This window comes from Homo sapiens, chromosome 6, assembly GCF_000001405.40.
Source record: "Homo sapiens chromosome 6, GRCh38.p14 Primary Assembly".
In the NCBI taxonomy this organism is placed as follows: domain Eukaryota; kingdom Metazoa; phylum Chordata; class Mammalia; order Primates; family Hominidae; genus Homo; species Homo sapiens.
The window spans coordinates 30,127,671-30,387,667 of NC_000006.12; the positions used below are offsets into that span (position 1 = coordinate 30,127,671).

Consider the following 259,997-nt stretch of genomic DNA (forward strand, 5'->3'; position numbering starts at 1 on the left):
AGGAGGTGGGGCTGGAAACACCAGAGGGCCCAGATGTCCGTTGGCGACGGTCTTCTGCAAACGACAGAGCGCAAGCCTTGCCCCTGGAATTCTAGAGCCGCCGCAAAGATAGGAACTCAAAACGACCCGAGCCCCGGAGCCGCAGCCCCTCGGGACGGTCACGAGCAGAGCTCCCAAGGGGACCGCTGGGGACTGGGCGGGGGCTCTGCTTCTCACCTGTTCCTTCTCTATCCACTGAGCCCTGACACGTAGGACCAGCGCTACTAACAGACTTGTTTTCCGGTTCAGCTCCCCTTAGGGCTCCTGTTGGAAACCGACCCTATCTGGGGAGCCTGTCTGGGCCACTCCCATTGCCGGAGAACTCTCCTGGGGCGGGGAGATGGCCCAGGTTTGTGGGGCTTGAAAGCTTACACAGTGTTGTGTCTTTTCAAGAAAAAGGATACAGCCGGGCACGGTGGCTCACGCCTGTAATCCCGGTACTTTGGGTGGCCGAGGTGGGTGGATCACGAGGTCAGGAGATCGAGACCATCCTGGCCAACATGGTGAAACCTCGTCTCCACTAAAAATACAAAAAATTAGCTGGGCATAGTGGCATGTGCCTGTAATCCCAGCTACTCGGGCGGCTGAGCCAGGAGAATCTCTTGAACCAGGGAGGCGGAGGTTGCAGTGAGGCAGTGAGCCAAGATCGTTGCCACTACACTCAGGTCTGGCGACAGAGCAACACTCCGTCTCAAAATAAAAAAATTAAAAAAAAAAGGAAAGAAAGAAAAGAAAAAGGATACAGAATTTGACAAAATTAAGAATAAAAGCAAATATGACTTACAATGAGGAAAAACAATGACAGCAAATGATAAATGTTTAAAAACTGACATATCACAAACATCAAAAAATCCCCCCAAAATTCTAATAACTGCTTGAACCACCCCTATATTTTCCCATTTATATTTTTTGATTCCCTCTTCATTCGACAACACTTTTGTAATGTATTTTCCTGGGTGAGAATGAATAATTTGGTATTTCGTCTAGCATAGTTAAGCAAAAAAAGTTTTTATTGAAAGTTTAGAAAAGTTAATATCCATTTCACAATCGTTATTGGTAATAATATGCAAATTTTTAGTGCTATTAATTTTGGAGAAGCCTCTGTGAAGAGTTTCCTATGTAAGCCTGAGATTTCAGGGCATTTCAAGTTTTCTTGGGCAGTGACTAATCTTAAATACTCTTTTAAGTTGCTGAAAGTCATTGGCCTGTTTTTCGTTAAGTCCTTGTTGTAAAGGTGTAGTATGAAACTGTTTGTAGATGTCAATATTTTATGCCAAAACAACAAGTTTTTTAAGTTTTAATGTGTTTATGTGGTTAATTCTTCATCAAGTGATTGTCAAACAATCTAGGCATCTATTCTATTTAAAATGTATCCCTTCCCTTCAATAAATTGCTGGTTTTGGCTGGAACCAAACTTTTTTTCTTCTTCCAATTCCTTTTCTGATGTCAGAATAACTTCTATTAATTTCATGTGCAAATATGCAAGAGATCATTTTATTTCATGATGTATGTATAATTGTATATGCATATTTAATAAGTATATTCCTAAAGAAGAGAGCTTCCATTTTGACTAGACTTTGATGAGACTGAGTAATACGCTTATAATTTTCTACATCTAGGGGTTAAAAGGATTTATTGGCTTCACTGTCCACAGACTTCTGGTGCCTCATGTCACAGCACACATTCTTATTGTGACAGATCTCTGACCTTTCACTTTAGTCTCTGATGTCAGGTGAGTTATCTCAGTGGGTGGTGGTTCCTGTAAGCCACTTCTACACTGAGACGGGTAGCAATAACTTGACTATACATGAAAGTGCTTATGAACCACATATCCTAGTAATCTCAAACAATGTAATCCCAACTTAATTTCCCCTTAGCTAGAACCCCCACATGCTACCTGATACAAGAGAAACTGTGACAGAGGGAAGTTGACGTGGAAGGAGACAGTAATCCTAACCGTGGTTAAAATATGTTACTTTTGCAAATTTTACAAAACACTTAGCATGACCATATTGAACACATTGCTTGGAATTCCAGGGTCTTGGAAAGAACCAGTGCAAGGGATGAACTTAATGGCAGAGCTTCCTCTGCACACTTCACGACTGCAACAGGCTTGTCCCTGAAGTCTCTCCGCTGGGGTCCCACTTCAGGCTGACGTACTGTCTGTGTCACCGAACATCACTCTCTGCATTTGCTTACCCTTTTTGATTCTTCCCTGTGCCTCAGTTTGGAGTTGGAAGCTCATAAATTCCCCTATTATAGGGAAGTGGCTGATTGTGTAACCCTATCCTTTTGTTGAAATAGGTGTGTCCAGTTAAGTATTTACTGTAAACCAGCCCCTCATACGCATTCCACTGGGGGTGGATTCATTGCTTTCTACAACCTCGCCATATGTAATGTCCACACTGGTCCATCTGGCTGTGCTTCTCAAGATCAGCTGTTTTGTAGGACTTGAAATAAGGATTCCTTAACAACCTGGTGAATGCCTAATAGCCTCAATACATTTCAGGCTGTTTTAGTTTTGTTTATTTGGTTTTCGTGTTTTGTGGTGAGAACACTTAAAATCTACTCTCTCAGCAATTTTCAAGAACACAGTGTACCATTACTAACAAATCACCAGAAGGTACAACAGATCTCTTGAAGTATTCCTCCTTGAAGTAACTGAAACTTTGTATCCTTTGACCAACCCATCCCCATGCCCACCACGCCCAGACTTTGGTAACCACCATTGTATTAATACTGTCTGCTTCTACCAGTTAACCTTTTTACACTCTAAGTGAGGTCATGCTGTATTGGAGGTTGTTTCCTCCACGCGACTGGGTGGAATTCAGAGGTTCCTACCAATAACTCATTTCTTTCACCAGCAGCTCCCAAGGGCTCTGCTGAGTCCCCCATGCCTCCTGAATCTGAGATCTTGAACCCCTGCTCCTCCCCAACCCTGTTTTTCTGAGAACTGCCTCATCAAACATAGAGCATAGCAACTTTCCTGAGATTTCTCTAAATTTCCTCTTATTCAGGTCACTGTGCATGACAGATTGACTGCTTGATTCCTGGAAGTCTAGGGATAAAAAGTATTGAGTGCTGGTCTAAAGGACAGGTTTCAGCAGAGGACACAATCTCAGAGCAGACAACTTAAGTTTCAGTATTAGGCATTTCCGTTCTTAAACATTCCTTCACTATTTCTGCCCAAGACATTTCTCACTGGTAAACTTTCCTTGTTGGTTACCTGCCTTCTGCAGCCCTGCAGGCTCTGTCTCTCTCCTGGGCCACCCCTCTTCCTCTTACACAGTTTTATGCTCCCCTTCCCTTCTCTTTCCTTCCATCTTCAGTCTACATATTTCACGGCTAGCTTTCCACAGCCAGATGTTTCTTGCCCTGAGGAATTATGCTATCAGTTTTTAAGCCACCGTTTAAAAGACGGTTGCCAGTGCCCTAGAGTCTTGGCAACAATGCTCCACCTTCCGGAGGTGAAGCGAAATGGTGTCCTGTCTTGAAAGACAGCGCCACCTACTGTCCATCAAGAGACAGCTGCCGAAAACAGCTGAATGACCCTGTTCATTGCCTGTTCTGGGGAGGGTGGCAGATAATCCAGGCAAGAATAATTCGAAGGTACATTGAACTTGAGGTGGTGATGGAACACTTAAGAATGCACAGAAGTTTAAACTCAATAGGGATAGTAATACCAAGCTGGCATCGGGCCTCAGGGAGGTTACAGGATCTGCATAGTGCTAACAACTGTGCATCGGTAGAATGGGAATCTGAATCCGGACACTCCGCCTGTGAAGTCCACGTAGCTCCACCTCGCTGCACTAAGATAGAGTAGATCTCCTTTTATGGATGATCAAATAAGTGAGAGGGAACCCAGGAGCCAGTGGAGAGGAGAATTTTAAGGAGGGGACTGCTGATGATCTAAAGTTTGAGTCATCAGTTTGGATGTGAACTGAGAAAATACCGCTGGGATTTGAGTTTAGGACTTAGTTGGAGACCCTTAGAGAGTGGTTTAGGGTGCCCAGCCCTGGGATAGGCATAGGAGAGTATGGAAAGACAGAAAGACATAGTCCTATCCCTCATGAAGCTAAATGTGAGCCAAAGCCAGGGAAGTTGGCAAAAATCAAATGGTAATAAATGAGACGGTGATTTAGGAAAGAGAGATCCATGTAGAACCTGCAGGCCCCTCTGACACCTTTGTGAAAATTAGGATGGATCAGTTCACTTTCTTGGGGCCATTGCTGCCCTGAGCCAGAGCCCACAGCTTGGCAAGCAACCTCTGGGCTAGGTCTCAGCCCCCATTCATCAGAATGAAGACTGACTTGTTAGGAAAGTTTCATTCAGGAAACTGGGACTTGAGCTGGGCTTCCACTGATGTGAAGGGTTTGGAGCAGCTGTGTGAAAGAGGTAGGAGTTAGGTCTTCCCTGCTGGGAAATGTCAAAACAGAGGCAATTAAGAGTCATAAAGGAGAGAGAGAAGACAAAAATCACCTGACTCTTGGCTCCAGTATTTTTAAAGCATGAGAAATTAGATAAGATCACTCCTTTAAAACAGTTACTGAGCACCTAATATATTCAAGGAGCTATGCCGAATAGGCTGACTCAGGGAAATAAGGACCCTGACAGTTGCGCATTAGTTTGTAGTTTATGAAGCACATCCATTTCCAGCTATGACATTTTGTCCACTTTCTTGTAAAGGAGGCTGAAGTTGTGGCTGCCCCTGAACATGAAGCTACAAATCTCCACAATTAGGACCATAATCCAGATTCTTTGACTAGTCCAGAATTCCTTTCATTCTGACCATCCTCTTCTTAAACATTTTAAAATTTAGGTAATTGTTTAGATAGATGGCACATTTGCTGGCTCAAAATTTTAAAAACACAGGAAAAAGTCTCCCTCTTGCCCCTGGTTTCCACACATCTAGTTTCTCTCTCCAGAAGCAAATTTTACTAGTTCATTGATATATTCTTCCAGAGATGTTCTTTGCATAAAAAGCAAATAAGAATATTTATTCTTCCCCGATTTGTGCAAATAATAGCATATTATACACACTGTTCTGTACCTTGCTTTTAAATTTAATTTATTTTTATTTTTTAAAATCAGTAATCTATGTGTCCAAAGCATAAACCAGGCATGGGCATAGACCAGAAGCCAAGCTGGGATAAACAGGGGGTTGCTTTGTTCCTGTCTGATGTGAGATGGGCACCATTAAGCTTTTTTTTTTTTTTTTTTCGAGACAGAGTCTGGCTCTGTCATCCAGGCTGGAGTACAGTGGCGCAATCTCGGCTCACTGCAAGCTCCACCTCCCGGGTTCACGCCATTCTCCTACTTCAGCCTCCCGAGTAGCTGGGACTACAGGCACCCGCCACCATGCCCGGCTAATGAGACAGGGTTTCACCATGTTAGCCAGGATGGTCTCGATCTCCTGACCTCGTGATCCACCTGTCTCGGCCTCCCAAAGTGTTGGGATTACAGGCGTGAGCCACCATGCCTGGCCAAGCTTTTTTTTTTTTAATGTATCAATTTATGTTGGAGATTATTCCAATAGCAAAAGTTCCCTTCCACACCCCACCCCCTACTAATGGCTGCACAATGTTCTATTGTATGAATGTAGCTAGTTTATTTAGCTTAACTTCCGTTGATGAACATTTGTTTTTTTTCTAAAATTTGAAGCAAATGTTTCTAAAACATTGATGCAATAGGTATATGCATATATTATTTCACATATGCATGAATATATATGTAAAATTTCTAACATCAGAATTGCTGGCTCAAAGAGAATGTACATTTGTAATCTTGGAGGAAATTCTCAAATTCCTACTCCTCTAAAGGAGGAGTACTAATTGGCATTCCCATCAGCAGTGTATGGGAGTGCCAATTTCCTCACACACTTACCAACACTGTGTTACCAAATGTTTGGATTTCTGTCAATCTGATAGGAAAAATAGTATGTCAGTGTTATTTTAATTTGTATTTTCTTCATGAGATTGAGATTATCTTTTAATATGCTTTAGAGACATTTGGTATTTCTTTTTCTATGAAATGTCTGCTGAGATACCTCTGCCCAATTTTCTTCTTGGTAGTTGATAAATTCTTATTTGCAAGAGCTGTATATAAAAGGTAATTAGCCCTTTGATTTTGATGGCAGTTGTAAATATTTTTCTTCTTCCAATGGTATTTCGTCATTTGTCTCTTGACATTGCACTTACGGTTTTTTTTCCCCCATGCAGGTCTTTTTTAATGTGGCTGAATTTATCTTTCTTTCCTTTTATGGTTTCTACATTTGAAACATTCTCAAGCTACTGCTAGTTAAATACAGTGGATTTCTGCCTTCAAGTTGCTCAATAAACCAGTAGGAAAATCAAGAAAAGTACCTAAGTAACTAGTAGAAGTTACTATATAGTCAGTACTATAAGTTGGTACAAAGTGCTGTTTCTTCATCTGTCTATCCATACATCTAATTATCAATCTATCTTTCCATCTGTCCATTAATCCATCCATTTATCAAGCTTTTACTGAATCCTTTCTAAGAGCAAGAAAAGGTATATATAGAGAGATGACATTTTATGGTAATGAAGCCCATGGGCTGGGATAAGAGACACCCAGATCTGAATCCCAGCTCTATGTTTACACCACTGTGGCCTTGGGCAGGTTACTTAATCTGTCCACATTTTTGTTTCTTATACTATTTCATGAGATACGACAGGAACGTAGATTGTGGAGGGGTCAAGGATTGAAGGTTAAAAAACAGACATTGTCGGAAATGCCTTAGGAAGAGAACTATAAGTGAGTACAATGCCTACATTTATAATTTCAGGTGGTGAAATCTGAATCCTGACAAGGTCAAGAGAGTGGCCACTAGGGTGGGTGGCAAAAGCAAAGGTCATTGGATGTGAGCAGGACAAGAACTGAAAGGCCTTGGTGTTAAATGATCATGTACATAGTCTTTGAAATCACCAGGATCATGGTAATTTCACAGCCAGATGAAGGGCAAGTTCTGGGAGGATCCTGAGCACAGGAGCTTCTGTCCCCGGTGGAGTGTGGGATGTGCCACCCTCCCAGCATGTGGATGCACTCACCAACCTGGAATCTCTCCAAACCTCTTTGTTCAGGATCTTACAGAGGTTCCATTATTTAGGTATGATTGATCAAATCACTGGCTGTTGGTGATTAACTCAGTCCCTGGGCTCCTCTCCCCTCCCCAGAGGTCAGAGGTGAGACTGAAAGTTCCAACCAGCCAGGCGTGGTGGTTCACGCCTGTAATCCCAGCATTTTGGGAGGCCAAGGCAGGCAGGTAACCTGAGGTCAGGAGTTCGAGACCAGCCTGGCCAACATGGTGAAACCCCGTCTCTACTAAAAATACAAAATATTAGCTGGGCATGGTGGTGTGCACCTGTAATCCCAGCTACTCGGGAGGCTGAGGCAGGAGATTCGCTGGAACCTGGGAGGCAGAGGTTGCAGTGAGCTGAGATAGTGCCGTTGCTCTCCAGCTTGGGCAACAAGAGTGAAACTCTGTCTCAAAAAAAAAAAAAAAAAAAGAAAGAAAGAAAGAAAGATCCCACCCTCTAATCACATGGTTCTTCTGCCAACCAGCCCCCATTCTTCCTCCAAGAGTCACCTCATTAGCATAAACCCTGGTATGGTTGAAAAGGGCTTATTATGAATAATAAAAGATACACTCATCAGAACATAACCATGTGGTAAGTTGAGGTGCATCAGGAATTAAGATGATTCAACTTAAAATTTTTGACTTTATGATGGGTTTACTGGGGTATTGAGTACACTTTCACCTTACAATATTTCTGACTTCAGTGAATTCACTGGGACGTAACCCCATCATAAGTTAAGGATCATCTGTTCAAGGGTTTTAGGAGCTCTGTGCCAAGACTAATTATATATATATCTCACAAGATCACACAACCCACAGCAAACAGTGGCAAAGTGGGATTGAGGGAGGAGGCTCTGAAATGAGGTTTTCAACAAGCGTCTTGGACCCTTAGAAGTTTCAAGTGACAGCCCTTATTAGTGGCACCCCTTAGGGGCTCCCTCAAACTCAATGCCAAGACTAGCCTGACTGGAGGGAACTTAGACAATGGAGTGGGCATTTGATGTTCCAGCATCTTGAGTGGGTGCCATTATTCTGTGACACCTGGATCCTGGGGTTCCATAAGCTGGGGTTCTAGGATGTCCATTCTTAGTTGAGTCTCATTTCCTGTCATATCGACGTCAAAGGCCCAAGACCTTCCTCCTCCCCTTGAGCAAACAAGCCACGCCCTGCACCAAAGTCCATCTCACCTTCCAGCTACCCTAGGTAATTTTCCTGGTAATTCAGTGTTTCTAGGAAAGCATGAGTCTTTCCACCCCCCGCCCTGAGATTTACTGACATATGAACACATATGATTGGCATGATATAAGAACCACTCATCTGCTGGCCATCTCTCCAGGTCTGGAGCCAGAGAAGATGATCTGAAATTGTAGCAGGAGAAATTGAGGTAGGATACTAAGAAAGCTTTTCAGGAGTGGGGCTAGGCAAGAGGTGCAGCATGAGGGAATAAGAGTGAATCCTCAGTATCTAAGGGAGGTGGCAGGTGGCGGGGGACTTCTTTCTTTGGGTCATCTTTGGTGGTGATTTGACAGGAAGGAACAAAGTGGCTTCAAACATTATACAAGTCTCTAGTCTGTTCTGTGTCCTGTTTTCTTTCTCATTCTTTCAGTGTGGAATCTATATGACCCTGGGAGGGATGTTGGTTGGAAGAATGACCAGCTGATGGAGATGCTGCTGTAATTATTGGTGGTAATAATGGGCAGCAGTGAGCCACCCGGTGTGACAGTGTAGGAGAAAACAGTCCAAACTCCTGCCAAACTCTCTCTACTGATGGCAAATCAGAGGAGACTCAAATTGTAAGTTTATAGTGGTCTGGCTTTTGGCCATGACAATGACACCTTGCCCTTTTAATTTGGGGCCCGTGCAAATATTCACTGAAAGCTGTCAAGAGGAAAACAGAATTGGTTATTGAATCACTTGCTTCCTCTAGGTGTATGAAAAATAATTTCAAGTTTAACAAACACAAGGAAACCGCAGGGTCCATGTCAAAGCTGATGAGCTATTTCTGAAACTCGTGCAGAATTGTGGTTTGTGTGGTCTATGTCACGGCACCCTTGAGGGAGAGTGGGCAATTGCCTGAACTTGGAGGCTGTGTCCTGTCCCCAGGCTGCTCCAGGGCTGCCTCCTTCCGACTGGGCCTTCTTATCTGGGACTGTTGAGGGCAACAGGCCTTCCGAAGACCAGTGAAGAAGGAGGCCCTGCAAACAGGAGGCTGACAGGGTAGGAACGAGGCCATGATCCCTTTGCAGAAGGACAACCAGGAGGAGGGTGTCTGCCCCATCTGCCAGGAGAGCCTGAAGGAGGCCGTGAGCACCAACTGCGGACATCTCTTCTGTCGAGTGTGCCTGACACAGCATGTGGAGAAGGCCTCAGCCTCTGGGGTCTTCTGCTGCCCCCTCTGCCGGAAGCCCTGTTCTGAGGAGGTGCTAGGGACAGGCTATATCTGCCCCAACCACCAGAAGAGGGTGTGCAGGTTCTGTGAGGAGAGCAGACTTCTTCTATGTGTGGAATGCCTGGTGTCCCCTGAACACATGTCTCATCATGAACTGACCATTGAAAATGCCCTCAGCCACTACAAGGTAAGCCTGGGTCACCGCAGCCAGGCCCTGCCTCCACCTCGCTGAGGTGCTGCATCCTACATGTTCATCATGCCTGGCACCTCAGAGTAGCTCAACAATGGACATCTCTCTTTGTTTCTTCTGCTTCATCCTGTTTTGGACCCTTGTCTTGCTTTTCTGTGTATATTTTGAGGCTGATGTTTCCATGCATTAATGTGAGTCTGTCTAAAAGAGGATATTGTCAGTGTGATGTTAGAGTCCCAGTCTGCTCATCTGTAGAATAGAGTAATTGGACTAACTAATGCAAAACCCTTTCAGGACTAAAACTGTGTGAACTCCTGGTTGATAGTACTAGAAACTTGGCTAGAAATGTAATCAGGTTTTATATACACTAGTAATTATCCTGCAAATATATTAAAACCTGAAAGTTACTACATAATTTTTTCTCTCTTTTTCTTCCTTCTGCATTTGTCTTATCTTTCCTTTTCCTTTCTTTGCTATGGCAATTATTTTATCTTATTCTGTTAAATTTTCTATCACAAAAGTTACATGCTGTAGGTAATAAATTCAGAAAGCACTGAAAGGTATAAAGTCAAGACTAAAAATTTGTCTTCCTTTCTCCCTCCATTCATAGTCCTCAGAGGTAACCATTGTTTGATTTTTGTACATCCTTCCAAAAAATGTGTGTGCTTATGAATGCACTCTTACACACACACACACACACACACACCCTCAAAGGATTCTCTCTATATTTTTTTCTGTAACTCATTTTTGTTATCTAAAAGTGTGGCTTGAACATTTTCTCATCAGCATGTATAGATCTTCTGAATTATTTTCAAGAACTGTGTGGTATTAAATTCTATGAATGTACCATAAATTGGCAGACATTGGGTCATTTCCAAGCTATTGTTTTGTTTTAAGATTACACAGAACGTTCTAATGAATATCCTTCAACATATATATTGGAGGACCTAGAATATCCAAGATATATTTTGGTGAGAGCATAAGGTAGAAATCTAACTTTAGTTTTTCCAAGTTATAATCAATTTGTCCTATCACCATTTGTTGAATGATTCATATAGTTTCCCCATTGATTTGAATGCCAATGTCATAATATACCATATATGCATATTTTCTTGCATACTGCCTTGATTCTTTGTGCTGTTCTATTCTGTCTATGCTTGCCTATAAGCCAAGGTATTTTAGAGATTTTATCCTTACCATATATTTTAATGTCAGGTATTTTGATAGAATCCTCACAATACTCTTATTTTTCAGAATTCGTGCAGATATTTGTATATCTTTATTTTGCCAATTAGCTTTGGAATTATTTTTATCAACCTTTCCCCTGACCCTAATCCAGTTAGTATTTGACTGGACAATTGACAATATTTTCACATGGCATCCTTCTATCCAATAGTGAAGGCTGAACTTCCAAAGCTGAGGTAGCTTTGAGATACTTGACTTTTGGAGAACATGTTATGATACAGAATGAGAAAGTGGGGAGTCCAGATTAAAAGTGACTACAGAAAGGTAGAGAAATAATTGAAAAAGCCAGAGGCAAAGTTCTATTTGGTTCTAACATCATTCCCTCCAGGTGCAATGTCCACAGGAGAGTGGGGAGGGATTCCTCACCTGCCGATGAAGCAGCATAAGATGGAGAAATTTATTTCCTCACTAAATGATTTTTTCAGGTCTGTCCTTTGTGTTAGATGTCATGCTAGGCATTGTAGAAAGTACAAAGATGATTCATAATTCTTGTTTCAAATCTGTCTTTAAATAATGACAAGAAAGCTAAAACAAATAAATAACGATGACACTTGTTCATTAAGTAAAAACTTAGTAAGTTCCTGCTGTGTGTGAGAAACTGCAGCATGTGCTAGGAATCAATGAAGACAGATGCCATTCCTTCTGCCAGGAGTTTGCAGTGTAGTAAGGGAGACACAAATAAGTAATCAAAGAACTGTAACTTTTTTTTCTTTTTTTTTTTTTTTTTTTTTTGAGATGGAGTCTCATTCTGTCACCCAAGCTGGAGAGCAGTGGCATGATCTCGGCTCACTGCAACCTCCGTCTCCCAGGTTCAAGCAATTCTTTGCCTCAGCCTCCCGAGTAGCTGGGATTACAGGCACCCACCACCAGGCCTAGCTAATTTTTGTATTTTTAGTAGAAACAGGGTTTCACCATCTTGGCCAGGCTGGTCTTGAACTCCTGACCTCATGATCCATCTGCGCTGGCCTCCCAAAAGAACTGTAACTTTTTATTAGTTAGGAAGAAAATAAACAAGGGTCTGGGATGAACAGTAATGGGTGGCCCATGTCCATTTGGTCAGTGAGGGCCTCATAGAGGAAGTGACCTTGAAGCTGAGGGCTGGCAGAAGAGAAATCAACCTGCAAAGACAGGGGGTAGGGAGTGCATACAGATGCCCACACCTGAGAAGTCTTGTTATATTTGAAGAATTTATCATTAGAGTTTGAATCGACAGGACTTACTGAGAGATTAGAAGTGGGTTCTTTGTAAGAAAAAAACAACCCCATCAAAAAGTGGGCAAAGGATATGAACAGACGCTTCTCAAAAGAAGACATTTATGCAACCAACAGACATATGAAAAAATGCTCATCATCACTGGTCTTTAGAGAAATGCAAATCAAAACCACAATGAGATACCATCTCTGCCAGTTAGAATGGCAATCATTAAAAAGTCAGTAAACAACAGATTCTGGAGACGAAGTGGAGAAATAGGAACGCTTTTACACTGTTGGTGGGAGTGTAAATTAGTTCAACCATTGTGGAAGACAGTGTGGTGATTCCTCAAGGATCTAAAACCAGAAATACCATTTGACCCAGCAATCCCATTACTGGGTATATACCCAAAGGATTATAAATCATTCTACTATAAAGACACATGCACACGTATGTTTATTGTGGCATGGTTCACAATAGCAAAGACTTGGAACCAACCCAAATGCCCATCAACGATAGACTGGATAAAGAAAATATGGCACATATACACCATGGAATACTATGCAGCCATAAAAACAGATGAGTTCACGTCCTTTACAGGGACGTGGATGAAGATGGAAACCATCATTCTCAGCAAACTAACACAAGATCAGAAAACCAAACACCACATGTTCTCACTCGTAAGTGAGAGTTGAACAATGAGAACACGTGGACACAGGGAGGGGAATATCACACACCAGGGCCTGTGAGGGGATGGGGGGTAGGGGAGGGATAGCATTAGGAGAAATACCTAACGTGGATGACGGTTTGATGGGTGCAGCAAACCACCATGGCACGTGTATACCTATGTAACAAACCTGCATGTTCTGTCCATGTGCCCCAGAACTTAAAGTATATATATTTTAAAAAGTGGGTTGAAGGAAGGAGGAAGGTCAAAGATGACTTCATGAGTTTCTGGTTTGAGAAACTGAATAGATGATGTGAAAGATAATAACTTGGTAGAACAGGTTTGAATGCAACACCAAGAGTTTCATTTAAGACAAGTTGAGTCCAAGTTGAGACACATCAAAATAGGATCTTACATACGCAGCTGGATCACAAATTTAGATCTCCAGAGTCTTATTCCTAGAACCTAGAACAAAGATCCATCCAGGCAAAGACAATATTTAAATCCAAGAAAAGCGGGCACGGTGGCTCACACCTGTAGTCCCAGCACTTTGGGAGGCCAAAGTGGGAGGATCGCTTGAGCCCAGGAGTTCAAGACCAGCTTAGGCAACACAGTGAGATACTATCTCTAGAACAACAACAGCAACAACAAAGTGAAATTAACAGGATTTAAAAAAAAGAACGTGACAATTTGGGGCTGGGTGCAGTGGCTCACGCCTGTGGTCCCAGCTACTTGGAAGGTTGAGGTGGGAGGATTGCTTGAGCCCAAGAGAGTGAGGCTGGAGTGAGCTGTGATTGTGCCACTGCACTGCAGCCAGGAAGACAGAGCAAGACCCTGTCTCAAACAAAGAAACAAACAACCAAGAAACCAAGGAAACTGATGTAATTGCCTCAAAAGAGGCTAGACAGAAAAAGAAGTTTTGGGGTAAGGTTCTGGGAAAGGCCGTCATTTAGATGTAGGCAGAGGAGGACCCAGCAAAGGAGACAGGATGAGTTGCCAGAAAGGCAGGAGAAAAACAAGGGGAATGGTGCCCCAGCTGCTAAGAGAGAAGGGTATTTTAAGAGATTATAATAGATTGCATTGAACAATGCTAACACTTCAGTAAGATGGTGGCAGAGGCATGAGAGCTGAGTTGGGAGGAGGCACACTTCTTCCATAGTAATAACAGGGAACAAGAGAAGGTGTCTGCAAGCCTACATAGTTTTGCAGTTTTGGAAATCCAGGTTTTGTTCTGGTTTTTATTTTCTCATAATATTTGAGGAAGGAACATCAGCAGTATGGGTGGGATCAGGATGGATGTGAAAGGTTTGAAAAGAAACAAGATGGTGTGATGCAGTGTGGGAGAGCGCTTACAAGAGAAACTATGTAGGGTTGGCAGACAGTATGTAGCACCAATTTGAGGTCTGAAATGTTTAACATGTTTCAGGAGGCTGCCTGAGGACAGACAGCAAACAAGAAGGTGATGGTACATTTTACCATGGATAAGGAGTTGTCTGAAAAGTAACACAGAGAGGGAGGGTAAGGGAGTTGAGTATATTTCTGAAGAAGTGATTATAATGGTGGACCTTATGTGTACTCATGGATATTGACAGCGTAATTTTGAAATTAAGGAGGGTTTTTTTTTACTGATTTTTTCACCATATCTCTATTTATTTGAATTAAACTTTGTAGTTAAGTATTGTAAATTTTGTTCTTTTAAAAGAATCATATAATCCCTGACTGTACTCTAAAAAGACCGAAAAATTTATAAAATCTACAAATTCTTATTTGTATACCTGTTTCCTCACTGACCAGTCAATGTCAGTGTCAATCACTTTAATGTATTTTGCTGGTTTAGTAAGTGTGTGACAGTGATGTACGTTGTTTTACTTTGCTTGATTATGAATGCTAGTAGTGGTGAGGCTTTTATCCATGAAGACTCGCTGTCTGCATTTTCCCCTAGAATCAGGGCATAAATTCTACATGATTGCATCAAAATAGTTTATCTTTTGGATAATGAGCTCCATTAGTTGTGTTTGTTTAACCTACATTTTTTTATTCTGTTATTTCTTCTTAATTATATTTTTGGGCAACTTTTTAGAAATTTGCATTTAAATTGGCTCTATTCTTTTTTATAATATAATCTCCATGTCTTAAATACACAGAAATTTGTTTAATATGAGTGTGCTGCTCTGTTTTATTTTTAAAGGTTTATTAATTCCTGGCTTACTTGGAATTTCATATAGTATGTTGTGTGAAGGATGACTCCACGTTAATTTTCCTTTATTCTGGTATCCAGTTGTTCCCAAAATATTTATATAACAGTGAGTCCTTTCCACATTTACGTGTTGTTTCTCGCTTGACATCAATTAAGTTCTCATGATGGGCTGTTTTTTTTTTACTCTAGTCCATTGATTATTCTTTCTGTTATATAGTTTTGACAACATGTTACTTTATGGTTTATTTTTAAATCTAGCAGCATTTTTGCCATTTAATAATTTTATTACCTGATATTTTTGCTGTCTTTTAAGATGAGTGCTTTTTTACAATGTTTCTAAATTTCATAGATCATTCCATAAGATTTTAATGGTTATTGCATTAAATTTGTTGATTACTAAGAATCATGACTTTTGGGGGTTTAGTTAGTCTTCTCAACCAGTACCAAGATACATCACTAACGGCTTTCCACTATGTATCTGAATCAGATATTAAATTGTCTTTACTTAAACCTCATGTGCCCTGACTCTATTGAGGGTAGCTATGTATTTTACAACACTATTTTTTTTGACAATTTTTACTTGTAGATTCAAATGAGATTCTTTGCTGAGCTCATGTATTTACCATACATTTTTAAAAATTTTCTGACATTTTCTAGATCATAATTGTGTGAGTGATGTTGTTTTTAATTCATATTTTTGGACACAGTTCTGTAAGGAGCATGCATTTTGAAAGCTGTTAATTTTTCTTTTTTTTTTTTTTTTTCAGTGTCAGGGATAGGTACTTTTTGTCTGTTAACCACTTTTCTTTTGTACATTGTGTTAGCAAGTTGTTTAAGAACAAATTTAATGCCCTTTTTTGTCAGATTTTAAAAATTTAATATGATTTAACCTGAATGACAGAATTTTAAAATATTCATTTAGACAAGACAGGTCTTCGACTATTTTCTAGATTTCAACTTGTCTTTTTTTCTCTGAGGAATATTTTGGTAGGTGAAAGTGTATAGAATTTAGCTTTTCAATTCTAATGAGTGTCTTATTTATATTATATGCACCCATTAAATACCTTTATGCAAAAATTGGTGAAAAAGTACTTTTTAGAAACAGAGGACTTTACCTTACTCATTTTGAATATTGTAAACAATATGACAGTATTATCTTCAGTCATTCTATGCCTTTATCTTTATTACTGTTATCTTTGCCTTCTTTTTTTCATTTACACAGTGTCTGTAGTTGGCTTTATTAAATTTTAAACTGCCAGATGATAGGACTGTGGCTTTTTGAACTGGACCTTAATAGGCCTGACTTTGACAGGCAGAAAAATAAAGCACTCCTGACAGAGAGAAGTAAAAGGCCATGAGGAGGTGTGGCTGCACGGGTGTGTTTGGGAAGCAGAGAGCAATGTTGTGTGCTGGTGAAGAGAGTTCAGTGAGCAGAGAGAGAATCCCGGACAATGTCAGTTGGGGCTGGGTCCTGGGGCACCTTGGATGCTGGGTGAAGGAGTTTGGGCTTATCTTTGTTGCTGAGAAGCCATTTTGAAGGGAGGACTAACATCAACAAAGGTGAAATGTGACAGATTTCAAGCTGAATGGCAGGCAGAATGGCAGTCCCAATGTCAGAAACATGAAGGTCAAGAGGAGTGGACTGCAGAAGAGCTTGGGGAACTGGGCAGCATGTTTGATTCTACCATATTGATTTTGAGCTGCCAACAGGGCAGTAGGCAGCACTTAGCTCTCACTTGGAAGCATGAGATGGATTGCTAGGAAAAAAGATTTGGTTTTGGAATTCTAAGATCTGAAGGCTCCAGAAAGGAAAGCTAAGGACATAGTCTGAGATAGAAAAGGGTTGAGGAGCCAACTTCAAGGCTCCTTTTTACAGAAAAAAATGAAGAGGCAAAGAAGCAGTGGCAGAAGGCACAGGTCTAGGAAGGATGGGGTGGAGAGGAGGTACAGAAAGGCACCTGCGGATTTCATGGCTGGAGATCTCAGGTGACTTTGGAGAGAGAGGCTTTAAAGGAGTGATGAGAAACAAGGCGGCTGGCTGAGGAATGACGACAGTGAGGAGGTGAAGACAGCAACACCAAACAACTTGACTGTGAGGGCAGCAAGTGAGTAGATGCAAGCGGTGAAGGCTGTTTGTGCTTTTCAGGACATGAACTCTTGTGCTCGCACAAACAGTTCCACACCAGCCTGCCACCTTCTTCAGCGAGACTCATGAGCGACATCCATGATGCCCATTTATTACTTCCCACTCCTATGACTTTTTTATTTCGTCTCTGCTGGGAAATGCCTGCAGGAAACACCCAGTGACGTGACACGTTTTTAGTAACTTTGTGGTGACATCACTGTCTTCTCTGCTTACTGCAGCTTTCTGTTCACCAAATGCCCTTGCTGACCCCTCACACACACAGTCCTTTGACCTTGATTTCACCAGGAAATTCTCAGGCTGGAAAGAACTTTCAGTTGTCTTCACCATCCCCTGACTTCTACCTGTACATCTCCAAAATCTCCTCAAAAAAGATTAAAAAAAAAAAATCTGAAGTGGGAAAGATTTAGTGAAACACACACTTTTCAGCTAATAGCACATCCTGATCTTTAGTTCACAAATCTCTTCTCGTTTTGTTTTCTATTTTATCATTCACCCTCCAACTGCCCCCCGAACCATGGGCAGCCATTTAAAGCATTTGTTGTTATTTTTGCTTCTCTTATAGGTCATCAAAAACCTGAAAGCAAAATTTTTTTAGAAACTCAAATCATTCTTTAACTCCATAGCTTCAAGGACACAGCGACACATCCAGATGCTGATTTAAGATTGAGAGAGAAGGCACTGCCTACCTGGGCTATGAGTTTGCACCTAGTAAAGGGCTCTATCTTGTCACTCATCCCAGTGAGGACCAGGCAGCAGAGGTAGCAGAGGGTTGCCATTTCCTCTTTAAGGCAATTCCCTCCAGACTGGCTCCATGTGTTACTGTAAAATAGTAAGAAGTGCTAGAAGACTGTCATATAACTTTTGTATGTTGAGAGAAAGCACCCTGAAGTCAAGTAGAAATGGTTCTGTTGCTATCTATTATTTTTTCTGTACTTCTAAGACTGTAAAAAAATTACCCATTACTATTTCCCCCCATCATTATCCAATAAATAAACTCTCAAGTCCCTTACTCCAACCATGATGCTCTAAAAGCATTTCTTTTTAGGCAGAATTTTACATTAGTTGCATTCTGGGATCAGGCCCCCTACCGTGTTCCATTGACTCCTCCCAGTGGGTGCCCCCCTCACTCCCAGTCTGACAAGCAGGTGTGTCTGTCTCTTTAGGAACGACTCAATCGCCGGAGCAGGAAGCTCAGAAAGGACATTGCAGAACTTCAGCGGCTCAAGGCTCAGCAGGAGAAGAAACTGCAGGCTCTGCAGGTGGGTTTTTCGGGTTCCTGGGAAGGACTCCCTGGAGTGTTCTCAGGAGCCCTTACTTAACTATTCTGGACATCTGTCTGTCCCTGGAACAGCCTGATGTGGGCAGATGGTCGTGGAGGCTGAAAACCCGGGTGTTGGCCTTGGCGTCAAAGTTTGCTGGTTGAGTGACCTACGCAAGTTAAGCCCTCTGATCTTTATGTGACTTACATGTTAAATGAGAACCAGTCCTGCTCTGCCTGGATCACAGTAGGGATCAAAGGAGACCAGTGTCTCGTCAACTGAAAATTACTACACAAGCCATAGGCCTCTGTTTCTTTTTATTTTATTTTATTTTTTTTTTGAGATGGAGCCTTGCTCTGTCGCCCAGGCTGGAGTGCAGTGGCACGAACTCCGCTCACTGCAAGCTCCGCCTCCCGGGTTCACGCCATTCTCCTGCCTCAGCCTCCCGAGTACTGGGACTACAGGCACTTGCCACCACGCCCAGCTAATTTTTTCTATATTTTAGTAGAGATGGGGTTTCACCATGTTAGCCAGGATGGTCTCGATCTCCTGACCTCGTGATCCGCCCGCCTTGGCCTCCCAAAGTGCTGGGATTACAGGTGTGAGCCACCGTGCCCGGCCGCCATAGGCCTCCATTTCTGTCTCTGACAGTCTACCTTTCTATTCCTCTTGGTCACATGGCATCTGTAGATATTCAGAGAGTGAGGTGGAAAGGTGAGGTGTCCCTGCCTTTATGAGAATCAAAGCTGCTTCTGCTATACCTGTGACACACAGAGGCAACACCATGAGGGCAAGAGGACTGAGGAATCAGCATTCCTGCTCAGACATTCAGAGACTGTGAAGGGCCAGGAGGGAGCCACCTGACACTGAGTCTTAGGGAGCCCCTTTCCTGTAGTTTCAGGTAGACCACGGGAACCACAGGCTGGAGGCTGGGCCGGAGAGCCAGCACCAAACCAGGGAACAGCTGGGTGCCCTCCCTCAGCAGTGGCTGGGCCAGCTGGAGCACATGCCAGCAGAAGCGGCCAGAATCCTTGACATCTCCAGGGCAGTAACACAGCTCAGAAGCCTGGTCATTGATCTGGAAAGGACGGCCAAGGAATTAGACACCAACACACTGAAGGTGCATACCCTGAGGCCTTCCCCAAGGGCTGGGATTCTCCCCGATAGGAGGCAGCCCATCTGCATCACCCTTCTGGGAGGTGTAAGAGGGAGGGGCCTGTGTGATATGTGGTGACTTGTGGTAGATGTGGCTTGTTCCAGGCTACAGAGTGCTGCTGCAGCAGAATGGGCACAGAAGAGGGGTGTTGCTATGTTCCCCCAGTTCTCAAGGTGGCACCCCAGAGTGGCCTCCAAGAGTGAATTGGGAAAGGAATTTGGAGGTGATAGGAACCTGAGAACCAATTATGATTCTCACTTTTTCTCTCTCCTAGAATGCTGGTGACTTACTGAACAGGTACGAGCTGTCCCTTCTTCTTTCCCACATGTGCATATAAACCCACACAACACAGACATGCACAGAGGTCAAGGAGACCCACTGCTCCGTTAGCTTTTGTATCTTGATGCTACATGGCCAATGGAAGAGCCAATGGAATATATGAATACATATTAATCTATGAAAGATTTCTTTGTTTCTAGGAGTGCTCCACAGAAATTAGAGGTTATTTATCCCCAGTTGGAGAAAGGAGTCAGTGAATTGCTTCTTCAGCCCCCTCAGAAGCTCTGACCTGTTCATCCCTGGGACACCTCACTTCAGGCTCACCTCAGCCTCCTCTCTCTCCTTCCTCCAACCTGTCCAGGCCCCCACTGGGTCTACCCAGTGCATCTTCGGGCCTGCCAGCTCCTGAACATGTCACCATTTCTTCATGTCCACAGTCATCACCTGATGCCTGACCCTCTGACTCTTGGACGATAGCCAGCCTCCTTCCAGGACAGGCTCATGCTTGGGGCTGCCACTGTGGAGGTCGGGGCCCATGGTCTCCAGGAGCATTTGTGAAATCTCCATTTTGCCTGTAAACTGATGGTAGTGCCCATCTCTCACAATCTCATTCAAATAGGATCCTCCAGGCCTCTGAATGGCCCGAGCTCATCAGCAGTGACACCACCTCACATGTGGAGCCCAGCTGAGTTCCTGCAGTACTTGTTGTCTGTACCACTCACCTGGCACTTATTTATTATTGTTGTGGAAGACAGACTCAAAGACAGCCTCCCTTCATGATCCTCACCTCTTGGAATTCATGCCCTTGTTTGGTCCCCTCCCCTTGAGTGTAAGTGGGATCTGTGACTTGCTTCTAATGAATGGAATAAGGCAAAGGTGATAGGGTGTCACTCTGGCAACTGTGTTGCATTGTATAGAACTCCTCCTTGCTGGCCCACCCTTTTAGAGCCCCTCCTAGGAGCCAAGAGCAGCTTCCAGCCAACAACAAGCAGAGGCCCTCAGTCTTGTGGCTGCAAGAACCTGAATTCTGCCAACAACCCGAGTGAGCTTGGAAGCAGATTCTTCCCCAACTGAGCCGGATAAGAACCTAGTCCAGCCAACACCTTGATTATAGTCTTGTGAGTACCTAAGCTGAGGACCCAGTGAAGCTGTGCCAAAATTTCCCACCCACAGAAACAGTGTGACAATAAATGTGTGTGTGTTTTTTTGTTTTCTGTTTTCGTTTTTGAGATGGAGTCTCACTCTGTTGCCCAGGCTGGAATGCGGTGGTGTGATGTCGGCTCACTGTAACCTCTGTCTCCTAGGTTCAAGCAATTCTCCTGCCTCAGCCTCCCTAATAGCTAGGGATTATAGGCGCCCGCCACCACACCCGGCTAATTTTTTGTGTTTTTAGTAGAGACAGGGTTTAACCATGTTGGCCAGGCTGGCCTTGAACTTCTGACCTCAGGTGATCAGCCCACCTTGGCCTCCCAAAATGCTGGGATTACAGGTGTGAGCCACCGCGCCTGGCCATGTGTTGTTATAAGGCAGTAAATTTGTGGTAATTTTTGTGGAGTAATGGATAATGAATACAATTGTATATTAGTCATTTTTGTATAAGCCTCACTTCTTTGGGTGAGCAGGGATCATATTCTGTCTGTGTCCTCATGTCTAGAACAGTGTCTGGCTCATAGCTGGTGTCCAGTAAAATTTTAAATGTATGTATAAGTGAACTAATAAGAAAGCATAAGGAAGGGCTCTTCTCAATCCTCTGATTAAAAAGAGCCATCAATTACCTTATAATCAGTATTTATTGAGCCTTTGCCAAAGTAGTCAATACCATACTGAGAGGTATAAGGAATAAAACATGGCCACAATTATAAAACAAGCCACGTGGTGGTGCAAAGAGTGAAAACTACAGGGTCAGACTTGAGTTTAGGTCTCGGTCCTGACACCTAATGCCTCTGTAACCTTGGGCAAATTACTTAGCCTCTCTGAACCTCTGTACTCCCCCCTCTAAAATAAGGGTTATGGTACCTGTGGCCTGGGATTGTTGTCAAAATTAAATACATGCTGAGTGTCTGCTAAAGTGTCTAAAACGTAAACATTCAAATATGTTCATTTTATCTTTTTTTTTTTTTTGGTGTATTCTGGCTTTATTGTTATTTTTTTTTAATTATACTTTAAGTTCTAGGGTACATGTGCACAATGTGCAGGTTTGTTACATATGTATACATGTGCCATGTTGGTGTGCTGCACCCATTAACTTGTCATTTACATTGGGTATTTCTCCTAATGCTATCCCTCCCCCCTCCCCCCACCCCAAAACAGGCCCTGGTGTGTGATGTTCCCCACCCTGTGTCCAAGTGATCTCATTGTTCAATTCCCACCAATGAGTGAGAACATGCGGTGTTTGGTTTTCTGTCCTTGCGATAGTTTGCTGAGAATGATGGTTTCCAGCTTCAACCATGTCCCTAAAAAGGACATGAACTCATCCTTTTTCATTTCATCTTTTTTTAAAAAAACCACTTCCCCTTTTGAAATGAAATATGGAATGATAAAAAAATTTTAAATAAATTCCACTTCACCATCCAGAAGTTTATAATTTAGCTGTGGAACTATGACTAAACAGCTACAGAATAAGAAGAGAGCGTGTAACTGCACTGAATTAGGTATCACAGAGGCTAAGTGCCCTGGGAATTCAGAGGAAAGAAACAGCGAGCCTGGGAAAGTCAGGGTAGGTTTTGTGGGGGAGGTGGGGATTGGACAAGTGGGAGAGGAAGGTGAGAACATTCTAGGTCACAATAACCACATGAATGAAAGCATAGAGGTAGGAAAAAGCCACGGTACCTTTGTAGGAGTGTGAGGAAACCAACCTGGTTAGGCTGGAATGTTCAGGAATGGGGAAGACGAGAAGTCAACAGGCTAAATGGATGACACCAAGACATAGTGAGGTTTCTGAGTCAGGAATGAAGGGAGAAGTGGTGTTTAATGAAAGCCAGTCTGGATCGTTTGCACAAGAAGGACTGGGACAGAGAGTTGGGGGCTGGAAGGAGAGGGGAGGAGAAAGAGCCTAGTGCAGATGTTCAGAAAAAAGGTATAGTTATTTGGCAAGAAGCTGCAGATCTCAGAGAAACATAAGATCCCAAATCTAAGAGCAAGACATTAGCCAAGGAAAGAACACCCCTGAAAGTGACAGCTAGCAATTTCTGCATCCCAGATGGAGTTAATGTCACCAAGAGAACTTGTACTAGGAGTAGGAGGAGACTGACAGCCCCCAGGGTCTCTCCTCAGGAGAGAATTCAGTTATACTGAAGATGCCTTCCAGGCCCCCCTTGGTCCCTTCTGACGTCACCACAGATGATCAGGCCAGGGGTGGGAGTCTGAACAGCAGATAATTGGCCAAACAAGTCTATGAGGTCACCTGTCAAGGAAGACCTTATCAAAGAGGGACAATAGTAATTAACTGAAACCATCAGGTCCTCTCGGAGATTCAGAAGGGATCCATGATGAATGTGTCATTAGTTGGCAAGAAGAGCAGACACAGAGAGAATCAGAGATGCATGTGCAGCCACGATGTATTGGAACAGGTGTCCATGACCCATGCTGCTGAGAGGCCGCAGGAATATCCAGTCTTCACGCTTCTTTGGACTTCGAGCCCACTTCTTACCGGTAGGTCCTGGGCATACAACATACCACTGCATAATGGTCATGAGCACAGACTCGGGAGCCAAACCACAAGACTTCAAATGCTGGCTCTGCGACTTACTATCAGCTGATTTGAGACCAGCTGCTCGGCCTCCACATGTCTCAGTTCTCTTATGTACAAGATGGGCACCTACCTCCTGAGGTTGTTGTGAGGATTAAATGAGTTAATATATACAAATATTTATTATGGTGTTTGGCCAAAATAAGTTCTATGTGTGTGATTGTTATCAGCATTTTTGGAATCTCTAGTTCTTCCTACAGGAACGAGTGGTGACCCCACCAACTCGCTCACGCCTGACATAGCTTCTCACGGGGCCTGGCTCATGGTGGAAAATCGCATTTTCCTTATTTCTGCTTTTATAATAAACTTACCTATCATTTGAACTAACTTGAGTGGGTCTCAGTTCTTTGCAATAGAAAGGGTTGCTACCATGTAAGCTTTGAAAAATGAGGTGTAAACTGTGGATGTTACAAATGTGCAACAGTCCTTCAGAGTCGGAAAGGGTAGCTGGGACTCTGGGGCCTCTAGACTTGAGCACTTCCTGGGGAGGGAACCCAGAGTCCCACTTCCGGCCAGCAGAGCAAGGAGGTTCATTAAGCTGCCTTATCTTGAAGTTACCAGGTTTTAGGATCTATCCACTTCCCCTGTGCTGACTCCATACTCCGAAAGCAAGTAAACTTCAAGTAAAATTACCCTAGGGGAGAAGCAGGTACTGACAGACCAACATGAGTGTTTTCACTTATGAGCAGTTTTATTTCTCAGTGTAAGACATATAAATTGTTCTCACTGACATATAACTATTAAAAGAAAAATAAAATAAAACAATTTAAAAAGAAGAAATATAAATTGTATTTCTGAATCCAAGTCACCTGTGGGGGTGTAGCCAGCATTAAAATAATCGCCAGGACCCATGCAGGCATCTATCTCTGAATGAGGCAGTGCAGCATAGCAGTTAAGAGCTCTTGGGTCAGACATGGATGAACTGGTTGCATGATCTTGGCTCGTTACCAAGATAAAGTGACACAAGGTGTGTAAAGCTCCCGAGCTGCAAGCCAGGATCTTCATACACATACATTTTAGAGGATAATAGTCCTTTCAAAAGACACAGCTAAAGCCAATAAAAATAAACAAAAATAGGATCTACTTTTCTGGAATCACAGGTTTGGGTGCTTTGGATATGTTTTATCATTATATAGGCACTTGTGTGTGTCTGTATTTTTTTGAATATACAACATTTTAATGAGATACTGCACACTCCCAGGGAAAGCAATTCAATCTCTAATCCCTGGCTTCTGATCTCCACCTCTTTTCTACCTGCTGAGGTAAGGATGAACAACAGAACTTCTCAATTGAATTCTAAGCTTGGGCCTAAGCACGCTGTGCCCTCTGCCTTTGAGTTTGCACCCTGGATGGCTCCCCTCCTCCCAGGAGACCCAGTAGGGAGATGACAGAGCATTGTAGTTTACACTGAGCAGAGTAAACAGATGATGTTAAGGAGACTGTCAGTGAAGGGCATGATTATGCAAAATAAAATACAATAGTGACAAGAACAAGAAAATAAAACATGGTCACTCTTCCATCCCATTTCTCAGATGTCACTACAGTAGTCTCAATTACGGTAGTCTCAATTCTTTAGACTAAAGTTCATAGGTCATCCAACTTATGCCCTGGCCTCCTTCTGGAATTCTTTTACCTAGCAGTTTCTGAGCCCACAGCTGAGCTATTTGTGACCCATTTGCTCCCACTATCTCATTTCTTGACCTCAGATGGTAATCAACTGATCAGGAAGACAATTTCCCTAGGGTTGAGTGTGGTCCCTGGGTTATGATTTATGGCTATACCTTATGTCCTCCTGCCCCCAGGCCCTGCACCTTAATCTCACCCAGAAGTGGCAACACCAGGAGGAAGGAGGCAGTGAGTGGCGTCGGCTGGGGATGGCACACATCTGCCCATAATGACAATGGAGACAACCCAGTGCTCCAGAGTCACAGGTCATCCAGCCAGTTCTCTGCTGTTTCCTCTTCTTAAGATGCTTCTTCCCCTCTTTTCCCTATTGACCATAGGCATCCTTTAGACCACCCTTTTCAGAAAGCCATCCCCCACTCACCCTCTCCTTCCAGGCTGGGCTATGCCCCTTCCCCTGAACTCCCATAATGCTGGGGTTGGACTTCCCGTAACACCCACCACACTGTGCTGTAATTTCCTCTTTATGTTTCTCTGTCTTCCCAAGAGCTCTTTCAGATATAGAGCAGGTTTTTTTTTTCTCTATATTTTCAAGTCACCAGTGGCCACCACACTGCTTGGTTCATAGTTAACACAAACTAAATGGTTCTAGAGAATGTGATTACATGAACTCTAACATTATTGGAAGAAAACAAGATGAAAAGAGGTGAGATGCCTTGTTTAAAGTCATACAACTGGTTGACAGGCTGGTTCAAGAACCCAGGTCTTCTGACTTCAAATCCAGTGCCCTTTCTATGCAGCTACTTCTGTGCCAAGCACGGATGGTGGTGAGCAGAACTGGCAGCAGCCTGAGTCCCCAGGTACCCTGGCCATCCACTGGGCATTGGGGAAAGGACTTGATCAGTAGATTGAGAGTCCTCTCTTCTATCCCTTACCACCCGGCCCCATCCCATCTTCTAAAGCAGTCATTTCTATTCCAAGTCATCCAGGTGATTCAGCCAGGGATCAAGTCCACATGGTACTTGGGTTGATATGAGTCCTGTACTTAGAGGAGAGTAGGTAACTGCTCCTTCTCAGGAGCTCAGGGAGAAACTGGACCCTCGGCCCCAGAGCCCAAAGAAGGGAATGACCTTCCTAGTGAAGGAGGCAGTGAAGGTGTAGATGGGCTCTCGGGTGACAGCGTTGGTGAAGGTCACCCAGCCCACCTCATAGTCAAGAGACACCCTCACCTGCCGGGGCTGCTCCTTCAGGGTCAGCCGTGTGGGGAAGGAGCCCAGAGCCGAGACGAAGCCCCAAGCCAGCCTCACAGCCCACACCCCCTCCTCTGGCCGCAGCCGAAGCTCCCCCTTCCGCTGCACATCCTCGCTCACCACGCCCACGGTGCAGCTGCCCCCATGGGCCAGGTCTATACTCACCACCCACGTGTGTCTCCCCCCTGTGATGCCAGTGTGGGCCAGAACACAGGTGGCCCGGTCAAAACGTTGGGGGTTGTCTGGTGAGTTCTGCCATTTGTAGGAGAACTGAGCTCGCTGGTGGTCCTCGGACAAGAGGAGCTTGGGGTGGGAAGTCTGAGGGTCTAGAGAAATGTGAGCTGTGGGGATAACCAAAAGGGACAGATGTCAGCAGACATGCTATTACCTCCAAGGAAGGCATAGAAACTCCCCCTGGGCCCCTCCTGTTAGTGTTATTATTACCAAAAACATGTATAGTGCCTACGTGGGCCAACAGTGTGGAACCACCTGGGAACTTGTTAGATATACGCTCTCAGAATCTGCATCCTAACAAGATGCCCAGGTGATTTGCACACAGGTAAAGCCTGAAAAGCCTGCCTCAGAGGATGTGAAAGCTCTCGTTTAGTTCAGTGTGGTCCTCGGGAAAGCTCTTCTGCTCACCGCAAGTTGGCTGGTTTCCAAAGCTGTGCGTGCCAGCTTGGATCTCCTGGGGCTGATATACCACATTCTCCCCTCCTCCCATCTCTATCCCACAGTGCAGCGACATTTCTCCCTTCAGTCCAAACTTCATGATTCCTCCCTGTTTTCCTCCCAGGGCACTGGTGACTCATTTACAGTCTTCCCTCCTGGCAGGCTCTCTGGCTCACCCCTGGGTTATTCACTCTGCCTCAGTAATTCTGAAACTGTCAGAGTCTGAGGACCACTTTTTACCACCAAAAACTGCTGCAGAGCCTTGCGTTTTGTTACTTTTAGTATTCATAAATTGAGAAGCTTCCATAAATTTAGGTCCATCTGTGGGTTAGAGAACCCCCTCCAACAACTCCGTGACTCCCAGGGTCTTAGGCTGGTTGATTGAGAAATGACAGCCTTGAAGGGGTCCATTCTGTTCATTTTTTTCCCACCCACAGGCCGCCCTCCTTCTGTCATCTGTGAAATGACATCTGAGAGGAAGCAGGGGTTCCTTACGTTCTAAAGAGGTGATTATAAACCCAGATCAAAGTCCCCTTTATCCAGAAAGCATTCCCAGATGGACTTTATCCCATTCTGCATTAATCTTTCTATCTACTCGACATGCGCAGATCAGGATGTGAGCTTCATACCACGAATGTAGTATGTGTATGTGCTTGTCCTTTCTTCATGTTTCTCCTGAGAGCCTTACAAACAATGTGACACACACACACACACAACCTATATATACACACATGTATTATATACACACACATATGTGTATATATAATATATATGATGTGTATATGTATCCATGGGTGTTTGTTATGACTATTGTCATAGTCATAACATAGTCATAGTGCAAATCCTGCAAAATTTTCTCTCCTTTCCGAGGACTTCTCATTCTCTCCCATCCTGACATAGGCTCCTTACCTGGCTCATAGTCCAACTCAAAGCATAGTTTTTCTGTAAAGAAAATAAACCAGGATGAGATTTTATTAGTCTTACAAAACCATCAGACACTTAATGATGAGAAAACTGAGGCCAAGAAGAGGGAAGGGACAAGAAGAAGAATGTAAGCTGGAATCCTCTAGACCAGTGGTTCCAAGCTTGCATCAGAATCATCTGGAGCTCTTGTTAAAACACATCTGTTTCAGATTCAGGTGCTCTGGGGTGGAGCTGAACATCTGTATTTCTAACAATTTCCTGGGCAATGCAGCTGCTGCTGCTGGTGGGAGCCCCACTGCCCTAGCCCTGATCAAACAGGGACCATGACTGCCTTGCTCACCTCTGTACCCGCAGAGCCCAGGACATAGTAAATGCTCAAGAAATATCTGCTTAGTGAATAGAGAAATGGGTTCATTTATTTATTATTCCACTTGGAAATAATTTTGGGGAGAGTCAAAGGTCAGCCTTTGATTAGAGTGAAATTTCCTTCACTGACAGGTCACTGGAAGTATTTGCAGGAAATGGAATTATGGGAAAAGTCCTTCTAGGGTGACATAACTGTGGGTGGGTCATTTCAAAATTGGTGTCATCATTCATTCTGTCATGGTTAGTGAGGAGGTGGTTGGCAGAGAGCCATGTCCCATTCCTGACTCTCATCCAAACCCTCCCCCACACCCTACCACCACTCCCTGTTCCGGAAAAGGAAGTGGAGCACAGTCCCCGTAGGACCGTCTAACTCTGAGCCAGACTAACAGAAAGAAAGTGAGAAGGAAGGAGGGACGAGCCAGATACCACAGGGTCAAGATAAATACTGTTGTTGGCTATTAATTAACAATGTTCATCATCAAAAACTTATCACATATTACAAATGTTGCTGTGGGATTTTTTAACTTATTAAGAATGATATATTGTTAATCATTATCTTTCATATTGCTTAATGACCACTAATCAGATTTGTTGAATTATTTTAAAATCAGTTTAACTTTTTCACCAGAAATATTCACCTTTATTCTCTTTCTTCATTGTCACAATATCCTAATAGGCAGATTTTATAAAAATCTGCAAATAAGGAAATCAAGGCACAGGAAGGAATAAGGCTTGCCAAAGTCACACCTTTCAGCAGTGGAGCGTGGAGGCCACTCCTAAACCCAGGCTTCATGGCCACCTGCGCTCTGTGGAGGCCTGGGGTTCTCTTACCCAGAAACATCTTCATCTCCCTCTGCAGCGGGAGGGCCTGCTGGGGAAAGTCCCGAATCCTCTGGCCCAGCTCTGGCGACACAGCCACCGGTTTCCGGCACTTTCTGGTTTCACATCTAGGGGCACAGAAATGGCTGGGTCTGGGAATTATCATCCTTAATAATGTCTCCAGACTCAGCTGGTCATCTTCTAATAGGGCATGATGGCGCTAGTTCCTGCAGGCAGACGTACTTCCTCTAGGATGAATCCCACTGCCCATTTTTGGGCATCTATGGATATACCTGAGAAGGCATTTGGGTATATAGAGGTTTATATGTAAATTTGTATCCTTAAGTGAGAATGTTATATACCTGTGTGGCAATAACTAGGCATGCAGTACATGTATGTATATTTATATGGAAAAAGAAAAGAGAGAAACTATATTGCTTACCTTATTAGAGTGCTTCTGATGTCCTAGGAGAAAGAGATACCAGAAATTCAGTTTCCAGCTTCTCCTTTCCATTTTTCTTTCCTTTCTTTTTCTACTTTTATTTTATTTATTTTTTATTTGCTTGTTTGTTTGTTTGAGAAAGGGTCTCACTCTGGTGCCCAGGCTGGAATACAGTGGCGTGATCATGGCTCACTGCATACTCAACCTCCTGGGCTCAAGGGATCCTCCTACCTCAGCATCTTGAGTAGCTGGGACTACAGGTGTTTGTCACCATGCCTGGCTAATTTTCTTTTTTTTTTTTTTTTTTTTTTTGTAGAGATGGGGTTTTGTTATGTTGCCCAGGCTCCTCCCACTTTTCTTATGACTGGAAAAGACAAAATATATTTCTAGCCCTGGACAGGAAAAGGATACCAGATGCATAGAGTCACAGAGCATTAGGACTCACCCATCTCTGTGGATCAGAGCCCAAAGCCTTTATTTTTTAGATAAAGATGGTGAAGTGACCTTCCCCTGCTCACTGGAGGCAAAGTAAGTCTCATACCAAGGTCTCCTGTTTCTCAGTCCTAAGAGCATCATTCTAAGTCATGCTGCCTTTCCAATACTTTGTGGGGACCCCAATACCTCTCCTCCAGTGTGAGGAAGTGAAATAGACCAGGACAAACTTCCTGACTGGTGGTTGGTGACATTTAGGTTATAGAGAATGGTTTGCAACTTACTTAATACTTTTTCAAAGTGCTACTTTCACTTCCATCTTACTGTTGGATCCTCACAAAAGCCCTGTGAAATATTTAAGGAAAGTATCTTCCCTATTTGGCAGATGGTGGGACGGAGAGGTGGAGACCAGAGAGCAAAAAGTGACCAGGGAACTCTTGGAAAAGCATGAACTAGAATTGAGACTTTCTGGTCCTCTGACCCACCTCCCATCTGGGATACAGAGATGTGTGAGTCAGGGAGACATGGCTTAGGCAAGACAAAGATGCAAGAGTCACAGGACAGCACAGGTGGGGCAGGGTTCCGGTTCAGGCCTCACCGTCAGGAGCTCCCTTGCTGGCCTCTCATTCTTCTCCTCCAGTTCTTCAATAAGAGCACTAAACCGGCAGATCTCCCCAGCAACCAGCAAATCAAATTCATCCCGTTGCCTCAAGATGTCCCCATCCTGGCTCTCCAATTGTGCTAAGAGGATGCTCTGCTGTTCCTCTAGAAACTTCCTCAGGTGTGCGAACTCAGAAATCACCTGTTGTCTCTTGGTGGACACCTGAGTCTGAGGGGGCAGGAGGCAAGCCCAAGAGAAAGTTTGCTTCCTCCTTCTCCCTCTGCTCCTCTTCCTCCCCTGTCCCCAGGTAGATCTGGAACTGTGTCATGGTTTCCTTTTCACTTGTCATCCCATTTCGAGAAGCAAGACTCACAGTGTTGTCTCAGCACCATCTGCTGCAGCTTCTAAAAGGGGTAGGGCTTACAGGAGGTGTAGGAGGAGGTGGTGGGGACACCCTACCTCCTGTCTTGTATGAAAAGCACATTATGTGCACAGCCCTGAGCTACTTTACAGTCACAATCTCATTTAATGCTTACAGTAATTCAATGAGGTCATGATGATTTTTACTCTCCATTTTACAGATAAGTAAACTGAAGTTGGAGAGTTGCTTGAGGTCATAGAGTTAGTGTCAGAGTCAGGATTTAAACTCATAATAACTTCAAAGCCCTATAATCTATGTTGCCTCAGTTTCAGGAAGACACTGGACCCTGAGGAAGGGGAGGAACCTGGGGAAGGGGTGATGACTTACCAGGAGGACTTGCATCCTTTTATTTTCTCTTGACTGGATTTCTTGAATCTCCTCTCTCTCTTTTCTTAGACATTTAAGACACTTATGGATTTGTTCCTGGGGAGAAGGAACATAAAATACTCAAGATGGAAAATGATTTGTTCAGGTTTGTCTGGTCATCTGACCCTCTGCCTCCAGGAATGAAATGGCCCCAGGAGAGGAGTCCCTTCCTTAGCTGACAATCCCCGAGCCTTCACCACCCTGACAGCTTACTCCCTTTGGGTCTTCTTCCTCTTGATTTGTCTCTAAGACTTTGGATCAGGACTTTCCCCCTTTATCCTGTGCCATTAGAGGCTGTGACTTGGTTTTCCCACTTGAGTCTTTCTTCAGGTTTAACATTCTATTGTGTTTTGCTTCGGGTAAGTGGTATCTGGGGTCTGTACTGAGTTTGATATGCCCCGCACTGAAATCATTCTGAGTTTCCGACTCATCCCAAAGGAACATGTGTAAATAACAACCCTCCCTTGTTACTGAAATCAATTATCTGTGTATGACTCCAGAGGGGAGAAGAAACTTGGGTAATGTAAAAATAATTGATAAATTGTTTTCAAAATTATTTGCTCCAGAATAGAGTTAGGAACAGGTACACACACGATAAATATGTGTGTTCAAAGATATATTAGAATTCTCACTATCAACTGCTAATTAACTAATTAAGACATCCACACACAGACTTGTACTAAAACATAATTCATAAGCACAATGCATAAACAACTAAAACCAGCACACATTCATTTAATGACAGATAAAATGGCATGCCACATACATTTACCCAGCCTGAATATATGTAAACACGAATTTATTCACAAACAGGAGCTCTCAGTTACACTTACACACTCAAATATATACATACTCAGACTCCCATCCAAACACACCAGACACACTTCTAAACATGCAAACATTAACACATATACACACTGTTTGTACAATCATTCCCTCAAATGCAAACTTCAGACACACCTGATCCATGGCACAGACACACACACTCATGTTTGGTCACTCATTCATTCAACAAGTACTTGTTGAACTCCCGTTATCTGTTGGCCACAAGTGAACACAGAACACACTCAAAAAAACATAAAACATAAACACAATTTTCCATGCCTGGGTCTATTGCCTGGGTGATCATGTAAGTAAGGAGAAAGAATTTGGCCTCCGGGTGGCCTAAATAATCCACAACTCTGCTGTTTCTCTTAGTCCAGTCCAGTCCACCCTGGGATCCCCCAGTTCCCCTTTCCTACCCTATAGGGAGCCGCTGCATCCTCCAGGAAGCGCATGGTGTGGGTAGCGTGCTCCCCAGCCTCCCGGCACACCACGCACAACTGCATCTCATCATCCTCACAGAAGAAGTAGATCTTCTCTCCGTGCTCTTGGCAGACATCCTCCTCTCCCAAACCCAGTGTGGACACCAGCTGGAGGCGCTCAATGTTCTCCACCACGTTAGCCAGCTGCCAGTTGGGCCGGAAGCTCCCAGGACGGAAGGGTTCTTTGCAGAGTGGGCAAGTAGGGGACTCCTCCAGGTCTGGGCCTGGTATCTCACAGTAGCGGGTAAGGCAGGCCCGGCAGAAGTTGTGGCCGCAGTCGATAGTGACCGGCTCCCTCAGGGTACCCTGACAGATGGGGCAGTTGACTTCATCTGCCAGGCTGGTCACAGAGGCAGCAGAGGCCATGCTGGTCCTGCTGCTATGGCTTCCTCAAGGCCACTCTCTCTGCTTGGCCACGGGGGAAGGGCTGGGTCACACACTCACACACCCACACATGCACATGGCTGGACACAGGCACATACTAAATATGCACCAGCACCCATATCGTCACACACTTGCATCTCTGGCAGCCAGGGTTCTATTCTCCTGCCAACAGCAGAGATGGGAAATAGCAGAGGAGAGGAAGGAAGAGGGGCTCACAGCATTTCAGAGGTGACCTTAGATGACCATAACCAGGGGCTGGCCATTCCTTTCTGCCCATCCAGAGACACTCACAGTAGAAGGAAAGTGGTGATATGTCAGCTGTCCACTGTCAGAAGAAATATTCTTTTGGGGGCAAGTGGGAGACTGGGTCACAGAGTGGAGATGCCATTCCAGCCTTTCTGCCATATGGCCAGCTGTCTCCAAAGAGATTGGAGGTATCAGCCAGCCCAGGGCTTGCCCATCAGCAAGCAGGAGAGTGTGGGGGCTCAGATAAGGTCCTTGTGCCAGGGTGTACACTGCACCAGCAACTTCAATGGTGATGCCTCAACTGGCCTGCTGCAGGCCTCAAAAGAGGCTGGAATATTCCCTATGATGGGGAGGAGAAAGAAAACTACTAACGGCCAGAATTTATTTACAATGACGGTACAACTTACATTGATACAAGCAATTTGGCCAGAATTTATTTACAATGACGGTACAACTTACATTGATACAAGCAATTTAAAAGTATGATCTTATTTCTGTGTCTGCTCTGCAACATCAGTGCTATTAGGATCTCCATTTCATAAATGAGAAAGCTGAGGCCCAGCCAGGTTATTCAGCTTGCCCTAGGCACACAAGTAAGAAGGTGAGTGACCATAAATAATTTGCTGTCAGATCTGTCTTCCGAGCAATGCTATTCAACATAAACGCAAAGTGAGCCACATATGCAATTTAAAATTTCCTAGTGGCCATATAAAAATAGTCTAAACAGGTGAAAGTAATTTTAATGATGTTATTTTATTTAGTCCTATATTTCCAAAATATTATCATTTCAATATGTGATCCATATAAAAAGTCATTAATAAGATATTTTACATTTTTAAATTTGTGAAAAGCCTTTGAAATCCGGTGTGTTGGCCGGGCGCGGTGGCTCACGCCTGTAATCCCAGCACTTTGGGAGGCCTAGGCGGGCGGATCACGAGGTCAGGAAATCTAGACCATCCTGGTTAACACGGTGAAACCCCGTCTCTACTAAAAATACAAAAAAATTAGCCTGGCGTGCTGGCCGGCGCCTGTAGTCCCAGCTACTCGGGAGGCTGAGGCAGGAGAATGGTGTGAACCCGGGAGGAGGAGCTTGCAGTGAGCCAAGATCGCGCTACTGCACTCCATCCCGGGAGACAGAGCGAGACTCCATTTCAAAAAAAAAAAAAAAGAAAAGAAAAAAGAGAAAAAGAAAAAGAAAAAAAAGAAATCCGGTATGTATTTTACATATACAGCATGCCGCCATTCAGACCGGCCACATTTCAGTGCTCAGTAGACACATGTGGCTGGTGGCTCCTGTATTGGACAAACTAGTTCCTGGGCTGCACTCGTGGCAGGAAGAGCAGAGATTGGATGGGAAGGGGAGGTAATAAAGTGATTAGAGTAAAAAGGGAGCAACCACAAGGGGCTAGGCTGATCACCCAGTGGGAGAATGGGGGAAGGCCTGGTTTTATCCACAGATGTGTGCATGGGTGAAGGACCGTGGCTGCAGATCTTGGTCTTGGCATGAGGTGTGGGAGGAGCGTAGGGCTTTAAGCCAGGAGACTGGGATCGTCCTTAACGTGATACTTTCTAGCTTTGTGACCTTTGGAAAGTCACTTTACATTTGGAAAGTCAGTTTACATTTCTTTCTCTGTAAAATGAAGGTAATAATGTTTGCCTAGAGGGTTATTAAAATTGAATGTAGTAATATAAAAATACTAAACCCTAGATAAATGTGGTTGAAACTGATTATCTGACTAATCGTTTTCTAATGTGTATCAACATAAATCATTTGCATTATGGTTTCTTGCCTTCTCCCCGCTACAGTAAAAATAAATAAATAAATAAATAAATAAATAAATAAATAAATAAATAAAATAGTCCAGTGTTACCCGAACCCCAAAGGGGACTGTTGTGCCAGGTGGTGGGGGATTTGGGACCGTAGGAGGGGCCACCATGGGCAGATGTGGTGAGGGAGGAAAGGAGAGCAGAAGAGGGGACCCGATGAGCAATCCTTACACCCTACCTGCAGTGTCGAAACAGCGTCCCGCCCACACACTTCCGGCAGAATCTCCCGAAGTCCACACCTCTCACTCCAGCCTGGACTTTGATGCTGTGGGCACGCCTCAGAGCCAGAAGTTTATGGCTCCCACCTGCTCAATCTGACAGGAAGCTTCTGCTCCCCAGTTCTCCCCAGCCACTGTGGTCTACAGATTCCAGGAAACCCATCCCCCTGTGACCTCATGGTGTGCTCTGTTCTCCACCCTAGGGACCAGAAGGAGCCAGGAGTAAAGAACTGGCTTACTTGGCCGCCACTGGGAAATTCTGGGTAATTCGAGACGCCCTGGAATTTGGACCCACTCCGCTGATAGGTGGTGGCCAGGGTTCTAGGGAACACAAGAGGCGGAGCCAGGTGGCTTCCCTGTGCTGGCATTCTTGCCTCTCTCTCTCTTTCTCTCTCTCTGTCTCTTAGCCTTGCAGCCGTTTCCCTCTGCGATTCATGTAAGTGTGACTCGATTTCAGGGAAAGGGAACTCGCGTGGGCTGAGGAGACCGGAGTGGACGGGCTGGGGAAGGCACCGTGATGCCCGCAACCCCGTCCCTGAAGGTGGTCCATGAGCTGCCTGCCTGTACCCTCTGTGCGGGGCCGCTGGAGGATGCGGTGACCATTCCCTGTGGACACACCTTCTGCCGGCTCTGCCTCCCCGCGCTCTCCCAGATGGGGGCCCAATCCTCGGGCAAGATCCTGCTCTGCCCGCTCTGCCAAGAGGAGGAGCAGGCAGAGACTCCCATGGCCCCTGTGCCCCTGGGCCCGCTGGGAGAAACTTACTGCGAGGAGCACGGCGAGAAGATCTACTTCTTCTGCGAGAACGATGCCGAGTTCCTCTGTGTGTTCTGCAGGGAGGGTCCCACGCACCAGGCGCACACCGTGGGGTTCCTGGACGAGGCCATTCAGCCCTACCGGGTAAGAAGTGTAGCTTTACCTAGGGCCTGTTTGGGGCAGGATGATGTCCTGTTATGAGGGGAGGAAATCGGGCGGGGATCTGGATGAAAGGCTTCCACATCAGGGAACCCTAAGGTTACAGGGACTTTCGAGGCATTCCCAGACTGAAGGCAGATAGGGCTCCACTTGGATGTGTGGTAGTTCCTGGTCTGGGGGGAACTTCAGCTCCAGCTCTCAGAGGACCCCACAGAGGTGGAGTGCAAAGAACTGTAGCCTTGGCTTCACTCACTATGGAAAGAAAGCTCCAATGCCGAGTGGGATCTTCTGCAGATTATGGGCAGGGTAAACTTGTTCTCCCAGGATCCAGACTGGAAATGGGGTTTATAGGGCCCTGACTGCCAGGGCGCAGAGGGGAGGGAGGAGCTGGGAAGGGGAACCTGCTAGCACTGCTCTTCTTCTTGAGAAAGGGAGGGTGGCAGTAGTCCAGAATTGTGAGAATTCCCCATCTGGCCTTGGGGCACTTTCCTGTCAGCCTCTCAGATCTCTCTCTTGTCATCCAGTCACCAGGTCTGGAAGTGGTTACCTTAGAAACATCTCCCAAATCTTTAATTCTGCCTTATCCTCACAGCCAGGTTCTCCCTATCTCTTGCGCAGACTTTGCAGTCTCCATGGCATTTCCTGTCTCCATTCTCACCCTTTCCAGTCACCTTCCAATCTGCTGGGAGACAGATCCTCCTAAAACACAAAGTCACTCATCTGCACAAAATCCTCCCATGTATACCTAGTGCCCAAAGAAAGTCCAAGGTCTTTAGCAAGACATTCAAGGCCCTTTGCAGTCGGGATCCTTCCTCCCTGTCCGGCCTCATCGCTCAGCCTCCCTCCTCAAGGCACCACGTGTCTGGCCAGACTGAGCTGCACTTGCTGTTTTTTCCTGAGTTGTCTTATTCATTCCTGCTTCCAATACTTTTTGCACATAGTCTCTTCCTCCTAGAATACTCTTCTCCCTTCCTCCCACCTCTCTCTCTGTTTTTAAGTATACAATTCAGGGGCACTAAGTCCTTTTCTTTTTTTTTTTATTATACATGTTCTGGGATACATATGCAGAACGTGCAGGTTTGTTACATAGGTATATACGTGCCATGGTGGTTTGCTGCACCCATCAATCCATCATCTACATTAGGTATTTCTCCTAATGCTATCCCTCCCCTAGTCCCCCAAGCCCTGACAGGCCCCGATGTGTGATGTTCCCCTCCCTGTGTCCATGTGTTCTCATTGTTCACCTCCCACTTATGAGTAAGAACATGTGGTGTTTGGTTTTCTGTTCCTGTGTTAGTTTGCTGAGAATGATGGTTTCCAGCTTCATCCATATCCCTGCAAAGGACATGAACACATCTTTTTTATGCCTGCATAGTATTCCATGGCATATATGTGCCATATTTTCTTTATCCAGTCTATCATTGATGGACATTTGGGTTGGTTCCAAGTCTTTGCTATTGTGAACAGTGCTGCAATAAACATATGTGTGCATGTGTCTTTACAGTAGGATAATTTATAATCCTCTGGGTATATACCCAGTAATGGGATTGCCAGGTCAAATGGTATTTCTCATTCTAGATTCTTGAGGAGTTGCCACACTGTCTTCCACAACGGTTGAACTAATTTACACTCCCACCAACATTGTAAAAGCATTCTTATTTCTCCACATCATCTCCAGCATCTGTTATTTCCTGACTTTTTAATGATCACCATTCTAACTGGTGTGAGATGGTATCTCATTGTGGTTTTGATTTGCATTTCTCTAATGACCAGTGATGATGAGCTTCTTTTCATAGGTTTGTTGGCCACATAAATGTCTTCTTTTGAGAAGTGTCTGTTCATATCCTTCACCTACTTTTTGATGGGGCTGTTTGTTTTTTTCTTGTAAATTTGTTTAAGTTCTTTGTAGATTTTGGATATTAGCCCTTTGTCAGATGGATAGATTGCAAAATGTTTCTCCCATTCTGTAGGTTGCCTGTTCACTCTGATGATAGTTTCTTTTGCTGTGCAGAAGCTCTTTCATTTAATTAGATACCATTTGTCAATTTAGGCTTTTGTTGCCATTGCTTTTGGTGTTCTAGTCATGAAGTCTTTGCCCATGCCTATGTCCTGAATGGTATTGCCTAGGTTTTCTTCTAGGGTTTTTATGGTTTTAGGTCTTACGTTTAAGTCTTTAATCCATCTTGAGTTAATTTTTATTTCAGGTGTAAGGAAGGGGTCCAGTTTCAGTTTTCTGCATATGGCTAGCCAGTTTTCCCAACACCATTTATTAAATAGGGAATCCTTTCCCCATTGCTTGTTTTTGTCAGGTTTGTCAAAGATCAGATGGTTGTAGATGTGTGGTGTTATTTCTGAGGCCCTTCTTCTGTTCCATTTGTCTATATGTCTGTTTTGATACCAGACATATTTGATATCATATACTACAGCCTTGTAGTATAGTTTGAAGTCAGGTAGCATGATGCCTCCAGCTTCATTCTTTTTGCTTAAGATTGTATTGGCTATGTGGGCTCTTTATTGGTTCCATATGAAATATAAAGTAGTTTTTTCTAATTCTGTGAAGAAAGTCAATGGTAGCTTGATAGGGATAACACTGAATCTATAAATTACTTTGGGCAGTATGGCCATTTTCACAATATTGATTCTTCCTATCCATGAGCATGGAATGTTTTTCCATTTGTCTGTGTTCTCTCTGATTTCCTTGAGCAGTGGTTTGTAGTTCTCCTTGAAGAGGTCCTTCACATCTGTGGGCACTAAGTCCTTTTCTCTCCCTCTCTATTCAACTGGAAATTTATCTTTCAAGGCACATTGTAAATGTTTTCTGCTTTCCAAACCTTCCCTTAGGCCTACAGGCAGAGCTGACCTCTGTGTTCCCATCTCACTGTGTGTACCCCTGGACTATTGCATTTATCTATCTGTATTTTAATCACTTGACATTGACTTCTTCCTGAGATGGTGGTCTCTTTAGGGCAAGGACTGGGCCTTTTCCACCTTTGAACCCCTCAGCACTCAACAGTGTGCCCAGGATGTGATAGTTAATAATTGTGAGTTGAATTATTAATTCAGTCACCTCTATCCACCCATTCTTCTCCCCACAGGATCGTCTCAGGAGTCGACTGGAAGCTCTGAGCACGGAGAGAGATGAGATTGAGGATGTAAAGTGTCAAGAAGACCAGAAGCTTCAAGTGCTGCTGGTACAGGCCACGTCACTGGCTACCTTTTCCTTTGAAGGTTTTCTTAAGAGACTCTGGGGAAACCCGTTGGCTGGTATCTGTTTCCTGGCTGAAAAGAACTGACAAACTGTTCTCGTTCACCTTCCTGTGGCTGCACAAAGGCATTTGGGATCTCAGACCATGAGCACTAGAAGTGGTTCTGATGTCTTGCAATCCAAGATCCATCTTGTATATCACATTTTACAGAGCAGAAAACTTAGGACCAGAAAAGCAATGCTCCCAAGGCCACATAGCAAAGCTGAAGTTCATGAGGAACCTGGATTTCTTGACCCTTAATTCATTGTTCTTTCCATCCTAGTCTGTTTGCCTGAACACACCACCTTCAGATGGGAAGCTTGGGGTCAAAAACATATGTTAGTGTCGGGATTCTAGTCCTGACTACAGGCTGACCTTGAGGAGAGTAGGCTGATGGTGTGGCTACATCTGGATCCCTCACGCCTCTCTTTTCATGCTATAAAGTTATGGAGGAATCACAGTGTGAGGATTTCTGGTACCTTGACCAAGGAGAGAGTGTGGGGACAAAGCAACCTATCCACCATCCCTCAGCTCTCATCAACGTATGCCCTGTAGTTGGTGATTTCCACGGCTAAAACCAAAATTACACACTCTCCCACTAAGTTGTGTTGACTCCAATCACAACTTCCTTTTGCCTCTAAGAAATTATTACAGTCTTCCCCACCTAACTCTAAGAAGGCATAGTAGGGTTATGATGGTATTGTAGTTGTGGAAATATTTTTGAAAAGTTCAACATCATTCTGAGAGCATAATGTAGCATTATTATTAGAGTATCTAGCTAAGACAGTAGCACAGCCCTCATCATTGGTAAGTTCATCCTGAGACCTAACTACTTCTAGGCATATTAGTAAATGGAATGAGTCTTGGACCAGTTGCTCCCTATCCCTGTTAATCAATAATAAGTATATAGATGATCATCCTGGAAGCTATCTCTGAGCCCCTTCCTAACCATGTCTGCCTTTTATCCCTTGAAGACTCAGATCGAAAGCAAGAAGCATCAGGTGGAAACAGCTTTTGAGAGGCTGCAGCAGGAGCTGGAGCAGCAGCGATGTCTCCTGCTGGCCAGGCTGAGGGAGCTGGAGCAGCAGATTTGGAAGGAGAGGGATGAATATATCACAAAGGTCTCTGAGGAAGTCACCCGGCTTGGAGCCCAGGTCAAGGAGCTGGAGGAGAAGTGTCAGCAGCCAGCAAGTGAGCTTCTACAAGTGAGAGACACTTCACCACTTTGTAGGATAAGAGAGGGACTCCACGGGGAAGGGGGTGGGCACCATGCTTTGGGCTGGAGAGAGGCAGGAAAGGGAAGTGGAGAGAGGTTAACGGGGTGCAGATCCAGAGGGGCTGGAGACTTGCCCAAGTCATACACTGTGGTCATGTTAAGGGGTTTAGGGTCAGACAGTCTTGGATTTGAATGTTGGCTCTTCCAATTGTGTGACTTGAGTGAGTCTCTTAGCCTCTCTAAACATGGGGACAGCAATAGCACCTCCCTCATAAAGTTATTGCAAAATTATAAGAAACAATCCATAAAAAATGCTTGGCATGATTCCTGATATACAGAAAGAACTCAATAACTGGTGTCTGCTATGGTTATGAATATGTGATCCTGGCTCACATCAGGTCCAGCTGATAACTGAAGGCAGGCCCCTGCTCTCTACCACCTCCTAATCATTGCAGACACAACCCACCCCCACGATAAGGCTGAAACAGGGAAACCAGCACAAATGAACTGACTACAGAAACCCAAATTAGTAAGAAAACATGATGTAAAAGAACAATCTAATGAGTAGGTAATTAAACAGGACAACTCTCTGCAGAAGGAGAGTTTTGAGTTCATATTTTAAGGGAAAAGTGATGTACAGAATCCCTGACAGGAAGGACTTATGGAAACTAAATGTATGTTCTTGTCTTTCTTTTGCAGGATGTCAGAGTCAACCAGAGCAGGTAGGGCCCACTCCCCGGTCCTGCCTCCTTTTACTCAACATCAAGACTGAATGGGAAGGGGCAGGGGCACTTACTGCCACCCACTTTGCCAGGAAAGCAAAGGCACTCTGGCAGACACACTGTCTCATTCAACTGTGCACAAACAGTCCAAACTCACTAAAGATTTGCGTTCTAAAGGTTCATTTTTAAATTGATTGGTTGGTATTGGGGACACATTTTTTCCCCTAGAAGTGAAGTTATAAATAATAATCATGTTTTTAGGTTGATCCAGGAACATTTATTTAATCTATGAAATTATTAGTACTTGAGTCAGTATCTAACACCATTTAAAATGTAATTTAAAGGGGGAATACTTTCTGTAGACTATGATAAGCATGGAAACCAGGAATACCAGCCTGTTCTTTCATTCATTCATTTTTTACACACATCTCTGGTTTCCTTCAGAATTTTCTAATGCTACTGTAAAAGGACAGCCACCAGGAGCCAGTGGCATTGTAAATGCATGGCCCTTTCCTTCCCTGTCTGCTATAAGCATTAGCAGTCTGCACTGAGATGAAGAGAGGTGTAGTGACTAGGGAACAATTGTCACGTGCTTTGTGCCTATTCCCGTGCAGGGAGGATAAACCCAGGGTCCATGAATCAGGAAGTGTCTCCAAACATGCTTTTCAAAGAGCATTAGAGGTTTAGATCTAGAAGGGCTTGGAGGTCTTCCAGTCTGAGGAAGAAACTGAGACCCAGGGGGTGAAGAGTCTTCAAGGTAATGCAGCAAGTGTCTAATGAGGACTGAGCTGGGACCAGAATCAGGAGTTTTTTTCATTGCAATATATATTTTCGTTGATCCTTTTTTTTTCTTCCCTTCTAGCCTCTTTTCCTTTACAAATAGCAGCATACACAAGGGTAGTTTAAGGCTGTTTTCAAATGGTACCCTGTTGCCCTCTAGAGACCAAAAGGGGTAATGATCTCTGTCCCTCAGCCCCTACAGAACCAAACATTCTCCTAAAGGGGCTTACCTCCAATTCTTGAGAAGTGATTATCCTTAGTTCCTCTTAGGTTTAACTGAAATGCCTACTATTTTAGTAACTACACATTTCCAGCAAAAGTAAAGAAATGATACTCAATTTCATTATTCACCACAGACGCCAAGATCATTCTTTAGTCTGATTTTAGCCTCACGTGGTCTCACCCGAACATTTGTTTTTGGAATTTGGACCTAACTGGTTACCAAACCTGTCTGCAGGTGTGAGATGAAGACTTTTGTGAGTCCTGAGGCCATTTCTCCTGACCTTGTCAAGAAGATCCGTGATTTCCACAGGAAAATACTCACCCTCCCAGAGATGATGAGGATGTTCTCAGGTAAAGGGGAAGGCGCCACAGTTTTCCCCAGTCCCATTAGCTGCCCTCCTGTCTTCCACCCATCTCCATCCTTCTCTGCCCTTGAAACCTGGCTCGAGACATCTTCCCTCCCCAGAGCCTTCCCTTAGTGATCTCAATTTATTCAGGGGCACTATTCCCAGAGCATCTCCTCCACTCCCTAAGGACAGGTGCAGGACTGAGAGTCCAGGAGGGTGAGGACCCTTCTCCTCCACTAGACCACAGCAGAAGCCGAGTCTTCTGTCCTCATCTTCACATTGTACTCAAGTCACCTTGCCCCTGGGGGTGCCTATAAGAAGTAATAAGTCACAGATCTCTCTTTCTATTTCTGCTTCCCTCAGAAAACTTGGCGCATCATCTGGAAATAGATTCAGGTAAACAGCTTGGGATTTGGGGAGTCATTCTTCCATTCATCCATTCAATCCATGGCAGCAAACAGAGCAATAAAATGCATGAATTCTGGAGCTTGATTGCTTGAGTTCTCGATTCCAGTTCTTGCTAGCTCTGAGACACTGGGCAAGTTATTAAGCCTCTGTCCCACAATATTTTCTTCATCAGTAAAATGAAAATAAAAGTACTGTACCTGTCCCATAAGTAGCTGTGAGGACAAAATAAATTAATACATGCAAAGAGCTTAGTATATTACCTGACTCATAGTAAGTGCTCAATTAATGTCATCTACTTGTGTAGATATTACTCGTTGAAAAATACTTATCAAGCCCTAGTTTTTTGAGAGCATTGTGCTGGGCTCTCTACTGATTTGAACAAAAAATGTGCAATTTTTTAAAAATCACATTTATTTTTAAATTGGTGCTTAATTTAGAAGTTGTTTCCATAAGCATCACCTCACTCACTCTGGTATAGGTAAGTGCTTTTCAAACTTAATATGCAGAAACGTCTCCTAGGGATCCTGTTAAAATGCAGATTCTGATTTAGTAGGGTGGGATGGGGCCCAATATTCTGCATTTCTAACAAACACCCAGGTGGTGGGGATGCTGCTGGTCCCTCCCGCTGCACTTTGAGAAGCAAATCCTTAACAGCACCACTTGCTGATTAGGTAGAAGGGCGGTTCAGAGAAGTGGCCCAATGGCAGGCTGCCCAAGTCCAGTACTCCTTCTGCCTCCCACGTGCGTTGCCTGCTCTAGGAACATCTGTGGTTGCCGCCCGCTGTTGATGTCTGCGCGCTCCTCCCTCTAGGGGTCATCACTCTGGACCCTCAGACCGCCAGCCGGAGCCTGGTTCTCTCGGAAGACAGGAAGTCAGTGAGGTACACCCGGCAGAAGAAGAGCCTGCCAGACAGCCCCCTGCGCTTCGACGGCCTCCCGGCGGTTCTGGGCTTCCCGGGCTTCTCCTCCGGGCGCCACCGCTGGCAGGTTGACCTGCAGCTGGGCGACGGCGGCGGCTGCACGGTGGGGGTGGCCGGGGAGGGGGTGAGGAGGAAGGGAGAGATGGGACTCAGCGCCGAGGACGGCGTCTGGGCCGTGATCATCTCGCACCAGCAGTGCTGGGCCAGCACCTCCCCGGGCACCGACCTGCCGCTGAGCGAGATCCCGCGCGGCGTGAGAGTCGCCCTGGACTACGAGGCGGGGCAGGTGACCCTCCACAACGCCCAGACCCAGGAGCCCATCTTCACCTTCACTGCCTCTTTCTCCGGCAAAGTCTTCCCTTTCTTTGCCGTCTGGAAAAAAGGTTCCTGCCTTACGCTGAAAGGCTGAAGTGGGGCGCGCGAAGGGCGGCGAAGCGGAGACGGCGGCTCTCCGGGATCCAGCTCCGCCCCTGGCCAGTGTGCGGCCCGGGGGCTCCCTGTGCCCGCGTGAGGCGAGAGAACAGGGGACTTGAGTCTCGAACAGCGGTTGTTTTTACTTTATTTATCTTAGGCCCTCAGCTCCCTGACGTCCTGAGCCTCCCTGTGACGCTCTGGCCTTCTCTGTACCTCAGAGTGCAGAACCACAGACGGCTTCGGCTGTGCCTAGGGCAACAGCCAACCTAGGAGCCAGCGGGCTTTCGGGGAAAAAAAAGAAAAAGACATCTAAAATAAAATGTTTAAACTGTTTCAAAATAATTATCTTGGGAAAAATCAGGGTTTTGCTGGACTTGCACTAATTTGTACAGTTAACTTCGTACTTTGACACACACCTGAAGATGCCTCCACCTTTGTAGGGCTTAGGGCCTTTTTATCAGCCCTGGGTGGACCCCAGGGCCCCTTCCTTTCCCTTCCCTTCTGGTCATTTCTCTGGACTTGTAGAGAATGTCCTAAGAAAGTGTGACTCACAGACCTCTGGATTCCATGTGTCCAATTAGCGCTGATGGGACTGGAGAAAGGCTTAAATCCAATGGGATCTGCCTGTGTTGGCAATTTAGGGCCGAGATGGCTCGAGGGAGTAGATGCAGAGAGGAAGGGTGATGATCCCTCTGTGACCAAGACACAATCCTGTCCCTTCTTTTAGTCAGGATATCCCTGATGACAGACAGTGGGACAATCACCAGGCCCCATTGTTTAAGAAAACGAGGCTTTTGCTCAGGTCTAACTAACCTCTCAAATATTTGTTATTACTGCAGTTATTATTTGGACACAGAAACAGACCACAGGTTAAAATAACTTTAAAAAGCAAAGTATTAATCCCTATACAAGTGATGTTTCCTTCCACCCCTACCCTTTCTCCTCTCAAGTTGAACACTCACATTCTCACCCTTCCACCCCAACCTCTGAAAAAAATCTGCCTTCAACTCCAATCCAGGTTCCCTGTAGTGTAAGACAATACCCTGTGTACAAGAACACTTTAGGGTCGGCACGGTGGCTTGCGCCAGTAATCCCAACACTTTGGGAGGCTGAGGCAGGTAGATCACTTAAGGTCAGGAGTTTAAGACCAGCCTGGACAGCATGGTGAAACCCTGTCTCTATTAAAAATATAAAAATTAGCTGGGCGAGATGGCAGGCGCCTGTAATCCCAGCTGCTCAGGAGGCTGAGGCAGGAGAATCACTTAAACCAGGGAGGCGGAGGTTGCAGTGAGCTAAGATCAAGCCACTGCATTCCAGCCCGAGTGACGGAGTGAGACTCCATCTCAAAAAAACAAAAAACAAAAAACAGGCTAGGCGCGGTGGCTCACGGTGGTAGGCCGAGGCAGGTGGGTCACCTGAGGTCAGGAGTTTGAGCCTGGCCAACATGGTGAAACCCCATCTCCACTAAATATACAAAAATTAGCTGGGTGTGGTGGCAGACCAGCTACTTGGGAGGCTGAAGCAGGGGAATCACTTGAACCCAGGAGGCAGAGGTTGCAGTGAGCTGAGATTGTACCACTGCACTCCAGCCTGGGTGACAGAGTGAGACTCTGTCTCCAAGAAACAAACAAACAAATAAAACAAAGAACATCTTCATTATTGCGTAAGCCCTGCTCCTAAAGCATGGGTCAGATGTTTTAAAAGCACTCAAAGAGTTTGGACCATATGTGAATTTTATTTAAAAATTGTAACATGAATCAATGTGATGTGAATAATTAACCCTAACTTGACTGTTGGGGAAATAGAGGTTCTTGATATAAAAGAAGCCAGACAATGTGGGGTTTCTTCTGCCCCCCAGTGTGGTGAGCAGAGCCATCCTTATCTGACCCAAGTGGCTTGGTAGTCCAACCTAGTAGTAGTAGTAGTGGTAGTAGTAGTAGTATTGCCCAATGCTTATTATAAAAGTTGTATATGCTCATGGTTAAGAAAATTCAAACATTTTCAAAGTGTATAAATAAAAACCTCTTTCCCCACCCACTCAACACTTCCCCTTGCCACTCCCCATAGTTAAACATTGATATCAATTTTTTGTATATCCTGCAAGTTTTGAATACAAATATATATTGCTTTCTCTTTTTTTTACATAAATTAGATTATGCCATAAGTATTCTTTGCAACCCCTCCAAAAGAAAAACTATGTGCAACACATGCTAATTGTACCATTGGTCAAATTTGTTTTAATTATATCTTCATTTGAACCTTACAACAAGCCTGTGAAATACATAAGACCTATTTTGTTTTTCTCATGTGGTGGTTGAGAAAACTGGCACACAGTTAAATGAACTTGTCTAACAATTTTCACAGCTGGTCCTTGTGACCTGCTGAAGTAGAATCTACCTGTCCTGGAGCTCAGTGCAGTCACATTTCCACCACACTCAGACTTCTAAAACAGACACATCCCAATGGGGCTATGTTTCATTTGCTACCCATTGAATTCATGTTTTAGACAGGGCATTTTTGGTTTCATATGAAACAGAAAAAAGAAAAAAAGAACCGATGAACCATAAGCACACTGTATTTCCAAGTCTCTGGTACTTCTAATTTTAGAGTGGTCCAGATAATTTAAAAGTGTGGATATGCACATTTGGAGGCTTTGTGCCTATATTAATAAATTGTTCTGCATAAGAAAGGAAAGAGAAATTTAGAAGCCAAAAGAAATTTGGGAGTGGCTAAGACCTCAGGGTGAGGACTGAGAGCTGCCTGAAGGAAAAGCAGAGGAAAATTATTCATTTGGTGGTCCAGCTGGAGCCACAGGATGGCTGTGTTCCTGTGTTTGTGATGTAAAACTGTCCTCTATCTCCCCTACAAGATCCTCTGCACAACCTGCCTTGCCCCTAATGCTTTTTGTAGGTGTTCCTGAATTCCAAGTGCTGAGTTCTGTCCACTACTGGGCAGGAGGCAAAGAGATCCCACAAAATAATTGCTGGGCTGCTGGACTATGTGAGGAGCAGTCACACTGATGTGCCTCGGAGAACCAGAGGGGTTATTGTAAGGACCAAGGTGGGACCTATAAGGGAATCTCTCTGGAGCCCAGGAACCGTGATGACAGTGAGCTGGTTGTAATGGGAACTAGAGCCTAGGCAGATGCATTGTCTCTCTGGTCGGCTTACTTTGCTCTGGATGTGGGGCCCATTCTCCTGTCTATAAGGAAGCTTCCTAGCTCTACTCATGGCCTTTATTTTCTTTTTCATTTTCAGTTCTTTCCTTCTTTCAGACTTCCAGTGTAGAGTGTTGACTCAGTCATACCTCTCAGTTCTTGGAACACTATCATCATCAGTCCATGCAAGGTCTTCTGGTTTCATTTGTATTTTCTCCTCTCTCCCCAATTTTTATTCCCATTCTCCTCACTCCCAAAGGCAGCTACTCCCTAATGTTTTTCTTTTTTAAAAAATTTTTCAACTTTTAAGTTCAGGGGTACATGTGCAAGATGTGCAGGTTTGTTACATAGGTAAATGTGTGCCATAGTAGTCAGCTACACAGATCATCCTATCACCCAGGAATTAAGCCCAGCACCCATTAGCTATTCTTCCTGATCCTCTCCCTCCTCCCACCCCCGCCCTCCAACAGGGCCCAGTGTGTGTTGTTCCCCCCGCCTCCTGCCATGTGTCCATATGTTCTCATTATTTAGATCCTACTTATAAGTGAAAACATGCTGTATTTGGTTTTCTGTTCCTACTTTAGTTTGCTAAGGATAACAACCTCCAGTTCCATTCATGTCCCTGCAAAGGACATGATCTCATTCCTTTTTATGGCTGTAAAATATTCCATGGTATATGTGTACCACATTTTCTTTATCCAGTCTATCATTGATGGGCATTTAGTTTGATTTCATATCTTTGCTATTGTGAATACTACTGCAATGAACATACACATGCATGTATCTTTATAGAGAACGATTTCTATTCCTTTGGGTATATACCCAGTAAATGAGATTGCTGGGTTGAATGGTATTTCTGCCTCTAGGTTTTTGAGGAATTGCCACACAGTCTTCCACAATGGTTGAACTAATTTACACTCACACCAACAGTGTTAAAAGCATTCGTTTTTCTTCACAACCTTGCCAGCATCTGTTGCTTTTTGACTTTTTAGTAATAGCCATTTTGACTGGTGCGAGATAGTATCTCATTGTAGTTTTGATTTGATTTTCACCTATAACCATCTGATATTTGACAAACCTGACAAAAATGTCTCTAGTAGCAAGTATTACTAATCTATTAATTACTAAACTCCCTTTAATCCAAGAGTATTTGTTCTTTGTGCTCAGGATTTCTTTGGCTATTTGGGCTTTTTTTGGGAGGGGGGGGTTGGTCCATATGAATTTTAGGATTTTTTTTTCAAATTCTGTGAAGAATGATGTTGATATTTTGTTAGGGATTGCATTTAATCTGCAGATTACTTTGAACAATATGGTCATTTTAATGATGTTGATATTCCTTCTAATCCATGAGCATAAGGTGTTTTTCCATTTGTGTTGTTTTGAATTTCTCTCAACAGTATTTTGTAGTTTTCCTTGTAAAGATCTTTTGCCTCCTTGGTTAAATTCAATCCTAAATTGTTTTTGGTAGCAAAAATTTCTAAATGAGATTGCCTTCTTGATTTCTTTGTTGGCTAAATCATTACTGATGTAAAGAAATGCTACTGACTTTTGCATATTAATTTTGTAGCCTGAAACTGTACTGAACTCATTTATCATATCTAAGAGTTTTTTGGTGAAATCACACATTGTGTTTCTTTCTTTTGCCTGATCCTTATAGCTAGGATTTTAGTACTATGTTGAATAAGAGTATTGAGAGTAGACATCCTTGCCTTGTTCCAGTGCTTAGAGGAAAAGCTTTCCACTTTTCCTCATTCAGCATGTTAGCTATGGGTTTGTTACATACAGCTCATTTGAGTTTGAGGTTTGTTCCGTCTATGCCTAGTGTGTTGTATGTTTTTATCTTAAAAGAATGTTAAATTTTATCAAATGCTTTTTCTGCATCTATTAAGATGATCATATGGTTTTTGTTCTACATTCTATTGATAATATGTATCATGCTTATTTATTCATATTGAAACATCTTTGCATCTCTACTATAAATCCCACTTGATTTTGATGTAGTATTTTTCGATGTGCTGTTGGGTTTGGTTTGCTAGTATTTTGTTGAGGATTTTTGTATCTATCTATGATTTTGTATCTATGTTCATTAGGGATATTGACCTATAATTTTCTTTTTGTTGGTGTTGTGGTGTATCTGTCTGGTTTTAGTATTAGGGTGATGCTGACCTCATATAATTAGTTAGGGAAAATTCCTTCCTCTTTGACTTGTTTGAACAGTTTCAGGAGGATCGGTATTAGTTCTTTGTATGTTTAGTAGAATTCAGCTGTTAATCCCTCCAGTCCTAGGCTTTTCTTCTTTGAGAGACTTTTAATTACTGATTCAATCTTGCTATTAATTATTGGTCTGCTCAGGTTTTCTATTTTTTTCTGATTCAGTCTTGGTAGGTTGTGTGTTTCCAGGAATTTATCCACTTCCTCTAGATTTTCCAATTTTATCTAGTTGTTTATAACCGTCTCTGATGATCTTTAATATTTCTGTGATGTCAGTTGTAATGTCTCCTTTTTCAATTCTGATTTTGTTCATATGGGTCTTCTGTCTTCTTGGTTAGTCTAGCTAGTAGCTTATCAATTCTGTATATCTTTTCAAAGAACCAATTTTTCATCTCATTGATCCTTTGTATTTCTTTAAGTCTCTACTTTCTGCTCTGATCTTTATTATTTCTTTTCTTCTGCTAATTTGGGGTTTGGTTTGTTCTTGCTTTTCTAGCTCCTTCAGGTACATTGTTGGATGGTTAATTTGTAATCTTTCTACTTTTTTAATGTAAGCATTTATTGCTGTAAACTTTCCTCTTAGCACTGCCTTTGCTGAATCCCACAGGTTTTATGTTTCCATTTTCATTTGTTTTTAGATTTTTTTTTTAATTTTCATCTTAATTTCTTTTTTTTTTTTTTTTTCCAGATGGAGTTTTGCTCTTGTCTCCCAGGCTGGAGTTCAATGGTGTAAACTCGGCTAACTGCAACCTCCACCTCCCGGGTTCAAGCGGTTCTCCTGCCTCAGCCTCCCAAGTAGCTGAGATTACAGGCGCCTGCCACCACGCCCAGCTAATTTTTTTGTATTTTTCACAGAGACAGGGTTTCACCATGCTGGCCAGGCTGGTCTCGAACTTCTGACCTCAGGTGATCCATCCGCCTCAGCCACCCAAAGTGCTGGGATTACAGGTGTGAGCCACCATGCCTGGCCTTCTATCTTAATTTGTTCATTGACCCAGTGGTCATTCAGGACCATGTGGTTTAATATCTATGTATTTGTATAGTTTCCAAAGTTCCTCTTGGTATTGATTTCTCATTTTATTCTATTGCAGTCTGAGAAAATATTTGATATGATTTTAATTTTTAAAAATTTATTGAGACTTGTTTTGTCACCTAATATATGGTCTATGTTGGAGAAGGTTCCATGTTCTGATGAAAAGAATATATATTCTGCAGTTGTTGAATAGAATGTTCCGTAAATGTTAGGTTCATTTGGTCTAAAGTCCAGTTTAAATCCAATGTTTCTCTGTTGATTTTCTGTCTAGATAATCTGTCTAATGCTGAGCATGAGGTGCTAAAGTCCCCCACTATTATTGTATTCCAATCTGTCTCTCTCTTTAGAGCTAGTAATATTTGCTTTATGAATGTGGGTGCTCTGGTGTTTGGTGTATATATATTTAGAACTGTTGAATCTTCTTGCTGGATTGATCCCTTTATCATTATATAATGACATTTTTGGCTTTTTTTTTTCACAATTCTTGACTTAAAGTCTGTTGTATCTGATATAAGTATAGCTACTCCTTCTCACTTTTTGTCTCCATTTGTATGGAATATCTTTTTCCATCCCTTTACTTTGTCTATATTTGTCTTTACTGGTAAGAAACTTTACTGAGTTTCTTGAAACAGCTTACAGGTGTATTATCTTTTTAAATAAATCCAGCCATTCTACATCTTTCAAGTAAAGAATTTATTCCATTTACATTCAAGATTATTATTGATATATGAGACTTTGTTCCTGTCATATTGTTGTTTTCTGATTGTTTTATATATTCTTTGTTCCTTTCTTCTTGTTTGTCATTGTGGTTTGGTGGATTTCTGTAGAGGCACCATTTGAGTCCTTTCTCTTCTTCCTTTGTGTGATTGCTTTACTAGCGAGTTTTATACTTTTGTGTGTTTTTATGATGGTAAATATCATCCTATCACTTCCAGGTTTAGGACTCCCTTGAGCATTTCTCGTAGGACTGATCTAGTGGTAACAAATTCCCTCAGTATTTGCCTGTCTGGGAAAGACTTTATTTCTTTTTCCTTTATACTTTAATTTGGCTGGATCTAATATTCTTGGCTGACAGTTATTTTCTTTCATCATTTTGTATATACCATCCCATTATCTTTTGGCCTGTAGGGTTTCTGCAGAGAAATCCACTGTTTGTTAGTCTGATGAGTTTTCCTTTTAGGTGACTAGGCACTATTCTGTTGCTATTTTTAGAATTTGCTCTTTATTTTGACTTTAGACAGTCTAATTATAATGTGCTATGGAGAAGACCCTTTGCATTGCATCTGCCTGGGAAACATTGAGCCTCCTATACCTGCATGTCCAAATCCCTTGCTAGGCTTGGAAAGTTTTCATCTATTATTTCATTATATAGATTTTCTAATCCTTTCATTTCTTCATCATCCTCGGGGATACTAACAATTCATATATTCAGTTGCTTTATGCTGTCCCAAATATCATGAAGGCTTTGCTAATTTTTTTATCTAGGCAAAGTAAATTGAATTTTTTAAAATTATTTTTTCTTTATTTTTGTCTGACTAGGTTATTTCAAAAGAGCTGCCTTCAAGCTCTGAGACTCTTTCTTCTCCCCAATCTAGTTCTATTGTTGAAGCTTTCAAAGGTATTTTGTATTTCCTTTAATAAATTCTTCATATCCAGATTTTCTATTTTTCTTTTAAAAAACAATCTATTGCTTTATTAAATTTCTCATTCATATCCTACATTATTATCTTTTTTCTTTCTATTGTTTTTCAGAATTCTCTTATATATCACTGAGTTTCTTTTTTTTTTTTTTTTTTTTTTTTTTTTTTTTTTTTTTTTTGAGATGGAGTCTCACTCTGTCACCCAGGCTGCAGTGCAGTGGCACGATCTCAGCTCACTGCAAGCTCCGCCTCCCGGGTTCACGCCATTCTCCTGCCTCAGCCTCCCGAGTAGCTGGGACTACAGGCACCCACCACCACACCCAGCTAATTTTTTCTATTTTTAGTAGAGACGGGGTTTCACCGTGTTAGCCAGGATGGTCTCAATCTCCTGACGTCGTGATCCACCCACCTCGGCCTTCCAAAGTGCTGGGATTACAGGCATGAGCCACCGTGCCCAGCCTACTGAGTTTCTTTAAAATCAGTACTTTGAATTCTTTATCTAGAATTTCATGAATTTCTTTCTGATTGATAACTGTAGCTGGAGAGGTATTGTGTTCCTTTGTTGGTGTCATATTTCTTTGTTCTTTAGTTTTCTGTGTCCTTACATTGATATCTGCACATTTAGTTGCAACAGTCACTTCTTCCATTTTTGAAATTGCTTTCATAGGGGAGGATTTTTTTCCTGAAGATTTTACGTGTTGTTTGTTGAGTAGGGTGCTTTGGCTTTGATTTTGAGTGCCTATAGTAGTGTGATCCCTGTATGATTTATTTGGCAGTATACAACATCAGTGGTATCTGTGACTTCCTCATTGACTTAAGGTGCACTTATTAGTGAAGGCTGTGGTGAAGTTTGGCTGGGAACTAAGATGCTAGGTGGGCCAGTCTTCAGGCCCTAGTGATGGCAGCGGTGGGTTGAATGAGCCTGTGCTAGGGCCCACAGAGTGGCTTAAACTGACAACAGCGTTAGTGGGTCTTGGAGGGCCAATTATTGGGCCTTCAGGTGACTTGCTCAGATGCTAGCAGTGGCAGCAGTGGGCCAGACATGTGGGCAACTTCTCAGGCTCCTGGGCAGCTGGTGTGAAATGGGTAATGGCAGTAGCAGTGGTGGAACAACCTGCTAGGACCCAAGCAGTCTGTGCTGGTGTTGGTGGTGGCTGTGACAAGTTGGGCAGGCTAGTACCCTGACCCACTGGTAGCATGTGTGGGTGGGTGTCAGTTGTGGTGGTATTGGTAGATTGAGTTGGACTGACCTCAGATCCTGACAGGAATGATTCAGATGCCAGTGGTGGTAGATTGGGCTGGGCAATTTCCGGGCCCCTGGATGATGTGCTTGTGTACTGGGGGGATGGGATCAGGCCAGCAGACCTGTCCTCAGGGCCCCCTGCAATGCATTCAGGTGCTAGCTGTGATAGACAAGAGATGGAGAGGTCCCCAGACCACTGGCAGAATGCTCAGGTGTGGGCTGGCTGTGGTGGCTGCACTGTAGTCCTGCAACCAGGGAAGGCAGGGCCACTCTCAGCTGGCGCATCATGAGCAAGTAGCTGTGGGAAGTGTCATCTGCTCACACCTTTGTCCACACCAGCCCATAGCAGCAGTGGTGGGATTTGTCCTAGGAACGTGCGGAAGTGCCCCGTCTCTACTCTCCCTCCTCAACTTAGCCTTGGCTTGGCGGCAGCAGCCCCAGCCAGGCCCAGGGGCAGAATGCAGACCCGGGTGGTTGAGCTCTCAGAATAATGACTACAGGTTTGCCACCGGGAGGGCAGGACCCCTCTCAGGTGGAAGAGCAAGGACAAGTAGCCACAGGGAGTGCAGTCTTCTCAAGCCCTGGTCTCACAGCAGCCTGTAGCAGTGGCGATGGGATTTGTCCAGGGGGGTGCATGGGAGTGCTCAGTCTCCCATCTCTTTTTTGCCAGGTGGCAGCAGTAGCAGCAGCAACAGCAGCGCCACATCAGTCCGGCCTCAGGTCAAGACTTATGTGATAGGCATTATTCTGGGTACTTGGGATGCATCAGTTTTTAAAAAGTTTCTTTTTAAAGCTCATGCCTGTAATCCCAGCACTTTGAGAGGCCAAAATAGGTGGATCACCTGAGGTCAGGAGTTCATGAACAGCCTGGTCAATATGGCAAAACCCCGTCTCTTCTAAAAACACAAAAAAATTAGCCAGACATGGTGGTGTGCGCCTGTAGTCCCAGGTACTTGGGAGGCTGAGGCAAGAGAATCGCTTGAACCTGGGCAGCGGAGGTTGCCAGTAAGCCAAGATCATGCCACCGCACTCCAGCCTGGGCAACAGAGCGAGACTCCGTCTCTATTAAAAAAAAAAGAGAAAATCTATGGCTCTTTCTGTTCTCCCATAACCATACTCTAAATGCACTCTTTCTGTACCCAGTTTGTCCCTGCTTTAGGACTTTGCTGTTCCCTCTAGCTGATGTGATCTTAGACCTTCCCTCTCACCATTCTGATTTCAGCTCTCATGCCATCTTTTCAGGGAACTCCCTTCTGATCACACATTATAAAATAGATACTAGGTCACTATCTATCACAGACTTATTTCACTTCCTTGCATAGTGCTAATTACTTTTTTTTTTTCAATTTTAACATACTGCCTGTCACCATTTGCTGGAATATAACCTCCAAGAGTGCAGAACTTTGTTAACCTTATCACTGTTGTAACCTAGAAACATCCTGGCACATCACGGGTACTTAATAAATGAATTCAGGAGACATATGAAGCCTGGAGATAACAGATTTGAGAGAATACAGAAAATAGGAGGAAAAGTCAACAAGAAATAATTCAGGCAGGGCACAGTGGCTCACGCCTGTAATTCCAGTACTTTGGGAGGCTGAGGTGGGAGGATCACTTGAGCCCCAGAGCTCAAGGCCACAGTAAGCTACGAGTGCACCATCACTAGAGCCTAGGTGACAGAGTAAGACCATGTCTCTAAAATAATAAAAATTCAGCCAGTTGTGGTGGCTCACACCTGTAATCCCAGCAAGGCAAACACAAAATAGTTTGCTGAAAGGTATGAACTGGGTCTTTGGAGGGAGGTATGGGGCAGGGAAATGTTCCTATTTGTAAGAAGCACTGTAGAAAGTTTACCATATGTGCAAGTAGAGTTATACAAAATGAAAAACTATGAATATAAAAAATAAAAAGGGAAAATTTACATGAGCCCACAACTTAGAGAACAGAGAGGAAATATGCTCTTTGCCACTAGCGTAATTTTACAGGTAGTTTCGTATAATCCTCCCTTTTCCATCTTTAAGATGGCAATTTAAAAAATCAGAAAGGACTGCTGGGCGCGATGGCTCACGCCTGTAATCCCAGCACTTTGGGAGGCCGAGGTGGGTGGATCATGAGGTCAGGAGATCAAGACCAACCTGGCTAACATGGTGAAACCCCGTCTCTACTAAAAATACAAAAAAATTAGCCGGGCGTGATGGCGGGCGCCTGTAGTTCCAGCTACTCGGGAGGCTGAGGCAGGAGAATGGCGTGAACCCGGGAGGCAGAGCTTGCAGTGAGCCGAGATGGCGCCACTGCACTCCAAACTGGGAGACAGAGTGAGACTCCATCTCAAAAAAAAAAAAAAAAAAAAAAAAAAAAAAAAAAAAAAAAAAAAAAATCAGAAAGGACAAGAAAAACAGTTGACTGTGTTAGGATGCAAGGCTGAATCTCTGCACATTCTATTTCCTCTGAGGCAGTGCTTATTTTCCAAGGAAGAATTTTTGGGTGTGCTATACTGGAGGTCTCCCTTCTCAGGGAGAGTCATCACTTGCTCCAAAACGCTGGACCTCAGCTCAAGGGCACCACTGCAGGAGGAATAAAAAGGTGGAGCCACGCAACAACTCGTCTGTGTTCCGCAGTAGGCTCTTTTTGAGGGACTTCCAGAAATGACAGCATGTGTGCAGAGAACAGAAAGCAAAGTTACACTGTTACAGAAGGCACAGAAGGAAAACCTTCGGCTACTGCTATCAGTGGAATTTCTCTGTAGCCAGACTGAGGTCTGGTGGCATTTGAGATATAATATAGATATAGACCTACAAATACAGATCTCCAGGCTGTTCATTCAACAAGTCTTTATTGAGCACCTACTCTGTGCCCAGCACTGCACTAGGTGCCATGAGAATACAAGAGTAGTATAAGATGTTATCCGCCCTCCAGGAGCTTACAAAACTAGAGGCAGAAATAAGATGTACATGTGACTCAGGCAGCATGTGACACACACAAAGTGGGCAGCTCTGAGACAATGGTGGTCAAGTGACCACTGAGGCCCAGAGCCGTTGGAACAGTCTCTTAGAACAGGGTGGAGGACTTAAAACTTGGATGAACAGGGGCTGGCAGAGCACTTGGAATGGGTAAGGACAAGACTGGGAGATCAATTTGGCTGGAGCAGGGGAGCTTGTGTTAAACTGTGATGATGAGGGGCACCTGGACAGAGGTTGGGTCCGTGGGCAATGAGAAGACATGTTACTCCCTCTCTTGACATGAAGACCTGGTGGGCTTGTGGCCTCCTGCTGCCTTCCTTTCCCTGTCTTCCCATCTCCACTCTCTCCTAGGAAAGTGGAACCTGGATGCTGGTAGGGCCAGAGACAGAGGCTTAACACCCTGCTGGGGAACCCGGTCAGAACTCCCGAGGCAGGAGAGGTTCTGCTCCACTGGATGTTTGTCTTGGTGTTTTTGGATGTGCTGATCAAGAGCAAGATGTTCTGGATTCTTAAAACTCCCCTCACAAGGACCAATCTAGAGATAATTTATTGATCAGTGATCACAGCTTGTACCCCAAAGCCGTGTATGTCTGGATCCTTCCCTAAGACCACAGATAGCTCCAGGGAGTCCCACCTCCTTGGCTATGGAAATATGCTCAGCCCTGGTTTCAGAGAAGCCTGGACTCCACTCTGGACCCCATGAGATGATATGCGCTGGTACTCCAGGCTTTAAATGGCCTGGGAAGCCTCAGTGGATTTTGTTTATTTTCAGCATTGCCATGTATGCTTAACTCTGAGTTGGGGTGGGGTAGGTCTGTTTAAAATGCCAGGGAAGGTGGGCAGCAGAGTGGATTTGTGCAAGAAGGAACCTGGGGGGTTTAAGGACAGCAAAATGATCTTAGGCGTAATTGACTGGTTTTTCTGAGGTCTTGCCACACTGGGCAAGAAAATGCTGCATCGGGCCCTTATTCCAGAGAGTGCAGAGCTGGGGCCAAGGTCGTGGTCAAAAAGGAAAGGAGCCCTCATGGACTCCAGGGTCAGAAGTTCCCTCGGGAAACCAGCAGGAGGTGGGAAAAGAGCCCCATTAGGGCAGTAGATGGAGCAACAGCACTGAGTGAGATTTCAGGGGGCCACAGCAATGGGGAGGTGGCTACCAGTGGATATGGGGTCCCCTGCTCCAGGTGCTTAGGCCAGGCATCCCGTCCCCCCATTGAGAGTCCTGGAATTCCAAAGAAGTGAAGCATCTGAGGGTTGGGGCTGGGGGCAGATGTCAGGGCTCAGGGTCTTAGCAGGAGGCGTGTTCCTGGCCACTTGAGCCACAGGAAGGGGACCAGGCGCCGGGTGAAGGTGGCAGTGAAGGTGTAGATGAGTTCCTGTGACTCTGCGTTGGTGAAAGTCACGGTGCCCCCTTCATAATCCAGGGCGATGCCCACTCTCCGGGGCCGCAGTGCTGGGAAAAGCTCAGCCTCGGGGCTGGTGTTGGCCCAGATGCCGGAGGAGGAGAGGCGCAGCGCCCACACGCCATCCTCTGGCCGCAGGGAGAGGTCTCCCTTCCTCTTCACAGAGTCTCTAGCCACCCCCACCATGCAGCTTTCCAGAACTTCCTCCTCTTCCTCCTCCTCTTCTTCCTCTTCATCGCCCAACGATTCCTCATCTTCGTCCGTTTCCCAGTCGTCATATCCATCCCCATAGCCGGCCTCCTCTTCCTCCTCCTCCTCTTCTCCCTCTTCCTCCTCATCCCCCTCTTCTTCATCCTCAGACCAGCCCTCCCTCTCCACTTCCACTTCCCAGTAGACCTTGCCCCAGGTGAAGCCCTTGCTGCCTAGCACCCCAGGCTCACAGTCAAACTGCTGGGGGTGCAGGTAGGCACTCTTGTACAGGCTGGTGTAGGTCACGCACTTCCAGTCCTCTGACAGCTGCAGGTACCCACTGGCCGACTGTGGGTCCAGGGTGACGCTCACTGTGGGGACAAGGGAAAAAAAAAAAAACAGCATCACTGTTTTGTTTTGTTTTTTAAGTCAGAGGGAATAAAATTTATTTTGGCAGATAGCGTTAAACAAAATTAAAGTTGCATACATTAGTAATATAACTCAACATCCTTAATTTGGTATAAGTGTGACACATTTTCTGGCTTTGTATTCTGCTAAATCACCATAACTAAACTGCTTTATAAACATGATATACTGAAATTTAACTTGACTGTTTTCGCTTACGCTCTGATTCCAAACAAAACTTTTCATAAGCTTCCTCTATCTCTGGATCTCTGGGTCCAACTCATCATTAATATCATCCAAGTGTGGATCACCAGTCCCTGAAAAATCTGTTCCATTTTCTTCATAATCCAGAAAAAAAGTCCTCTTTTTCAAGTAACTCTTGATATGCTTCTTGGTAATCCGGATCAGCTGCAGTGAAAGGAACACTATGAAACACAATAACTATGTGAATGACCACTATAAAATGTTGGTTCATTCACATAGTAATTGGGATCTTTTTTGGCTGTTGTATTTCTGTATGATGAAGTTGCATGGACTCTACCCCAATTACTGCACTGGGGTTCTACAAGCTTCAAGAGCATCTGTTTCATGTCTCTGCCACAGCTTGCATCTATAACAACATTTTCAATTTCCTGAATAATTTCTTCCATATCAGTCCTTCCTTTTCCTTCCAAGAATCTTCCAAAACTGACCCTGTCAACTTCAGCAATTTTATTGCACAAATTAAGCTGTCATCCACGGGATTAGAAAAGAGGGCATTCAGGCATTCGGCAACTCCTGAAGACCAACCTGAAGAATATCTGCCCTTGTAACCTGTCCATTTGTTCCTCTGATCTCCAGGTTATGATAAAGCTCTCCCAGAAAGGGTACAAATGCATGAAATTGTTTTGGAGTAACTTCATCCCCTTTTGCAGCTTGATCTTTAATGTCATATTCAGTCCGACATCTTTGAAGTAGAAATTGGCGGAAGGTGCTACTCTCTGTGCTAACTGTCAGATGATGTCAGGTAATTACACAGGTGAGCTCCCATGTAAGAGAAATTTGGGGCTGGGCACGGTGGCTCACGCCTATAATCCCAGCACTTTGGAAGGCCGAGGCGGGTGGATCACAAGGTCAGGAGATCGAGACCATCCTGGCTAACATGGTGAAACCCCATCTCTACTAAAAATACAAAAATTAGCCGGGCATGGTGGTGGGCACCTGTAGTCCCAGCTACTTAGGAGGCTGAGGCAGGAGAATGGCGTGAACCTGGGAGGCGGGGCTCGCAGTGAGCTGAGATCACACCACTACACTCCAGCCTGGAAGACAAAGCAAGACTCCATCTCAAAAAAAAAAAAAAAAAAAAGGCCGGGCGCGGTGGCTCACGCCTGTAATCCCAGCACTTTGGGAGGCCGAGGCGGGTGGATCACGAGGTCAGGAGATCGAGACCATCCTGGCTAACACGGTGAAACCCCGTCTCTACTAAAAATACAAAAAATTAGCCGGGCGAGGTGGCGGGCGCCTGTAGTCCTAGCTACTCGGGAGGCTGAGGCAGGAGAATGGCGTGAACCCCAGGAGGCGGAGCCTGCAGTGAGCCGAGATTGCGCCACTGCACTCCAGCCTGGGCGACAGCGAGACTCCGTCTCAAAAAAAAAAAAAAAAAAAAAAAAAGAAATTTGGGACAGATGTGGCCTCTGAGTTCCACAAGTTCTTGCAAAGCATCATCTGTTGTAACACAAGCATTCAGGGTCTCTGTAAACTGTTCAATTTCAGTTTCAAAACTACCAGCCTGCTCTGTAAGATGGTTCAAGAAACCCTGAACAGGTACTGACAGAGTGGGATAATCCTCACCATCATCCTCATAGGATTCTCTATAATTAGAATAACCTGATAGGTAAAATTTGACGGTATTCACAGACAGCTCAGACATTAATAAAGAAGCTACAACCACCTAAGGTTTAACCACTGCTAACTCAGTTCTGCTATGGGATTTTATCCTGTGAACTAGATGAAGCTCTCAGGGCCTCGTTTGCTCCCAGACAGGCCGACCTCCTCAATGGTTCTCACGAAAGCAAGTGTGAAAGTGAGCCAGGAGGAGACCACCAGTCTTCACAATCCAAGGGGCACCATTCACATCTTGGTCTATGTGGATGGCGCTCCTTGGTGGTTGGTATGCAGTGTACAACCTAACTGCAGGGCTGAGAGGGGGCACAATAGTGGGGCCTGTGGTGGATATGGCCTCTGGTCTTAGGTTGCCCCTGCTGTTTGCTCTGAATATAGGAGCCATGCAGCCAGGAAGATGAGAGAAAGCTCGGCCACAGGAAAAGGACTGGTGGTAGGACCTGTGAGGATAGGAAAAAGAAAAGCAAACACAGGGCAGAGAAGGATCAGACTAGCAAGCAGAGGCCTCTACTGCAGACTAAAGAGTAGGCTGATTAGAAAGTGCAAAGAGGGAGGGGGGCTTCTATTGTGCAGCTGGGAAATTCTTCCTGTTGCAAAAGGGGCTACCTGGGGGAAAAGTGAGCAGTCAGAATCTCTGCAGGCGGAGTTTTCTATATTTGATGTACATCTGGGAAACACCCTCTAGACACTCACCTGTCTTATATTCCAAGTCTCTCAGCAGCTTCCCTGGGGAGAAAAAAGGACAGCAATGACTCAAGTCCCGAAAATTTATGAGCCCATTTCTTGCTCGGGCAGTATCAATTTCCTGATAGGGATCCATGTCTAAGACAAGAGGCCCTCAGAAGAGTGAGGATCGACAAGGTGATGGAAAGGAGCTGGGTGCGCTCTTTCTACGAGGTAGCCCTGCTCTGACTCCCACCCTTTGTGCGCTCCCCAACCCTTACCCTGGAATTCCCTCAGGCCTCGTTGCAGAGAGAGGAGTTTATCTGAGAATTCTCCGGTCTTTTTTTTAACCACTCGAGCAATGGGTTTCCCAACCCAGAACTTCTTCCGTGGATACCTAAGAAGATGACATACATAACAAGCTGTTACTCAGCTCTTCTTACTTTCCTTCATACTTATCTCTCAATCCTCATGGCAATTATGAAGGGGAGAGGAAAGGTATGATTATCCCCAAACAAGTGACAGAAAAACAGTGGCCCAAAGACACCAGCTGAACCAGGGCTTCAGAACATCAGTAGACTCCACATCCAGGGCGCTCTGTCTACTAAGCCATGTTTCTAACCTCTCTGCTCTGTCCCACCTCAAATAAGGCCAGTGGGCCAAGGAGCTGGGGCTACACAGAGAACCATAAGGAGGAGAGCAAGTCTCCAGTTCTCAATGATGTGTCCTGCTCCTCAGAAGGGCATCAGGATGAACCATGGGATGTGAGTACCTCTGGCACCATACCACTCCCCATGAATTCAAATGCACCTGGTCAGAAGCGGGGGAACATAAACAAGGGGGATGAGGTACGCCATGGAGAGGAGACTCTTTTACCTGTTTAGGAAGTCTCTCGTGTCCTAGAAGGGAAAGAAAAAAGCACAAGTATCAATATGAATCAAATAAGACTTCAATGCATCTGCACCCAACACTGTAGCAGAGATGGGACATATCAGTGAACAAAACAAATGTGGTCCCTTTTTTATGGAGCTGACATTCCAGTGGGGTCACTGCATAAAACAACAAGAAAACAAACAAAATCGGCACAATGACAGAAGCCACAATGGCTGGGAGATGACATGGGCAACCTCTCTGGGAGATACCTGCGCAGAGAATTGACGGATAAGAAGTACTGGCCGGATGAAGAGAGGTAAGGTAAAACAGGAAAGGGCTTGGTGAGAACGGCAGAGGCCAGACTGCGCAGGGCTGGATATGCATGGTAAGGAGTTTCACTTTTGCTCCACGTACAGTGGAAACCCACCAAGGGTTTCAAGTAGGGGCATGATATGTGTGATCCGCTCTACATGTGGCTGAGACTGCTGTGTAACCTCCAGAGTCCACTCTCCCCTTCCTCCTTTTAATAATAGAACCCCCGGAGTTATTGCTGGTCAGGCGGCCACCTGGGAAGACTACATTTTCCAGATCCCCTACGACAAGGTCTGGTCATGAGACTAAGTTCCAGCCAATGGAATGTGATAGAAAGCAATGACCATAATTCTGGGCATTGTCCTTTAAAAAAAGAAAATTGCTTTCTACTTCCTTTTTACCCCAACTGAATTTTGGACATGGTGGTGGTGAGCCCAACTTTGACCACGCAGCAGAGGACAACATCCCTAGAAGCTGGTGGAAGAACCACATGGAAGTAACCCAGTCCCTTGGATAAGCTTATGTACAGCTACTGTGATAGCTCTAGACCCTGCACCTCTGAACTGTTAACTGAGGCAGAAATAAACTTCTATTCTGTTTGCGTCACTGTACAGCAGTGAGCCAAAACCCTAAGTGACCACTCACTTGGCTGCCCCACAGAGAAGGGACTAAGGAGGCAAGAGGAACATGGGGAGGTTGGTCCGGAGGCTTTTGCCGTGGACCAGGGGAGAGCTAAAGATGGCCTGAACTAAGGTGGTGGCAGTAGGGAGAAAAAGAGAGAAGCAATACATTCCAGGTATTTTAGAGACAGATTCAACTGGACATACTGGTCAAGGATAAACAAGAACAGAGCATGGTTTGTACAGGGGGGAGAATGGTGGTGCTATCTCTGTGACAGACAGGTGGTAGGGCAGGGTGAGTGGGAAGAGGGCTATTCTGACATGCTCAGATTCCCTTTTGTGAGTCAAAAGCCTCCTTAATACCCTGTATTAATTGATTTTTGCCTTCCTTTCACTCATTCCACAAATATTTATTAAGTGCTTCCTAGGTACCAGGCACTCATCTAGAAGCCTCAGAACAGTTAAAAAAAAAAAAAAAAAAAGAGAGAGAGAGACAAATCCCTACTTCTGTAGAGCTGACATTCTAGCAGGGGGAAGCAGACAATAATCAATGTAGCAAATACATCATACTACGTGAGTGATACGCACCACGGGAAAAGAGAGCAGAGTGAAGGGGGATGGGAGCAGGGGCCGGTGGGGTGCAGGCTGGCTTCCTGGAGAGGGTGAGATTTGGGAAACAAATGGAATTAACAAATTGTGGCTGCTGATGACTGCTTCCAAAAGTTTGGGAAGAGTTGTGAGCTTTACTCCAGAGGAATAAGACAAGAAGTCAGAGGCACATCCCAACCCCCCGCTATGAAGCAAGTGCCCAGAGACTGGTAGCACATTTCTGGCCAAGTCCTCTAACATGCCCCTCAAAACATGTAAGTCCAAGGCGGCTTCAGAGGACAGGCAACAAAACAGACAGTGTGTCCTGACAGCTCTGCTGACAAAGGTGGCATAAAAGAGCAAATGAATGGAGCAGTAGCTGGAGTGTGGGCCAGAGGCCCATTTGGGCATATTTCCTGACATGGAAGTTCCTAGAACAGTAGAAAGGGAGAGAATCATACAGGAGAAAGAAGAGTCCTCTAAAGGTTAAAGGTTGTGAGCAGCCCAGAGAGGGTGGGTCCCGAGAGCCAGGGCAGGGCTGGCCCTGAGGAGAAGAGGCTGAAAGACTCAGGAGCCCCCATCCACAGCCACATACAGGGCCTCTGGAGGGAAGTGATCCGCCCAAGTCTCCTGGAGGACTCTTCTCACCCAAGACATCTGAAGCTGTCATGAAACAGGCAGAGCCGAGCAGTGGGGCTGCGGCAATGAGTCATGGCAAGCTCCCGGAGGGGATGTGCCCGGTTACTAAGAGAGAGCATCAAGAAAGTTCTTCACGGGGGTGTACAGCAGGAGAAGCAGGGTACAAGCATGCCACCTGATCCTGCAGGGCCTGCCCGGGTTACCAGGGCAGGATGCAGTGTCTCTCTGGGCCTCTCCTGTCACCCCAATCCCTTTAATGTCTTCTTGATGCTCCCAGCCCATAGGTTTGTCTTTCCTTTCCTATCACCTCTATCAAAAGGTCTCTTCTATTTTACACATTTTGTCCTGCTGCTTCTCCCTCTCACCTGTATTTCTATTTTATTTTAATTTTTTTGAGACAGGATCTCACTATGTTGCCCAGGCTGGTCTCAAACTCCTGGGTTCAAGCAATCTGCCTGCCTCAGCCTCCCAAAGTGCTGGAATTATAGGTGTGAATCACCACACCAGCCTCACCTGTATTTCTCTATCAGACTTCTGGACCCTATTTTAGGTCTTTTTCTTACTATACTTTGACAGCCAAATAATCTCTGGGAAAATATTAATGCTAATTAGGGAGGTAGCTGTCCAGTTCCCACGCAGTACAATCAAACTCAAATAAGCACACAGACAAAATCTACCAATACCATTTTTCTGCGTATGGTTGGTTACCCAGTTTTCCTAGCACCATTTATTAAAGAGACTGTCCCTTCCCCATTGTATGTTCTTGGTTCCTTTGTTGAAAATCAGTTGGCTGTAAATATGTGAATTTATTTCTGAGTTCTCTACTCTGTTCCATTGGTCTATGTGTCTGCTTTTATATCAATACATGCTGTTTTGGTTACTACAGCTTTGTAGTATATATATATATATGTATATATACATATATATGTATCTATATACATATATATGTGTATATATATATACATATATGTGTGTGTGTGTGTGTGTGTGTGTGTATATATATATATATATATATTTTTTTTTTTTTTTTTTTAATGGAGTCTCACTCTATTGCCCAGGCTGGAATGCAGTGGCACAATCTCGGCTCACTGCAACCTCTGCCTCCTGGATTCAAGTGATTCTCCTGCCTCAGCCTCCCGAGTAGCTGGGATTATAGGTGCGCACCATCACGCCCAGCTAATTTTTGTATTTTTAGTAGAGATGGGGTTTCACCATGTTGGTCAGGCTGGTCTCAAACTCCTGACCTCGTGATCCGCCTGTCTCGGCCTCACAAAGTGCTGGGATTACAGGTGTGAGCCACCACAACTGGCTGTAGTATATTTTGAAGTAAGATAGTGTGAGGCCTCCAGTTTTGTTCTTTTTGCTTAGGATTGCTTTGGCCATTTGGGGTTTTTTGTGACTCCATATGAATTTTAGTTTTTTTTCTATTTTTCTGAAGAATGTCATTCGTATTTTGATAACAGGGATTGTATTAAATCTGTAGACTGCTTTGGGTAGGACAGTCATTTTAACAATATTAATTCTAATCCACAAGCATGGAATATTTTTCCATTTGTTTGTGTCCTCTTCAATTTCTTTCATCAGTGTTTTGTAGTTTTCATTAAAGAGGTCTTTCACCTCCTTGGTTAACTTCATTCCCAGGTATTTTATTTTACTTTTGTAGCTATTGTAAATGGGGTTGCTTTCTTGATGTCTTTTTTAGCTAGTTTGTTATTGGTGTATTAAAAATGCAGTAGACTTTTTATGTTGATTTTGTATCCTGCAACTTTACTGAATTTGTTTATTAGTTCTAAGGGTTTTTTGGTGGGGCCTTTAGGTTTTTCTACATATAAGTATAGCCGTTACGGAAAACAGTATGAGAGTTTCTCAAAAAACTAAAAATAGAACTACCATATGATCCAGCAATCTCATTACTAGGTATTTATCCAAAGAAAAGAAAATCAGTATATCAAAGGGATACCTGCACACTCATGTTTATTGTGGCACTATTCACAATAGTTGAGATGTGGACTCAATCTAAGCATCCATCAACAGATAGATAAAGAAAATGTAGCATATATACACAATGGAGTACTATTCATCCATAATAAATTTGAGTTCATGGAAGTAAGACAGTAGAATAGTAATGATTAGAGGTTGGGAAGGGGGCTGGGGAGAGGAGGGTGGGGAGAAGTTGGTTAACAGATACAAAGTTATAGCTACATGGGAAGAATAAATTCTAGTGTTGTGCAGCATTGCAGGGAGAATATAATTAACTATAATTTACTATACATTTTCAAAAAGCTAGAAGAGAGGATTTTGAATGTTCCAACACAAAGAAATGATAAGTGTTTGAGGTGACAGATATACTAATTACTCTGAGTTGATTATTATATATTATATACTTGTATCAAAGTATCACTCTAGGCCAGGCACAGTGGCTCACGCCTGTAATCCCAGCACTGTGGGAGGCTGAGGCAGGCGATCACCTGAGGTCAGGAGTTCAAGACCAGCCTGGCCAACATGGTGAAACCCTGACTCTACCAAAAATACAGAAAATAGCCAGGTGTGGTGATGTGCGCCTGTAATCCCAGCTATTTGGGAGGCTGAGGCAGGAGAATCGCTTGAACCCAGGAGACAGAGGTTGCAGAGGCAGGAGAATTGCTTCAACCCAGGAGGCGGAGATTACAGTGAGCTGAGATCACGCCACTGCACTCCAGCCTGGGAGACAGAGCGAGACTCTGTCTCAAAAATAAACAAACAAAAACCTCTACATCCCATAAATATATACATTATATAGCACTAAAATTAAAAGAGAAAACACAAAACAAAAAAAGAAACCTACCAGTACCAATAACATTTCCTATACTAGTTTCAAGCTGACACCATTTTCTCTCCCTTCCCTTGACCTTATCCCACCCCAGGGAGAGCTGCAATCTGAGTGCTCTGAGTCATTGAGGGCCAGGCTTCTGCTCTGAGGGCCACTTCTCTGGGTGCATTAGGAAAAGGCACCCCTCCGGGCAAACACAATGGATTTCAGCCCCACCACATCCTCAGCTGTGTGCCTCTGTTCCACACAGTAGGCATTCACACATGGCAGGGGCGTGAGGAGAGGAAGGAGAAGAGAAACGGGCAAAAGGAGATGCAGAAAATGACCCAGTCAAAGAGTATGACGAGAGAAATCTGAGAGAACAGAATGACATCTGGAGGAAAAGAGGGGGCCAGAGAGACATTCTGGACAAAATAAGAACAAGAGCTCAGAGCCCAGGAGTCAGGACATCTGGGCTCAAGCTGTGACCTGACACCCACCCCATGGCCTGGGACAAACTCCTCCCACTCTCTGGACCTCAGTGACTTCATCAGTAGGGGCTGAACTGGAAGGTCTAAAATCCCTGCCAGTCCTCATTCTGTACATCTGAATTCACAACAATGAGGAGCAGGTGGCCGCCTCCTTCTGCAGTCTGTCCCAGTGCACATACTGCAGAGTCTGCCTTGCTATCTCTCCCTCCTAGCTATTGCCCTGCCATTAGCCTGGGACTCCACCTTCCTAGAGATCCTGGGTGGCTCTGCTGCTGACAGACAGACCCAGCCACCCTAAACAGTGCAAGTGGGGGAATACCATCAGAGAGCCCCTCCCCTCCCAGCCTATGAGAGCAGGAAGGTTGAGCCCTCTACCCCTCCAAAGGGGACTGGGCCCTCTTCAGGGTAAGTGTGATCCCCAGAGGCTCCCGGGGGGGAGGAGATGTGGTGCCATTTCAGCTTCACAGCCAGTTCTTCAGCCCCAAACCCTCCCTTTCTCACTATCAAAGCCCCCTCCTCTAGGAGGTGCCCCGAGGCCCCCTTGTCTGCTTTCCATCTTGTTCTCTGTGTGGTAATCCCATGGGCCAAAGAAAACCTGGCCATCTCTGTCTCCCTTCCCCAGTTACCCTATCTCTTCCAGATCCTCTGGGTCTTTGAGAGGAGCTGCTGGTCAGCCCTCCCTCAGCCACCCCCAACCACAACACCATAAAAAGCTTCCACCAGCTGCTAAGTGTCTGCCAATGACTTGTTAAGAGGGCTTGTGATGGCAGTGATGAGGATGGAGGATGGTAAATGATATTAATAATCTTCCCTTCCATTTTCTACTATACCATTTAGTTTTTTGAACAGTTTTGTGTAAAAAGTTTATTTTTTGAAGTGACAGCATGCCAGTTATTTCATTTTATGCTCATGCAATCTACAGACTAATTGGCAGCAGTAAGGATTATCATCTCCATGTTTCAGATGACAAAACTGAGCCCCCAAGTCTTCTAAGGTCCTGCAAGTGAATGGCAGGGCTGGGACCCACCGTCCTGGTCCCTGGCGCCCTGCCCAGGGACGGCCTCTCACCTGCATGAGCTCTGCAGCTGGCTGCTGCGCCTTGCCCTCCAGTTCGGAGATGACCAGGGCCAGCCGGGCAAGCTCCCCGACGCCCCGGCTCTTGAACTTCTCCCTGCCCTCCGTGAGCTCCTGCTCCAGCTTCGCCAGCTGTTCCAGCAGGTGTTCCTCCCGCTCCCTCAGGAACTGATGACCCTGCTCAAACTCAGCCACAATGTACTGCCTCTGGTCCTGGAGCTTCTTCTGCAGGGGGCAGGAAGGGGAGAAGGGCTGACACCTCTGCTCAGGGTGGAGGGCCCAGTGCTGGAGGTGTGCAAGGCTGGCTCGTTCACCTCGCTACCCCCGTTCAGGAATTCTACAGGATCTGGAGTGGGAGGAGCTACAGAGGGTTCCTGGTCCACACTCCGCTTCTCAAAGAAGACTCCAGTAATGAATTAGTTCAGTTCACCCCACCACTATATGGTCAAAACCCTGTCTCCACCTGACTGGTCAGCCACAATCTGTTCTAGCTAAACCAGTACGCTCTGGGGCCCCTAGAGAAACTCTGTGGGTCTCACTCATGAGCCGACGCACTTTTCCCTCCTGGACAAAATCTGTCACCTCTTCCAGGAAGTTTTGCTTGATTAATGTCATCTAAGCCTGACCAGCCCTCTCTTCAGCACCCCACTGTTCAGTCTAAAATATCTATATGTACCCCACCCCTGCCATGTAAGACTGCATCCTGTTTCCTCAGCAAAATTGTGTGACGTCTGTGCTTAGGGACTATGTCCTTTCCTGCCTCCAAATCTCCTCCCCAGCTGGGGTTGGGGGAGTCCTCAGTGGCCCTGTTGACTGGTGCTGAGCTGGGGGCAGCCATGCACACTGAGGGCCTGGAGGGGTCCTTGGACTTGGCTGTCTCTAGCTTACTGTTTCCCTCTCCCTAGGCCTAATGACTCACCACTGGCCCTGACCCCACTACTCCTCCACTGCCCACTTCCTCAACATACACAGTTCCCCAGAAAATCAGAACCATTTGATCAGTTCCCCCCAACCCCATCTCTAATCAAGTACATAATGTGCTGCCTGTTTTCTAACTACAGTTGTCCCTTGGTATCAGTGGGTGATGGGTTCCAGGATCTCCCTCCCCAAGGATACCAAAATCCAAGGATGCTCAAGTTCTTATGTAAAATGGAATAATAGTTACATAAAATCTACTATATACTTTAAATTATCACTAGATTACTTATAATGCCTAATATAATGTAAATGCTATATAAATAGCTGTTACACTGAATTGTTTAGAGAATAATGACAAGAAAAAAAATCTGTACATGTTCAGTAGAGACGCTTTTTCTTTTTTCTGAATATTTCTGATCCATGGTTGGGTAAATTCGCCGCTACGGAACCCACAGATATGGAGGAGGTCCCACTGTACTGGCAACCATGATCCTGGGCCTGGACCTCACTACATACAGTGCCATCAGAATTGGCAGACCTGCCTTAGCTGTTTTCTAGCCCTTCCCTCTCAGTTCTTACCCTGGAGCCAGCTCCCTCCTTCTAAACCCTCTCCACTCTCAGGCAACCTTGTCTCTCTCTCTCTCTTTGAAAGGAAGAATGAAGCCACACCTTCTTCAGTCCCCTGGCAGAAGAGAACCAGCAGCTGGACATGGGCCCTGCCTTCAAGGTGACAGTCACAGAAAACGGAAGGGACTCTAGCTGACATCCAGGCAGCCCACTTGTCTCTCAGACAAGAAACAGGCCCAAGACTACACGGCTCAGAAAGACAGCACTTGGGCTAAAACCCAGGTCTGCTACTGCCAGGCTGACACCCATCCTCCCTGTGAGCAGCGCCTAGAAACACCTCCCAGCTGCCGCCTACTTGCCCAGGCTCACCCTGCCCTACACGGGCGCACCGCCTCAGGGCTTCCTGAAACAGCCTCACTTACCAGCGCGGCCAGGATATCAGCTTCTCCCTTTGCCTGGAAGCCCTGAATTTTGTCTCTGTCCCTCCTTAGGGTACTCAGGTGGTTCAGGATTTTTTCCTGTGGAAAAACAAGCAGTGGCAACAGGTGGATGCTCTGGGCTGGGGCAGGAAGGGAGACTCAGGCTGAGTCCTCTGAGGACTGCAAGGTGGAGCATCCAGAGAAGGTGGCAAGGCACCCTCGGGGGTGAAGAGGGCTTACCCTGTGGGGCTGGGCGGCCTTCTCCATGAGGACGGCCGTGTGGGGCCTGTGCTCCCGGGACTCCCGGCACATCACGCACAGCAGCTTCCCGTCGTCCTCACAGTAGTAGTGCAGCTTCTCTCGGTGTCGCTCGCACAACTTTGCATCCTGCTGCTCCCGGGTCACCTCTCCCGGCTGCCTGCCCTTGTCCACCTTCAGCCGCTCAATGTTCTCCACCAGGCTGGCCAGTTGCCACACGGGTCGGATGTTCTCCTTCTTAAAAGGCTTCTTGCAGAGTGGGCAGACGGGGCGGCTCCCTGAGATGGGGCGGACGTCTGTGGTGCAGCTGCGGCAGAAGACGTGGCCACAGTCAATGGTCACAGGGTCCCGCAGGTAATCAAGACAGATGGAGCAGGTCACCTCCTCTTCCAGGCTCCGTAGTGGGGCTGACGTGGCCATGGTATCCTTAGTTCAGAGAGGTCTCCGTTCACTGGTGAGGACTTCTTCTCCTTGGAGACGCGACATAGAGTCAGGAGCAAGCACAGTAAAGGGGCAAAGGTGGCAGCCTGCACAGGGCTGCCAGCTCCAGCACTCAGTCAATCGACAGACACCACCAGCTCCTACAAGGTTCACACAATGTCAACGAGAAGAGGACCTTATAGATCTAGTCCAACTTCCTCATTGTACAGATAAGGATATGGAAACCCAGAAAGATTAGCTTGGTAGAGTGAAGAGCAGGACAGCCACTAGCCTATACCTTGCTGTTGGGAGAGCCTCAACACCCTTTCCTTCTATCTGTTGGAAAATCGCTGTAATGCACCAACTGTAATAAAAAATCTCTCACTACCTGCTGGGAAACTCATAATGATACACATATAAATCTACAATGTCTACTGTGGACACAGTGCTCCTTCACTCAACTGTGCAAAGCACAAGACACACGAGCAGTCATGGGGGTCCTGACAGAGTCAAGAGACCGCCCGTTTTTTTTTTTTGGTTTTTTTTTTTTTGAGATGGAGTCTTACTCTGTCGCCCAGGCTGGAGTGCAGTGGCGTGATCTCAGCTCACTGCAACCTCCGCCTCCCAGGTTCACACCATTCTCCTGCCTCAGCCTCCCGAGTAGCTGGGACTACAGGCACCCACCACCACACCTGGCTAATTTTTTGTATTTTTAGTAGAGACGGGGTTTCACCGTGTTAGCCAGGATGGTCTTGATCTCCCGACCTCGTGATCCACCTGCCTCGGCCTCCCAAAGTGCTGGGATTACAGGCGTGAGCCACTGCACCTGGCCAAGAGACCCCTTTTGTTTGCTCCTCAAGGTTTCAGGTTTCAAGAACTAAGAGAGGGCAATGTGACATGGCTCACCCTGTAAATCCAACACTTTGGGTGGCTGAGGCAGGAGGATCACTTGAACCGAGGAGTTTGAAACCAGCCTCAGCAACATAGTGAGACCCTGTCTCAACTAAAAAAATTTAAAAATTTTTTAAAATACCCCAGTGTAGTAGCATGCATCTGTAGTCTCAGCTACTGAGGAGGCTGTGGCAGAAGGATTACTTGAATCTGGGAGGTGGAGGCTACAGTGAGCCATGATTGTACTACTACACTCCAGACTGGGCAACAGAATAAGAGACTGTCTCAAAACAAACAAAAAACCAGAAAACATTAAAAAACAAACAAACAAACAGCACTGAGGTTCTTTACCAAAACTCGAGAAGCATCAGGAAGCTTCAGGAGTCTGACTGTCAGCATTTCCCTTTGTGAGTATTTCCCTGGGCTGTTCTATAGTTTGGGTTTAATTTGCTTCCCCTAGAAGGCTGGACTCTAAACACAGCCCTCCAGAGGAGCACAGCTTAGCCTCAGTGGACTTGTTCTTGGCTGTAACTGCCTCGTCTAGATGGCAGGAATCCTCAGGTGGCTGTGGCTGCTATGTGCTGTGAGGCCTTGGCTTGTACAGGGAGCGGGGACACACAGAAAGGACTCTGCTTCTGTTTACCTTTGTAGTCCTGACCCAGTTCCAGGCTGAGGTTATGAGCCTCAGCACATCTAACCCAAGAGCAGCCTCCTGCCCCTGACTCTGTGTGACAATACAGAAGTCACTTAAGTACTGAGCCTCAGTGTATCCATCTGTAAAATGGGAAGAGTGATACTTACCTTTAAGGGTTTCTAAGCAGGTCATGTGAAAGAATTATGGGAAAAGTGCTAAGCACAAGCCTGGTACACAGACGGAAATCTAGGAGAGAACCCACAACCCCTGGTTTCCAAATCCAGTGAGTGTCCAAACCACAAACAAAGAGTTAAATTCAAAAGTGGCAGCAAAAGAGGAAGTGAGCAGAACCAGCCACAGTGACACACGTGCTACAGAGTTCAACAACATCGTCACAGGGCAGTACCTGGAGGACTTGCTCTCCTATAGATCCATGGAAGGCAACTACAGCAGCGCTGGGAAGACAACCAGCAGGGCACAGAGGTGACTGCGAGGCTGGAATGAAGCAACCTGAATTACAGGCAAATCAATACTATTAATGATTATGTATGGTGAAAGTCCATCACAACAGAGTTCAGTGGCCTCTGTCAGTAGTGACATTAATGGGACAGAAATAAAACCCCCAGTCTATAAGACCCAAGAGTAAACAAAACAGGGATATAACGTCCACTCATTGAGGGTCTAGTACAATAATACATAAAAAGTGTTTTATAACGTAAAAGGACTACATAAATATAAGAGATTCTTATAGTGCTGATAATAAATTCCAACTGGAAGCACTAATGGATCTAGGTATGTGTGACTTTAAGAGACATAATGAGGGGAAAATCAAGCACCTTCAAAGCTCAAATGAAGGATTCAAGGAATTTAACTGTCAAGTGAAAGTAATATCAAGTTCCTACATGTTAGTAATGCTGGTAGAAATGCTAGGAATTGGCCGGGCACGGTGGCTCACACCTGTAATCCCAACACTTTGGGAGGCCGAGGCAGGTGAATCACAATGTCAGGAGATTGAGACCATCCTGGCTAACACGGTGAAACCCCATCTCTACTAAAAATACAAAAATTATCCAGGTGTGGTAGCATGCACCTGTAGTCCCAGCTACTCAGGAGGCTGAGGCAGGAGAATCAATCACCTCAACCCGGGAGGCAGAGGTTGCAGTGAGCCGAGATCGTGCCATTGCACTCCAGCCTGGGTGACAGAGTGAGACTCCATCTCAAAAAAAAAAAAAGAAAGAAATGCTAGGAATTGCCTGGTCCAACTCCTTGGCTTTACTGTTGAGGAAATAAGCCTGGCTCAGCAGTTTTTCAGTTGTAACATACTGCAAGTGTTTGGAAAGAGGAAAAAGGAGTGGTACTGGGCGTGTCTGTGGGCTTTCAAGCCCTTTATCATGCCTCTTTGCCAAATGGCCTAGAAGTTTAAAAGCTGAGGTTTTTCTTTGTTGAAGGATAGCCTGTGTTATCTTTGGGTTGGGAACTTATTTTGCAATTTACTTGCAAAATAAGAACAATAAAAGGACTATGAAGAGCTCAGCTACAGCTCTTCTTCCATGCAAAACAGGACACCTCATCACCCAGGCTCCATGCTGGGGTTTGATGGTCTCTAAACCTCCTGAAACTGTCTAAAAATTATTGCATATGTACTAGATACCTAAAATTGTCTGGGGATTACAGAAGAATAACCTTCTGTAAGATTAATCAGCAAATAAGTAGAAGAGGGATAACAGAATTAGAAAATCATTTTGCGACTGCCATTATAATAGCACAAGGATCATCAATAGATGCTAAAACTATTAGGTGAAAAGTTTTGGGGGATGAGATAGTACCCATGGTGCCAAAGCACCAATGAATGGATTACTTCCTGACATACCTTCATAAGGAAGAGATCCAGTGGTTATCTTAACTAAGTGACCAAATCCAGCGTCATCAGCAGACGGGGCAAAGTGGCATGTGCTTTCTGGCATGGCACTATATGAATCACACAACATTACCTATGAAGTGTTTGTGCCAAAAATGTTTGACTTGAATGAATCTAGTCAAGACTTTAGATCTAACTTCCAGTTTATAAAAAATATAAAGGAAAGGAATACTCTGAAGTATGTTATAACTGAAAAAGTACCGATGGAGGAATTAAACCACACCATAAGGAAAGAACCAGATAAATCCAGAATGCTGGACATTGCACATGGCAACTGGCCTAGTCTTTTAAAAAGTCAATGTCATAAAAAAAAACCTTCGAAAGAACTGCTTTTGATTTTTACAGACTAAAGAGAAATAATAACCAAATGCAATACGTGAACCTTGATTGGATCCTGTAAAAAGAAAAAAAAGGTTATAAAAATAGTCTTGGAACTATTGTGGGAAATTTGTAAGTAGGCTGGGTGTTAGATCATATTAAAAAATTATTTCCTCTCTTTCTTTTTTTTTTTTTTTTTTTTGAGACAGGGTCTTACTCTGTCCCCCAGAGTGCAGTGGAACTATCTGGGCTCACTGCAACCTCGGCCTCCCTGGCTCAAGCAATCTTCTCATCTCAGGCTCCCGAGTTGCTGCAACAACAGGTGCATACTACCACACTTGGCTAATTTTTAAAGGTTTTTGTAGAGAAGAGTTGCCACTATATTGCCCAGGCTGGTCTCAAACTCCTAGGCTCAAGCCATCCTCCCACCTCAGCCTCCCAAAGTGCTGGGATTATAGGCATGAGCAACTGCACCATGTCTAAAATTATTTTCTTAATGGTATTTACTGAGGTTATGTATGAGAATGCCTATACTTCTTATTTATTTATTAATATATTTATTTATTTTTGAGATGGAGTTTTTCTCTTGTTGCCCAGGCTGGAGTGCAATGGCGCAATCTGGCTCACTACAACCTTCGCTTGCCAGGTTCAAGCGATTCTCCTGCCTCAGCCTCCCTAGTAGCTGGGATTACAGGTGCCCACCACCACATCCGGCTAATTTTTTGTAGTTTTAGTAGAGACGGGGTTTCACCAGGTTGGCCAGGCTGGTCTCAAACTCCTGACCTCAGGTGATCCACCTGCCTTGGCTTCCCAAAGTGCTGGGATTACAGGTGTGAGCCACCGCGCCCGGCTGAGAATACCTGTATTTCTAGGCAATGGATGCTGTAGTATTTAGAGCTCCATGTCTCCCACCTAATTTGAAATGGTTCCTTTCTTTTTTTTTTTTTTGAGACAGGGTCTTACTCTGTCCCCCGAGTGCAGTGGAACTATCTTGGCTCACTGCAAAGCAAAATAAAAAGCTAGAAAAGTTTTCTGGGGAGGGAGCTACAGTTTTCTATCACATTCTTAAAGAGGTCTGTAGTAACCATCAAAAATGGTTAAATCACTGATACAGAGATCATGGTGCTTGACACCTTGTAGAAGCTCAATACACATTTACTGAACAAGTGAATGGATTCAGGGGAATTGCAGACAATGTTAGTTGTATAGAACCATTTGTTTTTGAGAGTCTGCCATAACCAGATAAATGAAACACAGTACCACTTCTATGACCAATCCCTTCCCTTGCTTATACAGACTCCTTCTGAGGAAACTGAGGCTCAGCAGGGTTAAGCAACTTGCCCAAGAGCACATGGCTAGGAAGCAGTGTCTGGTGCCAAGGCCTCTGCTCAATCCACTACACTCTCTTCCCTACCCAGGCACACTGTAAAATGGGGTCTAATACCAGCTCCTTTGTTAGGAAGCTCAGATGAGGTCATCTACATGGAAGGGCTTTGTAAGCGGAGTAATGCTGACAAAAGAAAGGGGGCATATATTCTGCTGATACTGACCAAAAGCACCCTAGCCTTAGCTATGACAAACTTTCACATATGGGGTGAGCAATAAAGTGTCCCTGTTGGACAGTAGTTTTCCTTCTTAGTGATAGAGGATCTCAAGATTTCAGAATTAGGAGAAATGAGGTTGAGTATGAGAGATGTGAGCAGACCAGAATAACCGCTCCCCTTCCCCATACACAATTCTGTCAGGTCCAATGCAAAATTCACCCTCTCCAAAAACTCTTCCCCAACTTACCGCACCCTGCTATGGTTCTGCCCTTTTATGCCGTCAGTATATTCTCTGTGATCTCAACAGGTTTCCACAATAAGAGGTAAAACCATTACCCTTCTCTCCATTCCTGACTCCTGGGCAGACAGAAACCAAAATCAGAGCCAAAAAAAAAAAACCTCAGAGATGACCCACTCCACCCCCACTCCCTTTACTCAGATGAGAATTCTGAACCTGAAGAAGTCACTTCATGAACTCCCTTGCACCAGAGGTCACACATCCCTGCTGGGGGTGAGGGGGTATTTTTCTGTCTCTTCAATAAACCAGAAGCGGCCGGGCGCGGTGGCTTCTGCCTGTAATCCTAGCACTCTGGGAGGCAGAGGCGGGTGGATCACCTGAGATCGGGAGTTTGAGACCAGCCTGACCAACAAGGAGAAACCCCATCTCTACTAACAATACAAAATTAGCCAGGTGTGGTGGCGCATGCCTATAATCCCAGCTACTGGGCAGGCTGAGGCAGGAGAATCGCTTGAACCCAGGAGGCGGAGGTTGCAGTGAGCTGAGATCACGCCAATTGCACTCCAGCCTGGGCAACAAGAGCAAAACTCCATCTCAAAAAATAAAAATGAAAAAATAAACCAGAAGCTAGCTGCAATTCTATAGAACCAGGAAGATGCAACAAACAAGCCCTGCAATGTCCTGGTACCCTCCTCACAGGCAGAACTGCAGACACTCCCTACCTTTCTCTAAGAGGTTCCCTTTTCCCTGAAATCCACCCCTCCCCTATAAGTCTCTGGATCTCATAAATACCTAATCTGCATATGTCAACAGACTGGTCAAGGTGACACCATGTAATTTCAAGATGTGGATGCATGCACGATTATTGGCTCCAAGAATAATCACTATGAGCTACAAAAACTAGCTGAAAGCCGGGCACGGGGGCTTGTGCCTGTAATTCCAGCACTGTGGGAGGCTAAGGCAGGAGGACTGCCTGAGCCCAGGAGTTTGAGACCAGCCTGGGTAATATAGTGAGACATTGTCTCCAAAAAAAGAAATTAGCTGAATTAGCTGGGTGCGATGGCACATGCCTATAGTTCCAGCTACTTAGGAAGTTGAGGCAGGAGGATCTCCCGAGCCCGGGAAGTTGAGGCTGCAGACAGCCATGACTGCGCCACTGCACTCCAGCCTGGGTGAAACTCTGGCCTGCCTCCGGCTCCTAGATGCCACCCAGAGAGGTGCCCTGGTAGACAGTGAATCCCAAATGTGGACTCTGGGGCCCAAGAAAGTAAATGGAGAGGCCTGGGTTTTCATCCTGGCCTCCAGGGTACCAGTTCAGGCCTCTCTTGAGTATCCCAAGCTGCTTCTCAAGCATATGTCTGGACCTCCAAACAAGAGCAAAGCACCTGTAATCCCAAAGCACTTAGCCTAGAGCTCCATTCCCTGTGGGTACTCCATTTAAGGGCTCCTGGGTCCCAGATTAATCCCCATATTTTAATCTGAGATAAGCAAACTCTCCATGGGGTAAACTTCCGTGAGACACCTCTAACAAACCTGGAGAGGCCAGAATTCGGGGCAAAAAGCAAGTGATCTGGATGTGCATACTAGGAGTGACTGCACCCCTACTGGCCAGGCCAAAGGCCTGGATCCCAGGCTGTCCCAGGAGATCCCAGTGACTGTGGATGATGCGTTCTTGTGGTCACACTTGGCTTACTTTCCCCACGGAGCCGAGCATCAGTGGTGCTCTGAAGCACAGTGCAGGCCACAAAAACTACCAGGGCTCTGAACGCTAGAAATCCCCACAGGGCTCAAAGAGGGGCAGGAGGTAGCAGCCAGCTGGGAGGTGGATGAGACAAGGCGTTAAATTGCCCTGGTCTTGTGGCTGACCCACAGGGGAAAATTGAGGGTTCTTCATATTTGTGCCAGAATATCTGTCTAATGTTGAATCATGAACCAAGCTCTCTTGTCTAAAATATTCCTAAGTGTCACTTGGTGCTTTGCACCAAATATAGGAAGGAATCCTTTATCATCTTGTGGAATGGTTCAAACCTTGACTACACATCAGATTTGTAGTCTTCAAACTGGTGAGTCTTCAAAACATACCTAGACCAACTGACTTAGGATCTCCAGAGGTGGCCCAGGCTCTGGTATTAAAAAACAAACTTCCCAGGAGATTCTAAAGTCTATCCAGGACTGTGAATCACTAGAACCCCTTATTTACAGAGGAGGACAGTGAGTGCCAGAGCCTCGGACTCATTTGCCCAGCAGCAGAGCTGGCTGGCAGCAAGGCCAGCACTAGCACGAGGTGGGGTGAGGTGCACCTCCCAGCTCTGGGCTCCTTCCATTCCACCATACACTGCACTTTGGTGCCTGGAAAATGAACTCTTCCCTGCCCATATGGAGTGCTGTGGAGGGTTAGCCTCACAGGCAGAGGAAATCATCCGCCGGAGAAAGGGTAGCGGTGAATTTGAGGAGCTGACAATTGGCCACAGGTGGAGTGCAGTGAGGCGAGCAGAGGAAGGGTGGAGAAACAGGAGGGAACAGATTATGCAAGACTGTGACCCAGGTTAAGAATTTTGGACTTTATCCTAACAGCCCTGGGAAGCCATTGAGGGTTTAAGCAGCAGGATGTTGAAAGTTATTCAACAGCTAGCAGATGTTTATTAGGTGCCGACTATGTGTCAGGCACCGAGGTTACAGCAGAGAACAAAAGTGGCAAACTCCCTGTCCTACCAGAACTTACATCCAGTGACCTGAGGAATCCTTTAGAAGCTGAAATCAGATCCAACTGTGGGATCATCAAACCCTCAAGGGTTTCCTGATTTACATAAACCTCCTCTCCCCTTTGCTGCCCCAGTGCTGCAGCCACTCTGGCCTTTTGATCCTCAAACACACTCGGTCACGTGTTAAACTGCCAATCTGCCCGGGTGACCAACCAGGTTAAACCCCTCAATGGCTTTCTGGTGCTCCAGGAATAAAGTCAAAACTCCTGTCCTTCCTTTCTTCTGTGAGGAGGCTGTCCCAGGAGATCCTAGCTGGATTCCCAGATAATCATGGCCCAGCCTGTGTCTCCAGGCTCATTTCCTGCCACTCCCCACCTCAAACTCACAGCCAAACCAAACCGCTCTCCATGCCTCAAAGTGCTATGCTCTTTCCTGGCTAAGCCCTTCGACAATGTAATTCCTTCTGCCTAGAACACCATCCCTTTCCCACTTAGCAAATGCCTTTTCTAGCTTGAAGTCTCAGCTGAAAGCCACCTCCTCTGGCAATTCTTTCCTGACCTGTCAGATTGGGTCCACATGTAGTCTAGTTATACAGCCCCAAAACACCCCATGCTGCACCCTGTACTTCTCTGCAGTTTTAAGTCCTGACTTATTAGTGTAATTACTCGCTTAACACCAGCTTTTTCCATGAAACAAGGAGAGAGATTGTGTCTGTCTTATCACCAGAATCTACATATTACTTGGCACAGAGTAGACAATAAAAACTGACTGAGAAAACAAAGCACAAGCACAGAGTATCTGACACAAAGAAGATGCTTCCTACACATCTGCTGAAGGAATGCGAACAATCTTAGCCACCTGCCCTTTCTCTCCAGCAAGATGGTAGTAAATTGGTAGAGAGAGAAGCAATTTCTTCATATTCCCTGTAGCAGCAAGAACAGTGGGCTGCACGTCACCAGCAAATCATCGTATCCAAGGTTTCGCTCCAGCAACTTACAGAAACCAGGAGAAGAAAAAGCTGTGTCTGAGAAAATGGTTGTTGTGGAGTAAATTGTAATAGTGAGAATCACTCCTTCCCTTTTCTTTAGTTTTAGACCTAGGTATACACCCCATAAACAGAGTTTATTTTCTCAGGTTTTGAGCCTCAAATGAATGGAATTTTTTTCCTTTTTTTTTTTTTTTTTTCCATGTATTTGGGTGGGGGGCTGTCAACATGTTTGTGAGGCTCATCCATGTGATTATGAGCTGATTTTACTTAATTGCTGCTCTCTAACTATACAATTTTTAATGCAGTCTACTGATAGCCATATGAGTTGTTTCCAGTTTGGGACAATTACAAACACTGCTTCAGTGAATATTTCTGCATACATGTTCTAGCACACACAGGCAAGATGTACCCTCAATTTGACTAAGCAGGCCAAACTGTTTCCAAAGTGACTATAGTGCTATGTAGTCTGCTCAGCAGGCTATGAGCACTCATGATGCCCCACAGCCTCACCAACACCTGATAATATCAGCTTTAATTTTTGCCACTCTGGAGGATGGGATATAGAATATGTGTGTGTGTGTGTGTGTGTGTGTGTGTGTGTGTGTGTGTGTGTGTATTTAACTCCCCAAAAGGAAACAGCATGAGACAGGCCCAATAACAGGCCAAGGAATCCTATAGCAGCAGACCAGATATTGTGCTCCTCGACCCAACCAGTAAATGTTGTAAATGTTTATCTTTGGGGAGAGAAGGGGAAGGGCCCACCCAGCTTCTGTTCTTCTTTCCCTTGGTAACTTACCATCTATGAGTTAGTGAGATGGAGACATCCTAACCATTAATCCAGGGAAAGGGAGGAATCTAAGCCATCAGCAAGGGAGTTAGTGCTTTTCATCAAATTTGAGACACCTGTGACATCACATTTTAGCATCTCTGAAATGTGATCAATTGCATGTCATAATTTAACTGGCAAAATATTTTTTTGATGTGGAGCATAAAATAAGGGCACATAAAAGATTTGGTGGTGCTGTGGTTTGAACATGTCCCCCAAAAGTTCACGTGTTGGAAACGTAATTGCCAATGTAACGGTATTAAGAGGTGGGGTCTTTAAGACGTGACTGGGTCATGAGGGTGTAACTCTCATGAATGGATTAATGCCTTTCTTGCAAGAGTCCATTGGCCAGAACCGTGAGCTGAATAAACATCTGTTGTTTACAATTTACCCAGTCTGTGGTATTCTGTTACAGCAACAGAAAATGGATTAAGACAAATAGCATCTTAGATTTGGTGAGATGTGGCATATTTCCTAAAAAGTGCTGCCAGGATCATCCTTCTAGCACACAGGATCTCATCCTTGTTATTCTCCTGCTTCAAATCTCCTAGCTGAGGCTGGGTTTGGTGCCTCATGCCTATAATCCTAGCACTGTGGGAGGCTGAGGCAGGAGGATCCCTTGAATCCAGGGGTTCAAGACTAGCCTGGCCAACATAGGGAGAGACTGTCTCTAAAATAAAATAAATAAATAAAAATAAAAATAAAAATAAAAACAAACACACCAAAAAAACTCCTACTAGCTGAGGTCAAAACTGCACAGGTGGCCGGGCACGGTGCCTCACGCCTGTAATCCCAGCACTTTGGGAGGCCGAGGTGGGCAGATCATGAGGTCAAGAGATCGAGACCATCCTGGCCAACATGGTGAAACCCAGCCTCTACTAAAAATACAAAAATTAGCCGGGCATGGTGGCACGCGCCTGTAGTCCTAGCTACTCGGGAGGCTGAGGCAGGAGAATCGCTTGAACCCAGGAGGCGGAGGTTGCAGTGAGCTGAGATCACGCCACTGCACTCCAGCCTGGGTGACAGAGCGAGACTCTGACTCAAAACAAAAAAAAAAAACTGCACAGACATCCTCCCCTGCCCTGCATCCGGCTAGCCCCAACTTACCCATCCAGCCCCAAATCCCTCCTCGTCCTACCTAATTCTCTGGCCATTAGATACACTGAACCAGGAAGACAGCCCCTTCTTCACTCCCCACTCTCCACCCATTCCCTTGTACATGCTCTTCTCTCCAGTCCAGCGCATCCTTGAAGGCTTGAATACAATTTGTCCCCTTATCTGTGAGGTGTTTCCTGTACCCATCCCACCTCTGAGTTGAATGTATCCCTCCTCCTGCAGCTTTGCATACACTGTATTTCTACAATAGCACTATCACAGTGCTTCATACAGTAGCACCCCCCATCCGCTAAAGATACATTCATACAGGAGTCCCCTCAATCCTCAGGAGATGCATTCCAAAACCCCCAGTGGATGTCTGAAACCTGTTTCTCCTACACATACACACTTGTAATAAAGTTTATAAAGTAGGCACAGAAATAGATTAACAATAATAACACAACAGAATAACAATATACCGTAATAAAAGTTATATGCATGTGGTCTCTCTCTCTCTCAAACTATCTTGTACTGTACTTACCCTTCTTGTGATGAAGGAACAGTGGGAGGGCAAGAGATTTCATCATGCTACTCAGAACAATGCACATCTAAAACTTATGAATTGTTTACTTCTGGAATTTTCTGTTTACTGTCTTTGGGCTGAGGTTGACCATGGGTAACGGAAACCACGGAAAACTAAGCTATGGATAAGTGGCTGTAATTGATATTTTTATCTGTCTTCTCTCCCACCAGAATGTGAACCCAAAGGTCATGCCTCACTGACCTTTTTATCTCCAATATCTGGCACAAAGTAGGGGGTCTGCAAATGTTTGTGAAATGAATGACCTCCTCTAATTCCAGAGCCCTGCCATCTCCATTCTTCCCCCTTTCACTACACACCCCCCTTTCCCACATTAAAATTCTGCTTCAGCAGCAGGCTTCCAGGGCTCTCTTTAGATTAGACATTCTTGCCCACACACATTACCTAGATATCTCTTGGCCTCCCTCCACACACACACAATTTTGGGGGGAAGAACAAAATTCCATTTCTATAAAGCTGGCAAAATCTAATTCATCCTGATGCCAGCCAATTTATGTTTTTGTCTTCTCAAACCAATTTCCCATTCTCTGTGTCTTTTCTATTCTGATCCTGGGGGGGTCCAAGTCTGAAGTCATTCCAAGAAGCCTCAATACAGACCATGGACTCTCTTCGGGGGTTTGCAGTGTCTTCTGTGGTGGTCACACACAATCTGAGTCCAACCTGTTACTCCCCTGCAGGAAGTGATATCTAAGAAGTCACCCACTGCCTTAGGCCTTCAGTCTCCTTACCTCTTAACAAGGGGAAAATATTTTGCCAAGTTTACCAGGCTATTTGAGGTTGAGGCAAGGTCACATAAGTACGAGTGTCTCATTAGCAAAAAGCTCTATAAAAATACTATGAAAGAGCACAGGAGCCAATGTGAAAAGAGCTCCCAACAGCCAAAGCCACAGTAATTTGAGCAACAAAATTAAGTAGTATTGGATTATAAACCAAAGTATAAAATAAATGTCCCTGAGTCTACACTGAAATTAATGATTGAATAAATTAATAAATTGGGGGAAGAGAGAAACAAATCTTCCATGCAGAATAACTGCAAACAATAATATGTAGATACTTGCCCTCAAGAAGGGGGAATATAACTCTTGGCTCCCTAGGTATGGGCTGCACTTAGTGACTTCCTTCTAAAGAGGACAATACACGCAAAGAGTGGAAAAGAGACTAACTGTACAGTGGAGAAACCTGAAAAACACTATCTCACCCAAATCAATATTAAGTCATAAATCATGTTAGTACATGCCCTTGATACGATGGGATGATAATGGCAATCTACCTCTGTGGTCTTCCTCCCAGTTACCCATAAGCCCAGTCTTAGGAGAAAAACATCAAATTCCAATAGAGGGGCATCCTACAACATACACGACCAGTATTCTTCAATGCTGTCAAGGTCATCAAAACAAGTCTGAGAAACTCCCACAGCCAAGAGGAGCATAAGGAGACATGACAACTAAATGTAATGTGGTAACCTCCATGGGATCATGAAACAGAAAAAGTACTGAGGTAAAAACTAAGGAAATCTGAACACACTATGGACTTTGGTCAATAATAATGTATTGATATTGGTTAACTGCAACAAATGTACCACACTGAGGTAAGATGTTAATAACAGGGGATCCGGTTTGGAGCATGTGGGAAGTTTGTACTATCTTCTCAATTCTTCTGTAAATCTAAAAGTGTTGTAAGAAATAAAGTCTACTTAAACAATAAAATTGCAATTTTTGAAACATAAAAAGCCTATTTTTTTTAAAGGTGATTTTTTTGAACTTGGGGAAAAACATGTTAGGGATTATGATTTCAGCTAAGAGTTAAAAACAGGAGGTTAAGGCATGCATAAACGAATGTCATTCTCCCCTCTTTTGAAGTACACACAAATCGTGGGTCAAAATTTGAAATCTACTGGAGATTTGGAAGTGTGTCCCTCCCATTTACTCCACAGAGTTAAATTTACACTTTTTTTCTAAGGCCAAATAGGGAGAAAATCAGTAAGAAAAATGCTAATGAGCTGGAAGGAGTGAAAGCACAGCTCCAAGTATTTGTGGCTAAACCGGTTTACTCCGAACAAAAAAAAAAAAAAAAAAAAGAAAGAGAAAGAAAGCATGACACTTTGGTCAGGGAGCTGGATTAGTCGCCTATCTACCAGGCTCCAAGCAACCGGACGGTCATCCAGGCCCCGCTTACTTCTGGTTCCGCAGACTAGAATGGATGGGAGTCTGAGTAGGATACCAGAAAGCGAGAAAGACCCAAGAGGAGGGGGAGAATGTAAGGACAAGCAAACAGGAGGGATCTGGCTGGCAGGGAGGACGCAGCGAACTTGACCCCCTCCTGAGCCCGCCCGGGGGCCTGGCCCCGTTTTGAACCCGGGCCCGGCGGCTGCGTTGGGTCGCCCCAAACCCGGTGAGCGTACGAGACTGTTGCTTCGCTGTATGTCTCATGTGCACCCCCTACTCACCGGTCCCGAGCTCCGGGCCGCGAATCCCGGCCGGCACCCCTCCTCTCTCACGGCGGTCTGTTCCGGGTCCCGCTCCTGCACGAGCAACCAGCGCGACAGCTCGTCCCCGCCCCGTAATCTCCCGGCTATTCGGGGCCCTTCGCCGAGATTTCTCCCGGACCAGCCCCGGGATTGGCTCCTGCCGAACTTCGCCATCCAATGGGAACCTTAGTCTCTTTTACGTCACTGATCACCGGGCAAATCCCCAGACAGCCGCGGGCGGTGGGGCACCAGGGGCAGCGAAATGGAAACTGAAATCAGGCGGGACCGAGGCTGCGCCAAGAGCCGCAGCCTGAGTTTGGCGCGTAATTGGGGTGGCCTGTTACACGGTCTAAGGGAGTAAATGCTAAGGCTTAGGAGTCACCTACGTAGGACTCTTGAGAGGGCAATAATCCCCTTTCCACCTCTCGAGACCCCTCACTGCCCAACTCTGGCCTTATGCTGGATCAGGGTCCGAGGGCGCTTTGAGGCGAAGGTGGCGCTCGCCAGGTGCTCAACATCAAATACGAAGTCCCCGCCCCTAACGTGGCCTAAATTTGCTTCCAGGACAAAGCAGGATTTTAGCAAGCAAATACTCTCAGAGACCTATTTACGAAAATTATTACTTCCTAGGTAAAATAACGTTCAACCAGACAGCCATTGTCGCCATTCGACGGAAGGAAAAACTGAGGTTCCAGGAGCTTAAGGGTCTGGGCCCAGTTCAGGGGGGTTGTTTTCGCTCCTCGACGCTGAATTTAGAAACCAGAGGCTACAAAGCGGGCCGAGACTTGGGTTCCCCAGGTCCTTGGTGGGGAGGTTTCCAGGAGGCTCGGGCGCGCCCCCGTCCACGGCCCCGGAAGCTGACGTCGCCGAAGCGTACGCCGCTGCCCAGCCTGCGCTCTCTTCCTGCTCTGCCTGCAGCCGCCGCGTCCGGTCCAGCCGCAGGGCCATGCCCTGTGCTGCGGTTGCCGTGTCCCAGGCGCCGCCGCGTCAAGATCCCCGTCTTTCCCGGCCAGCCAGGCGGCAGCGGCATTCAGCTCGTGCACTGGGCTGGCAGCAGGCTGAGAAGAGGCGGCGCAGGTTCTCCGGGTCAGCCAGTGCCCTGCTCCTAAGGGTAGAGATCTAGCTGGGGACACTGGTCGTCCGCCTAGGCAGTGGTGAGAGGGTGGGCTACAGTTGTTTGGGTATTCATGAATGGAGGAGCTCAGGGTCCTAGACCCTAAAACCTGCTGAATCTTCACCCCTCCTCCGCTGGGGGTAGGGAAATTTGCACTGCATTTAAGCAATGTATAGTGGAGTGGGTGGGACATTCAGAAGAAACCACGCCCACATTTAACACCCGCGTCCTTCCCTTCTACCCCAGCCCAGCATTTTGTCTTTTTCCCCTTTGTCCAGCAGTATAACTCACGCTGCCCCTCCGGGCTGAGAGGAGTGTAGACCTCACCTGCTGAGCACAACTCTGGCGGGCCTGTGCTCTGGAGGTGGTCTCAGCACCTACCTAGACCCTCTTGATACCTGCTTTTTTAGTTGGTGGTGTGGGAAGAAAGTGTGTTTAACATGCTCCTTAAATAATGCTCTGCCGCCGAGCGCGGTGGCTCACGCCTGTAATCTCAGCACTTTGGGAGGCCGAGGTGGGCGGATCACGAGGTCAAGAGATCGAGACCATCCTGGCCAACATGGTGAAACCCCGTCTCTACTAAAAATACAAAAATTAGCCGGGCGTGGTGGCGCGCACCTGTAGTCCCAGCTACTCAGGAGGCTGAGGCAAGAGAATCGCTTGAACCCGGGAGGCGGAGGTTGCAGTGAGCCGAGATCGCCCCACTGCACTCCAGCCTGGGGACGGAGCGAGACTCCGTCTCAAAAAATAATAATAAAATAAAAAATAATGCTGTGCCACTAAGCGTTTTCTCCCTGTCCTGAGGTCTTTGGCCTATTCACAGACCATTCTGGGCAGACTCCAGCCACAAATCCACCACCCCACTTAAAATTCTCTATCCTCTCAGCACACTTAGAGGGGCATGGAAGACTCTTGCAGGGGCTGGGGCTCCTGACATGACAGCTCTGCTTAACTCTCTGACCTCCCTCATGCCACTTCTCCCTCGGTCCCTGTGCTTTCACCTTACACCTGGTCTTGAAACTCCCTGCCCCAGCCCCTTGCATGGCTGCCCGCTTCTTGTCAGTCATGTCTACATCTCAGAAAGGTCTTCCTCCCTCACCCAGTTGAAACCAGTTCCCCATCATGCATTATTCTGTTTCCCTTTCTTCATGCATTTGTTGCCATTTGAAAGCACCTTGTTCATTTCTTTGTCAATGTGTTTATTTTCGATCTTCCTCCCCCTCAGTGTACGCCCCAAGAGAGTTGAGACAACACCTGTCTTCCATGCACATGGCTTCCATGTAAATAAATGTTTGTTAAATGAAATGAGCTCAGTGTGGGCATTTCTTTTTCTTTTTGTAAAAAAATTTTATTATTATTACACTTTAAGTTTTAGGGTACATGTTCACAACGTGCAGGTTTGTTATCATTTAGCATTAGGTATATCTCTCCTAAAGCTATCCCTCCCCCCTCCCCCCACCCCACAACAGCCCCTGGTGTGTGATGTTCCCCTTCTTGTGTCCATGTGTTCTCATTGTTCAATTCCCCAGTGTGGGCATTTCTAAAGCTGCCTGGCCCTGCTTGGCTGGGTATCAGTCATGCACTGAGTCCCTCTCCCACCACACTACATCTTGATTGATACAGCTTCTCAAGTCCAAGTAAGGGTAACAGAAATGGATGCTGGGAACACAATTTCTGCTTTGTGTTGGAGGAGACAGCTTTGGAGCAGCTTTGTAGCTTTGTGCCCCTCTACAGCTTCCTGCTTCATTTAAGGTTCTGAAGCAGAGTTGAAATTCCTTCCTCCAGCTCTCCATTTCTGTGGTCATACCAGATGGAGGCCAAGGCAGCATATGGGGCTGGGTAAGAGTTCTGCGTTGAATTCTCCAGTCTGCCACATTCTGTGAGGCTTTGGGGCAGCTGCTCAACCTCTGTGTGCCACAGGTTCTTCTTCTGTAACATGGAAGTAGCTAGATCTGCTTCGTACGGTTATTATGAGGCTTAAATGTAAAGCTTTGAAATAGTGAATCAGTGCTGACTAGGCCAAAGGGTATGGTATAATTATTTGCATTTGAAATAAATATCTTAAATGGAGCAAGAAGATTTAGTAGGTATATTCCTTGAGCAGCTCTGGTTTAACCTCAGGAGGAACTAAAGGCCGCTGTCTAAAAATGAGTTTGTATATGACAGGGTACAGGAAATGCCACCCCAAAATATGGCACCTTGGAAATTGAGAAAATAGCAGAAACAGGAAGGTTTCTCTGACCTCTTGCTCCTTTCTGCCCTGAAGCAGGCCATAGAAACTAGAGTTCCCCTCGCCCCTTCTTCCCTGAAGCAGGCCACAAAATCTAGGAAGGTCACTCTCTGACCTGCTCCCTCCTTCTCCCTCCTTCATCTGAGGCCCCTTATATAACAGGCATCCTCTCCTATGCCCTGAGGGAGGGACTGCCACACAGGTATGCCAAGAAGAAACTGAATAGACAGGCCTTTCCAACTTCTCAGTTTATCACCGTTAGCTCATACACTTTTGTCCTTGCAATCATACATCTGCCTGACTGTCTATACAACTACACAAATGTCCCCATTTCTTTGGGTTTTCGTTTCTGAAAGTTCCCATGTCATGTAAAACTTGGATAAAATAAATGTGCATGCTTTTCTCTTGTTAGTCTGTTTTTTGTTATTGAAGTCTCAGCATAAACCTTGTGATGGGTAAGGAAAATATATTAGTTTTTTTCCCCTAAGTTTAGTATAAACATATTGAGCTAAATCATACCATTCAGAATCTCAGGATTTTAAGAATACTAGAGTGCTTGGAAAGAGGCCTCCAAACAAAAAACAAACAAACAAACAAACAAAAACTTGAAAACATGAAACTCCCATTGGTAAAGATGCAAAGAATCTGTTTGAATCTTTTGTGTGAAGGATACCTTGGTATTAGGGCCAGAATGAATAAATGAATATCTGTAAAGGAAAAGGTAAAAGTTACATCAATGAAACAATTTTAAGCCAACATTTCTGTTTTCTGGTAGAGGCATAAGCTAATAAATAATTTTGTGCTACTAAAATCTGCCTGCTTTTGTGCTAAGAACTGGCTGCAGGATAAAAAATAACAGGTTTAACTGTCCTTTTTAAAAGGAAAAAAAGGCATTTTGAATGCTAATAGCATTAACTACTGGGTTTTGAACAGAAAGCGTAGGCTGAACCAATCTCTTATATGACTTGGGATGTCATTTAAAATACTTTGTATTCCAAATTTGGTGACTTTTAAATGTCTATTAGCTCAAAAGTTAGTGAAAATATATTGTATAATATATAATGACAAATTCAACTTAAAAAAAATTTTTTTTTTTTTTTTGAAACAGGGTCTCACTCTGTCACCCAGGCTAGAGTGCAATGGTGCAATCATGGCTCACTACAGCCTCGACCTCCTGAGCTAATGCAATTCTCCCACCTCAGCCTCCTGAGTAGCTGGGACAGATGTGTGCCACCATGCCCGGCTAATTTTTGTATTTTTTGTACAGACAAGGTCTGGCCATGTTGCCCAGGCTGGTCTCAAACTTCTGGACCCAAGCAATCCTCCTGCCTTGGCCTCCCAAAGTGCTGGGATTACAGGCTTGATACAACGCGCCCGGCCGACACTGTAGCATTTTCTAATAGGCCTACGTAAAAATTATCTAATTCTCTAGGGTAGTTTAACTTTGATTTAGTATTTTAGGGTATTTAGAGTACTCCTTAGGGGTAGACATTAACTTGTAGAAAAGTGATATCAATGGAAATGATTCTTGGTCAATAGCAATGTCAATGAATTTTGTTCAGTGGAGGTATAGAAGATGTATGTCCAGTGTATGTATATTCAATCTTCCAAATTCTCTTTGAACTAGTTCTTTTTTTACTAGTCTCTTGTTAGTACATCTTTGATACATGCTCACTTTTTCTTTGTATAGGATACTGTCATTGACTTTTAAAAATTATATTTTGGCAATACATTGCATTTTATTATTATGTCTCTTAATCTTATTATAACAATCTACCCTTCCCTTATTTTCATTCCATTAATTTGCTGGAGAAGCCAGTTCATTTATCCCATAGAATGTTCCCAGTACTGGATTTGGTTGATTGCTTCCTCATGGTATCAATTAACTTGTTCCTCTATTTCCTGTGTATCTTAGATAAGATTCATAAGATAATAAAGGATGCTATGTAGTCATCTCTCATTCTAAGCAATCAAACATTTTCAATATCTTTCACCATATGTCCCTAACCCAGATACTACTAGTCCGTCTCTCTCTGCTATAGAGGTAAGCATCACTCTGCATTTCTGTGATAATCATTCCTTAGCTTTTATTTTTATTTACTTAAAAGGCTTTATCAGATTTGGGGTTTTTGTTTGTTTGTTTTTGAGATGGAGTCTCGCTGTCATCCAGGCTGGAGTGCAGTGGTGCAATCTCGGGTCACTGCAACCTCTGCCTCCTGGGTTCAAGTGATTCTCCTGCCTCAGTCTCCTGAGTAGCTAAGATTACAGGTGCCCGCCGCTATGCCAGGCTAATTTTTGTATTTTTAGTAGAAACGGGGTTTCACAATGTTGGACCAGGCTGGTCTCAAACTCCTGACCTCAGGTGACTCGCCTGTTTCGGCCTCCCAAAGTGCTGGGATTGCAGGCGTAAGCCACCACTCCCGGCTGGGTTCAATTTTTTAAGGAGAATACTTCAAAAGCAGTGCTGTGTACCTATGGTATCACATTTAGAGGTATATGATCTCATCCCACTATTAGTGATGGTAGATTTGATGGAAGATTCAGGTATTGTCAGCCTGATCCCTCCATTCCCCAGTTTGTGAGTTATGGATTTACTGCCTCTCAGCTCCAAAAATGATCCTGAATCTTTTAATTATGTTTTCTTTGCCATCTGGCCCTGAAGCTTTGTCAGTAGAGGGCACTGGAGAGTCATTGCAGGGAAAAACGATTTTGCTTCCTGGTTCTGGTGTGCTGTTTGCCAGGTTCCTGCAGTGAGTGCATGGTTTAGCAGCACCTGCTCCTGCAGCACCCAAAACTTACCTAGTGTCCAGTTACTTCAGTCACAGTCAGCAACACCCAGCAGTGAGCAGCTTCCTTAGGCACCCCTCCTGAAGGGGTTTTATACTGGAGTGTCTCTGGTATGAACAGCTTTTGCCTGCACCCTAGAGAGTGGGTTTCCAGCAAGTTCTGCCATAGCAGAACCACCTTGATGTCTCTACTCTCCCTGAGAAGGCTAGATCCCATCCTCTCTTGTTTTCTCAAAAATGGACTAACCATCTATAAATATCTACTCTCCTGCTTCAGCAAATTTTTTTTACCGTTTCACTGAATTATTCTCATGAGCATACAAACATGTTATAATATATCGCTTTAAAAACCAAAACAAGACAAACTCCTTGATACCATAAGTTTTTTTGTTTTTGTTTTTGTTTTGTAGAGTTTTGCTCTTGTTACCCAGGCTGGAAAGCAATGGCACGATCTCAGCTCACTGCAACCTCCGCCTCTGGGTTTCAAGTGATTCTCCTGCTTCAGCCTCCCCAGTAGCTGGGATTGCAGGCGCCCCCCACCACCACTCCCGGCTAATTTTGTATTTTTAGTAGAGACGGGGTTTCACCATGTTGGCCAGGCTGGTCTTGAACTCCTGTCCTCAGGTGATCCACCACCCCCCTCCCCGCCCCACCCCGGCCTCCCAAAGTGCTGGGATTACAGGCGTGAGCCACTGCGCCTGGCCAGTAACATAAGTTTTTAAAAGGTTTTTGCTTCAGGTACTCTCCTATTTTCCTGCTCCACATTTACAGCAAAATTAGAAAATATTGTCTGTACCTGCCCTCTGTTTCCTTTTCTCTCCTTCTTTAATCAAAAACTGTGAAATATATATTCAAAAGTGTACATATAATCCATATACACATTTTAAAGTATTGATGAGATAATAAAGGATGTTATGTAATCATCGGTCACTCTAAGCAATCGAATATTTCCAATATCTTTTATTACGTGCTCCTAACCAATAGATCACTCTCCCTCTCTCTTTGCTAGAGCTGCATTTTTTTGTGATAATCATTCCCTAGCTTTTATTTTTATTTTTATTTTTTGAGACAGAATCTCGCTCTGTCACCCAGGCTGGAGTGCAGTGGCGCAATCTCGGCTCACTGCAACCTCCGCCTCCTGGGTTCAAGCGATTCTCCTGCCTCAGCCTCCTGAGTAGCTGGGACTACAGGCACGTGCCACCACTCCCAGCAAATTTTTTTGTATTTTTAGTAGAGACAGGGTTTCACCGTGTTAGCCAGGATGGTCTCAATCTCCTGACTTCGTGATCCGCCCCATCAGCCTCCCAAAGTGCTGGGATTACAGGCGTGAGCCACCGCACCCAGCTTTTATTTTTATTTTTAAGAGATTAGGTTTCAGTCAGTCATCCAGGCTGGAGTGCAGTGGCACAATTATAGCTCACTGCAGCATGTGAACTCCCGAGCCCAAGGGATCTTCCCACCTCAGCTACAGGCTCATACCACCACACCTAGTGAGCTTTTCTTTTCGTTTGGTTTCACTTCTTTTTCTTTCCTTTTTTCTTTTTTTTTTTTTTTTTTTTGAGACAGAATTCCGCTCTTGTCACCCAGGCTGGAGTGCAATGGCGTGATCTCTGCTCACTGTAGCCTCCGTCTTCCAGGTTCAAACAATTCTCCTGCCTCAGCCTCCCAAGGTAGCTGGGATTACAGGTGCCCGCCACCACGCCCAGCTAATATTTTTGTATTTTTAGTTGAGACGGGGTTTCACCATGTTGGCCAGGCTAGTCTTGAACTCCTGACCTCAGGTGATCCACTTACCTCAGCCTCCCAAAGTGCTGGTATTACAGGTGTGAGCCACCGCGCCCGGTCCCAGTGAACTTTTCTTCTTATTATTATTTTTGTAGAGATGGTGTCTAGCTATGTCGCCCAGGCTTGTCTCAAACTCCTGGCCTCAAGCAATCCTACTGCCTCAACCTCCCATAGTTCTAGGATTAAAGACAAGCCACCACACCGGCCATCCTAGCTTTTCTTTTTATTTATTTATTTATTTATTTATTTTTTATTTTTTAGTGTTTATTGATCATTCTTGGGTGTTTCTCGGAAAGGGGGATGTGGCAGGGTCATAGGATAATAGTGGAGAGAAGGTCAGCAGATAAACACGTGAACAAAGGTCTCTGGCTTTCCTAGGCAGAGGTCCCTGCAGCCTTCCACAGTGTTTGTGTCCCTGGGTACTTGAGATTAGGGAGTGGTGATGACTCTTAACGAGCATGCTGCCTTCAAGCATCTGTTTAACAGCACATCTTGCACCGACCTTAATCCATTTAACCCTGAGTGGACACAGCACATGTTTCAGAGAGCGCAGGGCCGGGGGTAAGGTTATAGATTAACAGCATCCCAAGGCAGAAGAATTTTTCTCAGTACAGAACAAAATGGAGTCTCCTGTGTCTACTTCTTTCTACACAGACATAGTAACAATCTGATCTCTCTTTCTTTTCCCCACATTTCCCCCTTTTCTTTTCCACAAAACTGCCATTGTCATCATGGCCCATTCTCGATGGTCGCTGTCTCTTCGGAGCTGTTGGGTACACCTCCCAGACGGGGCAGCCGGGCAGAGGCGCTCCTCACTTCCCAGACGGGGCGGGTGGGCAGAGGTGCTCCTCACATCCCAGACGATGGGCGGCCAGGCAGAGATGCTCCTCACTTCCCAGACGGGGCAGCTGCCAGGCAGAGGCGCTCCTCACTTCTCAGATGGGGCGGCTGGGCAGAGGCGCTCCTCAGTTCCCAGACGGAGTGGCGGCCGGGCAGAGGCGCTCCTCACATCCCAGACGGGGCGGCCGGGCAGAGGAGCTCCCCACTTCCTAGATGGGGTGGCAGCCAGGCAGAGGCTGTAATCTTAGCACTTTCGGAGGCCAAGGCAGGCGGCTGGGAGGTGGAGGTTGTAGCGAGCTGAGATCATGCCACTGCACTCCAGCCTGGGCAACATTGAGCACTGAGTGAGCGAGACTCCGTCTGCAATCCCAGCACCTCGGGAGGCCAAGGCGGGCAGATCACTCGAGGTCAAGAGCTGGAGACCAGCCCGGTCAACACGGCGAAACTCCGTCTCCACCAAAAATACAAAAACCAGTCAGGCATTGCAGCGCATGCCTGCAATCCCAGGCACTCGGCAGGTCAAGGCAGGAGAATCACGGGAGCCCAAGGCAGGGAGGTTGCAGCAAGCTGAGATCATGGCAGTACAGTCCAGCCTCTGCAACAGAGGGAGATCCAAGGGAAAGGGGGAGAGGGAGAGGGAGAGGCCAAGGCCTAGCTTTTCTTTATACTTCCTTGATACATGTATGTATCCCTAAACAGGATATTGTCTAGTTTTGCCTATTTTTAAACTTTGTATACGTGGAATTGTAATGTATGTGTTCTTCTGTGACTTGTCTTTATTTCTGAGATTCACCATCTTGATGCATATAGCTTTGGCTTGTTCATTTTCACTGCTGTGTGGTATTCCAAATTTGAAAGTCCCATGTTTTTTTCTTCTCCATTTTACTATTCTTAGAACTTGGTTTGTCTTCATAGTTTTGCTGTTATGACCAATGATGCTATGAACATTCTCATACATGTACCCTGGCACATACCTGCAAGACTTTTTAGAATATGTAACTAGTAATGAAATTTCTGAGTCTTAGAATGTGGTTGCAGTATATATAGTGTTACTTTGTGAGGGGAGACTATTTCCCAGGGGTTGTATAATCTACATTCCCTTTAGTGGCAGATGAAATTCCCATTAAACCACATCTGCAACTTCACTTGGAATTGTCAGACTTTTGACTTTTTGCCATTTTGATGTGTGTGAAATGTTATCGCATTTGGTTTTAATGTGCATTTTCCTAATTATTAATGAAGCTGAGCATTTTTCTTTTCTTTCTTTTTTCCTTTTTTTTTTTTTGGCCAGTTGTATTTCTCTTTCTGTATAGTGTCTTTTATGTTTTTTATACTTTCTTCTATTGGCTATTTTTAGTTTTCTTTTGGATTTGTTACCAAAATGCCAAGGGTTTGGTCTAGGTTGCTCACTGCACAGTAAGCCAATCACTGAGACAACAAGTATTGTGAGGGAAGAAGGCTTTATTCAGGTGTTGCAACCGAGGAGATTGGAGATCAGTCTTAACTCTGTCTCCTCTTTTCAACAGATTAAAATTAAGGGTTTATAGAGCAGGGAAGAAAGGTAACTACATATGGGAAAACAGGAATTAGGGAGGGGTAAGGAAGAGGAGTTGGTCAACAGGCAGCCTGGGGTCAGTTAGGCAGTCATGAAGGGTGAGGGGTCTGGTGTCTTAGCAGATGCAGTGAAAGGTAAGTTTCAGTTTCCTGATACTACCAGGGAGCCCTGATCATCAATTTCCTGAGAAAGGAACTCAGATAAGACAAATGTAAGTTTCTCAAGTTTTAAGACTTGTAGGGTAAATTTCTATGTTTATTAAAAGAAAAAAAACATAATCAGTCCTATGGGACAAATGGGTTGGTTTCAGATTTATGGGAAATATTTGTTTTTTGTATATTCTGGACACTAATTCCTTGTTGGTTATATGTGTTACAAACATCTTCTTGGAGTTTCTGGCTTGTTGTTTCTCTCTCTTTATGTCATCTTTTGAGAAGAGAGAAGCATTTGTTTTTTCATTCTAAAGTAGCTAAACGTATCAATCTTTATGTTTTGGACTCTTGGTCTAGTTTAATAAGTCCTACCTTGTCTTGAGATTACAAAGATAATCTATATTATTGACTAAATATTTTTCAGTTTAGCTGCTATAGACTGAATGCTTGTGTCCCTCCTAAAATTCACATGTTAAAACCTAATCCTCAGTGTGATGGTATTTGGAGGTGGGGCCTTTGGGAGGTGATTAGGTCATGAGATCAGAGCACTACTGAATGGGATTTGTGCCCTTATGACAGAGACCCCAAAGAGCTCCCTTGTCTCTTCCACCATGTGAAGACACAATGAGAAGTTAGCAGTCTGCAACCCAGAAGAGAACATTCATCTGAAACTGACTGTGCACCCTGAGCTCAGACTTCCCCTACCTCTAGAACTATGAGAAATAAGTGGTTGTTATTTAAGCCACCCAGTCTATGGTATTTTTGTCATAGAGGCCTGAACAACTGAGACATTTGCCTTTCATATGTAAATCTTTATATATCTGGAATTAATTTTTGTGTTTAGAGCAAAATATATATTTGTTTCCCCTTTTTTCCATATGGTTAACTAATTATCTCAGTGTCATCTAATGCACAGCCTCTAATTTTCCCCACTGTTTTACACTGCAAGCTCTGTCATATGTTATATATCCATCCATGCCTTCACCAATACTCATTGAGCATCTACTTTATGCTAAGTGCTCTTCTGGGTCCTGGGAATAAAGCAGTGACAAAACAGACAAAAATCCCAGTGGAGCTTGTGTTCTGTTGGAGGAAGGCAAACCACGAACAAAGTAATAAAAAATTTGTAATACTCCGGATGCAGTGGCTCACACTTGTAATCCCAGCACTTTGGGAGGCCGAGGCGGGTGGATCACGAGGTCAGGAGATCAAGACCATCCTGGCTAACATGGTGAAACCCTGTCTCTACTAAAAATACAAAAAATTGGCTGAGCGTGGTGGCACACACTTGTAGTCCCAGGTACTTGGGAGGCTGAGGCAGGAGAATCGCTTGAACCTGGGAGGCAGAGGTTGCAGTGAGCCAAGATCCTGCCACTGCACTCCAGCCTGGGCGACAGAGCAAGATTCAGTCTCAAAAAAAAAAAAAATTTGTAATATTAGATGGTGGTAGGTACTATGAATTAACACAAACCAAGAAGGGGAACAGGGAGTGGGGAGAAAATATTACAATTTTAAATAGGGAGGTTAGAGAAGTCCTTACAGAGAAAGTGATATTTCAGCAAATGCCTGAAAGAGGTTAGAGAGCCAGCTTTGAGAATATCTGAGAGAAATGTGTTCTAGGCAACGGGAAGAGTCTGCACAAAGGCCTTGAGGCAGAAGCATGCCTAGCAAGTATAAGGAGCAGTAGGGATGCCAGTGTGTCTGGACCAGAGTGAAGGAGGGGTGAAGTGCAGGACATGAGGTCATCAGGTGAAGTGCAGGACATTAGCTCAACAGAAGTGAGCGGGTCCAGGCTGGGTAGGACCATGTGGCCCATTCTAAGGACTTTGATTCTACTTTGAGTGAGATGGATGGCACTAAAAGGACAAAGGACTGATAGGCTCTGACTATAGGCTTTAACTCATGTTTTAATTTCTCTGGCTCCTCTGTTGAAAATAGAACCAAGGAAACAAGAATGGAGGTAGCAACATCTGTCAGAAGGCCATTGAAATAAACTAGGCAAGTGATGATGGGGGTTGTGGGAAATAGTCAAGTTCAGAATACATTTGAAGATAGAATTAACACAATTAGGTATGGTGTGATAGGAACAATAGAGACAAGGATTATGCCCAGGTGTTTGGCTTAAGCAACTGGAAGGATGCTGAGATGGGAAAGACTTGATAGAGGGTAGGGGCGTGGGCAGGGACAGACCAGGGGAGAGGATTTGGATCTGATTTTGGATATGCTAATTTTGAGATGTCTATTAGACATGCAAAATGTAGACCAGACTCTCGACTCATTTAAACTACTATTAGTGGCTAGCCTTTTCTCTTACCTTCCAGATTTCTGGGCAACACTCCACTCTTCCTGATGCACACTCTTGCGTTGCAGCCTGGGACTCTACATTTCAAGCAAGATATTCTTACACATAACAAAGCTTGAAAAGCATTGCTTTAAGCTTTCCTTTGTCTCTCCAAGTACCTCCAAATGTGTATTTAATGCTTTTATAATCAGAAAAGTGTTACAAAATCAAATACCCAAAAAAAATTCCCTATTTTCACAGCATACCATACAACTACTTTCTACAGAGTTTCCAACATTTTGCAGTAAAATCATTGTTCACAATTTTTTTGGGTCACAGTTTTTGGCAAATGAAGCATGGTATAGGATGCCTGGGACTGTGGAGTTTCCCAGGACACAGGACTTTCCACGCAAAACCAGAAAGGTTCCGGACAAACCAAGAAGAGTTCTTCACCCCAGACGTGTGAAACCAGTGGCAAAGTGCCTGCTTTAGGGAAGGCAGCATGGGACAGTGAATCAGAGTGGACACTGAACCTGGGTCCATTTGTGGAAGGTGGTCCTGTTACAGGAAAGAGGTCCCAATCCAGACCCCAAGAGAGGGTTCTTGGATCTCGTGCAAGAAAGAATTCAGGGCAAGTCTGCTGGAGTGCACAGCAAAAGCAAGTTCAGTGGTGAAAGAAGAGCTAACCCATAGACAGAGTAGGGCATTCCAGAAAGTAAGAGGAGGAACGCGTCCACCCTAGGTACAATGCTTATATATATATCTTTATATATATATCATATATATATATGATAAAAGAAGATCATGGGAAGATGTGCTCTGCTACAAGAGTTTGTGATAAAGGATTAATTTCCTTAATTACTATGTTTTGCAAGAATCAATATTATTATCTTTAAAGCAAAATTAGAAGTGCCTTTGTTCTCCAGGTGTCAGGATTATCTGGACATTGCTAAATCTGGGTCAGTTTAGTAAACTTTTTTTTTTTTGAGACAGAGTCTCCCTCTGTTGCCCAGGCCAGAGTGCAATGGCACAATCTTGGCTCACTGCAACCTCCGCCTCCTGGGTTCAAGCGATTCTTCTGCCTCCATTTCCCGAGTAGTCGGGACAGGCACATGTCACCACACCCAGCTAATTTTTGTATTTTTAGTAGAGACGGGTTTCACAATATTGGCCAGGCAGGTCTCGAACTCCTGACCTTGTGATCCACCCACCTCGGCCTCCTGAAGTGCTGGGATTACAGGTGTGAGCCACCTTTCCTGGCCTAGTAAATATTATTAATCTATTCCCTTAACCATAAATGTCTAGAGGCTAGGAATACCTATATTTCTGGAAATGCACCCCGCCAAGTTGCAGCCTCATTTTCCTAGCTCTCACTCAAAATGGCGTCGCTCTGGTTGGAATGCCTCTGACAGTCTTTATGAATGATAAAAGAGTGTAGTCAATCATAAAGCTCTGACTCACTCCCAGTTTGCCCTTTCCTTCCTAGAGAATGTCTTTCAGGCTCTTCCTCCCCTCAGAAGCTTTCAACATCCACTCCATTCCCCTAAACTGGGGACCGAGGACATTGCAGCTTCTTTGGTGCTTCTAGGGACCAGAACATAGCTTCTTTTAGTTATGGATTAGGTTTTTATTGCTGCTGTAACAAATTACCACAAACTTAGCTGTTTAAACAACACGAATGTATTCTCTTACACTTCTGCAATGTCGTTGGTGGGCCAGATTCAGATTCTGGGCCACACAAAAGAATTTGAGAGTGAGTCCAAAATAAGACTAGGCAAAGGAGTTTATTGCAAAGTGAAAGTACACTCTGAGAGGCAGAGTGGGCTGCTCAAAGCTAGCTCAAAGCTAGAGGCAGTAGTTAGTGCCTTAAGGGGAATTTCCTTTGTGGAAACTGTACATACATATTAATAAAATACTGGTGAGATCAAGTAAGCAAAGGCAGACCTGTGGTTAGCACATGAGCTACTTGGTCTAACACGCATCCCATGTATCATTAGCGTATAAAATCCCCACGTGGTGGTGTGTTTTTTGCTATTACAATGAGGAAAAGGTCACCATAAGCTAAACCTTGAGCCTAGCTGTGTATGCAAGACCCTGGAGAATTTCCCAGTCACACCTCCACCCACCCCAACCAAGGCAGGAATTTGTAGCTAATAGCTTCTTGGGCTTTTGGTGCTGATTGGCTGGAGATGGGTAGCTACATCATGAACAAAGGGCTTTCGTTCTCTTTCCCAGGCTGTATAGGGTATCAAGAACTTGTAACCACCTGGCAGAATCCTGCAGGACTGCTTGTCTTGCAAAAGACTTCAGTGCTGATGCAGGAGGGTGCAAGTGAAAAGAATTCACTGTAAAAGGAGCCGTGGGGCTTCACACATGGGACAAGTTAGTATGGCCTCCTAACCTTACTTATCTTGCCTCAGTAGGTCAGAGGTCTGAAACAAGTCTCAATGGGCTAAAATCAAGTTGTCAGTGTGGTTGCATCTCTTTTTGAAGGCTTTAGGGGAAAATTTGTTTCTGTTCATTCTGGTTGCTTGCAGAACTCAATTCCTTGTAGTTGGAGGACTAGGTTCCTGTCTTTTTACTGGCTTTAAACAGAGCTGTTAACAGCTCAAAGGGCTGTAGAATTCCTTGGCTCATAGCCTCTTTTCTCTGTATTCAAATCCAACAACAGTTGGTTATGTCCATCTCATGTCCTATCTCTCTGAGCTACATTCTGCTTCTTCTTCTTTCCACTTTTATTAAAGATTGGTGTGATTAGATTGGACCTCATACGGCCTAATAACCTCCCTTTTTACAAAGTCAACTGATTAGCAACCTTAATTCTCTTTTGCCATATAACATAATATAGTCAGGTTCTAGGGATTAGGACATGGACATCTTGGGGATAGGGACATTCTTCTGCCTTCTACAAGTTATATGGGATATATTGAACCTCTAATATGTGCCAGGTGCTATCATAGGTTCTGGTGATACAGTAATGAACCAAACAAAGGCCCCAACCTTCATGAGTTTATGTCTCAGTGAAATCCCATATGCAATACTATGAATGTATCTCTTTATTTTTTAGTACACCTTAAAAATAGCTTTATTGAGTCCAACTGATATTCAATAAACTGCACATATTTATGTTTTTCATGCTCTCTCAAGATGTGGAACAAAAAAATAGCACACATATTTTTGTACCTGCCTGGTAAAAATTCCCAAAGCTTTGCTTAATTCTATTCAGGTTGTTGAACAAAATTTACATTAGCAACAAATACCAGGGAATGAAAATAATGCACTTTTGTTGATAAAGTAACAGATTTTGCCTGGTTGTCTTTGGAGCCGTCATGCTCTGTGTGTGTTTCTGCTTCCAGATTTCTTTTTTTTTCTCTCCAACTTTTATTTTAGGTTCAGGGGTACATATGCAGGTTTGTTACATGAATAAATTGTGTGTCACAGGGGTTTGTTGTACAGATTATTTCATCACCCAGGTAATAAGCGTAGTACCTGATGGGTAGTTTTTTGATCCTCACCCTCCTTCCACCCTCCATCCTCAAATAGACCTCAATGTCTATTGTTCCCTTCTTGGTGTCCTTGTATACTCAATGTTTAGCTCCCACTTATAAGTGAGAACATGTGATGTTTGGTTTTCTGTTCCTACATTAATTTACTTAGGATAATGGCCCTCCAGTTCCATCCATATTGCTGCAAAGGACACGATCTCATTCTTTTTTATGGCTGCATAGTATTCCATGGTGTATATGTACTACATTTTCTTTATTCAGTCTACAGTTGATGGGCAGTTAAGTTGGTTCCACGTCTTCACTATCGTAACTAGTAAACTGCATGTATTTAAAGTATATAATCTGATGAGTTTTGACATAGGAATCCACCTGTGAAATCATCACCACAATTAAAATAATGAATATATCTGTCACCCCCCATAGCTTTTCCCTGCTCCTTTGAATTCAACCCATCCTATAATCCATCCCCAGGCAAATACTGGTCTGCTTTCTGTCACTATAGGTTGGCTTCCTTTTTTAGAATTTTACATAAATGAACTCATAATATGTACTCTATTTTTGTCTAGATTCTTTCATCCAGCATAATTATTTTGTGATTAATCTATGTTGTTGAGTGTATAAATAGTCCATTCCTTTTTATTGCCATATAGTAGTTTATTGTATGGATGTACTACAATGTGTCTATTCATTCAAATGTTGATGGAAATTTAGATTGTTTCCAGTGTTGCCTGCTTCTTGTTGCATTTAGCAAAATATTATAAGAAAGTGCAAACTCAGGCAAGAAATGACCAGATTGCAAGCAGAGATTGAAGGAAATAGAGTCCAGAGATGTGAGTCTTTACAAGATTGAGAAATGCTTTTATATTTCAGATAACAGGAAATATGGCTTTAGTTGCTTGTGTTAGGCCAAATAATGACTGTCCCCCCACCAAAATGTCCACATTCTAGTCCCCAGAATCTGTGAATATGTTACCGTACATGGCAAAAGGGACTTTGCAAATGCAATTAAGGACCTTGAGATGAGGAGATCATCCTGAATTATTCCAGTGGGCCCAATTTAATCACATGAGTCATTAAAAGCAGAAGATCTTTCCCAGCTGCAGTAAGAGAGAGACATGTGATGATGGGACAAAGGGTCAGAGAGATGTGTTATATTGCTGATTTTGAAGGTGGAGAAACAGGGCCATAAGCCAAAGAATGCCAGCAACCTCTAGAAGCTGAAAAAGGCAAGAACACAGATTCTCCCTGTGAGCCTCTAGAAGTAATGTGGTCCTACTGATACCTTGATTTTAGCTTAGCGAAACTAGTGTTGGTTTTCTGACTTACAGAACTGTAAGATCATAAATTTCTATTATAAATATATAATATATATTATATTATCATAAATTTATATTTATAGATTATACATTTATATTTAAGCAACTAAGTTTGTGGTAATTTGTTAAATCAGTGATAAAAAACTAATACCTTCCTCTAAGCTTTTCCCAAAGGCCTTGTATTAAGGCAAACAGAAGGACAGACGCCTAAGGAAACAATTAGATTAAAGGAGTTTTCTTCCCACTCAAAGTTGTTACCATTAAATTAAGAGTGACATGAGTCATTCAACAGAGCTTAGAACAAAAGATTTCAGAATCAGACCTAGAAAAGAACTTTGGTTGTGGTCACTGATGCATGAAACAAATAAACAAGAAGCCCTTTTAGTTTTTGAAGAAATTGTATTCCCAAGGAAGCCATAAAGCCTAACATAAAAAAGCCTGTGGTTAAGCTTAAAATAACTCATAGGCCCTCAAATTGCAACCACAGAAGTCAGGCTGCAAAATCTGTACGGGGCAATCCTAAGAAATGAGTACTCCTCACTTCTTCTTATATTGGCTATGGTAGATAATGGAGAAGAAAGAATCTTCCAGAAAGCAAAGCCAGTGGTCAGGATGACAAACAAAGGAGTTCCTCCCACAGAGAGGACCAGTGATAGTCAGATGGACTAAGCTTGGAACTTACTCCATTGAGAGGGCAAGGATAATTTAGGATTCCTACCCAGTAAGATTTAATCATTGCTGTGGGCCAATGATTGTGTGTTTCTGTTTTTTAAATAAGAGTTTCTTTTGCCATTATCCTGTTCTCACTTCACCATTGTATATTATCTGTGTTTACGTGGTAGAGGGTGATAATTTAGATTTTATTACTTTATGGGTCACTGGGCCATGAGGACTCAAGTGTATATCCAATAGAAAACTGCATGTCACCTAAAGATCCTGGATTTTGAGCTGGATGTCATAACTGGATGAGATATTTCCCTAGGGGGTGAGGTGAGTTTTTTCTAAATGTGAAAAGTAGAGTATATGTGGATTATTGGTGACCATTGCTGGTCTGTGTAATGACTTCTAACTGACCACAAAATCCATTTTCCTTCTCTCAAACAAATAAAGTATAGCTGAGACCTGGCCGGACCACATTTCCTAGCCCTCTTTGCAGTTAGATGTAGCCATGTGACTAGGGTCTTGACAAAGGAATATAAGTTGTGATAAATGAAACAGTCACCTCACAGATTAAAGAGACCTTGAACTTCAGCCCTTCTTGAAACCCTTCATCATTGGTTGAAGCAAATTGATCTTGTAATCACATGTTGAAGATAGAAGAACTTCTAATAGCATGCATCCCTAAGTGACTTCATAGAGTACAACCACTCACCATCTTGATAAACCTACCCAGGACTGTTGAGATGGAAATAAACTATTTTGTTTGAGTCATCTCATTTACAGTTTTCTCCATTATTACAGTTTTGTTTTCTACCCTAACATGCAGAATAAAATAGCTATAGGAAGAAGTAAATAGTTTTCATGTATCCAAATCAACATTTAGGTAGAAGATATAACAGAAGAAAAGATACTATTTATAATATCAACAAAAAGATAAAATACTCTGGAATGAACTTACTTTGAAATGTGTGATACCTATATGTAACAAACACTTAAATACTTTAAAAACCTGAAATATTTCTCGAATACATACATTGATCATCATAAAGTTATCATCCCTCCGGGCTAATCTTAATTTAACTTGTAAAAAATAAAAATACCAGAGGTGTTCTTTTTTTTTTTTTGAGACAGAGTTTCACTCTTGTTGCCCAGGCTGGAGAGCAACGGCACAATCTCAGCTCACTGCAACCTCTGTCTCCCGGGCTCAAGCGATTCTCCTGCCTCAGCCTCCTGAGTAGCTGCGATTACAGGCACACACCACCACCCCAGCTATTTTTTGTATTTTAGTAGAGATGGGGTTTCACCATGTTGACCAAGCTGGTCTCGAATTCATGACCTCAGGTGTTCCTCCCTCCTCAGCCTCCCAAAGTGTTGGGATTACAGGCGTGAGCCACCGTGCCCAGCCAGGTGTTCTTTTTAACTAGATAAACTGATTCAAAGATTCATATGAAAAATAAAGAAAGAATACCAACTAAACCTCAGACAAGGGGAGCTTGAGAAAAACTGGCTTTGCCAAATATGAAAACATTCTAAAGCCTCAATAACAAAAAGAATGTGATGTTGGTACATAAACAGACAGATCAATGAAAAATAAAAGGAAATCTAGAAATAGACCCAAGCATACAGTAATTTAGTGGATGATAAAAATGGGATCTCAGATCAGTGGAAAAGATAGATGACCATTCAATAAATGCTTTTGAGATAACTGGATAACTACATGGGAAATAATATTTAAAGTTGGGCACAATTCCAACTGTATAGCATGATAAACTCCAAATGGGTCAAAGTTTTCAATGAAAAAAAGGAAATATTCCTTTCTAACTTTGGAGGAGGGCTATCTAACTGTAACTCCAAATCGTAAAAGCCATAGGACAGAAAATTAATAAACTGAACTACATAAAATAAAAAGCAGTTCCGAGTAGCAGAAAATATCATAAAAAATCAAAAGACAAATGAAAAACTTATAGAAATATTTTCATGCATATCACATCCAAAGAAATGACCTCTTTAGCAATTAAAATGCACCTTAAAATTGAGAAGAAAGAGACTAGCAATCTCTGAAAGAAAAAGTAAAAAGAATTTTAACAGACAATTGTTGTTGAAATTCTGTCTGCTGAAATCCTTTTTCCTTTTTTCTGTCTCGGGAACTGTGAAGAAACTCAGAAAAGGAAACAAAAATAGTTATTAAACACATGAAAAAACACTTAACCTTGCTTTTACCAGAGGAAGAAGAAAAACTACAGGAGATATCATGTCTTTCCTGTCAGATTGGCAAAAAGTTAAAAGTTTGGCAACACCCTCTGTTGACAAGGCTATGGAGAAACAAGCACTTTGATTTATTGGTTATAGGAGTCCAGTTTGGGACAAACCTTTTGGAGGACAATTAGGCAATCAATACCTTTCAAAATTGTTTGTGAATACAGCCTTAAACCTTTCAATTTCATTTTTTGAAACTCATTCTACAGATATAATTATACACATGCAAAAATATTATGTACAAGTTTATTCAATACTGCTTGCCTTAACAAAAGATTGGAAAAATTCATGCACCTATCAATTTGAGACTAACTAAACACTCACACACACACGAACAATGGAATATTATGCAATGAAAATCTAATCACAACGCAGGAGGTCTCTGTGTGCTTTTGGTAAGATCTCCAAGATATATTGTGAAGTGAGAGAATGAGGTGAAGAACGTTGTATAACAGGCTACCTCTGTGTCAAAAAAAGAGGGAATGAAGAGTCATTATTATATTATCATGAAAAAATTGGAAGATACACAGGTAATTAACAAAAGAGATTACCTCTTTGGGGTAAGGTGTAAACTGGACAGATTGTGGACAGGATTCTGAGTGAGATCCTTCACTGTTCAGTCTCCTTTGCATCAGTAAGTGTCTCTTAAAGTAAATGGACAAGTAGAGGAATGGTGTCAGCATAATGTGGAAGCTGCATTGTGTAATATACAATTTCCCCCATATGTTAATGTTCTGCACTGAGTAATAGCAGCTGTACCAAAATAGCAGCCAAGTCCCAAACACGATTTAAGGGAGCAAGCTATGAATACAATGCTGTGCACAATGCCGTTGACTCCTTCTCCACTTTACTCATTTTAGCTACATTCTCTATCCTGAAGTGCTTACTAAGTAGTTCCCCCAATTTTCATGCACTTTTTCTGAACTATTTTGAGAATGGGAATATTAAGATGTTGCCACAGTTCCATAACAACTTGTTGCTGAGATGCCCCTTAAGAGTGGGGAAGAAAAATCCATTAGACTTTAGAATAATTCCACAAGAGCTTTCTTTTTCTACTTTAGGTGTGATTGACATGCATTTGTAGATGTGTTAGTGCAGATTGCACTTCATGGCACAAGGTCCTATTTGGAGCCATAACAGCAGCTTCTTAATGAAAGAAGGAAGGTGGCAATACAGAAAAAAAAAAATCAGGTGTTTTTTTTTAAGCAGGTGCAAAACAAACAAGCAGAAAATAACCATCCAGAGCTACCCATCTTTGTCATCTACATTTTGTGCAAAGCTTCAACTGCTTATCCTCTATAGCTTCTCATGGTGATGTCCCTCCACCTTGTCTCCATAAAGCAGCAGCTTCCATCTTTCCTTATCCCCTTGTATCTTTAGTTCCCCCTTTATTTATTTTATTTTATTTTTTCATTCTTTTAATTGTTATTTTTTTTGAGATGGAGGCTCGCTCTGTCGCCCAGGCTGGAGTGCAGTCGTGCAATCTCGGCTCACTCCAACCTCCGCCTCCCGGGTTCAAGCCATCCTCCTGCCTCAGCCTCCTGGGTAGCTGGGACTACAGGCACGTGCCACCATGCCTGGCTAATTTTTTGTATTTTTAGTAGAGACGGGGTTTTACCGTCTTAGGCAGGATGGTCTTGATCTCCTGATATCGTGATCCACCCACCTCGGCCTCCCAAAGTGCTGGGATTACAGGCATGAGACACTGCACCTGGCCTCCTTTTTTAAATTTTTTTTGAGATGGAGTCTTGCTCTGTCACCAGGCTGGAGTGCAGTGGTGAGATCTCGGCTCACTGCAACCTCTGCCTCCCAGGTTCAAGCGATTCTCTTGCCTCAGTCTCCCGAGCAGCTGGGACTACCGGCGCGCACCACCATGCCCAGCTAATTTTTGTATTTTTAGTAGAGATGGGGGTTTCACCATCTTGGCCAGGATGGTCTCGATCTCTGGACATAGTGATCTGCCCACCTCGGCCTCCCAAAGTGCTGGGATTACAGGCATGAGCCACCCCTCAGCCTAGCTCCCCCTTTAAAAAGTCTTTCATCTATTTAGAGTTTAACAAGTCTTTTTTTTTTCTCTTTAAAAACTATGCTAGTATTTTTATTCGAATTGTTATTGCTTTGTTAGTGTTATGAGTATGAAGATGAATAGATTTTGAGTTGCCTATCAAAACTCTGTTTTTCCTACAAACACTTGTTTTTTTGTGAACATTTCCATATGAATTCAAGGACCTGCTTTTCCATATCTGTTTAAAAGGCTGTTGAAATTTTGATAGAGATTAATTGAGTCTGTAGATCACTTTGGATATTATTGACAACTTAACAATTTTAAGTCTTTCTACCCATCAACACAAGATGTCTTTCCATTTATTTAGATCTTCAATTTCAGCAATTTTTTATAGTTTTCAGTGTACATTCTCACTTGAGTGTACATCCTCACTTCTCCCTCTCCTTCTCGGTCTCTGGTAACCGCTATTCTCCTCTTCCCTTCTATGAGATCAGCTTTTGCAGTTCCACATATGAGTGAAATCATGTGCCATTTGTTCTTCATTGCTTGGCTTACTTAATATAATGTCCTCTTGGTTCATTCATGTTGTTACAAATGACAGAATTTCATTCTTTTTATGGCTGAAAAGTATTCCATTGTGTACATACGCCACATTTTTAAAAATCTATTCATTCTTTGATGGCCACTTTGGTTAATTTCATATCTTGGCTATTGTGAATAGCGCTGCAGTGAACATGGGAGTGCATGTATCTCTTTGACGTACCAATTTCATTTCCTTTGGATATATATCCATTAGTGAGATTGATGGATCATATAGTAGTTCTACTTTTAATTTTTTGAGAAGCCTCCTTACTGTTGTCTGTAATGGCTTGGATAATGGGGTGGCTATTGGTACGTGTTCCTGAGGAATAGGAAGAATGAGAGAGATAGTGGATTTGGATGTGTGAGTTTAAGGTGCAAGATTCAAGTGGTGGTTCAGTAGGCCTTGGTAGCTCCCCAGAGTTTGCATCTGTAGGTAGAGGTCACTGTTAGTGATAAAGTTGTGGTTTGATTTGTTTTTCAAAATGTAGGTGATACCTACTGTCATGAAACCAATTTTGCAGGTTATAACCAGCATTTTTAAAACGGACTGTAATTTAAAAATCAGAATATATTACAAATAATAAAGAAAAATGGTACCCAACAAAATGTGTGTGTGTGTGTGTCTGTGTGTGCATATGCATGTATATTAGACTGGGACATGAGTGACTTTTTTACTGTGATGTTTCAAAACATGTTTGAAAAAAATTAGTTTAAACCATGATGAAGAGATTTCTCAGGCAGTGTATGAATAACAGACCTGTGGATGAACCTAGTGCATTCTTTTCTTTTCTCTTCTTTTGTGACGGAGTCTGGCTCTGTCGCCCAGGCTGGAGTGCAGTGGCACAATCTCGGCTCACTGCAAGCTCCGCCCCCCGGGTTCACGCCATTCTCCTGCCTCAGCCTCCCGACTACCTGGGACTACAGGCGCCCGCCATCACGCCCGGCTAATTTTTGTATTTTTAGTAGAGACGGGGTTTCACCGTGTTAGCCAGGATGGTCTCGACCTCCTGACTTTGTGATCCGCCCGCCTTGGCCTCCCAAAGTGCTGGGATTACAGGCGTGAGCCACCGCGCCCGGCCAAAACCTAGTGGTTTCTAATATGTAGCTCTCATGTTTTCAGATGAGTTTTAAGATACAGGCCCAAATTTTGTTAGTTCTTATTCTCTACTTTTGAATTATTTACAGGAAATATATTTTACTGAGCTGATCTACTGAGAGGTGGGCACAAATCCTTTAGACTTTATTGAAAAATTAGTTGTCCAAAATCTTCTAGGATACTCCCACTTAATTACATATATGAGGCCGGGCGCGGTGGCTCACACCGGTAATCCCAGCACTTTGGGAGGCCAAGGCGGGCAGATCACGAGATCAGGAGATCGAAACCATCCTGGCTAACACGGTGAAACCCCGTCTCTACTCAAAACACAACAAATTAGCCGGACAAGGTGGCCGGCGCCTGTAGTCCCACCTACCTGGGAGGCTGAGGAAGGAGAATGGCGTGAACCCGGGAGGTGGAGCTTGCAGTGAGCCGAGATAGTGCCACTGCACTCCAGCCTGGGCGACAGAACGAGACTCCGTCTCGGGGAAAAAAAAATTACATATATGAGCACCCTTTGAAATGCTTACAGCAGAGCTAGCTGCCTAAAATTAACATTCATCTAACACTGCAAGCCAGAACGTGTTCTGAGTAGTGCTCTGGAAGGGACTTTGGATTTTGAGAAAAAAGGTTGGGAGCAGTTTGAACATAAAAACTATTTTCTCATGGGTTCCATTTTGATGTTCATTAAACTCACAACTTCTTTGTTTTCTTCATGTCTTCTTAGAAAGTGATTTCTCACTTTGAGAGTGAACTCTTTGCAGGACTTGAGCATAGTGATCACAACTGCTGCCTCCCCTCTGAGAAATCTGGAGGATGAGGTTCTCCATCTGTCTTGACTACTTGAGAGACCCAGTGACCATTGACTGTGGTCATGTCTTTTGCTACCACTGCATCATTCAGGTCTGTGAATCTACTAGGCAACCATTACATTGTTCTCTGTGCAAGCCAGCTTTTAAGAAAAAATATCTGCCATGTGTGGCAGATGGCCAACCTGATGGAGAACATTTGGAGAATGAAGGTAGATGAGGAGAGACAACCCAGAGAGGAAAGACCACCTGAGCAAAAAGCAGAGAAGCTGTGTAGGCGACACCTGGAGAAGCTCCATTAATGCTTCAAAGGATGACCAGCAGATGGTGTATGTGATGCGTTGGAGTCCCGAGAACACAAGCACCATGCTGCTGTTCTCCTAGAAAAGGCTGCACAGCCTCGTCGGGTAAGAATCGTGTTGGACCCCAGCTCTGTTCTTTTAGCCAGAAAGTTCTATGGTACCTTCAGGATAAGGTGCAGGTTTTTTGCATTACTTTATTGAGGTATGATTGACATGTAAAAGCTATACATATTTAATGTATACCAATTAATGAGTTTGTAGATGAGTATACACCTCTGAAACCATCATCACAGCAAAAACACGTCTATCACTTTCCAAACTTTCCACACACCCTCTTTATTGTTATTATTTTGTGTGTGTGATAAGAACACTTAGTCAAAGATCTATTCTTTTAGTAAATTTGAAGTATACAATACAGTGTTTTTAGCTATAGGCATTATGCTATATAGTAGGTCTCTAGAACTTCTTTATCTTGCATAACTGAAACTTTGTAACTTTGACCATCAACCCTCCATTCCCCGTCCCCACCAGTCCCTGGCAACCACCATTCTACTCTGTTTATGTAAGTTTGACTGTTTTAGATTCCACATATAAGTGAGGTCGCACAGTATGTGTCTGGCATATTCACTTAGCATAATGTTCTCAAGGTCCATCCATGTTGTTACCAATGGCAGAATTTCCTTCTCTTTAAGGCTGAATAATATTGCATTGTATGTATATACCACATTTTCTTTATTCATCCATCAGTGAACATTTAGGGTTTTTTAAATCTTGGTTATTGTGAATAGTGCTGCAAAGAACATGGGAAGTATATGGGCTATAAATACCCAGAAGTGAAATTGCTGGATCATATGGTAGTTCTGTTTTTAATTATTTGAGGAGCTTCTTACTGTTTTTATAATGGCTGTACCAGTTTGCATTTCCACCAACAGCGTATCAGGGTTCCCCTTTCTCCACATCCTCACCAACGCTTCTTATCTTTTAAAAAATATAATAGCATTTCTAAGAGGTGTAAGACAGTTCAAATTCTTTAGCATGAAAGATTCTTGGTAAAGTACTACCCTTTGCATTTGGATAATAAAGCTGGTTTGGTTTTATATCTTTTATGGAAGTAAGTCTATCACATTGCCTTGATGGTTTCATCTCTGAGGTTCAGATCAAGTCTTATCAGCTATACAGAATACCAGCACTCCTGATAGCTCTCGTAGTATATAGCTTCAAGTGGTATGTACACAGTTGTTATAAAAATATTTTTGAGGTCTGGTGCGGTGGCTCACGCCTGTAATCCCAGCACTTTTGGAGGCCGAGGCGGGCGGATCACAGGGTCAGGAGATCGAGACCATCCTGGCACACACAGTGAAATCCTGTCTCTACTAAAAATACAAAAAATTAGCCGGGCGTGGTGGCGGGCGCCTGTAGTCCCAGCTACTCGGGAGGCTGAGGCAGGAGAATGGCGTGAACCCGGGAGGCGGAGCTTGCAGTGAGCCGAGATCGCGCCACTGCACTCCAGCCTGGGCGACAGAGCGAGACTCCATTTCAAAAAAAAAAAAAATTTTTTTTCACAATATTTCAGCCTGTATAAAATCTATGTAATTTTTCTTTCAGAATTTAACAAGGAAAATATTATTTCCTCTGGGGTCCTAGTATGTTTCTTCTTGCCTGCTAAAGAAACATCAGGCCAGGCTTGGTGGCTCACATCTGTAATCCTAGCGCTTTGGGAGGCTAAGGCAGGTGAATCACTTGATGTCAGGGACTCAAGACCAGCCTGGCCAACATGGCAAAACCTCATCTCTACCAAAATTCAAAAATTAGCCAGGCATGGTGGCATGCACCTGTAATCCCAGCTACTTGGGAGGCTGAGGCAAGAGAATCGCTTGAACCCAGGAAGCGGAGCTTGCAGTGAGCCAAGATTGTGCCATTGCACTCCAGCCTGGGCAGCAGTGTGAGACTTTGTCTCAAAAAAAAAAAAAAAAAAAAAAGAAAAGAAAAAAGAAACATCAGGCAGTTCATTGTTTCCCTTTTCTCTTTGCCTGCCAATTTAGTCATCCTCTTAATAATCTGGAGTTGCTGCCAGGTGTGGTGGCTCATGCCTGTAATCCCAACACTTTGGGAAGCCAAGGCAGGAGGATAGCTTGAGAACAGGAGACCAGCCTGGGCTATAGCAAGACCCCATCTCTACAATAATAATAATAATAGTTATTATTATTATTATTTGGAGTTGGCATATATACTTTCCTTGACTTTTTGTGTTAATTTTTTGTTTCTATTTTTTTTTCTTTTTACAAGACAGGGTCTCACTATGTTGCCAAGGTATGCCCTCAAAGACTTGGGCTCAAGAGATACTTCACCCTTATTTTCCCAAATAGCTGGGACTACAGGCACATACCACTGCACCCACCTTCTATTTTTGTTTTATTAATTAATTTTAATTTTAATTGTCTGTATTTTTGGTAGAAAAGGATAGTGTAAATATAAATTAGAAACTATACCATAAGTCTTGTTAGTTATAATGATAATACGATATTATTTTGTCTTACTTCTAAGAAATTGCTCTAGGCCATTGTATCACTCAATGGATCTTCCTTATTAACTAGAATGGAAATTGTTCCACACAACCATTATTAAACTACACATGGTCAAATGCAGTTGGATTTCACTCTGGAATCACTTTGCATCTCCCTTTTTTCATTGAGGTCATTTTCATCTTGATCTTGAGACTATTCAAGTTTATTTTCTTTTTCTTTTTCTTTTTTTTTCTTTTCTTGAGACAGAGTTTTGCTCTTGTTGCCCAGGCTGGAGTGCAGTGGCGCGATCCCGACTCACTGCAACCTCCGCCTCCAAGGTTCAACTGATTCTCCTGCCTCAGCCTCCCAAGTAGTTGGAATTACAGGTGCTCACCACCATGCCCAGCTAATTTTTGTATTTTTTAGTAGAGACAGGGTTTCACCATGTTGGCCAGGCTGGTCTTTAACTCCTGACCTCAGGTAATCCACCTGCCTCGACCTCCCAAAGTACTGGGATTACAGGCATGAGCCACCACGCCCAGCCCGAGACTATCCTTGTTTATTTTCATAGGGCAAAATTCTAAACCATCGGAAGATTCTGAAGGGATACAAGGATAGCATTCAGAATTCTCAATCTATGGGAGAAGATGAGATTCAGGCCCTGGTGGTAAGAGAGGTCTCTAGTAAATGTTCTGTATGAATGTGTGTATGTGTGTAGGGCAGGGGTGTGTGTGTAGGTAGTAGCGGGGCATAGGTTAAGGAGAGGAAGGGGTATGTGTGTGGGGGAAGTATTGAGGAATGGGGAGGGGGAGAGTGATCAAAGAGATTTCTGTTCTGAACTCATCCTCAGAAGATCTCACACATGTTCTGGTGTTCCCTAGCCTCTCAAAAAGGTCACTTTTCTCTTTCTGCATTTACTGTAGACAACATTTCAGAACCACAGGCAAGACATTGTATCAGTGTTTGAATAGGGCCATCGGTTTTTGAGAGAAAGGGAACAGTACCTGTTGGAGCAGCTGGTAGGGCTAGAGCAAGAACTCACCAAAAGGAGGAACAGCCGTGTCATCAAGGGTTCTGAGGAGGTGGTCCAGCTTGGGACCCTGATCACTGAGTTGGAGAAGTCTCGGCAGCCAGCACTTGAACTTTTGAAGGTAAAGGACCAACCAAACTGTATCTGAGTCCTCTTGCTCTATGACTACGGTGTGGCCTATTTGCAAGAGATTTGGACCAAGAGTCAAGAGAGACAAGGTGTTATTCTCATTTACTGAATTCTTTAATAACTGAATTAGCCAACCAATAGGTTTTAAGCCCCAAAGTGCAGTGGGCAGGGGTCTATAATATGCACAGACCATATAATGGAATATTAAGATCTGTACATTTATAATTACAACAAATAATCTGATGTTAAATCTTCCAGTCAGATTGGATGCCACAAGAATTCTGGAAACAGCTAGTGTTTAGTCAGAGAAGCCTTCAAAGAAGAGGCTTTTGATGTTGGCCTTGAAGGAAACGTAAAGATTTATTTTATTTTATATTTATTTATTTATTTGAGATGGCATCTCCCTCTGTCACCCAGGCTGGAGTGCAGTGGCGCGATCTCAACTCACTGCAACCTTCACCTCCTGGGTTCAAGTGATTCTCCTGCCTCAGCCTCCTGAGTAGCTGGGACTACAGGCACCCATCACCACGCCCAGCTAAGTAAGATTTAGATTGTCAGAAAGGAGCTAAACATTCCACTTGGTAGGGGGTGGGGACACACTAGTTACAATTAGATAAATGAATGTAATAATAAACTTGGTATATGTGTTGGCAGGTGGGCATAGGTGCTGGGGAAGATAGGAGTAGGAAGACTGATAAGAAGGGGACATAGAATGAAGGTAGCTACCTTTCTGGAAGAGTCAGATTAAGTGAGGGAGAAGTGAAAATTATGATGGGGCCAACTGAGTTGAGGCCTTCCAAAGCAGGCTGAAATTTGAGCCTTAACTGAATAGACAATGGGATTCTTAACAGATTTTTATCTGTCTATAAATCAAGAAAGGTTTCTGAAGAGGATAGTCTAGAACTCGAATGAAAGACATGAAGGGGAAGCATTTGTCCTTATAAATTGAAACTGCAGGCCAGGCACAGTGGTTCACACCTGTAATCCCAGCACTTTGGGAGGCCAAGGCAGGCAGATCATGAGGTCAGGAGATCGAGACCATCCTGGCTAACACAGTGAAACCGCGTCTCTACTAAAAAATACAAAAATGAAGCCGGGTGTGGTGGTGGGTGCCTGTAGTCCCAGCTACTCCGGAGGCTGAGTCAGGAGAATGGCGTGAACCCGGGAGGCGGAGTTTGCAGTGAGCCGAGATTGTGCCACTGCACTCCAGCCTGGGCGACAGAGCCAGACTCCATCTCAAAAAAAAAAAGAAAGAAACTGCAGGCTGGGAGTAGTGGCTCATGCCTATAATCCCAGCACTGTGGGAGGCTGAGGCAGGCAGATAACGAGGTCAGGAGTTCGAGACCATCCTGGCCAACATAGTGAAATCCCATCTCTACTAAAAATACAAAAATTAGCCGGACATGGTGGCAGGTGCCTGTAATCTCAGCTACTCTGGAGGCTGAGGCAGGAGAATCGCTTGAACCCGGGAGACAGAGGTTGCAGTGAGCCAAGATCACACCACTGCACTCCAGCCTGGGTGACAGAGTGAGACTCCATCTCAAATGAAAAAAAAAATAAAAAAATAATAAAAAAATAAAAAAAAAAAACAAGAAAAGAAAAGAAAAAAAGAAACTGCAACAGAGGGAGGACAGGTCCGGGTCCATCAGAATAATTCTCTGTTCAGTCCTGGTGTATACCCATTTCTCAATGATCCCACAGTAGAGAATGATGACGGCTCCTGAGAACTATTTTTATGACAATGTCTGTGTTCTGTTTTTTTCCGGGACCCAAGTGACATAATATGCAGGTAAGTGCTGCTTGCTTTTTTTCTTTTAAATTTTAACCACTTATGTCTCCTTATTGTTTTCTCTGTCTATCATCTTACTGAAATTTGACAAGTGCTGGAAAGGGATTGTTTAGAAGGGAGAGAGGTTATTCTGGTTAGTGTATGTTGAAAGGTATTCTATGGAATAGAGGAGGGAGTTCTAGAAAAAAATATTGTCATGGAACTTACGATGGTAATGGGCTGAGAAAAATAAAATGAGAGGAGATTATAGAAAAGTATTGGAGAAAATTTAGAATCCATGTTCATTTCTAAAACTAGTTTCCTTTCATTCTTCCCCTTCCTACATGGTTCCCAGCCTCCACTCCTGGCCACAGTTTCTCCCATATTCTGTAGAGCACATTTCATTATCAGATTGTCCTCTGCCTGATAGTGAGGTTTCCTGCATTCTGGTTGTCCATAGAAAGCAAACACTTCTATGGCTCACAGGGATAATGATTTCTTCCTCATGTCTTTCATTTGAGTTCTAGACTGTCCTCCGCAGGACATTCCTCAGCAGTGGGTCTGAGGAATATGTTAAACATTTAACATTGACAGTTTTCAAAATCATACCCACATGATACAGAGAAGCTTTGAACAGAGAATAAAGTCAGGCATTTTGATAATACACAACTTATCTGCAGAGACACCCAGGACTACTGGCATATACTGAGCATTTCCTGTGGGCAAAACACTGGGTAGAAAGGCGTGTGATGAGATAGGTTACCAGATTATGGCTGGGGATACCAGATAGACACATATGAGAGATGAATAATGATATAAAAAATGAGGTTGACACAGAATGGGTAATACTTCTTGCCTTGAAGTGTTTTGTCCGCTTTAGCAAAATTATTCCAGCTTTATATTGATTAGTGTTCACATGGCATTTCTTTTTCTGTCCTTTAATTCTCAAACTTTCTGTGTTTTTTAAAAATGTCTCTTATAAGCAACATAAATTTTGTTCTGTTTTTAAATAAATCCATTCTGACAATATGCAATGGAATATTTAGTATTTATCCATGGAAAATTACTATTTCATTCACATTTTCAAAATAATTTGCATAGTTGATCAAGATAATGTGCTTAGATTTACTAATTTTTCTTTTTATATCTGAATGTTTTCATTTCTTATTTTGTGTATTTCTACCTTTTTCTTTTTCTTTTGAGCTGGAGTCTCGCACTGTTGCCCTGGCTAGAGTGCAATGGTACAATCTTGGCTCACTGCAACCTCCGCCTCCTGGGTTCAAGAGATTCTCCTGCCTCAGCCTCCCAAGTAGCTGGGATTACAGGTGCCCGCCGCCATGCCCAGCTAATTATTTTTTGTATTTTTAGTAGAAATGGGGTTTCACTATGTTGGCCAGGCTGGTCTCGAACTCCTGACCTTGTGATCTGCTCGCCTCAGCCTCCCAAAGTGCTGGGATTACAGGCATGAGCCACCACGCCCGCCCCCCTCTTTCTTTTCTTTTCTTTTCTTTTTTTTTTTTTAAGAGACAAGGGTCTCCTTATGTTGCCCAGGCCGGACTCCTGGGCTCCTGGGCTCAAGCGATCCTCTCACTTCAGACTCCCAAGTACCTGGGAATACAGGCACATACTGCCACACTCAGCTGTGTAGTTCTATTTTATCTCTTCTATTTGCCTGTCCCTTTTTTCCCTCCTACTTTTATGGATTGTTGAGCCCTGCTTTTACAAAGTACCATAATTTCTAGCATATGGTATTTTTATTACTGTTTTCTAGATATTTTGAAATTTTGAATTTGATTTTCTATTTAACATAAGATTTGTTTAAGAAAGAAGCTATTTGTCAGTGATATGCTGAGTTTTTTTCTAATAGGTCTTTTTGTTTCATAGTTTTCAAGTCTTGTGATAAGAAAAGTTTGCTATGTCTACTTTTTGGACTTTTTTTGAGGCTTTCTAGGTTATATGTTGTAAATTTTTGGACAGTTTCAGACACTTGAAAAGAAGGTGCACTTTTTCTTGGAATAGAATAGGATTTTGTATATCTCTGTAAGGTTGGCCTTAGTAATTCTGTTATCTAGGTATTTTGTACTAATACTTATTTTCTGACTTCTTGATATGTCACGGACTAAAAGAAGTCAGTCACAGATTCCTACTAACAGTGAGTTTTTGCCTATTTTTTCTTTTTTTTCTGAGATGGAGTCTTGCTCTGTTGTCCAGGCTGGAGTGCAGCGGCACGATCTTGGCTCACTGCAACATCCACCTCCCGGGTTCAAGTGATTCTCCTGCCTCAGCCTCCCGAGTAGCTGGGATTATAGGTGTGCACCACCACACCCAGCTAATTTCGGTATTTTTAGTAGAGACAGGGTTTCACCATGTTGGCCAGGCTGGTCTCGAACTCCTGACGTGATCTGCCCGCCTCAGCCTCCCAAAGTGCTGGGATTACAGGCGTGAGCCACCGTGCCCAGCCTATTTTTTCTTATATTGATATAGTTTTTGCTTTTTACATTTTGATGTTCTTTTTCTACATGACTTTTAAGGAAAGTTGTATCTTAATTGTGAATTATAATCTTGTTTTAAAAAACAGAGACAGAGTTTTAAAAAACCGAGACTCGCTCAGTCACCCAGACTAGATGCAATGGTGCAATCATAGTTCACTATAACCTTGAACTCTTGGGCTCAAGCTACCTCTCCGCCTCAGCCTCCCAAGTAGCTGGGACTACAGGTGCATGTCATCACACCTGGCTAATATTAAAATAATTGTTTTAGAGGGGTTCTCACTGTTACTCAGTCTGATCTTGAACTCCTGGCCTCAAGTGATTCTCCTGCCTTGGACTCCCAAAGTACTGGGATTATAGGCATAAGCCATAGCACTTCGCCTATAATCTTTAAGTAACAAAAAATGTTGTTGTCTTATTTAATATTTTTCTCTCCCAAATTCAATTCTGTCCGATAGTAAGATCAAGATATCAGAATTCTTTCATTTTGGATTTAGTTAATACACCTTTGCCTACCATTATCTTAATTTTAAATTTTAAAAAAATGTAAAGCTTTATCTTAATTTTCTTTTTTTAATTTAATTTTTAAAATATATTTTAAGGTATACAACATGATGCTGTGAGTAAAATGGTTATTACAGTGAAGCAAATTAACACCTCCATCACCTCACATAGTTACCTGCTTCCCTTCCCACTCCCAACCCCTCATTGCAAGAGCAGTTATAATTTACTCATTTAGCAAAAATCCTGAATACAATACACCATTTTTATTATTTTTTTAATTTATTTTTTTGAGACAAGGTCTCACTCTGTCACCCAGGCCGGAGTGTAGTGGCGCGATCTTGGCTCACTGCAACCTCCACCTCCCAGGCTCAAGAGATCCTCTCACCTGAGCCTTGCGAGTAGCTGGGACTACAGGCACGGGCACCACATTTGGCTAATTTTTGTAGAGACAGGGTTTCACCATGCTGCTCAGGCTGGTCTCGAACTCCTTGGCCTTAAGTGATCTGCCCACCTCGGCCTCCCAAAGTGCTGGGATAACAGGCGTGAGCCGTCATGCCTGGCCTACAATGCCCTGATATTAGCTATAGTTGGCAGGTTGGGCATTAGATCTCCAGACCTGTTCATCCTACATATTTCCTACTTTGTATCCCTTGAGGTACATCTCCCCATTTCTTCCACCCACCCTACCTCTGGTAATCACTATTTTATTCTCTATTTCTGTATATTTGACTTTTTAAAAAATTCTACATATATGTAAAATAATGCAATAGTTTTCATTTTGTATCTGGCAGGTTTTATCTTAATTTTCATTTAATCTGATATATATCCCCAAATAATTCCTTTAGAGGTTGTAACAGCGAGGAAGGAGCCAAGATGGCCGAATAGGAACAGCTCCGGTCTACAGCTCCCAGCGTGAGCAATGCAGAAGATGGGTGATTTCTGCATTTCCGTCTGAGCTTTGAAGAGAGCAGTGGTTCTCCCAGCACGCAGCTGGAGATCTGAGAACGGGCAGACTGCCTCCTCAAGTGGGTCCCTGACCCCTGACCCCCGAGCAGCCTAACTGGGAGGCACTACCCAGCAGGGGCAGACTGAAACCTCACACGGCCGGGTACTCCAACAGACCTGCAGCTGAGGGTCCTGTCTGTTAGAAGGAAAACTAACAAACAGAAAGGACATCCACACAAAAAACCCATCTGTACATCACCATCATCAAAGACCAAAAGTAGATAAAACCACAAAGATGGGGAAAAAACAGAGCAGAAAAACTGGAAAATCTAAAAAGCAGAGCGCCTCTCCTCCTCCAAAGGAATGCAGTTCCTCACCAGCAACGGAACAAACCTGGACAGAGAATGACTTTGACGAGCTGAGAGAAGAAGGCTTCAGACGATCAAATTATTCCGAGCTACGGGAGGACATTCAAACGAAAGGCAAAGAAGTTGAAAACTTCGAAAAAAATTTAGAAGAATGCATAACTAGAATAACCAATACAGAGAAGTGCTTGAAGGAGCTGATGGAGCTGAAAACCAAGGCTCGAGAACTACGTGAAGAATGCAGAAGCCTCAGGAGCCGATGCGATCAACTGGAAGAAAGGGTATCAGCGATGGAAGATGAAATGAATGAAATGAAGCGAGAAGGGAAGTTTAGAGAAAAAAGAATAAAAAGAAACGAGCAAAGCCTCCAAGAAATATGGGACTATGTGAAAAGACCAAATCTACGTCTGATTGGTGTACCTGAAAGTGACGGGGAGAATGGAAACAAGCTGGAAAACACTCTGCAGGATATTATCCAGGAGAACTTCCCCAGTCTAGCAAGGCAGGCCAACATTCAGATTGAGGAAATACAGAGAACGCCACAAAGATACTCCTCGAGAAGAGCAACTCCAAGACACATAATTGTCAGATTCACCAAAGTTGAAATGAAGGAAAAAATGTTAAGGGCAGCCAGAGAGAAAGGTCGGGTTACCCTCAAAGGGAAGCCGATCAGACTAACAGCGGATCTCTCGGCAGAAACTCTACAAGCCAGAAGAGGGTGGGGGCCAATATTCAACATTCTTAAAGAAAAGAATTTTCAACCCAGAATTTCATATCCAGCCAAACTAAGCTTCATAAGTGAAGGAGAAATAAAATCCTTTAGAGACAAGCAAACGCTGAGAGATTTTGTCACCACCAGGCCTGCCCTAAAAGAGCTCCTGAAGGAAGCACTAAATATGGAAAGGAACAACCAGTACCAGCCGCTGCAAAATCATGCCAAAATGTAAAGACCATCGAGACTAGGAAGAAACTGCATCAACTAACGAGCAAAATAACCAGCTAACATCATAATGACAGGATCAAATTCACACATAACAATATTAACTTTAAATGTAAATGGACTAAATGCTCCAATTAAAAGACACAGACTGGCAAATTGGATCAAGAGTCAAGACTCATCAGTATGCTGTATTCAGGAAACCCATCTCACGGGCAGAGACACACATAGGCTCAAAATAAAAGGATGGAGGAAGATCTACCAAGCCAATGGAAAACAAAAAAAAGCAGGGGTTGCAATCCTAGTCTCTGATAAAACAGACTTTAAACCAACAAAGATCAAAAGAGACAAAGAAGGCCATTACATAATGGTAAAGGGATCAATTCAACAAGAAGAGCTAACTATCCTAAATATATATGCACCCAATACAGGAGCACCCAGATTCATAAAGCAAGTCCTGAGTGACCTACAAAGAGACTTAGACTCCCACACATTAATAATGGGAGACTTTAACACCCCACTGTCAACATTAGACAGATCAACAAGACAGAAAGTCAACAAGGATACCCAGGAATTGAACTCAGCTCTGCACCAAGCGTACCTAATAGACATCTACAGAACTCTCCACCCCAAATCAACAGAATATACATTTTTTTCAGCACCACACCACACCTATTCCAAAATTGACCACATACTTGGAAGTAAAGCTCTCCTCAGCAAATGTAAAAGAACAGAAATTATAACAAACTATCTCTCAGACCACAGTGCAATCAAACTAGAACTCAGGATTAAGAATCTCACTCAGAACCACTCAACTACATGGAAACTGAACAACCTGCTCCTGAATGACTACTTGGTACATAACGAAATGAAGGCAGAAATAAAGATGTTCTTTGAAACCAACGAGAACAAAGACACAACATACCAGAATCTCTGGGACACATTCAAAGCAGTGTGTAGAGGGAAATTTATAGCACTAAATGCCCACAAGAGAAAGCAGGAAAGATCCAAAATTGACACCCTAACATCACAATTAAAGGAACTAGAAAAGCAAGAGCAAACACATTCAAAAGCTAGCAGAAGGCAAGAAATAACTAAAATCAGAGCAGAACTGAAGGAAATAGAGACACAAAAAAACCCTTCAAAAAATTAATGAATCCAGGAGCTGGTTTTTTGAAAGGATCAACAAAATTGATAGACCGCTAGCAAGACTAATAAAGAAAAAAAGAGAGAAGAATCAAATAGACGCAATAAAAAATGATAAAGGGGATATCACCACCGATCCCACAGAAATACAAACTAGTATCAGAGAATACTACAAACACCTCTACGCAAATAAACTAGAAAATCTAGAAGAAATGGATAAATTCCTGGACACATACACTCTCCCAAGACTAAACCAGGAAGAAGTTGAATCTCTGAATAGACCAATAACAGGATCTGAAATTGTGGCAATAATCAATAGCTTACCAACCAAAAGAGTCCAGGACCAGATGGATTCACAGCCGAATTCTACCAGAGGTACAAGGAGGAACTGGTACCATTCCTTCTGAAACTATTCCAATCAATAGAAAAAGAGGGAATCCTCCCTAACTCATTTTATGAGGCCAGTATCATCCTGATACCAAAGCCTGGCAGAGACACAACAAAAAAAAGAATTTTAGACCAATATCCCTGATGAACATCGACACAAAAATCCTCAATAAAATACTGGCAAACCGAATCCAGCAGCACATCAAAAAGCTTATCCACCATGATCAGGTGGGCTTCATCCCTGGGATGCAAGGCTGGCTCAACATACGCGAATCAATAAACATAATCCAGCATATAAACAGAACCAAAGACAAAAACCACATGATTATCTCAATAGATGTAGAAAAGGCCTTTGACAAAATTCAACAGCCCTTCATGCTAAAAACTCTCAATAAATTAGGTATTGATGGGACGTATCTCAAAATAATAAGAGCTATTTATGACAAACCCGCAGCCAATATCATACTGAATGGGCAAAAACTGGAAGCATTCCCTTTGAAAACGGGCACAAGACAGGGATGCCCTCTCTCACCACTCCTATTCAACATAGTGTTGGAAGTTCTGGCCAGGGCAATCAGGCAGGAGAAGGAAATAAAGGGTATTCAATTAGGAAAAGAGGAAGTCAGATTGTCTCTGTTTGCAGATGGCATGATTGTATACCTAGAAAACCCCGTTGTCTCAGCCCAAAATCTCCTTAAGCTGCTAAGCAACTTCGGCAAAGTCTCAGGATACAAAATCAATGTGCAAAAATCACAAGCATTCTCATACACCAATAAAAGACAGAGAGCCAAATCATGAGTGAACTCATTCACAATTGTTTCAAAGAGAAAAAAACACCTAGGAATCCAACTTACAAGGGATGTGAAGGACTTCTTCAAGGAGAACTACAAACCACTGCTCAACGAAATAAAAAAGGATACAAACAAATGGAAGAACATTCCATGCTCATGGGTAGGAAGAATCAATATCGTGAAAATGGCCATACTGCCCAAGCTAATTTATAGATTCAATGCCATCCCCATCAAGCTACCAATGACTTTCTTCATAGAACTGGAAAAAACTACTTTAAAGTTCATATGGAACCAAAAAAGAGCCTGCATCGCCAAGTCAATCCTAAGCCAAAAGAACAAAGCTGGAGGCATCACGCTACCTGACTTCAAACTATGCTACAAGGCTACAGTAACCAAAACAGCATTGTACTGGTACCAAAACAGAGATATAGACCAATGGAACAGAATTGAGCCCTCAGAAATAATACCACACATCTACAACCATCTGATCTTTGACAAACCTGACAAAAACAAGAAATGAGGAAAGGATTCCCTATTTAATAAATGGTGCTGGGAAAACTGGCTAGCCATATGTAGAAAGCTGAAACTGGATCCCTTCCTTACACCTTATACAAAAATTAATTCAAGACGGATTAAAGACTTAAATGTTAGACCTGAAACCATAAAAACCCTAGAAGAAAACCTAGGCAATACCATTCAGGACATTGGCATGGGCAAGGACTTCATGACTAAAACACCAAAAGCAATGGCAACAAAAGCCAAAATTGACAAATGGGATCTAATTAAACTGAAGAGCTTCTGCACAGCAAAAGAAACTACCATCAGAGTGAACAGGCAACCTACAGAATGGGAGAAAATTTTTTCAATCTACTCATCTGACAAAGGGCTAATATCCAGAATCTACAAGGAACTCAAACAAATTTACAAGAAAAAACAAACAACCCCATCAACAAATGGGCAAAGATATCAACAGGCACTTCTCAAAAGAAGACATTTATGCAGCCAACAGACACATGAAAACATGCTCATCATCACTGGCCATCAGAGAAAAGGAAATCAAAACCACAATGAGATACCATCTCACACCAGTTAGAATCATGATCATTAAAAAGTCAGGAAACAACAGGTGCTGGAGAGGATGTGGAGAAATAGGAACACTTACACTGTTGGTGGGACTGTAAACTAGTTCAAACATTGTGGAAGACAGTGTGGCGATTCCTCAGGGATCTAGAACTAGGAATACCATATGACCCAGCCATCCCATTACTGGGTATATACCCAAAGGATTATAAGTCATGCTGCTATAAAGACACATGCACACGTATGTTTATTGTGGCGCTATTCACAATAGCAAAGACTTGGAACCGACCCAAATGTCCATCAATGATAGACTGGATCAAGAAAATGTGGCACATATACACCATGGAATACTACGCAGCCATAAAAAAGGATGAGTTCATGTCCTTTGTAGGGACACAGATGAAGCTGGAAACCATTATTCTCAGCAAACTATCCCAAGGACAAAAAACCAAACAACGCATGGTCTCACTCACAGGTGGGAATTGAACAATGAGAACACCTGGACACAGGAAGGGGAATATCACACACCGGGGCCTGTTGTGGGGTGGGGGGAGGGCGGAGGGATAGCACTAGGAGATATACCTCATGTAAATGACGAGTTAATGTTTGCAGCACACCAACATGGCACATGTATACATATGTAACAAACCTGCACATTGTGCACATGTACCCTAGAACTTAAAGTATAATAAAAATATATAGACATTAAAAAAAATAACTTAAAAAAAAGAAATCTGTAACAATAAGATGATCCTGTGGGACTGAATGCTTTTGTCATCCTTAAACTCATAATTGAAACCTAATCTCTAATGTGATGGTGTTTGGAGGTGGAGCCATTAGGAAGTGATCATGCAATGAAGGCAAAACCCTCATTAATGAAATGAATGCCCTTATAAAAGGGACCCCAGAGAGCTCCTTGCCCCTTCCACCATGTGAGGACACCAAGGAAAAGCAACATCCATGAATCAGGAAGCAGCCCTTACCATACATGGACTCTTCCCAGGCCTTGATCTTTGACTTTCCAGCCTCCAGAATTGTGAGAAATAGATTTCTGTTGTTTGCAAGCCACATAGTCTATGGTATTCTTTTATAACTGCCCAGATTGACTAAGACAGATGATGATGAAAATACTACCAAGTATTGGAAATTAACATCAAAATTCTAAATGACAATTTATTCAAAGAGGAAATCTAGAGAAATTAGAAAGTCTTCTGTATTCTGAAGGATAATGAAACATACATATCAAATGTATGGGATGCAGCTGAAGTAGTACTAGAGAAAAAACCAATACCCTTAAATGCCTATATTAAGAAAGAAGGTAGGTCTCAAATTAGTAAATTAGCTTCTGCTATAAGAAACAAAGAAAAACAAATTAAACCAAAGCATGGAGAAGGAAGAAAATAATAATTAAATGGAAAAAATGAAGCAGAAAGACAGAGAAAATTAATGAACCCAAATATTGGTTCTATGGGGAAAAATCAGTACACTTTATAAATTTCTAGCTAGACTGATCAAGACAAAAAGATGCACATTAACAATGTCAAGAAAAAACGAACATCAGTGCACACTCTCTAGATCTCAAAAAGAAATATTGATAATCTCATGTCAATAAGTTTGACAAGCAAATGAAATGAACAATTTCCTTGAGAGAGAAAACTTATGAAAACTGACCTGAGAAGAGATAGAAAATGTGGCCAGTCATATATTGATTGTAGAAATTGAATGTGTAATCAAAATCCTTCTCATATAGGAAACTCCAGGTCCAGAAGGCTTCATTGATGAAATGTATCTAACAAATAATTTGGAAATAACATCAATTTTACACATACCTTTTAGAAATTAAAGGAGGCAACAACTTTCAATTTAATCTATGCAGCCAGCTTTCACAGTCAGGCGTGAGTATCTGGCTTTTCCAGGTGCACAGTGCAAGCTGTTGGTCAATCTACCATTCTGAGATTTGGAGCACCGTGGCCCTCTTCTCACAGCTCCACTGGGCAGTGCCCTAATAGGAACTCTGTGTGGGGGCTCCAGCCCCCTATTTCCCCTCCACACTGCTCTAGCAGAGGTTCTCCGTGAGGGCCCTGCCCCTGCAGCAAACTTTTGCCTGGGCATCTTAGCATTTCCATACATCTTCTGAAATCTAGGTGGAGGTTCCCAAACCTCCATTCTTGACTTCTGTGCACCTGCAGGCTCAAAACCATGTGGAAGCTGTCAAGGCTTAAAGCTTGCACCCTCTGGAGCCATGGGCCAAGCTGTACCAAGCTTGGCCCCTTTTAGCAGCCGTGGGAGCAGTTGGGACCCAGGGCACCAAGTCCCTAAGCTGCACACAGCATGGGAACCCTGGGCCTGGACCAGGAGACCATTTTTTCCTCCTGTGCTTCTGGGTCTGTGATGGGAGGGGCTGCCATGAAGACCTATGGCATGCCCTGGAGACATTTTCCCCATTGTCTTGGGGGATCAACATTTGGCTCTTTGTTACTTACGCAAATTTCTGCAGCCAGCTTGAGTTTCTCCTCAAAAAAATTGGTTTTTCTTTCTATTGCATCGTCAGGCTGTAAATTTTCTGAACTTTTATCCTCTGTTTCCCTTTTAAAATGGAATGCTTTTAACAGCACCCAAGTCACATTTTAAATGCTTTGCTGCTTAGAAATTTTATCTGCCAGATACCCTAAATCATCTCTCTCAAGTTCAGAGTGCCACAGATCTCTAGGGCAGGGGCAAAATGCCACCAGTCTCTTTGCTAAAACGTAACAAGAGTCACCTTTGCTCCAGTTCCCAACAAGTTCCTCATCTCCATCTGAGACCACCTCAGCCTGGACCTTATTGTTCATATCACCATCAGCATTTTTGTCAAAGGCATTCAACAAGTCTTTAGGAGGTTCCAAACTTTCCCACATTTTTCTGTCTTGTTCTGAGCCCTCCAAACTGTTCCAACCTCTGCCTAATACCCAGTTCCAAAGTCAATTCCACATTTTCGGGTGTCTTTTCAGTAGCACCCACTCTACTGGTACTAATTTACTGTATTAGTGCGTTTTCATGCTGCTCATAAAGAAATACCCAAGACTGAGATGAAAAAGAGGTTTAACTGGACTTAGAATTCCACATGGTTGGGGAGGCCTCAGAATCATGGCGGGAGGTGAAAGGCACTTCTTACATGGCGGTAACAAGAGAAAATGAGGAAGATGCAAAAGCAGAAACCCCTGATAAAACCATCAGATCTCATGAGACTTATTCACTACCACGAGAACAGTATGGGGGAAACCAACCCCATGATTCAAATTATCTCCCACTGGGTCCCCTGGGTCCCTCCCACAACACATGGGAATTATGGGAGTACAATTCAAGATAATATTTGGGTGGGGACATAGAGCCAAACCATATCACCAGCATTACCCAAATAAAAATCCCAGACAAGAACATCACAAGAAAAAGAATCAAGAACAAATATTCCTCTTGAACACAGACTCACAATTCAATACAAAACGTTATCCAATTAAGATATACATAAAATGAATAATATGCCATGCCATATTGGTTTTTTTAAAGGGAAAGTAAGGTTGGTTTAACATCTGAAAATTAAACAATACAATTCACCCAATTAATAGAACAAAGAACAAATGTTGCACAATTATTATAGTCAATGCAGAAAAAGCACTTGCAAAATCAAGACCATTTCATGACAAAATAGCTCAGCAAACAAAATCGAAAGGAATATCTTCAATGTGGTTAAGGACACCCACGAAAAGTTTACAGCTACCCTCATATTCAATTATGAAAGGCCAGATGCTTACTTCCTAAGATTAGCAACAAAGCAAAGATGTGGCTCTCCTCATTTTTGTTTAAAACACCTTACGAGCATCCTAACTAGTGCAATATGGCAAGAAAATGAAATAAAAGACCAATAAAAGGGCCAAGTGTGGTGCCTCATGCCTGTAATCTCAGCACTTTGGGAGGCCAAGGTGGGAGGATCACTTTAGTTCAAGAGTTTGAGACTAGCTTGAGCAACATAGTTAGACCCCTGTCTTTACTAAATATAAATAATTTTTAAAAGAAAAAAAACAATGATAGGAAAGGAAGAAATAAAATCTTTCTTTCTCAGCTTAATTACATATGTAGAAAACAATAAGGAATTCTGAAAAAGTCTCTGGAAGTAATAATTAAATTTGCAAAATTGTTCACAAAAGATATGTAATAAGTCTCTTAGACAAACATGACAAGATAGCAACAATACTAGTCATCAAAGAAGTGCAAGTTAAAACCACAATGAGAAACCATCACACATCACCTAGAATAAGTAAAGTTCAAAAGACATATGATAATTCTAAATACTGGTATGAATATGGAAAAAATAAAAATCTCTTATATTGTTGGTAGGAACGCAAAAAAAAGTTGCAGTCAGTTTGTAAAATAATATGGCAATTTCTTAAACAGCTACCCATCCATTTACCATATCACCCAACAATTCCACAAATATTTATTTATCCAAAGGAAATGAAAATTTAAGGCCATGCAAAGACTTGTAGTCAGTTATTTATAGTGGTTTCATTAATTACAGACCCTAACCGGAAATAACCCACGTTTATCAGCTGGAGAATAGAGAAACCAACGAATAAACTGGAATTCCAACAATACTCAGCAGCTACTCAGTGACAAAAATGAATGAAATATTATTACTCTTAACTACATGGAAAAATCTCAAATATTGTTATGACAAGTGAGAGACCAAAGGACTACATAACATATGATTGCATGTCCATGAAATTCTAGAAATTTCATTATTACAGTAACAGAAAGCACAGCAGTGGTTGAGTGAAGAGAAGGGGGTGAGGGTGGGAGGCAAGGATTAAATAGAAAAGGGGCATAAGGAAAGTTTTTAGGGAAAAGAAACTGTCCTCTATCTGGGCAATGTGGTAGTTACATGACTATAAATAATTACCAATATTCATAAAACATTGTAGCTAAAACTGGTGAGTTTTATTATACACAAACGCCCCAATTAGGAAAAAAAAAGGTGGGGGAAGAAGGCAAAAATGAAGACACTTTTACATAATCCAAATCAGAAAATTCATTTCCTAGGGATCTTGTACTACGTATAATTTTGAAGGAAGTTCTTCAGGCTGAAGGGAAATGATACTAGATGGTGACCTAGATATATAGAAAGGGATAATTAACAACAGAAATTATGCACATACACAGATCACATACACACTCATTTTCTTAATGACAATATGAATGCTTAAAACAAAAAGTATTACTGTATTATTGAGTTTATAAAGTATATTGATGTAATATATACAACAAGAATAGCACAATGGTAGGTTACATGAAACTACACTCTTACAAGTGTCCTTTATTTTGCTGGATGCAGCTTAATATTACCTGAACTTCACCATGAAAAGTCAAGGAATCGGGTTTCAATTCTTACAACAATAAAAAATTAGTGTAAAGAAATATACCTAAAAGCCACTAGAATTAAAACCATAAACTAAAAAATGTTTACTTAACACATAAGAAAGTAGGAAAGGAGGAATAGAAACAAAAAGATACGAGACAAATTGAAAACATACAGCAAAATGGTAGACCAAAACCCAACCATTGTAAGTGAAGAAATGACACGACCTGAGTCACATTAGCAGAACTGCTGAGCACTGTGGGGAGAACAGACATGGGCAGGAAGTGAGGGACAGTGTTAGTGCCACAATTCAGGGGTGAGAGGGTGGCAGGGACTAAGGGGAGGGGAGGGTGTGAGGGATGAGAGGGGCAGAGAGAAGGGCTGGAGAGACAGGAAGTGAGGAAAAGGAGCAAGGGAAAGGACTCTAAAGCAGTGGAGGAGCCTAGCAGGGGGTTCTTGACATGCATTCGGTATTTAATACATTTTGTGGGACTGCCAAAAACTAATGGCCTCCTCATGATTAAAAACATAAGAGTAAAAAAATACCAAGTATGCAAATAAAATGTGCACACTGCTTAGATGTGCATAATTCATAAAAACAAGCAGTGCTTAAGCATTGATGATAGGCATTTTGACTTCAGTGCAATTTTGAGGCTCCTTGTTACAATATACAGTAACAAATCCTGCTTCTTTGTATTGAGATGTCCTGGACTCACACAGGGAAACTCGGGCTATGGAATGAAGATAATTTTAAATGCAACAACCCAGAGTCATGGATCCACAGTCTGGGAAAGTAAACTTAGAAGCTTTGTGACTCGAATTGCAATGCTGTTTGGATACACTTATATATGAAGCAGGCAAAATCAGGTCTTTTACAGATTAGAATCCTGATCATTCAGGGGTTAGATTGTGCTAACCACTGTATTAATAAACAAACAAACAAAAAAACCTGGTCACTATGAGAATCTCTATCTTGTGCCTTCAGCCACAACTTCACCAGGTTTAAAGAGAAAACCCCTTTCTCTACACCGCCATTCCCAAGGCGAGCTCACTCTCTGGCATCAAAGTTCCCTGGGGTGAGTTTTCTTCTAGGATAGTCCAAGGGGAGAGGTAAGGAGTCGGAAGTCCAGTTCAGGGACGAGGATTCCAGGATGAGCGTGAATGGGAAGGGGCTGGGCCCAGCCTGGGGGTTCTCTCCCTAGTTTCCACAGACAGATCCTTGACCAGGACTCAGGCAGTCAGTGTGACAAAGAGGCTGGCGTAGGAAAAGAGAGGTCAGGACAAAGTCCCAGGCCCCAGGCGTGGCTCTCTGGGTCTCAGGCCCCAAGAGCGATGACTGCACTGGGGAGTCACAGGGTTGGGGATTGCCCACTCCCCTGAGTTTTGGTTCTCCCAACCTTCTTCCTGGATACTTGTGACATAATCCCACTTCTCACTCCCATTGGGTGCCGGGTTTTTAGAGAAGCCAATCAGCTTCGCCGCGATCCCGGCACTACGATCCCGGCACTACAGTCCCGGCGCAACCACCCGCACTCAGATTCTCCCCAAACGCCAAGGATGGGGGTCATGGCTCCCCGAACCCTCCTCCTGCTGCTCTTGGGGGCCCTGGCCCTGACCGAGACCTGGGCCGGTGAGTGCGGGGTCGGGAGGGAAAGGGCCTCTGCGGGGAGAAGCGAGTGGCCCGCCCGGCCCGGGGAGCCGCGCCGGGAGGAGGGTCGGGCGGGTCTCAGCCTCTCCTCGCCTCCAGGCTCCCACTCCTTGAGGTATTTCAGCACCGCAGTGTCCCAGCCCGGCCGCGGGGAGCCCCGGTTCATCGCCGTGGGCTACGTGGACGACACAGAGTTCGTGCGGTTCGACAGCGACTCCGTGAGTCCGAGGATGGAGCGGCGGGCGCCGTGGGTGGAGCAGGAGGGGCTGGAGTATTGGGACCAGGAGACACGGAACGCCAAGGGCCACGCGCAGATTTACCGAGTGAACCTGCGGACCCTGCTCCGCTATTACAACCAGAGCGAGGCCGGTGAGTGACCCTGGCCCGGGGCGCAGGTCACGATCCCTCCCCATCCCCCACGGACAGCCCAGGTCCCGGGTCTGAGTCTCCGGTCTGAGATCCACCCCGAGGCTGCGGGACCTGCCCAGACCCTCGACCAGGGAAGAAACTCGGGCGCCTTTACCCGGTTTAATTTCAGTTTAGGCCAAAATCCCCGCGGGTTGGTCGGGGCGGGAGCGGGGCTCGGTGTTCGGGGCTGACGGCGGGGGCGAGGCCATGGTTCTCACACCATCCAGAGGAAGCATGGCTGCGACGTGGGCCCGACAGGCGCCTCCTCCGCAGGTATGAACAGTTCGCCTACGATGGCAAGGATTACATCGCCCTGAACGAGGACCTGCACTCCTGGACCGCCGCGAACACAGCGGCTCAGATCTCCCAGCACAAGTGGGAAGCGGACAAATACTCAGAGCAGGTCAGGGCCTACCTGAGGGCAAGTGCATGGAGTGGCTCCGCAGACACCTGGAGAACGGGAAGGAGACGCTGCAGCACGCGGGTACCAGGGGCCACGGGGGCGCCTCCCTCATTTCCTGTAGATTTCCCGGGCTGGCCTCCCACCAGGAGAGTAGGAAAATGGGACCAATGCTAGAATATCGCCCTCCCACTGGTCCTGAATGGGAAGAATCCTGGGTTTCCAGATCCTGTACCAGAGAGTAACTCTGAGAGCCCACCCTGCTCTCTGGGACAATTAAGGGATGAAGTCCCTGAGGAAATGGAGGAGAAGACAGTCCCTGGAATACTGATCCGTGGTCCCCTTTGACCCCTGCAGCAGCCTGGGGCACCAGGAATTTTCCTCTCAGGCCTTGTTCTCTCCCTCACACTCAGTGTGTCCGTGGCTCCGATTCCAGCTCTTCTGAGTGCCTTGGCCTCCACTCAGGTCAGGACCAGAAGTCCCTGCTCCCCCATCAGAGACTCGAACTTTCCAAGGAATAGGAGATTATCCCAGATTCCTGTGTCCAGGCTGGTGTCTGGGTTCTGTGCTCCCTTCCCCATCCCAGGTGTCCTGTCCATTCTCAGGATGGTCACATGTATGCTGCTGGAGTGTCCTATGAGGAATGCAAAGTGCCTGAATTTTCTGACTCTTCCCCTCAGATCCCCCAAAGGCACATGTGACCCAGCACCCCATCTCTGACCATGAGGCCACCCTGAGGTGCTGGGCCCTGGGCCTCTACCCTGCGGAGATCACACTGACCTGGCAGCAGGATGGGGAGGACCAGACCCAGGACACGGAGCTTGTGGAGACCAGGCCTGCAGGGGACGGAACCTTCCAGAAGTGGGTGGCTGTAGTGGTGCCTTCCGGAGAGGAGCAGAGATACATGTGCCATGTGCAGCATGAGGGGCTGCCAGAGCCCCTCACCCTGAGATGGGGTAAGGAGGGGTGTAAGTTGTCTCCTCTCAGGGAAAGCAGGAGACCTTCAGCAGGGCAGGGCTGAGGCCTGGGGGTCAGAACCCCTCACCTCCCTCTCCTTTCCCAGAGCCGTCTTCTCAGCCCACCATCCCCATCGTGGGCATCGTTGCTGGCCTGTTTCTCCTTGGAGCTGTGGTCACTGGAGCTGTGGTTGCTGCTGCGATGTGGAGGAAGAAAAGCTCAGGTAGGGAAGGGGTGAGAGGTGGGGTCTGGGTTTTCTTGTTCCACTGTGGGTTTCAAGCCACAGGTAGAATTGTGACTTGCTTCATCACTGGGAAGCACCGTCGACACACAGGCCGACCTAGCCTGGGGCCCTGTGTGCCAACACTTGCTCTTTTGTGAAGCACATGTGAAAACGAAGGACAAATTTATCACCTTGATGATTGTGGTGATGGGGACCTCCCAGCAGTCACAGGTCACAAGGGAAGATCCCTACTGAGGACAGACCTCAGGAGGGCAGTTGGTCCAGTCACCACACCTGCTTTCCTCATGTTTCCTGATCCTGCCCTGGGTCTGCAGTCACAGTTCTGGAAATTTTCCTGGGGTCCAGGATTTGCTGTTTCCTTAAGGACTTCATGCCCCATGTCCTCCCTGACCTCTCACAGGTTGTTTTTTTCTCACAGATAGAACAAGGAGGAGCTATGCTCGGGCTGCCTGTTAGTATGGGGGATTAGAGGGCTGCTCCCTGAGATCGTTGGGACAGTGTAGACAAGATTCCTCCTTTAGCCACATCTCCTGTGGGCTCTGACCAGTTCCTATTTTTGTTCTACCCCAGGCAGCAATTGTGCTCAGTACTCTGATGCATCTCATGATACTTGTAAAGGTGAGACATGGGGGGGCCTGAAGTGGGTGGGGGTGAGGCAGAGGGGACATGATTCTGTTGAGGGGTTCTCTGGATTTAGACATCTTGACCATGTGGTAGGCTGTTCAGAGTGTCACCAGGTACAGTGACTGCCCTGGATTTGTTTATGATTATTTTCTCCTGTAGCTTGAGACAACTGCCTTGAGTGGGACTGAGAGATACAAAATTTCTTCAGGTCCTTCCTCTGACACACACCATTGTAATTTCAAGAGCTCCTGACTTCTATATCTGCACTTGACACGTGAATATATCTATGTGTCTGTGTTCCAGTTAGCATAATGTGAGGAAATGGGCTACTGGTCCACCACTGCCACCAGGACCACCACCCCACACTAACCTGTCCTCTCTTCCCCGGTCAAGTTTTTTTTCAACAGAGGTGAGGCTGGGACATTTCTATTCATGTCTTAACTTTTAAGTTTCACTGAGCTGCCACTTACTCCACTATTCAAAATAAGAACCTGGATATGAATTTTTCAAATTCTTGCCATGAGGTTGGGTTGATTGTTCAATGAAAGGAGAGCAAGACTCTTAAAACTTGAGAGAGGAAGTAAAACCTGAGAGCCTTCCAGAATCCATTTTTGCTGTGCTGGGCCTGTTGTAGGTGGAGACAGGAGAGAGAGGGCTGTGAGGAGCTGAGTGTGGACAGCCTATGCTCAGTTCATCATGGAATTTGACGTGGTCATTCATTGGGTTGGTCATCTTCACTGCTCCATTGTTTGTGTCCCTTCAGTAGAACCTTGTTTCACCAGGACCTGTGATCACAGGCACACAAACATTGCCTGGGCCTTGTCCTGTCTCTAGGACCGTGGACAGCAAGGGCTTCATGGGCTGGGTCAGTCTATGGTCTGGCCCTAATATTTTGTATCATTATTTTTGGTTTCTTTGTTTCTGTAGAGGACTATGCCTGTTCCTGTTCTGGTGTCTGCGTTCTGATCTCTTTCTCCCCTGGGTGTCCCTCATCTCTGACAGCAGCAGGAGTCATTTTTCCTGTCATTAACCCCACAAGGTGGAAGGCAGCCCCTGCACACAGAAGTCTGTGGTATTAAGAGATGAATTTTCAAGCCCGTGCAGCTTTTACCCTATTTCCAGGGCTCTTTCTTGGATTGTATTTTCTATCTTTTCCCCAACCTTTTTAAAGGAACTAGATTCTGAAATTAGCAGAGAAGAGGGATGCCACAAGTTCTCATCTTAGGTAACTTTCTAGTGGAACTCCTCTTCTGCTCAGCTCTCCTACCCACTCTCCCTTCCCTGAGTTGTAGTAATCCTAGCACTGGCTCTAATGCAAACTCATGGATCTATAAAGCAAAGTCTAACTTAGATTTATATTTGTTTGGAAATTGGGATTCATAGTCAAAGATTGTTCTTTCCTAAGAGGGAAATATAATTGCATGCTGCAGTGTGCAGAGGGTTGGTGTGAAGGAGGGATGCAGGGAGGAAGGGAGGGAGGACACACAAGCAGCACTGCTGGGAAAAGCACAGGCGGCCTGGATGTCAGTGTGAGGGGACCTTGTGCTGTCGTTGCTGCAAAACCGCATTTGGCCTGAGGCTATGTTAATAAAGATACTGCCTTTAGAATAGGAGGTGCTCTACAGTGATGATTCATTCAGCCGACATTTGCTGTCTGCCAGACATATGACAGAATGTTTTTGCATCTGGGGAAAGTCATTGAAGTAAAATCAGAAAAATCTCTAGCCTTGTGGAGCATGTGTTCCAGTGGGAAGAGGCAGACGGTACATACACTCTAATATATGCAGAGTAAATGAGGAAAGTGTTAGAAGGTGATAAGTGCTGTGGAACAGGTGATCAGAGTATGGGTTGTGGGACAGAGAAGGTAGCTATTGTGCCGGGGTTGTCAGCGTGGGCCTTGTTGGGAAGGTGACCTTTGATGAAATATTTGAAGGACATAAAGGAATTTGTCATGAGGGTATCTGGAAGAAGTTTTTTCTAGGGAGTAGGAACCTTCAGTGTCAGTGTACCAGGGCAGGATCATGTCTGTGTGTTCTGGGAAGAACACGGGATCGGGTATGGCTAGAGCAGAGAGTCACTGAGATAAGGTCAGGGGTTTGGTCAGATCATGTGGGCATAGGGCTCAAGTATGTGGGAAGGATTTTGATTTTGAATGAGATAGTTTTAAGCAGAATAAAGACATGCCACAACTTCTCTTTTAAAAGGATCACTGTAGCTGCTCTGCTGAGAACAGAATCCAAAGGCCGGCGATGAGCAAGGCAGGTGGGAAAACTGTAGGAAATGAGTGCAGTATTTCAGGCTGGAGATGTCGGTTACTTCAACTGGGGTGTGAGCAGTGGAAATAGTGGGACGTGATTGGATTCCTACTATTTCCAATCACTTTATACCGCATTTTCTAATGGACTAAATCTGGGGTATGAGAAAGAAGAGTAAAGGATACCAAAAATGTCAGACTGTGACTAAAAAGAGTTGCCATCAGCTGAGAATGAGAAGACTAGCAGGAGCATATGAGAGGAGGGGACGTCGCAGGCAGTCACTATGGGAGACGTGGGATCTGAGATGCCGCTGAGAAATACCAGTGAGGTAGTCGGGTTGGCAGTTGGACAGATGAATCTGGAGACATTTAGGAGAAATAGACTTGGGAGGTGATGTCATATAACAGTTATTTAAAGCCTTGAGTCTGAATGACGTCTCCAAGGGAGTGATTGGCTGTAGAAGAGAACAGGAACAAGGACTGAACACTAGGCCTCTGTTGCTAAAGGATCTGATCAGACAACACACCTAGATCAGACTGCACAGTCCTGACCCCACATCTAGAAGGTACATAGACCAGGGAGTTCTAGACTTTCCTGTGGACAGGAATCACCTGGACATCACCTTAAGTCTAAGCTGATCTGGAATCGAGAATGAGATTTCCTACTTATATAATGTTGCTGTTGGCGCTGATGCTGCTGGTCTTCAGATCCCACTTTTGGTAGCAAGAACACAGACCAGGATTCCTAGGCTATGCATCAGCCTCGCCTGTGAGGCTTGTTAATAAGCAATTCCTGCACTCCATGCGCAACATTCTGACACAGGGGCATCTGTGGAGAGGCCTGAGTATTCTACAACAAGCCCACAGCAAACCTGGTGCTCAGCCAGATTTGATATCACTGAGATCAGTAGTTGGAGAATGCCCAGGATGGGGAGGGGTCTCAGACCCACATTTAAGTGTTGCTTTATTCTGGGTTTTTTATTTATTTATTTATTTATTTTTAAGGAGGATGTGTTTCTTTAATTATAAGACAGGATGCTGAGAGATAAATGTCATTTTCTCTATCATGGGGTATAGCCAGATGGAAGATTGAGAAGTGGCTCACAGCTCAGCAGAATGAAAAAATATCTGAATGCTGCTTTCTGAAACTACTCTCCAGAATGATTTCACACTCACTCCTTGGAGCAAACAATGACTTGCAAATTTTTCTAATTTAAACATAAAGGAGTGTACATATTGGTATTAGTATTCATTTTATTTTGGGGAAGGGCACTGTATTAGTCCATAGTCCGTTTTCACACTGCCGATAAAGACATACCCAACATTGGGAAGAAAAAGAGGTTTAATTGGACTTACAGTTCCATTTGGCTGGGGAGGCCTCAGAATCATGGTGGGAGGCGAAAGGCACTTCTTACATGGTGGTGGCAAGAGAAAATGAGGAAGAAGCAAATGCCAAAACCCCTGATAAACACATTGGATCTCAGGAGACTTATTCATTATCATGAGAATAGCATGGGAAAGACTGGCCCCCATGATTCAATTACCTCCCCCTGGGTCCCTCCCACAACATGTGGGAATTCTGGGAGATACAATTCAAGTTGAGATTTGGGTGGGGACACAGCCAAACCACATTGGACACAGAACCAGGTTTGAAGCTACACAGCCAGGAACATAATCCACAGCCACCCTAATTCAGATCTCTCATAGGAACCACTGTCCCTGCTCCTGAGCACAGATGCTACTGCATATACCTCTGATACCCTGATGGCCGACACTGGGCCCTGTGGCAAAGACTGCTATCACTGCTGCTCCTGAGAACTGCTCCACTACTGCTCCTCAGCCATCTTTACCAAAATGCAGTATTTACTGTCCCAGCCTCTCTGTGTCATCTCATCCTGATTAGAAGCCCACATGTGGTTATCTAAATTGTGCAGCCAAAGCCTCTTGCAGTGTTTAACTGCAATAATGTTGGGGAAAGTGAATTTTTCTCCTTTGTAGAAGGAGGTAGTCCCTGCCTTCTAATAAGACTCTTCAACATAGGAAGAGAATTCAGTTGCTGGAGGTAGAGGGGTGAGGGATGGAAAAAGAATGACAAATTTCAATTCCTAGAATCATGTTCTGAGACTAGAACTTTATCTAGTACATTGCAGGCACCTGGGTTTGGTTGAGTGTATAATAAATGACATAGTTCAACTTATTCCCTTGACAGTTTGTTTTGGGGTCCAGCTTTTGTCTACCCCAGTTTTCACACACAGATACGTGGAGAAGCATTGTGTGATGGTAAAATGTTTACTTGAAAGCCTTTTTCCCTATCTTTGTCTCTTGCTAGGATTAAAAACCCGTATCTGTAAGACATCAGAGGATCCATGTATACACTGACATTTTATATAAATTTTTAATATTTTGTTCTATCTGCACATGCTCCTAGGGAGAGTTATCTATACATTCACCAGTTTTAATGTGACTGCTCACAGAAGCCTAAAAAACCATCCTAATTTAGATGCCATTTTACTCAAACTATTGTATGAACAGCTGATAACCATACTGTTTTTAGAAGACCCAGTGACATGGTATAAATGCTCATCTTTTGCTTGACTGTTACTAGTCTGGGATGAGATAAAGTAGAGGTTTACTTGCATAGTTCACTCACAATTTCTATATGTATAGTATTGTGGGCTGCTAACAAACAGTCCACAGACCAGTGCTAGCCCACAGACTGCACTTTGAGAGTAGCATTGGTCTAGATGTACTTGTATTCCAGCATCTACCTCGGTGTCAGATTAATGGCAGGAATTAATCAGTAGCGAATGGGGATTCCATTTCCGGTAATAGGGTGAACTAGGTTTTAAAGCTGCCTCTTCTACCAAAAACAACTAAAAAAGAGATGAAATGTGAAAATCACCCAAAAGTATAGAAATATAAAAAAGGGAATAATCTTTTTGGTCAAAATATAAATGTGGGCAGGATTTAGAAAAAGGGAAGTTGCTTTTATCTTGAGGGCGTTTGCCAAATCTGGAAAAATCTTAGCTTTGGTTTTCTCAGCTTCATATGGTATAGTGCAAAGGAGGTAATTCTCAGAACTTGTTTGTATAGGGAGTATAAGAGGAGACACTTTTGTGTACCCCATGAAATATGGGAAACAAAAGATGTGTTTCCTCAGAGTAAGAAAAGAAAATCTGTTTCATCCCCCAGCACAAGAGTATTCTAAAGAAATTTGCCTTTGAGTCAGCAAAACCTGTTTTTGAGAATTTACAACCACCAGCCAGCACTCCTGCAGATTTGTTGCCCAAACTAGCTTTACCGTTTTGGGCCAAAATAACCTCAAAGCATGATTTTGATTAATAATTGTCCTGGATTAGCGATGATCCAAAAATTGGAAGAAGGAAACAAAAATCTTTATAGGAATGCATATTTAACCCATATGTCAAAGAATTTGCCCAAATAATTCTACAAGGAAAAAGCTGCTCAGAGCATGAACTGTATAAAGTACAAGTGGAGAAAAGTCAGTCTGATTGAGAACCAGTGGAAACAATAGATAAGAGGCTCATAAAGCTTCAATATTTGAATTATGAAACAAAATAACGTAACTAGTATTACATTTAAAATAATTATGAGCTGGGCACGGTGGCTCATGCCTGTTATCCCAGCACTTTGGGAGGCTGAGGCAGGCGGATCACCTGAGGCTGGGAGTTTGAGACCAGCCTGACCAACATAGAAAAACCCCGTCTCTACTAAAAATAGAAAATTAGCTGGGCGTGGTGGCACATGCCTGTAATCCCCGCTACATGGGAGGCTGAGGCAGGTGAATCACTTGAAACTGGGAAGTGGGCATTGTGGTAAGCCGAGATTGTGCCACTGCACTCCAGCCTGGGCAACAAGATCAAAACTCTGTATCAAAATAATAATAATAATAATAATAATAATAATAATAATAATAATAATGACAAGCTTGAAAATGCCTACAGAATGTATTAACCTAAAAATGACCTGTTTTTCAAAAGAACTAAAGTTAGTTTTTAGGAAGTAAAATTAACTTTGATTTTAAAATTTTTAACTTAGTTGAATTAAAAATTGAAAAGTCATGATCTATTGACTTTTGCTTTGGATTATGATGGAATAACAAGGACCAGATTTACTCTCATGCCTTAAGCACAACAAACTCAAAATAATATATGAAAAAATAGCTATGTACTCAGATACTAGACAGCAGGTATCCCAGAGACTGTGATCTCTGGGAGAAGGGGAATGGAAAAGGTAAGGTCTACAGTTGTCCAGCTTCCTTCCTGGACAGAGTTTCCAAGGCAGAGTGCAGAGAGGCAGAGCCCTAACCAGGAGGTTCACTGAGGTGAGGGGACAGAGTTGTGAACTTGGAGATTCCAGGACATCCAGAATATGCAAAGATGAAGGCACATAGAAAAGACAGCTGATGATAAAAAGCACTGTAAGTCTGCAGGAGGTACCCCTCAAATTTTCAGTTAATCAGCATATTATATAAGGGAACTACCCAAAGACAGGGAAAGAATTATCCGAAAGGACTTCAGAGAATAGTACCCAGTGATATACAGGGCTGGAAATAATGCCTGTTCCCACTAGCCAGACTGGAAAACCTCATAATTTGCTGAGCATTGGATAGAGTATTCTGAAGGGTCTTATGTCAGCAGTGGTAAATAATTAGCCCTGGACTAAACACTTTTTGTTTTTTTGCTAAAAGATATTAAAAGACTTAAAATGATCAAACAGCTCCTGAATAACTTAATTTGTCCCAGTAAAAATAAAAAGCTCAGCCGGGCACGGTGGCTCATGCCTGTAATCCTAGCACTTTGGGAGGCCAAGGTGGGCAGATCACCTGAGGTTGGGAGTTCGAGACCAGCCTGACCAACATGGAGAAATCCCGTCTCTACTAAAAATACAAAATTAGCTGGGCATGGTGGCGCATGCCTATAATCCCAGCTACTCGGGAGGCTGAGACAGGAGAATTGCTTGAACCCAGGAGGCAGAGGTTGCAGTGAGCCAAGTTCTCACCATTGCACTCCAGGCAACAAGAGGGAAACTCTGTCTCAAAATAATAATAATAATAATAAAGCTCATGAATACTTATAGAATGCAAAAATATCTGGCACCTAACCTGGTAAAGTCATGTCTGGCATTAAATAAAAACAATCACCAGGCATATAATAAAAACAAGAAAATACAACTCAGAAGGCAGAGAAAACCATCAGTCTAAAGTTACCTAGAACTGACATAGATGTCAGAATTAGCAGGCAATAACATAAAACGGTTATTGTAAATGTATTCCATATGTTCAAAAAGTTACACAGAGACATGAAAGATACATAAAACATCAAAATCAAACTTCCAAAGATGAAAATGTCAGACATAAAATACACTGGATGTGAGGTGAGATTAATGGTAAACTTTATGCTGTAGATTAAACAGTGACTTTGAAGACATAGAAATAGAAACTTTCTGGGCCAGGTGCGGTGGCTCAAGCCTATAATCCTAGCACTTTGGGAGGCTTAGATATAGAAGGAATGTATCTTACCAGGATAAAGGCTATGACAAACTCACAACTAACATCATACTCAATGGCGAAAGTTGCATACTTTTCCTGTAAGATCAGGAACAAGACAATGATGCCCACTCTGGCCACATCTATTCAACATTGTACTGATAATTCTAGGCAGAGTAATTAGGGAAGAAAAAGAAAAGGGATCTAAACTGGAAAAAAAGAAGTCAAATTGCCTCTGTTTGTAGATCACAAGATCTTATATATGGAAACCCCAAACACTCCACCAAAATACTACTGGCACTGAAAAAAAAAATCAGTGAAGTTGCAGCATACAAAATCAGCATACAAAAATTAGTGGTACTTTTATATACTTACCAAAAACTGTCTGAAAAAGAAATCAAGAAAATAATCTCAGTTATAACAGTATCAAAAAGAATAAATTAGGAATAAATTTGATCAAGGAGCTGAAAGATCTGCACACTGAAAGCCATAACAGTGACAAAAAAAATTGAAGAAGCCACAAATAATTGGAAAGATATCCTTGTTCTTGGATCAGAAGAATCATATTGCGAAAATGTCCATACTACCCAAAGCAATCAACAGATTTAATGTAACCCCTATCAAAATTCCAATGGGATTTTTAACTGAATTAGACAATCTCAAAAGTCGTATGGAACCACAAAAGAACTGCAATAGCTAAAGCAATCTTCAACAAGAACAAAGCTGGAGGCATCACACTTCCTGATTTAACATGATACTACAAAGCTATATTAATGAAAACAGTATGGTACTGGCATAAAAACAGCACATAGAATAATGGAATAGAACAGAAAGCTCAGAAATAAATCCATGCATATACAATTAACTAATCTTTGAAAAGGTGTCAATAATATATAATAGGGAAAGGATACTCTCCTACATATATAGTGATGGAAAAACTGGATATCCACATGGAAAAAAATAAAACTGCATCCCGATCTTACACCATATGCAAAATCAACTCCGAATAGATTAAAGATGTAAATGTAAGACCTGAAACCACAAAACTTGGAGAAGAAAGCAGGTGAAAAGCTCCGAGACATTGGCCTTGGCAATGATTTTTTTGGGGGTATTACCTCAAAAACATATGCCAAAAAAGCAAAATTAAACAAGTGAGACTACATTAAAGTTTTTGCACAGCAACACAACAATAAACAAAATGAAAAGGCAAACCACAGAATGAGAGAAAATATTTGCAAACCTTATATTCACTAATGGGTTAATATGTAAAGTCTATAGACTCCATAGAACTTAATAGCAAAAAACAGATAACCCAGTTCAAATATGGGCAAAAGACCCGAATAGACATTTTTCAAAAAAGACATACAAATGACCAAGAAGTATATGAAAAGGTGCTCAACATCATTAATCATCAGAGAGCTGCAAATCAAAACTGCATTGACATATCACCTTACATCAGTAAGAATAGCCATTAACAAAAAGACAAGAGATAATCAGTGTTGGTAAACTGTAGAGAAAGGGAACCCTTATACATGGTTGGTAGGAATGTGAATTGGTAAAAGCATAATGGAATACAATATAGATGTTCTTCAAAAAATTAAAAACATAACTACCATATGATACAGTAATCCTACTTCTGGGCATATATAAAAAATGAAATCAGTAAAGAAATTTCTGTACCCCCATATTAATTGCAGCACTATTCACAATGGCCAAGATATAGAAACAAAGTAAGTGTTTATTGATTAATGGATGAATAAAGACATTGTGATACACACACATACACACACACACGAATATTATTCAGACATGAAAAGGAAGGAAATACTGCCATTTGTAACAACATGGATAAATCTGAAGGACATTATGCTAAGTGAAATAAGACAAACACAGAAATAAAAATACTGTATGATCTCATTTATATGTGTAATCTATAAAGTGGAATTCAGAGAAACAGAGGTAGAAACAGTCAGTTGAATTAACTTAACTTTGACCTGAGGCTGCCTGTGTACCTAAGTAAGTAGGTAAACAAATCAAAACCTAAGTTAGGAGTATAACTGTTAGCTGGGGTTCACCCAATCACAAGCAGCCAGCTCATCACACCATGCCCAAATAAGGCAAATGCCTAGCTGTAGCCAATCAGGTGATTTTTCTTCTTCTGTGTCTGGCACATAAAGGCTTGCTGTGCACACTCCTGGGTGGAGCTTTCTGACCCTCTCCTGGTTCTGAGTGCTGCCAAATTTGTAAATTATTTTTTGCTTAAATAAACTCTTCTAAATTTAGTTTGTCTAAAGTTGATGGAATTTTTTTTTTTTTTTTTTTTTTTTTTTTTTTTAGGGGTTACTAGGAGTCATGGTTAGGGGAAATGGGGAGATGTTGGTAAAAGTTTACCAACTTGCAGTTATAGGGTGAATAAGTTCTGGAAACCTAATGTACAGTGTGAAAGGAAAAATAATCTCAGGTCCCCAAAATCACTAAGCCAAAGTGATTTGGGCTTACAACAGGATGGCAACTATTGGTATACTTGAAATTTACTAAGAGAATAGATCTTAAGTATTCTCACCACACACAAAAATATTAACTATGTGTCATAGATATGTTAATTAGCTTGATTGTGGTAATCATTTCACAATATATATGCATTTTAAAAATCATGTTGTACAACTTGAATGTATATAATTCTTGTTTGTCAATTATGCTTCAATAAAGCTAGGGAAAAATAAAATACTTAGAAATAAATGTAATAAAAGAAGTACGAAATTTATACTACAAAAAAACCGACAATATTTTTACAGAAATCAAAGAACTAAATAAATAAAAAGATGTTCTATTTTTATGGATCAGAAGACAATATTATTAAGATGGCAGTATATCAAAATTGGTCTACAAATTCAATGCAGTTCTATCAAAATCCCAGCTGACTGCTTTGCAGAAACTGACAAGATGATATTAAAATTTATATGGAAATTCAGTGAACTACAAAAGTTACAAAACTTTTGACAAAGAACAGAGTTTGAGGAACTATACTTGCTCATGGCAAAAGTTACTACAAAGCTGCAATAATCAATACAGAGTGATACTGACATAAGGATAGACATACAGATCAATAGAATAGAGAGGCTAGAAATAAAAGTTTATAATTATGGTCAATTAAATTTCAAAAATACTGCCAAGGCAATTCAGTGGGGGAAAGAAAAATCTTTTCGAGAAATTATACACAACTCAATAGCAATAAAACAAATAACCTAATTCAAAAATGGACAAAGGACCTGAATAGACATCTTTCCAAAGAAGACATACAAATGACCAACAGGTATATGAGATGGTGCTGAACGTAACTAATCAGAAAAATGCAAATCAAAATTGCAATGAAGTGTTACCTCACACCTGTCAGAATAGTTATTATCAAAAAGATAAGAGGTAATAAGTGTTAATGAGGGTGTAGAGGAAAGGGAATCCTTATACATGGTTGGTGGGAATGTAAATTGGTATAAGCATTATGGAAAACAGTATGGTTTTTCCTCAAAAAATTAAAACGATCTTTCCTTAAAAAAATTAAAAACAGAACTACCAGTATATGATCCAGCAGTTTTACTTCTGGGCCTGTATCCAAGGAAAATGAAATCAGTATCTCAAAGAAATATTTGCACCCATATGTTTATCACAGCATTATTTCCTGGAAATAACCTGAATGTCTGTCAACTGATGAATGGATTAAACATATGTTTTACTCTATTTTATGCTGCTATAACACAATATCACAGACTGGGTAATCTATAACAAATAGAAATGTATTTTCTCTCGGTTCAGGAGGCTATGAATCCAAGATCAAGGCACTGGCTAATGGTGAGAGCCATCTTGCTGCATCATCACATGGCTGAAGGTAGAAGGGCAAGTAAAGTACAGAGAACACACTCCTGGAAGCCCTTTTATAAAGGCATTAAAACCACCCCCAAGGGTGGAACCCTCATGGTCCAATCACCTCTCAAAAGTCTCACCTCCTAATAATGTTACAATAGCAATTAAATTTCAATATGCAGCTGGGTGCAGTGGCTCACTCCTGTAATCCCAGCACTTTGGGAGGCTGAGGTGGGAGGACTGCTTGAGTCCAGGAGTTCAAGACCAGCCTGGGCAACATAGTGAGACCCCATCTCTACAAATATATATATACTTCAACCCATGTTGAAATATAAATGGGTTGAAACAACATGGGTTTTGGAGGGGACAAAAATTCAAACCATAGCAATATGGTGTGTATGTATACACACACACACAAAATGGAATAATAGCCACAGAAAAAGGAAGTACTGACATTTGCAACAACATGGATGAACCTGGAGGATATTATATTAAATGAAATAAGCCAGACACAGAAAGACAAATATTATATAACCTCATATTTGCAATCTAAAACAAGTGAAACTCCTAGAAACAGAGGTAGAACGGTGGTTACCAGGGGCTTGAGTGGGAGAAATGGGGAGATGTTGGTCAAAGGGTGCAAATTCTCAGTTATATAATGAACAAGTTCTAGAAATCTAATGTTCAGTATGGGCAGTAATGGATTTGTTAATTTGGTTGCAATAATAATCATACAATGTATATGTGTATTAAATTATCATGATGTATGCCATGCACAACTTTGTCAATTAAATGTTTTTTAAATATGAAATGGCCAATGGTTAAAAAAAATTGTGCTGATGTAACTGTATATCCACCTGCAAAAGAATGAAGTTTGACCCTACCTCATATCATATACATAAATGACTTAACATGGACCAAAGACCTAAATGTTAGTGCTAAAACTATAAAACTTACAAACAAAAATGTATGCAAAAACCTTCATGACCTCGGATTAAGCAGTGTTTTTTAAATATGACACCAAAACACAAGTAACAATAAACCAAACAGATAAATTCTATCTCAACAAAGTTTAAAACTCTGTGTTCCAAAGAATACAATCAAAAAAGTAAAAATACCACCCTCAGGCTAGGAGAAAGTATATATAAATCTTATATGTGAGAAAGAATTAGTATATAGAACACACAAACTCTTACAAGTCAAAAATTAAAAGACAAATAATACAAGTAAAAAATGAACAAAGGGCTGAATAGATACTTCTCCACAGGAGATAGAAAGATGGCTAATAAGAATATGAAAAGATGCTTGGCACTATTAATCATCAGGGAAATGCAAATTAAAAGCACAGTGATATACCCCTGCACGGTCACTGGAATAGCTAGAATAAATAAGACAGATATCAATAAGCAGTGGTGAGGATGTGGAGAAATTGGAATTCTTGCACACTGCTGGTAAGAATGTAAAATGGTGCAGCCTCTTAAAGAATAGCTTGGCAGTTCCTCAAAGTTTGAATGTAGAATGAGTATTTGACCCAGCAATTCCATTCCCAGGTATATACCCAAGAGAAATGAAAACATGTCCATGCAAAAATTTGTACATAATGGTCAAGCAGCATTATTCTCAATGGCTGAAGAGTGGAAACAATACAGATGCCCAGGAACAAATGAATGAATAAGATATGGTCAATCTATGGAACGGAATATTTGGCCATAAAAAGAAATGCAGTACTAATAAATGCTGCAATGTGGATGAACCTTGAAAACATTATGCTATGTGAAAGACGCCAGTCACAAAAGACCATCCATTATATTATTTCATTTATATGAAATGTCTATAAGAAATAAATTTGTAGAGAGAAAGTAGATTAGTGGTTGCCTAGGACTGAGGAAATGTTGGAGGGAAAAATGGGGATGACTGCCTGAGAATAAATATACATGGGTGATGAAAATGTTCTAAAAATAGTTTTGGAGTGATGAACATGTTCTACAATTGATTGTGGTGATGGTTGCACTATAAATATGCTAAAAACCATTGAGTTTAAATGGTTGAATAATATATGAATTTTATCTTAATGAAACTGTTCTAATGAAAAATGATGGCTCACATGAAATAAAATCGATGTGCCAGAGCTGCCATGGCAGATTGTGGAGAAAGAGACCAAAAGGCTCAGAGCAGTGAGCATGCTGGCATAGATAGATACACTCTATAAAACTGGATCATGCACTGGGTGACTGTTTATTTGGAAGGGCCCAAAGGAAACTCTGTTTATCAGGCAGCAAGTCATGGGCAGGTGAACGGGGTATTAACCTAATTTTGTCCTTTGTGGGCTGGAGCTGACTCTATGAGATGATATTGGAGAACTTGGTGCCCTAGCAACAATAGGACAGTAGGATTCCAGAAAGCTAGAGGCCAGCTGGCAGCAAGGCAGAATCAAAATGGACAAAATCCCCAAAATAGTGAGTAATGTTAGAATGGAAGCCAGGAAATCCTGACTGCAAGGGATTTAGGGAAATTATTAAGACTATGGTGTTTCTAGTTGGGCAGCCTATAAGACTGTTGTTTAATATTAGAATCAATAGATGAAAAATAGATGAGCTGAAGTCTGAGATTAATTTCTCCAATAGAAGTTTAAAATCCCTTGCCCAGTTTCCAGACCTGAGCCAGTGCTTAGATCCAGAATCCATTCATTGAAGGAGAGTCACGTCCCCTGATGAAGTATCTGCAACACCATAAGTGTGTACAGTAGACACTTTCTACACCCTTCCCTAAAGGGATCAATGGCCATTTACTCAGGTATCAAGACACTGATAAAGGGGAATGTCCAGATATTTTCAGGTCTATTGGATACAGGGTCCAATTTCACACTGATACCTGGGGAACCAAAGCACCCTCATGGACTTCTATTAGAGGAGAGCCACACAGGGAACTGAAAATAATTTCCTGTCTCAGGTCCACCCGTATCTCCGTGGATTCTCTGTGTCCACACATCTGCTTGGTGGTTATTTTTCTGGTTTCCAAATATGTAATTGATGGATTTATTTTGTACATTAGTTATTTCACTCACACTTTAGTCATTTCACCTGTGGAATAAAGGATTTGTAGTAAGAAAGGCCAAGTGGATGCCCCTAAGAGAGCTTCTAATATCGACCAAGATAGAAATTTTAAAACAATGTAGTATTTGAGGGGCAATGAAATAAACTGTCACTCAAAGACATAAAAGATGCAGGGGTTGTGGTTTCATCATCAACTATTGAATTTACCACTCCAGTTCTAGCAAAAATTGGATGGATGATAACAGATGACAGTGGATTAATGAAAATGTAACCTATAATTAGCCCCAACTTCAGCAGCTGTGCTGAATGTGATATGTTTAAAAAAAAAAGATTTATTGTTTTTGTATATTATATAATGCCATTGATCTGCCTAAATGCATTCTTTTAAATACCTATAAAAAGGAGGGCCAGAAGCGAGTTTTATTCACAGAGGACAAATAATAATACATTTTAAAAAATATTTTATTTTTGATTTTCAATTTTTGTGGGTACATAATAGCTGCATATATTTATGGGGTACATGAGATGTTTTGATACAGGTATGCAATGTGAAATAAGCACATCATGGAGAATGGGGTATCCATTCCCTCAAGCATTTATCCTTTGAGTTACAAACCATTCAATTACACTATTTTTAAATGTGCATTATTGACTATAGTCCCCCTATTGTGCTATCAAATAGTAGGTCTTATTCTTCTAAATTTTTTTTTACCGATTAAACATCCCCACCTTCCCTTCAGCCCCCCACTACCATTCCTAGCCTCTGGTAACCATTCTTCTACTCTTTATGTCCATTAGTTCAATTGTTTTGAATTTAGGTCCCACAAATAAGTGAGAACATGCCATGTTTGCCTTTCTGTGCCTGGCTTATTTCATTTAACATAATGATCTCCACTTCCATCCATGCTGTTGCAAATGACTGGATCTCATTCCTTTTTATGGCTGAATAGTACTTCATTGTGTATACATACCAAATTTTCCTTATCCATTCATCTGCTGTTAGACATTTAGGTTGCTTCCAAATCTTAGCTATTGTAAACAGTGTTGTAAAAAACATAGGAGTGCAGATACCTCTTCCATATACTGATTTTCTTTTTTGAGACAGGGTCACACTTTGTCACCCAGGCTGGAGTGCAGTGGCATGATCTTGGCTCACTGCAACCTCCACCTCCTAGGTTCAAGTGATCCTACCTCAGCCTCCACAGTAGCTAGGACTATAGGTGTGAACCACTACAACTGCCTAATTTTTTTTTTGTATTTTGTAGAAATCAGGTTTTGCCATGTTGCTCGGGCTGGTCTTGAACTTCTGGGCTCAAGTGATCTGCCCTCCTCGGCCTCCCATAGTGCTGGGATTACAGGTGTGAGCCACCATGCAAAACGCTGGTTTTGTCTTTTGTGGGGTATATACCCAGCAGTAGGATTGTTGCATCATATCGCAACTCAATTTTTAGTTTTCTGAGGAACCTCTAAACTGTTATCCATAGTGGTTGTACTAATTTACATTCCCATCAACAGTGTACGAGGGTTCCCTTTTATCCACATCCTCACCAGCATTTGTTATTGCCTGTCTTTTGGATATAAGCCATTTTAACTGGGGTGAGATTATATCTCATTGCAGTTTTGATTTGCATTTCTCTGAGGATCAATAATCATCAGCACCTTTTCATATGCCTGTTTGTCATTTTTATGTCCTTTCTTTTTTTTCTTTTTCTTTTTTTTGAGACAATGTCTCTCACTCTGTCGCCCAGGCTGGAGTGCATTGGTGCAATTATGATTCACTGCAGGCTCAAGTGATCCTCCCATCTCAGCTTCCTAAGTAGCTGGGACTACAGGTGTGCACCACCACTCCCAGCTATTTTTTATTTTTGTATTTTGCAGAATTGGGGTTTGACCATATTGCTCAGTCTGGTCTCAAACTTCTGGGCTCAATTCCATCTGCCTTGGCCTCCTAAAGTGCTAGGATTAGAGGCATAAGCCACTGTACCTGGCTTTGTATGTCTTCTTCCTTTTTCTTTTCTTTTTTTTTTTTTTTTTTTTTTTTTTTTGTGAGACGGAGTCTCACTTTGTTGCCCAGGCTGGAGTGCAGTGGTGTGATCTCGGCTTACTGCAACCTCTGTCTCCCAGGTTTAAGCGATTCTCCTGCCTCAGCCTCCTGAGTAGCTGGGATTACAGGTGTGCGCCACCATGCCTGGCTTATTTTTGTATTTTTAGTAGAGACGGAGTTTCACAATGTTGGTCAGGCTGGTCTCGAACTCCTGACCTCAAGTGATCCACCCGCCTGGGCCTCCCAAAGTGCTGGGATTACAGGCATGAGCCACCACGCATGGCCTGTATGTCTTCTTTTGAGAAATGTCTATTCAAATCTTTTGCCCATTTTTTTACTTAGACTTTTAGAATTTTTTTTTTTTTTTTTTTTACTATAGAGTTGTTTGAGCTTCTTATATACTCTGGTTATTATTTCTTTGTCAGATGGGTAGTTTGCAAATATTTTCTCCCATTCTGTGGGTTGTCTCTTTATTGATTGTATCCTTTGCTTTGTAGAAGCTTTTAAACTTGATGTGATACTATTTGTCCAGTTTTATTTTGGTTGCCTGTGCTTGTGGGGTATTGCTCAAGAAATTTTTGGCCAGACTACTGTCCTGGAGGTTTTCCCCAATGTTTTCTTATAGTAGTTTCATGTTTGAGGTCTTAGATTTAAGTCTTTATTACATTTTGAATTTATTTTTTATTTTTTGAGATGGAGTCTTGCTCTGTCGCCAGGCTGGAGTGCAGTGGCACAATCTCAGCTCACTGCAACCTCCACCTCCTGGGTTCAAGCGATTCTCCTGCCCCAGCCTCCTGAGTAGCTAGGACTGCAGGCACATGCCATCACGCCCAGCTAATTTTTGTATTTTTAGTGGGTGGGGGGGGGTGAGTTTCACCATGTTGGTCAGGATGGTCTCAATCTCTTCACCTCGTGATACGCCTGCCTCAGCCTCCCAAAGTGCTGAGATTACAGGTGTAAGCCACCATGCCTAGCCTTGATTTGACTTTTGTCTACAGTGAGAGGTAGGGGTCTAGTTTCATTCTTCTGCATATGGATATCCAGTTTTCCCAGCACCATTTCATTGAAGAGACTGTCTTTTCTTTTCTCCAGTATAAGTACTTGGCAACTCTGTCAAAAATGAGTTCCCTGTGAGTGTGTGGATTTGTTTCTAGGTTCTCTATTCTGTTCTGTTGGACTATGTGTCTGTTTTTATGTCAGTACCATGCTGTTTTGGTGATTATAGCTCTGTAGCATAATTTGAAGTCAGGTAATGTGATTCCTCCAGTTTTGATCTTTTTGCTTAATATAATTTTGGCTATTCTGGGCATTCTGTGTTTTCATATAAATTTTGGGATTTTTTTTTCTATTTCTCTGAAGACTATTATTGGTATTTTGATAGGGATTGCATTAAATCTGTAGATTGCTTTGGGTAGTATGGACATTTTAACAATATTGATTCTTCCAATCCATAAAGATGGAATTTTTTCCATTTTTTTTGTGTCCTCTTCAATTTCTTTCATCAATGTTTTATAATTCTCCTCATAGATATCTTGCACATTTTTGGTTAATTCCTAGGTATTTAATTTTATGTGTGGCTATTGTAAATGAAATTACCTTCTTAAATTTAAAATTTTTCAAATTGTTCACTGTTGACATATAGAAATGCTACTGGTTTTTATATGTTGATTTTGTGTCCTGCAACTTTACTGAATTTATTGATTCTAATAGTTTTCCTGTGGAGCCTTTAGGTTTTTTCCAAATATAAGTTCATATCATCTGCAAACTAGGGTAATTTAACTTCTCCCTTTCCAGTTTGGATGGCCTTTATATCTTCTCTTGTCTGATCGCTCTAGCTAGAACATCCAGTACTTTGTTGAATAACAGTGGTGACAGTGAACATCCCTGTTGTGTTCCAGATCTTATAGGAAAGTCTTTCACTTTTTCCCCATTCAGTATGATACTAGCTGTGGGTCTGTCATATCTGGCTATTACGTTGAGGTATATTTCTTTTATACAGTTTTTTGAGGGTTTTTATCATGAAGGGATGTTGGATTTTATAAACTACTTTTTCAGCATCAATAGAAATAATCATATGGTTTTAATCATTCTTTTTGATATGATGTATTACATTGATTGATTTGCATGTGTTGAACCATCCTTGCATTCCAGGGATAAATCCCACTTGGTCATGATAAATGATTTTTTTTTTAATGGAGTCTCACTCTGTCACCAAGGCTGGAGTGCAGTGCCACAATCTCAGCTCACTGCAACCTCCACCTCCTGGGTTCAAGTGATTCTCCTGCCTCAGTCTCCTGAGTAGCTGGGATTACAGGCATGCACCACCACACTCGGCTAATTTTGTATTTTCAGTAGAGACGAGGTTTCACCATGTTGGTCAGGCTGGTCTTGAACTCCTGACCTCAGGTGATCTGCCCACCTCGGCCTCCCAAAGTGCTGGGATTAGAGGCTTAAGCCACTGCACCCGACCCTGATGAATGATCTTTTTAATGTATTGTTGAATTTAGTTTGCTAATATTTTGCTGAGGATTCTGGCATCAATATTCATCAGAGAAATTGGCCAGCAGTTTTCTTTTTTTGATGTGTCTTTGTCTGGTTTTGGTATCAGGGTGATACTGGTCTCCTAGAATGACTTTGGAAATATTCTCTCCTCCTCTATTTTTCAATAGCTTGAGTGGGATTGGTATTAGTTCTTCTTTAAATGTTTGGTAGAATTCAACAGTGAAGCCATCGGGTCCTTGGTTTTCTTTAGTGGGAGACTTTTTATTATGGCTTCAACCTTGTTACTTGTTATTAGTCTGTTCAGGTTTTGGATTTCTTCCTGGTCCAGTCTCAGTAGGTTGTATGTGTCTAGGAATTGTCAATTTCTTCTAGATTTTCCAATTTATTGGCATAGAGTTGCTCATAGTAGCCCCTAATGATCCTTTGAATTTCTGCAGTGTCAGTTGTAATGTCTTTTTCATTTCTGATTTGTATCTTGTCTCTTTTTTCTCAGTCTTGCTAAAGGCTTGTCAGTTTTGTTTAACTTTTGAAAAAAAGCAACTTTTTGTTTCATTGTTCTTTTGCATTGATTTTTATTTCAATTTTATTTATTTATGCTCTAATTTTTATTATTTGTTTTCTTCTAATTTTGTGTTTGTTTTGCTCTTGCTTTTCTGGTTAAGGTTCATTGTTAAATTGCTTATTTGAAGTTTTTCCTCTTTTTTCATGTAGGCACTTATAGCTATCAATTTGCCTCTTAGTACTGCTTTTGCCGTATCCCATAGGTTTTGGTATGTTGTGTTTCCTTTATCATTTGTTTCAAGAAATTGTTCAATTTCCTTCTTAATTTCTTCATTGACTCAATGGTCATTCAGGAGCATATTGTTTAATTTTCATGTATTTGTAGTTTCAAAAATTCCTCTTGTTATTAGTTTCTAGTTGTATTCCACTGTGGTCAGAGAAGATGCTTGATGGTATTCAACTTTTTTAATGTTTTAAGACTTGTGACCTAACATATGGTCTATCCTTGAGAATGATACATGTGCTAAAAAAGAATGTGTATTCTGCAGCCATTGGATAAAATGTTCTGCAAGTATGTATTAGATCCATTTGATCTACAGTGCAGATTAAGTCTGATGTTTCTTTTTTATTTTCTGTCTGGAAGATCTGTCCAGTGCTGAAAATGTGGTGTTGAAGTCTCCAGCTATTATTGTATTGGGGTCACTCTCTCTCTTTAGCTCTAATCGTATTTGCTTTATATATCTGGGTGCTGCAGTGTTGAGTGCATATATATTTATATTTGTTATATCCTCTTGCTGAATTGAACCCTGTATTAGTCTATTCTTGCACTGCTATAAAGAAATACCCGAGACTGGGTAATATATAGAGAAAAGAGGTTTAATTGGCTCACAGTTCTGCAGGCTGTACAGGAAGCATGGCTGGGGAGGCCTCAGAACACTTACAATCATGACAAAAGGTGAAGGGGAGGCAAGCCTGTCTTACATGGCTGGAGCAGGAGGAAAGTGGGAGGAGGTGGCACACACTTTTAAACAATCAGATCTCACAATAACTCACTCACTGTCATGAGAACAGCACCCAGGGGGATGGTGTTAAACCATGAGAAACCACCCCCATTATCCAATCCTCTTCCACCAGGCTCAACCTCCAAAATTTAGGATTACAATTGAACATGAGATTTTGGTGGGGATGCAGATCCAAATCATATTATTCCACCTCTGGTGTCTCCCAAATCTCATGTCCTTCTCATACTGCAAAATACAGTTATATCTTCCCAACAGTCCCTCAAAGTCTTAACTCATTCCAGCATTAATTCAAAAGTCCAAAGTCCAGAGTCTCAACCTGAGACAAGGCAAGTCTCTCCCACCTGTGAGCTTACAAAATAAAAAAACAGTTAGTTACTTCCAACATACAGTGGGGGTACAGGAATTGGGTAAACACTCCCATTCCAAAAGTGAGAAATTGGCCAAAAGAAAGGGGCTACTGGACCCATGCAAGTCTGAAACCCAGCAGGTAGTCATTAAATCTTAAAGCTCCAAAATACTCTCCTTTGACTCCATATCTCACATCCAGGGCACACTGGTGCAAGGGGTGGGCTCCCAAGGCCTTGGGCAGCTCAGCCCCTGGGACTTTGCAGGGTAAGCCACTGTCACTGCTTTCACGGGCTGGCATTGACTGCCTGTGGCTTTTCCAGTTGTACAGTGCAAGCTGTCATTGGCAGATCTATCATCCTGGAATCTGGAGGACAGTGGCTGTCTTCTCACAGCTCCACTAGGCAGTACACCAGAGGGGAAGCTGTGTGGGAACTCCAACCCCAAATTTCCCCTCCACACTACCCTAGTAGAGGTTCTCCATGAGGGCTCTGTCCCTGCAGCTGGCTTCTGCCTGGACATCCAGGCTTTCCCACACATACTCTGAAATCTAGTTGGAGGCTCCCAAGCCTCAATTCTTGCACTCTGTGCACCTACAGGCTTAATTTAACACCACACGGGAGCCACTAAGGCTTATAACTTGCATCCTATGGAGCAGCAGCCTGAGCTATACCTGGGGCCCTTTGAGCTGAAGCTGGAGCTGGAGCAGCTGGGATTTGGAGAGCAGTTTCCTGAGGTTGTGCAGGGCAGCAGGACCCTGAGCCTGGCCCAGGAAACCATCCTTCCCTCCTAGGCCTTTGGGCCTGTGATGGGAGAGGCTGCCCCCAAGGTATCTGAAATGCCTTCAAGGTGTTTTTCCCACTATCTTGGCTATCAACATTTTGCTCCTTGTTACTTGCAATTTTCTGCAGCTAGCTTGAATTCCTCTCCAGAAAATGGTTTTTTTCTTTTCTACAACATGGCCAGGCTGCAAATTCTCCAAACTTTTACACTCTGCTTCCTTTTTAAATATAAGTTCCAGTTTCTTGTCATGTCTTTGCTCACAAATATGAGCACAGACTACCAGAAGCAGCCAGGCCACGTCTTGAACGCTTTGCTGCTTAGAAATTTCTTCTGCCAGATACCCTAAATCTTCGCTCTCAAGTTCAAAGTTCCACAGATTCCTAGGGCAGGGGCACAATGTCTCCAACCACAATGTCCTAACAAAAGTGACCTTCACTCCAGGTCCCAATAAGTCCCTCATCTCCATCTGAGACCTCCTCAGCCTGGACTTCATTGTCCATATCACCATCAGTATTTTGGTCAAAACAATTTAACAAATCTCTAAGAAATTCCAAACTTCCCCTCATCTTCCTATCTTCGGAGCCCTCCACACTCTTCCAACCTCTGTCTATTTCCCAGTTCCACTGCTGTTTCCACATTTTCAGGTATCTTTCTAGCAATGCCTCACTCCTCTTTACCAATTTTCTGTATTATTCTGTTCTCACACTGCTATAAAGAAATACCCAAGACTTGTTAATTTATGAAGAAAAGAGGTTGAATTGGCTCATAGTTCCACAGGCTGTTCAGGAAGCATAGCGGCATCTGATTCTGGGAAGGCCTGAGGGAGCTTTTACTCATGGAATAATGCAAAGTGGGAGCAAGCATCTACATAGCAGGAGTAGACCAAGGCAAGCGGGTGGTGTGGAGAGGTGCTACACACTTTTAAGCAACCAGATTTCAGAAGAACTCACTATCATGAGAACAGCACTAAGAAGATGGTGCTGAATTAGTCATGAAAGATCCACCCCCATGATCTAATCACGTCCCACCAGGCCCCACCTCCAACATTGAGGATTACAATAGAACACGAAATTTGGGTGGGGCACAAATGGAAACCATATTAACCCCTTTATCATTGTATAGTGACTTTATTTGTCTCATAGTTTTTGTATCAAAATCAATACTCCTTCTCTTTTTCCTGGTTTCCATTGGCATGGAATAACTCTTTCCAACTCTTTACTTTCAGCCTATGTGTGTCTTTATAGTTTAAGTGTGTTTCTTGTAGGCAACAGATCAATGGGTCTTGTTTTCTCCATTCATTCAGCCAGTCTATGTCTTTTGATTGGAGAGTTTAGTCCATATTTCCATTCAATGTATTATCGATAAGTAAAGACTTACTCCTGCCTTGTTATTTATTTGTTTTCTGGTTGTTTTGTGGTCTTCTTCTTTCTTTTCTTCCTGTCTTCCTTTAGGGAAGGTAGTTTGCTCTGGTGATATGATTTAGGTTTTTGCTTTTTATTTTTTATGTATCCAGTGTATGTTTTTAGGTTTGAGGTTACCATAAGGATTACAAATACTATTTTGTAACCCATTATTTTAACCTGGTAACACTGTTTGCATTAACAAACAAAAAACTAATAAAAACTCTACATCTTAACTTCATCCCCCCACTTTTTAACTTTTTGTTGTTTCTAATTTTATCTTATTTTTCTGACTGGTCTTGAAAAGTTGTAGTTACTATTTTTGATTGGTTTATCATTTATTCTTTCTACTTACACACCACAGTTACAATGTTATCACACTTTGGGTTTTTCTGTGTACTTACTCTTAACAGTGAGTTTTTTACCTTTAGATGATTCTTTGTTGCTCATTAATGTCTGTTTCTTTCTGACCAAAGTACTCCCTTAAGCGTTTCTTATGGGACCAGTCTAGTGTTGATGAAATCCCTCAGCTTTTGTTTGTCTGGGGAAGTCTTTGTTTATTCTTCATGTTTGAAGGATATTTTTGCTGGATATACTATTCTAGGGTAAAAGGTTTTTTCCCTTCAGCACTTTAACATATGTCATGTCACTCTCTCCTGGCTTGTAAGGTTTCCACTGAAAAATATACTGCCAGATGTATTGGAGCTCCATTGTATGTTATCTGTTTCTTTTCTCTTGCTGCTTTTAGGATCCTTTCTTTACCCTTGTCCTGTGGGAGTTTGATTATTAAATGCCTTGAGGTAATCTTTGGGTTAAATTGGCCTGGTGTTCTATAACCTTCTTGTACTTGGATATAAATATCTTTCTGTAGGTTTAGGAAGTTCTATGTTATTATCCCTTTCAACAAACTTTCTATTCCTATCTCTTTCTCTATCTCTTCTTTAAGGCCAATAACTCCTAGATTTGCCCTTAAGAAGTTATTTTCTAGATCCTGTGGGCATGCATCATTGTTTTTTATTTTTTGTCTCCTCTGAATGTGTATTTTTCTTTCTTTCTTTTTTTTTTTTTTTTTTGAGATGGAGTCTTGCTCCTTCACCAGGCTAGAGTGCAATGGTGTGATCTCGGCTCACTGCAACCTCTGCCTCCTGGGTTCAAGCAATTCTCCTGCCTTGGCCTCCCAAGTAGCTGGGATTACAGGCATGAGCCACCACACCTGGCTAATTTTGTATTTTTAGTAGAGATGGGGTCTCTCCATGTTGGTCAGGCTGGTCTCAAACTGCCGACCTCAGGTGATCCGCCTACCTCAGCCTCCCAAAGTGCTGGGATTACAGTCGTGAGGTGAGCCACTGTGCCCAGCTTTGTTACTGTTAATAGTGCTGCAATGAACATACACTTGCATGTGTCTTTATGGTGGAATGATTTATATTCCTTTAGGTAAATATCCAGTAATGGGATTGGTGAGTCAAATGGTAGTTGTTTTTAGCTCTCTGAGGAATCACCACACTGCTGTCCACAGTGATTGAACTAATTTACACTCCTAACAAGTGTATAAGTTCCTTTTCTCCATAACCTCACCAACATCTATTATTTTTTTACTTTTTTGTAGCCATCCTGACTGGCAGATGATATCTCATCATGGTTTTGATTTTGCATTTCTCTAATGATCAGTGATAATTGAGGTTTTCTTTAACACGCTAGTTGGCTGTATGTATGTCTTTTTTGAAAAGTGTCTGTTCATGTCCTTTGCCCATTTTTTAATGGAGTGGGTTTTTTTTTTCCTGTAACTGTGTTTAAATTCCTTATAGATGCTAGATATTAGCCCCTTGTCAGATGCATAGTTTGCAAAAATTTTCTGTCATTTGGTAGATTGTCTGCCCTGTTGTTTATTTTGCTATGAAAAAGCTCTTAAATCCAATTTGTCCATTTTTGCTTTTGTTACAATTGCTTTTGGTGTCTTCATCATGAAATATTTGCCAGTTCCTATGTCCAGAATGGTATTGCCTAAGTTATCTTCAGGATTTTTATAATTTTGGGTTTTAACTCTTTAAACCATCTTAATTTTTGTACATAGTAAAAGGGGTCCAGTTACGATCTTCTGCATATGGCCAGCCAGTTATCCCAGCACCATTTATTGAATAGGGAGACCTTTCCCCATTGCTTGTTTTTGTCAACTTTGTTGAAGATCAGATGGCTGTAGGTTTGTGGCCTTATTTTTGGGCTCTCTATTCTGTCCCACTGGTCTGTGTGTCTGCTTTTGTACCAGTACCATGCTGTTTTGGTCATGGTAGCCCTGTAGTTTGAAGTTAGGTAATGTGATGCCTCCACCTTTGTTCTTTTTGTTTAGGATTGCCTTGACTACTCAGGCTTTTTGGTTCCATATGAATTTTAAGTTTTTTCTAGTTCTGTGAAAAATGTAATTGATAGTTTGATAGGAATAGCATTGAATCTATAAATTGCTTTGGGTAGTATGGCCACTTTAATGATATTGATTCTTCCTAGCCATGAGCATGGAAAGTTTTTCCATTTGTTTGTGTCATCTCTGATTTCTTTGAGCAGCGTTTGTGATTCTCATTGTAGAGATCCTTTACTTCCTTGGTTAGCTGCATTCCTGGGTATTTTATTCTTTTTTGTGGCAATTATGAATGGGATTGTGCTCCTGATTTGGCTCTTGGCTTGGCGACTGTGTATAGGAATGTTAGTGATTTTTGTACACTGATTTTGTCTCCTGAAACTTTGCTGAAATTATCAGATGAAGGACCTTTTGGGCTGAGGCTATGGGGTTTTCTAGATATAGAATCATACTGTCTGCAAACAAGGATAGTTTGACTTCCTCTCTTCCTATTTGGATGCCCTTTATTATTTCTGTTGCCTGACTGCTGTGATCAGGACTTTCAACACTATATTGAATAGGAGTGGTGAGAAAGGGCTTCCTTATCCTGTGCCACTTTTCAAGGGGAATGCCTGCAGCTTTTGCCCATTCAGTATGATGTTGGCTGTGGGTTTGTTATAGTTGGCTCTTATTATTCTGAGTTATGTTCCTTCAACACAAGATGGGAAGCTCCCCAAATCCACATCTCTTGCTTGTGGGGGAGCCATCCTCAGCACATCGGCCCTACCCAACCCACAGTAGATACCAACATCCCTATGATGGATGAGCTATGGTGGAGTCCCCCCAACCCCAGAGTGAGAATTGGCCCCCGATGGGGACTTAGGGAGGGCTGAGTTGGCGAGCTGTGGGAGGTCATCATCAGTGGGGCTCAAGCTCTCCCCTCCAAGCTCCAAGGATCTCTGCAGCCACAGGACGCATTCCTTCTCCACTTAGATCTTGTCTGTGAAGTATCCAATTGCCTTCCATTTCTACTTGGTGTAGAATGTAGGGGGCAATGAATGAAACTGCCGCATATTGCAGAGGGTCCATGTCCAAGCACAGGCAGTTGTAACGGTAGTAGCCACACCACCAGTACCTGTGGTTCCTGCTAGCCCCTCCACTGCCCAGGCCAGACAGTGTCAGTCTGGCAGATGTACCCCCAAGGACTCTCCCTCATGGTGTCTGCTCCTCTGCCCCACCCTTCTGATCTCACAGCTTCTCCTTAGGTGACATTCACACTTTAGACAAAGTTGTTTGGTCCCCTGATTATGATCTCCTTTACTTGCTGTCAGCTCTGCCTGGGAAGAGGTCTATGCTCAGTTCCAGGATACATGGAAAAGGCAGTGGATGGGCAGGTACAGTCTTGGGCTTTACCATGAACTGTGTTGTTTAGTCAAGTTGTTTAACCTCCACTCTGTTCATCTTGTATATATGGGTGGGGGGTGAAGACTATGAGCCCACAGGTCTGCTTCTGTGCTCACTGTAACAGATTCCTAAGTGCAAGTCCCTGAAACAGGATCACAGTACACAACATTAACATAAGAGGGTACATTATGCACGGTACAGCTTTCCTTGAGGTTCTAGAGAATGCAAACCTTAACATTAACAAGTACCAAACCTCTGCTGAAAAATCCTCTAATGAATTTCAAGGTTAAATATAAATAAACTGTGGGATTGTTCTGCCTAGAGTAGCCACACCCTCCTCGGGGGTCCCACAGTCCACAGGCTCAAACTCCTCATCCAACAGTTACATGCTCCACCAACTTTCAGACTGTCTCTCCCAGTAGGCAGTGAGCCCCTAGAAGGCAGGGACTATGTAACGGTGACCTGGCAACTTTGTTGAACAGCTGCTCCTATCAGGATCAGTTCGTAAAAAGCCAAGCACTGCTCAGCCTTTTATTATGCCTCTTACTGATTTATGCCTTCATTTGGCATTCAAGAACTTGCTCCAATAGTGCCAAACAGTTGGGAGATATTTACTACAAATTATTAAAACTGCAGTCTATCCTCTGAACCAACTGTGCTCAATCCCACCACACATCTTGCTGCTCCCTAACTTCTAGCTGCTTGGAAAGTCTCATTTTCTTCATCTACTCAAATCATACACATCCCTCGGGTTCCATGCAAAGTTCCATCTCATTCATGAAACTCCCTGACCACTGGGATATCTGGCCCATGAACTTGAGCAAACTATTTCTTCTGCATCTCATTTGGCATTTGAGGAGGGACTGTTCTCTGACGTCTCCTGGTATGCCTCACAGAGTCAGTAAAGTGTTTCCAGACCTATAGGTACCACCCCATATTGTTAGCTCTTTGAGGATACACACTAGGTTATACTTTTCTGGTTCTCCACCCTAAGCACCCAAAAGGCAGATGGTAGGTACATCTCAGCTCCAAAGAGACTGCTGAAGACTGAATGAATTAATGACACACAGAGAAACTGACCCTGGTGACCAGCCTGGGCCAGTTCACTCACGTGACTGTGGGGGCTGGCAAGTACATAATTTTCAGGTTAGACTGGCAGGCTGGAGACCCAGGGAAGAGCTGACACTGCAGCCTGAGGCCACAGGTAGCAGTGTTGCTGGGTTGCTGCATTCTTTACTGTGAGATTTAGAAAAACTGTCATTATCATTATCCTAATATTGTCAAAACTTGTAGGCAGCCTATTTGCTGTTTTTGGTTCTTATTGTTAGTGTGTTGTTATTCCTGTGGAAATCATAATTGTGCAGCGTTTTGATATCTATGAATTCAAAAACTTAAACAGAATATTAAGAACAAACTAATAATAAAGTGACAAACTTTGGATACCTTTTTAACATTGTTTCTAAATATTGTAAACATGAATCTTCTGGACCTCAGAGGGAACAAGGAAGCAATGATATTAATAATGAATCATAATCTGGAACACCTGATATTGTACACAAACTATAACAACTGGAAATGCCTTTGCAACTGCATAAGAGTTAGTTCAAAGAAACAATAATTTGCATTTCTAAAATTTAAAAAATCCCCAATAACTTTTGACAAAACTCACAGATGGCTTATTATTGCTAGCAATGTAAATATTGGATGCAAATCATGCTCAAAAGCTGTGTGAATAGCCAAAAGTGCTAAGCACATTCTGTCAGTGCTCATAATTCAAGGAAAACATTAGCAAAATTCAAAGAAAAAAACTTGAAAAATATTAAGAACAGCTTTGTACAATAAAGTATTTGAAAAAAGCAACAAACAGTGGAAAAATGCCATCAGATGTTAGTATACAGTTTACCCAAATGTGTAATTAAATAGAGCATTTTACATCATTAAGTAGAGGCTTTTAAACAATTATACATAGTGCATATCATTGCAGTATAGATTAATGGTTCTGCTGGTTGCAAACCATATTCTACATAAGACAACTTTTGGAAAATTTATTAATCCAAGCAATAAATCATTATCAGTGAAGTGTCAACCATTTCACAAAATGTATTTAAGTTTTAGTTCCTTAAATACTAAATGTAAGACTTACAGGAAAATGGGTTTTTGTTGATCTGAGGAACTTATACCAACCTTACTCATCAGTGCCCAAGAAAAATAGCTTTAATGTGAGACAGTTGTATGATGGTACAGATAGTGCCAGTATATGCAACGAAGAAAGTTCAGGTTTCACCAAAATTTTGCAAAATTTCGGGGTTTAAAAATCTGTTTATCGCAGAAGTCACATTGACTGTCTCACATTTACTCTTCCTCGTGTCCTGATCCTGCTGACTTGTCCACATGGGCAACTACGAAGCTGGCACAACTATACTTCTTTGTTCACTTTGGTCACCACCATTTGTTCTGCTGTTGGGCTGCCCATGTGTAGGCAGGTTTCACGAAAATATCAGGTTCCCTAAGCAACATGAACTGGGAGGCTCAGAGAGGGATTTCCCTAGTCACTGACTTACTGAGGGATTGACTCAAGATTCCCAGGCACTAGACAGAAGCAGTCGGGAAAGGAATCATTTCCTGATTGCCTGTGGGGGAAAAAGAAACTTTTTTGGATAGAACAGTCTGGATGGACTCTAACACAGTAAAAAGTGAAGGCAGTGCATTCTTCAGAAGGGCGGCAGATGGGGCACCACGCATCCCCACAGAGGGGCTGTCCTGCGGTCCTTGCAGGAGTTGCCAGGCTCCCAAAATCTCCTCCTGCTGCTATCCCCACCCTGCCTGAAAAGAGGTGAGGAGGATGATGGGGAGGGAGTCAAACAGACTTGGGATAGGAGGAGTGAGTGCGCTGGTAAAACCAATTACTTAGCTAAACCTTTGGCTAAAACTCTAGGAAGGGAGGCACAAAATGGGAAAGTGTGGGTTTTTTTTTTTTGCTTCTCTAGGTGAAGGTTTAAATTAACTTCAGCATGGGTAAAACTATTCTTTCCTTCTTTTTTCTCTCCCAGAGTTCTCACCACCTCCTCCCAGGCTAAATCCTTCATGTTGCAGGAGACAGAGAATCCCAGGTGAGACCCGGACTTTTTCTCCTCCCTCCCTTCCTTTTTTCACCGTGTTCAGGATAAATTATCTTGGTTTTGTTTCTGGAGGGAAAAGGGCAGAGAGGCCCTGACTTGAATCTCAATCACATTTCTGCACACAGTACCTGAGGAGACAGAATAGCAGAGGGGTGGGAACAATTAACATTGCTTTATGGGCTTTAGAATGGAGAAAAAATAATTCCCACTCTTTTTTCTTTTACCCAAATCCAACTTCAGTTTTCTCTCCAACTCTCTAAAACCACCACCAATACTATTATCACATCATGTGTAGCTACTTGGGGGGTGGTGAAAGGCTGAGTACGCATCATGTTCAGGTAGTAGGGTGTTAAACGAAATAGTTCCTCACAGCAATGCCCAAAGTCATCCTTGGTCACAATAAAGGAGAATAAAGGGAAAAAAGTATGATTATTGTATTAGATTGTGGGGTTGCAGGTGAGTTTTTTTTTTCCATTTTAAAAATTATTTTGTGGTTATAATGATGATGTCAATTTTTAAAAAAATAAAAGAATGGAAAAAGTTGACTTGGGATTTCATAATGCAAAGAAAAAAGCAAAACAAAAAAGAACAACAAAAAGCAAACAAAACAGATTTACATGTAATACCTAATTTAATCCCTTCATAACTCTGTGAAGTGGGTCAGTATTGACGGGTCAGCTTAACTAACAGATATTAGGAATGAGATCCAAAACAACCAGCCATGGTCGCACAGCTTGTGGAACCCAGGTTCTTTGACACTCAGCCCAGTGTTCCACCTGCAATGGCAACCTAAGTGAGGAGGGGGCCTCAGAGATGAGGTGGTCGACCCTTACAATGTTGATATTCTCCATGCTTTCTCAGAGCAAGTGGCTGAATCTCTTTCGTGACAGAGAACTCACCACCTACCAAGGCAGCCCATTTTATTAAGTCTAACTTTTAAAAAAGATACTTATGATGAGCACAATTCTGTCTCTCTCATACTCTATGGAAACGACCAATTTCTGACCTCTATGTCACAAAGAGTAAGTTTAGTTCTTCACATAATAGCCCTCCAAATATTTGAAATCTCTAGTCATAGCCAGATATATTGCATCAAAATAAATGGCTATTTTCTGCAGGAGGGTTGGTCCAAATGTCCTAGCCTACCATTACCTGAAGCAAGAAGTCCTCCCTATTTTTTGAAGAACTATATTTATTTGCTCAAATCATATTTATTAGGGGCCTGCTATCTGCCAGGCAGTGGGGATGCAGCGATACACAGGTCAAATAGGCATTTGGAGTGTGGAAGTGGGTGCCCACCCTAGTCGGGGAGCATCTCAGGATGTCCTCCTCAAGGAGATGACATGTCAACTGAGCCCAGAGGACAACAGGAGTTGACAGGGAAGAGTATTTCCTAGAGCGAGAAACTGGAGGCAGCTGTAGTGAGGTGCTGATGGGTTCTGGCCACCACCTGGACCACCTAGATTTGATGTTTCTCCACCCCCACTTAGTTGTGTGACCCTGGACAAGTTCCTCACCCACTACGTGCTTTAGAACCCTCACTGTGAAATGGGAGATGTGATAGGAATGTTGTGAGGATTGTTTGAGTGAATACATGCAAAGGACTTAGGACAAGCCTGGCACATAGTTAATGCTCAATCAATGTTTTCTCTCGCAACTGGAGGGAAACAAGGTAGTGGGCAGGAAGGGGGAGTGCGCAGACAGTTCCTGCTAAGCCTTGTAAGTTACCATGGCCCAGCACTGTAACCAGAGAAGTGAGGATGAGACTTCCACTTTGAGAAAGGCCTCTCTGGCCGCAGCATGTAAAGGAATGGGAGGGGATTAGAATGTGTGTGCACGGACTAGGTGGGAGCTAACTGCAGGGCCAGCATCTGTGGCACAGATTATCTCTCTTCATCCTGAACCCCTCCCTCTTCCCGTCTCGAATCCTTTTCCCACTCCTGACCACATCCTCCACCTGTCAGAAAGTCACAGTTAAGGAAGAGATTTCCGAGCACACCTTGGACAGAAGTCATGATGATGGGGCCCATGACTGGCAACCTGCTGGGAGAGGTGGCCTGCAGTGTGTCTGGAGTACATGGGGGACCCCGGGAGCATCTTCTGTGTCTGTGGCCCCTGGCAGGCCTGCATCACTTGGTGCTATGCCACTATCAGATCCACCACAGGAGCCATGTGCTATTCATTCCACAAGGAGCCCTTTCAACAGGGAGACATCAGGCCCAACTGGATTCTAGCCACCTTGGTCTCCAGTCTCCTACTCTCAAGCCCATGAGTGACAATTCAGCACAGGAAATTTGGTTCTGTGAGCAGCATCTATTGGCAGGATGACCAGCAATTCTTGTGTGTGGTTTGCAAAGATCTTAACGGAGAACAAATGTTACTTAGTGCTGCAGAAGGAGAACAATGCTAGGTTCCACAAGGTAGTCTGTCCTTTTGCTGTCTTGTCTACACCAGAGAACCTTTGGTTGACTTGCTTTAATATTGGCTTCAGTCCTATTACAAAACAACAACAAATTATTGTATTCTAAACACAGTTCTAAATGCAACAATAGTTTATCTTTTAATCCTGGATTATACAGTTTACAATTACTTGCAAATGCATAGTACCTCACTCCAAAAAACCTCAGGCATCCAGGCATCACAATTTCTCTATCTGCATGACACAGAAACTTCCATGTCACTAGAGGATTTCACAATCCATATATGAATCCCCTGAAGACTTCTTGGTGTGAAGGAAACATCACTGGACACAACACTGAAAATGGCAATAGTCCAGGCATGGTGGTTCATGCCTGTAATCCCAGCACTTTGGGAGGCTTACGCGGGTAGATCACCTGAGGTCAGGAGTTTGAGACTAGCCTGGCCAACACAGTGAAACCCCATTTCTACTAAAAATACAAAAATTAGCCAGGTGTGGTGGTGCATGCCTGTAGTCCCAGCTACCAGCGAGGCTGAGGCAGGAGAATCACTTGAATCCCGTAGGCTGAGGTTCTGGTGAGCTGAGATCACGCCACTGCACTCCAGCCTGGGCAACAGAACGAGACTCCGTCTCAAAAAAAAAAAAAAAGGCAACAAAAGCCCTGGATAGATAGGGTTTTTTTAGGTGAGCTATAACATCTGGGCAAATAAAAACACTATGTTATTCCTAGAAAAATTATAGAAATCTAACTTAACCTTGTCAACATGGGGATTCATTATCTTATTTAGCAAACTAAAGGAACAATAATGTAACTGCACCTCAGGTACAACTGGAACCAGGGATTTGAATGCAACTAAGACTTCCCATCTTTTATTTTCTCTTCTCTAGATTAGCTCAATTTTTTGCAACACATTTCCTGTATGAACTATAACTATAGCCATTTCTAGATTAATACCTCTTGTCAGCAAAGCAAGACAGAGGTATTCTCTGGTCATGAAGAAAATTCCAGAAAAGAGCTCTGAATCAAAGGCCAAAATCCTGGCATATCTGGTGCTGTGCAGAGCTGAGAGACTGGCTGAAGAGTGTGCCAGCAGTAAGCTATCCTAGGCATAGGGCCTGACTAGAAATCAAAGACCCTAATGTAGCAGTATTGCATCATCTATAGCCTAGATTATGCTGCAATGATATACAACTCCCGTATCTCACTGGTATAAACCAAAAAGATTTCTTTTACATGCTACCTGTTCATCAGGAGTTGCTGAGGGGGTCACTTGGAGATCCAGGCTCGCCAAGCAGCCACTGTCTTCAGCACCAGCTAATGCCCTGCTAGTGGGCAAAGAGGGAGCTCTGGAAGAACATAAACCAGCAGTTAAATTCCCAGTCCAGAAGAAATACATATCACCCCTACTAACACCTCATTACAGGGCACAGATGATGACAATAATGACCTCTCAGGCTTAAGGACCCTTCAACTCTGAGAGAGGGTATCTAGTGGTCACCTAGCTACTATCCTGTCTTTCCCTCAGGCAGAAGTGGGTGTGGTTTCCAACACCCCCAGCTGTGTCCCGGTCCGTGACAACAAAATCTTTGTAATCTAAAGTTTGAAGCATTTCAGAGGTCAGAAGGGTGTTTGCTGTTACGACTCTTGCTCTCACTTCTACCTGACAAGAGAGAAGAATTTGTATAGACTGTTAGACATGTTACTATTTTTTGAAAGCACTAGGTATTTGGGACAAGGTCAACATGTTTCCCTATCAGAAATCACTCATAGATATGTTCTTTGAGGTCAGGAATTCTATGAAATAAAAATAAAGAAAATTATTGAGCCTCTCTTGGATGCCAGCACCATGCTCAGTGCTTTCATTTTTTTCAGTATACTCACATTACTGATTATCCTTCATTTTACTTATGATCAAAGCAAGAGTTGAAGGAATGTCCTTGGTTCAAGGCTACACCCTAGGAGACACAGTCAGAATTTAAATCCAGCTTTCTTTCATTTGAAAGACTGTGCTCTGTGCTGGACCACACTGTACAGTTTTTAAAGTGATCTAACAACGACAGCATCCATCAGTGAACTCTGAGTCTACCAAACAGAAATTGCTCTTAATGGGTTCATCTAATGGCAGGGCCGGCTCAAGGCAAAATTTTTTGCCCCCATCCCTCTTTTTCATTCGACACGATTTTGCTGTATCATCCAGGCTGGACTGCAGTGGCGTGGTCACAGCTCACTGCAGCCTCAAACTCCTGGCTCAAATGATCCTCCCTCCTTATCTTCCTGAGTAGCTGGGACTATGGGCGCATGCCACCATACCTGCTAATGTTTAAAATTTTTGTAAAGATGGGGTCTCACTATGTTCCCTAAGATGGTCTCAAATTCCTGGCCTCAAGCAATCCTCCTGCCGCAAATCTCCTGAAGTGCTGGGATTATAGGTAGAAGCCACAATGCCCAGTCCCCTTCTCCCTGATTAAAAATATATTTTTTTATTTTTTTTCACTATTCAACTTCCATTTTAGGTTCAAGGGGTACATGTGTAGGTTCGTTATATGGGTAAATTACAATGTTGTGGGGGTTGTGTATACAGATAATTTTGTCGCCCAGGTAATCAGCATAATACCCAAAAGGTAGTTTTTAAGTCTTCACCCTCCTTTCACCCTCCACCCTCAAGTAGGTCCTGGTGTCTGTTGCTCCCTTGTGTCCATGTGTACTCGATGTTTAGCTCCCATTTAAAAGTGACAACATACAGTATTTGGTTTTCTGTTCCTGCATTAATTGTCTTAAGGAATGGCCTCCAGCTCCATCCATGCTGCTGCAAAGGACATTATGTCATTCTTCGTGGTTGTGTAGTATTCTATTCCACGGTGTATATGTACATTTTCTTTTTTTTTTTTTTTTTTTTTTTTTTTTTTTTTGAGACAGAGTCTCGCCTTGTCACCTAGGCTGGAGTGCAATGGCGCGATCTCGGCTCACTGCAACCTCTGCTTCCCAGGTTCAAACGATTCTCCTGCCTTGAGTAGCTGGGATTACAGGCACCTGCCACCATGTCCAGCTAATTTTTGTATTTTTAGTAGAGACAAGGTTTCACCATGTTGGCCAGGCTGGTCTCAAACTCCTGACCTCGCCGAACTCCACCCGAATCGGTCTCCCAAAGTGCTAGGATTACAGGCGTGAGCCACCGAACCTGGGCATCTAGGTTGATTCCGTATCTTTGCCATTGCGAATAGTGCCGCAGTGAACATACATGTGCGTGTGTCTTTAGGTAGAACTATTTATATTCCTTTGGGGATATACCCAGTAAAGGGATTGCTGGGTTAAACGGTAGTTTTAAGTTCTCTGAGAAATTTCCAGACTGCTTTCCACAATGGCTGAACTAATTTACATTCCCATTTGCAGTGTATAAGCATTCTCTTTTTTCTGCAACCTCATCAGCATCAGTTAGTTTTTGACTTTTTTAATAATAGCCTTTCTGACTGGTGTAAGATGGTATCTCATTGTGGTTTTGATTTGCATTCCCCTAATTAGGGATATTAAGCATTTTTTTTCTTATGTTTCTTTTGAAAAGTGTTCATGTCCTTTGCCCATTTTTTAATGGGGTTCTTTTTTGCTTACTAAGTTCCTTATAGATTCTGGTTATTAAACCTTTGTCAGATGCACAGTTTGCAGATGTTTTCTCCCATTCTGTAGGCTGTTTACTCTGTTGACAGTTCCATTTTCTGTGCAGGAGTTCTTTAGTTTAATTAAGGCTTATTTGGCAATTTTTGGTTTTGTTGCAGTTGCTTTTGGAGTCTTCATCATGAAGTCTTTGCCAGGGCTGATGCTCAAAATGGTATTTCCTAGGTTTTCTTCTAGTATTTTCATAGTTTTAGGTTTTACATTTAAGTCTTTAATCCACTTTGAGTTGATTTTTATATATGGCGAAAGATAGGGGTTCAGTGTCATTCTTCTGCCTATGGCTATCCAGTTATCCCAGCACCATTTATTGAATAGGGAGTTCTTTCCCCATTGCTTGTTATTGTCAATTTTGTCAAAGATCAGATGGTTTTAGGTATGTGGCTTTATTTCTGAGTTCTCTAATCTGCTCCATTAGTCTATGTGTCTGTTTTTGTACCAGTGCCATGCTGTCTTAGTTACTGTAACCTCATAATTTGAAGACAGGTAGTGTGATGCCTCCAGCTTTGTTCTTTTTGCTTAGGATTGCTTTGGCTATTTGGGCTCCTTCTTGGTTCCATATGAATTTTTGAATTTTTTTTCCTAACTCTGTGAAAAATGTCATTGGTAGTTTGACACTGAATCTGTAAATTGCTTTGACTAGTATGGCAGTTTTAACAACAATATTAATTCTTCCTATCCAGGAGCATGGAATGTTTTCCCATTGGTGTAATCTGATTTCTTTGGGCAGTGTCTTGTAAAATTCTCATTGCAGAGATTGTTTACCTCTTTGGCTAGCTGTATTCCTAGGTATTTTATTCTTCTTGAGGCTACTGTGAATGAAACTGCATTCTTCACTTGGTTCTCGGTTTAGATGTTATTGGTGTATAGAAATGCTACTGATTTTTGTAAACTTATTTTGTATCCTGAAACTCTGCTGAAGTTCTTTTTCAGATCTAGAAGCCCTCAGGAAGAGACCATGGAGTTTTCTAGGTATAGAATCATTATCTATGAAGAGAGATAATTTGACTTCCTCTCTTCCTATTTGGATGCCTTTTCTTTCTTTCTCTCACTTGACTGCTCCAAATAGAACTTCCAGTACTATGTTGAATAGGAGTAGTGAGAGTGGGCATCCTTGTCTTGTTCCAGTTCCTAAAGAGAATACTTCTAGCTTTTGCCAATTCAGTATTATGTTGGCTTTGGGTTTGTCAGAGATAGCTTTTATTATTTTGAGGACTATAACTTCAAACCTAGTTTGTTGAGGGTTTTTAACATGAATGAATGTTTAATTTTACCAAAAGCCTTTTCTGCATCTATTAAGGTATCATGTGGTTTTTGTTTTTAGTTCTCTTTATGTGATGAATCACATTTATTGATTTGGGTAAGTTGAGCCAACTCTGCACTCCAGGGATAAAGCCTACTTGATCACAATGGGTTAGCTTTTTGGTGTGTTGCTGGATTTCATTTGGTAGTATTTTGTGGAGGATTTTTGCATATATGTTCATCAGGGATATTGGCCTGAAGTTCTTTTTTTCTGTTGTGTCTCTGCCAGGTTCTGGTATCAGAATGATGCTGGTCTCACAGACTGAGTTAGGGAGGTGTCCCTCTTTCTCAATTTTTTGGAATAGTTTCGGTAGGAATGATACCAGTTCTTCTTTATATGTCTGGTAGAATTTGGCTGTGAATCCATCTGGTCCAGGACTTTTTCTGGTTAGTAGGCTTTTTATTACTGATTCAATTTTGGAACTTGTTATTGGTCTGTTTGGGGTTTCAATTTCTGGTTCAATCTTGGGAGGTTGTATGTTCCCAGGAATTTATCCATTCTTCTAGGTTTTCTAGTTTGTGTGCAGAGGTGTTCATAATAGTCTCCAAGCGGTTTTTGTATTTTTGTGTGGTCAGTGACAACGTCCCCTTTGTCATTCCTGATTGTGTTTATTTAGATTATCTCCCCCCTCCTTTTTTTATTAGTCTAGTTAGTGCCTATCAACCTTATTTATTCTTTCAAAGAACCAACTTTTGCTTTCTTTGATTTTTTGTACGGTTTTTCTCATCTCCATTTTGTTCAGTTCAGCTCTGATTTTGGGTATTCTCTTCTGCTAGCTTTGGGGTTGGTTTGCTCTTGTTTATTTAGTTCCTCTAGATGTGATGTTAGGTTGAGATCTATCTTTTTGATGTGGGCATTTAGCACTATAGTTTTCCCTTAACACTGCTTTAGCTGTGTCCCAGATTCTGGTATGTTTTTATCTTTGTTTTCATTAGTTGTAAACAATTTCTTGATTTCTGCCTTAATTTCTCTTTGTTTACCCAAGTCATTCAGGAGTAGATTAATTTCCACTTAATTATATGGTTTTGAGAGATCTTCTTGGTATTTATTTTTATGGCACTGTGGTCCAAGAGTGTGGTTGGTATTTCAGGGTTTTTTTGTTTTTTTGAGATGAGTCTCACTCTGTCAACCAGACTGGAGTGCAATGGCGTGATCTCAGCTCACTGCAACCTCCTCCTCCCAGGTTCAAGCAATTCTCGTGACTCAACCTCCGAAGTAGCTGGGATTACAGGCGCATGCCACCATGCACGGCTAATTTTTATATTTTTTAGAAGAGATGGGTTTTTGCCATGTTGGCCAGGCTGGTCTCAAACTCTTGACCTCAAGTGATTTGCCCACCTCAGCCTTCCAAAGTGTTGGGATTACAGGTGTGAGCCACTACACCTGGCCGGTATTTCAGGTTTCTTGAATTTGTTGAGAATTGCTTTCTGGCCAATAAAGCAATTGTGGTCGATTTTAAGAGTATGTACCATGTGCAGCTGAAAAGAATGTATATTCTGTTTTTGTTGGACAGAGAGTGCTGTTTTTTGTTTTCCATTTGCTTGATAGATCTTTCTCCATCCCTTACTTTGAGGCTATTGGTGTCCCTGCATATGAGATGGGTCTCTTGAAGACATACAGTTGGGTCTTGCTTCTCTGTCCAACTTGCCACTCTCTGCCTATTAATTGAGGCATTTAGCTCATTTACATTCAAGGTTAATATTGATATGTGCAGATTTGATCCTATCATCATGTTGTTATTTGGCTGTTATGTAGACTTCATTGTTTACTTGCTTTATAGTGTCAATGGTCTATGTACTCGAGTATATTTTTGTGATGGCCAGTATTGGTCTGTACATCTCAGGGTGGCTTAAAGCACTAGGAGAAAGCATGCAAAACAGCCCAAGGTGAAGCTCACTTGGCAGCTGAGAGTGAGTTCACACCATGTACTCTAAAATGAGGAGGTGCTCTTTTCTTCTCACTCTAATTAAAGAAGACTGAGAAGCCCTTCAGCACTTCACTGTGCCCCCTGCTGCCCTGCACCTCCCGGCTACTTTGTGGTAGATTCCTGGCACTTGAACTCTCTACAGGCCCAGGAGAGAACAGCTTTCTTGAGGTCCTAAGGATACCTGAGAATCATTCTCAGAGTTAATGGAATCTTCTATATTTTCTGTGGATTTTGATTATCTACTTTTTTTCTAACTTCTGTGAGATTAGAGAATTGAAAGCCTGTCATATCACTGGAACTCAGTTAAAATGTGGTGTCTTCTCCAATATTGTCCAACTAGAAGATGTGGGAATCCCAACTGATATAAGAACTAAGAAATATGACTACAAACTAAAGGGAAAATAAGAGAAGAACTTAAAGAATATTTGGGAGTTTTAGGGAGGTCATAACTGTAATGAGCTAATGTCATCCATATGTCCAAGGGAAAGTGAATCTGAATTTACAGGGCAACTTCCGTGGGCCAGGTTCCTTCACACATAATTTCAAGTCATGCTAAAATGAATGCATCCAAGGAAAATTTTATCATACATAACTTATGATAAGGAAACTTATGCTTAGGAAGATTAATTAGGAGGTTAAGGTCACCAAGCCTCTAGACTGTTTCGCCAGGACCCAACCCAGGTCTGGCTTCTGTTTGGTTTTGGAGTATGTGTTATCCCCACTCCATCATGCTGCCTCTCCAACCTGCAGCCCAGTGCCCAGGGCACAGGGGTCAGGCCAAGATCAGAAGGGACACTAACACCAACAGGCCTGGCGAGGTGGGAAGTACAGGGAAGGGGTGACTCCAGCTTACTCTTCTCTCCCTCCCAGAGGGACCATCAGGGCCATTGGCACTGTTGGGTGATAGAAGTTGTAAATACGGGGTAAGGTACATGGATGACACCATCTCCATATGTGTATGTGATAGAGTGGCAGGCCAGAAGTTAATAGCCACATCCAGGGAGCCAAGGATATAGTTCCCAGTAACGGCGCTTGCGTTCTGCTCTCAGGGCTGATGAAAGAGGATGGAAGTTGTACTCTGTTCCTCTACTTCAATAGAAAGTAAGCTAAAAGGAGAAATTGGGAGACAGAGGTTTACAAAAGGAAATTTATAATGGGGTCATATCAAGATAATTCAAGAGGGAAAATAAGACAAGGTGGCTCCTTCCCTGAATTGGTGACACAACACTAATCACTGTCCCCACAGAGTGGCTGGGCCTGACCCCAACTACAGGAGCTCAGCTGTCTCTACCCTCTGAGGGTAGACAGGAAGCAGTGGTCATGCTACTGCAGCCTAATGACTTGAGATTAGAATTGGCCATTGCCCCACTGCAGGGTGTGTGCCCAGCACACTTTGACAGCTTCCCTCTCTGTTCAGTCTTGAGAAAAAAATAACACTAAATAAGGAAGGTGAAGCTACAGAAAGTCCTGACTATCAAAAAATGTTAACATTCAGGGCGAGGAAAGACTTTAGAAATCATTCCAAATTTCATGAGGGTAAATCAATTGTAAGGGCCATTAAGGTTGGCAAGTGGCAGAATATGGATGCAAACCTAGGGCCCTTCACTCCTCCTCCAGTGCACTTTCCACCATGCCAGGAGGAAGGGCGAAGAGTAAAGGTGCCAGGGGAAGGGCTGAGGCTTGTCTCCTTCCACTTCTTTACCTCACAGAAAATGAAGGATACAAATGGAGCCGAAAATTTAGGCCTCTGGAAGCTACAGGTCTGTTTCAGATGGATCTATTCTTTTTCCTGGGTTCAGTGAAGTTATTTGGCCATAAAGCCCTAAGCCATGTATGATCATAACATTTTAAGAAATAGAAGCCAGGTATTAGAAGGTTCCGTTTTCTCTATAAATAGTTCAAAGTATCTCAATGAAGTTTAGGTATCCAAAAAAAAAAATACCCCAACTTTAGGAGCATTAAGTATTATGAGTAATAAAATAAATACTTATAGCAATGGGGGTTTCAGGACAATTTACCTCTTGAACATAAGTAGATATGCTCAAGAAAGCTATCCCAAGGACAGGGTTGCATGCACGAAGAGACGAGACCAAGTTAAGTTCCACAGTCAAAACAGACATCCCTATTTCCTTCCTAGTAGCATCTGTACAGCATAAATAGGTATTTGTGAATGAAGTCATGAAAAGATCCTCAAAGGTCTGTGTTAGAGCAACTGTGGTTAAAATACGAGAGTAGGAAAAGTGAGATTCTCCAGTTAAGTTACTAATAATTCAGACTTAAGACTTTTTAGAAAGATGATCATCTTTTATTTCTTTCAGGAGCCATGGCTATCAACCTGGAGAGAGGCCAAAAGACACCTAGGCTTTTTGTAAACCAAAGATTGAGGTATCCACATCAGTCAGCAGTGGCTTCTGCAGCAGCAGCCACAGAAAGTGAGTAATGGAAACAAAAGGATAGAGATATACAGGAAGTCCTCTTTCCTCACCTGGAGAAGAAAGAAGACAGCAAAAAAAATTAGGTCAACCCCACAATCAAGGTAGAGCTGCTCTAAAATCTGAGGTAGCCAATGACCAACACAAACCACCTCACCTTTCTGAGACTCGGCTCTCCTGTAAAGGAGAAACCACACTGACCCTGGATCAAAATCCCCAGACAGTAGACGTGACCTTGGATTTCAAGAAGGAGCAAATTACCTCTGCTAATGCAGATAAAGACGCCACCATTTTTGGTTTTCAGGATTTCACAGGGAAAATAGTCCCATTATTTGGCCTCTATTAGCCAGAGGCCCAGATGACCCTGTGTCCCTGAGATAGGACATGGCTTTCCCATGGCCTCTTATGAGAACCTGCCCACCAATAAGTGTTTTTGTTGTTGTTGTTGTTGTTTGTTTTTTAGACAGTTTCACTCTTGTTGCCCAGGCTGGAGTGCAATGATGCGATCTCAGCTTACTGCAACCTCCACCTCCTGGGTTCAAGTGTTTCTCCTGTCTTAGCCTCCTGAGTAGCTGGAATTATAGGCAACCCCACCACGCCCAGCTAATTTTGTATTTTTAGTAGAGATGGGGTTTCACCATGTTGGCCAGGCTGGTCTTGAACTCCTGACCTCAGGTGATCTGCCCACCTTTGCCTCCCAAAGTGCTGGGATTTCAGGCGTGAGCCACTGTGCCCGGCCACAATAAGTTTTTAATTACCAGAGTCAGTGGTTCCTGTCATTGATTGAGCTTACTGACTGGACAATGAGAGGGTCATATGTGGCTGTCTCCAGCCATTACATTAAGGTGACACTTGAGCATGACACGAGGTCTGCATTCTCTACAATCAACTGGATCTGTCCCACTGCTTCCCACCAGGAGCAGAAGCATGCTTGTGCCAGTTCCTAAACATCATCATTTCATTTTCAGCCCACAGCCCTCCCCTGCTCAGATTTCCCACCATCTAAGGCAGCAATCCTCAAATGCTAGTGTGCACAAGGATCTAAGGCACTTGCCGAAAATGTAGATTCCTGCACCAACCCCAGAGAACCAGAAGCAATCCCTCTAGGGTAGAGCTTGAGAATTTGCTTTGAAAAAAGATCTTACATGTTTTTGGATAACACTTAAAGATGGTCCTAGAACAGTGCTTCTGGAAATTTTAATACGTAAGCAAATTAAGAGCAGCTTGTTAAAATGCAGACGTTTAAAAACTTGGTGCAGGCCTGAAATTCTGCACTCATATGTTCTCCCAGAGAAGCTAAAGCTGCTGGTCCTTTTGGCCACACTTTGAGTCACCAGAACCCAAAGGATTTCCGGCCTGTATCTGGGCCCAAGAGAGCAAAAGTGTCACAAACACACACAGTTTTAACCTTCCCTGATTCTCTGTGGAGTAGAATCTTCTCCCTTACTTCCAGTCAGACAGGTCCCCATGGATAAGGGGGTACTGCTCTGCCTTGTGTGCCCTCAGTTTCCCTTTATGGAACTCTGTTCTGATCTCAAGCTTCCACTAGACCTGCTATTAGAAGTGCTGAACACTGATTTTCTGTGAGTATAAAGTAGTTAAAAGAAAAAAGAAATATATGTAAGGCTGTAGAGTTTCCATCTGTAGATATCAAGAAATGAGTATGAACTGTTAGGCATTCCCCAAGATTGTTGTTCAAAGATCCTCCCAAGTTTGAGACCTCAAATTCTTTCAGGTGATATTCATATCATTTACTCTTTTTTTTTTTAAACTTAGAAAGTGAGTTGCAGCAAATTTTCTCCTGAAAGAATTGCAAAGATGAACCGTGGCCTCTTTCTATATTCATAATTTTTGTCTTAGGGTTAAAAAGACTCCCCCAAGGACAGAAAATTGTACCTAATGATACAGCCTAGAGCGCATGTTGTTCCTTTTGTCTACAGTACCTTCTACCTCTGGCTCAAATGCACTCTGGTCACTGATGCACCTCCAGTTCTCACAGCTTAGTAAATTATGGTGTAGTGATCACGTCTATGTCCCTACTTCCCCAACCAAATTTTCTGAGCTATGCCAGGGTGAGGATGTGGCCCTTTTCATCTTGTAATTCCCAAAAGTCTGTGGTGGAGTGCAGAGATGACCACTAAATGAAAGAATCACTCGTACTGGTTGAAACAATACCAATAAATACCTTAGGTTCTGTGGTGAACACAGATCAGTAAATAAATGTTGGGCAATCTTCCAGTCTCTCAGTGTCCCACGGTATATCTGTTCCCCCATAGGGAGCACAGCTAGAGCTCCTTTACCTACGCTGCGGGGACACTGATTTGCATGGGGAGGCCTGGTGCAAGGCCTCTGCTGGGTATGAGCAGCAGTACAAGCCTTTGAAGGCTGTGTGCTGTTCAGAACTTGGAGCTGGTTGGGGGCCTCCGATGCCCTGTGCTGACAAGCTGGCCTGGGGCTTCTCCCCACTAGAGTCTTCTCTATATCTCAAGGTATGCACATCTCTTCCTGGGCACACAGGCAATGGGCTAGACAAGCATCTCTCTCCTCTAAGGCTTGTCACCAAGCATTCCTTCCTTCCAGGGGGTGGGGTTTGGAAATTCCCACTTAATATAGCCCACCTTCTGTCATTTGACATTTTCTAACACTGGAGTGGTGGTTCCCAATCTCTTCACCATCAAGGAGGCTTAATTTCTTCCCTCTCTATTTTAATACGGTTTTAACTACCAAACAGGATCCTCTAAGTGATCATTTGTTTTCTTATACTGTTCATCAGAGAGATGTTTAAGATCAACATGAAGATGACAAAGTTACATCATTTGCTATTCAATATTGGAAAATACATCTCACCCCATATTGAGATCCTAGTCTGGGCTAGCTGAGTTACGGGGGCTGCTAAAACTCTAGTAATAGCAACAGCTGTCTGCCTTCCATTCTCCTGCTATGGCACACACTTCTTTCCTTCAGAATCACACCCCCGAGATATATGATTCATAACCTTATGGCTAGAAAAAAGAGGACATGATCATTCTACAGGTCCCTTGCTCCCTTGAATTACCTCTCCTGGGCCCATTAAGAACAGGCACATGAAGAAAGAAACCCAGGGTTGTGCCACAATCGCACAAAAATCTGTCCACAGATAACACCTCAAGGAGGTAGGGCCTGCCCACCTGAATCACTGTTGTCTACATAATGCAACTTAACCATCCTGTTCTGCGTTTAGCTATTCAAGACTTTTGTAACCAGTCCCTGGGGTATGGGTTGTTTTCCCAATTGTACCCTGACTGAATCACTGGGTATCATGTCAGAGGAGGGGGACCTATTTAACCTCTTTTCCCTGGTGTCCTGGAGCCCAGGGGCTCCTACGTGGCAATGGGTGCCAGATACCCTTCCTCAGCTAGGATATAGGGGTCCAGATTTCCATAATATCTATAGATTGATTTACTTAAAACTTATTTGTTGTCAAAATACAAATACCCTGGGCTTAGGAAGAAATTAATACTTATCAAGACTATGTCAAATAAAAACAACTACCACTAACTGAAACCACTTAGTTATCAGATATATTATACATATCACTCCATGTAATCCTCCCAACAAAATGATGTCATCTAAGAGATGAGAAACTGGGACCCAGACCAGTGAAGCCCCATGGCATAAGTCACACAGGCAAGAAATGGTAAAGCAAAAATTCACACCTACGTCTTCCTGGGCTTTGCCATAACGCACACTGGCTTCTTCACTGTGGCTATTGCCTGACAGAATGAGACTCAAGTAATTACAAGGATTCATCAGAAGGGAAAAGCTGACATGACCAGAACTAGAACACAGCCCAGGGAATGCAAGTCTGGGTAGATCATGGTACTCGAAGCCCAAGGATCATTTGAAAGAGGTTTAAAAAAATAAAAAAAGGAGTAAAATGCACAAGTGAAATGGAGGTGAAACTTAACTATAGCTTAATTTTTACTTCAAAGACTGCTCAGCTCATTTTGGGAATGTGAGGGGAATTAAGAAGATTCTGGATAGGTTTGTAGGAGAGGCAAGGTGTGTAGGGTATATGTGGGGACAAAGGGAGCAATTGTATCCTAGACTGTATCCAATAATTTTCTGGGACAAAAGAGAGCAAATGTAGACGTGGGGAAGTAGTAGCTTGAGTGGTATCAGGTGCCAGAAAGAAGACCAAGGGAAAAACCTCTGATGACCATGGGGATAGTGTAAATTGAGTAGCAAGAGGAAGGAGGACTGCAGAAGTTCAAGAATGATGAGAACTGAGGAAACGAAGATAAACACAGAGATAAACACAGACAACTTCACTGCAGCGAAAGAGAAGATGGTGTTACACAGGTAAGCAGGATCAAGAAATGGCTTTTTTGTTGTTGCTGTTGTTTGTTTTTTTTTTTTTTTTTTGATTCGGAGTCTCGCTCTGTAGCCAGGCTGGAGTGCAGTGGCGTGATCTCGGTTCACTGCAACCCCCGACTCCCTGGTTCAAGTCTCCTGCCTCAGCCTCCCGAGTAGCTGGGATTACATGCACGCGCCACCATGCCTGGCTAATTTTTGTATTTTTAGTAGAGATGGGGTTTTGCCACCTTGGCTAGGATGGTCTCGATCTCCTGACCTCGTGATCTGCCCGCCTCAGCCTCCCAAAGTGCTGGGATTACAGGCATGAGCTACCGCACCTGGCCTGGCTTTTTTTTTTTTTTTTTTAATGGAGTGTAGCTCTATTGCTCAGGCTGGAGTACAGCGATGCGATCTCGGCTCACTGCAATCTCTGCCTCCCAGGTTCAAGCAATTCTCCTGCCTCAGCCTCCTGAGTAGCTGGGACTACAGGCATACACCACCGCACCAGCTAATTTTTGTATATTTAGTAGAGATGGGGGTTTCGCCATGTTGGCCAGGATGGTATCGAACTCCTGACCTCAGGTGATCCACCCGCCTTGGCTTCCCAAAGTGCTGGGATTACAGACATAAGCCATCGTGCCAGGCCAAGAAATGGCTTTTAAAAATGCTGATTTGAAAGCAAAAGAGAAGGAAGTAGAGGAGAGATTTATGATTTTAAGAAAAAGGAGGAATATGAAGGATCAACTTTGCTCTTTTCACCAGCCAAAGGGCATATTCTAGAAAGATGGTTTTAAACCTTCTCTTCCTGCATTTGTAAGTGTGCAAAGATGCCATGCCTTTATTTCTCTAGAACTGGTTTTTCTTCCTCACAAGTCTCTCATCCATAACCTTAGTCCAGCCCAATGGACAAAACCATGAGGAACCTCAAACACCCTTCCAAAAAGATTTAGATTTTACTCAAGAGGTGAAGGAGAATCATTAAAGATGACTGAGTAGGGGAATACTATAGTCAGAGTTTTTTGTTAGAAATATCACTGAGGCCATACAGGGGAAAGACTGGGAGTGTGGCAAGAGAGTGAGACCAAATGCTCAGATAAAGGTAGGGAGGCAATTGTTATAGTCCAGAACTGAAATAGGACAGTGGAAGTGGAAATGGAGGGAGGGGACAACAAAGACATGTTTAGAGATATCAGAAATTGACCATTAAAATAGGCATACAGGAAGGGAAAATGTATCTCATTAATTAAGAAAGCAATGGCATACTGGATACCAACAGCAAATAGCAAAGAAATGGTTGTGTGGGTGTGTGTGTTTTTTTTTAAGGGAAAAAAATGAGGATAAAGGGAAGAGAAAGTGATGTTACTAACCCTCCATGTAATGATAATCTCCAAATAGCTCTTCCCAGCAGTTCCATACTTAAGGGTCAGGATCTCCATTCAGGGATCTTTCTGTGGTGCTCTAAAGGGGCAGACTGAGGACTTTAAGGGCTATCACTTTCAGGTGGCTTTCTAAGCAGCAGAATTCGTGGGATGAGGAGGACATGCTTGTTCTTTACAGATTCACTGAAGTGAATCTGGGGGCTGATCGATGATAACACTGTGTTGATCCCAGAGATGACAAAGGGGCTGAGTGTGAGATAATGGAGTTCCTGAAACCCCTACGATGAATATGTCCACCCTTCCTTTTCATCAGCTGCTAGTCCCTATCTCATCCTTCTCCTGTCCCAACCCCATTATTCCTAAATCTGAGCTCAGGCTTGCCAGCACCTCTAGGAGTAAATCACAAGACTGAGACCAGAGCAACAAGAAAAGCAGAGACAAATGACTCAACAAGACAGCCACAGGAGGCAGGGCAAGGTGGCTCACGCTTGTAATCCCAGCACTTTGGAAGGCCGAGGCAGGCAGATCACGAGGTCGAGATTGAGACCATCCTGGCCAACGTGGTGAAACCCTGTCTCTACTAAAAATACAAAAATTAGCTGGGCATGGTGGCATGTGCCTGTAGTCCCAGCTACTGGGAGGCTGAGGCAGAAGAATCACTTGAACCTATGATGCGGAGGTTGCAGTGAGCCGAGATCATGCCACTGCACTCCAGCCTGGCGATAGAGCAAGACAATGTCAAAAAAAAAAAAAAAAAAAAAAAAAGACAGCCAAAGGAAAGGGACTAGAAGAGAGAGGAATGCAAAAGAATAGAAAATCTGGGCCAGGTGTAGTGGCTCATGCCTGTAATCCTAGCACTTTGGAAGGCCGAGGCAGGCAGATTGCCTGAACTCAGGAGTTCGAGACCAGCCCAGGCAACATGGCAAAACCCCATACAAATACAAATACAAAACGTTAGCTGGGCATGTTGGTGCATGCCTATAGTCCTAGCTACTTGGGAGGCTGAGGCATTAGAATTACTTGAACGCGGGAGGCGGCAGAGATTGCAGTGAGCTGAGAATTCACCACTGCACCACTGCATTCGAGTCTGGGCAACAGAACAAGGCTCTGTCTCAAAAAAAAAAAAAAAAAAAAAAAAAAAAGAACAGAAAATCAAACTCTAACACCATCACCTGGGTAGTTCCCTCCATTCTCCTATGACTTCCAATAAGTCATTAGCAGATCACCTATCATCTCTTTAATTTCTTCAAAAACAAATAAAATCTCAAACTTGCATTTGGGAAACTGAGAAACTTTCAGGAAACACAGAAACACATCTTCAGGACCTTGGACAGCAGAAAAAGGACCACCCCGCACACACCCCCACCCCACCCCGGCCTCCCCACAACACATGACACCCACGCCAGCAAGACTGCTGAGGAAATGTGACACCTCAACATGCTGATGAGGGAAAGGATAAATAAAGGGCTATATAGTCATCAATGGAGAGTGTTCAGGGAAGGTATGAAGACTCAGGCTACAATAGTCAAGAGGAGCCCTGGGCCCTACAGAATGCCTAGTCCAACTTCCTAATACTCTGAGCCAGAGAAGGACATTCTCTACACCTACATTACAACTTCCCTCTTCAGACATTGATTTTTAAAAGAATATATAGAATAGAATATTGATATTGAGACTTTTTCCAATTCCTTGGGGAAAAATGCATAAAAATATAACTTGCAGTTCACGGATCTAGAAATAGCCTTACAAATGATAAAGAAAATTTCACAAAGGTAAAATATCTCATCAAGGTAGAGTAACACAAGAGCTGTTGACCCAGTATTAGTCCTTGGACATCCTGACTTCTGTGCAGTGTTTTTCTCTTTGTAGTTGGTAAGTGGCTAAAGATCTGGATTCTTCTTCTAGCTCTGCCATACACCAGATGTGTGACCTTTGGCAAATTACTCAATCATGCTGAGCCTTGGGTTCCTTCTTTGAACTGAGCCCCCACCCCCACCCCACACGTCAGGCACTATTAGGGAATGAAAAACAAAACCAATCTCCATGCTAAAGTAGCTCTCCAGTGTAGCACAGTTCAGATATGAAAATATCAATAATCCAACAATACTAGTTAAACATATAAAAGTAGTACAGAGAAAAACATTAATAACCTGACATTTAGAGCAAGATTAGGAGGGCTTCACAATATAAGCAAAGGGAAATCCAGGAAGAAGAAACAGTAAAAGCATCAAGCGGTGCAACAAGACATTAGATTTAGGAAACCATCAATAATTTAGTTTTGATGGATGGCAATGGTGGTGGGGAGAGACATGGGGTAATGAAACCTATCATATACTGATGTTGTGGAAGTCCAATGAGTCACTATAGATAATCATTAGCTACTATTATGCCAACAGCTATCCCTATGAGAAAAAAATTCCTTAATTTAACATTTATAGAAAACCTCTGTTTGCTCCCTATACTAGGGGCAGCTCCTTTTGGTCCCTTCCTAAAGAAATAGAGCCAGTTTGAGAAACAGGAAAATCAAGTTCCATACTTTCCTAGCCTATGAAATACCAGTCAAGAGGTAAAAGTGCTTCCTCTGTCAATATCCTGATTCTTCCACTGAAATGTCACTTAGCAGAGCACATCTTTTACTTGTGCGATTTGAAAACAAGGCTTTGCCTAAAGACCAGGGTATGCAAGGGATCACCTCTGGGACGATCTCATGGCACTGAGCACTCAAGCAAGGTGGTAACATAAGAGTCAGACTTGATAAAAGTCCATTTCCCAGGACCACTTGACAATAAGGGCACAGAAAAGTGCTCTGAGGAATAATCTTCATGCTATTACCATTTTCAACCTCTTGTACTTAATACTAATTTTCTTAGCTTCCTATAATTAGATATGTACATATGAGCTAGTAGCAGCCACAGTCCTACAATCTGACTAGTTCATGCCCAACTGCATGCCTGCATCAGGGACATCTGGCTATTGTAGTGTCATGGAAACTCTCCTCTCTGGTGAAGAGTATCTAGAGACACCCATGAGTTTTATTATCTATACCCTGTACTGGTTTGAACAGTGTCCCCCAAACTCATGTCCACCCAGAACCTCAGAATGTAATCTTATTTGGAAATAGGGTCTTTGAAAATATAATCAAGTTAAGATGAGGTCATACTGAATTAAGGGTGGACCCTTAATTCAATGACTAGTTTCCTTGTAAGAGGGACACTTGGATGCAAAGAGACCCACCCATAGAGAATGTGATGTGATGATGGAGGGAGAGATTGTAGTGACAAGCCTACAAGCCAAAGAATGCCAAAGATTGCCGGCAAATGCCAAAAGCTAGGAGAGAGGCATGAAATAGATGCTCCCTTAGACCCTCCAGGAGGAACCAACCTGGCTGACACTTGGATTTCAGACTTCTGGCCTCCAGAATTTTGACCAAATAAATTTCTGTTGTTTTAAACCACCCAGTTTTTGGTAGCTTGTTAAAGCAGCCCTAGGAAATAAATGCATACCACCACCACTCCATCTATTTTCCTTCTATGTGCCCAACATTTATCTTCTCAGAGGATGATTATAAACCCTAGTTATTGTATCAACACACGGGAAGGGACACTGAGCAGAACAGCAGGAGAATGAACAATTAGTATCAGATTAGCAACTTCACAGGTAAGGTAAAGGGCATGGGAATTTACTTCTCAAGGCTCTATAATATGAGACTCTTTAAAAACCCTGTGGTGTTTTTATATACATCTACAAGTTCTGTGATATGCTTCCTTTGAAAAAGGCAGAGCCTAATTCCCCTCCCTTTGAGTGTGGTCAGTGCTCGATGACTTGCTTTTAACAAACAGAAGTGACAGATGTGACTTCTGAAATTAGGCCATTAAAAACAATGTAGCTTTCTCCCTGCTCTCGCTCTCAAATCACTTGCTCTGGGGGATGCTAGCAGCCATGCCATGAAGACACTCTAAAAGGAGACTTATGTGACAGGAAACACACCTTCTGCCTCAGGCACACCCAGCACACCCTGCCAGGCACATGAGTGAGCTACCTTGGAAGAGGATCCTCCAGCCCTGCTCACACTTTCAGAACTGCAGCCCCAGCTGATATCGACTGGAACCACATTAGACTCTGAGCCAGAGCCACTCAGCTATGCCATTTCCAGATTCCTAACCACGCAAACTGTGAGACAATACAAGTTTATTGTTTTCAACCATTAATCTTTGGAGAAAAACAGGGCAATAGATAATTAACATAAGAACCTTTAACATAGTCTTCAAGTCCTAGTAAGTACTCTTCCTGCCTACAAGACACCCGCTATGTGATTTCTTCCTGCCTCTAACATACCTCTGAAACAAGTGCAATTCCAAATCCCTTAACCCAAGCTAGAGCATAGAATTCACAGGACCGCTGCCTTTGTCCTCCTCCAGCTCAGAGACTGATGTCTATATCATGAATGCGCTAAGAAAGGGAGAATCACGAGTGGAATCCAGTATCAGTAGCTGGGAGCAAAAGACACTTGCGGTAAGGGTCCTCGGGTTTTTCACTGCAAGACTTTTACCTGTCAAAAAAATTAAAATGGAAAAGAAAATTTAATCATTTGAAACAAACATTCATTGAGTACCTTCAATGGTAAGCATAGTACCAGACAGCAGGCATAAAAATGGTCCCTGCTTAGAAATTCACAGGAATGACAAATAGGTTTTGTAACAGAAGCTACTGCTGTACCATTTATATTCCCTTAGACCAAGATCTGGCTACAGAATTTGTGAATCCCTGTGCAAAACAAAAACGTGGGGTCCCTTGTTCAAGAATTTCAAGAGGACAGCAGCAGACCAGTAAACCAACTCCATAGGTATATGTCCATGAAGCTAGCCCTGCCTCAGGCATTCACCTCTGTGTGAAGGCTACTAACTGCTCTTTCAGTAAGCTTTTTTCTGGCTGATTTGGATGCTTAATTTGCACCAAGGGAAAGCTTAATATCCCTGAAAGCAGCACTCAACCAACGGCAAAATGGCAGTTGGTAGATAAATGCTCCAGCTTCTTCCCCCCTTGGGTGGTATAACTGAGAACTATTCTAGTGTTGAGTTTTCCAGTGGGATTGAGATGCAAGTGTCCACAGTGTAATTGGGAGATTCCTTAAGATTACCTCTAAAATAAACTACTTATACTCACATTCTTATCTCACAGTCTGCTTCTTGGTAAACCCAAACCATGACATCTTTCATCTTTCAAGCCAACTCTAACTTGGAATACAGTAAAATGAAAAAAATCTAAAGCTGCATCTCATTCAACAGGAATGAATGTAATATAGTAACGCTGGCCCTCACCATGGCAAGGAAAGTGGTGGCTCTTTAAATCTGAATGGTGAAAGACCTTGTGTTTGGACTTTGAGACAAAAAGCTGTTAATGAAGGCTGTTAAGCAGCAGTTACAGGGTCTTATTTTAGAGCTACTTCTTTCCGTAATGTACAAGTGGATCAAAGTGTGGCAAGGCTGAAGGTAGGAAAACCAATTAGGAAATGAGAAACTCGCAACTGGTAAATAGGACAGGATATCTACCTGGATGACTACCCACATCATTGACCAAAATGGAGAAAGCACACTAAGTTGTCAAGAATAAATCAATCTGTGTCACATAAGTGGCCACAAGTACTGGGATCACCTACCCATTGAGCCCCTGAATTTAACTAGCAAGGAGTGGGAAATGAAGAAGGCCAAGGGGCCGATGATGAGCACTGGGAACTGATGGCTCTTTTTGATACTAAGACCAAATTAGGAACACGAAGCACTAACAATGCTGCCGCATCCACCACTGATTTTCACCACGGAGTGCTTAGCAAAATCAAAACAAGAACTTGTATCCTAAAGATGATATCACATGGGCCTACTGAACACTAATCTTACGACTTTTTAGGAATTTAGAGATGATCACTCCATGAGACACTGAAATGGTGTCTAGCTTGGCAAGGTAGAAGTCTGTTTCTCTGACATGTGATGGCCTTGTTGTAGGTAGTCTTGGACTAAAATGCTGTCAGCAACATAGACTTCCTCAGTGTTCCTGCTCTGGAACTCCCAAGGCAGTGGTTCCCAAAGTCTGCTGCACACTGGAATCACTTGATTTTTTTAAACAATGATGTCTGGCTTCCACCCTGAGACATTCTCATTTGATTGGTACACATGGTGTGACCTGGGAACCGGGATTTTTAAAAGTTCCCCAGCTAATTCTAATGTGCAGCAAAGTTTGGAGGTGACTACCCTAAGGAACTGGGCCCACCACAGGGTCTGACAGGGCTTACCGCCATACCTGTACTGCACTCCAAACAGTGGGACAAAGCAAGGGGCATGAACCAGAAGCTGCACACACCATCTCTGCTCACCCTTACTGGCCAGTCACATGGCCATACCTGGTTGCATAAGATGCTGAAAAATGTAACTTGTATTCAGCCAGCCATGTGCCCAGCTAAAATTTTTTATTCAGGAAGAAGAGGAAGACAGGTACTGGAAGATAACCAGCAATCTCTCCCACCCCCACGCTTGTCTTTTTCAAACAGAAGCAGCCCAATCTGGCAAAAGTACCGATCCTTAGATCTGGAGACAAAACTCAACAACGGGCTTCTCTGACTTTTGTCAGACATCTTGCACATCACATGTAGATAGAGCCAGAGACTGTAACGCATCATTGTCAGCGGGAAGAAGATACAAGCTTGGAGATATGCATCAGAATGACTACCCATGCAAATTCTTGAATTTTCACCTGAGGGAGGTGTTGGAGGAATAAATTGTTCTACGGGACAAAATCAGGTGCAATATCAAAATTCCATGTACCCACTCTAGTTGACTGAATACAGTGAAGCATTTCCAGTACAACAATATAGGAAAACTTCAAATAAAGGGGTATTCTCTAAATTCCACTAAATACATCATCTTTGGCCTGAAACTATCTTGTTAAGCTACTTGTTGAGACTCTTCACTCTAGATATGCTTGGTGCTGCCTTTGCATTCAAGTCCTGTTTTCCAGACGAAATACAGACATAATCCAATTGTAATTTCATCACCATGCATCTTGGATGCTGCAGTTAGCCTAAATGAAATAAAATATACTAATCATGAGTGACAGTGATTTTTTTAATCGTAAAACGTATTATCAAGCTATTTATAAGTAAATTTCACATTACAAATAAGGCATTAACTAAACCACTGCTTTACAGAAAATCACTTAATGACACTCTAGTATTATATACTGTTTACAGATTAAAAACTTAAGTTTAAAAAGGTAATTTGTTTGAAGTCACATAGCTAGTAAACTACTAGTTATAACTTAATTAAGAGTACATTGAATTAAGTTATAACTAGTAAAGGACTAAACTTCTAGACTTGAACTTCTGATGGTCTGACTTCAAAAATATCTTATTTTTAAAATCATAGCACGGAGCACCTTGTATATCATGATATAGCTATATTACTTTGCAGGGTTTTTATGTCTAAGTTATTTTCTCCTCCTGTTCCACTTCCACCCTCCCATTCACTCTCTTCTCTCCTAGTAGACAAAGTCCTTACCTGTCTGCCAGTCCCCAACCCCATGCATGCAATTACCTCATGGAAGGACGGAAGGGGGGCAGGGAAGAGGGGACCTCCTAGCCCACCACCTTCCAACACACCTCTGCAGAGCCCAGGCCCTTTCAGGCACCCCAGTCACAGCCACACCAAGCTTCTAGCTACTGCTCAGCACACACTTACCACCTGGTTTCCCTGTGCTTCTCATTTGTAATTTTGGATTTTAGTCTAGTTCAGACATTCCTTCAATTCACATTAAGCATCCATTTCCTCTCTGATATTCTTGTCTCTGGTCCCTTTTTTGTCTTATCCATTTGGACATCTATTCCTAAGCAAAACATTCTAAATTCTATTTTCATTATCTTACTCCTTAGCCCAGATCACCAGAAGCTCCCTACTATCAACACAAATTGGAAAATCTCTGGTGTGATTATGAGGAGACCATTCAGTATTTTCTTTGACACTATTAAACAACATTGAGTTTGCCTAATGTCAGTACTAAAGGCCAGGTTGTAAAATAGTAAAACCTGCAGTGGTCTCTAAGGCAACTAGCTGTTTATTATAGTAGTTGGGGAAAGGAAGATATAAAAAATCTTCTAAGGAACTTTATTATAGATCTGTTTACTTAGGTAAAGCATATACAGGAAGATGCGGGAATCATAATAAATGCTTATGAAGCAAAACTAAATGCACCTGTACTGCTACATCCAGATTCACATACAAACGACAAAGAGCTTATATCCAGACTGCATGTGTCTGTTTTTGCACTGCTATAAAGAAATACCTGAGACTGGGTAGTTCAGTTTATAAAGAAAAGAGGTTTAATTGGCTCACGGTTCTGCAGCCCGTACAGGAAGCACAGTGGCTTCTGCTTCTGAGGAGGCCTCAGGAAATTTACAATCATGGCCGAAGGTGAACAGAAAGCAGGCACATCTTAAATGACAGGAGTAGGAGCAAGAGAGAGAGTGGGGAGGTGCTATACATTTAAACAACCAGATCTCACAAGAACTCACTACCATAAGAACAGCATCCAGGGGGAAATCCACCCCCAGGACTCAATCACCTCCCACCAGGCCCCACTTCCAACATTGGGGATTTTCATTCGACATGAGATTTGGGAAGGGACACAAATCCATATCACAGACTGTATAAAGAACCCCTCCAGTCCAGGCGTAGTGGCTCATGCCTGTAATCCCAGGGCTCTGGGAGGCCAAGGTGGGAAGAGTGCTTGAGGCCAGGAGTTTGAGACCGGCCTGGGCAACACAGTAAGACTCTGTCTCTACAACAGAAAAAAAAAAAAAAAAAAAGGAATTCCTCCAGGTACGGGGGATGCTGAATATAGAGTCAAGGGTGATTATTCCCCAGCTTTGAGATTTAATGTCTGCCCTCTTAGGCTTTGGACTTGCTTGGGGCTTATTAACCCTTTCTTTTGGCCTACTTTTCCCTTTTCAAATGGGAATGTCTATCCTATGCCCGTCCTGCCGTTGTACCTTAGAAGTAGATAACTTGTTTTGATTTCACAGATGGAATTTTGGACTTCTGAGTTGATGCTGAAACAAGTTAGGACCTTGGGGATATGGGGATTAAGTATAGTTGTATGTGAGAAGAACATGGGTTTGGGGGACCACAGGCAGAATGCAATGGTTTGAATGTTTGTCCCCTCCAAAACTCATGTTGAAACTTAACCTTCAATGTGGCAGTATTGACAGGTGGGGCCTTTAAGAGATGTTCATGGATTAATGGGTTATCATGGGAGTTAGACTAGTGGCTTTATAAGAGGAAAAGAGGCTTCAGCTAGCATGCTCTGCTCCTTTGCCATGTGATGCCCCATACCACCTCAGGATTCTGCAGAGTTCCCATGAGTAAGGAGGCTCTGACCAGATGCATCCCCTTGACCTTGGACTTCCCAGCCTCTGGAACTGTCAGAAATGAATGTTATTTTTTTTCTAAAAAATAAACAAAAAACTCCTTCATAAGAAAAAGATTGATGACTCAATGGAAAAATGTGAGCAGAACAGATGTTTCAGAATAGAGAATACCAAATGGCCTATAAACATAGGACAATATATACTATCTGATTTGTAATCATGGAAAATACTCAGTAAAAATGGCCAAAATTCAAAAGTCTGAAAATACCAAGTACTGAGAGAATGTGAAGCAATAGGGACTCTGCACTGCTTGGTGGAGCTGCTGTGAGCTGATACTAGGGAGAATGAATGGATCTGGGAACAGAGATTAACATGTAAATAGTTCTCTTTGACACTGAAAGGGTCTGTTCAGGTGCGAGTACACTCTGGGTCTAACAAGGGAGGGCAAGAAAAAACAACAGTTCTCTTTGGTGGGTGTAGATCTTAGGCAGATAAAGAAACTTCAACTTATTTGAGAGAGGAGGTAGGGGATGGGGAGGTCACAGAGAACTCTGGGTTTCTTCAGTTTACTATGCCACAGCACCATATTTTCGGGTATGAGTTCTGAGCCCCACAATGGCCATAAGCACTTAACCACAGACCTAGTGACTATGTATAAAATATACACTAGATTCCAAAGACTTAGTATACAAAAGAACATAAAATATCTTATTTGTAATTGTTTAAAACTGATTACATGTTAAAATGATAATATTTTAAATATAATGGGTTAGGTTGGTAAAATAAAATATATTATTAAAGTTAATTTTAACTGTTTCTCTTTACCTTTTTTAATGCAGCTATAATTAGAAAACCACAAATCATATAAGCGGCTTGCATTATATTTCCTTTTTTGAGACAGAGTCTTGATGTCACCCAGTTTGGAGTACAGTCGCGCGATCTGGGCTTACTGCAACCTCTGCCTCCCGGGTTCAAGCGATTCTCCTGCCTCAGCCTCCCAAGTAGCTGGAATGAATTACAGGCATGAGCCACCAGGCCTGGCTAATTTTTTTGTATTTTTAGTAGAGATGAGGTTTTGCCATGTTGGCTAGGCTGGTCTCAAACCCCTGACCTCAAGTGATTAACCTGCCTTGGCCTCCCAAAGTACTGGCATTACAGACGTGAGCCACCGCACCTGGCTCGCTTCCATTATATTTCTATTGGACAGCACTGCTCTGGAGAAAAATTAAGATTCTCCTTTTACAGGATATTTTTAAAAAATATTTAAATGTAAGGAATAAAAAATATTGTAAGAAACCGAAGAAAGCAAATTAGAATCTGGAGGTCAGGATGGATTTCTTAATGAGGACAGGTAGGGGTGTGTGTGTGTGTGTGCGTTTGCATGCATGGACACACGGATAGGGCAAGCACACATACATGTGTGCATATGTATGAGACTGATAAACAATCCAATAGGAAAAATGGGCAAAGGATAGAATTGAAAATGCACAGAAAATCTGAATGGCAAACAGTAACATAATCAAAATTACTAAAGGAAGAGAAAATTAAAAGTAACTAAGACTTCTCTTTATTGGCTGGGAAAAAAATAAAAACATAAATAATATGTATCTTTGCTGGGCAAGTGGGAAGGGAGCAGGATCATACATTGTTGTAAGGAAATGTAAAGGTTAACAGCCTACTGAGAAAGCAATATGGCAACATCCATCAAATTAGAAACATGCCATATCCTTCGACCCAGAAACCTTTCTCACAAAAATCTACCAGCACATGACATGTGTTCAGAAAGTTATTATTGTAATACTGTGTAGCAGAAAAAAAGAGGAAACTAAGTATCAATAGGAAATGAAGTAAATGCCTATCTACTGACAAAAGGTTAAAAACATTACCTGCAAAACAAGACCTGTTATGGAATTATTAAGGATTATAAATAAAAATATCAGCAAATTTTTAAAAATATGAAAATATCAGGAATGGCACCACTGTAGGAAAACAGACTACAGTAGTTCCCTCTTATTCTTGGGAGATATGTTCCAAGATCCCCGGTGGATGTCTGAAACCACTGATAGTACTGAACCCGATTGCTGTTAATAGGAAGTTTTTTTTGGTGATGTTTCCCACCCACAATTTTAATGACTTTTCTATCTTAACCAAGTGCTTAACATGCACTGTGGCTGCAACTTTTCCATTTTGAAGTGTGACAGTAAAACTAGCAAAAATTTCTTTTTCCTCCTTTATAATTTCAGGGATAGAAGATTTGTTCTGACCATGGATCTTAGCAAACTCAGCATTTAAAAAATTTCCTTAAGTCAAGAACTTTTACCTTTTCACTTAAAAGAAGCACTTTATGGCTTCTCTTTTGTATATCCAAGTTGCCATCATTAGTACTCCTGCACTTTGGGGCCACTGTCATGTAAAATAAGGGTTCCATGAATATAAGCACTGTGATACTTAGGCAGTAAAATTGATAAGAAGGCTATTAAGTGACTAATAGGCAGGCTGCATATACACTGTGGATACTGGGCAAAGGGATGATGCAAATCCTGGGGAGGGATGGAGTGGTATGGCATGAGATTTCATCATGTTCATCAGAATGGTGCAGCGCCCAATTTAAAACAGGAATTGTTTAGGTGCCAATTTAAAACTTAGGAATTATTTCTGATATTTTCCACTTAAAATATTCAGACTGTGGTTGCCAAGAGTAATGAAACCTTGAGAAATGAAACCGAGGATAAGGGGAGGACTACTGTATTTCATGATATGCTGGTGTGGATAAAAATAGGTGCAACCTTACTGAAGTTGACCATGAGGTTGATCACCTGTTGACCACTGAATAGGCCCCACAGACAAAAGCTCCTGATCTGAGGAATTTCGAAGGGAACAAAGACCACCTGGTGACCACCAAACGGGCCAGACAGAGGCGAAACTCCTTTTCTGGGAATTCAGAAGTAATTAAACTTTCCTAGTATCTAAAGTCTGGTTCCAGGCCTCTTTCAACTTTTACAAGTAACTAAAATTTATATACATCTCTGAAATGCCATGCCGAAACTCTTTTTACTATCCTAAGCTCCTGCCTTAAGGTCCATAAATACCTCTAAAGAAAAATCCATGGCAGCACACTTAGTCCTCTTGCTGAGGCGCCCCACTGCACTCTTCTGCAGTGTTCTGTTACCGCCTAAGGGGTTCACCTTGCCCATGCCTAGACAGAGTCAATTCATCGAGACAGGGGAATTGTGATAGAGAAAGAGTACTTCACGCAGAACCAGCTGTGTGGGAGATCAGTCTCCCCGAGCACGGGGGAGCAGAGTTTTAAAAGATAACTTCGTGGGTGGGGGGAAGCCAGTGAGCCAGAAGTGCTGATTGGTCAGGGATGAAACTGTAGGGAATCAAAACCGTCTTCCTGCACTGAGTCAGTTCCTGGGTGGGGGCCACATAATCAGATGAGCCACTTTGGGCAGCCAAAGTGAGTGGATCACCGGAGGTCGGGAATTGGAAACCAGCCTGGCCAACATTGTGAAACCCTGTCTCTACTAAAAAACAAAAAAAAAAAAACAAACAGAAAAAGCCAGGCGTGATGGCAGGTGCCTGTAATCCCAGCTACTCGAGAGGCTGAGACAGGAGAATCACTTGAATCCGGGAGGCGGAGGTTGCAGTGAGCCGAGATCGTGCCATTTGCACTCCAGCCTGGGCGACAAGAGCAAGACTCCGTCTCCAAAAAAAAAAAAAAAAAAAAAAAGAGCCAGTTTATTGATGTGGGTAGTGCCAGCTGACCCATCAAGTACGGGGTCTGCAAAATACCTCAAGCACTGATCACAGGAGCAGTTTAGGGAGGGTCAGAATCTTGCAGCCTCCAGCTGCATGACTACTAAACCAAAAATTCTAATCCTGTGGCTAATGTTAGTCTAGTCCTCAGACAAGAAGGAAGTCTGCTTTGGGAAAGGGCTGTTACCCTCTTTGTTTATAAACTAAGTTTCTCCCAAAGTTAGTTCAGCCTACGCCCAGGAATGAACAAGAACAGCTTGGAGCTTAGAAGCAAGATGGAGTCGGTTACGTTAGATTTCTTTCACTGTCTCAGTCATCATTTTGCAAAGGCTGTTTCAGTTCTTCCTTTCTAATAAACTTTCCTTTTTTCAAACCTATACTGTTTGTAGGTATGGTAAATTCATTTTACCAACCTGCGAGTTGACCACTTCCCGGTGCCAGGGCTCTGACACCTTGCCAGGCACTTACGGAAAGATAATTGTAAAAATCTAATAGAATTTTAAATTTCCATGCCTTCGAACCCAGCAGCCAAACTTCCAGAAATTTATCCTACTAATATAATGGCACGACGATCTAAAGAGATATGTACAAGGATGTTCTCGACAGCCTTTATTTAATAAGATGTGGAAAGAACCTTAAATGTCTACTCAAAATTGTTGAATAAATCACATGTCTACAAAATGAATAATGCAGACTTTAAAAAGAGTGAGGTAGCTCTATGTCACCAAACTGGAACAATAAAAGCCACTATAAAGTATAAAAAGCAAGCTGAAGACTGTCTCTATGTTTGAAATTTTTCATAATAAAAAATGAAAAAAATGGAGGGGGATTAGATATATTGCCTTTTCATGAGTAAGAATCTCACAAGTCTTGGACAATTAAACCCCGCCTTCATCCCTCCCATCTCATCATATCTGACCTCAACCAGTTTCCTACCTACACTGCTTATATGCCCATTTGCTCTATATGACTCAGTCATTTCAAGATTGCTTCTGTTTTCCCTTATTGATATAAAAATATTAAAAATGTATATTTAAAATTTGTTTAATTACATCCCATTATTACAGTTCATTTTTGCATATTCCTGTGTTGAAAATCCTTTGGTATAAATCAACATCAAAACTCGGTGTTATTCCACTTTTCTTGAACTGTAATCCTTTTTAAACAAGGAATATACCTTTTCTTGTTTAGAGAATATACGTACATTCATAAATCTTGGCAACTTTCAAAGGCCATAACAAATTTGTGTTAAGAATTCAGATCCCCTTTATTATTGTGGTAAACAGACAGATGAAATTAAGAGATTATAGCTTGTTTTCACTCTCTCCCAATTACTATCGCTTGAAAAATACCGGATATTTCATTATTATCCTGTCCGGAGTCGGCAAACTACGGTCTACTATCTGTCTTCGTATACGTCAAAAGCTAAGAATGGTTTTTACATTTTTAAATGACTGGGGAGGGAGGGCCAGAATCCAAGGGGAGTATTTAATGACACTTGAAAATGTTATTAAATTCAAATTTTAGCATCCATAATAAAGTTTCATTGACACACAGCCATGCTCATTTAGCTTTTGTTTGTTTTTGGAGACAGAGTCTCGCTCTGTCGCCCAGGCTGGAGTGCAGTGGCGAGATCTCGGCTCACTGCAACCTCTGCCTCCTGCTTTCAAGCCATTCTCCTGCCTCCGCCTTCCAGGTAGCTGGGATTACAGGTGCGCGCCACACGCGCCACACGCCCGGCTAATTTTTGTCTCTACTAAAAAGTAGAGACAGGGTTTCGCTATGTTGGCCAGGCTGGTCTCAAACTCCTGACCTCAGGTGATCCACCCGCCTCGGCCTCCCAAAGTGATAGGATTACAGGCGTGAGCCACCGCGCCCAGCCTTCATTTAGTACTGTCTAATGATGTTTTCATACTGCAAGGAGAAAGCTGAGTATGGACCACAAGGCCAAAAAGATGTCCTCTCTGGCTCTCTACAGCAAAGATTTGCCAAGCCCTGTTATATGTCATACTACTTGCGCTTCATAATTTTATAGTTTTACCTAGACAGTCTCCCTTTTTTCCTTCCATATTCAGCATAAAATCCCCTTAATATCAGTCTCTAGGCAAGCACATTCTTCACAGTCCTTAGAACTGGACCTCCTCTTGTTAATTTCCTTAGTCTAATCACATTCCTCCTGGTTATCTACAAACAGAAAGCCAGAAAGGAGGGCTATCAACATCTTAAGCGCCACAAATTAACAAATCAAAACCAAATCTCTCTCTCCCTCCGAAGCCACGGCTAAGGAGGCTCACTGCCCAGTTAGTGGCTTTCAAACTACCCTTACAAGTGAGACATCTTGTGAATTAGAACAAGTGCTGCTGCTAAAATCCCTAACGGCTACATAGCAATGTGAAAAAAGGTATCAAATGTAATTTTCTCAAATTTAATCTTCTTCAATTCTTGGCACAAAAAAAGGAACAGTAAAGGTAGACAACTGTAATTAGCATGTGTGATCCCAAATCTTTATACCTTAGATACTGGATTATATTTTCAGCAAGTAAATAGTTTCTGGCTCCCAAGATGAGAGGTTAAATAATGCAGGGTGTTTGTAAACAGCAGCACAATTTACACCGGAAATTAGGGCCCTTTCTCACCGAGGAGAGTACAGCAAAATCTGCTCATCTCTTTCAATGAATATTCTCCATGACTAGTGCTGGCGGCGGGGAGGCGGAGCAAGCTATCTTTTCTACCAGCCGTGTCACACCCCTCCTAGCACTAACCCCTCCTCCTCAGCCTTTTCACACCTCTACCCACTACTAGCCCCTCCCCAGCCCCATCACCTCTTCCCGGGCCCCTCACACCTCTCCCAGCATACTCTTCCCCAGCCTCATCACCTCACCCACTTCCTCCAAAATCACTGACCTGCTAAGCTTCCAGCAGCAGGCGGGCAAAGCAGGGAGGCTGTAATGCAAAAGTCCGCAGTCCCTACACAAACACTATCTGCTCCTGCGGAGAAACTCAAGTCACAGCCCCAGAAGTGGAAAGAACAGGCCTTGGCTCTCACCCAGTTAACAAGCGTTTATCCAGCGCACGTGTTGCGGTCGGACCCCATGCGAAGGAGCTAAGGACACAAAGGTGAGCAGCAGAGACGCGGTTCCAGCTCTCCCCCGGCTCCCACTCCAGCGGGATAGGTAGATAATTTCGGTAAATTTCGCCAAGCAGGGGCAGGACAAAGAGTATTTGAAGTCTACCGCGGGGAGAACTTACCTAATCCTTGAATGTTAAAAGGCTAAAAACTCCACTAGTCGGAAGTGACGTGCCAGCTTAGCCCCGCAGGTCCGCCACGTAATTGGCCGCCGCCACAGCTAGCCACCCTCTCCCCAGACTGGCCCGAAGAGAGGAAAAGTGTGGAAGTCCACAAGCCGCCCCCGCCCCGCCCTCTTCGTCGACTTTCAGCTGCACCGGGAGGCGGCGGCGCCTGGCCAGAGCCGGGGCCTGGAGCCTGGACTAGACAGCCTCGCCGGCCGGGGCGCCAGTCCAGCGCCCTGCGGGCAATGGGCTTCAGCGCTCGAGCACGCGCATGCGCGGGCCTGTATCTCCAGAGGATTCCTCGGGTCACCTGGACGCCAGCATCTCAGCCACCTGCCCCTCTGGGTCCCTTCTTGCCCTTGATTCCCCCTGCTGCTTCTCATCGCCAGCCCTCCTCCTCCTTCTTCCGCAGGCACCGCTAGACCCGGCCGCGGCCGCCCGCCGACACCCCAGCTTCCACTGACACGAGCCTCGGCGCGGCTTCCGCTTCCGGCGAGTATTGTGTGTCGCGCCGCGGGGCGGGGGCGAGGGGAGGAGGAAGGAGGGAGGCAGCGCTCCGGCGGCTCCGCGCCCCGCACTCCCGGACCCGAAGCCGGGAAGGTAGGTGCTGTCCCGCCGCCGCGCCCGAGCCTGGGGCCTGCGCTCGCCGGCCGGCTCCGCAAGCCGCGTCCCAGCGCCCCGCGACTGCGTCACCGGCCCCCCGCACGTAACCACAGCTGCCTCCGCCCGCCTCGGGCCCGGGCGGACGTTTTGCCGCCCCGGCGACGTCAGCGCGTCCGGCGTTGCTTGGCTACCCCGCCGTTCCCCCGTCCCGCTGCTGCTCACCTCCCCGGGTGAAACTCTGACGCAGTCACCGCGGGTCTCGGCAGCGTCATAGCGGCGGGCATCCCATCTGCACGTCACACCTCTTTCTCACCTGGACACGCATCCCTTCCTACCCTGCCAGCCACGACGTTTCCTCTTTCCCCTCTCCAATGCCCCAGCCCCAGATCTGGCGGAAGAAGATGGAGAACGGGGGTGGGACAGAGTTGTGGACAACCTCTCAGGAGAGGGTCGCAAGGTGGGACCCTGAACAGTGGTAGAAACAAAATGAGATTGTCCCTGAAGTTTGCCCTTCAGCTGAGACACAAGGAGTAGAGGAAGAGGAAGGACTAACGCAGAGGCACTCAAGGTCTCACTATGACTGTAGTTGAGAGTCCTCTCCCTTCTTCCCTAACCCTTTCCCCATTTCTCTCACCACTTCTTTGCCAGTCTAGATCCGTCCTGGTGCCTTACTGTGCATACAGTTCTACTCGTCTCAGGTGAGGAGGCCACTTAATTTGTAAAAGACTGAGGAAGGGGTAGGATCACCACAAGTCAAAGTTGGATTCCCACAGATAGAAATCATCTGACTGAACTTCTCTCCTATTGCTGACAGAAGAAATTCAAATCCAAAGAAGTTATCAGTTCCTACTCCAAATCAAACACATTTGTGTGTGCCAACAATATATACAGGAACAATTGTTGTTAACCTACCTCATTACATGGCCACTTATCTCTCAGCACATAGATCTACCAAATTTCCTTCCTTCCAGTAGGTCCCTGGAGAAGGATGGGGGTCGGGAGGAGAAAAGGTTATGGGGATAGTTAAATCAACTTACCCATGGCTAAAAGTATGGATGTTTTAAGGATGGAGTAGGGGGCCAGCCTTGTGTTTTATAAATCTCTCCTATGCATTTCCAATTCTTCTGAGGCTGCGCTTGAGGGAGATCTCATTGCCTCTTTTGTGTCTCTTAATTCGCAACCACTCCAGGACCTATAAGTTGGAGACACACTATGCCCAGGGTGTTAGTTATCAATAGCTATATTGAAAGATTCCAGTCACTACAAATAGACTCGTTGCTCTCTTTTCAAGAAGTCGTTGGCCTGAGCTCAGCAATATTTAATATGGTTGCCATAATTTATCAGTTTTCAGCAGTTCTGAGTGTCCAGATGAACACAAGAGAAATGGAATGTTGCGTGAAATGTCATTCCAAGAAGAGAGCAGATTTCCTTTAGGCTAGTCTGATGGATAAAAGGAAGAATAATTTCAGATTTTCCTGAAAAGAGGAGGTTGCCTTTGCCTCATTCATTCCATTTGTTAGCCTTTAGAGCAGTGGTATCTAACCCTTTCAATATGAGGACTCTCTTTGCTTATCTGTGGTGGCTGATAAAAATTATGCATGGACCTTCTGTGGTGGTGATAGAACAAAAGTTATGCATGGACTTTTTTTTTTTTAAGCTTATCAGCTGTCATTAGTGTCAATGTATTTTATGTCTGGCCCAAGACACTTCTTCCAGTGGGCCCAGGGAAGCCAAAAGGTTGGATATTGTGATTTAGAAGAATGAGAGAACAGTGTCAGAGAATCAAGCTTAGACTCCAGTGGATTAATCATAAAGCTCTTATAACATTAAACTTTAAAATATGGTTAATTTAAGAAATGTTAATATTTTTATGACTTTTTTACTTCTCAGATTCCTTTCTTGTCTGTTAGAAACGTATGTCAAACGAGGATACAGTGTCTGGAACTATTGGTTCTAAGATATAAGTGGAATGAGCCTGGATCAGGAGAAGTATGCTGAGCTAGAGTTGAAGGAAGCTTCTCTTTCTAACAAGAGAAAGCAGAGGTAAGAGACAAGATAGATCAATTGGGGGTTGTGTGTCAGTTTACTAACAAGAAAAAAAAGGTTGATGGCTGGGAGTCACAAGTTTTGAAAATGGAGAAACAAAGAGGTTGAATTGATTGGAAGAGAAGATGGAGAATAACAAGAAGGGGCAAATCTGGAGTTAGGACTTAACATAGGGATAAATGTCGGGTCAGGGATGCAAAAAAAAAAAAAAGAAAAAACCTCCAATTAATATTTTTATTTTCTCTGTCCTCTTCCCCACTCCCAAGTTAAATTATGGCAGAGACAAGTCTGTTAGAGGCTGGGGCCTCTGCAGCCTCTACAGCTGCGGCTTTGGAGAACTTACAGGTGGAGGCGAGCTGCTCTGTGTGCCTGGAGTATCTGAAGGAACCTGTCATCATTGAGTGTGGGCACAACTTCTGCAAAGCTTGCATCACCCGCTGGTGGGAGGACCTAGAGAGGGACTTCCCTTGTCCTGTCTGTCGAAAGACATCCCGCTACCGCAGTCTCCGACCTAATCGGCAACTAGGCAGTATGGTGGAAATTGCCAAGCAGCTCCAGGCCGTCAAGCGGAAGATCCGGGATGAGAGCCTCTGCCCCCAACACCATGAGGCCCTCAGCCTTTTCTGTTATGAGGACCAGGAGGCTGTATGCTTGATATGTGCAATTTCCCACACCCACCGGGCCCACACCGTTGTGCCACTGGACGATGCTACACAGGAGTACAAGGTGGGGAAGCAGACACACGATGTCAGTGTGGGTAAAAAGGGAGAAGCGGCAGAGGATGAGATACTCCCTAGGTAGAGATCGTAAGCTCCTACTACTCACTTTGTATTCTCAGAGCTGCATATGCAGGGGCACACAGTATGTGTGATCAGTTGTCCTCTAGCCTGAAAAAGAGCAATGGTGAGAAGTGCCCTAAAATTTCTCTCTGACTTTTGCAATACATGTGAGTCTTATGGGTGAATATTGGTATGTGTGGTCATATTTTTCATAAATGAATGAAACCACATGGAAAAGATTAAACTTAGGAAGAACTGAAAAGTAGTCTGGTTTCTTCATTCTGCCTGCCTGCTCAGAATGCTCCTTGTTTTCACACTGGTTATTGGGCATAGGTAATATCGCTTGAGACTGATACCTACCGGACTAAGCTGAACCATTCAATTGTTTGCAGCTTCTCTAGGTAATGGGTAACATGGCATATCATTTAACTTACTGCTGAGACAAAGGAAAATGTTTGAATAAAGGGAACAGAGATATGAATGTGTTAGCATTTTATCATATACTTTGCTTAGTTATGTTACTCTTGAAAACAAGATTTCAGGTAACTTACAGTATAATAACCATGTTTTTATTGTAGGTGGACAGAGGTGGATGGGAGGACAGGTTTAAAGAGAGATATTAGGGTACAGAAGGTTGCTTGGATGGTAATAGGCAGTTGCCTCAGTAAGAAAATGGAAAGAGTTGAGAAAGGACACAGAGTTGATGACAGCTATCTCAGATTCAGTAAAAGGACAGTTGGGTGAGCAGAGAAGGTGATGTGGACAGGCTAGTGGCAGGAGGAGGGACTGTAGAAAGTTGACATCCCAAATGACAGGCAAGGAAGGAAGTCAGATCAAGAGGCAGTAAGATGGCTAGGAAGCAAATAAATGGTTTAAAACAAATGGTTTAATCTCTGAATGGTAGGTATACCAGTCAACCCCAAATGTCACCTCTCCCACTTCCTCCCTACCCCTCAGGAAAAACTGCAGAAGTGTCTGGAGCCCCTGGAACAGAAGCTGCAGGAGATCACTCGCTGCAAGTCCTCTGAGGAGAAGAAGCCTGGTGAGCTCAAGGTAAAGGCAGGCAATCCCATGTAGGCTGCTCTGAAGGGTATTTGCCTATGAGGGAATTAACTGTACACTATTTAATCCACCAGTTCCGGTTCATTAGAAAAATGCAGTTCTCGCCGGACATGGTGGCTCACACCTGTAATCCCAGCAATTCTGGAGGCCAAGGTGGGCAGATTGCTTGAGCTCAGGAGTTTGAGACCACCCTGGGCAACATGGTGAAACCCTGTCTTTACTAAAAACAAAAAATTAGCCGGGCATGGTGGCACATGCCTGTAGTCCCAGCGACTTGGGCGGCTGAGGCAGGAGAATTGCTTGAACCTGGGAGGCGGAGGTTGCAGTGAGCCAAGATCACACCATTGTACTCCAGCCTGGGCAACAGAGCAAGGCTCTGTCTCAAACAAACAAAAAAAACAAACAAAAAAAAAAAGAACAATGTAGTTCTCTCAAAAATGATGGCATTTTATTAGGCTTGATTGTCATTAAACATTGTACTTAAATTACTTGTCATGAATTAAGTATTAAGAGGGATTTAAGAGATGAAGAACAGACAGAATATCTTACATCTGGTGAGCTGAGAGAGTTCGTGCCTCTTGGTCTCCTTTTTTTGTTAAAGCAGCAAAGGAGGCTTTCTGCTGAGAAGGCAGGGATGGGAGTTTCTTAGAGGACTTGAAGAGAGGAGAATATGGAAGATTCACTGGGGAGAAAGGGAAAAGGAGCTGACCAAGAGTCTCAGAAGAACTATCTAATGACATTAGGACCACATTCTTAAAACTCAAGTAAGCTTACATATGCTAGAATGTTCTCCCCCTCCCCATCCTCCACCATAGGATCTTATTCATCTCTCAGGCGGGATGAAAGCCACTTCCTATGCAGCCTTTCCTGACCCTTCAGAAATTAACATTCTTAATTTTCATACAATTTTGCACCTCTTTTATAGCATTGCCTTATTTGTAGCATGGTATTTTGGTGTCTGTCTGTCTTCCATTGAACAGTGAACAATTATCATTTGTAGCAAAAATAACTAGAATTGAGTCCTATGCATTAATTCATTAGGTATCCGTAACATTCCAGATTTATAGGGTTGTTAGGGTCTTAGAGTTCAGGCCAAATTGGGATAAGTGAGACATAGAAAAGCTACGAGAAAGAGACAGAAGGAAATCCTGAGGCCATCTTTAGTAAGATGTAGGGGTAAACCTAGATATTCTTTAAGGTAGGTATTATTACCTTCAGCTTACACAGAAGGAAATGGACCTTGGGTAAGTGACTAGTCCAAGATCATAAAGCCAGTAAGTGGCAAAACCAGGAATACTAGTTCTTCGTGAATCAGTAAATATTTGTTAAGCTCCTGGTTTAGGCCAAACCCGGTATTTGACACTGGGGAACAATGATGAGCAAAAACACAGTTCCTGCCCTCCTTGAGCTTAAAGTTAAGTGGAGAAAATAAGTAATGGCACAAAATGCACAGCTGCAAGTTCATAAGAAGACAACATAGAAATTTGGCCTCATTAAAGGTTTCCCGAAGAAGTAATGAGTTTTTAAGAGTTGACATGTAGAGATCACCAGAAGCTAAATCCAAGTTTTGATTCATAGAAACATGAATTTTTAAATGAATGATAACATTTCATCAGAAAGCAAGTATTATTACCTTAGTGCCTTATACATTTTAGCAAAGTAAGCATTTGAAATTTTAAAATTTGAACCAATTTTGGTTAGAAATGTGAACTTTTAAAGTTTTTTGTTCTTTTAGAGGCCTTCCAAGAAACCTAAAAATATGAAAATGGTGCTTATTGCTAGTCATTAACTTTCTTCTTCATGTTGATCACCTTCTTGAAGGTAAAGGATGGAGAGAGAAATATACCTTTTTAAAACCTTCTAAATGCTTGAACAGAACTGTCCTGTTTTTTAAACTGTAAATTGTCATTTCAGTGGTCTCCAAAACTACCACCAACATTCCTCTTGTGACCATTTGAATTCTCCCTCCTTCTCCCTCATCAGACTCAATGCCCCTTTAAAAAATAATTTGTAATTATGCTGAACTGAAAATTACAGGTAATATAACCTATGTGCATAATGTTAAATTTTAAAGAGTCTATCATGTCCAAATATAATATAATGAAACATAATTGATGATAAAATGTGGTATGTAATATTTGGGCATGACTACCCTGAACGACTTTACAGTGTAGCTGGTTATATGCTTGCCCCTATATGTGTCATTATCAGCAACGCCATAAATACAAATTCAGACTGAGATGGATGTGTGCCAATATGATTGAAATACCATAAGTAGCTTAGCTCTTGGTGATATGATTTTTCATAGTAATAACTTTTGGTAAAGTTCTAAGTATAACAATATAATCTTGGGTTTTATTCAGCTATTGCTGAAAAATTCACGTATAGTAAAACCATGTAAGAATTACTCTGTGTTTATACTATATAAAATGGCATTCAAGCCCAGGCCTATGTTTTTGTTTTTGTGGTTTTTTTTTTTTTTTTTTTTTTGAGACGGCGTCTCGCTCTGTCATCCAGGCTGGAGTGCAGTGGTGCCATCTCGGCTCACTGCAAGCTCTGCCTCCCGGGTTCATGCCATTCTCCTGCCTCAGCCTCCCAAGTACCTGGGACTACAGGCGCCCACCACCACACCCAGCTGATTTTTTTTTTCTATTTTTAGTAGAGACAGGGTTTCACCGTGTTATCCAGGATGGTCTCGATCTCCTGACCTTGTGATCTGCCCACCTCGGCCTCCCAAAGTGCTGGGATTACAGGCGTGAGCCACCGTGCCTGGCCGCCCAGGCCTGTGTTTTTGAATATCCAGCAGAACATTAGAAAATGTTGCAGGTCAGTTCACTATGCCGGATTGTCTCACACATTGGAGGAGTGCTTGCGTCATTGTCAGGAACTTCCCCAACCATGGAAAACAAGAAGATGTGCCTATTTCCAAAATATCCTCAGAGTGTGTTAACAGCTTCATCAAGAACCACTGCCCTAAAATATAGAGTGAAAAAAAGAGAAAAGATTACCGGTTTATAAGAGGAAGGGCCTTTTTGCTTCCTATTTATCACAGTCATGAATGTTAAACTTACACCCATACCTAAACAAACACACATGCATGCACACACATGTGCAAACACACACACACAAAGGCTGTGTTTTATTGAGGGCAAATGTGAGAATATATTTTGTTCAGATGTACACTGAGAAGGCAGTGGTGGAAAGTGAAGCAGCAAGTGGCCCTAAACTAGAAGAGCTAGTCAGCCTCTGCCAGGAACTAGCTTGAATCCACAAATGCCACGCTTGTCAGGCCCATCCTGGCTTTGCATCCCCACTCTCTCTCCACCCTCAAGCCTGCCTTTCATTCCCTATCCACTTCCTTCTAGAGTCCCAGTCTCTGCTTCTCACTTTGCTTCATCATCAGTCACATGATGCTTGGGGAATTCTTTAGGGAGATCACTATTTGTTGTAGTGGAGATGCAGAAGAGAGGATGTGCTGATAATTCTCAGAAAGTGTTATGGCTGGTGTTTGAGTCCTATATTATCAAATTTCAGGAATGTTAGAGGCTTAAGTCTGTGTGCTGGCTTAAAGAAAGCATGTTTCAAATTTCAAGAAACTAAATTACTAACAAACTTCTGTAACCTGTTCCTGGGGTAGGAATTGCCAGTTCTCTGAAGTGACTTGAAACAATTTAACAAGTTCAGCCCTGAAATCTACATATGTATATTTTATAATAACCCATATAACTCTTACTGATTCTTACACTTTCCCAGTTCTCTGGTTTTTATCTGGTGCATGTGTTGCAATATGCAAAGGATGACAATCTTATTTTTAACTTTTTATTATTTGTACTTTCCTTTTTGTTTCGTTGTTTTTTGTTTGCTTGTTTTGAGACAGAATCTCACTCACCCAGGCTGGAGGGCAGTAGTGATCACAGCACACTAACTCAAACTCCAGTGTTCAGGCCATCCATCCTCTTGATTCTTTTTGAGTAGCTAGGACTGCAGATGTGCATTGCCATGCCCGACTAATTTTTTTTTCTTTTTAGTTGAAACAAGGTCTCACTATGTTTCCTAGGTTGGTCTTGGCCTCAAGTGATCCTCTCACCTGGGCCTCCTAAGCACTAAGTTTACAGGCATGAGCCACCATGCTGAGCCTATACTTTCCTTTTCTCGACAGATTGAATTAACTAGAACTTTACAGTTGATAATAACACAGATATCTCTGATATCTGTAATAGTTAATGTCATCATATTATTGAGTTCTTTATCTTAAATTAAAACAAATATATATATCCGCAGTGGTCTTCACTACCAAGTCATCAGTAGGGGGGTGATAGTGATGGAGCCATTCTTTACAGAAGGAAATTCCAATGGAATAAAAAATGAGTGTTCTGTTAAACCATTTTCTCTCATTTTCTTTCTTTCTTTTCTTTCTGTCTTTGTCTTTCTGTCTTTCTTTCCTGTCTGTCTGTCTTTCATCTCGATCTGTTGCCCAAGCTGGAGTGCAATGGTGCAACAATTTCAGCTTACTCCAACCTCTGCCTTCTTTGCTCAAGCCATCATCCCACCTCAGCCTCTCCAGTAGCTGGGACTACAGGCATGCACCACCAGACTCAGCTAATTTTTTGTATTTTTTGTAGAGTTGGGGTTTCACCATGTTACCTAGGCTGGTCTCAAACTTCTCATCCCAAGCAATCCACCTCCCTCGGCCTCCCAAAGTCCTGGGATTACAGTCATGTGTCACCACACCCAGCCTTTGTTAAACCATTTTCAATGAAACTGGAAGTCTGTGTTAATTCATACATATGGTGGGTGAGAGAAAGGCTTCCTTATACCACACTGACCCTGCTGATACAACATCTTCCCTCTCTTCTCAGAGACTAGTGGAAAGTCGCCGACAGCAGATCTTGAGGGAGTTTGAAGAGCTTCATAGGCGGCTGGATGAAGAGCAGCAGGTGTTGCTTTCACGACTGGAAGAAGAGGAACAGGACATTCTGCAGCGACTCCGAGAAAATGCTGCTCACCTTGGGGACAAGCGCCGGGACCTGGCCCACTTGGCTGCCGAGGTGGAGGGCAAGTGCTTACAGTCAGGCTTCGAGATGCTTAAGGTTCGACCTTTGCCCCTGCATAGCCCCTCAGGCTGAGTGCAGCGTAGCTTTGCGTAGCCTGGGATTTGTCAGCCTGGGATACTCATTCTTCTGCTCTCCTTCTCTAAATCCAGTTCTTTCTGCCAGGTGTACTCAAAGGGTCTTTGCTACGGAAAAGTGATTTCTCCCATCCCCTTCTAACCATTTTTGTGTTCTTATCTCTGGTCAGCAATTATGTGCTTAATCTGTTCCAAAGAAAAGATTCATTCTTTTGAAAGGAGGGAAGTCTAGCCTGAGTTAGTGAAAAACTATGCATTAAAAATTTTGTAAATGCAGTTACCATTACTTTTAAGTCCTGAAATTTGATTTATGTACTGCTGAAAAAGGACAGAAACATAGTTTAAAGGATACAGGCATACCTCAGAGATATTGTGGGTTCAGTTCCATACCACTTCAATAAAGCGAGTATCTTGATAAAGCAAGTCACATTAATTGTTGGGTTTCCTAGTGGAATCATATTTTTGCTGGTGGAGGGTCTTGTGTTAGTATTGACTGATCGAGGTGGTGGTTGCTGAAGATTGGGGTGACTGTGGTAATTTCTTAAAATAAGACAACGACGAAGTTTACTTTCAACTCTTCCTTTTATGAAAGATATCTCTGAGCATGTGATGCTGTTTAATAGCATTTTACTCACCAGTAGAACTTCTTTGAAAATCTTTGAAAACCCACATTTGCAGTTACTTACAACATGGGAGTCTTGAACCCCTAAAAGTCATCCATAAGGGTTGGAATAGACTTCTTCTAAATGCCTGTTAATATTGATATTTTGGCTTCCTTTCACAAATCACAAATGTTCTTAATGGCATCTAGAATGGTGAATCCTTACCAGAAAGCCTTCAATTTACTTTGCCTAGATCTATCAGAAAAATCACTATTTATAGCAGCTTTATGAAATACATTTATTAAGACTTGAAAGTCCAAATTACTTCTTGATCCATGGGCTGCCGATTGGATGTTGTGTTAGCGGACGTGAAAACAACATGAATCTCATTTTACATCTCTATCAGAACTTTTGGGTGATCAAGTGCATTGTCAGTGAGCAGTAATATTTTGAAAGGAATCTTTTTTTCTGAGCAGTAGGTCTCAACTTAAAATTTTCAGTAAAGGGTTGGGCACGGTGGCTTACACCTGTAATCCTATCACTTTGGGAGGCCAAGGCAGGTGGATCACCTGAGGTCAGGAGTTTGAGACCAGCCTGGCCAACATGGTGAAGCCCAATCTCTACTAAAAATACAAAAAAATTAGCTGGGCATGGTGGTGGGCGCCTGTAATCCCAGCTACTCGGGAGGCTGAGGGAGGAGAATCGCTTGAACCCGAGAGGCAGAGGTTGCAGTGAGCCAAGATCATGCAGTTGCACTCCTGCCTGGGTGACAAGAGTGAAACTCCATCCCCCCAAAAAAAACTTCAGTAAAGGCTAGGCACGTTGGCTCACATCTGTAATCCCAGCACTCTGAGAGATCAAGCCAGGAGGACTGCTTAAGGCCAGGAATTCAAGACCAGTCTGGGCAATATAGCAGGACCCCATCTCTACAAAAGGTAATTTTTTTTAATTAAAAACATTCAGTATACCATGCTGTATACAGGTGTACTGTCATGTAGGCTTTGTTATTCCATTTCTAGAGCACAAGGAAAGTAGATTTAGCATAATTCTTAAGAGCCCTAGGATTTTTGAAATGGTAAGTGAGCACTGGTTTCAACTTAAAGTCACCAGCTGCCCTTGCTTCTAATAAGAAAGTCATCCTGTCCTTTGAAGCTTTAAAGCCAGGCATTGACTTCTCTCGAACTGTGAAAGCCCTGGATAGCACCTTCTTCAATAGAAGGCTGTTTGTTGACATTGAAAATGTGTTGTTTAGTGTAGCCACCTTCATCAGTAATCTTGGCAAGATCTTCTGGATAACTTGCTGCAACTTCTGCATCAGCACTTGCTGCTTCTCCTTGCACATTTTTGTTACAGAGATGGCTTCTTTTCTTAAAACAACCTACCTAACTTTAAACTTTTCTTCTGCAGCTTCCTTACCTCTCTCAGCTTTCATAGAACTGAAGGAGTTAACAGCCTTGCTCTGGATTGGGCTTTGGCTTAAGGGAATCATGTGATCTTATATCCAGATCACTAAAATTTTCTCCATCTCAGCAATAAAGCTGTTTCACTTTCTTATCATTCATGTGTTCACTGGAGTAGCACTTTTAATTTTCTTCAATAACTTTTCCTTAGCATTCACAGCCTGGCTTGGTGTTTGGCACAAGAGGCCTAGCTTTCAGCCCATCTTGGCTTTCAATGTGCCTTTCTCACTAAGCTTAAACATTTTTAGGTTTTGATTTAAAGTGAGAGACATGTGATTCTTCTTTCACATGAACACTTAGAGGCCATTGCAGGATTATTAATTGATATAATTTTAATATCGTTGTGTCTCGGAATAGGGAGGCCAGAGGAGATGGAGAAAGATGAGGGAATAGCTGGTAGTGGATCAGTTAGAACACATAAAATATATTTATCGATTAAGTTGTTCGTCTTATATGGATGCAGTTCACAGTGCCCCCATAACGATTACAATAGTAACATCAAAGATCACTGATCACAGATCATACTAGATATAATAATGAAAAAGTGTGAAATATTGTGAGAATTACCAAAATGTGACACAGAGACATGAAGTGAACACATGCTGTTGGAAAACATGGTGCCAGTAGACTTGCTCAACACAGGTTGCCACAAACCATCTATCTGAAAAACATACAATGTCAACAAAACACAATAAAGCGAGGTGCAATAAAATGAGGTATGCCTGAAATTGTTTAAATAATATATTGCTTTTGATATGTATATATTAATAATACCTCTAAAGTGTTTGAAATATTTTGTTCTCTTACGTAAATGAATGGTGTTAGCAAAACTAGGGAACATATTTTTTATCTTAGAGATTAGATTACCAGCATTTGAAGCAGTGAGGCTTCATTGTACATTTATTTTTATGTTACGTATTGCTTGGTATTTGTTCCTATGGCCTTTCATGTATGTGTGTTCTGCCTTCCATATTAAACTGGGAAATCCTTGTGGGACAGAGATTTGTCTTCTTTGTCTTCTGGACCCCAAGTATTCACAAATCAGTATTAGCACACAGTTATTAATGTGTTTATTCTTCCTTTTTTTTTTTTCTGAGAGAGTCTTGCTCTGTCGCCCAGGCTGGAGTGCAGTGCATGATCTCGGCTCACTGCAACCTTTGCCTCCTGTGTTCAAGCGATTCTCCTGCCTCAGCCTCCTGAGTAGCTGGGGTTACAGGCGCACACCACCACACCTGGCTAATTTTTGTATTTTTAGTAAAGACAGGGTTTCACCATGTTGGCTAGGCTGGTCTTGAACTCCTGACCTCAAGTGATCCACCCGTCTTGGCCTCCCAAAGCGCTCAGATTACAGGCGTGAGCTACTGTGCCCAGCCAGTTATTGATGTTTATTAACTAATGCAAGACAGGGGATACCAAACCGTAACAGGAATGTGTGATTTGTTCCTATGCCACCAGTCTGGAACTCTCTGTACTTATCCTCAAGGAGAGTGAGATATGTGGTTGGTACTTGGGGGACAGAGTAAAGAATTGATACAATCCCTGTCCCTTATAGGGAGCTCCCAGCATCCTTGAGGAGCAAAGACAAGCATAAAAGAAATCATTGGGAAGTGATATAAATGACCAAGCTTCATGATGACCAGAAGTTGAAAGTAGGGATTAGGTTGGGAGAAGTGCATTCAGGTCCCGCTGGAGCTCTTCTTGCACTGTGTGACCCTCAGTTTATCCTATCCCTATTTTATAGCTGTGGAACTTTGGGGAGGAGGGGGAACCTTTTGCCTTCAGGACCACTGAATACCAGGACCAATATTGCTTTCTTTTCTCCTTCCTTCTAGGATGTCAAAAGTACCCTGGAAAAGTAAGTGATTGTTGTATCTCTCTGAGTGAGTTAGGTCTTGGCTTAGAGAGGAGGGGTACAGTCAGGAGTTTGGGTTGGGGGTGAGGTTGGGAAAGTCATGTAGTGTGTCTGGGCAGGGTATGGGAGAATGTTCATTGTGCCCATGAAGCCAGTTAGAGAACAAATTATTGGGAATAATAATCCCTTTTCCCCTTTGAACATCAGGACTTCTTGAGAAGGAGAATGATAAGGTAGAATCAGATTCTACTTGTGCCAGTGGGTGGAATTGTGTCCAAACAAGATGGCAGGAGGAAGGGGTTGGGAGAGCAGGGAGGGCAATCATCCATTTGCATGAAATACAGGAATATTCCTAGAAAGTTCGGAGGCTCACTCTCAACGATCTGTCCACGGGATCATAAGGCTCTCCTTGGATTAGTAAAAGAAATCAACAGGTGAGCTTTTCAGGGAGGAGGAAGAAAGTGGGAAGATGGAGAATTTTAATTTCTCCCTAAAAATGTTAACATCTGAATAGTCACTTGGCTGGAGCTTCTCCCTAACCCTGCCCTTTCTTCCCCTATCTCCCTATCCCTCCTAGATGTGAAAAGGTGAAGACCATGGAGGTGACTTCAGTATCCATAGAGCTGGAAAAGAACTTCAGCAATTTTCCCCGACAGTACTTTGCCCTAAGGAAAATCCTTAAACAGCTAATTGGTGAGTTGTTCCCAAAAGGAAACTAGAAGAAACCACTAGAGAGAAGAAAGTTTTTAGGTCCTACCTTATATGGGTTTCAGTTATCCTATGTCTCACTTTTCTTACTCCCACACACACCTACCCCTTTATCTGGCTTTTAGTCTCACCCTGAGTCACAGAACTTGGAGTGAGAGGAAGCCTTAAGCGTTATCTACTCTTAGGTCCATTCTTTTCTAAATAGAGACCCAGAAAGGTTAAATAATTTGCCAAAGTCATCGGGTAGAGTGGTTATATAATTTACCATGTAAACTTGCATAACCTTCAAAGGCCGGGTGCGGTGGCTCACATCTGTAATCCTAGCACTTTGGGAGGCCAAGGCTGGTGGATCACTTGAGGTCAGGAGTTCGACATCAGCCTGGCCAACACGGTGAAACCCCATCTCTACTAAAAATATAAAAATTAGCCAGATGTGGTGTTGGGCGCCTGTAATCCCAGCTCCTCTGGAGGCTGAGGCAGGAGAACTGCTTGAACCTGGGAAGCGGAGGTTGCAGTGAGCTGAGATCACACCACTGCACTCCAGCCTGAGGGACAGAGTGAGATTCCATCTCAAAAAAAAAAAAAAAGAAAGAAACTGAAAGGGAGTGTCATTATATTAATGTGAATATGCAGGGAAAATAGTCATAAACCAGGCCAGTTCCTGGAAAACACACATGGTCACCCTATCCCTAGACCATATGCTGTCTTGCTCGGCATCCTTCTTAACACTTTCCGTTTTTTTCTGCCCCTCAGACTACACCTTGTACTTCTCTACATAGTGAGATAAATGATAATGTCAGAGGGAGATGAAGAGAGGACCAGGCGGGAACCTAGATTACCAGCCACTGCAGACTCAAGAGATTATTATCTGTTTACTTTAGGGTCAGGGTGAGAAGTGAGCCATTGCTTTCTCCCCTTCCTTAGGTGACACCATGGATTGAGAAAGTTAACCAAACCAGGTTGTTCTGGGGACCTTTAAGGGACCAGGCTCTGTAAAGGCAGGCTGGAAGAGTGAGGCAGGGGCATTTAGCTATTCCCATCCTCATCTAGCTCCCCACTCTGGCTTCTCCCGCCAGCGGATGTGACCCTGGACCCTGAGACAGCTCATCCTAACCTAGTCCTGTCAGAGGATCGTAAGAGCGTCAAGTTCGTGGAGACAAGACTCCGGGATCTCCCTGACACACCAAGGCGTTTCACCTTCTACCCTTGCGTCCTGGCTACTGAGGGTTTCACCTCAGGTCGACACTACTGGGAGGTGGAGGTGGGCGACAAGACCCACTGGGCAGTGGGTGTATGCCGGGACTCCGTGAGCCGAAAGGGCGAGTTGACTCCACTCCCTGAGACTGGCTACTGGCGGGTGCGGCTATGGAATGGGGACAAATATGCAGCCACCACCACACCTTTTACCCCTTTGCACATCAAGGTGAAACCCAAGCGGGTAGGCATATTCCTAGACTATGAGGCCGGCACACTGTCTTTCTACAATGTCACAGACCGCTCTCATATCTACACCTTCACTGATACTTTTACTGAGAAACTTTGGCCCCTCTTCTACCCAGGCATCCGGGCTGGACGGAAGAATGCTGCACCACTTACCATCAGGCCCCCAACAGATTGGGAGTGACAGGTTGGGATGTGGGAATGACTGGGGTGAGGCAGGGTCAAGTGCTACGGGCCTCCTTCCCGTGTCCTGCTGGAACGTCTTCGTGTCCACCTGGGTCCAGTCCTGAATCATCTTGGAGAAACACCTTGGTTTCTAGGATGGTTTTGTGTGGAGGGGGAGGTAGGACTGGGCTGGATGAGAGAGCACAGCTGTGACTTCCTCCTAACTGTCAGGGTGGGGAGCTGGTTCCCAGAGGATTGTCTACCCTGAAGTCCATCAGGTTTTCTGTTGCACAAGGACGGGTCAGGAAGGAAGGAGAGGCTTTTCCAGAAACAAAAAATCTGTGAGGGTCTGACTTGCTCAAACCAGAGGAGGAAACAGAAACCCCTGCACATCTTTTTAGGGGGTTCTTTGACCCAGGATAGTCTTGCTTCTTGAGGTAGATCACAGGGGTCTGTGTACCTCTGAATTCATGAGAGATGAATGACAGATGCTCTCATGGGTCTAGATATTGAGGAGTTTTTCTGAGGGCAGAGATTGGACATCAACAAGGCTAGAAGGGTCAGGGAAGTGGGCTAAAGGAACAGATTCCTAGAGATTAATGAAGAGGAGGGAGGTTTCTTTGGTCTTCTATTCCAAGGGTAAGGTTGCGATTATGGGTAAGATTGGCCAGAGGTAGGAATGTGGGGAGAAGGAGAGGCTGAAAAGAAAGCAGAGGAGAACCCAGGTCCCTGCCTCAGCCTTCAGCAGAGTTGGCTTATTGCCTGCCTCTATACCAATAAGTCAGTCACCTTGCTCCTCTCCAGAGGCAAAGTGGAAGAGATCCTGCAAGACACATCTATCCTTTCACAGTGTTCCCAAGGGAACTTGGAAAGGAGAGTCAGGTATTAGAGGAAAGAGAAGGGTATTTGTATACAAAGCCCTGGCCTTAAAGAATGTTACTTAGTAGCTACTCCCAAATTGTCAGCCTTCTTACCTGGCCAAGGTGTCCAAGCCAGAAAGGAAAAAAGGTTATGGAGTCTTTCTCACCCTAAGGACAGGGTGGAAGAGGGTGGTATATAGGGAAGGGCCAGATAGGCAACTTCATTTGGCTTGTGTGCATCTGGCCTGGAACTGGTGTTAAGCCAGGCTTTTGCTTGTTTGTTGCCATCCCTCACCCTTTGCCATTTCCCTTTTCAGAGAATGTAAATGATTTTCATGTTAGGCCAAAATAAACAACTTATAGGGTACATATGTTGTCATAAAAGGTAAAAGTGATGCATGCCAAACCAAACTAAACCAATTTGGATTATCTGCTATTCGGGTAATCTTCACAGAAATGACTGAGAGAAGAATCTGCAGTTTACTGAGGGCATTTCAGTTCCTCCTACCACCTCAACAGGACTTTGTCCAGACTCTCCTCCTCTTACCTTTGTGCCTTGACTGTGGTTCTTTGTGGCAAGATACTTTGGTTGGTTAAAATAATATGGAACAAAGGATCCACTGAAGTGATCTCTGTGTTGTGTGGTAATTTGGTGACAGCCTTGTACTGATGTGTAAGAATCACTGGGTGTTAGACATGCATGTTCCTGGGTCTCACCCTTAGTGGTTAGTCAAGGTCTGGGGTGGGCCGGACATCTACATTTTATTTATGAGACAGAGTCTCGTTCTGTCGCCCAGGCTGGAGTACAGTGGTGATCTCAGCTCACTGCAACCTCCGCCTCCCAGGTTCAAGCAATTCTCCTGCCTCAGCCTCCAGAGTAGCTGGGATTACTATGGACTATAGCCATGCACCACCACACCCGGCTAATTTTAGTGGAGACAGGGTTTTGCCATGTTGGACAGGCTGGTCTCGAACTCCTGAACTCAAGTAATCTACCTGCCTCAGCCACTCAAAGTGCTAGGATTACAGGTGTGAGCCACCGTGCCCAGCCTACATCTACATTTTAAACACACCACTCTCATTTGAGTCCGAAAACCCTTGTGAAACTAGTTCCAGAGGAGGTTTCAGCCATGTCCTTCCTCCCAGCTGGAGCCCTGCTTGTCTGTCCCCGCCTGGCACTGGGTCTGAAATTGGAGAGAAGTCATCCTCTCCTGACTTATGCTGCCCTCCCCATCTCAGGGTTCATTGATCTTCTACCCCTCCAATTCATGTCCCTCTGCTTCTGACTTCAGTAACTGATAGTCACTATGAGTCACAGGACACCAGACAGAAGAACTGGAAGATAGAAGAGGTCAGAGGGAGGGGTGTGAGGTGAATGTCAGTGTGGGGAGTGGGGTGAAGTTTCAGGGGCAGGGGATGCTGTTGACAGATTTCTGTGCTGTACCTAAGCCTAGGAGTTAGAAACCATTCACTCAGAAAGTGAGGATCACCTACTGTGTGTCCAGCACTGCATAACAGGAAGTGTGTTTCTTTGGTAGGTGGAATAGTAGGAGTAAACTGTGCTTTCTGAGGACCGGGAGTCCTTTTCCCTCCCTCCAGCACCCTCATGATCCTTCCCACTTTCACCCCCACTGGCACCAGTGCTTTTTTTTAATGTATTACCTCTGTGCCTTCCGTCTGTAGATCTTACAGGCATCTGCCTCGGACCTCAGGAGAGTAGGGCAGAAGCTCTAGCTGGGTATAAATTGCACATAACCATCTCCCCAACGTAGCTACATAAAGAGACCAGCCTTCTGTCCTGAAAATGGCCGATTTAAGATCCTCACCTGCTCCACTAGGTCTCTAGGTGATATAATTGGTCATGAGCTTGAGGAAGACAAAAGCACTGAAAATTCATAAAGGGACCCTGGGCATGGATTGCTGGGGTTGTGTTTAGAAACCGATGAGTTTGTGAGGCCTCCGGGAGGCTCCCGAGGGCGCGGGGACTACGTTTCCCAGGAGGCCTCGCGCGGACGCCCGGGCGGGGCTGTGCGAGGGGTGGGGCTGCGGGAGGCCCTGGAGCGCGGCGGTGATGGCGGGGCCGGTGAAGGACCGCGAGGCCTTCCAGAGGCTCAACTTCCTGTACCAGGTGAGTCTGCGACAAGGGCCCCACGGGGACGGTGCTCGGCGTCCCAGAGTGACTGCTCCCCTCCCGCAGGCCGCCCATTGTGTCCTTGCCCAGGACCCCGAGAACCAGGCGCTGGCGAGGTTTTACTGCTACACTGAGAGGACCATTGCGAAGCGGCTCGTCTTGCGGCGGTGAGACAGCCACGGGGCGGGCGGCGGGCGGGACGCGGGAGGAACGCGAGAGGGAGCGCGGGCGCCAGACCACTATCCTCCTCCGCCCCCAGGGATCCCTCGGTGAAGAGGACTCTCTGTCGAGGCTGCTCTTCCCTCCTCGTCCCGGGCCTCACCTGCACCCAGCGCCAGAGACGTGAGTGCTCCAACGGAGGTGGAAGACTGCGGAGCATTGGGGGCGCGGAGGGGGGCGGGGTGGGGGGCGGGCACTGGAGGCCAACAGCGCCTTTCTCACTGTAGATGGATGTTGGGTGTGGGATTCGCAGGAGTCTTCCTTCTTCGGGTTTGGATTAAGTTCCTAACGCCACTTGCACAAACTAGGGTTTGGGCTCGGCTGTTTTTTTTTTTTTTCTTCCAGTGTGGGCAATAAATAATAACTTTTAAGAGGCAACCCCACCCATGCACAATAATAGATGTTGTTCGGCTTTGTGGAGGACGATTCCCATCACCATTCATTTATTAAGCAAATACTTATTTTCTAAAATGTGTCAGGTACTGTGCTAGATTCATTATTCTCATTGAAATTACGGTCTGATGGGACAGACTAAGAAACAAAATGGTGTAGAAAAAGATTAACTGGGGGAGTAGAATGCTCACTTACTCATGCCAGTGGTGGCGAAGTTTATGATAAGCAAAGGGAGTGAGAGATGGAAATTCTAGGCATGTGTGCAGACTCTGAGACAAGAGAGCTTGTGGTGCTGTCAAAGAAATGAGAGTTCAGGAGGCTGGAGTTTGAGGTAGGAGGGCAAAACATGAGACTGGAGGGGGAAACAGGCCAGTTCTTGAAGTCTTGTTAGGGAGTTTGAACTTTATCTTAAAGAGTTCCAGGAAATCGATGGAGCTTATGCCGAGGCCTGACACCATCAAATGTGCATTCAAATTGGGGGTGTGGTGGGGGAGCGGGGATACCTACTGAAAAACACTGGAGGCAAAACTGGCAGCAAGAGACCGTTACTTCTAAACGTGGACAGTCTTTTTCCCATGTTCACCCTAGGCTGCAGGGGACAGCGCTGGACCGTACAGACCTGCCTAACATGCCAGCGCAGCCAACGCTTCCTCAATGATCCCGGGCATTTACTCTGGGGAGACAGGCCTGAGGCCCAGCTCGGGAGCCAAGCAGGTGAGAGGTGAGGGAGAAAATGGAGGACACCCCAGAGGATAGGGACAATGGAGAACGTAGAGTGAAGAGGACACATGGACAGGTTCTGGGTTGGTGTGAGAAGTACCACAGTCAGAAAACTAATTCTGTTTCTCTGATTCTGCTCATTTACTCAGATTCCAAACCACTACAACCCTTGCCAAACACAGCCCACTCCATTTCAGACCGCCTTCCTGAGGAGAAAATGCAGACTCAGGGTTCCAGTAACCAGTGATGGATTCACCCCATCTCCCAAATAAAGTTTACTTGTTTTACATTCCATGATTCTGTTCTGTGGGTATTTCAACTCTTAATTCCATTTTCTTCTGTTTCTGTCTGTGTTTCTTGGTCACCTTTGTAATCCCACCATGCAGGGAGATCGTGATTTCCATAGACCACTTGGCCTCACTCAGCAGCTTGCATTTCCAAGGCCATGGCCCCAGTTCCCTATCAATGTCCTGAGCCACCTTAGGGCATTCCATGTTTGGGCAGCCATAATTGCTGACTGAAGAGCTGGAGAGAATGATGCCACTGCTGCTGTTTTTAAACAAGGGGAGAAATATGGGGCAGCGGAGAGTGTTTGTATCCTCTAGGCCCACTCATAGTCAGAAAAGACTCAGGTCTTTTCCCAGTCTCAAAGTTGTCTTTAATAAAATTCTGATAAAGGAAATGGCGCAAACCTGAACTAACAAAGTCAAAGATGCTAACAAAGGACACCGACAGACATTTTGCAATTATGTCCCATAGGTAAACTCTCAGAGTTTTCTTAAGAATAAACAACTAAAATGTTTTCTTCGATATCCCTAGAAAGCCTACTGAAGTACAGAATTCTTAGACTGACCTTTTTGCTAAATGCCAGCTAATAAGGTTATACCAAAAGCATACAAACAAAATTTACTACTTCCAGAATGCAGTTTTCTTTTATTTCTCTTATAAACCCTGTGTTTGCTTATCGATAGCTGTATAAAAAAATCACTTCATCATGTTGGAGCTTAAAACATAATGATTTATTATTTCCTCTGGTTCTGTGAACTAGGAATTCTGAAAGACTTTGGCTGGGTGGTTCTCCTGTTACATATGAAATCAGCTTAAATAGCTGCATTTAGCTGCTATCTCGTAGGTGGTCTGGAAGACCCAAGAAATTTCACTCACGTGTTTAGCACCTCATTGCTTCTCCAAGTAGCCTTGCTCCCTCGCTAGCTTTGATGTTCCCACAGCATGGCTGACTCAGGGTAGTTGTATTTCTTACATCCCCTCTGGCTTCTACAAAAGCATCCCAATATGTAAGTGTTTGGCTGGATGCTGTGGCTCACACCTGTGATCCCAGCACTTTGTGAGGCCGAGGCAGGTGGATCACTTGAGTTCAGGAGTTTGAGACCAGCCCGGACAACATGGTGGAACCCTGTCTGTACTTAAAATACAAAAAAATTAGCAGGGCGTGGTAGCAGGCACCTGTAATTCCAGCTACTCGGGAGGCTGAGGCAGGAGAATCACCTGAACCCAGGAGGCAGAGTTGCAGTGGGCCAAGATCGCGCCACTGCATTCCAGCCTGTGTGACAGAGTGAGACTGTCTCAAAAAAAAAAAGTGTTTATCGAGCCTCTGTTGGGGTCACACTTGCTAATGTTCCCTTGGCCAAAGCAAGGCACAGTGCCAATGCCAGATTCAATGTGGAAGGGGCTACACTGGAGTTTGAACGCTGGGAGGTTCATTAGTTCCCTGGGGATCACCAGTGTAACAATCTACCACAGGGGTCCCCAACCCCCAGGCCCTGTGGACTGGTACTGGGCTGTGTCCTGTTAGGAACCAGGCTGCCTAGTAGGAGGTGAGCAGTGGTGGAAGGGAGGGATGGGCCAGCATTACTGCCTGAGTAATCAGTGGCAGCATTAGATTCACATAGGAGCATGAACCCTACTGTGAACTGCGCATGCAAGGGATCTGGGTTGCATGCTCCTTATCATAATCTAATTGCTGATGATCTGGGGTGAAATAGTTTCATCCCAGAACCATACCCTTCCTGCTCCATGGAAAAATTGCCTTTCACAAAACCAGTCCCTGGTTAACCTGTCCCTAGTGCCAAAAAGGTTGGGGATCACTCATCTACCACATTCTTGTTTTGCCTTTGTCCCTGACTTGGTCTCTCCACTGCCTCCTTCACATGTCAGTAAATTATTTGCGTAGAAAATACTAAACAGTGTACATGTAAGTAAATGTTTCTGAGTCATCCTTTGACATTTTATTTCTGGAAATAGTGCCTACCTGGGTCAACTTTCAGTCCAACAAAAATGTGTAGCCTGAAAGTAACACCTCGTGCATACCTGGGTCCTTTGCATCCTCAGCTCACCTTCCATGGCTCCTCCAGTAAGTTTAATTTGGGATGACTGAGCTCGACTCTTGCACACTTAATCTGATCTTTGGCTAAGTTTGTCTTGAGTGTGTTATGATTGCATGTGACTGAACATGTCTACAGTGGGATAGCAGTGGGGAAACTGAGTTTCGATTTCATGGCTCAGTCACTAAGTGATTCCTCTCATGTGGGAGATCATGGGAATCAGGTCCCAGTCAGGATGAGCGGCAGACAAAACAGTATCTGGAATCTGGTTCACTTGTGAGTCTTTGTGGTTTCTTTATTTGTTGTGGGTTTCTATCAATATATAACTCTAAAGATCACAGCCCTCTTCCTCTTTCCACAGCCCTCTTCCTCTTTCCTTTTTCATGTTTAATTATAAATATATGATTACATATATAACATTTATATTCTATACATTGATACATGATTCTATGTATTAATACAGATACATCATAAAGATATATAATGTGATAGTGGCATATTATATGCAAAAATGGATTTCCTAGATGAAAGATGAAAATAAACTGAATCCCTGGAATGCAGTAGCTTTCTCAAGTGTTTCTAGAAGTTCAATAACTCAAAATTTATGCCCTTTTAGGACTCTAAATAAAATTAAAGGAGAGAGAAGAAACTTAGGTTATTCAAATCGAATCAAGAAATGAGGTCTTCCAGTAACCATAGAAACTATGCCTTAGTCACTCCCTGAACATTAAGTTCATTTAGCACTTTCAAAACTAGTGAAAACCAGTATCGTTATTGTCAGGAGGCAAAAGAGAGAAGGATTGAGAGACTGTTATTTTGAATTCAAGTAGCAAAAACGTTAGAAAAGACAGGTCTTGAACATTGAGGAATCTGAGTTATTGTCACCATAATAAATCAGTGTGTATCTCTAATTTAAAACAATTATATCACTATGAAGATAGTGCCTATGCTTAGTAACTGCTTAATAAATTTTCAAAACTATTTTGAAATATAGATTCACTGGAAGCTGCAAAGAGCATACTGAAATGTCCCCTACATCCTCACCCAGTGCCCCCCAGTGGTTCCTCTTTTTATTGTGGTAAAATATACTTAACTTAAAATGTATCATTTTAGCCATTTTAAAGTGTACAATTCAGTGGCATTAAGTACATTTGCAATATTATACAATCACCACCACTATTTAGTTCCAGATCTTTTTCATCATCCCAAACAGAAACCTGTTTCCATTAAACAGTCACTTCCAATTTTTCCCTATTCCAGCCCTTAGCAACCACTAATCTGTTTCTGCCTTTACGGATTTGTCTATTCTGTATATTTCATATAAATGGAATCATACAATTTGTAGCTTATTGTGTCTGATTTCTTTCACTTAGCATAATGTTTTCAGGGTTCATCCGTGCTGTAGCAAATGTCAGTATTTCATTCCTTTCTATGGCTGAATAGTAGCCGATTATATGGATATACCACATTTTGTTTATCCATTCAGCCATCAATGGACACTTCCGTTATTTCTGCTTTTTGGCTATTGTGAACAGTGCTGCTATGAACATTTGTGTACAAGGTTCTGTTTCAGTATCTGTTTTTAGTTTTTTTGTTGGAGGATATAGGTGCGGTTCGTTTGATAGTTTTATATTTTAACTTTTTGAGGAACTACCAAACTGCTCTTCATGGCTGCTGCACCATTTTGCACTCCCACCAGCAATGCACATGGTTCTAATTTCTCTCCATCCTAATCTACACTTACTTTCAGTTTGTTTTGTTGTTTATTATAGCCATCCTATAATAACATTCTAGTGGGTATAAAACCGCTAGAAGTCAATCCAAAACACTAGACAAAAACCACAAAACCTCTTTGTGGTTTTGATATACAGTTCTCTAATGAGTAATGATGTTGAGCATCTTATGTGTTTGTTGGCTATTTGTATATTTTCTTTGGAAAAAGGTCCTTTCAAGACCTTTGCCCATTTAAAAAAAATAGGTTGCCTTTATGTTTTGAGTTTTAGGAATTCTTTATATATTCTGAATACTAGACCCTTATCAGATATATGATTTGCAAACATTTTCTTTCATTCCGTGGATTGTCTTTTCACTCTCTTGATAGTATATTTTGATGTATAAAAGCTTTTAATTTTCATGATCTTGCAGCTACTTCCTCAAGAACCAAACTGTCTCTCTCAGACCTTATCTTCTGCCTCCATCCTGATTCTTTTTGGAGCTTGTTCTAACCCTGGCCCTGCCCACTGTGACCTTGACACTACTTAATTAGGACCCCCTCACCTCCTTTCAGACCTGGTGCCTCCAACTATATCCTGCCTCACTCTGCTTTGAAACAGGAAAGTGTTCCCCCTGGACTCTTAGAGTAGATGTGGGTATCTGAGTTTCTCTTCCTAAAATCCTTTCCTTCTTAGAGCGATCAATGAGCCCTGTTGAATGGCCTATGGAAGGGAAATGAATGTTCTAAATTTCCTCTGACCCTTTTCTTCGGACCCCCAAAGGCATTCCCCACCAGCACCCACTATGACCCCATCTCTGACTGTAATACCACCCTGAGGTGCTGGGCCCTGGGCTTCCACCCTGAAGAGATCACATTGATCTGGCAGCAGGATGGGGAGGACTATACCTAGGACATGGAGCTTGCAGAGACCATTTTATCTTTTTGACAACTTTTTTTTTTTTTTTTTTTTTTGAGACAGAGTCTCACTCTTGCCCAAGCTGGAGTGCAGTGGCGCGATCTTGGCTCACTGCAAGCTCCGCCTCCCAGGTTGATGCCATTCTCCTGCCTCAGCCTCCTGAATAGCTGGGACTACAGGCACCCGCCACCATGCCCGGCTAATTTTTTGTATTTTTAGTAGAGACGGGGTTTCACCGTGTTAACCAGGATGGGCTCGATCTCCTGACCTCGTGATCCACCCGCCTCGGCCTCCCAAAGTGCTGGGATTACAGGCGTGAGCCACCGCACCCGGCTGACAACGTTTTTTAAGCTCTCTGTACTGTATATACATCTAATTCAGTGTTTTGGACTGCCATAGATTATGCTTTTAAAACATTTTGTTTATCCCTTTTCTTATGGATAGTCAACTAGTTTGCTTCCAACTATATGTTACCATATATATCTCTGTAGTAGAATTCTAGACCATGGACCTATGAGAGTGGGCCTCTGGAGTACTTAGCCACAATTACAAATTGGATTCTAGGTTTGTGTGTATGGAAATTACCTGAGGAAAGTCAAATTTTCCTTCAGCTTCCACAGTCTATACTCCCTAGCAATATACCAAGTTCATCTTTCTTTACATGCTCAGTTGATTTTAACTGACTTCTTAATCTTTGTCACAATCTAATCAGTATCAACTCTTTCCCTTTCTTGTTGTAACTTGAGTTTCTCTTATTGCCAGTGATACTGTGTAGCTTCAAATAAGTCATCATCATTCATTTTTCTCTTTCTTTGAACTGCCTATTCAAATGTTTCCCCCTATTTTTCCACTAGATTTCATGGTGTTCTTTTCTTTTTGCTTTGAAGGGTGTTATGGGCTAAATGTTTGTGTTCCCCCAAAATTCATATGTTGAAGCCCTAACCCCCAGTGTGGTGGTATCTGGAGGTGGGACCCTGGGGAGGTAATTAAGTTTAGATGAGGTCAGGAGGGGGGGGCCTCCGTGATGGGATTAGTGCTCTTTTAAGAAGAGGGAGATTGGAGCTCTCTTTCCCTACCTTGTGAGGACACCGAAAGAAGGCAGTCATCTGTATGCCAGGAAGAGGATCCTCACTGGAACTGAATCTGCTGTCACCTCCAAAACTGTGAGAGATAAATGTCTGTTGTATAAGCCACCCAGTCTGTGGTATTTGTTATAGCAGCCATGGCTGACTAAGACCTAAGGTTTTGGTTGTTTTGTTTGTTTGTTTGTTTGTTTTCTTGTAATGGAAAAGAATTCTTTTAGAGTTTTACCTGGTACATTTGTGCCTTTAATACATTTTGAGTTGATTTCTACAGATTGTGTGAAGTAATCTGCTGGTTCTCTAAGGCTTCAGTGAATGCCTCCTCTCCAAGCTGCACTTGAGTCCTCCCATCTGCCTGGGCCTGGAGCTTCTTATGAAGCCTCAGCTGCAAGCAGTGGTCAGTGGCAATTTCTTTCAGGAGAGAGCCTGCCTTCAGCCAGTCTCCTGACAAACAGCATGCTGGAAGCATCAGCCCTTCCCACTGCCTTTGCTTTCTGTTGATGACCCATTCTTCATGGAGAGTGGTGTTTCTCTTGTCCTTAACTCAACTATAACTTTTCTCTTTTTACATTTTTCTTATTGCCATGTAATTTGGGGCAGAGAGTCTTTGCCTAAGCATGAACTTATTGTGCCATCCTGACCAAAGCCTGTCATTTAGGGATGTGTCCTGCTTTGTGGTGGGTCATTCTGAAATTACCCGTTTCAGCCCAGTGGAATTTAACCAGAACTGTGGGATTGAAACTGTCTCTTGAAGAGGAACTGTGGGGAAAATGAACAAACCAACATTCAGGCTCAGTTGGAGTATGCTTTTAGGCTTTCCCAGGTTATGGAGTATAAAGCTAATTGTTGATTCATTCCTTCTTGGCTTTACAGTTGTAGAAAGAGATCTGGCCTAAAATCCCTATAACTGGGACAGGCTGAGTCCAGGCTCTGACATTGGCCAGCTGTGCGACTGGGCAATATTTTGTTTCACTCTCTAGCCTCATTTTCAATAGGTAATACATGCAAGTAGCAGGAAATTCAGAAAGTATGCAAATAGATAGGGGAATTAATTTTCCAGCTACCCATTTTATCTTCCAGAGGAGAATACGGTAAAAATATTCTGGATATTTTTGTAAATATATATAAACAAGTTGGTATTGATTTAAATTTTTCTTTCATACAAATGGTAGAATACTATTCTATGGGTCATATACTGCTTTTTATTTAGCAAAAAAACTTAGTGCTCTTACCATTTTAGTATCTAACATCAGCTTCATTATTTTTCATCACTGCATAATATTCTATTGTGTGGGTATACCATAATTTATTTAGTCTGCTCCCTGTTGAGTATTTACCTTCTTTCAAATGTTCTGCCCATAAACAATATGTAAAGCTTAGGTATGGCTATACATCCAGCATGGATGAGTCTTCAAAACATACTATTCAGTGGCTGGGTGTGGTGCCTCACGCCTGTAATCCCAACACTTTGGGAAGCTGAGGCTGGTGGATCACCTGAGGTCAGGAGTTCGAGACCCACCTGACTAACATGGAGAAACCCCATCTCTACTAAAAATACAAAATTAGCCTGGCTTGGTGGCACATGCCTGTAATCCTAGCTACTCAGGAGGCTGAGGCAGGAGAATCGCTTGAACCCGGGAGGCAGAGGTTGCAGTGAGCCGAGATCACGCCATTGCTCTCCAGCCTGGGCAACAAGAGCGAACTGTCTCAAAACAAAAAAAAAAAAAGAAAAAAATCAAACCAAAAAAAACATACTATTCAGCAAAACTCCAGATACAAAAGAACACATATTGTATGATTCCATTTATGTACTGTTCAAAAACAATAAAATATGAATATACATACAGACATATAATTTATTATTTAGTGATTTCTTCTTAGGTGGGAAAACTTTGAAAATAAAGCAAGAAAACATCGCCTGAAAATTCAGGGTAGTAGCCAATTGGGAGGGGATGTGATTGCTGGAGTAGAGGCACCTGGGCTGCCAGCAACGTTTAATTTCTCAAGTAAGATAGTAGGTACATTGCATGTATGCTTCATTTAGCTGTACTTTTTTGCATTTATGTCATGTTATTGTTCACGATAAAAACGACTTTAAAGTGAAGTGAAAAGAGTACTATGCTTAAGCTTTTTGCTCACATTTTATTTTACACCTGGGTCTTTATCCACATGATAAATTTCTAAAGGTTAAGTTGCCAGATCAAATACTTTTGCAGTTAAATTTTGATGGAAAATACCAGTTGCCTTTCACAGAAATTACATCAATTTACTCCCCATACAAAACAAGACACAAAATAGTGTCTGATTACCTTACCTTCACCAGCACAATAAGGCATCATCAAATCTTTGGGTTTTGATCACCTGATAAATAACGGTTTCTGTGTATGTGTGTGTGTGTGTGTTTCTGTTATAGGGCCCTAATAATGATTTATGTAAATGTGTACAGAAGTAACTCTTTCAAGTGGTCAGGCTCCAGTGGGTGGGAAACACCTTTATAAAAAAATTGAGAAATTTTGTAGTCTTATTCCAGCCTAATGTAAAAAAAAAAAAATCAAGAACTGCACAAATGTGATTTATGGGTATTGTATCCCAAACGGTCCCATCTCTACTTAACAAATGGATTGACCCATCCTGATATGTCTATTTTTTCATTTCCTAAAACAAATGAGGCTTAACTTCTCTGACCCAAATTGTCCTTGCTGTGCTTCAAGGGGGACCTAGGCAAGGATGTGGGTCAGGGGCAGATGGACTGAAAACGTGTGCAGTGAGTGAGCCAATCATGTTTTAGGAAGATTAAAGCTCCTGAGACAGAGGACTCCTAGGCAGAGATGGCAGCGAGCTCCCCAGCTCAGGCTTTTAGCACCGCCAACTCTCTGGTAAAAGCAGCTGCACCCACCTCTTCCCTTCACTCTCACCTCCTATGTTCTTGGGCATCAAACGTAATTTTGCTTCAGAGCTCAAGGGCAGTGCAGCCTAAGGAAAACTTGTAAGAATTCCTCAGTCTTGAAGTCCTTTGCCTGAAACCAAGGAGAGATCAAGGCCTAGGGAGAAGAAGGGGAACATTCTCTTTGGAATGCTGGGTATTTCTAAGCAGGAGTAGGGGGCCCTGCCCTGGAGGGAAGGTTTGCCTTGAACTGCTCTGCCTGCACCCTGCCCCAAACTCTGCACTCTCCAGGTCCTAATCCAAACAAGTACAACAGGAGGCTGAGTTTGCAGTGGAGAGTGAAATAGCATGATAGTTACAAAATTGTCAGGACTTGTATGTGGTTGGATGCTATTGTTTTTATCTTCTTTCATTCACTGTTTTCTGCAGTATCACTTTTGCCCAAATATATTTAAAGAAAAGAATTGTATCTCTACTTTCAATTTAAAACTAGTATTTTTCTAATACATTAAAATAACAAAGGAACCAATTATATATTAATATAAACAAAAAACTAAATTAAAAACTAACTTGGGCCATGTGTGTCTATAATCCTAGCACTTTGGGGGGCTGAGGCTAAAGAATCGCTTGAGGCCAGGAGTTTAGAACCAATCTGGGCAACATATTGAGGCGCTATCTCTATAAAAATTAAAAAAAAAATCAGCCGGGCCTAGTGACATGCATAGTCCCAGCTACTTGGGAGGCTGAGGCAGGAGGATCGCTTGAGCCCAGGAGTTCCAGGTTACAGTGAGCTATGATCTCGCCACTGCACTCCAGCCTGGGCAACAGAGTGAAATCCCGTCTTTAAAAATAAGAAAAACTAATCTGTCATTCTGCCAAATAAAGATGCCTCTGGGAAATCCAACTCTGAGTGATGTCTCAGCTATCTTCTACACATCAGTTCTCAAGTGAACCCCCTTCCCTCAGGACATGTGGCAATGTCTGGATATATTTTGATGTTGTCACAATCAGGAAGGTGTTGGTGTTACAGGCATCTAGTGGGTAGAGGCTAGGAATGTTGCTAAACATCCTACAATTTACAGGACAACCTCCACAATAAAGAGTTATGTGGCCTGAAACATCAAGTACTCACTGTAACGCTGAGGTTGAGAATCCCTGCTCTACACAGATCCTCTGAGCCTGATGCTCCAGGCAGGCTTCCTCCCCTGTAATACCCACAACACCTGCATAAATTGCTGTGTTAGCTCTTATCACACTGCAAGGTCATTGCATTTATTGTCTCCTCTTTACAACTGTGGGTTCCTGGAAAGCAGGGGCTCTGTCTGATAGCTATGTTTTGTAACTATGTGTTTTATGCCTTATATTTTTCTCAGCACTTGAACATTGCCTGGCACATAATATTTGCTCCACAAATAACTGCCAGAGGCATGAGTTTAGTTTTGAGACACCTAGGAAACAGCAGAAATTAGCAATGATTAGTGAGATAAAGAGAAGGTTATTAATAAAGCCCTCCCTTTATTACATCGGTCCTTCCTAAAACCCCAGTGTGGATGGTAACATGATTACATCCATTTTATACATAAGTTAATTAATGCTTAGATAATTTACATGACGTGTCTAAGATCTCATGACTGGACAGCGGACTAGTTGAGACTCTCGCACAACTTATCTGACTTTAAAACTTCAATTCTCCTATTATTATGCAAAGACTGCCCCTTAAATATACTCCTACTAAAAGACTATGAGTGGCCGGGTGCGGTGGTTTGTGCCTGTAATCCCAGCACTTTGGAAGGCCAAGGAGGCCGGATCACTTGAGGTCAGGAGTTCGAGACTAGCCTGGCCAACATGATGAAACCCCGTCTCTACTAAAAACACAAAAATCAGCCGGGCGTGGTGGCGCATACCTGTAGTCCCAGTTACCTGAGAGGCTGAGGTGGGAGAATCGCTTGAACCCGGGAGGCAGAGATTGCAGTGAGCCGAGATGGCGCCACTGCACCACAGCCTGGGCGACAGAGCGAGACCCTTTCTCAAGAAAAAAGAGAAAAAGAAAGACCATGACAGACGCCTCTGCCTTCAAGGTGGCCAACTGGGCACAAAATCTTTCCTCCTTGACTCTTAAGATATTGTTAAAACGTTATTAGGGGAACTGAAATCCAAATTGTAAAGAAGGATGAGTCCAGTGGTGAAAATTTTCCACAAATATTAGAAATAGAAAAAAACCCTTACTGACCTATGAAAGAAGGCAGAAGTCCTAGCGCATAAGAAACGCTAGAGGGGGCTGTAGCCCAGAGAAAACCAATCAACCTACCAAATAGAGCCCCAGAAAGAAACCTCCTCCTCGCCCCTCCGCCTTCCTCTGTGTTCCTGCCGCTCCTCCATTCCTTCTTTGGAAGACGCAGCTCCTGCATTCCTTCTTTGGAAGACTCCCCCCTTCACCGAGGTTACCTACCAAATCCGCCATAGGGTGTGGTCCAGGGTCGAGTTATCACAGACCTGTCTCCCCAAGGTCCCCGCGTCGCGTTATCTAGGCAGAAGCGCTGACCCCGCATCCCTCCCGTCGGGACCCCACGCGCTGCCCCAGTGAAATGAAATCCTGGTGCTTGTGGCGTGCGCTGCGCGGTTCCACTCCGCTGTGCCTTCCTTTCCGCCCGCCCCCGACGGCTGGACGCCCCTCTGTCGATTGGAGCGGTCCTTAGTGCTACGTGTCCTGGGATCCCCAAAGTTGACCGCCCCCACAGGGTGTGCCAAAGCTCATCAAGCGCCATTCCAGTCTCAACCTTTATCTTTTACAATTTAAAATTTATTTATTATCCATGTAAGGAGAATAACTGGTACACTCAGCGCAGTTCTGCATATATATAGGCCATAAAAGGAAATGAAGCTTGCGTGACACTTTCCGTGAAAGCAATAGTACCGAACTACAAATCAAACTGCATCTTAGCCGATCTCCTGAAGAAGAGGAAAAGCCTTGCCAAATGCGTCTTCCCAGCAGGATGCAAACCTCCTTCAGCAAACACTGAGTAAATCTGGGAGTGCTGAGACATAGTACAATGCGAGTTTTCAGTGTAATTGAAAAAATTGAAAAAATTGAAAAAAAAATAACTAAATTAAGATTTTCGACTGTTTTCAAGGACAGTACTGAGGCAGCACGTTTGCAGAGTGATATTTTTCAAAAATGCTGTAAGAAACTATAAAATCAGCTGGAGATATTCTGTTGAAATGTGTTTTTCTACAAAGCAGAGTCAAAAATCACACGCTATGTAGTACACAAATAAAGTGGAAGCTGTCGATACACGTATAAATATAAAGGATTTTTGCTTACACAAAAAATATTCCAATGTCCCAATATGCAACATTGCTGAACAAATATGGAGCTAAACAAGTGGCTTCTAATGAATTATTCTAATAAATTTTACTCCGATAAATTACATACTTAAAATATTATATTTAAAAACAAACTGGAGAGCTGTAGAAGAAACCCTATTTATCCTCATGTGAAGTTTGAGATTTGTTTGTAATTTTTTTTAAATTAATGCAGGAGAGAAGTGCGTCGTTGAAACAACCACCTCGAGTAAAACAGCATTTCTTCTCACCACACAACAAAACAAAAACCCCACTTGCTGCATTTCAGTTTAGAATTTATTGTGTTCACTTTAAGCAGGGAATGTATCAAAACTCAAAATTTAGCAGACGTTTTAATGATTTAAGAACTATTATAGAAAATACTTTTTTTCCAGGAATAAGTTGCTATATCTTAATTACTAAGTAACCCCAATTCCTATTGCTTTTAGAACTTCCCAGTTTGCTTCAGAGTTCAACGGCCCAGTGTGCAAAACTGACTCGTGAATTTTGTAGGTGATGTGGATTCACCCTGTCTAGCAGGAGTCTGCAGCACTGGCTGAAAAAACTGTTTCTGTGGTGCCTGATGAGAGACTTATGCTTTTGGCAATTGCATACTTAGATACGTCACCCTGTAGAGCCTTCACTGCTTCCCAATCCACCCCTCACTCCCACCTAATCTCTGACCAGGAGTAAACCCTAAGATGAGCTTAGAGGCTCCTGTGGCTAAGGGCAGTGAAATCCACTAAAGTGTGTCAGGGCTGAGAGAATATCGGAATTCTGCAACTGTGCCCCAAATTCAGGATTCTCTACTTTCAGTTCATCGTGGCTTTTGTGGAGCAGGGCTACACATTGTGGGTAATCTGTGGGGTTTCAGTTACCTATTGCAAGACATTGTTTACTCTTCTCACTCCATGTCCTTTATATGGTGCAGTAAAACTCTAGTGGGGGCTGCTGGTGCTGGGTGTTGGCGGGGGCCTCCTACCCAGCAGCTGCTGCTGCTGAGCTCTGGAAGTTTGCTATGGGCCATGGATTGGGTAATGTGTGTCTAGGTTCTATGTAGGAAGGCTGACCACTTCCACCTGGAGCCATAGCTCAGGAAGGAGGCAGATGAAGCAGATGAATAATCACCAGCGTGTCTGGAAAGAGTGAGACACTCTGGAGACTCAAGGGACAGTGTTGGCGATTTATTGGAGGTTTGCAGTGTCACAATAGGAGGGTGTTTCAATAGGAGGAAAACATGGTCCAATTGAAGAAAGGGCCAGAAGGAAGAAAAGAGGAAGATGGGCTCCAGTGCTAGAAAAGAGAGACCAAATACAGTCGAAAAAGCAGAGAAATGTATTTTTCCTCAAGTTCTTCTGCTGTCACTTTCACTGCAGATCTCAGCTTTGCTCTTCCAGAGTCCCTCCTTTGGCACTGCACTGCAGCCCTCTAGCCGACCGAGGGCGGCTCCTGTTCTCTCTGCAGACTGCACATCCCTGTCCTCGCTCAGCGCTCCCCATCTGCTGTCGCTCCTTCCAAGTGCACGAATACTTAGAGCTTAATCCCCGCAAACCTAGTTTGCGTGACAGTGCCCCAAGCCGGGAGACCCACAGCTCCTTTCCCTCTGGACCTCTAACTGACCTGCAGCAGCGGGCTTAGTACTCAGCTCAGCACGCTTCTGGTCTCTGGTTCAGCCTTCTCTCCCACCTAGGCCTATGGAGCTACTCCATCTCAGGCTTCTGCTCTTGTCTGGGGTGCGAATCGTAGTGTGTGGCCACTTCCCCAGCTCAGATCATCATTGCCTGTCCCTGGGATTTCTGCCAAAATTTCCCAACACATTTCTTTGCCTTCAGTCTTGTTCTCCTCCAAAGACTGCCTGCAACCAGAGAGGTCTTTGTAAAGGAAAATGTCATCTGTCTCTCTCCTACTTCAAAACTTTCATGGTCCACATAATCATCTCGATTGACACAGAAAAGCATTTAACAGAATTCAACACCCTTTCTGATAAAAACATTCAACAACCTAGGAATAGAAGGAAACTACCTCAACACAATAAAGGCGATATATGAGCAGCCCATCACTAACATCATATTCAAGGAGAAAGAATGAGGAAGGCTTTTTCTCTACCATCAGAAACAAGACAAATATACCTATTCACCACATCTGTTCAACTTAGTATTGGAAGTTCTAGCCAGAGTAACTAGGCAAGAAAAATAAAGTAAAACACCCAAAATGGAAAGGAAGAAGTAGAATTATCTTTGTTAGAAGACAGCATGATCATATATGCAGAAAACCCTAAGGATTACACACACACACACACACACACACACACACACACACACAGAGGAAGAGAGAGAGAGAGCACTAATAAACAAATTCAGCAAAGTTGCAGGATACAAAATCAATATGTAGCAGTCAGTTGTATTTCTATACCATGCCTTGCAACATGGTGTTTCTTCTAGTCCTGAAGAGGCAAGTTGACCCAGTCCAGGTAGAGCACCGACTTAGAAAGAGAAAGAAGGAAACAGCTGAAAAAATCTGAGAAGGCATATCAACTTGTGAGCCAAATATAAATCATAATGTGTGTTAGATTAACGAAATGTACTTTCTCATAGTAATACAGTATTTCTAAGTTCTGCTCAGATACTGTTACTGTGTATGTTTCTAGAAAACACAGCCCCAAATGTGCATAGTCTTGAATACAAAAGAATCAAAAGCCATCAATATGTGGTATAAATCCTTAAAGCATTTTAATTGCTAAAAATACATGCCAAAGTCACAGTAAACAACATTGCTCTGCAAACTATAAGATATAAATAATTTGCCTCTCTATAATAATTTTACTCACAAATTACTACCTGAGTAATCTCGTTAATCGTCCCTAATCTCATCCTAATCCCCAGAAACTGTGAGTGTTGCCTTATTTGGGAAAAAGGACTTTGTAAATGTGATTAAGAATCTTGAGAGAGATTATCTTGGATTTGCTGGGTGGGCCCAATATAATCACAGTGGTCCTTATCAGAGGAGGCAGGAAGTGTCAGAGTCAGAGGAGAAGGGAATGTGATGATGCCAGGAGAGACTGAAGTGATTCATTTTGAAGGTGGAGGAAGGGCTTACAAGCCAAGTAACATAAACAGCCTTAGAAGCTGGACAGGATTGGGGAATGGGTTCTCCCCTAGAGCCTACAGAAGGAACCAGCCCATCTGACATCTTGATTTTAGTCCACTGAAAGTAATTTTGAGTGAACTGAAGTCCACTCAAAATTATTTTAATTTGCTGATTTCAAGAGCGGTAAGTGAATACATATGTTTTATATTAAGTCACCAAATTTGTGGTAATTTGTTATAACAGCCATAGGAAACTAATGTACTACTTTGGTAGTCTGGAAGACAACCCTTCCAAGGATATCCATGTCAAATCCTTGGAACATGTAACTATTACTTTATATGACAAAAGAGTGAATATTACTTTGTATGGCAAAAGATATGATTAATTTAAGAATGTTGAGAGGATGAGCTAGCCTGGAGTATCTGGGTGAGCCCTAAATGCAATGACATGTATTTTTATAAAAGACAAGGAGAGGGAATTTTTAAAAACTTTTATTTTAGGTTTGAGGGTACACGTTGAAGGTTTGTTACATAGGTGAACCTGTGTCACAGGGGTTTGTTGTACAAATTATTTCATCACCCAAGTATTAAGCCCAGTACCCATAGGGAATTTGAGGTTCACAGACACACAGAGGAGAAGGTGATGTGAAGACAGAGGCAGAGATTGGAGTGATGCAGCCACAAGCCAAGGAATGCCTGCAGCCACCAGAATATGACAGATGCAAGGAACTGATTCTCCCCTAGATCCTCTGGAAGGGGCATAGCCCTACTGAGATCTTGATTTGGGGCTCCTGGCCTCCAAGGTTGTGAGAAGATAGATTTCTGTTGTTTTAAACCATCAAGTTTATGGCAATTTGTTGCAGCAACCACAGGAAACTAATACAACTATCACAATCTAATGTTTAAAAAGCAATTAATTGGATGGTTGTAAGGCAAAATTATGTATCTCAAATTTAAAAGTTGATACCTGTTTGCAAGAAACTCATTAAATGCCAAAGAAGTACTTGATTCAAACAAGTTCCTTGAATTCAAAATCAATTATTTGTATCTAAAAGTATAAATTGCGTTCTATCTGCATCACCATATGTTAACAAGACAATGCAAAGCTCAAAATGTAATTTTGTATTATTTTAAGTATTTGTGAAACATTATACAAATTAAATAACTTTGTTTTAAAAAAACAGAAACATCGCTGTGCTACAGTATTCCAAAACTTCCAAAGATCCTACTACCCACTTATGTTGTTATTAGACATTATAAATTTGCTTTTTGATTCAAAAATTTCACTGTAGTAAACAGAGCTATTTGTTCCTGAAAACTAACTTTTAGGGTTTGTACCGGTGAGAACTTTCTCCTTCAGGAGCCTGCAGTATGTGTGGGCAAAATCAGATTCTATGATGCCTGGTATGGAACTTCTGTTTCCTTCAGGGTGACAGAGGGTCATATTGTTCTCTGCAGAGCTCCAATGCATCCCCATCTTCAATCCCGCCAGGCCAAAAGCAATCCCTAAGATAAGTCTGGGTCTTTGTGGCTGATGTTTGTAAACTGTGTTGAACCTGTAATGAGGCCTTCATTTCCCTTTAGGCTTTGGTTAAAAGTGTGTCACAATTGTGGATCAATGATTAAGTTAAACTTCTCATGAAGTGGCAGATTATATGCTGTGCCTGGTGGTGAGGTTTCAGGTTTCAGGTTCCTGCTGCTAAAGCTCTGCATCCCTTCCACTGCAGGCCCTTACTTGGGGCAACAGTACTTGTCCTGTGAGGACCTGTCAGTGTCACCCCCAGTGCTGGTGGTGCTCAATGGTTGTTATGGAAACCAGGGATTAGGTAATGTTCTCTAGTTTCTACATAGGAAAACTGATCACATTCAACTGAGGAAACATTGCTCACTAAGGAAACGGATGGATCCCCACCAAACTTTCTTGAACGGCACTCAACATTGGTCCCTCAATGTCAGACTACATGTTCAACAGAGTAAAATATGCCCCTGGGATTCTCTCAAGATTGCTCAAGGCTTTGCTTTGGTATGTCATCATTTTATGCATCATTGTTGGAAGCGAGAAAAGTTTTAACAATTGTCATGTTATATCCAGAGGATAAAGCTGAATCTAATATCTAGATTTCTATGTATCAACTGGCAATGTTTGGGAACCGGCAATACTTAAGAACCTTATAAAGTCAGGGCTTTGAAGTGTACTTTAAAATAGATTTCCCATCCTCTGAAGTACACAAACATCTTTCCAAAGGCACCTAACCCACAAGGATTCCTCTTGATAGAACCAGATGTGAAGTTGCTACAAAGAAATGATGGTGTATGAGAAACCATGACTTCCCAGGGTCTGCGTTTGCTGAAGTCACTGATTATGAAGTCATTTTCTCTGTGGGTTTGGGTGTTAGGAAGAATCCACTGTGACTCCATTGTGGATCCATCCTCACTCAACATTCAGAAAATCAGCAGCACATTTGGTCAACACGGCATCTTTCCCTTGCACTGCTGGATGGAGCTAGTCCAGGCGACATGAACTTCTTTCTCTCACTCTCTCTCTCTTTTTTTTTTTTTTTTATACAAAGTCTTGCTCTGTTGCCAGGCTGGAGTGCAGTGGCATGATCTTGGCTCACTGCAACCTCTGCCTCCCAGGTTCAAGTGATTCTTCTGCCTCAGCCTCCTGAGTAGCCCATCTAATTTTGTATTTTTAGTGGAGACGGGGTTTCACCATGCTGGCCAGGATGGTCTCGATCTCCTGACCTCCTGATCCACCCTCCTCACCCTCCCAAAGTGCTGGCCTTTTCCCTTTTGTAGTCTTCACAGTGTCTTTTGATCTTGGGCTCCACAGAGTGGCATCTACAGGTCATAGTTGTCAGTGACTCAGGGAGACCAGGAGGTGGCAGGCAAGTGAGGGGAACCCAGAAGTAGCCAGTACCTGTTCAATGCCAGAAAAACCTGGCCAGGACATGCCCTTCAGTATTGAGGGACACAGTGGCAGCTGTGGTGAGAACTGTGGAAACCAGCATAAAGCTGAATTATAAATCAGTATATGTGGTCCAGTACAGACTGCTTCCAGGCTCTCTGTGGTCACAATCACAATTAGAATTGGATTATAATTAAATCCAAGTCTCTCTGAGCATTATATTGTCACAGTCTATCACTGTCTCTAGAGGAGATTAAATAAATATTTTTGGATCTATCATTGATGCATTATCAATGATTTTGTAAAGTAAATTATGAAAACCTAAAAAAATGTCTCCTGGCTATTTATCCTTCACTTGCCAGTCACTATGATTGTCTCTTCCCATTTTCCTGTTCTTCTCAGGGTGTTTCTGGGACCTTCAGTAGAAATTCTCAACTCCAGGTTTTCAGCTGTTTCTGCACAGAGGACATAGTCCTGTCCCAAACTCTCTAGTGTCACACACACACACACACACACACCCCGTCCTGAGACCCCTTCCTTTCTCTCAAGTTTCTGGGATCACATCACATGTCCCAGTGGTTGTACCTCCAGGATTTTGAAGTGTCTCATCTCCTCCTGCTTTCCTAAGGAGAAAGGATGGAGGAAAGGAGCCTGGTCTCTTCAGGATTTTTTTCATATTTAGGCCCTTCTAGCCTGGGAATGAAAGGACACCACACATTAGTGAGCAATTATGGAGGCACCAAGAGACGTCATCCAGCAACTGTGCATGGGAGGGAGGTTCAACAGGAGGACCAAAGAGCCAGATCATAGAAAGGATCACGAGAAAGGAGTGGGGGAGCTAGCAGGTTCCCAGTGGCAAATCAATTACAGAGTAGACCAAATGCCTGCAAGTGTGCAGAGGTTCTGAGCCAGGGGTTATTGTCTTGTGCATCTTCTAGCTACTTTGGATTTACCTTCCCCTACATGACTCCCACAACCTTTAGCTGCTGCACATCTTGTTGAGTGACAACCTGCAATTCTACTCTACTCTGGGCTCCACACTGTGTTGCCCACCCCGTCCTAGTGCCAGAAACATGGAAAATCCCAGCCCAGGGGCTCCCTTGTTCACTCCCATTCTGCCCCTTCACTGGGGTGTGCAGGTGTTAGACCTCTCCTCTGCTCCACAAGTGGGAGCTTCAGGCTTTCCCGACCCTGCCCCCGAGCCTTTGTAGCTGCACCATCTCTAGTGCCTGTCCTCCTGGATCCCAGCGTAGTCTCCACAGCCCTAGATCTTGTCACTCTTTCTGTTGTTCAGAGTTCTTCAAAATCTCCCAACTCATTTTATTGCCTCCAGTCTTGCTCTGACCCAAGCAAGACTTGGGTCAGTGCCCTACAATTGCAGGAATCCTGCTGAAACAAAAATCCACTTTTGTTTCTTTCTTACTTAAAATATTTTAATGACTCACTATTAACCTCAGGATAACACCCAAATTCTTAACCAATTTTCCCAACCCTGTGTGAACAGGACCTTGCACACTTTTCCAATTTTCTCTCTCTCTCCTCTTGCACTAGCCAGTGATTCTGCTTACAGTTTCACAAACATGCTGCAAAGCCTTTCATTTTTTGGTCGGACTAGGTGTTCCCTTTGCTTGGGTCTGCCTAATTCCTGCTTTTTTTTTTTTTTTTTTTATACTTGGATTCCTGTTGGAAGTTTAGCCTGCTTTCCTGAAACTGGCTTTGCTCTTCCTCCTTTCTTTTCTCACAGATCCTTTCCTTCCTTCTCAAAGCACTTTTTGTAGTAGCTTCTATTCATCTGGCTCATGTATTTCTTTCTCACTACACTGTAACTTCAGAACATAAATGCCTATGTTTATGCTCCTCACTGTTCTATTTTCAAGGAGGAGCACAGAAGCTGGCATATTCTGGGCCTTCAAGCTGTATTTGTTGGATAGATGAAAAATAGGGATTCTTACAGTAACAATGCACACTGAGAGTGTCTCTCCATAGTGAGAGTTCAAGAGACAACACATACAAATTTAAAAAAAATTTACTTTTAAAATGTGTAACATTAGGTATGACACTAAAAAAGGTGTCCATCTCCCCTACTGGACACCAGGATCAATGAAGACAGCTACACTGGCTTACTTACTTTTCCCTCAAACAGTCTACGTTTGATCCCTGTTTGTTGAAATAGTGATTCACATAAAATGGATGAGAAAATGGAGACACAGAGAAGTGAAGGACTCTGTCTAGAATCACACAGCTGTCAAACTCTCGGGCTTAAGCCATTTCCATGCCTCTGCCTTCCAAAATGCTAGGATTACAAATGTAAGTCACCACACCAGCCAGCATCATATAACTAATTTGTTATTGCTTAAAAAGGAAAAAATGGAAAGTGAGCTGATGGAGAATGAAATATGGACAGAGGAAGATGATGGGAAGCTTTGAAGGGCTGCCCTTGACTCTGTGTGTGTGTGCGTGTGTGTGTGCGTGTGTGTGTGTGTGTGTGCATGTGCGTGCCCCTTATTCTCTCTTAAGCTACGTCTAACCTCATAGGGATCACTGGGGTCCCTGTCAGCCACAGCCACACACATCCACAGAAACCTTGACCTATTGACAGATGTAAGAGGGTGGCCTTTGAGAGTTCTGAATCCCTACCTCATAGGATTCTGGATATCTGGACACTTTCTTCTTACGCTGTTTCTGCATCGACCTTAGGGACTGTGTTTGGGGTGTTTCCTGCACTCATCTTGTGACAGAGTTCTATTTGCTCCTCAGATGGCCTCTTTTCCCTTGGAGTGGAACCGTGGCTATCAGGGTCTTGGGCCGAGCATCCATGAGTGACTGTGTGAGTTGCTAGAAGCAATCTTATACTTTCATAGCCACCCCACACTTCACAGTGATACTCATCTCTAAGAAATTATTCAAATTAAGAGAGAAAGCTACACATATAAACAATTGATGGACTTGATTGATTAACATGGAAAAGCATTAACTTTCCAGTTTTCTGCCTCTCACTGGAATTTTATCCCTACACTTTGAACTCATTTCAAACTTCTGGCTTAACTAGGAATTGCTATAGTCAGGCTATTCTAGACAGCTCCTGTGAGCCACTAGGATTCAGAGAATACAACACATCTTTTCCAATTTAAATATGTAGTTCTAGAAAAAAACTATTTTAAGGTCAGGCTTGGTGGCTCATGTCTGTAATCCCAGCACTTTGGGAGGCCGAGGCGGGCAGATCACTTGAGGTCAGGAGTTCGAGACCAGCCTGGCCAACATGGTGAAACCCAGTCTCTACTAAAAATACAAAAAATAAAAATAAAATTACCCAGGTGTGGTGACACATGCCTGTAATCTCAGCTACTTGGGAGGCTGAGGCATAAGAATTGCTTGAACCTGGGAGGTGGAGTTTACAGTGAGCCCAGATCATGCCACTGCACTCCAGCCTGGTGACACAGCAAGACTCCATCTAAAATAATAATAATAAATAAACAAATAAAAAGAAAAAGAAAAAACTATTCTAAAATTCATATGGAACCAAAAATAGCTAAGGCCATCCTAAGCAAAAAGAACAAAGCTGGAGGCATTATGCTATCTGACTTCAAACTATACTGCAGTGCTACAATAACCAAAACAGCATGGTATTGGTACATAAACAGACACATAGACCAATGGAACAGAAAGAGAACTCAGAAATGAGGCTGCACACCTACAGCTATTTTATGTTTGACAAACTTGACAAAAACAAGCAATGGGGAAAGAATTCCTTATTCAATAAATGGTGCTAGGATAACTGGCTAGTCATATGCAAAGATTGAAACGGGGCCCCCTTCCTTACACCATATACAAAAATTAACTCAAGATAGATTAAAGACTTAAATGTAAAACCCAAAACTATAAAAACTCTAGAAGACAACATAGGCAATACCATTCAGGACATAGGAATGGGAAGAGATTTCATGATGAGGACACCAAAAGCAATGACAACAAAAGCAAAAATTGACAAATGGGATCTAGTTAATCTAAAGAGCTTCTGCACAGCAAAGAAAACTAGCAACAGAGTAAATAGACAACCTACCCAATGGGAGAAAAGTTTTGCAAACTATGCATCTGACAGAGATCTAATATCCAGCATCTATAAGGAACTTAAAGAAATTTACAAGAAACAACCCCATTAACAAGTGGGCAAAGGAAATGAACAGACACTTCTCAAAAGAAGAAATACATACAACCAACAATCATATGAAAAAAGCTCATCATTGATTATTAGAAATGCAAATCAAAACCACAATGAAATACCATCTCACACCAGTCATAATGGTTATTATTAAAAAGTCAAAAAATAACAGGTGCTGGCCAGGTTGCTGAGAAAAAGGAACGCTTATACACTGTTGGTGGGAGTGTAAATTAGTTTAACCATTGTGGAATACAGTGTGGCAATTCCTCAAAGACCTAAAAACAGAAATACCATTCAGCCCAGCAATCCCATTACTGGGTATATACCCAAAGGAATAGAAATCATTCTGTTATAAAGACATATACATGTGTATGTTCATTGCAGCACTATTCACAACAGCAAAGACGTGGAATCAACCTAAATGCCTACCAATGGTAGACTAGATAAAGAAAATGTGGTACATATACATCATGGAATATTATGCAGCCATAAAAAAGAACAACATCATGTCCTTTGCAGGAACATGAATGGAGCTGGAGGTCATTATCCTTAGAAAACTAAGGCAGGAATGGAAAACCAAATACCACATATTCTCACTTATAAGTGGAAGTTAGATTATAACACATGGACACAAAGAGGGGAACAACAGAGACTGGGGCCTATTGGAGGCTGGGAGGAGGGCAAGGATTAGGAAAAATAACTAATGGGTACTAGGCTTAATACTTGAGTAATGAAATAATGTATACAATAAATCCCCATGATACAAGTTTACCTATATAACAAACCTGCACACGGACCCCTGAACTTAAAATAAAAGTTAAAAAAACATAAAGGTCTAGCTGGATCAGTGGGCTTCTAGGATCCTTCTTCAGTAATACTGAGGTAAATAGCACAAACCATGAGTTTACTCTTTTCATAATCCATGACACATCACACTTAATATTTGCTGAGTTTAAACAAGTCTCTTAAACACATCACTAGTTTACATCAGCTGTGGAATCTTTGCTTTGTCAATCAGGGGTCAACAAGCCCATCTACACTTGCCATCATTAACTAATGTGCAGGATTGTGTCTTATCAAATCAGCAGCCACCTTCTCTGCCGAGAAGCAAGGAGTATGTCTCCCAGAATCCCCTTCCCTGTGTAGTTCCGATTCACATTTTCCAATCAGAGAAACTTGCATGAGATATGGTGCCCAGAAGAGATGGAGAGACAGGCCTCTACCCATCAGTCGTGGCTGCAGGCAGAAGAGTAGGCAGATGTCAGGTTCTCAGTGGCTTCTGTGCTAGGCCAAAGACCCATCTGCTTTGCCTGTGCAGACCGAGATGAATGGTGGGAGCTTTCTCAGAGGTTCTGGAGAATGACAGCAATCTCCCAGCAGGGTTCTAGGAACCTCCCACCTGTGCTTCAGGCTAAGTTCTTCAGCACATGCTTCCCTGACCTCCCAGCTGCAGCCTCCAAGAGCTACAATGGTGACTGGTATTAGTATTCTGTTTCTGCTGTAACAAATTACTGCTATGAAGTGGCTTAAAACAACGCAAATTTATTATCTTACAGTTCTGGAGGTCAGAAGTCTGATATGGGTCTCTCTGGCCTAAAATAAGGGGTCATCAGGGCTGCATTCCTATGGCGGCTCTGAGGGAAAATCTGTTTCCTCACCTTCTCCACTTCTTAAGGCTGCCTGCATTCTTTGGCTCGTGGTTCCTTCCTCCATCTTCTAAAGTCAGCAGTCCCATCACTTTGACCTCTGATTCTGTTGTCACATCTCCCTCTCCAATTCTCACTCTGCTGCTACCTTTTTCACTTATAACGACCATTGTGATTGTATTGGACCTGCCTGAATAATACAGGATAATCTTCCCATCTCATGAGCCTCAACTTAATCACATCTGAAAACTTCCTTTTGTCATATTAGGTGACATTTTCACAAGTTCCAGGGGTTAGGACATAGGCATCTTGGGAGACCTTTATTTTGCCTACAACATGACTTCACCAATATTTGCTCTCCTAGATTTTCCAACATTAGTATAGGCTCTAATTCCTATATTGAACACGTTATTCCTAAAATGTTATACTAGAGTGTGGTGGTTTTCCTGGAAAAAGCTACACTAATACACTTCCTTACCTCAGAAGAGCTCAAAAGTTACCTTTCTATTATCTTTTTTTTTTTTTTTTTTTTTTGAGGGGAGTGTCGCTCTGTTGCCCAGGCTGGAGTGCAGCGGCGCGATCTCGGCTCACTGCAAGCTCCACCTCCTGGGTTCACTCCATTCTCCTGCCTCAGCCTCCCAAGTAGCTGGGACTACAGGCGCCCGCCACCATGCCTGGCTAATTTTTTTTTTTTTTTTTTTTTGTATTTTTAGTAGAGATGGGGTTTCACCGTGTTAGCCAGGATGGTCTCCATCTCCTGACCTCGTGAACCGCCTGCCTCGGCTTCCCAAAGTGCTGGGATTACAGGCGTGAGCCACCGCGCCCGGCCTACCTTTCTATTATCTTAAAGTCTCCAAATGGTACCACCATCTCAAGGTGCAATGGCTGTAATTTAAGCAACGACTTTGCGGGGGTGATGGAGGGAGACAAAAAGAAATGACTGGAAAGCACTTCTGATTCCATGCCCTGTCCCTGGTGTCTGGCCGTCTTGGACTCTAGGCTGCAGTTTCTCTCCTACATAAACCCAGTCATTTCTGAGTCTCCAAGAGTGTTTTATAGGATTCATGTCCACTTCTTGGCTCTGTCATCTTCTCTCTACCTTGTCTTATAGCTCCGCGCTTACATTTTCTTCTCACCTACTGCTATAGTCCTGCCTTGATTCTTCAGCCATTGTCCTCTTTTTACCTTGTGTATGCTTAAGCCAATTCTCCAAGAAGAAATTCCAGATGGCTCTTTATTGCTGTTTGTTTGTTACTATTTTTTATTTGGCTGAAGAGTTTTCAAGATTCTTAACTTTCTATTTTTAAAATTTTAGTGTACAAATAATACATGCTCAGAGTTGGAAATGAAATCATCACAATATGTATAAATATATTTTAAAATATCTTCTATCTCTAAATCTATGCCCACTTTACTAAGGTAATTTATGTTATCAATCTACTCTCTATGTGTCTACTTTCTCCATTTTCATACAAACATAGGCACCTATATTAAGTGTTGAGTGTTTTTACTTTGTAGCTTTTTTTTAGCAAAAGTCCTCAAATTTTATTTGTAGTTTAATCATTTTACAACAACTTGAGATATAATTTACATATCATAAAATTCACACATTCATTATATACAAGTCAGTGGTTTTTAGTATATTCACATAGTTGTGCCAACATTATCATTATCAATTCCAGAACATTTTCATCACCCCACAAAAAACCCCATACCCATTGGCAGCCACTCCTCATTTCCTCTCAACTCCCCTAGCCCTAGGCAGCCACTAACCTGTGTTCCATATCTACAGATTTGCCTATTCTGGAAATTTCACGTAAGGGAAATTATACGATATGTGGCCTTTCGTGTCTGGCTTCTTTCACTTACCGTAACATTTTCATGGTTCGTCTGGGTTGTAGCATGTGGCAGTACTTCACGTCTTTTTTATTACTGAATAATATTTCATTGTATGGATATATCACAATTTGCCTATTCATTTATTAGTTGATGGACATTTGGGTTCTTTCTATTTTGTGCTATTATTAATAATGCAGCCGTAAGCATTTGCGTATAGGTGTTTGTGTGGACAGATGTTTTTGTTTCTCTTGGGTATGCTGTATACCTAGGAGGGGATAGCTGGGTCATATGCTAACTTAGTGTTTGACATTTTGAGGAAGTGCTGGCCTGTTTTCTAAAGGGGCTTCACCTCTTTATATTCCCACCAGCAGTATATGAAGCTTCCAGTTTCTCTGCATCCTCATCGGTGTTCATTATTATCTTTTTATTGTAGCCATTCTAGTGGGTGGTTACAACTAAGGGAAAAAATCAAACTTTAAAGAATTAACTTAGTTTTATTTGGAAATCTTACTGAGGACTATAGACGGAGGCCTACAACCCAAGAACAGCCCTTTAGAGAGGCTCTATCAGACTGTACCAGCTCAGTATTTCAGCCCACTGCTTATATTATAGGTGTTCTGTATTGCAACATCACATCACACTTGGTAAGAAGTTACATTAAAGCAGAATCACATCAAAGTTTGGAAGCAGGAATACGTCCAGTGTAGATTACAGAAGCATGATCACTATGCCCGTCAGACATTATCTTATGTGCAGGGAAAAGCAAGGGCATTCATCTTTTAAGGAATATAGTGGCTTAGGCAAGAGACGTTGGGGGCTGTGTGCTTTATCCTGTTTTGTCCTCAAAGCATCTTTCCAGAGAGTTGCACATCCTCACGATGAACTAGGAGGATGTGCAACTCTCACAGGGACTTTGTGAAATTATGCTGGCAAGTAAAAGTCAGCTTCTGACATTTACTACTTTGTCTCACAGTGTGAAATACTATCGCATTGTAGGGCCGATTTGCATTTTCCTGATGGTTAATGATGTTGAACATGTTTCCACGTGCTTATTGGCCTTTTGTATATTTTCACTGGAGAACTGTAAATCCAAATCCTTTATTTTTAAATTTGATTATTTGCCTTTTTACTATTGAGTTATAACCGGTTTTATATATTATAGACAAAATTTTCTCTTTTACCATATGTATGATTTGCAAAAATTTTCTCCCATTCTGTGGGGTTTTTTTTTTTCACTTTCTTGATGGCATCTGTAAACATACAAAAGTTTTTAAATGCGATGACGTCCAGTTTATCTTTTTCTTCTTTTTTTGCTTATGCTTTTGGTGTCACATTTAAGATTAGGTGCCTTTACTTAATCCAAAGCCATGAAGATTTATGCCTATGTTTTATTTTCTTTCTTTCTTTCTTTTTTCTTCTTCCTCTCTTCCTCCCTTCCTTCCTCCCTCCCTTCCTTCCTTCTTTCCTTCCTTCCTTCCTTACTTTCTTTCCTTTTTTTTCCTTGAGACACAGTCTCACTCTGTCACCCAGGCTGGAGTGCAGTGGTGCAATCACGGTTCATTGCAGCCTCAACTTCCTCAGGCTCAAGTGATTCTCCCACCTCAGCCTCCTGAGTAGGTGAAACTACAGGTGCATGCCACCACACCCGGCTAAATTTTGTATTTTTTGTAGAGACAGGGTTTTGCCATGCTGCCCAGTTTGGTCTACCAACTCCTGGGCTCAAGCAATCTGCCCACTTTGGCCTCCCAAAATGCTGGGATTACAGACATGAGCCATCGTGCCTGGCCTGTTTCCTTCTAAGAGTTTTCTAATGTTAACTCTTTCACTTAGGTCTTTGATACATTTTGAGCTACTTTTTATATATAGTTTCAAGATTTTCATTTTTCATTTTTCATTCATTGATACTGTATAGAAACACAATTGATTTTTATATTTTGATTTTGTATCCTGCCAATGTGATAAAATTCTTTAGTTGTAATGCTTTTTTAAAGTAAATTCTTTTGGATTTCTATGTATAAGATCATATCATCTGTAACGAAGGTAGTTTTACTTCTTTCTTTTCAATTCAGATGAGCTTTATTTTATTTTCTTGTTCATTGTAGCAAAAAATTCAACTATTCTATTTATAATGCCCTGTTACTTGATGTTTTTTATTTATATTGTGAACATCTCACCAATTTCATAGAGAAAGCTTGAGCTCATCATTTTAAACCCTAATTCCATAGTATTTTGCATGCAACTGCTTCTCTAGTGTAAATATTCAGATGGTTTCCTTTAGTTGTCACTACACTGAATGTCCACTGCACAGACATCTTTACACACATATCCTTACAGCCATCCCAGAGTTTTCTGATTTCCCACAGCACTACATGATAGTGGTTAATCTGATGATCTAACTGACTAGCTAGGCAGACTGACTGACTGACAATCCCATTGCTTCTGTATATAAAGTCAGTAACTACATTTGGAACTCAGCTTCTCTAGGCCCAGCCACGCTTACTTTCCTAGTCTTAGAGGTTCCCTCTCTGCCTCTAAATTTCTCTGTCCCTGAAACCACCCTTGTACTCCAGCCCAAGAGCGCTTGCAAACAGGTAGAAGGTATCATCTGGAGAAGGTAAGTAAGAGACTTATCTCCATTCCCTTCATATCTAATTACCAAATCTTCCATCTAGCTCAGTCAGGTTGAGTTGAAAACATCTTGACTTTAGTCATTTAGCCACTGAGCACATCATAGCTCTTTTCATACCTCAGTCTTATTCAAATATTTAATTTATCAAGCTCACTTATAAATGCCAAGCCTCTCATTTGGCCACCTCTGACCCTACAGCTCCAAAGCCCCTCCCATTTTGAGAACATGCTCTTGCCAGGCCAGTCTCCTCATTGCCCCCTGATTATCCATCACTCTGTCCGTTTCTGCGCCTTTGCTCATTCTGAACTTCTTGTCAATTCTCAAGTGTCAGCAGCCACCTCTAGTTGCAACAGAGTGGACTTTGCTTAATCTTATTGCCCTCTCAACCTCTCTAGGGCATTCTATAGGTAGAATCCTCCTTTTTGTGGTCCCTAAGTTGGCCTGGATATTACACTCTAAAGTCTAGAATGCAGTCATGCCAAATCCCACGGAGAACCTTTTATAAGTAACTATTTCTGGCCCTCTCCTAGGCCTACAGAATCAATCTCCGGAAGCAGAACACTTCACTCTTAAAAATTCTTGGGGGATTGTGAGCAGCTAGTCAATGGATCTGGGGTTGGTGTCCACCATACCACACTCCAAGTCCTCCTAGTTTCTGCTTTCCTCAGTCAGTTAATCTGCGAGCTACCTTGCTTCTCATCCTCTCTTCTGTGAGAGGTCAGGCACCATGTTCTGGCAGTTTTCCCAAACATTCCTCTACATTCTTAGCCCCACTGGTCTCCCCTCACTTATGGACCTTTTATCATTTTATCTAACGGATAAAGGTTTGTGTTTATGTTCTTGCTTATGCTTCCTTCCATCCCTTCCAAATTTTAACCTTCGTATATGCATTTATTTAACAAGTATTGACAGCTTACTAATTGGAGGAATTGCATTAGGTGCTATGATTCAATTTCCCCAAACATGTTTTTCATATTCTTATATGTATTTAAAAAACCACTGCATCGGGGTGACAGAATAAGGTTTTAAAATTCTAATATTAGACTGTCCACTACATTGTCTCAGTCTATCTTTCTGTTCAGTCAGTTAATTATTAGGATAAGAAGATACCATCAATCTGATTTTTCCCCCATATTTTTAAAGGAGAGGAGAGAGAACAATTTGGAAGGTCAAGAAGTTGGTATGCCCAGGAGCTCACAACTCTCACCTTTGGGGTTTTATGGAATATTTTTAGGCCTTATTTATTTATTAGTAAAAAAAAAAACAGAATAATGAGTTCTTCTCTGACAACTGTACAGGATTGTAAGGATCAAGTGTGTTTATGTGTATGAAGCACCATGAATATTATATATAATGTAATTGCAATAGAATATATATAGAAGTAGAAATCATACTTTGAAATAACAAGTGGCAGAAATATATATTGAAAAATATTAGTGGAGGATGTCACAAAGTTTGAGTTACTTGTTTTTCATTTCATTTTAAAATAAGCATATCTGAGTATGATGAGTTCTAAGGATTCCTTTCAGGGCAAAAATTGAGGCTACCCCATTGCAGTTGTCCAGTCTTTCCACAGGATGGCAAAGTATAGCCAGTATTTCTTTGAAATGTTTGCTTGCTTATGCCACTAAATTTTGAACTTAGCCTTCTAGAAATGAGTTTATAACTTATCTTTCTTGAAGGTAATCTCAGAGTACCTATGAAAAGACATCTATAAAATACTTTTGCAAAAATACCTAATACATCAAATGTGTGCTCACCACATCTCATCAAAGCAAAGTGTAAAACGTTCTCAGGGACCTGTAGAGCTAAAATGTCACCTTCTATGTTCAAGATATATGTTGAATTCTATGTCCGATTTCTTCTCATTATTGGACTTAATTCTGTAAAACATGAGGCTTGAACTTTTCATGAACTGATTGGTGCATCCTCTGCTTAATTGATTCTTCCCATTTGACTTGGAGGATGGTGTTGGCCAGAGGTCCTTTTTTGCGGAGGCCTTTAAAGATATTTATTCAGAAGAATGTACCACATGAGGCATTTGACTAATAAAAACACTGTTATTAACACTGACAATAAGCAAACACATATTTCTTTAGCTGTCTTGCAATTGGTACATTCTCCTCTTCCCATTGAGGAAGTATCTGCTCTACCCTTGCTTCAGATTAAACATTTTGAAACTCTCAGTTTTAACATTATTGAGCCTTACTATTATTGAAATAATTCTTTTCCCAAAACACCAGACTACACTCAAACTCCAGAAGATGCCCCTAACCAAGACTAATATTCTGACATCAAAGGAAATCTGTGGATAAGATATTGGGAACTTCTGAAAAATTTTAGTAGGGCTATGCCTAGAGAATTTTCATGATCTTAACAAATCTTGCTCATTCAGCAAGTCCTTAGAGAGCCTTCATGGGAACCTATGAAAAAGAAAGTCCTCAATGTATTACATGGAAAATAACGATAGCAACAACTATAATAATAATAGTGGCTGCATTTAAAGGGCACTTGCTGTATTCCAGGCATTGGCTTAAGTACCTACATAAGTTATTTTGTTCAGTATTTATCACAACCATATGAAAAAAATGTTCTTATCCACAATAAAGAAATGAAGTTTAGGCTGGGTGTTGTGGCTCACACCTGTAATCCCAGCACTTTGGGAGGCCGAGGAGGGCGGATCACCTGAGGTCAAGAGTTCGAGACAAGCCTGGCTAACATGGTGAAATCCTGTCTCTACTAAAAATACAAAATTAGCTGGGCTTGGTGGCGGGTGCCTGTAATTCCAGCTACTTGGGAGGCTGAGGCGGGAGAAACACTTGAACCCGGGAGGCAGAGGTTGTGGTGAGCTAAGATTGCACCATTGCACTCCAGTCTGGGCAAAGAGAGCAAAACTCTGTCTCAAAAGAAAGAAAGAAGGAAGGAGGGAGGGAGGGAAGGAAGGAAGGAAGGAAGGAAGGAAGGAAGGAAGGAAGGAAGGAAGTAAGTCAAGAAGTCTACAAAGTATAGGTAACTTGCTCAAGAAAATTAGGTTCAGAAAGTTTAAGTAACTTGCCCAGGGTAACACAATTATGAAGATTTGAGGCCAGAATTCAGTTCCAGGCAGTTTTGTTCTAGATCTATTGCTCTTCAGCCACTATAGTGTCATGCCAAGACTGGCCTAAAGTCGTGTCTTCTGCTCAAACAGGTCCTTCTATGGCAATGACCATGAAATACATGGCTAATAAAGTATTAGGGGCAGGAAGAGGGGGAAGAAGAATGCAGTATTTGAGACTATGGTTACTGACTATATTTAAAATCACAGTTTCATGACTATTAAGGTTCTTTTTAAACTTTTCTCCCTGATGTATCATGGTATCCAGGTGAAAGAGGATCTGGCTCCCTACATCCCAGGACGTGTAGAACTGTCCATGGTTCTGAAAGACAAACTAGCAGGTCCCACCACCTTTACAAATGGCAATCTTACTGTGGAAAACTGCACTAGTGAAAACTCTACATATGACTTTGTACATGCATCACTTACAAGGATTCAGCAATCCTTGGAAAGATGACATAGAAAGACCCACAGAATATTCCCTTTATATGCCCTATACTAAAATGTACAAAGCAAAATCAAATTAGACAACACTATGATTTAGAAGTTTATCTTGAAATTTTAGATCAGAATGTAAAGAAAAGAAATCCAGCATTATTGTATGGACAAGAGAGAATGGATATAGATTTTAACTAACTATATATTCCCTCAAAACTCATATGCTGTCCTTTTTAACCTCACCTTAATTTAAATTTAACCACACATTTACTTTCATTTTTGATTTTTATTTTGTATTTATGTTTTCTTTTATCTTGTATCTTCCAACCAGGATTTCGCCTTTTGCCTGAAGCATATTCTTTAGAACTCCCTTCAGTAAAAGCGTGTTTGTGTCAAATTGTCTTTGCTTGGAAAAAATCCATTGAGACTTGATTTTTATATTATCATGTATTTCATTTCTAAATGTTTTATATTTGTCTTTTCAATTTTTCCTGAACATTATTTGTAGTTTCTGATTAACTGGAAGTCTTTTAAAGCCTGTTTTTTAATCACAGGAAGCAGGGCTATTTTATGTCTTATTCTTATTATTCTGCTGTATGGTGTTTCTGCTTGATCTTTCATGGTGACTTGTATCTTGTAAATAGTTTTGTTGTTGTTTTCCTGGTAAGTGCTCATTTTGCTTATGGAATAATTTTAGGAAATTTTAAGTGTGGTTGATGACATCTTCCTCCAGAGAGGATTTGTGTTTGTTTTGCGTGTTATTTGCGTTTGTTTTTTGACAGGTTCCTTGGAGCCTGGCCCACTATAAACTGAATTCACAACTTGATGATTGCCAGACAATCCAGGTAGTGAGAACTTGGGCTGCAAATACATGTGTGGGGCCATTGTGTTTACTCCCAGTTCCACTCAGCACCAAGGCAGCTGTTCCTGCAGTCCTTTGAGCATGGGGCATTTCTCTTACACCGAGGAACTGAACTTAGGGGTCCCAGCAAAATGGAGGAGATCATCCTAGGAGATTTCCCACTTTGAGTGCTACTTGAGACTTGCCTCCTATTCCAAATTCCTTATGAGGCCATGGAAACTAAAGCTTAACTTGTCTACATTGAGCAAATGAGCTCAGGATAAAAGTAAATTCAGAGCTTCCTGATATTTATTAGACAGTTTTCACTGATGTGAAAGCCTCTCAGTGCTTTTATGATGTATTTTATCTTTTGATAACCCATTTTTTGTTAGCATGAGAGTAGGCGTAGATACCTAATATGCCACATTAGTGGTTCACACCTTATCCTTAAAGCTCCTTATCACAAACCTTCCCATCTTGTTCCTTTGAAGTCATTGAATACCTGAGCAAACTATTAGTCACTACCCATGCATTGATGAGGATCTAACAATAAGATATTTCTTTAGGCAAAATGAACTTCCAGATGGTCTGATTGAAAATCTTCCTGCTGGAGGTACTTTCCTTTCCACTCTTCTTTATGACAATTCCTGAAAAGGGCTGTAATGCTGCAAAGTACACTTTTGGGTATTCAAAGCATATTCAAATTTCTTCTTCTATAGTCAACAGTCCTTAGGGAACTCCTCAAGACCCCAAGGATGAGACAAGGGAGAGTGGATTTACCGGTGGTAATAAGAATACTAGGAATATAGTACATATTATGAGGCAACTTAGCTGGCCTTGCTAAGGACCAGCTCAGGTCTGATACTGTATGTATATACAGTATATATATCCACTTCCTCCTGAATGCTCACTGAGTGCTGGTGACCATAAGTGAATAAATAAAATCCAGGTCATGGTGGACATCTCAAGTCACTTGGTCATTTGCTGTATCATGATCATGGCATTCAGAATCTACCAGGGCTCAGTAGCAAGCCAGGAACTGTTATTTAGTAGAAGAATAAAGAATAAAGCTTTTCTTCGAAGCCCTGGAACTTGAGCAGTGAGCTCCTATGCCTGTTTCACACACACACACACACACACACACACACGCACACACACACACACACGCGCACACACACACACACACACACACACACACATATCCAAGGAAGCATTTAGGCCAAATGGCAGATATGTTTGATGCCTGCCTGGATCAGAATGACATTTCCATTTCTTATGGAATGTTTTGAACTTGTACTAACTTACCGGATTTTGGTGCAGAGAAATCCCCTCACAAGATAAGAAATCACATTTTTTCTTTGTTGAAATTATTTATCTTCATTAACGTTTAATAACACCGGTGCAGTTATTTTTCAAAGAGCTTGTACTCCAATCTTGGAGGAATTCCTTGAGTTGAAAAGCCCAGGGCCTGAATAATGAGGGAGTCTCATTTCCAACAGCTTCCAATCAGCTGTAGGATTGAATGAAGACACATGTGATTGCATGATTTTAAGAGAGGGTAGGGGAGAGGGGCAGTGCTTGTTTCACACTTAACTGAACTACTTCCTTGGCCTCCACTCAAATTTAACTGCAGCATTGGTGACTTGATTTACAGAGTCAGAAATTTCCTAGGTATGGAATGTGCTGTCTTAAATAGTAATGAGTCCAATCTATGTAGAGTGTCCTTCTTTATCATTGGGGGTCATATGAAGTCAGCGATTCTTTTAGAAATTTGGGGTTACAAACAGAAGGCCTCAACTTACTTCAATTTGAAAAACCTGAACAAGGAATCTCTGGTGTCTGGATCCTTATTTGTCTCACAAAATTGAATTGTGAGCTGTGACATTTTCTCCCAAAAGTCTCTTTTAGGACAGAACTTCTGGTAATGGCAACATGAACAGGTAGATCAGCAAGTCTTCCTCTAAATAGCAATATGAGAACTGGACAAAATCATAAAAATAAATATTTGAAGTCACTGGAAAACAAACAAAGGCGAGCAGAAATGTAATAGTGCTTTGATCTTGAGACTATCTATTGGGTAAAAGCTGCAAGTTGGTGGCCTTTCCTCCTTACCTATGAGTTTGCTCCAAACTCCCAGCAGGTAACTGCAGCCCTAATGGATCAATAGGGCAGTTTATAGAGTTAAAAGCCCAAATAAGCTAAAAATGTTTACATTTTTACATGTTTACATCAGTCAGGCAATTTTGAAAGAGATCTGCTGAAGAATTCAGATTCAAAATCTGAATACAAACTATGCTCACATCCCTGGTTGAACACTAAACTCCCCATGGGTGTGGGACACTCAGGGGAACCTGGGGAAAAATCAGAAAGAACCTAGAGTGAGGTCTACCCTTGAAAGAGTGAAATAATCCTGGCAATATCTGAAAGTCTGCAGTAACATAGACTGCTTGCATTTGTCAACCTGCATACAACACAGGCAGAAGAAAGCAAAAATCTTACTGGACTGAGGGGTGAAAAGGCAGGATGCAGGACAATTTAGAGGGGATTCCAGAAGCAAAACAAACACAGAGAAGCTGAATTGCAAAATCTTAGCAGAAATAGCCCCAGTACTTGTTAGTCCATGTTGTGTTGCTATAAATACCTGAGAGTGGGTAATTTATAAAGAAAAGAGGTTTATTTGGCTCATGGCTATATAGGTTGTACAAACATGGCACCAGCATCTCTTCAGCTTCTGGTGAGACCTCAGGAGCCTTTTACTCCTGGTGGAAGGGGAAGGGGGACCAGGCATGTCACATGGCAAAAGAGGAACAGGGTGGGAGGAGCCAGATTCTTCTAAACAACCAACTCTCTTTCAAAATAATAGAGCAGGGGCCGGATGTGGTGGCTCATGCCTGTAATCCCAGCACTTTGGGAGGCCGAGGCGGGTGGATCACGAGGTCAGGAGTTCGAGACCAGCCTGGCCAATATGGTGAAACCCCATCCTTACTAAAAATACAAAAATTAGCTTGGCATGGTGGCATGTGCCTGTAGTCCCAGCTACTCAGGAGGCTGAGGCAGAAGAATCACTTGAACCCAGGAGGTGGAGGTTGCAGTGAGCCAAGATCGCACCACTGCTCTCCAGGCTGGGCAACAGAGCGAGACTCTGTCTCAAAATAATAATAATAATAATAATAATAATAAAGCGAAGAGAACTTACTTATGACTGTGGGGAGGGCACCAAGCCATTCATGAGGGATCTACCCCCATGACCCAAACAGCTTCCACTAGGCCCCACCTGCAGCATTGGGGATTACATTTCAACATGAGGTTTGGCAGGGACAAATATTACAAAGATGCAGAGTAGACACCCAGAGCCCCCTGCTGAAAATGCAGCAACTGGATATCGGTAAACAGAGCAGAGACATCAGCTGTAGCCAACTGCAGGGGTAACAGATTTCACAGTTACCAGTGCAGGGAAAGTTAACCACGTTCACTGAGGGGCAGGGGTGGTGGTGGTGGGAGAATTGCCATCTTTAGAGAGATTGTTGTAGATTCCAGACTCTCTAAAACAAAACATATAATGTCCACTTTATCAAATAGGATCAGACATAGAAAGAAAAGAAAGAAATGTGTGACTATAATAAGGAGGAAATTAAAAATAAATGGGTTTCAATGGGTCCAGATATTGAAATTATCAGCAAACTCTTTAAGACAGTTTTGAAAAATATGTGGAAAGAAATGAAGGAAATATCATTTCTAAAGAGTGAATAGAAGTAATTGCAGCAGAGAAATGAAAACTATAGATGGTACTAAGTGGAAATTCTCAAACTGGATAGAAAAATAATGACAGTGCTCTGGATGAGGTCAACAGAAGTTTTGAGATGGCAGAATAAAGAATCAGTCAGTGTCCTTGAATATAAATCAACAGAAATTGTCTAATCTAAAAATAAAAAAGAGTGAAATAAGATTAAAGAAAAGTGAAGAAAACTTCACAAACCCTCAGAAAATATAAAGCAGGTAAACAGGTGACCAATTGGAGTCCCAAAAGAAGATAGACACAGGATCAGAAAAAAAATTCAAAAAAATCTATGGCTGAAAGATTCCCAAATTTGATGAAGAATTTTAGCTTATAGATGTAAGACACTCATCAAAGCTGAATACCCACATAGAAAATCATAGGTAGAGTGGCCATGGCCTTGGCTGGCCTGAGGGTGTGTCGCTAGCCCTGCTGCATGTGGTGTGGTGCAGGGTGCCAGTGCCTGGTGGGACCAGAGAGCTCCCAGCACAGCCTTTGGGCAGGTGGGACCGCCGATCATTTTAAAATAATTTTTTATTGATTTAACTTATATTTTGAGTTCAGGCATACATGTGCAGGTTTATTATATAGGTAAACTTGTATCATGGGGTTTGCTGTACAGATTATTTTGTTACCTAGGCATTAAGCCTAGTACCTATTAGTTACTTTTCCTGATCCTCTCCCTCCTCCCAGCCTCCACTCTCTGGTAGGCCCCAGTGTGTGCAGTTCCCTTCTATATGTCCATGTGTTCTCATCATTTAGCTCCCACTTATAAGTGAGAACATGTGGTATTCGGTTTTCTTTTCCCGCATTAATTTGCTAAGGATAATGGCCTCCAGCTCCATCCATGTTCCGCAAAGGACAAGAACTCATTCTTTTTTATGGCCACATAGTATTCCATGATGTATATGCACTACATTTTCTTAAAAGAGAGCAGGAGTGGCTATTCTTATACAAAACAAAAACAGACTTTAAAGCAACAACAGTAAAAAAAAAAAAAAAGACAAAGAAGGACATTATATAATGATAGAATGATAATTCCAACAAGAAGATATCACAGTCCTAAATTTATATGCACCTAACAGTGGAGCTCCCAGCTTTATAAAACAGTTACTACTAGACTTAAGAAATGAGATAGACAGCAAGACAATAATAGCAGGGGACATCAATACTCCACTGATAGCTCTAGACAGATCATCAAGACACAAAGTCAACAAAGAAACAATGATCTTAAACCATATCCTACAACAAATGGACTTAACAGATATTTACAGAACATTTCTTCCCAGTAACTGTAGAATATACATTCTTCTCATCAGCACATGGAACATTCTCCAAGATAGACCATATGATAGACCTCAACACAAGTCTAAACAAATTTAAGAAAACTGAAATCCTATAAAGTATCTTCACAGACCAGAGTGGAATAAAACTGGAAATCAACTCCAAAATGAAACTTAAAAACTGTATGAGTACATGGAAATTAAATAACCTATTCTTGGATGATTTTTCAGTTAACAATGAAATCAAGATGGAAATTTAAAAATTCTCTGAAATGAATGATAATAGTGTCACAAGTAATCAAAATCTCTGGGATATAGCCAAAGCAGTGAAAATAAGAAAGTTCATAGCAATAAGTGCTGACTTAAAAAAGCCTGAAAGAGCCCGGGCACAGTGGCTTATGCCTGTAATCCCAGCACTTTGAGAGGCTGAGGCAGGTGGATCAGTTAAGGTCAGGGGTTTGAGACCAGCCTGACCAACATGGTGAAACCTTGTCTCTACTAAAAATACAAAAATTAGCTAGGCGTGGTGGCACGCGCCTTTAATCCCAGCTACTCAGGAGGCTGAGGAAGGAGAATCACTTGAATCCAGGAGGTCGAGGTTGCAGTGAGCTGAGATTGCGCCACTGCACTCCAGCCTGGGCAACAGAGTGAGACTTCATCTGGGAAGGAAAAAAAAAATCTGAATAAGCACAAATTGAAAACCTAATGTCACACCTCAAGGAACTGGAGAGATAAAAACAAATGAAACCCAAAGCCAGCATAAAAAAGAAATAATAAAGATCAGAGCAGAAATAAATGAAACTGAAACAAAAATAATACAAGAGATAAATGAAAAAAAAGTTGGGTCTTTGAAAAGGTAAACAAAATCAATAGACCATTGGTGAGGTTAACCAAGAAAAGGAGAGAAGATCCAAATAAGCTCAATTAGAAAACAAACTGGAGATATTACAACTAATACCACAGAAACACAAAAGTTAATTCAAGGCTACTATGAACACCTTTACACACACCAGCTAGAAAATCTAAAAACTGATAAATTCCTGGAAACATACAACCCTCCTAGACTAAATCAGGAAGAAATAGAAATCATGAGCAGACCAATAACAAGCAGTGAGACTGAAACAGTAATAAAAAAAACTGTCAACAAAAAAAAGCCTAGGACCAGATGGGTTCCCAGACAAATTCCATTAGACATTCAAAAAATTGGTACCAATCCTACTGAAACTATTCCAAAAGATAGAGAAAAAGGGAATCCTCCCTAAATCATTCTATGAAGACAGTATCACCCTAATGCCAAAAGTAGGAAAGGACATAACAAAAAAGAAAAATACAGACAAATATCCCCAATGAACATACATGCAAAAATGTTCAACACAATACTAGCTAACCAAATCCAGTAGCCTATCAAAAAAATAATACACCATGTTGAAGTGGGTTTCATCCCAGGGATGCAGAGATGGTTTAACATATGCAAGTCAATAAATGTGATACACCACATAAACAGAATTAAAAACAACAATCATATGATTATCTCAATAGATGCAGAAAAAGCATTTGATAAAATCTAGCATTGCTTTATGATAAAAACCTTCAACAAAATAGGCATAGAAGGGACTTACCTCAAAGTCATGAAAGTCATATATGACAAACTCACAGCCAACATCATAGTGAATGGGGAAAAGTTGAAAGCATTCCTCCAAGGACTGAAACAAGGCAAGGATGCCCACGTGCACCACTTCTATTCAACACAGTATTGCAAGTTCTAGCCAGAGCAATCAAGCAAGAGAAAGAAATAATGGGCATCCAAATTAGAAAAGAGGAAGTCAAACTGTCCCTGTTCACTGATGATATGATCGTATACCTAGAAAATACTAAGACTCATCCAAAAGACCCATAGATCTGATAAACAAATTTAGTAAAGTCTCAGGTCACAAAATCAATGTACACAAATCAGGAGCATTGCTATACACCAACAACGACCAAGAGAGAATCAAATCAAGAACTCAATCCCTTTTACAACAGCTGCAAAAACAAACAACAACAACAACAACAAAAACCTCCAAAAAAACAACACCCCCCAAAACCTAGGAATATACTTAACCAAGGAGGTGAAAGATCTCTGCAAGGAAAACTAAAAAACACTGCTGAAAGAAATCATAGATGACACAAACACATGGAAACACATCCCATGCTCATAGATGAATAGAATCAATATTGTGAAAATGACCATACTGCCCAAAGCAATCTATAGATTCAGTGCAATTTTCATCAAAATACCATCATCATTCTTCACAGAACTGGAGCAAACAACCCCAAAATTCATGTGGAACCAAAAAAGAGCCCACGTATCCAAAGCAATACTAAGCAAAAATAACAAATCTGGAAGCGACCCATTAACAGACTTCAAGTTACACTACGAGGCTATCGTTACCAAAACAGCATCATACTGGTATAAAATAGGCACTTCAGCTGGGCACGGTGGCTCACGCCTGTAATCCCAGCACTTCGGGAGGTAGAGGCAGACAAATCACCTGAGGTCAAGAGTTCGAGACTAGCCTAGCCAACATGATAAAACACCATCTCTACTAAAAATACAAAAAAAATTATCTGGGCGTGGTGGTGGGCACCTGTAATCCCAGCTATTTAGGAGGCTGAGGCAGGAGAATCACTTGAACCTGGGAGGCAGAGGTTGCAATGAGCTGAGATCGTGCCATTGCACTCCAGTCTGGGCAACAAGAGTGAAACTCCATCTCAAAATAAGATAAAATAAAAAATAGGCGCTTAGACCAATGGAATGGAATAGACAATCCAGAAATAAAGCCAGATGCCAACAGCTAACTGATCTTTGACAAAGCATACAAAAACATAAATTGGGAAAAGCACATCCTATTCAATAGAGAGTGCTGGGAAAACTGGCAAGCCACATATAGAATGAAACTGTATCTCCATCTCTCACTTTATATAAATGTCAACTCAAAATGGATCAAAGACTTAAACCTAAAACCTAAAACCTAAAACCATAAAAATCTTAGAAGATAACATGATAACATTAAAAAACTCTTCTGGACATTGGCTTAGGCAAAAAATTCATGACTAAGACCCCGAAAACAAACACAACAAAAATAA

The 259,997-nt window shown here is 42.9% G+C and overlaps 7 protein-coding genes, 2 long non-coding RNA genes, 1 other non-coding gene and 5 pseudogenes across 45 annotated transcripts, besides 14 other annotated features; 8 read left to right on the forward strand and 7 right to left on the reverse strand.

Annotated features, from left to right (window-relative positions):
* On the reverse strand, nucleotides 5,135-5,272 carry LOC124900227 (small nucleolar RNA SNORA48). The gene has a single exon (XR_007059954.1). It is a non-coding gene; the product is annotated as a small nucleolar RNA SNORA48 (small nucleolar RNA).
* TRIM40 (tripartite motif containing 40) lies at nucleotides 8,470-21,065 on the forward strand. Of its 4 annotated transcripts, XM_011514306.2 has the most exons (7): nucleotides 8,470-8,519; nucleotides 8,742-8,928; nucleotides 9,063-9,711; nucleotides 18,324-18,419; nucleotides 19,315-19,539; nucleotides 19,850-19,872; nucleotides 20,055-21,058. In XM_011514306.2, exons 3-7 carry the CDS (start codon nucleotides 9,367-9,369, stop codon nucleotides 20,140-20,142), a joined length of 777 nt encoding a protein of 258 aa, XP_011512608.1. In that variant the 5' UTR covers nucleotides 8,470-8,519; nucleotides 8,742-8,928; nucleotides 9,063-9,366; the 3' UTR covers nucleotides 20,143-21,058. The 4 variants fall into 4 exon arrangements, with proteins under 4 accessions (XP_011512608.1, NP_001273562.1, XP_011512611.1 ...); NM_001286633.2 differs by lacking the exon at nucleotides 8,742-8,928; XM_011514309.2 differs by lacking the exon at nucleotides 19,850-19,872 and having other exon boundaries at nucleotides 8,742-9,711.
* TRIM10 (tripartite motif containing 10) lies at nucleotides 24,273-36,339 on the reverse strand. 8 transcript variants are annotated; one of them, XM_011514223.3, is made up of 10 exons: nucleotides 35,458-35,758; nucleotides 33,912-34,033; nucleotides 33,498-33,792; nucleotides 32,760-33,128; nucleotides 31,480-31,575; nucleotides 30,729-30,959; nucleotides 29,699-29,721; nucleotides 29,269-29,384; nucleotides 28,057-28,089; nucleotides 24,273-26,816 (listed from the first exon to the last, which is right to left on the reverse strand). In XM_011514223.3, the coding sequence occupies exons 3-10, from the start codon at nucleotides 33,609-33,611 to the stop codon at nucleotides 26,299-26,301; spliced, it is 1,500 nt and encodes a 499-aa protein (XP_011512525.1). In that variant the 5' UTR covers nucleotides 33,612-33,792; nucleotides 33,912-34,033; nucleotides 35,458-35,758; the 3' UTR covers nucleotides 24,273-26,298. The 8 variants fall into 8 exon arrangements, with proteins under 8 accessions (XP_011512525.1, XP_047274007.1, XP_047274008.1 ...); XM_047418051.1 differs by adding an exon at nucleotides 36,261-36,339 and having other exon boundaries at nucleotides 33,498-35,696; XM_047418052.1 differs by adding an exon at nucleotides 36,261-36,332 and having other exon boundaries at nucleotides 33,498-35,556.
* TRIM15 (tripartite motif containing 15) lies at nucleotides 35,876-45,023 on the forward strand. 4 transcript variants are annotated; one of them, XM_011514987.2, is made up of 8 exons: nucleotides 35,876-35,933; nucleotides 36,332-36,395; nucleotides 39,506-39,601; nucleotides 40,630-40,860; nucleotides 41,571-41,593; nucleotides 42,831-42,946; nucleotides 43,306-43,338; nucleotides 44,162-45,023. In XM_011514987.2, coding segments are annotated over exons 1-8 (1,083 nt in total). In that variant the 5' UTR covers nucleotides 35,876-35,931; the 3' UTR covers nucleotides 44,680-45,023. The 4 variants fall into 4 exon arrangements, with proteins under 4 accessions (XP_011513289.1, NP_150232.2, XP_047275459.1 ...); NM_033229.3 differs by having other exon boundaries at nucleotides 35,876-36,395; XM_047419503.1 differs by lacking the exons at nucleotides 43,306-43,338; nucleotides 44,162-45,023 and having other exon boundaries at nucleotides 35,876-36,395; nucleotides 40,630-40,846; nucleotides 42,831-42,923.
* Nucleotides 44,076-44,625: an enhancer, noted in NCBI's record as "H3K4me1 hESC enhancer chr6:30139523-30140072 (GRCh37/hg19 assembly coordinates)". NCBI's record gives its function as "activates a minimal SCP1, AML or CMV promoter by ChIP-STARR-seq in primed H9 embryonic stem cells {active_cell/tissue: H9 hESC(primed)}" and the evidence as "EXISTENCE:reporter gene assay evidence [ECO:0000049][PMID:30033119]".
* An 11,761-nt stretch (nucleotides 45,024-56,784) lies between the features above and the next one.
* Nucleotides 56,785-85,736, reverse strand: TRIM26 (tripartite motif containing 26). 13 transcript variants are annotated; one of them, XM_005249375.3, is made up of 10 exons: nucleotides 85,635-85,736; nucleotides 76,986-77,095; nucleotides 73,365-73,453; nucleotides 70,996-71,483; nucleotides 70,759-70,854; nucleotides 68,846-69,076; nucleotides 62,343-62,365; nucleotides 61,748-61,863; nucleotides 61,497-61,529; nucleotides 56,785-58,888 (listed from the first exon to the last, which is right to left on the reverse strand). In XM_005249375.3, the coding sequence occupies exons 4-10, from the start codon at nucleotides 71,431-71,433 to the stop codon at nucleotides 58,206-58,208; spliced, it is 1,620 nt and encodes a 539-aa protein (XP_005249432.1). In that variant the 5' UTR covers nucleotides 71,434-71,483; nucleotides 73,365-73,453; nucleotides 76,986-77,095; nucleotides 85,635-85,736; the 3' UTR covers nucleotides 56,785-58,205. The 13 variants fall into 13 exon arrangements, with proteins under 13 accessions (XP_005249432.1, XP_005249433.1, XP_005249431.1 ...); XM_005249376.3 differs by having other exon boundaries at nucleotides 70,996-71,594; XM_005249374.3 differs by having other exon boundaries at nucleotides 73,365-73,468.
* On the reverse strand, nucleotides 58,940-60,973 carry PAIP1P1 (PAIP1 pseudogene 1; annotated as a pseudogene).
* Nucleotides 67,308-67,508: a silencer, noted in NCBI's record as "peak5749 fragment used in MPRA reporter construct". NCBI's record gives its function as "represses an SCP1 promoter by STARR-seq MPRAs in K562 erythroleukemia cells {active_cell/tissue: K562}" and the evidence as "EXISTENCE:reporter gene assay evidence [ECO:0000049][PMID:32103011]".
* Nucleotides 73,546-74,231: an enhancer, noted in NCBI's record as "NANOG-H3K27ac hESC enhancer chr6:30168993-30169678 (GRCh37/hg19 assembly coordinates)". NCBI's record gives its function as "activates a minimal SCP1, AML or CMV promoter by ChIP-STARR-seq in primed H9 embryonic stem cells {active_cell/tissue: H9 hESC(primed)}" and the evidence as "EXISTENCE:reporter gene assay evidence [ECO:0000049][PMID:30033119]".
* Nucleotides 74,232-74,916: an enhancer, noted in NCBI's record as "NANOG-H3K27ac hESC enhancer chr6:30169679-30170363 (GRCh37/hg19 assembly coordinates)". NCBI's record gives its function as "activates a minimal SCP1, AML or CMV promoter by ChIP-STARR-seq in primed H9 embryonic stem cells {active_cell/tissue: H9 hESC(primed)}" and the evidence as "EXISTENCE:reporter gene assay evidence [ECO:0000049][PMID:30033119]".
* Nucleotides 79,736-80,683: an enhancer, noted in NCBI's record as "NANOG-H3K27ac-H3K4me1 hESC enhancer chr6:30175183-30176130 (GRCh37/hg19 assembly coordinates)". NCBI's record gives its function as "activates a minimal SCP1, AML or CMV promoter by ChIP-STARR-seq in naive H9 embryonic stem cells {active_cell/tissue: H9 hESC(naive)}" and the evidence as "EXISTENCE:reporter gene assay evidence [ECO:0000049][PMID:30033119]".
* Nucleotides 86,067-86,955: an enhancer, noted in NCBI's record as "H3K27ac-H3K4me1 hESC enhancer chr6:30181514-30182402 (GRCh37/hg19 assembly coordinates)". NCBI's record gives its function as "activates a minimal SCP1, AML or CMV promoter by ChIP-STARR-seq in naive H9 embryonic stem cells {active_cell/tissue: H9 hESC(naive)}" and the evidence as "EXISTENCE:reporter gene assay evidence [ECO:0000049][PMID:30033119]".
* Nucleotides 86,414-86,596: a silencer, noted in NCBI's record as "fragment chr6:30181861-30182043 (GRCh37/hg19 assembly coordinates)". NCBI's record gives its function as "represses an EF-1alpha promoter that drives an FKBP-Casp9 reporter gene in an ReSE screen in HepG2 liver carcinoma cells {active_cell/tissue: HepG2}" and the evidence as "EXISTENCE:reporter gene assay evidence [ECO:0000049][PMID:32094911]".
* Nucleotides 106,369-198,464, reverse strand: HCG17 (HLA complex group 17). Its single transcript, NR_052012.1, is given in 5 exon segments — nucleotides 106,369-106,598; nucleotides 106,688-106,780; nucleotides 114,477-114,641; nucleotides 126,677-126,794; nucleotides 198,339-198,464. It is a non-coding gene; the product is annotated as an HLA complex group 17 (long non-coding RNA).
* Nucleotides 110,631-114,609, forward strand: TRIM26BP (tripartite motif containing 26B, pseudogene; annotated as a pseudogene).
* Nucleotides 131,892-139,281, forward strand: HLA-L (major histocompatibility complex, class I, L (pseudogene); annotated as a pseudogene). Its single transcript, NR_027822.1, has 7 exons — nucleotides 131,892-132,027; nucleotides 132,257-132,414; nucleotides 132,727-132,937; nucleotides 133,534-133,809; nucleotides 133,917-134,033; nucleotides 134,625-134,672; nucleotides 135,606-139,281. The product of NR_027822.1 is annotated as a major histocompatibility complex, class I, L (pseudogene) (transcript).
* Nucleotides 138,548-138,748: a silencer, noted in NCBI's record as "peak5750 fragment used in MPRA reporter construct". NCBI's record gives its function as "represses an SCP1 promoter by STARR-seq MPRAs in K562 erythroleukemia cells {active_cell/tissue: K562}" and the evidence as "EXISTENCE:reporter gene assay evidence [ECO:0000049][PMID:32103011]".
* On the reverse strand, nucleotides 159,727-199,486 carry HCG18 (HLA complex group 18). 4 transcript variants are annotated; one of them, NR_024052.2, is made up of 5 exons: nucleotides 198,684-199,486; nucleotides 186,599-186,812; nucleotides 168,462-168,567; nucleotides 166,801-167,294; nucleotides 159,727-164,929 (listed from the first exon to the last, which is right to left on the reverse strand). It is a non-coding gene; the product is annotated as an HLA complex group 18 (long non-coding RNA). The 4 variants fall into 4 exon arrangements; NR_024053.2 differs by lacking the exon at nucleotides 186,599-186,812; NR_102326.1 differs by lacking the exon at nucleotides 186,599-186,812 and having other exon boundaries at nucleotides 159,727-167,294.
* Nucleotides 183,648-183,848: a silencer, noted in NCBI's record as "peak5752 fragment used in MPRA reporter construct". NCBI's record gives its function as "represses an SCP1 promoter by STARR-seq MPRAs in K562 erythroleukemia cells {active_cell/tissue: K562}" and the evidence as "EXISTENCE:reporter gene assay evidence [ECO:0000049][PMID:32103011]".
* Nucleotides 197,293-197,936: an enhancer, noted in NCBI's record as "NANOG-H3K4me1 hESC enhancer chr6:30292740-30293383 (GRCh37/hg19 assembly coordinates)". NCBI's record gives its function as "activates a minimal SCP1, AML or CMV promoter by ChIP-STARR-seq in naive H9 embryonic stem cells {active_cell/tissue: H9 hESC(naive)}" and the evidence as "EXISTENCE:reporter gene assay evidence [ECO:0000049][PMID:30033119]".
* Nucleotides 198,799-216,059, forward strand: TRIM39 (tripartite motif containing 39). 5 transcript variants are annotated; one of them, NM_001369523.1, is made up of 9 exons: nucleotides 198,799-199,325; nucleotides 199,982-200,026; nucleotides 201,219-201,371; nucleotides 201,641-202,100; nucleotides 203,111-203,206; nucleotides 208,075-208,305; nucleotides 212,238-212,260; nucleotides 212,835-212,950; nucleotides 214,042-216,059. In NM_001369523.1, the coding sequence occupies exons 4-9, from the start codon at nucleotides 201,648-201,650 to the stop codon at nucleotides 214,587-214,589; spliced, it is 1,467 nt and encodes a 488-aa protein (NP_001356452.1). In that variant the 5' UTR covers nucleotides 198,799-199,325; nucleotides 199,982-200,026; nucleotides 201,219-201,371; nucleotides 201,641-201,647; the 3' UTR covers nucleotides 214,590-216,059. The 5 variants fall into 5 exon arrangements, with proteins under 5 accessions (NP_001356452.1, NP_067076.2, NP_001356451.1 ...); NM_021253.4 differs by lacking the exon at nucleotides 199,982-200,026 and adding an exon at nucleotides 212,602-212,691; NM_001369522.1 differs by lacking the exon at nucleotides 199,982-200,026 and having other exon boundaries at nucleotides 198,799-199,217.
* Nucleotides 201,174-202,373: an enhancer, noted in NCBI's record as "BRD4-independent group 4 enhancer chr6:30296621-30297820 (GRCh37/hg19 assembly coordinates)". NCBI's record gives its function as "activates an origin of replication core promoter dependent on BRD2, P300/CBP, MED14 and CDK7 cofactors, and independent of BRD4, by STARR-seq in HCT116 cells {active_cell/tissue: HCT116}" and the evidence as "EXISTENCE:reporter gene assay evidence [ECO:0000049][PMID:35650434]".
* Nucleotides 201,641-219,188, forward strand: TRIM39-RPP21 (TRIM39-RPP21 readthrough). The gene is made up of 10 exons (NM_001199119.1): nucleotides 201,641-202,100; nucleotides 203,111-203,206; nucleotides 208,075-208,305; nucleotides 212,238-212,260; nucleotides 212,835-212,950; nucleotides 214,042-214,226; nucleotides 217,628-217,728; nucleotides 217,821-217,903; nucleotides 218,762-218,887; nucleotides 219,043-219,188. Exons 1-10 carry the CDS (start codon nucleotides 201,648-201,650, stop codon nucleotides 219,138-219,140), a joined length of 1,512 nt encoding a protein of 503 aa, NP_001186048.1. The 5' UTR covers nucleotides 201,641-201,647; the 3' UTR covers nucleotides 219,141-219,188.
* Nucleotides 212,637-213,836: an enhancer, noted in NCBI's record as "CDK7 strongly-dependent group 2 enhancer chr6:30308084-30309283 (GRCh37/hg19 assembly coordinates)". NCBI's record gives its function as "activates an origin of replication core promoter dependent on BRD2, BRD4, P300/CBP, MED14 and CDK7 cofactors, with strong dependence on CDK7, by STARR-seq in HCT116 cells {active_cell/tissue: HCT116}" and the evidence as "EXISTENCE:reporter gene assay evidence [ECO:0000049][PMID:35650434]".
* On the forward strand, nucleotides 217,486-219,187 carry RPP21 (ribonuclease P subunit p21). Of its 3 annotated transcripts, none has more exons than NM_001199120.3 (5): nucleotides 217,486-217,558; nucleotides 217,628-217,728; nucleotides 217,797-217,903; nucleotides 218,762-218,887; nucleotides 219,043-219,187. In NM_001199120.3, exons 1-5 carry the CDS (start codon nucleotides 217,502-217,504, stop codon nucleotides 219,138-219,140), a joined length of 489 nt encoding a protein of 162 aa, NP_001186049.1. In that variant the 5' UTR covers nucleotides 217,486-217,501; the 3' UTR covers nucleotides 219,141-219,187. The 3 variants fall into 3 exon arrangements, with proteins under 3 accessions (NP_001186049.1, NP_001186050.1, NP_079115.1); NM_001199121.3 differs by having other exon boundaries at nucleotides 217,821-217,903; nucleotides 218,762-218,894; NM_024839.4 differs by having other exon boundaries at nucleotides 217,821-217,903.
* Nucleotides 223,404-224,368, forward strand: HLA-N (major histocompatibility complex, class I, N (pseudogene); annotated as a pseudogene).
* Nucleotides 227,728-228,229: an enhancer, noted in NCBI's record as "NANOG hESC enhancer chr6:30323175-30323676 (GRCh37/hg19 assembly coordinates)". NCBI's record gives its function as "activates a minimal SCP1, AML or CMV promoter by ChIP-STARR-seq in naive H9 embryonic stem cells {active_cell/tissue: H9 hESC(naive)}" and the evidence as "EXISTENCE:reporter gene assay evidence [ECO:0000049][PMID:30033119]".
* Nucleotides 230,924-236,441, reverse strand: UBQLN1P1 (ubiquilin 1 pseudogene 1; annotated as a pseudogene).
* Nucleotides 250,749-250,949: a silencer, noted in NCBI's record as "peak5753 fragment used in MPRA reporter construct". NCBI's record gives its function as "represses an SCP1 promoter by STARR-seq MPRAs in K562 erythroleukemia cells {active_cell/tissue: K562}" and the evidence as "EXISTENCE:reporter gene assay evidence [ECO:0000049][PMID:32103011]".

Excerpts from the sequence above, each read along its gene's own strand:
- TRIM40 (XM_011514306.2), top strand. The coding sequence starts at position 9,367 with ATGATCCCTTTGCAGAAGGACAACCAGGAGGAGGGTGTCTGCCCCATC. Across the intron at positions 18,420-19,314 it reads AGAAACTGCAGGCTCTGCAG|TTTCAGGTAGACCACGGGAA; the intron begins GTGGGTTTTTCG and ends CCTTTCCTGTAG. Across the intron at positions 19,873-20,054 it reads GCTGGTGACTTACTGAACAG|GAGTGCTCCACAGAAATTAG; the intron begins GTACGAGCTGTC and ends CTTTGTTTCTAG.
- TRIM10 (XM_047418051.1), bottom strand. The coding sequence starts at position 33,611 with ATGGCAGAAAGGCTGGAATGGCATCTCCACTCTGTGACCCAGTCTCCC. Across the intron at positions 31,576-32,759 it reads ATGCAGCGGCTCCCTATAGG|GAACAAATCCATAAGTGTCT; the intron begins GTAGGAAAGGGG and ends CCTTCTCCCCAG. Across the intron at positions 30,960-31,479 it reads AAAGGATGCAAGTCCTCCTG|ACTCAGGTGTCCACCAAGAG; the intron begins GTAAGTCATCAC and ends CTGCCCCCTCAG.
- TRIM15 (NM_033229.3), top strand. The coding sequence starts at position 36,015 with ATGCCCGCAACCCCGTCCCTGAAGGTGGTCCATGAGCTGCCTGCCTGT. Across the intron at positions 40,861-41,570 it reads CAGCAAGTGAGCTTCTACAA|GATGTCAGAGTCAACCAGAG; the intron begins GTGAGAGACACT and ends TTTCTTTTGCAG. Across the intron at positions 43,339-44,161 it reads TCATCTGGAAATAGATTCAG|GGGTCATCACTCTGGACCCT; the intron begins GTAAACAGCTTG and ends TCCTCCCTCTAG.
- TRIM26 (XM_005249378.3), bottom strand. The coding sequence starts at position 71,433 with ATGGCCACGTCAGCCCCACTACGGAGCCTGGAAGAGGAGGTGACCTGC. Across the intron at positions 61,864-62,342 it reads ACGAGAGACTTCCTAAACAG|GTATCCACGGAAGAAGTTCT; the intron begins GTAAAAGAGTCT and ends TCATCTTCTTAG. Across the intron at positions 61,530-61,747 it reads AGGCCTGAGGGAATTCCAGG|GGAAGCTGCTGAGAGACTTG; the intron begins GTAAGGGTTGGG and ends TTTTCTCCCCAG.
- TRIM39 (NM_021253.4), top strand. The coding sequence starts at position 201,648 with ATGGCAGAGACAAGTCTGTTAGAGGCTGGGGCCTCTGCAGCCTCTACA. Across the intron at positions 208,306-212,237 it reads CAGGCTTCGAGATGCTTAAG|GATGTCAAAAGTACCCTGGA; the intron begins GTTCGACCTTTG and ends CCTTCCTTCTAG. Across the intron at positions 212,692-212,834 it reads TTAGTAAAAGAAATCAACAG|ATGTGAAAAGGTGAAGACCA; the intron begins GTGAGCTTTTCA and ends TATCCCTCCTAG.
- TRIM39-RPP21 (NM_001199119.1), top strand. The coding sequence starts at position 201,648 with ATGGCAGAGACAAGTCTGTTAGAGGCTGGGGCCTCTGCAGCCTCTACA. Across the intron at positions 208,306-212,237 it reads CAGGCTTCGAGATGCTTAAG|GATGTCAAAAGTACCCTGGA; the intron begins GTTCGACCTTTG and ends CCTTCCTTCTAG. Across the intron at positions 212,951-214,041 it reads AATCCTTAAACAGCTAATTG|CGGATGTGACCCTGGACCCT; the intron begins GTGAGTTGTTCC and ends TTCTCCCGCCAG.
- RPP21 (NM_001199120.3), top strand. The coding sequence starts at position 217,502 with ATGGCGGGGCCGGTGAAGGACCGCGAGGCCTTCCAGAGGCTCAACTTC. Across the intron at positions 217,729-217,796 it reads AAGCGGCTCGTCTTGCGGCG|ACCACTATCCTCCTCCGCCC; the intron begins GTGAGACAGCCA and ends CGCGGGCGCCAG. Across the intron at positions 217,904-218,761 it reads CTGCACCCAGCGCCAGAGAC|GCTGCAGGGGACAGCGCTGG; the intron begins GTGAGTGCTCCA and ends TGTTCACCCTAG.